This window comes from Athene noctua, chromosome 13, assembly GCF_965140245.1.
Source record: "Athene noctua chromosome 13, bAthNoc1.hap1.1, whole genome shotgun sequence".
NCBI classification, from domain to species: domain Eukaryota; kingdom Metazoa; phylum Chordata; class Aves; order Strigiformes; family Strigidae; genus Athene; species Athene noctua.
The window spans coordinates 14184009-14427801 of NC_134049.1; the positions used below are offsets into that span (position 1 = coordinate 14184009).

The following is a 243793-nucleotide window of genomic DNA, read 5'->3' on the forward strand; positions in this document are numbered from 1 at the left end:
ATTTTCTGTTGAAGTTGCACTCATTAGTCCAGCTGGCTTGTTGATACAGCTCGAAGTGTGGGTGACAAGTGTGACTGGGTTTGCTGAATTAGGCCTGCCCACTGCGCCCGGCATGCAGAGATTCATCATTGTCTCTCTCTGGGAACAGGACCGTTAATTACACAAACTGCCCGAGCCGAATTTTCCAGCCGCGTGTCTCCGCGAGGTCATTTCTGTCCCAGAACCATCAGGTTTTGACAGCAGAGTGTTTAAACAACACGAGAGCGGTTTATTTGGGACAATAAGGGAGACGGCCGGGTCACAGGACTTCATTAGGTAACTTCCTCCACGTCGGGGGGGGGGGGTGGGTGGGTTTGGCCCCCGACCAAGGCTACCTCTGCAGTCCTGCACATCACCCTCCTTCTGCCGGAGCAACCCAGGCTGCGTTTTGCCACGGGTCTTTGCGATATGGGAGCTCTGGATGAGCTGAGCATCACCACGACACCTTTTCTTCCAGTGTAAAATACCCCAACTGTAACATCCCATTTGCAAGCCCCTCCTTTGGATTTATTTTGTTAAGCAGTGTGGGGAAAAGCGTTACATCTTTGCTCATCACCACAGGAACGTTGATCTGATGAGGAAAGTCGACTGCTCCCGCCAGCGCTGCCCACTTCAGCCCAAGCATTTGGGGCGGCTTTTGGGTGGCCACAGCCAGTGTTTAATTCAGATAATCCATCTGAGAGGCCACTGTGTGGTCATAGCAAGGAGTCACTGAAAATACTTTTTTGCATTTTTTAAAAGAAAATTATTACTTGAATCTAGCTCTTTAATTAGGGGCTAAACCCCTTGAACCTTAAGTGCTCATTTTCTTTTCTTCATTTTAACTAATGTTGCATATAAAGTAATTGCATAATTTGTAATAAATTATTTAAAGAAATGATTCTTTAAACTTAAGTCAAGTAGTAGACCTTTCATTTCTCTGAGTGGGAATGTATGATGAAGATTCTGATCTGGGAGGTTTCTATCCCAGCCAGGATGTTGGGTCAAAGCTGAGGACGGAACAGACGTGGGGAAAGTCTGGTCCAAAGCAGATGACAACATAGTAGAGTTGTGCAGGGTTACTGCTAGGAATGCAGCACCTCACGAAGGTGCTCCAGCTCCTCCAGCTCCAAATCCACCCGGAGGTTTTTCACCTCCTGGTTTGATTCAGATGGATGTAAACGTTTTTGGGACCAGTGGTGGATTTAGAGGTGGGCTTTAGCCAAAACCCAAGTCTTGAAGCCCAGGGGTGGCTGGAACATGGCTTCTCTACTTGGGGGAGTCTGTGAATCCCTTCAGTTACACCAGCAGTGATGGATTACAGCACCCGGCCATTAACACAGCATTTTGGAGATGAAATATTAGTTGTGTTTTCCACTTGTTGGTCTGAATTTTGTTTCTGCCCCAAGAGCAGGCAGCACTTCCCATAGCACCTGGCCCTCCCTTCAAAATCCCTGCTACAACGGTTCTGCTGAAGCTGGAGGAAAGATATTTCAAGCCCAGATTTTCTTGCTGCTCTGACAGTGTAGCGTTAGGAAACAAGAGGCTGCAGCGTATGGATGGCATTGGGAAAAGGCTACACTTCATTTTACTCTAACCAGAAAGTTTGTTCACCCAGAAGCCCTTTTGGGGGAGCTACTTATTTTCTAATCTTGTGGTAATCATGAAATGATACAGGAGTCAGGGGATAATGAAGACAAACTGATTTCCTAATGCACTGAGCACAAAAGGAAGCAGAGAAGGGTTTTAGCAATGAGACAAAAAAAAAGAGTTTATTTTAAATAAAGATTACAAAAATAACCTACTGTCAAAGATGATGTGAAAACCATTAAATAGCAATTTAATGTAATTATAATCATGGGTGAGCTAAGGGCTATCTTACACAATTACAATCAATCTTTCTGTCTGGGTGTGTTATCCAGAGCCCTTACTCCTGACTCCAGCCCTGCGTTCCCCCTGCAGAAATGCTCTGTTAAGAAAGCAGCTCCATGACAGCCGAAGCCATTGAGACCGAGCAATACCCTTCGAGGGCTGACAGAGAAACCCGCTCAGGCTCTTCCTTCCCCAACTGTGACAGCCCTTTTAACAGCCGCTGCTGGAGTTAATAACCGAGCGTGGTACCTTACTGCCACCGATTGCTGTAAAGCGATGTCTCGCCAAACGAGTAGCAGATGGCACCATCATGCTTGGCTGTGTTGAAATTTTATGAGCATGGTGGATCCTTATTTACTAAACTAGCAGAACTGTGCACGCACCCGACACTTAAAAAGATGGGCATCAATCAGCTGGACTATGCTGTTCTCATCCACACAACATGCTTCTGCTCCCAAGAAATAAGGAATAATCTTTAAGAGAGAAAGTGAGTTCAAAAATGTTTGTTTTAATGGGCAAAGCCAGCTGTTGACCTGCAAAAGTGCCACCCAAATGAGTATTGGGAGAACCTTCAAGCTGGGAATTGAAGGACTGTGTGAGTGCCTATAGGTGTTGGTGGGATCCTGCCCGCTGGATCGCGGTGGCCTTGGCCAAGACCCAGTGAGGGAGGCACTGGTGTGTGATACCCCCTGTCCCACTGCAGTGTTTCAAGTCTGAAACAAAGGCTGCTCTGTCAGCTCCAAGTGAAGAACTCACAAAAAAATAATAAAACTAATCTCAGTAATCTAATTTAGTGCTGGTTCAAAGGTTTCTGTAAGCATGGGAAGTTAATCAGAGACTAATTAATAGGGTTTGGAGCTGCCCTCCATTGCTTGGTAGCACTTTTGGCAATGCTGGACCAAAATGCCTGTTCTGGGGAGCTGCTGGGACCATCCCAACCCACCTGGCATGGTTCATAGGTCAACAAGGGCATGTGGTTTGGCTCTGGCTGCTGCCAACAGTTTTGGGCATGCTGGGAAGAGATCATGCGCCTCTTGTTCTCATGAAAATCAATGTGAAGGGCCAACCATTTTCTCTTCTTGCTGATGGGTCTAAATGTGCTGGTCCCAAAGAGTTCTATAGCCTTCTCTGTGGCACCAGGAAATGCAAAGAGAAGCCAATGCTGGACCAGAAGGGGTGGCTGAATGTTTCTTCATGTTCTGGTTGTTGTCTTCTTGTTTGTCCAACACAGTTTCAGAGCCTTTGCAGCTGTTTTAAGAAGTCTCTGTGCCCTCATGGGACACTTGTACAAAGCAGTTGATGAATCTCACCAGCAACATCATAGATGTAGGTTGTTACGACTTATTCTGGGTTCACTGGCTCCTCAGTAGCATTAACTTGTTTGGGCAGTGATGTTAAATACAACATGATCTCCACCATGGAGTCTGCAGCCTTGTGGCAAGGCTGGAGCATCCCTGGAGCTTACTCCTGGCCCAAAGCATCCCTGCTGGTAAGGGAAGAAGTTAATAAGGGGATTGGGACCAGCAAAACAAACCTGAGAAGCGTCTTCTGTCCTGTGGGATGAGCATGCAACCATGGTGGTACAGCAACCACATGATCTGTACCAGGCAGTTAGAGTGTGCAAACAGTCCCATGATGATTTTCTTGTTTATGCTTCAGAGTCACTGAAGGGGAGTAATAGAATGGGAAAATCAATAAGGTTTGGCTGTCATAAAATAGCACTAATAATCCTTGGTTTTAAAAGCCTTGGACATTATTTATACATGGGTTTTTCAGAGCATGGCCATCAAACGATTGCTACGAAGGCAGTGGTGCAGACGATAACCCTGGCCATGTGCTGCAGCTCCCAGAAGGTCCCAGCCTTTGCTGAGGGGTCGCATCATGCTTCCTCCTCTCAGGTGAATCATTGACTGCAGGAACCTGGCTGCCTCAGACCAGGTTTGTCAGCCAGGTTTGATTCTGCCAGTGCAGAATCAGGTTTTAGCCAACTTACCCATCTCAGCAGAGCATGGCATATGAGCATTGCACGGTGCCAGCACAGCAGTACCGAACTCACTGCGGGAGCAGCCCCTAGGGATTTTAGGGATTTTAGGTCAATGTGAGTGATGCAAATGACTCTGCCTCAGTTTCCCACCCTCAAGTTGGCCCTGGGAGTATCTGAATTCCTACGAGTAAATAACAAGGAGTAAAATGCTTTAACAAGACCTGACGATGGGTCTGTGGGAAGCACAAAGACTTCTGCTCAAGTAGCTCTGAGCAGCTTCTCCTGCCTTGTCCTGAGCTGAGGAACCCTTCCCAACCCTCCATGCTGGTACTTTCTAGGTCGAGCTTAGCCACAATGTGGTCTGGATCACAAGAAAAACCCCTTAGAAAAGGAAAAATGAGCAAATGACAGCCAGGACCAAGAGGGAGATGCCCAGAAGCGCTGTCAGCAGCGTCAGGGAGCTCATTTCATCTCCAAGCAAAGTGGGGCTAGGGATTAGGTTTGCATTAAAGATTGTTCTGAGGGGGGAAAACATACTAATTAATTTGAATTTCGTTTGGAAAAGGGGCGGTGGTTTGAGAGCTGAAATTGCCTGATTATTGCCAACACATAAATTTCTCCTAGAAATGTGGCTGCAGTTTATCCTAATCAAATTCAACTTTAGGCAATGAAAATACTTCTTGCTATTTGTTTTGGCTTCTCTTGCTGTTACAACGTCTGCAAAAATATGTCATGCGTGAAATGCTCCCCTATAGTTTGACAAGTTATTCCTTATGCTCACTAATTTTTCATTAAGAAAAATGACAGAAACACCAGATACCCAGTAAGGTCTCCATAATAGCTGTGCATCAAGATTAAAGACTGAGAACTGTGGGTCTGCTGGAATTGCTTTGTCTCCATTATTTTAATGTATTTGTTAAAAAGAAAGTCTCCCGACCCGTTCCTGCACTTCTCAACTACAACAGCTGGAATTTTGCCTCTGTAAAACATGCACGATAGGTTGTAATGTATAGTTTGCACAAGGCAAATCTGCTGGCAAGCCTGAGCTGTTACATGCATATTTGGCCAAAAACTGCCTCTAGCTGGCTCTGGGTGCTGCTGGTGGTTGTAGGGGGGCAATTAGTGTTATTATAGCAGAAAGTAGAGGTTCCAACCAAAACAAAGGGGTTGGTGGATTAGGCGGTCTAGAAAAAGTGAGCACAGACAGTCTCTGCCCCAGCCCCAAGTGACTCCTCGACAGGGTCATGCACTGGGTGCAAGGGCCCACAAGGTACCCAGGCAGGTTGCTTGGGGATGCGGAGCAGAGTATTAGTCATAGTCCACACCAATGCCTTAAGGAGGAGCAGGAGTGATGCTCTGGAGGTTAAATTTGAGGCTGAAGCCTCTACAGATACCTTCTCTAAATTCCTGCAAGACCTGGGGAGGTCTGAGATGGGCAGAGGCCCCAGTGTGTTGATGAGATGATGGGAGTGAGAGGAAGGATTTAAGAATGCCAGGAGCTGAGGCTGGAGAAACCGCTGTGAGAAAGGAGGTCAGAGGTTTTGAGTGCGGTGAATAGTGCTTTTTACAATGACCTGTATGATCACCTACTGGAAAAATGGCCTTGAGAAGTGGCCATGCAGGGTTTGGTGCAGCAGTGGCAGAGGGTAAGACAAGTCCATCCCCAACCTGTGGGTGCCTCTGCAGAACAGGAACGTGCAGGGATGAGGTAACTGACATTTTAGGGTATTTTTAAGGCTGTGTTGTACGTCTGCCTCCATACCCCTACCACCCTCTGCTTTGTGTTGTCAGCTTCCTAAAGCACTGGGAAATCTATTCTGAAACCCATTAAATGGGATTTTAGAACTGAAGTGCACAGCTTAACTGAGCAGTGTCTGATAGACGGTTTGAGGCTCCTGCAACAAAGCAGCAGTAGGTGAGAAAATTGGTATTTAGGTACCCAAAGAAACAATTTTCCCACACAGATCAGCACATGCCTTAAAGCATGGAGCAAACTTGGAGATGCAGCTGCGGAGAGCGCGTGTACCAGCTTCCCGGGCTGCTGGTGAGAACCGGGGGTGAGGCTTTGCACAGAGTCATTTACATGGTAATTAATAGCGTCTGTGATGTGGAGGAGTGAGGGCGGGTGTCTCCCCCGGGGAGCTGCCTCGTCCCAGCGTGCTCGCGGGGAGCCCTTGCCCCTGAGAGTGGGGAAGGAAGCGGAGCCCCCGAATAGCTTCATTTCCTCAAGGACTTTCCGGAACAGATGGGGTAAAATTGATATAAAAAAAGGAATCCCAAGACAGGAAAATATAATGAGCTATGGGCAAGGGGAAAAATAAATGCTGAGGGATATTTATGCAGCATGGGGAGTAGACAGATCAAATCAGAAATTCCAATTAAGTCCATAATTTATTTCAACGGAAATAATAAAATTAGAGATGGGCCCAAGTGGCAAAATTTAGATTGCGATCCCGATCCAAACGGCTTGTTTGGGCCAGGCCTGTGTCTAGCAGTCTCCGTTCTATTGTAACAGACAGCACAGACCTGCACCCAGTGGCAGGCCCTCCAAAAGATACGGTGGAACCTGTTAGGTAAAGTAGCAGGCATTCAGAGGGCATGATAAATGGTAGATATTGTGAGACAGGATATTTTTTTAAAAATACATAAATATTCCTCAGCATAAAATTTGCGAGAGGAAAGGATACATGATTTGAAGACAAACTATAAACACTGAACACAAGGAAAAGGTTTGGTTTCCTAATGCATTCATTAGAAAGGTATTATCAGGCTCAACAGCCATTGCAGTCACTACTGAAGTTTCCTGCTGACAAAAATCAAAAATCCCCTTGGTCTTTCTCTTCTTTATTCTGTCAAACTGGACCAATGTCCCAGCAAAAGCAGGTGTGCATCCTTGCTAGGAAACCAAAACAGACTCCAAAGAGAGTTTGGGACAGAGAAGTGTATTTTGGGTTTTTTCCCTGTGTCCAGATGCCTACAGCTGCAGGGTACAGCTGGCATGTGTGTACGCTGGCACTGGTTTGTAATGGGAAGATGCAATTTTAAAGCTGTGGCCAAGGAACTACCCTGCTTGCTGCAGAGTTGCTCTTCACAGTACCAGTCTGCCCCACTTTAATTTAGCAACAACATCACTGGGATTGGGGCAAATACAAACATTTCCTCAGGCTCAAAGAGGGGAAGGGGCAGGACAAAATTTTTTCCCTCCCCTAACAGCAAGTGACAGAATCCCTTGAAACACAAAGGGGTGATGAAGACAGATCGTTGTCTTCAGCTCTCACGTTCCAGCAGCCCGTGGCGAGCCTGAGGAGGATGCAGCAGTAATCAGTCACTTGTAAAGTGCATGAACTGCAGCTCCCTCGTCTTGAGACCTGATCAAGACGTAACACCCTGCCCAAACGGCCCTCATTAAGCAAGTGGGAATTAGCACTGGGGAATGCCTGGGACAAAAAATGAGCAGTTCCCCTTTCACATGGTTTGGCTCATGATGTGAGGAATTAAAAGGCTGATAAAAGCCGCTGCAGATTTATCAAAGGATGAGAGCGCAGCATTTCTAATCCCATTTCAGCAGGACTCCATGTTGCAAATATTCACTATAAAAAATGTTCTCAGTGCTTGACCTGAAATTACTCTGGGTTTGGTGCATGGCTCAGCTCCATCACTGTTGTGAGTAGCGTCCTGGGAGTGTCTGTGCAGTGGCAGCAGCCTGTCCCAGCACCCTGCACAGAGCCGAGGTTGTGACTGGGACATCCTGTGGCCTTTGAGTTAACACCCATACCGGTACTGCTGACATGGGAGTTTTGAGGAATTACAAGGGAAAAACCTCTTTTTCTCCTGTAAAAGAGTTATCCAAATGAGCGTTGTCTTGGTGGCTGTCTGTGCAGTTTGCATTGAAAATAATAACAGTAGGTAGCAAGGAGAGTGAGTCTGTACAGTTTCTTTCTGTCCAGGTTGCTCACCAAGCATCTCTACATGGGTGTAGATCCTCATCCCATGGCCATGATCTCTGTGTGCTGAGGGGCTGGGGTAGAGGGATCCCACCACTGCAGATGCAACCAGGGTCACGGAAGCATCAACAGTAGCAACCGAAGGCTTTCTGCAAGCCAGCAGGTTAACCCCGCGTAGCCGCCCTGCTTGCACGGCCGCACCAGCTGCTGGGCTTTTGTTTAAAAGCCTTGCACCTCCTCGGGAGACCAGCGTTAGCATTTCATTTTAGCCTTCCAAGTGCTATACGTCCACAGCACTTGTGAGTCATGTTTTCCACCCCCTATTATTTAACACAGCGCTTTCAGCCAACATATTTTATGGACCGAAGTCGTTGTGATTAGAAATGTATGTTTTCAATAATGACAATGTACTTTCCCTACCTCCACCCCATTCAAACCCTCAATTTACAAAACGGGGAAAAGTATTTTAAACATGTAGATCAAAATTACACACCAGCTTAAATGTGTCACTTTTTGGCACAGCCATCTCATTTCTCAGCCAAGACTTGCAACTAAGATTTCTGCTGCTCTATTTTATTGATTTCTTTTTTCTTTCCAAGAGCACAAATAGCCACTTAACACAAAAAGATTTAACCCCTAAGCAACAGCTCCATCTGCTTCCTTGGAGCTTGGTTTTTGTGCTAATCCACAGCATTTTCTAATGCTGTGGTGGCTGCTCATTGACCATGTGAAGTTTCTCAGCTGCTCCAAATTGTCTCAGGTCCTTCACCTTCAGCTGAGACCAGCTGATGGCTCCATCAGAGGTGTTCTTCAACAGTCATGAGTTTTTCCATTTGAAAATACGGGTTTCTTAAACAGAAAGGTCTGAATCCTTTGTAAACAGAGGCTAATTTGTATCACAGCATCTCATTTCAAAGGACCTCTGAGTTTCTCAGATCTTGCAGCCTTTAATGCACTGTGTAACTAAAAGGGGGATTGTAGCTGCAAATCTGAAACAGTATTTTGCATTGTATTTGGGCAAGGCGATTGTAATGGGAAGATCCCATCAGGCAAAGGGGGTTGAGATGTTGAGGTTGGAAGTGGAGTATATTCAATGACAAGCCACACAGAGGACATTTTGTCTCATGGCACATGCAATTTAAAACACAACCATGTGGTGCAGTTTAGGGGTTTTCCAGGCTTCTCTGCTGTATTTGAACTCTGTGGCCTCACGTAATAAATACATGTATACACGCACCCACATTCATCGTTATCCTGGACTAAGAATTAACCAAAACAGAAAAAGTGTGTCCATGGTTGAGTTCATATACCAAAGCTGTGCTGGAGTGGCTGGGTTAAACCTGAGCAAGGGCTTTGAGCAGTAGGAACAAAGAGGACAGTGTGTGGCCTCCTTGGTTTGTATCTTTGGGTGGCTGCAGGATGTGGTTTGGGGGTGTCTGGGAGTATGGGGGTTGTCCCCTGCCCCTGCCTGATGCCAGCAGCAGCAGAGCTGAGCTGCCCTTTTGCAGCACACCTGGAAAGGAGCATCGCCACGGTCCTTGCCCTTGCAAATGAACAAGCAAATCTTTTTCCTCATCGCTGTGGTGACAGCTGCACACAATTCCCAGGCTGATGGTATATGACAGGTCTGATGTGAGCAAGGGTTTTCATTTACACTATGTAGCAGTTAGCAACAGATGGAACCATAAGATCAATATATAGTCCAAATAATTAAGAATCGTGTTTTTAATTGTTCCTTTTCAACAAGCATTTCAAATGCTTCTTAAATCAGCCGTGCGGTTGTTGATATAGGGAAGAGTTACAATATATTTTGTTTTGAGAGACGCATTGAAACTGCAAAGAGATTGATCCAAACAAGACGAGAGAGTGCCTTGTGTTTGTGAAAGGTTTTTGGCAGCTCTGGGGCGGGGGTCACTGCAAACCATCACTGTGTGGATGGGTTGTGATACCCAAGAGATTAACCTGGCAGGCAAAGTAAAGCACAATTGATTTTCTCTTTCTGAAGGCTTTGGGCTTTATCCTTCCAAATGCTGTGCTTTCAGATGAATCAAACTGTTTTAAATTCTCACAGCTCCCACATGAGTTCAACATTGTGATATTTTGGTAAACTGAGGTCCTATGGCCAGGCTATTTGTGGAGGAGAAGGAGCACTGAGCTCTTCTTGCATCTTTTTCCTTCCCTTGAGTGTTTGACCCAGGAGGACTAAAAGCCTTCCCAGAAGTGATGTTACCTAGCAGTGTTACAGAAGAGCACAATCAGAGCATCCTGTTTTGAAACTCGGATGAACTGGATGTTCCCTAATATCAGCATTCTCGCTTGAAAAGCTGAAATGAAAAATTTTGCATGCTTTGGAAAAATAATCCTATTTGGCTATTCTTTTAGGCATTTAACCAAGTAAGTGGCTGAAAATCAAATGTCATAAACCAATGGGTTGGAAGATGTCCTGTGGCCTGCTGCCCTTCCCCAAGCACACAGCAGGATGCTCAGATAGGCAAAATCCTTGCGTGCCCCCCCCCCGCCCCCCACTCCCCAGCTGCTAGTGGCCCAGTGCCAGTGCTTGCATGGGTGGTGAGAAAGATGCTTTACTGGAGAAAGCCGGGTAAACATTCCTTTCCAGCCATGGGATCATTGACCCCCAGCAGCCTTCTGCATGGTGCCGCACCAGTGCTGCACACATGTGCTTTAAAGGCTGTGATTTGAGGAGAGTAGGTGCTACCCAGTTATCACAGAATCATAGAATGGTTTGGGTTGGAAGGGAATGTTAAAGGTCATCTAGTCCAACCCCCCTGCAATGAGCAGGGACACCCCAGCTTCCCAACAGTGCCGGATGGAACTTGAAACAAGCCAGAGCGGGCGTGATGGTCAGCAGACAGCTCAGGGTGCTGCGAGAAGTGCCACGGCTCTGGGCTGCCTTTGCAAACGCAGGGCAAGTCATGCCCCACACATTATATTTTTGGCTGTATAGCCAACATACAATATTGTGTAGAAGGCTATTTGGCATCATCTCTTGTTCTAAGGAGATTCAGCACCATAGCGAGGTGCTTTGGGGCTGTTTCTGTTCACTAATGTCATTTTGGGAGGTCATTTGTTTATCCTCTGGTTGGAACAAGAGATAAAGCCACATCTAGATACGGCCAAGAGCCAGGAGGAGCCTGTGCAGGTGAAGTGCCCAGATTTGCCGCTGGCCCCATGGGTCTCGTCCCTCAGGAGCCTCGGCCATCCCACCCGAACAGCCCCAGCCCCAGGCCCAGCCCTGCCCCGCAGCGTGGGTGCTCGCAGGCTTGGAGGGCTGTGCCATGGGGGGGGGGAGGGTGAAGGGGGGATCAAGCGGAGCAGCCAAGTTCCACTGTCCCCAGCACCTACCAGCACAAGTCAGACCACGAACATTGCCTGCACGTGGTTACTCCCCAGCTTAATTTATATTAAATGTGGCCGCATCATTCAAACAATCTCCACGCTTTTCTGTTTGTGCAGGTAATGATGATATAGACTCATTTATGCAAGATTATCCTTTTATCACATTTCCAGACTCATTTATGAGGCTCATGTTTTCCCCCCAAGGGCATCATCAAGTGAGTTAAGTTGTACTATTTGCCTCCCGCAGTGAACTGGCAGGAGCCTACTTCATTGACTGATGAGGGCTGCTGCCTTCGCCAAATAGGGTCTGTGTGATGGATATTTTACTTGTGAATATTATAGCTGGAAATTAGCATGTTTATTGAGGTAGAATGCGTTTGTTTACATTCTGCTACCCATGGTATTACCTTTTATGACCTGAGTTATTTAGCTGAAGATAAGCACAAGTGCTCCCCGTCTGGGGGAGAGGAAATAAAAAAAAAAAAAAAATTAATGAACTACTAGATATCAAATTATGCCTTAAGTAAGTGACAGAGATGCCTCTCTGGGAGCCACCCTGATCCCCTCACCTGGGCTGGACCCACTCGAGCACAGAGAGGTGGGAGGGAGGGACTTGGCTCAGTTTTACCTAGTTTTATCTTTGCCTATCAAGAAAGAGGCTTTCCAGGGAGGAAACCATCCTGTCTCACTTGAAACATCCAACAGCAACTGGATACCCCATAGTGGCAATGGTGGGTGGGAAGAGCTTAGGGTCTCAGCCCACCCCGCAGAGCAGTTCTCCCCTTTCCAGGTTTGTTCACCATCCTATTGCCTCGACTACATGACAAGAGCCAGGGCGCAGCCATGCTAAAGAATGAGGAGAAGACCGATTAATTTTATATTCCTAAAGCAGCAGCAGCTAAATGAACCATTTCCAATTGTTAAAAGGTTACAAAAAATTCTAAACCTCGGGTTGCAAAGCTGCCCTTCGCAGTTTTCGGCATGACAGGAGCATACACAGCACAGCGTGGTGCCATGCCTTGAGCTACGGGAGGGTAGATGCCATCTTTCCCATTTGTTTCTATTTTTCATTTTTCTCATGGATTCCATCCATCCTTTTTGGCATCATGTACATCCACAAGGTCCAGCCAGCACACAGGCCCTCTTTCCCTCCATGATGTGTGGTTGCTACTCCATGGTGACAATGCCATTTCATTAATGAGCGACAAACTCCCATGGGATGCTTAGGGCTGGAGGGAGCCTGACCAGGACATTTAGAGCAGACATGCTTTTGCCAGTCAGGGTAAGCTTTGGCATATGAGATAATCTATAAAGTGACCCTGATTGTGTCAAATATTCCCCAAAATAGTAATTCTTTGCCTACTTAAAATGACAATGGTACATTCATTATGTGAATTACCTGGATACAGAACTGACTGCTATCCGATGCATCCCAGCCCTGCAGTCTGGAAAATAACACATTCCCGAACCCTACAAAATGGATATTGTGAAATGTGTTTAAATCCATACATCAAATGCTTGGGAACACAGGCGTGTTCTCTCCAAATTCAGAAATGCCTGCCTGGAGTAGGGAATTTGTCTGGGCAAATAGGGGACTGGGTGTAGGACTGGGCACCCTGCTCCTGGGCAGGAGGTGTTTGTGGAATTAGAAGCCTGTCCTGTAGCCTGCATCAAGATTTAATTTCACTTTAAAAGGTGCCTGCCAAGCTCTTTTTTACATGGTGCACGTCTGCAGACAAAAACGTGTTTTATATCAAGTCAAAGAAATACTCTTTTTCTCTTTCAGTAAAATTTGGCTCTAATTTTTATGGCCTTTAACTATATATTATCACATGTGAGCAAAAGAGAAGTGAATTAATGTTGTGTCATCTAGAGAGCAAAGAAGAGGCTTCGATGATGGGCAAAGTTGGTGCCAATGCTCCCACTGTGCAGGCTCATGAGCTGCGTCAGACAAATGGGGGCCAGGAAATCCTCCTGCTCCCGCAGAGTCCCATGAGCCTTTCCCTGGGCTGTTCTGGTCTGTGAATGGAGACTAAACTCACAGCCACGTCCCCACCTCCATTCGCCAACACGCACGTCGGGGAGGCGGTGGTCTCAGACGACTTGCAGCTGGCACCGGCAATGCCGCCACTTTGTCTGCAAGAAGTGACACCTTTGGAGAGCAGTGATAGCATTACTCCATCAGCATCTGCCTATCTTGCTTTGCTTACCATGTTAATTTGCTGCTGCGTGACTCTCCAGGGTGAAATGGAGACAAATATGACTTCACTATTACAATAACTAGTAATAAAAATTATGATTGCCAATATCTGGGAGGCACGCACTTGTGAATCGTAAGATGAAGCGAATTAACAGCTTGAAAAATTGTTGGCCCTGGTAGAAAGCAAAGCTGTAAATGTTGGGATTATTTCCCCTGTGACACTGCTGTCAGCAGGGGATGGTGCAAGTGGGGATGTTCTCCAGCCCCCACAAGAAATCATTTCCTCTTTCCCTCGGCTGTGCAAAGCCCTTCGTCACGGGCGTCGTGGGGCTTGGTTGGAATGTTTAATATATGGCAAATGTGGACATGTTATGCACAGATGTCTGAGTGTGTAAATCTGCTTTCACAGGTCAGGTCTGGGAGCATCCCCGGGCCACGCGTGCGTGACAGCGGCCACTATGGTTTTGTACCCATGAAGTAATTTCTTCCTGACCTCTTCCTCAACCCTTTGGCCAAAACTTAATGATTTATCCTGAGTCTGTGCCTCTTCCTGCTCTCCAAGAGCTCTCAATGCTCTTGTTATCCACATTGACTTCCTCTCCTCATCCTGCTTTTGGCCTTCAAGATATCATGATGTAATAAATTCTTAGGACTAATTGTGCATTATGTAGCAAATATTCAAAGGAAACAGTTTGCCCAATGGGCTAAAATACATTTGCATGAAGTGTTCATTGAGCAGTTATGAATAACCCACAAGTTTTAAAAACAGCCTCTTTGTGGATAATTTGAATGTTTGCTGCAAAGTGCAGCATTTGCTGAATTAATGAGTCATTACAGATATTTCACTAAGCTCTTGTGGCACTGCCTGCTGCTGCATGAAGGAATTTTTTTTCATCCATTGCACCTGTACCATTTCAGCGACATGCAATGCTTAATTTCTGCAAATTACTCCTGCTAGAGCAATATGAAATACAACTAACTTGGGGGAAGGAGAGGTGTACTTTAATTAAATCATCTTGCAATTAGTCCTTGAGTGATGAGGTAAGGTGTTTTATATCTCTGCAAGTGGTACCAAACCACCAATGAGATGCACAGAGAGGGAATTCCAGAATTGGACATCATAATCAGATGAGTTGTTCAACAATTTCAGATTTCTTAAAAGCAGCCAGCCAGCTATTTGGTGGTTACTTTTGCTGATTGCTTGGGACCATCCATATCTGCAGTGTTAGAACTGATTTAGTTAAAATCGATATTTTATGGAAGTGCATTTAGGCCTTAAAGACTATGGCAAAATGAAATGCACAGTCAATCACAGATATTTTGTGATGAGGAGGATGGACAACATGGCATCTTTTGTGTAGAGACTGGATTTGGTCTTTTGAGATCTCCTTCTCAGCTGTGGGACTCCGAGCACTTTCAGGGAGTGTTACTCGGGGATTGCAGAGTGAGAGACTACTAGCCATTGGCACCAAATGTGGGTGTAATGGTCCTGTTTGTCCCTTCCCTGGTGACACTTGCACCCTCAGAAGTCAGAGATACAGGCACCATCTGAAACATCTCCAAGGTGGGATAGAGATCTCACCATTCATTTCCCTTTGAATTCTTTGCCAGAGAGGATGAATGGCTGAGTGCTTCCAAATATATAACTCCCAAGACAGCCTTTAGCATGGCGTAAACTTTCCTTAATGATCTATTGTCCTTAGTATTTTGGATAGACAAAATATGTTTGCAATCTGTCCTGCCTGACACTGAAAGCCTGGGCTGGTGTGTTGAGCCCTCTAAAAGAAAACATCTTCTTTGAAGACATCTAAGAGCTTCTCAGGAAGCAAACATTAATTCCTCTGTGCCTCTGGTCTAAGTCTTCATGGCAGTTTGTGCAACCCAAGCCCAAGCCCTGTGCACTCCTGTAGCACAGTAGAGTCATTATTTATATTCAAGCCCAAAAGACATCTTGTACGCGAACACTGCACCAACCTCCGTATCTGAGCATCGGACTGAGTTCAGACAAGGTCCAAGAAGTCCATTTCGTTGACTCTGGCAATTGTTTGGTCAGGCCTATAATGCAGATGGTGTCATTTTTCTGCTGTCGGCTCGTGCTCAGGGAAACTCGATTTCAAGGAGGGAAGCAGAAAGAGGCACTGGGGAGATCCTGTCCCAGATTGAAGCACAAGTGTTACACAAAGGCAGGTGAAGGATAAACCTATCCTTCAGATTACTATTGCCCAGATATCAAAAAATAACCAAAGCCCTAAGTGCAGTTTAGTAGCAGGATTTGGAATAAAATCATCAAAAGCTAGGAAATTCAGAGTGGGAGCAGCAATTTCTCCCTCTCCTCTCAGCAGACCTGTGTATTACAAGAACCAGTGAGATGCGATCCAGGGACCAGCACAGGGGTAGCTTCATGCAAAATGTAATTTTTTTTAAAGTTTAGAAAACTGCTTATATAAAAATATAACATCAGGTTCATCTCCCCTGTGAAGCTAATAAGTAGCATGTCTATAAGTAAATATATACATACAATGGTGACTACAACAAGCAAAGAGCCCAGCCTGAATTTTGTTTTTTGGCCTGTATTAGATTGCATAACAACCTTAATGTTACTTAAATGTAGGTGTTTTGTGTGTGGGTGCACGCACGTATGTGTGTATGTGCATTAATAGCAATTTGTGATAGATGCCTTTGGGGCCCACACATTCAATAAGAAAAAAGGAGTTTTTATGGGAGATAACATAACTGTTTGCAATTTGACTATTCATTGTATCTTTGGCATTTTATGTACTGCATTAGCTGAGGCAATTTCATGCATATGGATATAATGCATTAAGTAGAAGCATTTAAATATAGTGAAACTAATTTTATGATGATTAGTTGAAGGAAAACATTGCATTCGTATCATCTATATAGGAGCCAATTTGCATGAAAATGCCCAAAGTTGCTATGCCAACATTTTCTGTGTTGTCGGTCGGGGTCGTCTCTGTGTCAAGACTTTGTATTAAAAATCGGTCTCCAGTGCCCGTGTCTTTTAATTCATTGCAAGCTGTAGGCCATTTGCTCACAAAGCGCTTGCAGTAAAACAAATGAATAGCTAAAATACTCATTTGCATGATTCCCATTTGAAAACGATTCCCCTGAAATTAAGGAAGCGTGTTACTCGGTTGTGAAGATGGATGGGCAGATGAGCCATGCAATTAATATTTTTCAGCATTCTCTTTTAAAGCCCTCCTAAGACTAAAAGCAACACATGCTGCCTTCCAGACAAATTGGGTCCCGCAACAGTTCCAGGGCTGCCATGGCAGCAGCTTGTTCCCACTCTCTCCCCTTTATTGTCTCACTTACATTATGCAGTAATTAAAACTATTTACCATTCCTACTTATCTGCCATCTGCTGCCATTGAAGTTTCCTCTTCTTTATAAAGCCATCTTAAGCAGCATCAAGAAAAGTAACGGATTCAAGGACAAGTAGGGGGAGGGAGAAACCTCTCCTGGTTTTTATTAACAGGTAGCGGACCAGGACGAGGGTTGAGTGTTATAAACGACTGGGTACTTTCATGTAGTGTGTAATTTTCTATGATTTACATCCTGGCTGCCGTGATAAGAAGAGCTTTTTCTGGAGCAAATGTGGGCACATGGTAGAGGGAAATAGATACAACAGATGTATATGGTGCTATAGGCGCAGCGGCAGGATACTCCTCTATTTACACCGGGGTAAGTGGGAAGAAGGATTGTGCTGATGGTTTCATTCACTCCTCAGCCGAGTTGGGGGGAGTGAATGAAAGATTTTGATTTGCTGGCTTCAAAGCACAGATGATCTTTAGCAGATCCTTGAGTGGGACCTCAGTTCATGCTGGATGAAATCCTGTAGGATGCATTGATTGTGGTCAGGCACAGGCAAAAGCAGAGCTTGATGTCAATACATCAGAGAAATGGGGCTGAAAATACCCAGAGATCTCCAGGCGAACAACGGTGCTTGCAGGTCTTACTATGGAAAATACGGTTAGTGCTCGTGGCCTGAAGAGTGCTTAAATCATCCCTGATGCTGGCGGGACGGGAAGCGATGACAACCAGGTAAACGGAGCCTGCGGGAGACTCCGGAGAGCCCAGCCCCGAAGGCAGATTTAGGGAGGGCAAGATGTACCCCAGCAGGGCTGTTATACAGTCAAATGGGCCAATAAAACAGCTCCCAGTGTGCTGTCGGTAATAAAAAGTGAAGAAGCCGGCAATTACTGTCGCCCTCATCGCATAACTCATGCTCCATATTATTTACAGTGACTCTAAAATTTAAAAAATCCGGTTAGCTTAATTGCCTTTTCTACTGCATGGATGTCAGCAAGAGAGGGCGGCACGAGCTGGCTGCTCCGGCTGCAAAACCCACAGACGGCTCCCGGGGACCCGCTCGCCTGGCGCTGGGTCTGGATGGGGTAGTCAGTAACAATCCACAGAAACATCAAACTTTGCTGGGCAACTGTTAAAAGGCGGTTTTGGTAGTATATTCTCCTTTATTAAAACTCTGGCAGTCTGAGTTACTGCAGCATAAACCCAGCCATGGCACGGTGGACTCTGGCTGAGGTTTCTTTTTTCTTAGAAAGCCATGGCAGTTTCATTAGTTTTCCATCGTTCGACTACAAGTGATTTTCTCAGTATTTTTTTTTATATATATATATAAACACTCAGTTCTGCGTTTCAACTATTTTTTGTGGGAGTCTGTATTTTTGCCACCATCTCCTCACCCAAGCAAAAAGTCAAGGAAAAGAAAGATGAGAAAATGTTTGGTTCTGGGTTTGGGTGGGTTTTTTTAAACCCCAAGTCTTAAACATTGGTGATGTTGGTATAAAGCATCGTCCAAAAAAGCTCTGGTAGAAATATTCCCAAATCTATAAAAATATGCAACAAGGAGAAAATTATATGTTCGCATTACAAACAATACTGGCGAGGAGCTGGCCATTCGCTGGGGTGGCTTATTCAGTTTTACAGATATTTCATTTTCCCCACATCTGGAAGGATTTAAAGGTTAGGTGAGAAACAGCATTCAGTTTTTCAGCACTTTGTGCAATTTCTCAAATACAGTGGAAAGCCTCATGTTCAAAATGACAGTCATTTTCCAATCCATTGAATTCCTTTGTTAACGTGCAAATACTTTTCATTCCTTCTGAAGTACAGTAGAGCAGGCATTGTTGCACCAAATTATTTACAGACACGCAGCTGAAACCTAAAAACACAGGGCTCTTTCTAGTCTTTTTTTGGTAACCGTAGTGGGCTTCTCCCCAGATCAAAAGCCCTTCAAACACAGGGAGACTGGAGCATCTCACACGCATCCCAGCCCCTCCCAGCAGGACAGGACCACCCTGCTTTCCCCAACATGTTGTTTCTGTATAGTTCAGAAACCTCATCCAGATAGGGCTGGTATCAGTAGGAGGGTGCAAATCGGCCCCAGAGCAGAGCAATTAGCTTTTTTCCTTGCTGCTGGGCTCCTTCTTTAGCCTCTGAGCAGCTGTGGTGCTGTTGGGTTCCTAAAGGTGCCCAGCCGTTGTCGCCCCTTGAGTGAAACATCTTCTTCAGCACCAGAAAACTATCGAATATTCCCTTTGTCCCAAGCTGAAAAACTAGCTGAGTTTTCTTTATGCCACACGGCATTCCCATCCCTTTTAGTAAATGATTTTGCATCACAACCCCACAAAAAATTACCATACAGATCCCATTTAAAGCAAGGGAAAAAAAAAATATGTAAAAGGAAATATTTTAGGTAGGAGTTGAACAGCAAATGCTTTTTGGTCTCTGTGGGGAGTAATGATCCACAACAAGGACACAATTCTATATGCATGTAATATTATCACATGCTTCAAAAAGCTTTTAAATCACATAAATGCAGTTATGGACCATTGTACAAAATAAACATTCCACTTGTGTTTAGGCTGGTTTTAGTTCTTTGATCTAAAGTGATGCTTGCAGATTTTATTGCTTTGTAAATTAAAGCGGCTTTGATTTGATTGAACTAAATTAATAAGACTTCTGCCTTGTTGCAAGATAACAGCTACAGTATATTTTGGCTGCACTGCACATAAGAAAACTGCAGTCTGTAACAATTCCACTGAAGCTTCATGGAGGATTTCAATACCTATTTTAATTAAAACAAAAGCCTATGTAGCACTAATGTGTTCCTTAAAGAGCAAAAACTTAAAGTGTCCTTTTAAATCTATTTTAATATGTCTTAAGGACTAGAAGATAAATGGCAGGAGAACTGGGCTCTGACAAGGTACTTTTTCTCTGCCTTTCGAATTTTCATCTTGCACGTCCAAGACATGTCTCCTTTTAAATAATAAATCTCATGGTGGAAAAGCAAGCAGTTTCCAGGTGTCCTATCAGGCACTGAATGATGGCAGAGCTTTCAACCCAGCCTCAAGGACCACAAAAATCATCTGTATCCGTGGGCAGAGCTGGTGACGTGCTCACTCATCCCCCGCCTGTCGCAGGGACAGCCCACGACGACCCTGCGGGGATCTAGCGCCAGGTCAGTTCCGACCACGCCAGCAAAGTCCTCGGCCCATGTTGGCCAACGTGCAATTACACTTTTCTAGCAAATACCTCATCTGCGCGTCTTTTTAGCTATGGGACCTCTCGGAGTGGCTGTGCTTCACTAGAAGGGGGAGCCCCAACACCCATCTTTTAGATACCCTGAAGAGACTCGAGTAGCTCACAGCAAAGCCTGTGACATGGGAAAATGTGGGATGAGGCTATTTTAAACCCACTGATGATTTTAAGCAAGCTGTTCTCTGCCTGTGGGTCTCATTGGTTTTTTTTCCCCCCTTGTGCAGACTCGGGAAGTTTGAAACCAGCAATGTGTTTTGCTTAATTCCATTTACCAAAAATCCCTAAACAAAAGCAGCTCTTTGAAATCTGTAACAATTAAAAAAAAAAAAAAAAAGCCAAAGAAATGGATCTGTCTCATCCCGACCGCAGGGGCACCACAAGAAGAGCGGAAGAACTGCTTCCAACAGGGAAACATGGGGAAAACAGGCTCCCTGGTGATGGCCAGGATGTCCCTGCGTCTGGTGGGGTCCCTGGGCACAACCACAGCTGGCGGAGCTCAAACTACAGCTCTTCCCTGCACATCTCCAGGCCCCCAGAATGGAAACAGCCAAAGAAAGTGTAGGAGCAAGATCTTCCTCAAAACCTTCACATTCATGCCCCTTCTGGGTCAATGCTGCTGCATAAAGCAAATCCCTGGTGCAGCACTGAAATTATGCTGGTGTTTCTGCCCTGGCTGAGCAGGGATCCGGGCAATGCAGGACAACAGCAATTCTTTGCATCCACTTGCAGTTTGTCTCCTTTAAATAGAAGAAAAAACCACAACTTTTAATTGCAGGAGCCACAAACTTTGTCTGGAGTCAAGAAATCAGCAAATACATCAAAGGGACAGTGTTTGTTCATTGACCGCTGTGTGCTTGTGGGCTTCATCTGTTTCGTGCTAGAAGCAGATACATCTGACCCTCTCTCCTTTACCTCAGCGGTGGATCTGCCCTGTACAATAGTGCCAGGAGGTTTTGGGATGCTTCCCAGTGCCCCACTAACTGGGTTGGAGGGACAGAGCTGCTGACCTGACCTTTGCATGGGAAGGTGACCCATGGTCCTGTTGCTAAGACCTGGCTCAGCATCCCAGCCCCCGACACACCGCACGTCTCCTCCATGAGCTCAGTAGCAGGATGAAAAAATCCCTCCAGGCTCATCTCCCCCAGCAGCAGCCCCGGCTCCCCATCCTTCCCCTCCCTCTTACCCTTTTCATAAATAATTTTAATATAGTACAGAGTGGCTCAAAACAGGAAACTCTGCTGTTTTAGTTTGGTCTGGAGTCAATTTTCCTAATCCCTGTGGTAGAGTTGCTAAGTTACCCTATCCCAGGGCCCCGCTGCTGTTTTCATGTGGAAAAAAAAAAAAATAAATTTAAAAATCTGTTCTTCACTAAAGTACTGGAGTTTGAAAAAGCCGTGGCTCATTACTGTGCGAAAGGTCCAGCACACCGAGCATTTACGGTGTTGTCATTTAGAAATCGCATTTACGGCGGCTGAAATCCGGCCAGCGAAAAGCAAAGTCTTCTCTGGCTTCGCTGAGGTCAGGCGGGTCAGACATGAGATGAAATGAAAGACAAACAGTGGCCGTGGAAAGCTTTCACTGCCATCTCCTCCGGCGTAATGAGCCCTGGCTGCGCGCTTGGACAGAGGCCAAACATTCATTTACCACAAATCTTCTGTAAATGATTACATTACCTTACATTAGTTTCTGTAGTACCCCCAACTGTTCCTTCCAAAGCAAGTTAAGCAGAAGGAAAGCTGTCACTTCCCTGTAATTATTCTCCCTCGGCCAGCGGACCACGTTCCTCCTGTTCCTCCTGCCCAGAGGTGAGGGATAGAGCGGGAACAAACCTGCCCTCCCGCGGTTGCCCGTTTGATGCTGTTGCCTCGGGTGAAGGAACAGTGGTACCCGCCATGGACTGGGGAGGGTGAAGGCACGGCTGCGGCCAGAGGAGAGAAGGTCCCCAAAACTGCAGCCGGGGACATGAGCAGATGCATGACATTGCTTCTCACCCATGGGGGGTGGTTTGTGCTTTCTCTCCTGGGCATCTCCTTCACTGCTGGACGTCTGTTGGGTTGAAGTTTGGACCTCAATGAGCGTGACCTTGGCTCACACCAAGGGGGACTGTGGCATTTCTGACCTTGCTGCAGTCCAAACAGGGGGTAAAGCTGATGCTTTGGATCAGATAACTCTTTGGCTTGCAAGCTCCAAGGCTAACGCCATCCCAAGGTCCAAGATCTGGATGTTTTAGAGAAACCTTTTATCTCCCTAGGCAATTCCTCTTTTCTCCCACTCTACCTCCTACTTTCCCTAAAGCAGGCTAAAGCAGAAATACGTGACATAATCCCTCATCTTTATCCACAGTGATATCCCCAGCACACTCTGCTGTACCCCTTTGTTCAAGCTGCATTTAACTTCTGGGGTCTACTTTTTAAAGTTCAGCCATATGCACGTGGGTGATGAAAGAACAACCGGGACGTTATAGCCTGGTGTAAACTCACAGTCTGCTGGTGTGAACTAGTTTTCCTAGACGGGAGTGACAACCACGTGGTGATTTCTCCCTTCTCCAGCACTCCTCAGATGACAAATTCCTGTGGCTTGCAATACCGGGCCAGTTTATTTATTTTTTCCAGTCCTACATGTGCAGCCCATGTTGCAGAGAGGCAGAGCGATCCCTATCCCGGCGTCTTTCCATTTCTCCAAGGCACAGGAAATAGCATCTCTTCACCGTCCAAGACTTACAGTTAAGCTAGAGGCTGGTATGGGGGGAGCACGCCATTCAAAAAGCAAAGATGCTGTGAGATGAGCAGCAAACAAAAAATAACCCCTGGGAGTTAAGCCCTGCTCAAGTAAAGCCAGGGAGCACCGGTGCTTTCTGTCATTCCCAGGTATGCTTCCCTGTGCATTCCTCTCTGTGTCCTACCTCCCCTCTTTCAGCCTTTTCCCAAGGCCTTCTGCAAATCTGCCATTTGTTATTGATTTTATTTAAGCCACAGCAGTTTGTTATTATTATTAATTCCAGGCACATTTTTAATAGCACTAATAGGTTGAAAGAGAGAAATGCTGTCATTTGCACACCCTTTCTTTAGGCTGGCTGTAGCTGATTTAAGTGCATGCGTCTCCCCAGCACAGAAACAAATGGGAAAGGAAGATACAGGCTGTTAACGGTGTTTCTGAAGTGCTGAAGTACAAGTGTGAGGGAGTGAGAGGCAATACCAGGAGATGTTTAATTGTCATCCTGTGCAAGCATGGGGTGTTAAAAAGAATCAATCTTGTGCTGCCTTATGGGAACACAAGAAAGTGGCACTAATCCTGTAACTGCTCCCTGTTAGATGGACAGGCTTTTGCAATGTTGCCCTAAAGACAATTGCCCTAATTGCCAAATATTGTCCTAAAGTGTTCTAATCTGGCCACAATTGAGCAACTTGCTCTTGAATTTGTCCTTGCACTGAAATCCATTGGCTTCATCCAATGGAGGAGTGATGGAGAGAGCGTTACCATTCCTCATCATTACATCTGTTATCTCACCGCTAAGGTTTTGTCACTGCTACAAGGCAGATGATTTTCCCAGGAAGGGAGAATGCATTTGTTGGTGTGAATTTTGGAGTAAATAACTCCTGAGGTATGCTTGGCAAGCGCTGGCTTGTGTGGAGACAATGTGCACTCGCAAAGCATGAGGGTGCCCCTGGGGCTCCTGCCTTTACCCCACAGCAGTGAAAACCAGCGGGATTTTCCCCACCAGCATCACCCTCTTCACCTCCTGGAGTGCAGGAGCCTTTGGATGGGGACAAGGGAAGGTAACTGCTCACTGTGAAAGACCTTTCGTGGGGCAGGAGGCATTTCTGAGCCCCTGTGGGCGCTGGGGAGCCGCAGCGGTGCCTCCTCCCCATGCCATCAGCACCATCGCCTCTGGGCATGCAACTCGCTGTCCCCCAGGCTGGCAAACCAGGAACCCTCTGGGCCTGCTGTAGATTAAAGCAATCAGATTAACAGTGGGATATGAGCTGTGCGTAGGAAAAAACCCAATTTTAAGGCAACACAAAGGGGCCCTGGTTTGAACCAAAGCTTCTGCCACAGGAAGTTTGCCTTTTGTTTGATCTATTTTGCACATCCCTATTAAATAACTAATTATTTAACATCTTTTAAAGCTTTGCTATATATTACAGCAGGCAGGACACAAATGGCTGCTTTTAATAATATAAAAGCCCATTAGCTTCATTTACTGTTAATGTTAAAATAAACATGAGGCAATTTAGATATACTATTCCAATTTCACGGAAACTTTGATGTTTTTCTTCTCCACTCACATAATTAAGGGAAAAAACTACTAATGATATTAAGTTTGTACAGTGTTAATGACAGAAACAAGCTGCAGTAGAAATTGCAGCCATTAATATGGAAAAATAAAATATTTAGCACAAGAGATAAATGAAAGCAATTTTAATAAAGTAAAATGAAGAAAATTAATTTTAGAAACTTTCAGCGTTCTTAAAATGCTATCGGTTTATGACAAGTCTTGTGTATTTTTCTGGTTGGGATTATTTATGGGCAGTGTGGAAATCTATCCTTATTATAATTTTTAACACCTACCTGTTTTCTTTTTCTATTGCCCATTGTTTTCTCTGAAGGCCAAATTCTGCCCTGATTTACACCCCGTAGTTTGGCAGCAGCTCATTCCTATGAGATGCTTTATCACAAGATTTTTTGGGAGGCAGGAGGCCTTTCAAGCATCTCAGAAACCCAAATGCCGTGCTGGGATGCGGGATCATGCCATCCCATCTAGATGGGGCTCCATGGTTACTTATCCCAGGCAGCATCAGCAGCTTTCCAGCACGGACATACAGTGTTCGAAGGTTGCAGTTAGGAGTTAGGTGATGATGCAGTAGCGCTGCACAAGCATCAGTAACACAGAGAGCAGCTAATGGCCCTCTGCTGCAGGGGGATCTGGACTGAGATCCACTGTGTGGTGCAAATTTGAGTCCTTGGGGCAACCCGGAGCTTGAACGGGAACAGAAGCGTCTGTACCGAGGTGAGTTAGAGCAGAGATAACCCAGCGGGTCCAGCCCTGAGCACCAACCCGTGCTCCCGTCCCTGCAGGAGCCCTGGGGCTCTGCTGCGATGGAGACGAAAGCAGTGAGGAGCATCGCACCACTTCTCAATTAAACGTGCTTCCCCCAGGTGAGAGGCAGGGACAGCTCACACCCAAGGAGAGGAGCTTTCACTACGTGGCTCAGCCACCCAGACCCCAGCATCCCACTCACTTTGGAGCCCCTCAGTAGCTAAAGCAAGTCTGTTCCCTAAGAAACTTCCCACATTTCTGAAGTTTGGAGGAAGGGTGACTGGCATCCACTTAATATTTCAGCCTCTCTGGTGCCTCTTCCACACCATCAGCTCCATCACGCTAACATGTGGCAGCCTTTTACAGCAAACTATTTTTAGAAACAATGCAGTGATTTATTTTATTCTGATGCATTTATTTACAGGAAATGATTAATTAAATAAATTCTTTTCACTGCCATTAATTGTTTTACAGACAACCCGAAGAGATAATCATCACATGCTGACAATCACTTGCCATCAATTATCCATACGCCGCTGCTGTCAATGAATCACAACCCCTACCTGGTGGGGGAGTCGCTGCTGGTGCCACTGAGGCATTTTGCCAATAATGTATAACGGGGGAGGATATTAGACGCTATTTTCAGACAGGCTGTGAGATTGATATGCAAGCCAAAGGGAAATGCATTAAACTATTTAACTGCCTGGAAATCCAGCATAATGAACATCCAAAGGTATCTTATTACTAGTTCACTGTAGCTTGCCTTTATTTATTTGTTAGCATTTAAATTTTGTTCAAATTAGTTCTTCTGTTGGAAACACTCTTGCTGCCAGGGAGGTCCTGCTCTTGCTCTGAAGGCCACAGCTGAAACCTCTCAAGTCTGTTTTTGCAAAAGGGGGTAGAAAGGGAGAGGGGTGTGGGGTGGCAGACCCTGGGCACAGGGAGGTCAAGAATTGTGACAGCACTGGCATGGACCCCCCGGGGTCATGGCATTGGGATGGGCATGGGTGAGTGTGTCCCTGTGTCAGAGTGTGGCTGCCCCTTGAAGTCAGACTGCCCAAGATGCTGCACCTCGATGCTGGGGCAACATCTGCAGTGCTGCGGCTCAGGGCTTACAGCAGAGACTTGCTAGGCACCGTGATCCCAGTGCCCAGGAAATATTTCTTATTGCTACTCAGGGTTAGGAGGAGGAAAGCAAGTGTCCTGTTTCCTTGTGCCATCACATCCCCATCAAAGGCCCCGTGAGCTGGGCTAGGGCACATCACCTCCTCCACTCCCCTCTTCCAAGTCAACACTGAATTTGTTTTGCTGGTGCTGCCCATTGCCACCTCTGGCATTCATGCCTGTTAAATGTTTTAGAAATAAAACCAAAAGCTTTCTCCCATGGCCAGCTGGGGCTGTGAGTCCCCCTGACCGGGCGAGGGGACGCTGGGGATGTGCAGTGGCCTCCTGCTCTCCATGAACCTCCCACAGCTGGGAAGAGCGAGGCACCCCGCGAGCAAAGTTTTTGTGAAACCGGACCAATGTGCTCAGTGATGTCTGAGCTTCTTAAACATGCCAGAAGGACATTAAATTGAATGTATTCAGTGCTAAGAATTATGGTATCTTTAGAACCTAAAGTGTATAATTAAATTATAGCATCTGAGATTGGAATTGCTTTTTCACTTGTAGGGGAAAAAATAAGACATTTTAATAACATGTCATAAGTTTTACAGTTATTGGATTTTCAAATTGTTTACAAAAGCAATATTGTTAAATTGCATAGTTGGGTTTTTTTCTTAAGCCTTTTGATAAAAAGAATAAACTAACAATAATGTTCCCAGGAGGTAAAACAAAATTGCATTTCACTTTTGTTATTTGTTTAATTATCCATTCAGCCAGTCAGTATATAAAACTCATTTTCAGCAGATTCGTTCTGAAACTCTCCGGCTCCAGCTGTAACTGCAAAGAGCTTTCAACTTTTATTTAACATTAATAAGCCAAGGAAAAGCCTGGTGGTTAAGGTACTACCAGCACCTTGTCTGCAATCCCAGTGGCCCTTAAAAGGGATGTAGATAGGAGGGGACATCAGGCTGGTAATTCCCAGTTTCTAGGACTGGGGGGAAACTGTGGATCATGGTGTCCCATTTATTTTAAATAGGAAACCACTGGGGATTCCTTCCTAAAAATCAACAGTCCCCAATGGCCTAATATCAGCACAGTTTTACAAACCGTAATGTCAGTTAAAGCTGGGTAAGTCTTGAGCAGTTTGAGGGGTTGTTTGTTGTTGTTTGTTGAAAGTCTGGTGGGATTTTTGCCTGGCTGTTTCTCCGCGTTGTTGGTAGGAGAAGGGAGCCTATGCTTCAGGAAGCAAATTCCCCATGCCATAACCCAGGCCAGGTTCACGTTTGAAAGGTGACTTGGCTCAATATAAGACAGGAGCTGTTCCTACAGCTGGTTTGGTTGGTTGTGTCTTGGCTTTGAGGAGACTTAATCAATGGATTTAACTGAGAGATTTCCACCTCCATCAAAATTCTGGTATTTCTATGCAACCATCCCTAGTCAAGCGTGCCTTTTTAGCAAAGATAGTTTCAATAGCCTTTAAAACCATGATTTGCTTGATAAGGAGAAGTTTTGCATAGCTGGAAACCTACCAAAGCACTCAGTAATCACTCCCTGTGTAGATGCTACAGGTTTGGTATGCACTGCATGATACTGCTGTTTTCTCTCTTCTTTCAGCATCTTATTCCAGAGGCTGATTTCTGCCATGCTTGAAGCACTGATGCTGATATGCAAGATCATCTTCCAACCTCCTAAGACACCAGAGAGCTGTTCTCAGGCAGCAGCAGGAGCCTTACCTATTCCTGGTCGCTTTGCAGGACACCCCATTGAAATGAGCTTGTTCTTTTGGATTTACTGCCACATAACCCCTCCAGAGCCGCACCTGAGCTGGGGGCTGTGGGGAGAAAAACAGAAACAGGTCATAAAGAGGCATAAAACCAAGCCACCTTCTTTCACTGTCTGCAGCCAGTGGGATGAAATGAAAGAAGAAAGTATTTCATCCTTCTGCACCACCAACCTGCTCCTCCTGACAAAGCGTTATCGGCTGTTAAATGCTTACCCAACAGCAGGAGGGATGTTATTAAGAACAGTGAATTCCTTTGATAAGTTTTCAAGTCATAAAGATGTTTGACTCCTCATTTGCACATTTCTCTTGGAATCAATCAAAGTGGAAAAGCTTGAGGATGAAAATCGATAAGGGAAAATACGTCTGTGCAAGGCATGGGAAGACATATAGATACAGATGCCTAGGTGCAGGGCAATCATTTAGTGTGCTAATAGATGGGAAGATGATAATTCAGAATTGATCAGGTGCTGCCTAAGCCGATGCGATTCGGTGGCTCCAGAAGTCCTGGTCTGGAAGATCTCACAAAGGGATGCTTGGATTAGTTGCACAGTTCCCAACCCATTTAGCTGCAGGTATTGGCAGGTGTATTTATAGCGCAGGGGAAAAGCAAAATGAGACTTGCTCTGGGTTAAATACCTAATAAAGCAGGACTTTGCTAATAAGTGCTGTCACTACTCCAGTAGTAGATATTCACTGCCTACTCCATCTTGCACAGTATAGACTCAGGCTGTCACTGCACTCACCTGTGACCCACAGCCTGCTCCTCCTCTGGAAACTGCACTGTCAGATACTAGCAAGCTCTGCCTTCCACCAAAGCATCACAGGATACTGCGGGATTAATTAATCCTCCCAACAGCCTCATGGGATGGAACTGACTCTGTCCAATTGGGGAAACTGAGGCAGAGGGAAAGTGAAGCATCTCAGACTCATTCAGAGAGTGGAGAAGACCTGGTTGGTGTTGAGACTCACCAGATCAGATCAGAAATGTGCCCAGAGCTGTTCCCTACCGGTTGCCCTTTTTTTGCAGGTCCCAGGCACAAAGCACTGCTGTTGTAAGATGAGACAGGAGTCTTCCTTCACGAGGCTGCCCTTAAGTCCACAGATTTGATATTCCCAAGAAGTATTTCTGGATGAAATGTAGCTTGGACACAGGAAGGAAGCCTGTGGACCCTTTTGGGGTTTTTTTGGAAGGTATGCAATAGGATAAACCAAATACATATCACCTACATGTACCCTCCAGGGGGAAATTTCATGTCAGGGCTGTGGGCCAAACTGTGCTCTAATTCCCCTCCAGGTAACTCTGCTGTTGGATGGCACTATCCGTGCAGTTTCTTGAAACAATTGCACTTTGGGGATAATTTCTGGAAGATCTGAGCTTAACCTGAATGGGAGGAAGGTTTTAGCACCCAGAAGCCCATTAAAAATCCACCTCTGCTGCATGGCTCTAGCAGTGACCCACAACCGGAGCATCATGCCATTTTGAAGACCAGGTCAGGCAAATCTGTCCAGGAGAGATGAGACAGGGCTGAGCCCTGGGGCAAGTGGGTGGTAGGTGGCTGGGCAAGGTTCTCCTGTGCCTGTGCCCCTCCCTCATCTGCAGGGTGCTGCCCAGAAAGGGGCTTTACAGGTGCCCAGGTACCTTGGACTTTTTCTTTTCCCTGCAGCCAAAAAAAGGCAAGGAAAAACAAATTTCTTGGTAACAGCTGTGTTTCCTTAACAAACAAATGTTCCCTTAAAACATCCAGGATGACGAGTTGACAGTAATGAAGTAACATCTGTCCAATCAGTGCACTTTTTGGCAGCTCCGGAGCCTCCGAGTAAATGTTCCCTAATGTTCACCAGACACTCGCAGCACCTGCTCTTCACCCCCAGCCTCGTACCGCTGCCTCCAAATGCAGAACAGATGTGAGGGCTGAGATAAAAAGCTTCCCCAAACAATCTATCAGTTTAATAGCATTGATCAAACAAAACAATCTTGGAACATCACTTGTTTTGCTCTGGGCACCTTCTGCCTTGCTGGGGCATGAACTCTGCTGTTAACCCTTTCAGGGATGCCAGGAGGGAGGGCTGGGCTCTCAGGACCTGGCAGGGCACTTGAATGGTGCCTATTATGGGCTATCATTAGTGCTGGGACTGCAGCACTTACGGACATGTAAGAGTTGCTCCAAGGGTCTGCTGGGAGTAATAGCGGTACGGAAAGACCATCCACATAGCCATCAGCTCCAGGGTGGCTCAGAGACTGCCGATGGCTGAGAAAATGCAAAGCCAGGACACATCAAGAGAGGTATTTTCCATGGAGGCAGGGGAATGTTGTTGGCATTGCATATGTTGCTGGAGAGACCTGGCATATCCAGTTCAATTCCAGTTGCCCAAGACCAATGAAAGAATCATGGAAGGGCAGCTTGGACACTTGGACAGCTGTGAAGTTCATCTCCTGAGAGGCACCTTGTCTTTTCTGGCCCAGTGCAGGTAAGAGAAGGGGTGCAAGACTGTGCTCTGCAGATCTGGAGGGAGGGAAGGAGCTACTTACAGTGTACAGCTGCTACTGTCTCGCTGGCTGCATCCTCCCTGGTGCTGCACGAGGTGCTGTACAGGCAGAGCAAAGCCACTGCCCCAGCCTCTTGGCTCACACCTGCTCCACTTAACTCTGCAAAACCGGTGTTTTGCACCTAAATTCAATCAATGAGTGTACACTGAGTGTACGAGCCGTGAAGCCGCAGCCCAGGGGCTTATCCTCCCCATGGCCAGCCGTGAATTGCATCGGCACTGACCCCCGTGTCTCCTGCTGTCTAGTCCCATTTTTTGGCACATGAAGTGGTGTGGGCCGTTCTCCGTGAGGGCAGCCAGCCTGCCAGAGCAAGTGGCACTTCAGTACTGTTTATTTTCTATTTAATTAGCTCAGTCCCAGCCTGCAGCTTAGGGGTCAGCAGGTCCCAGCCCTGAAAGGTGCTGCCATTGCTTATTTGTTACTATTCATTTTTCAGCTGCCTCTTTCATCCCCTCGGCTTGGTGCACTAAACCCCCTCTGAGAGGGTTTCCCCTAGGCTGTCCTCCTCTCTAATGGGGGCATGTTTTACTCCTGCAGAGTGACAAAAAGAGCATCTTGTCTCCTTGCTTCTTCCTCCGGTCTTGTCTTGGAAGGAAAGAGCAAACCTCTGTGCTTCTTCTGAACAGGAGACTTGTGAAAGAGCCTTAAGCATGATGCTGAGAAGGCCCCAGGGACATGCCAAGGGACACCCCATCCCTGGGATGGAGCTGCTCCCACATGCCCAAGCCCCATGGCATGGCACAGCACCACCAACATGGAGCATCAGGGAGGGGTACTGAGCAGGACATGGCTGGCCCTGGTATGAAAACCTGTCCCACACTGATTGCAGCACAGGTTAAGTAAATGGAAGCCTTATTAGTCATAAAAGATGTGATATGGAAACACTTAAGGCGACCACTCAGATAGAAAGAGCCAATTTAGAAATCTATTAGGTGCAAAAAGCACAGCATATGTGGTGCAATAAGGGAGAGCGATACAATCACCAAAGCATATGGACACCTTCCCGTGTCTAAACATATCTATTAGCTTGGTGTATTGGTTCCTGCGAACACTGTCACTCAGGATTATTAATGTGCTGTCTGAGCACTTGCAGGGAACAGCCACCAGCTCTTCTCCAGGTCACAGCCGCAGCTGGCATCTGTAACCAGCCTGGCCCCAAAATCCGGAGGGGTGGCTGTGGTCGGAAGGCTCTGCGGCGCTTCTTGCTGCTGGCTGGCACGGGGTGATTTTCCCTGCCACACATGCAGAGAGTGACCCAGCCACAAATACGTACTAAACGACATCTCCTTGCTTCAGAAGCCGTGCCCTGGGCAGCTGGAGGTGGGCAAGGCTGCATTGCTCTGCGTGGTTTTCGAGACATTTGCCTGCAAAATAGTAACGGCAGCTGTAGACGTTGTACCCACCAACTACTCACACTGTGTTAGTAGGCCTTTTTTTATTTGCTGGGCTGTGAGAAATAGAGATTGACACAGATACCTGGAGATACCCACTCTGTTTGACAATTAGATGTGATCCTTTCCTGTGGTCCCAGTGCCAGGAGGCAGCAGGATGGTGCTGTCTTTGGGGGGGGGGGGGGGGGGGGATGTGTTTCAAAGTCTTTCCAATACCATAATCTCCTGCCTGCAGTCAGACTTGGTGTGCAACAGAAGGCAAACCCACCCAAGAACGTAAAAATAGCAGGACCACAGCCACAGCACGTCACTCCACAGCATCATTTTGTGCCATTAATGATCCCAGCTGCCTAGAAGGGTACTGAACTGGAAAGAAACTACCGCTGCCCACTGCAGCAGATGCTGGGAAGTGCTGTAAGCAAGTACTCATCTGCACTGGGGCCAGAAGCCCCACACCTCTGCTCTGCCAGAGGGCTGCATCTGCAGCAGTATCTCAGCCCCTCTTGCTTTTGGGGCGAGTGGGGCTGTGGGTGCAGCCCAGGGGGTGCCCACGGCCCCATCACTGGTCACTGTTGCCACTTGGCCACCCCTCCCCAGGCCACTCCTGACCACCCTGCCCTACAGATCTGTGCAGGGTCAGCGAGTGGCATCAGCTGTGGGTGCTGGAGATGCACCCAACCTGCCCCGCAGCCGGGAGGGACGAGACCCCCCAGAAAAGCGGGGAGAGGGAGAAGCTACCGCTCACCTTCCAGGGGCTCACGCCCTCAGAAAACAGCAAAATGCAAAGTATTGAAGGATGTAAAGCATCGAAGCGTGCCCAGACCTACCAGAGACCCCCACACCATGGTTTTGGGGTGAAGGACATGCCCGGGAGGGCTGTGCCCGGCGCTGAGCCCCCTGCGCTGCGTGAGGCAGCCACAAGAGAGAGCCCGAGCACCGGGAACGGGACCGGCGGGCACGGCGGGGACAGACCCCCCCGGCACTGCCACGGCACCTACTGGGCTCGTTAGCTTGTGTTTTGGGGGGCTCCGGGATTTTTTGGCTGTTAGCATTAAGGGCGATCTGGGTGTACGGAGTGATGCGGGGACTGGAAAGTGTTTGGGTGAGAGGTTGTGTTGTCGCTTCACGAAGTTCGTGGAGTTTCTGACTTCCCAAAGTCTGGTTTTAGAGCAGAAGTCGTGCTGTTGTGTTTGCTCCTCTCTAACCATCATCTTCCAGCTCAAGGTTCCTTGTAGAAAACACAAGTTATTTAAACCTGGGCCAGTCATAAAAAAATACATGAATTAGTAAGAGGCCAGATTAATTAATACAACTGTCCTTTAAAAGTCAGTGGAGCCACACTGCTATATTCCAGCCGAGGGTCTGGCTCAGAGAACATGTGTGGAGATACGACGGTATCTTTTGAGCTAGAAGGAAATTTAATATCAAAGTTAAATATCCTGCCAAAACTGTCTGAGCTTTTGGGATAGAGATTGCTCTCCCGGGCTGACCATAGAGCGGGGCGGGGTGCTGTGCCTCTCCCATGCCTGTGTTACAGTTAGATCTCTTCTGAGCACCGAAAGCTGAATTTGTTGTCTCATCAACACAAACCGAAGATGTATTGGCAAAGGTGGAAGGTGAAAGGTCTGTCTGCAGGCTGGCCCAGAGTCAAATAGAGGGGTCTCAGCTCATTTTGCATGAAGTGAAGCAAAGTAAAGCATCAGCCTTGGGGCGTATGGCCATTGAATTTATGTATATTGATTTCACACCTTCACTCATTTGCTTCAGCTTTCCATAGTGCTTCCATGCAGACAAATTTAAAGCCCAGCAGAGAAGGAACATCCTTAGCTGGAAAAATCAACTGTGGCAAATTCGTGATAAAAGTCAATCTTCCATGCACCTTTGTTTTACTATGTGTTGCAAGAGATTAGACATTTATTTTATCCAGCTGGATTTTCACCCTGAGCACACTGAGCTTTCCTTGGTACAGATCAAAGGGGAGGGAGGTTGCTGTGCTTTGCTCTCTGGAGAGCCCAGCCCAGGCGGCAGCTGCCCAAGAACACTGCAGTTACCTGAAAATACAGTCCCCTGTAAGAGGATGCTGGGGGACTGGGGTGGGTTTTTCTTTTTAGGTAAATTCCAAGTGGCTATGATCTCCAACTGACTTTAATTTTAGGGAAATCTAATTAGCCACGTAGGCACATTTTGCTGAAGTGGGTGATACTGGTCCAGTGCTTCAGTGATGAGGGGGTCACCTCCCCACATTTCTGGTGCTGTTTCCAGAGCTGTGGCCCCTTTCTGTTCTGGTTTGGTTTGATCTGAGTGTACCTGGGGCCCTCCACTGCAAACACTGGCTTACAACTAGTTTACTCTTTGTTCCTGCCATATACTGCAGCCTGAAACAAGTTATTGCTCTTAACAGAGGACAAAATAAAGCCTGTACTGTTTCCTGCATCCTCTTCAGTCGCCATCCTCTTTCTCCCCTCCAAAGAAGCTAAACCAGCTTATAAATTTGGCAAATGCAACTTCAAGTCACTTCTAACATCAAAACCGAGATGGTTTTCTTGGCACCAGTGTGGTCCTGGGCATATTTTGTAAGAAGCATCTCTCAGCACTGAGAGCTGAGGGTCCAAAGGTGGGTGCTGATGGTGTGAGCTGGGTCCTATCCTTGGGTAAAAGCCTCTGCCCTTGCAGAGGGACCCGCTCCTTCTGCAGGAGACCTGTGGGCCACCCTTGGATTTGCTGAGTATTTATCCCACTGAATGAGTGCTGCTCCAGCTTGCAAGGCATGAAGCTCGAGCTGGCTGCAGCATCTCCATCCAGAGCTGCTTTGTGTGGATTCAGTAGGGCCACTCCCAGCTGCAGCATATTTGATCTTTTCCCAAGATTGAGGAGATAAGAGCAAGATCATGATGGCGTTAGGAAATCCTCCCTGCTCGCTGGAGCTGGGGCGAGGAGAGCACTGTGGGCAGGGCTGTGACCCCTGAAGGACTGGATGGCTTTCTTACAGTCCCCTAAATCAGGACTACAGGCTGCTCTCTCAACGATGTAAAGCAGGGGAGGGTCAGCAGAGCAGGTTTTAATCCTGGATCTCCTCCGAGAGCTGTAGGTGTGCACTGGAGAGGCGGAGCTCAGTCCAGGTCTGGGGCTGTGTGCCAGCGTGGGAGCTGGGCCTCTCTGACCTGCACTTTCATTTATAATTAGCAGTTAAGAACAAAGAAGGTCAATGAAAAATGCCTACTAAGTCATCATGCCTTCATCTAGAAGTACAGCAGGCAGAAAGGGAGAAGAAAGAGGGGGAAGAGGTGATTAAGAGGGGGGAAGGAGGTCAGTTTATCTGGAATAAGGAAAGACCAGGTTGGTACCGCTGTGAGCCCTGTAAGGGGTGCGGTGGAGCATCCTCCTCATTCACAAGCATCAGCGCTGGGGATAGCTACAGGAAAACAGTGACCAAAACTCCTTCTGCAGACATTACATGGGCTTCGTTATATGTATCCCACAAGAATGTGCTTTAGTCCTGGAGTAATGGGGAAGAAAATCTGTGGTTTCATCCCTAGCATCTAAGCAAGGGATAAAAAACCCCCTATCTCCACGTAGCCATAAATGGCTGATTTTATTAGGCAGGGCTGCGGGAACAGGGTGACCTGGTTAGGGGTGATTCATGCACACCAGGGCAGTAGGCATTCCTTGTTAAAGGTGATTTTCCCTCAATCTGCTTTGTCGCTGTGTGAGTAACAGGGAACCTCGGCTCTCTGTTATTAATATGCCATCGGACCATATGTTCTTAGCCTCAGCCCATATGTATTTTTGAAAAGAACCACCTGTGAGTAATTCTGCCTCCTCAGAGTAGTGAGTAAAATCTGCTTTGGTGTGTGTGTGCCGTGTGGGGAAGAGGGCCTTCAGGCTTTTACTGAGTTTGTAGGAATGTCACTGTTTTTGGGTCCTCCCTGTTACGGCTCGGGGGTTACCCCAGTCCCCGTGCCATCAGACGTGCCACCTCAGTCACCACACTTCTGCGGGAAACCAGCCCTGAACAAGAGGCTGTTGTTTTTTTTCAGCAATTGATGGTTCTGTTCATCTCAGGTTATTTTAACAGCTGTTATAAGCAGTTCAGTTAGGAGCTGGTGTTTCAGCTGGTCCCGAGGCACTGCCGGTGAGTCACCGCCTCTGCCAAGGACAAAGCACAGACCTGCTGGGGATGCCAAGGATGAAAGGCTGACCTGCCCGGGGATGCTGGCAGTGCTCAGTTACCCCAAATAGGCAGAGGTGTGTGCTTGACCCTGGCCATAGACTCCCTGTTATTTTCCTCTACTTGATTTTTAAAGCAGCTTGGATGGCCGCAGGCCCTTTTCATCCCTCTCAGAGCCTCTTATCTGCTGCAACCCTGGGATAAATTGCCAAAGGATAGCCCAAAACCAGCTGAGACTTTCATGTTTTCTGAGCTCTTCAGGACAGAGGATTAAATCTCAGCCCCTCCAAGGTGGTGGGGATGGCTAGAAGGCAGAGCCGTTCAGAGGGGTGGCTATCACTCGGAAAGAAACATCACCTTTTGGTTTTGGGGAGGCTAACACATTTAGCAGCAGCAATCATGGGCCAGTGAAAGTCTGGAAGTAGCTATTGTTTGCAGATGCAGGAGAAAATGTTTGCTAAACACGTTATGAATCAGTGTTTTAATGGATTGAAACCACATGCTTGTGGGGCTGATGTGTATATTTTTTCACGGTAAAATGTTAATGAAAAACTTTTGGGCAAGCCAGTTCCAGTAAGCCATATAGCCCATGTCTGTGCAATGCTGGGAATGTATGAGAAAGAGGGGCAGATTTACTGCTTCATCAGAGTGAAAAAAAAAGAAGTGCTGTATAGGAAGGGCTGAATACAACAGAAGAGTTGTTTCGTGCCCCCTCTGTGCCCTGCCCATGCTATCCTCACTCGCCCAGCACACACATGACGAAGGGCAACTCCACCACCTGGGATTATTAATGTCACTTCCAGGGTATTGCGGAGGAAAGTCTGTACATGTGGAAAGCCAGCACCTTGGATCACTCCCCTCTGTCTGAGCAGGCTGGCTGGAACTCACAGAGACTTTTTTTCCCTTGCAGACGGAAAATATTCCTCAATGGAGCCCCAGTATTTGACTGACAAAACAACAATATTCACTTTAAGCGTGTCCAGCAGCCAGGTAAACACAGGCTTTGCTGGCATCACCGAGGATGCTCTGACATCGACTCCTGGCCCCGACTAAGGGCTTCGAAGCACAGCACAATGCTTTCCAACGCCAGCTCTTAGCAAGCAGGGTTGCACCTGAAGATTTACACCTTGCCCAGACTGGAAGGAGCGAGCAGGATCACAGTGCCTTGCTGAAACTGCGCTGCAGCCGCTGCCCAGGTATTTTTCCATCTCAGTGTGCCTGGGGCGGGAGGTTAAAACCACCTAAACTTTACACCCCAGCTTTTACCAGTGATGGAAATTTAAGCCTAGGAAAAAAAAAAAAAAACCCACACTTTTGGGCAAGTCCTCTGCCCTGGGAGAGAGGGGCTCAGATGTGCTCCTCTCCCCCCCACTCCCGCACACAGTCCCAGTGCAGAAGCAGACCCAGTGCAACGGAGACACGTGTTTCTGAGGAGGAGGAGGGTGGGAGAGTGCATTTCTGGGGAGGTCACCTTCAGCATGCGGAGGCAGCATCACCAGCAGGCAGCGAGCTCCCAGCCACCCACCAAATGTCATTTTGGGGAGGAATAAGGCCAATTGCTGCTTCTCTGTGTCATCCAGGGCACTGAGTCAGCAAAACCCTTCAGTGTATGTTTAATGTCAAGCCCATTCAAGATTCAATTAAGCACATTTACTTATTTTAATGCCTAGATGTGGCTCAGATGCTAGATACATTTGCTGTATGTGCTTATTCCCTTTCTGGACTGCTTTCTTTTCTGTATCATTTGGGCAGCAAGTGCTTGCTCATCCCCATTCTGCTTCGACTGTGAGTTTCACTCTTGTTTTTAAGAAAAATTAGGAAGTTGTAAATTCTGCAAATGGAGCGTGCATGTGTTGTGCAAGAGGTCCATTCGTTTAAAACAAAAATAAAGAAAGAAAAGGCAAAAAATCCTAATGCAACTCAGAAAAGAGGGGGGAAATAATTTAAGTAAAGGTGCATTTCAGGCACACCAGTGTTAACTCACTGTGTGTCAGGGTCTAGAAGGGGAATGTATTTAACAGATCCTTTGCCTTTTTTTAACTTCCCTGCATCACAGTAACATGTGTTCACAAGGGAACTCACTGCAGAAGCTAGTAGTACCTTTTTCCACTACAGGTATTATACTTCTGGTCTCAAATGAAGATTCAAATTCACTGAGGTCTTGTTCTCACTAGCAGTGAGTAGTACCAACAAACTCTCTTGTGATAGGGTTTCTACTGGTTTCCTTATATGAGAATGGCAAAAGCCTTTCTTGGCCTGGTGGCAAGGGTATGTGTGGGGCTTTGGCAGATCCATATATGTGGTGAAAACCCATATTCCTAAGCAGGAAAGCTGTGCAAGGGAAAGTTTCCAGAGCAGACCTGACCTTTGCTTATGAATCATTTGAATCATCCATTTAATGTAATGCAGAGGGATTAACCCACTATAGATTTTTGAAAGGAGGCTTTAGAAAGACCACTCTCATTGTAGGGGTTTTTTTAGAGCAATGACTCAGTTTAATCTTTCTGGAAGCTATTTTTTAAGCCTGTTAAATTCCATAGGATTTCTCATGGGATTGAGGATGAGCGAGAGGTAGACAGACAGCTGATGACCAACACTGACTATTCCAGCTGCTGTTTTCTGTTCAAGGACTCTCTTTAGTGGGGGCAATCTTAAATGTCACGCCTCGAACAAGAAACAGAGATATTTCAAGGTCCCCTTTCCTGGTGATCTCATGTCTACACCAGGGAAACCTTAATTATAAATCATAGTAACACCAACAGGGATGTATCATACCCATCCCTGCAGCCCCTCCTTGCAGCAGGAGCTCCGCTCCCAGCTCGTCTTCCCTATCTGCTCCCTCCTCAGACAGTGTTTACAGCAGCCTCCCAGCACTGGCGGTCGGAGCAAAGGGAGGAGCGGGGTTTTGGCTTTAGGGATTAGGACCAAAAATAAAACCCTCTGCTGAAAGCCACGCAGCACTGGGAATCTTAAGAAACGCTCCCGCCCAAACACACAGACGGGCTTCCTTGGGTGGAAAATTAGAGATGGGTATTGGAGCAGGCGTGGGCGGCAGGTCACTTACATAGAATTCACAGAAACCGATGCTGCCTTGACATAGACATGTCCAGGGCTCAAATAGCCACTGACTTACACTGGTGTAAGTGAGAGCACATTCTGGTGGGCTGTCCAAGCCCAGGTGGTCACCAGGGACAACCATGAGGGTGAGAAAGCTAGGCCAGTGCTGCTCAGTTTAAGATTCCCATTGGCATTTGCTTTTCAAACTAAGTTAGCTCAGATGTCCTCAGAGTTAAAGCTCTGATTCTGCTCTTTCTTGAACTGGTCTAAAAAAAAAGTGAGTCATCTGAAGTTAACAATCAGCTGGCACAGATCATGCCTCCTTGGTGGTCCTACCTGGTGCACTCACCATTTCCAAGATAAGCCTCTAGCCACAGCCCCCACCTCAGCAAAGGGCCATTCTTGTGAAAAAGCTTAAAATGCCAGATTGCTGCCAAGCACAAATGTCATTAACCAGGTTTGTTAGTCACAACTTCATCCTGGCACCATCATGACAGTGTGTGACACAACAGCTCTTCTGCAGTACCACTTCTTACCACCCAGAGCACATGTGTTTAACAGGGCTGGTCTAAGTCAGAGGAGATTCAGCTGATAGTAACTGGGGTTTAGTAAAAGCAAGAAAGGAATCAGTTCTGGGCAGTTATCTGTTTGTTCTCTCTCACAACATGACTTAAAACATCCTGTCTTGATAGTTTTGCAAAAAATAATCCAATTTCATTCCGTACTGCTGAATACATTGGATTGATTCTTTAATATTAATTATTACTTCAGGTTCATTGACCTGTTCCTATACAAAAAGTAGCTGGAGTTTTACAAGATTGAGTGGGAGATCAAGGAGCAAACTAGAGGTGTGTTTGTATGGATTAAGACAGAAACTGTGGAAGAAAGGCTTCTCGGCTAGTCAGGCAGCTGTCTGCTGGTGCTGGAATCCTTTTGCCAGAAACTCTAAGCCCCACAAATCTAAAAATCTCTTGATCTTACAAAACTACGTCTCTAAAACTAGTGAATCACTCACACTCACCATGCATGAGCAGCATGGCCATTCCCCTGATTGGGGCAGCTCCGGCACAGCCAGGCAGTGTTTTTTCCACCCGTGATTCGGTCACACACCTGCAACATGGGTGGGTGTATCATGCACTGAACTACTGTGTCTTCAAGCAGGTACTGACCCCAGGGTCATCACCACTGTGTTGGCTGATCTGCTTTTTAATATGTTGAGGTCTTTCTTAGGAACACTCTTCTGGCAGCTGCTCAGCCTCACGCTGCCCGCTGGACCAAACATCGCCCATAGCCTCAGGCAGGCATGTGCAGTGGGTAGCCCAACTAGGGCCAACCTCTTTTCTTCAAAGATATTTTCCACGTTATTGATATTGATACATATTGTTTTGGCTTTGGCTTCTGGCCTTTGTCACCTATGTTTGAAAATGTCTGGTGCTACCAGACCATTTTGTATCACCAGTTTAACAGGTAACACCAGACTATGGTGTGTCTCTCTGTTCAGACTTTGCCCCTCCATCTGCCTCTTCTGATGCACCAAAAAATACCTACCGCTTTTGAAAGCCCATAGAGTCAATCTCTAAATTCATATTTGCAAAAAAACATTAATGTTTGCATGTGGTGTCAGAACAAGATAAGTGTCTATGCAATTAAGAAACAGCTGTTGCTGGCAGTCTGCCCCGACCAGTCTCAACAAGGAGCAAGACAGGTAGCCTGTTTTCATCAGACCCTGGAATCCCTTTCAAACCATCCCAGCATATTCACACCAAGAAAATAAAATAAGCATTTTTATTAGCCTGTAGGAATGGCACGTTGGTTTGGGTCCAAAACACAAGATTAAGTTGTTCTAAGACATAATGCTCTGTGGCGAGGACAGCATGTTTCCACAAACAACACCTGGCAGAAGGAATTAAAAACAATGCTGAAATCATGCCAATCTAAAGATTTTCTGAAGTTGATAGCAATGCGAAACGAGGACAGGTGTGGCCATATTTTCAAAATTGCCCAGAGCCAGTGTTTCAGGAACTTGGCAGCAACTGGCAGGGCCAGATTTTCTAAGCAGGTCAGCATCCAAGATGTGGAGCTTGCTTGAAAACCTGTCCCAGAATATCTAGCAGAGAAATACACACCTTGAGGGTGTCACAAATGTTTTCCCACTGCACGAAACGCAAGGAGACCTAAGACCCTTCTCCAGACCCCTGGATACAGCCTGGCAGTGCTAACTACCTTTCCTACGGCCATTCAGTGGAGAATGAGGAATCCCTTTGAGTTATCTGGCAGCTTGTGGCTTGAAAGCAACTACTGTTGTTTCTTGAATGAAATCTGTCATTTCCTTCCTTTTCGCTTTCTCTCCTTATCCATTCTCTTCTCTTTCACTCTTCATTTTCTCTGTAGCTGGCTTTAACTTCCAAAGCATTATGATTTGCAATTGTGATTCATTAATTGTATTATAGCACGGAGGCTTCCCAGCATGATACTGGGAGCTGTACAGACACCTCCATCTGTCCCGTTTTCCCTACCCAGGGCTCGGGCGGGGTGGAAGCAAGCTCCTCTGAGCCCGAGTGGGATGCTCACCCTGCCTGCCAGGGCTGATACTCTATATGAAGAGGTGCCTCCAAACCATCTCTGCCCAGCCTTGGGAGAGGCGGGGGTTGGATCTCAGCTTGGACTTGGCATGCTTTATACTGGGCTGAACCAAACCCAGACACGGACACCCATAAATTCTGGGAAAGTCTGGTTCTGAATTGTGTGGCTTGGACTCCTCTTTAATTACAGGTCACTGGTAAAGCTGGTTGGAAAATGTTATATATATTCTCTGCAAAAATGGTTGTTCAGTTAAAAATTTTTCACAGGTTTTGTTCCTTGAATATTGTATCTTTTTACTGAGGCCTCACATATATTTAGTTGCCCATTTTTTCAGTTAGCTTCCATTTTTCCAATAGGGGATCAGATTAAGTGACAGAAAATCAAAACCCTCATGGCATTTTTGACAAAAAACTTGGAAAATTCCAATCAAAACAAAAAAGTACTTTAGCGAAGAGCCATTTTTGTCAATGAAATGCTCTGCAAAAAAACAAAATTGAAACCAGCCCTGGTCACAAAACTAAACTGGCTGCCACTGCACCCTCAAAGTGCTGTAGGAAGAAGTTAGCCCAGCACTTGCCCACCCGCTGCTGCCAACCTCCTGTCAGCTTGTGCCCCGGGGTGGTATTTCCACTTCTTCCTTGTCTTCAGGGCTGGAGAAAGTGCCTGTGCACAGTGTGCAAGTGGTGCCATGCTCGGGAGGATGATCCAAGCAGGCAGATGTTCCCGGGTAATGAAGGGTGTGGAAAGAGAATTTTCTGCATCACGTCAGTGGAAAAAAAAAAAAAAGAAGGCCAAGTGTCTTAAGCAATGGTTCTTCCTGCAGAGCCAAACAACAGTGAGGACAACCACCTTTGGGAATTGATGATGTAGAAGTGCTCTTCTACCGGAGGAGGAAGCGAGGAAGTGGGAGGAAGCAAGTCAGCAAGAAAGGCCAACGCTTCTGAGCAGCTTGACCCACATCCCATTGAAGTCTGCATTTTATTATTAGAATCATTATTATTTGTATTGTGGTAGCATCAAGTGGCCCCAACTGGAAGAGAGCCTCATTGTACTAGGCACTAAACAAACACAGAATAAGAGACACTCCCTTCCCCATGGGATTTGCTGGCAGAGAAGACACACAGAGGTCTGCAGAAGACAGGAAATTATCATTTACTGGCATTCATTGTAAGTATAACAGCACTTCTGTGCTAATGAGACTGTCTCCCACTACCCTTCTTCCCATTTAGGGCCTGATCCAAAACCTGATGGAGTCAGTGGAAATGTAGACTTGAGCACAGCACAAACCAACACATTTATTTTGCTCCTTTCCTGCATGTCTGTCCACACAGCTCCTAAATATGCAAGAATGCTGGTTTCCAACAACCACTGGCTGAATAATGATGCAGTCTTGAGATGGAGGAGAGACGGGGAGATATATTCACACTCCTCCTGGAGCAGGTAAATATAATTTTAGGTTTATCAGCCTTGATTAAGTCCTTTTAAAGACTGACCCAGGAAGGGAAGGTTAACTATGCAGCTGTGCAGAGGTCATGCACAAGGATCACAAGTCTCCCTGATTCCCCCAACCTTCAGCTTTGTAAGCTGGAGATTACTACAGCAGCCTCAGAAGGGAAATTGGAGATAGATCCAAGGTTGATAGGTCTCCCTGGATTAAGGTCACTTGTTTTAAAAATTATTTATTTCCACATTCAACACTTTAAGTGGCTGGGAGTCACTGTGTACACCTCCAGGGAAAATGGGGCAGGAAAGCATGTTTTCCAAGGACCTGAATCCTGAAAGACAGCCCTTGGGCTGCCAGGTTTGTGACAAATAATAGTTCCAATTTACACCATTTTTCATCCTTCTTTATTTAACTGACTAGTACCAGAAATTCAAGTCTGGCAGGTCATGAATACTTTGAAATCCATTTGAAATGATGGGAGCTACAGAAGGAACTTAGCATCACAATATTGCAGTGAACGGTACTCTAAAGGAGGCATCACTCTGTTTCAAAGGCAAGCTCCAAAACCTTACAGTAGGAAATTTCTTGCATATCCATATGCAGCCTGCTCATGGACTGGCACGTAAGACTGTATATTCCCAATGATCTTGCTAAGCCTGACAAAAAGTCTCTGTACAACCCAGCTGAAAAAACCCAACAACCTAGTGCTCCAACACTGCTCCCTCTGCAACATGTGGGTGTTTTGCCATTTGCCATGGTCATGATCAAGGTTGTTGCTGATGGAGGTGGAACAGAGCTACTCAAATCTCAAGCAGAAAAAAATCAAACGTGCTGCTAGTGAACTCCAACCTGTGTTGCTGCGTTGCTGATCGAGAAGCCATGGGTCTTTTCTCTCATTCATATGTCTGGCACACATCCAGTGGGCAGTGTTGTGCTATTTGGGGCTGGCTGACATGGTAAAGCAAAGGCTCCAGCCTTCCCCTGTGGCCAAAGGCAATCCTAGGGTTTTGCTGATTGTGGATGCACATTCCCATTGTCTGAGCAGGGCTGCTATTTGTTTCCAGCTTGTGAGCCCTGTTTCAGACACAACCAGCACATCATCTTCTCTCCCCAGCACACAGGAGTGTGGCACAGAAGAAAAACCCTACCACTGCACCGCAAAGCCTGAGCCACAGCCATGGGGTCCATGAAGGAAGAGAGCAGTGAACGGTATTTAGCAGGTTGCTGGGAGAGCTGCATCATCTGGGAGATGACTCAAAGACTTTAGGATGTTCTAGCAAGGGCTGAGACCGAGCAGCTCCCCGCAGCCTTCCCCGAAGTGCCGCAAGGGTCTACCTGCTTGTGTCCCAAGAAAGGTGACATGAGTGCAGGCAAACACAGCTGCCAGGTTTGTGGCAGCTCTGAGAACAGGAAGCTCTCTAGACAATTGTTCAGAGAGGTGTGGGCAGGGAACCATTTGTGGGCAGAGACCGAAAAGCAAGAAACCTTTTCCAGCCCAAAGTGACCCCTAACCCTTTTCATCACACACAAGCTATCTGCCTTCTCTCTGCCTTAATAATGCTTCTTTTTCACAAAGACTTATTTTGGTACTCAAGTGGCAAAATCAAGCACTCAAATGGTGGCAAAGCCAAGTACTCAGAAGGTAAGAAGTGCCACTAAGAAAGAAGGATGTTCACTGAGTCTGTTTGAATGTATATGTGCCCTTGTGTTACGATGTTATCTTCTACTATATGACTATGCACAGTTTTCCTCGTAGGGCTCCTGTCTCTTTCCATGTACAAACTTGCTTAGCGAACCATTATTCAACCTCTTGTTCTTCCTTGTTGTGCAATGTGTGGCCCCATGCCTTATTTACTGCGCACTATTCAAATCCTGCTATGAAGACAGAATTATTCATTTCCTTATGAGCTCTCTTAGGGCACTGATGACAAGCATTAGCGAATTTATTTTTCACCGTTCCCCTGTGAGATGTGGGGGTGGTATTATGCTTGGTTTATAGATGACATTTGAGGCAGAGAGAAATCAAATTCAAAAGTATTCACCAATTCCGGTTTTGGACGCAATGCATCTGCGATCATAATCCCATGCAGCCCTGAAGCTTCTCGAAGCCCGGCTGTCTTCAGATCCAGTTGGAAGTCAGGAACTCAGCAAATGAAGAATGTATATTTAGTGACCATCTGGGAATATTTTATTTAAGTGACTTGCCTAATTCTTCTCAACAGTTCTGTGGCAGAGGCAAGGATTTTACAGATATATTTTCCAGGTCAGTTTTCAGCTGCATTAACTGGTTCTCTTTCTAATTCCCTCCTTAATTCTCTATATGCTCTGCAACAAACGGAGTAGAGGCCCATCAGGTTATACCCTCCATCACCTTGCAGTCCTATTTCATGGCTTAATAGAGTCTTGCCTACATGGTGATAGAAATTAAGGGGAAAACAAGGACATGGTAATATAATTCATAATAAATGGTTTTGTGGGGGCCAAGTAGGATAACACAGACAGATCATCAGGTCTGTGTCTTCTCTGGTTCCTTCCACAACTCCTACTCATTTCCAGTTCTGTCTTTCTTCCCACTCCCCTTCTGCATGTATCTCCTGTTCCATCCTCTAAAGCATAGTCAAGATTTCTGCCCTCTCTTCTCTCCTGCACTGGCATCCATTCCCAGCTTCAGGTTTATCGCCTGAACTTCATTCTGCAAGATTGCCACAGCTTCCAGCTCCTCTCCAGGTGTAGCACCTGAGGCTGTTGGACCCACACTGCCTGCAGCACCCATGAGCTGTGGTGGCAAAGCCAGCTCTGCTCAGCCTCCCATGGTGCTGGGCAGACACCTGCTCTGCCAGACTGGGTCATCCATGGAGCACAAGTGAGAATCCAGCAGGTCCCTTCTGAGCACTTCCAAACTGCAGCTCTGTATGGGTTTGTAACTTGGGCAAACTTGAGTGATTTTTTTCCAAAAATACTCCTCTTCCCAAATTTCAGGTTTCTCTTCTGGAGAGTAAAGATGTTTCTCAGAGGGAAAAACAGTGGAGTTATTGTAAAAAAAGGCAGAATAAACTTTTTTACTCCTCATTTCAGAAATGGCTGAATGGTTTCACTGAATTGGTGTCAACCAGAAGATCAAATAAAACCTCAAGGCAAACCAGACCATGGCAGGCCTTAGACATGAAAAGTTTCAACTCAAGTGATGAAAGTTTGGCAAAGATTTCAGCAAGCCTTAGCATTGAGGCAGAGCTATAGCATCAACTGTAAATAGCTACATTTTACTCAAGGAGACTGTAGTGACCTCATACTGTTTTGCAACTAAAGAAAGTGAGACGAGACAGTGATATTAAAGGTATTAAATCATTAAAGATTGCAGAGGTGGTAATCTTTGGTTTAAAGAGTTTGCACCCTCTTGTGCTGTCAGGTAGAGATGGCTGAAGATAAGGCTGAGTGCTGCATCCATCAGCAGGGCCACCACCATGCCTGGAGCTTCGTCCCATACAGGGGCTGTGCTGATATTCCCAGAGAGAAAGCCACACCAAGTCTTTGCAGCTCTTTCATTTCTTACAGTGGATTTCTGGGTGTGAAAGCAGTTTATAACAAAAACCAAATCACTCCTATGTATCTTTTAAAAATAAACAAGCTTTAAAGGGGAAAATTATTCTTTTGCAGAAGAACGGTTGACTCGAGTCAATGTGATGTGATAATTGAACTGAGCGGTTAGTAAAGGAAATGTAGATCAAGTTGTCTTGAAAAAGGCAATAGAAGTCAGGGAAGAGGGTACATTATATCTGAAGTTTTAACCTGGTGGATGGAGCCATGGCAAGGGGAGTATGCCAATAAAGTAGGATCTATCTGGCCTATTGTTGAGACCCTTTCTGAAACCAGCCTGAGATATTGGGAGGGGAGAGGTGCTTGCCTTCCTTAAAACTCTCACCGTGACCTGCTTACTGATTAACAGATGGCTGGTGACACGCTTTGGCTGTGTGAACCTACCTAAACCAGAGATCAGTTGGGACACAAAATTCAGATGTGCTAAGCAGGCAATTGTTCTCTAGCTTCAGGATTTATCAACGTGGGTCTAAATTCATTACCAAAGTCAAAAGCAATGGCTTGCTTTCTAGTGTCAGATACTAAGCACAGAAGTCCTTGATTCTGCAGGTTCCAAAAAACTGGAATAAACCCTTCAAGGCTATTCTGTGCTCTTCTTGATGTTAACACCTGCTGCTTAGTTCAGCTCTGCATCGGCACAACTCTTCCTCCTTGCACGTAGTTTGGGACAGGTGACAACAGTATCCAGCAGGTCTTTTTAATTGCTGTGTGGTTAAGGAAATTTTCACAAGCGGATATCTATTGCTCATAAACTTTTCCTCTAAAAAGTCTTCTGTTTAAGGAACAGAGTAACAACCATCCCTTAGTATAATATATTTAAACATCATGATAAAAATCCTCTCTGGAGAATGTGACAACACACTATTGCACCAACATTATAATGGATGGTTTTCTTCTTTTAAATGCCTTGCCATTAAAGTTTAACGAGCAATACTTACTTTCATTCTAAACTTATTTTTCTCCTTGACAGATTGGATACTTAGTTTGGATTTGTTAACATAGCTAGCCATAAAAATGTCTGCTTCAAAGAAACTGATAGATACTGTCTTTAGGAAATTGGACTTTGATGCCTTATTTGATTTCCATAGCAAAACAAGTTCATATTTTCTTGTTTGGAAGAAATTAACATGAAGTGCTATACAGAGCAAGCTAATAAGCTCATGCCCCTTTTTATTTGCCTGGGTTTTAAGTTTATTTCAAGCATAACAGACTGTGTAGCTCAGAAATGTCCTAACTCAGGAATGTACTTTTTAACAACATGGAGAGTTGTTTGTAGAACTTCTGATATAGTTTAAGGTGTTTCCAGGACTTTTGACCTTCTAATCCTTTACTTTAAAAATATCTAATGGTACAAGGAGAAACCAGAAATGAAATTGTGACTGAGACTCACATCTTTACGTAGAGGTTATTTATGGCATCACACATCTTAACCAAGTGTCTGGTAAATGTCCTTTGTAGTGTTTCCAGTTCTCAAGGTTTTACTTTGAATTTCACAGTATTTCTCTTAACCTTTCAGTTTCTTTTCAAAAATTATTTCTATCCTTAAATTTGGAAAGGGAAGACTCAACTTGTGAATTCTCATGCTTCAAGACAAGTATACATTTTTTCTGAACCATAAAACAAAACAAGCTGCAAGGAAGGAGGGATGAGCCTGACTCATGATTTTTCTTACATTCAATTTGTCCTTCCTCTGATATACTCAGGCTCTCTTAGAATAGTCTCTGTGATCTTGCCAAGCTTTGTGCTTCAAGAACAAACATTTGAAGAAAATCTCCTTGACCCCCTTAGTGCTGTGGTGCCTAATGGGTTAGTATGTTGTTAAGAGTTACAGTAGAGAAACAAAGCAAGTGATTCAAAGACTTGAGAGCAATATTCACAGGGTAAAAAAAAAAAAAAGCTGAGCAAGGACATTCAGGATTTCTTTAGCATAATTTCCTTACAACAGCTGCCGTGATTACCCTGTTCTCCAAAGCTGAGCTACAGCACCTACTGATGAGCCTTTTCCTAGCTCAGACAAGGGCAACAGGCAACCGCTTGATGTTTGAAGACACTAAGATCCACTGTAAAAGAAAAAAGCAGACCACAAATAGACGGTAGAAACCCATACAACATCGCAGCAAACATTTCCTAATTTACTGCAATGCCAGAAGATGATTCACCCCAGTGTTCCTGTTGCATAATCTTCCCCACAGCTCAGGAGAGTGAAACTAGAAAACCAAAGGTCTCGCTGGGCTCTCAGTGACATTTATGTTTAGACTGAACTTTCAGTTAGGAAAGTGTGAGTTTTTCTCTGATGACAATGGAGGCTGAACTGATATAGTAAGGTGTTGTTTCAGAAATTATGAACTACTGACGGTACTAGATTGTCATCTCCCTTGGCCTGGTGTAAACCCCGAGCCAGACCACAGGCTTCATTTGCCCTTCCTGACTTTCACACAGGTCTCGTTGCAATGAAATTCTAGCCCATTCAGCCTGCCTGGTCCCTGGGAGATCACAGCTGGACCCTGGCCACTGCAAAGCCCCTCCAGATAAACCCTGCCAGGGTTCCTCAAGGCTTATTAGGTTGGAAGGTATTGTGGTGGGTCCCCACAGACCTTTCAGCAGCAGCAGGAGGTCTGGAACCTCCAAACACATTTTCTCTGCCTGAGCATCATGCACGTGGTAGGTCCAATGCTTTCCAAAAGCATCAGCCTTGCTGCATGCCCACAGGATCTCCCAGGCGTGCAGGGAGCCCCGGGCATAAGCACGGCTGCCAAACTGCCTGTGTAGTCACCAGGGAAATTCCACCCAGGCAGCCACTTACCGGAGAGAGCAGGGAGAAGGGAGTAAGAATGCAGCAGGCAGCAAGGATCACTACTTCAGAGCCTCTGAGAGGTGTCATATGTTTACAACGGTGTGTTTTAGGGGCCTAATCTGCTATTTTATTCTTTAAAATCAAGTTAATTAGTGAATGCTGCACATCTTCAGAGGAATGTCAGGCTGAAGACTACATTCTTATTAGGCTAGGTTATCTTGGGTTAGTGACCGGGTGCCAGGCATTTTTCTGTGCTGATTTGGTGAACACCATTTCAGAAGAGCCAGTGTAAGTAGCACAAGTCCTCCACACCTCAGCAACTTTCTGCTCTCTGTTACAGCAGAGCGAACCAGGTTAGTTCCTCCTTCAAGGCAGCATTACTACAGGCAATGTAATTTCTTCCCCTCTCTGTTGAGAAGAGAAAAATTTCCTTTTCTTTATTCAGAGAAGAAAAAAAAAAAAGCTAAGTATTCTGAGGGTGGCTTTGTTTTTCTCAGCATTTCTGTTGTTGTGGGATTTCCCGTGTTGCTGTATTTCATGTCCCCTCCATCCAGCTGATATGCAGTATGGTCTAAATGAGCTGCCACTTGCTAATTTGTGGGGCAGATAAGATATTTGCTGAGCACTTGTCTTGAACAAATGCCTTTTTCTGTAGGGATGGATGCTCTTCAGCCCAGCCTTGGCTCTGCAGGTGTGCAGTCCTGACTCATGAGGCAGAGATGTCTCTTTCCTGAAGCAGAGAAATTCTCCTGCTGTCTCTCTGCCCCGTGCTCTGCCCTCTTGCCAGGTCTGGATGCTCCATTTGCATCTGTGACTGTATCTAAAGCATCCACGGCCCCGGCCTCGAGGAGGAAAGTGGATGATGCCCAGGTGATCAGCACTAGCTGCTGTCAAAAGCTATGGGGAATCCCGAAACTAAAGAGGCTTTAGGGTTTGAAAACAAAAGGACGGACTGAGGGCAACCTCAGTCAAATGGAGAACACTGTAAGCCTTGTGTTAAGGTTAGCAAAATGAAGGTTCCTTGCATTTTGCCAGCGGAGACCACAAACCCAAGAGGCAGCTGCCTGTGGGTGAGAAAGGGCTGCCTGACTCACCGCCTCTGAACACTTCTTCATGCCACCATGGGATGAGAGAGGAGAGCTGAAGCAGAGCTTTATCCCTACCAGCTAGGGTGAAGCTGAATTAGGAGCATATGCCAAAAAGGGAAGAAAAACTCATCAACTCAACCACAGCTGTGGCTAGAGAAGGGAAGATGGGGTTTCACAGCCTCTCTCCTCTCACATCAGGACTGCAGACCATAGAGAAGGAGGGGTAATCCACATTGCTCCCACCCAGGCATCGCCTCTCTGTGCCTGGGAGATAGAACCTTGCAGCATGATGTCCCCGTCCTGCTATGATCACTGCCCTCAGCAGCAATGTTGCCAAACGGATGTGTCATTTGGATGAGGATGAAGAGCTCTGCCAGCAGGCAAAGACATCAAGGTGTAGGTGCCTCCTACATCCCTAAAACTGTTACATTAAATGGAAAGTCATCCTTGAGGAGTAAGCAGAAAAAGAACAAATTGGCTGCTTTGGTGGAACTACAGGTCTTAGCTGATAGACCAGACGGAGAGATAAAAAGCTGGGCCCATGTTGGTGAAGATGATGCTAAGAGAGCACACAGGGATTACGGAGCACTCTGAGGTCCTCAGCTGCATGATGTAGCAAAAGTGAAAATACAAACATGCATGTATTTAGAAGCTACCTGAGAGGCCATAACTCATACCATAAGCGATTCATATGTCATGCTCTGTATACTGCAGGTTTCATCTAAAGAGTGCAGCTTCTCCTTGCAGTGATGAGCAGGATGGTGTCACAGTTCACTCAGAGTTATGAAGTTGTTTTGAAGTGATGAGAATACCTACCCAGAAGGAAACTTTATAAATCGTAGATATTCTGCATTAAAATATTTGTGGAATTTTCAAGACTCGGAATGAGGGAAATGTCTTCAGAATTGTTGGAGGACTGATAATTTTCAGTGCCAAGCCTCAGTCTGAAGCAAGTATTTACGGTCAAATTATTAAATGGTGTCTATAAGGTTTCTAATGGAAAGGCTGACACCACCTTAACTGCAGTAACTCTGGCAGGGGCTGCTATGACTGATACGAACATCAGCTGTGGCTGCAGAAATGGGAAACAGCCTCTTGTTTGTTCCTCATTCTGAAGCAGGGAGGGCATATGTGCCTCCCGTGGAGAACCCCTTCTTCCTCTTGTATCCTCTAATTTGTAATCTTTAATATCCTGTTTTAACTGGAAGTTAAGATTTTAGCTTCATGCTGTCCACATACAAGGAGTATGAAACTGTATCACAGAATTTACTGCACAATGAGTTTAAAGTCCTGCAAAACAAATACATGTTTAAGTATTCATTCAAATCCATTCTAAATCAGGCAAAAAATATAAAGAAGTTTCAGTGTTTTGACGGACAAAGTCAGATTTAAGCATACACCTAATTTATTTAAAAAATTTGTGCCCAGGGCCTGCTCCAGAAGTGTTACGAGATGTTCCCTTTTATGGAAGATCTTTCAGAGAATTCTATCTTAATTCATTACAAGCTAGACTTTTCCACTTCCATTAATGCAAAGCATCCCTTCACGGTAAGCTGAAAATAGCTAAAAGTAAAATTCTAATTTAACTCTTAAAATAAAAAGAATGTTTGGAAGGATATGTTACCAGAGAGTGTAGGCTCTGCAGCGCTTGTTTTCTGTTTTATCTGTGTTAACTGCTGCAGCATTCAGGCCTGTGACATGCATTGTTCACTGGAAATGAAATTGCACACTGTCATAACAGTCTATTAACAGCACTGAATTTCTGCAGAACTTTACCTCTTTTCTAGAAGATAACATCTTTCTTTCCTTCCAAGGATAAAAAAGCTTCCTTTCTTGCAGCGGTACATATAATGGTGCTATTGCTTGATGGGGATGTCAAGTTCCCTTGACTGTTAAGGAGAGGGGAAATGTCTTTGTTACACATTTCTGTTCTCTTTTATCCTCTTCAGAGAGGCCCCCAGCTCAATCTAAACAAAATAAAGCCAGGGTATCATTTAAAAACAAAACCATTTTGAAAACTCTTTGATCTCCCTGACTTCCTGTTAAATATACAATTGACTGTTTCTCTACATCCTCGACCACTACAGATCTGATTTTCTCTACAGTTTATATTGTCTTTGGCACCACACAAAATTAACATAGCATCGGCTATAAAATCTCTTAAAGACAAAGAAATTCAACCCCTCCTCAGCTTCACCTTTGCCTTTTTGTGTCCTCTTCTTCCCAACCCTGCCACCCACCTTTCTGTTTGTGTATGAGGACCCTGAGGTTGGTCTGTTTTGTTGAACTCCTGTTTTCCAACTCTCCTGTCAGTCCATCTTCCCCTTTCCCCAGTCTGATGAAGATCCCTTATACATGTTAGCCCTGGAAAAACTCAGTACTTCTTTTCCTCTGTATCTACACACTGTTCTATTTGGGTTTTTTCCCTGAGAAGCTTCTCCTGCACTGCTACCAGGTCACTCTGTTGACTTTGGTCTTCTCCTCTACCATGGTGACTTTCTCCTCCACTCCTGCCCAAGGTTTGCACCATCTTCTGGGTGTGGAAGAGCAGTGTTTACCTCTCCCCATGCCTCACCACTGGCCCTGTGTGGTCGGGCTCTGACGTCCCTTGTCCTTCTCTTTCTCCTCACCTCTGGCTCTTCACATGGCTCAGCACCCAGCTGCAGCTCAGCCCTGCCCTTCTCCCTTTTCAGAATTTAAAATTTGCCAGTCTATTCATAATGCCATTTCTTCTCTCTTAAAAGGCTTTATGCCTTAATGCTCACTCCATTGTAATTTGAACAATCAATTGCTTTTTTTTTTTTTTTTTTTGTGGGGAGGTGAGAATGGGTGGATGGGAATGAGACAGTTCTCTGACAACTTTCTACTCCTTAAGTTTATCCCTTAACTGTCCAGTGTTCATCAGTCCTGGTGCGTTAATGACTCAGGCAACATATATTAATTATTTAAGCTGAGAAGGGAGTAATATCTGATATAGATGAATAGATGGTAAGGTATTTAGGTCTTACTGTATTTGTGCAAAGCACTGCACATAATCTATACAAGTAGCAACAGGAAGTCTAATCCTCTATACTGGCGAACTGTTGACTTGGTCTCTTCCAGATTTAATTACACTGAAGAAAAACAAAATGTTGTAGCTTTAAGGACTAACTGCTCCATTAAGTGTAACATTTTAAGCAAGAGAAATGTTCGAACACAATGGAAAGACATATAATGTTGCTGCATGCACATATCAGATAAATTGTTCTCTAGCTTTAGTGACAGCAGAGACAAAAGGCTCTGTTTCCCACATTGCAGCAGCAACATCTGGGTGGCTGCCTTCAAATTTCTCCCCTTACTTGAGGCCTCTCTGTGTTCAAATAGCAGGAGAAAGAACATTGTTTCGCAAATCTCAGGTAGCACCAAAGTTGGCCAAGGCCTGAAGCAGGCTGTGAGAGCAAGATGGATGCAAGTTTTGACACGACAGTGCAAAAGTGGGAATTGAGTTTGCATGCATCATGGTAAGATTTGCTGTCAGAATAATAGATCTCATGGGGCTTTGAGTGGTTGATCAGAGAATTATTTTGCAACTTGCCTGGATTCCCTTCTTGCCTCAGAGGTATTTTATAAAATGAAGCCAATATTTCATAAAATAAAAGGCCCAGAATATCAAAACAATTCACTATGTAGCACAGTGACTCAGCTTACCAAGTACAAACCAAATGCAGAGCAAAGGCCAAATCATCAGTTACCTAAATCCATTCAAATCCCACCTTCCACGGCAGCAGCTTTGTCTTCATCCTGCCTTGCAGAACTCTCATAACCCCAGTAGCAATGGCTCTTTTCAGGATTATTCTCCCACAAAAGCACAAACTGATGATGAAGAAATGACACTGATGTTGGATCTTCTTCCCTGCTCACAGCACCCTTATAGCCCCCTCACCCTTACTCCCTAGCCCCCATTTTAATAGCCAGTGGCAACTATTGACAACTGGGCAGTGTGTAAAAACCACCCCCCACAAAGATGACAGGCTCCAGACTCAAGAGATCCTCAGGTTACAACTCAGTAGTCTGAGGAAAACGCATAACTCCCAGAATTATCAGAAGCAATAAAAAATGAGCTGACTAATTTCAAATGGGCTTCAATCTCCACCTCAGCAAGCTTGGTTAAGTTTTTAAAAAAACAAGACAGAAAACACAAGCAGGACCAAAACCAGAAATCAGAGTTGTAAAAGACCATCTTTGTATCCTTTAATTGCAAATTTAGGCTTTTTTCTTTTAGGAATGGTGCATCTATTTGGAAACAGTCAGTTCTGTGAACCTTTGTACCTCTGTTTTTTCATTATTGCATCTGGTCAGAAAGAATGATGGTACAGGAGACGAGTTAACCATTTCTCGTTTACTGAGTCGGCTTCACTAAAAGAAAGGCAAGCCAGGAGGTCATCCCCTATAGACCAGAGCAGAGATATGGGCCCATTTACTAAACATATGCTTTATCTAGCAACACATTCAATATCCTGTAAGTATACAGCACAGCGAAATTTCTGCCTAAAGTGATCATTACTAATAATTTCTGTACCTCTCGTTATACAAATATTCATACTTTCAGTATTTTGTCTACATGACTAAATGTCAAGTGTTCTGGGCCTAGGCCATAACAATTTATTCAGTATTACAGGCAATACTGAAATATATATGCATTTTTTAATGTGAATGTATATGAGAAAGCAAGGAATCAATGGACACTTAATAACTGAGTTATAACATCCTGTCATTTTTAACCCAGGGATCTTCAAACTCTTTACAAACCCTGATTTCTTGCCTATATTGGCTTTTGGATCAGGCCCCTGAATTAAAGAAGCCAGTTCTCTTTTACCCAGCTCTTTCTTTGCACTGTAGGCGTAAATTACGTTTTACTTTCTCTAAGTGGGGAGCTGCAAACAACTCTGGTGCCTTTAGGGTAGGCGGGGAAAAGAAGTATGGCTGATTCTAAATAAAAGTTACTTGTCAGATCAACCTTGATAGCAGAGATAATGAGGGTGATCACATGGGAATATAGATTCAGGGTTTAGTTTAATCATCGTTCCGTGTCAGCTGCGCTGATCCAGTTCTGTGTGACTAAGTCAAATAAATGTTAGGTAATTGAAATTATCTCTAGCCTCCTTACTTTTCACTCCCCCCTCCAGTACCCACAGGATTTGTTTCAGTGACTTCAAAATAGGTAAATACGTAAAGGACATCTGTAAGCACTGATAAGTAAACAGAAGACAGAGTTTTCATGAAGAGGTATCTGAAGTTAAGCTATGAAAGATTTCTAAAGGCACAAAATAGTAGTAAGGTCATAAAAATCACATGTGCCTTTGAACATCTCTATTAAGGCTGTACCCAGGTGCCTAAATTGGCTTCCATTAACTTCACAGGGACTCTCTTGAGTGCTGAAGCATGTGATTTTCAATTCTACTCCCAACTCTATGGAGGAAAAAGACCATCAATATTGAAAAAAATTGCTCTTTGATACATTACAAAAAGACTTCTAACCAGTGATGTGGCATTATCATAAAAAAATTTCCCCAAACCTCATATCAAAACCAACAAGCAGCCTTATGTAGGCAGCTTTGAGCTTTGGTTTGAAATTTTGATACAGATCCAAATTTTGCTGGTTAGCTCATCCTAAAAGAAAGAATAAATAGTGTAGGATCCCAATGTGTTACAATAAAGCAGCGTTTGAGGTTTCTTTAATTTGTTTGGAATCTCAGGTAAATTTGTAATTAATTGCATTTTCTCCACAGCTCTGGTTTCTTTTGCACTGTTCCCACCTCTGACAAGTTTACTGCAAACCTCACACAGGTGATGTTTCTTAAAGCCCTTAGCTCCCGGAAATATATAATTGCATCAGAACCTCAGCCTTCATTTCATCTCGTCTCTTCTCTGAGCTAAAACAAGGTAAGAAACATGAACCCTTTGAGATTAAAAAAAAAAAAAAAGCACAAAAAAGGAAACAGCATTATTATTTTAATTTAATTTCAAGCCCATCTGATGATATACTAGGGTCTGGACTCTGGAGTTTTGAATGCTTGAGTTGGTAGTTCTGTCTTTATCTTCCATATCAAGTACTACACTGTGTGCCTAAACTAAATTTGATTTGGGGATAGTTTTAATTTAGGGCAGTCTGCCCAGATTGCTCTCCCCTCTCCTGACAGACTTGGCAGTGCTTTAGCAGGCCCTGAGAGAGTTACAGCCTCACTAGCAAAGAGCCCTCACAGAAAGCACTTTATTTCCCCCCAGAACAAATAAACAAGGAGTAAACATCCCTCCTCTTGCACACATGGAGCAGGAGCATTTCTTTGTGACTCTTTTCCCCTTCTATGCCATTCCTATAGCCTAAGTAGGACTTGAGCTTTATGAAAAGTCTACGAAAAGCTAAGCTGCATTTTTGCAATAGCCTGGAAGAAGACTTAAAGAAAAAAGTAAACCCAAGCTTTTTGTATGTGTGCATGCACAGCTTGTGGACTCTCTCAATTTCAGTTGTGTTTGAAGATCCCCTTATTAATGTGACTGTGATCTCTTCAAAAGGTAGTGAAATCCCCTGCAGAAAAGAAGAGCAGGCAGACTGTAGTGGTTTGATTTTCTTTTTTATGGCTTTTTTTTTTTTTTTAATCCTGAAGAATGCACTTTCTTGGGTTGCACATTAAACTGTCAGGAGACAAAATCAACACTTGGGATTCTACATGGAGCTTGTAAAGTTGCTCTACAAAGCATGGCCATTCAGAGTTTCTTCCATAAATCTTCAAGTTGTTTTTCTTATCTAAGCAAGCTATGTATAAATATTAACATATTATTCATGGGCAAATAATTCCACCCCACTCCTTACTGCTGCTGCCTTAAAGAGGATTCTTGATTCAGATGAGAATGACAGTCCCTTTGTGGGCCTCCACTGCATTTCAGGTTAAAAGATTTAAAACAAAAAAAGAGGGTAATGGCACTTCTTAATTAAGTAAACCTCAAAAATTAAGAAGTGAGCGGCCTTTAACTGTTGGTTTTAATGTAGAGGCGCCACCATATAAAAACTACTGGCTAAACTCTATAGTAATTGAAACTAGTAAACTCCCACTGGACTTTGAGGCAGGGCTGAGATCCAAAGCATTTGTTCTCTGGGGTGTGTGTGTGCATGGATGGATGTTACAAGCAGCCTCAAGCTCTGCCCAGGTTCAGCACAAACGTTATAGCAAGCAGGCAGTGTCTGAGACACAGTCTGAATCTGGATCAGGATCTCCCTGGATCTCAGGATCTCTGGCAGGGTCAGTTCCAGCACGTTGGCCAGGGTGGCTTCTGCTATCCAAGGCTGCCGCACAATAGTGGGATTTCTCCCTGCAGCACGGGTGTAGTTTTTCATTAAACTGTTCTTTGAGAATCTCCTTTGTGCACAACAAGGAAACGTGTATTTCTCCAGAAGTGTATTCTTCCTGTAGAGGGTTTGACATGCCAGCAGTTGTGGACAAGAGTCCATTGCAAGTGGAACATGTGAAAACATGGGCCTATTCATAAAAATAATGTATTTATATTTACTTGTTAAAGGCCTTTGCTCAGGATCTTTTTTAAAGTTCAGCTGGATATAAAATGCCCACTTCAAAAGTCAAAATGAAGACTTTAACAGATGTGCCCTGGCAAAGAAAAGGGTGTAGACACAGCAAGGAATTCAGAAGGGACAGACAGTCATATATGGACATAGAAAAAGAATCTCAAATGAAATGCTTGTGGCTGGGAGCTGGAGTTTTTGTGTTACCTGTAATGAGCCTCTGTGTTTGGGGCTTTGGAGCCTGGCCTATTCCTTTCTTTTTTCTGGCTGCAGCTCTTTAACTGGTGCTTTTTGTACCACAAGAGACTATCTGTGTAACTTTACGTGGACCCCAGTCACTCTAGCAACCAGAGGAGGGAAATGTCTTATAAGGACAAATTTCCCTATAACTGAGAGTTTGGATCTCATTTGAACCACACAGTGTACTTTAAAAAAGACAAAATTTTGGATTGCAAGACTTGGAACAGGCAAGTGTTTGTATATGTGTGTGCATGCAGTCGCGTTGAGCAACAGCCTAACTGCAGTTACCTGTATGCAAAGCCTCAGCAGTGCTGAGCGATTGCAGGTGCTGCCACCCCGCAGAGCCGGGTGTTGAAAATACCCCACTCCATGCTGTCAGGATATCTGTGTGGCCCGGTGGATGTCTATACTAGTGGACAGTTTTATCTCCAGGTTAATTGAAACCATATTAATTTCAGGCTGTTAACACATTTGTAAAGATTAGATCAGGCCTTATGCAGGTGATTGGCTGAACCAAGGGCTCAGCCTCAGGAAGCTTTTGTGTCCCTGCATGCACCTTTCCTGTGCAGGGGAGGATGCTGTGGCGTCCCCAGCAAAATGCTTTATTGTCTCTCACGAAACAAAAAACCCCAAACCCAAGACCTATCCTCCATACTATTGACTGCCATCTCCCATCACTTCCTGGACACATGTAAACCTTGTGAAGAGTTATCATATAAGCTGTTTTAAGATTTCAAAGCCAGGCCTTCAATGACTGGGGAAAACCAGAATTAGGATGGCCATTTTCAAAACTCTGCTAGACACGTGTTTCTGAGGAGGTTCTTCAGGACCCTGAACACCAGGACGTCCCGCTTTACTGAAGCAGAGCTCTCGGTAGCTTCCCGTGCAGCTGTGTGTGCCCTGCTGCAGACCTGACCCCGGGGGAGCAGCCAGACCTCCCCAGTGTGAGGTGCAACACAATAAACACACACCAGTTTGGCTGAAGTTGCCTCATATCACATGGGGGCAGTGACAGAGAGGGGAAAACTCCAGTTTTCTGGGAGAATATCCACCTGCCCTAACCCCAACACTGCTCTTTCTCTTCCTGTATTGTCACCAAGTACAGTCCAGCTTTTAAAATAAGTAACGAGGGAATGTTACAGGCAATGTATTTTCCTTGGACAATGTCGGTTTGTCTTTAGAGCTGCTCTATTCTATGTCCCAGGTGGAACACAGGTGTCTAGTGGAGGCCACTTGTAAACATAAGTCAGAAGCAGAGAGGTCTTGGAGTGTAGGAATGGCCTATCCATGGCTCTTCAGGGAGGTCAACTCCAGTTCAGGAGTGCCTACACAAATAATTGCCAAAAACTGGGTGAGTATATTAGAAGGATCACTCTGGACATGCTACTGCTGCCTTGCATTTTTTTCCTTAGGCAAGAGGTACTGCCACAGTCACAGACAGGATTCTGGATTAACTAGACCTTTGGTTAGAAGTGGTTGTGTGATTTTATTTTATTTTTTTTTCTCCTTCCCCCCCCCCCCCCCCCCCCCCGCTACTGAGCCTCTTGGAACATGCAGGTGAACTAGCTTGTATGAAGTACTATGAGTTTTCAACAAAGCAACCTTTTATTATATATGTTTTCTCACACATAGCAAAGAATAAATGGCTGTACCCTGAAAGGATTTGTCTGAGCTGTGTGTTTCAGAGTGTTGAAGTTAACTCTGAAGACATTAACTTAGAATGACCTTGCTTTTTTTGTGACTCACGCCGAAAGTTATTTTCCTGTAGGTTTGTTCTGAGTGATTAAGATAGGTTTGCTTGCATATAAATGCTGTTCTACATTACATATATTACCTTAACCAAGGAAAGCTCCCACGCTTTCCCTTGTTTATGCATATTATATGTGACATAGATTCAAAGTTAAATGTCATAGCCCTTATTTACAAGTTAACTTGAATATAACCCAATTTAAAAGTATCTCCTCATTTTCACTGCTGCCTATCTCACCCTTCAGTGTGGCTGATACTTGCATAACCTGGAGCAAATGGAAATGAGGAGGTCACAGCCCTCTTAGCTGCTCTAGGAAATCCCTATCTGCTGCGAACTTCACAGGTTGTCCACCTGCTTCTCAGCTGACTTGGTGCCATCATAAAATTCCCTTCCCTGTACAGGTAATGACCACATAGGAAATTACACTTAATATTTCAGACAGTGAGTGGAGGAGAGATGGGGGCAGTACATTAGAAGCTGGTTCTCAACCACTCCCTGATTTTCAAACTAGCCACAATTGCATGTTAAGATGGCCTGGGAGCTGTTTCAGCAGGCTCCAGGCTCCCCTAAGAGCCGGCTGTCGGCTGCACGTAGCCAGTGAACAGCGCGCTCTGGCCACGCTTCCTCCAGCCTGCCTGTTCCAGCATGCCCCTGCGCAAGGGGTGTCGGGGAGAGCAGCGGGAGCTGAGGGAACCAGCTTCGTGTCTGCCCAAAAATCCCTCGCTCCCTTTACATCCTTCAAGTAGCATGAAGGGAACACAAAGCAAAGCACAGAAGTGATTCCTCAGACTGTTAAAAATATTTCTAATAAAGGTACATATAGACACATCTGAGATTCAGAAGCCACCTTCTTGTTTCTCATTCTAATTTTATATCATTCCTGAATCAAAGCCCTATTTTTTTCTTTTTGTGAAAGTAAAGTTTAAATTTTGTTCCTGTTCATTGATTGATCCTATTAATAAACAAGGTATCTAGAGGTTATTTTTTTAGTAAGTGTTAAGGTGCTAGTGTATTAGCAAAAGGTTAAGAGATGCAAGACAGCTGTAAAGGGTATGGGGTTTTTCTTCAAGTATATGAACCAAGTATATGGTTTTCTCACATTATTGCAGACTATATATACCTTTATTTTTCTGTAAGAGCAAACTGCAATAAGTGAAGTCCCTGAACCTGTGCTATGCCACAAACAAGCAAAGATAAGGACTTCTAAAAAGCAAAGAAAAATTTCTATCACAGTTAAGTGCATAAACGTATCCTGCCTAGAGGTGGCTTCCAAGACATCAGACACTTTGTAAACCAGCGAACTGATCCAGACCATGCACAATTGGGATGGTCCTGTCTTTTCCTGTCAATTTTTCCACTACGAGAGTGTCCAAAACTCTCTGAAATAAAGGATTACTGTCTAGGGGTTCAGAAAGTCGTATTTTCATAGAACAGTTCATTCTGACAGGTAACCTCAGCAGGCACACAAGCTATTCCATAAAATGTAATGTCCCCAATCTTAAAAATTTATTCCACATCCCAAACCCAAATGTTTATTGGGTTTTAGTAGTGTTGACAGGGCTGCCGTGGCCCAGAGTTAAGATCAGTGATTTAGCTGCCTACGCCTCATTTATGATACTGTAAGCAAGTGAGACCCAGTTTGGTTTAGTGTTTACCAAATTCTGCTCACCCTTTTGCCACTAAATCACGGTACAAGTGTGAGCAAACCACTCAGCTCTTCCTCTCCTTCCCCTTATTCAAATTTACCCAGTTGATCGCTTGTGATATGACTGTAACAGAGTGATTAGCCCATGAATACATACAGAAAATTCTGGAAGCCCTGCTAAACTGAGGTCACAGCATGAATTCTGAGCGTAGAGATGAGATTTGAGTATTATTGCAAACTTTCTGGATGAGTGAAGTAAGGTACCCACTATTTTCTAGCCAGAACAGCTAGAAAGAAGCAGAAATCTGTACTGAGAGCACCCTGATGGCATCTTGACTTGACAGGTCTGAGACAGGTCCTTCAGGCTCAGCCGCCTTCTGGGCTTCTTTTAGCTGCAAAATGTGCTGGGCCACCAAGAATTAGGAAAATAGAAAAAGATTACTTTAATCTTCATCACATTTAAAATTGTGATAAGTACTTATATCTACATTTAAAATGTATTTAACTTCACCATCTGTGTTTAACTTGGTTCACATATTCAGGTTATTTCTAAAGTTGTGAAAAAAATGTTTAAAATGAAAGTTTAGATTCTTAACTAATCACCAGCTATCAGGAACTAGGTCTTTTCAGAAAAACACAAATATTCAGAAAGCCAATGGCACTAGCAACAGTCAGTAATTTAGGCATCATGCTTTTCATGTAATTAGTGTCAAAAATGTTTTGCATTGTCTTAGAGGTATTGAGGAAGTATTTCTTCAAATGGTGTTGGGATCATCTACTGGGGTTCCACATCTCTTTACTTCAGGCATCTCAACCGAGGCAGCCAAAAACTGGGTCAGGGCAACGTTCCAAAATTTTAGTGGTGAGCCTCCAAAATTCAAGACACTCAGGGAATGCATGTTGGGGAATAGTATGAGAAAGCTGGAGAGAAAAAAAGAAAATATATAGAAGGGAGTATTTAATTTGTACCCAGTATTGATAGTTCAAAATCTGGTACTATTTGGAATAAAACATGGTGTTTGTTTTAAATCCCTGTGAAAGCCAAGCCAGTTGCCTCTGAGCCTCAGACACTGTCTGAACTCAAGGTTCCTAACTTGCCACGAGGCAATCTCTACGGTTGGTTGCTTCGAATCTGCAGGCACGGGAAGTTTTTGGATGCCGGCTTTCGAGGAGTCTCCCCACCAGGTTGCACTGGAACCTGGAATATGAGAATGTGGGTTGGCAAGAACCTGTGTGTCTGGGAGCTGCCGAACAGCCCCAGAGGCTTCTCAAGTTTGGGCTCACCATCATCCCTTCTGAGAGAATGGAGAAAACTGGGAAGCATATCTCAGTGCAAAACCTCAGAATTTGGGAGCTGGGTCCACCAAAACTTTTACCCCTTTGTTCCTGGGCAGGTGTTGGCAGGAGCTGTGGAGCAGCTGGAGTTCAGAAACATGAAGGAGCCTCAGCAGTGGCACCTGGTGATTCTGCAGGTGGCCCTCAGGCTCCCCGCTGCTCGCCAGGCTGCCATGTGCATGGCTTGGCACCACTTTGGGGTGGTTTGTCAGAGAACCGGAGCCCTGAGGAGCTATGGTTTGTGTTTACATGGGGTTTTTTTTAAGGCCTGAGCCCCCTTTTGGCATGGAAGGGGCAATGCTAGAGGCTGAGGAGTGTGACAGCCCAGTCTGTCCAGTGATGGGAAGTGAGAAACTGGAAATTTACCTGGATGCCACCCTGAGTCAGCCAAACCCGAATCACAGCAGTATCTCTACAAAACACCTAGATCTGAACAAACTCTCGTCCTCTGACAAAAATATTCCGTCTGAGAATTTCTGACCAGGTCTGGTTGTAAACATCTCCAGGGTGTCATTTGTGCCTGATACAGGGTAAAAATTATTTGGTACCTGGTGCTTGGGGTGGAAAGATGAGAGAATGGAACAGTAAATTAAAGGGGCTGAAATAAACACTGCTAATTGTCTTGAGCACGACCAAGTTGTGTTCAGCTCTGTGTGGAAACACACCTTTCCACAGAGGAAACAGCCGTGGTGGGGGCTGCATCCATCCCACCCTGCCCGAGCACTCTCTGTCCCTTCTCCTCACCGAGTGGGACTTTGTCGCTTGTGTTTTTTTCGCTGCCTCCCCCTCGGTGGGCTTTCGCCCAGGTACTGGTTTCTGGGCTTCGACGGCGCCGCTGGCCCTCCCCGTGAGCTCGCAGCCCCGAGGAGGGCCGACCCGCACCGCGGGGAGCCGCCACCTCGGCGCTGCGGGGGGAGGCCGAGGGGCCGGCGCCTGGGGCGGGCAGAGCCCCCGCGGGTCCCCCCTCCCCGGAGCGGGGTGAGGACGCTCCTTCCCGCCGCGGTGGCCCCGAGGGGGAGCTTCCCGCCCTGTGCTCTGAGGGGCTGCGGGCGCGGGAAGGCCGCGGGCGCCCGGCGCCGCGGGGAGGAAGAGCCCCGGCCCGCCCGGGGAGCGGGGGCCTCTGCCGGGAGCGCGGGGGCTGGCGGCGGGGCGGGGGGAGGGGGGGAGCGGAGTTCCCGGCGGGCCGGCCGCCTCCCCGCCCTCCCTCGGCGGCGTGAGTGAGCGTGTTTGGGAGGGAAGGAGGGGGTGGAAGCCGGGCCGGGGCGGCCAGCAGGCAATTTGCATGAGAGACAGACTGGGAATGAGCTGGAGTGGGCGCCTCTCCGCGCACACAGAGCGGGGCAGGAGGGGGAGGAGGGAGCTGCCGCCGCCGGGGAGAGGCGGCGAACTCCGGGCAAAGTTTGGTGCCGCGGGCCCGAGGCGCTGAGGCACCGGCGGAGCGGCGCCGGGCCAGGCCAGGCCACCGCCGCCCGGGGCCGGGCTTTGTGCTGCCCGCGGCGCGGCGGGGCCTGCGCGGAGCGGAGCGGGGGGCGAGCGCGGAGCCAGCGGCGGGGCCCAGCCGGGCGAGCCAGCATGTCCTCCATCCTGCCTTTCACTCCTCCCATCGTCAAGCGGCTCCTGGGCTGGAAGAAAGGGGAGCAGAACGGGCAGGAGGAGAAATGGTGCGAGAAGGCGGTGAAGAGCCTGGTGAAGAAGCTGAAGAAGACGGGGCAGCTGGACGAGCTGGAGAAGGCGATCACCACGCAGAACATCAACACCAAGTGCATCACTATCCCCAGGTAGAGTGGGGGGTGTGTGCGGCCGGGGCCGTGGGGAGCACACAAAACAAGGGGCACCCCCCGCCCGGGCACAGCAGCCCCCCACACGGCTGTCCCTGCGGGAGGGACCCCCCCGGGGCGGGCACCGGGGTGCTCGGAGCCCCTTGGTAGCAGGTTTCTCCCCAGGGACTCGGGTAGGGGGGCTTGTTTGGCTTTCCAGCCCCGCTGCACTTCGGTGTTGGTCCCTCCTGCATGCTCTATCCTGGTTATATATATAGTTTTTAAAAAAAAACAAAATTAAAAATAACTGGCTGCAGAACTGGATTACTGTCTAGTAACAAGAGGGGAACGTAGGGAGAAAATATGTCTCCAGCCGAGATTAAAAAAAAAAAAAAAGTTGGAAGCGCTCTGGACTATAGTTATACTTACTGTGGATACTCTCATTGTCAAAAGTTTCGGCGTGTTCTCTAGTACTGTTACATTAAGATTTTCTTCTGATTAATGTATCAGGAAAATGGTTTTGTTTGGGTTGCTTGGTTTCTTCTATATTAGCTAGACTGATGTTACTCTGAAGAGGTGATTTAGAGCCCTGCTGTGCCTATGTTTTCAAATTACTTTTGAAATCGGGAATGCAAATGGCATAGCTGAAGGGGATTGTTTGGAGTGAAAAAAAAGCACGTGAGGGTGAATGTAACTGATTATTTTTTCTCATTTTTGGAATTAACATAGTTTTTATTTTTAGCCTCCATTCTGAGATCGATCTATAAGACCATTATAAATCATAAAGGACGTGTATATAAGTATCCTATCTACGAAAAAATTTCCAAGTAACTTTCAAATAGCTGGCCACAAGTGGTGTTTTATTGCTGAAGATCTGTTGATTTCTGTGAGCTCAGCCAGATGACTGCTGATTCTGTTACTGATTGTTGTTTGAGGGTACTTTTTTTTTCCTTAAACAAAGGCCAAAGTTCATCCTAAATATTTGAATGCTGCATAATTGTATGCTTCTGCGTGAGAAGATATCTCTGTGTGTGTGTATTCATGCTTCTCTTGCGCGCAAACAAATGTATGCTTTCTTGGTTGTCAGAATGATTTAATATGCAGTAGCTAATACAAAGCAGCATCTGTTGCATGAAAAAGTGAAGCAAGTAGCTTACAAATGTGCATATTTGGAACTCCTAAATTTTTCTTCCAATAACTGTAGCGTTTATTTAAAGGAAAAATAAAGTCTCCTTATCTTTTTTGATGGTGAATGACTGTGGCTAAGATTTTGGCCAGTAATGCAAATAGATCTCTCAGCCTTTGTTAGAGTTACTCTGGCTTCACCTAATTGAAGCAGAAATCAAAACCTGTAGAGCTGCCACCCAATACAGATGCCTTAAAACCTGTATTTTTAAATTCTTGGTAAGCAGTACGCCTTCCACATAGATAATAGACTATTTAAACCACTTCCCCGAAATACCATTTCAAAAGAAGAAAAAGGCTTGAGCAGCCCTGCTGATGTGACCTGGGTATTGTGTCTAGCTGATGCTGACCTGTTAAGGAGCAGAGCGTGAAGCCTCTTGGTACTTCTTTTACTAGTAACAAGGTGGTTTAGATAAAGAAGGAAGGTTTTGATGTTTTATGATTCAAAGGAAGCAAAGATCTGGGTGGAGTAGGATGCTTTAATTTAGAAAAATATTTTTAAAGCTTGAAAATAAGTAACACAAGCAGATGTCACAAGTCTTAAATATTATCACCTCCAGAGATTGTCCTGGCTGTTCCTACTGTGCAGAAGTGAATGTCTGTTTCTTTTAGACCTTGCTCTGTTAAAGGAAATCTGTACAGAAATGAAAACATTTCATGTTCACTTATGACACGGAGCCTGGATCCATATCTTCAACCTTGGTATGAGGGAACTGTCAGCATATTTTGATGGTTGCTCCTTATGCCTTGGCACTAGTTTTTGAACACAACACTTCAGACGTACTTTTGTTATTGTTTAGCAAGTGTATTACAGAGATCCACATGAACGTGGTTGGGTTAGTCTGTGCTGGACTCAGCAGCACACTGAGAGGTTAATATCTGTGTATCAGAGATTGGGGAGTGGTGTGGAAATGCGAAACAGCTTCTCTAGAAGTCAGTGGCAGAGCTGGAACTATAATCAGGCCTTGTGACTTTTAAGAGCTGTGTCTTCTCTGGACTGCACTGTTTGTCCTAATGTATCTGTATATCTGATTATTGTGTCACTTGAAATGAGTGTTTGCAAGACCATTTTAGTATGGTTTTACATTTTTGTGGTTTTTTTAAAAAATAATTTTACATATGTTACTTTCCTATTTAGTCAAAAAAGTCTGTTAGAGGAAAAAAGGGGGGAAAAAAACATCATTAAGGATTAGATCATGTTGTGCATTGTCTGTAATGCATCAGTAGACTGAGTTACAGTGGAGCTATGCCAGTGATGACTCTGGCCCAGCAGGAGTAGGGTAAGTCCAAAATTAGCTATTGTATCCATGAGACGAAGCAAGTTTCAGATGTAAAAGTGCTTGAGCTTTGCAGAAACATTTCTCATGGAAATAAGAGCTACACAGCAAATTCCTGTAGTGATCAGGTGGGATTGTTTTAAGAAAGAACAAAAAAAAAGAATTAAATTTTGTTGTAGGGCTAAGGAATTAGAATACTAAATTTATTCCTGCTGTCATTTTTATTTACTTGTAACTGGAAATATGCGTACTGCGTTCTATCTCTTGACAGATTATTAAACACTGAATAGTTTATTTGCTTATGTATTTGTTCAGCCTGTGTTACTTTTCAAAGTGCTCCATTTGTAAGGTGATGTGACAGTCACCTCAGGCCCCAGGTTTTCTCTTGGAAGACCTGCGACAGACAGCAGAAGACTGGAGAGACCTTCAAGGATTTCAGCGTAACACACTGTGCTGGCAGGATTCTTCCTCCTTGTTTCTTCTGCTGGATCAAGAAGTAATTTCCACCTGAAAAACCTACTGGTCTCAGACCATCTGATTGTTTCTTGGGCCACAGTCACAGGTGCTGGACAGAATGGCTCGTTTGGAGAACCTTCCTCCCTCCCTCATGTGGCGTGCTGCTGCCAAAGCCCATCCTTCTCCAGAAGGGAGCTGCCTTTAAACCTCTGTGCACTGAGCTGGTGGGCTTTGGCGTCAGGAGCTGATCCAGTGAGTTGTAGCAAGCTGGGTCTGCATGGCCATCAGATATTTTTTCATACTGTATTGTGCGATGAAGTTGAAAACACACGCTGTTTTGCCCAGTAAAATACATCCTTTGTAGTAGCTGCATTGACGTTGAAAGCCCAGCTTTCAGGATGGGCATTTTTACCATTTTTCAGACAAGCTTGAGGATAGCGCGCCATTAGCACATACCCTGGCACAGCCAGGTGTTTGAGTTTGTGGCCTCTCTGCTTTTTTCTGTGAACAGGCTCAGGTCTACTCCAGCTGCCAGCAGACTTTTTAAAACATTTTTGATGGCTCTTTTTCCTTCTGAGACCGAAGAGTATGGTACGCATGGAATCTGATGGTAGCAAACCCTGCAGCTGACATTACTACATACCTGCAGAACCCCATGGACTTCATCCTTGGGGGCAGAGCAATGAGTTTCTAATACTATTCCTGATCTGAAGAGAGGCCACTGTGCACCTGACAAACCATCAGCATTTTGCCACGGCAATAAAGTGCATTAGGCTGAACTGTGATGAGTGTTTAACTCTTAACCTAGGTAGGGTCTGAGCTGCAGAAGCCAGGAACATGGGATGAGCACTAAGTAATCTCTAAAAGCTGTGTAGTATATATAGTCTTGTTGATATGGGACAAGATAGTAAATGCTTTGTTTCAAGACCCTTAGTGGTACTGCACATATTAAGACATAAATCTCATGATATTTTGTAATATATTTTCATATGCATATTTTTCTTTTGAACATATTACTGTATTTGTTTTTTTTGTATCACCAGTGGTTTTAGGGGAGCCAGGATTCTGGCATGTGAGGAACACCTTCTTTTAAGTGGTGTTTTTTTAATTTAGAAAATTGTTTTGAAGAGAGGTGGGTGTTATTTCTTGCGGAACTCATCTGATAAGGATAGAATGTACCAACTGAAATGGAAACATGGCACATTTGCTTTTTAAAGCAGCTGAACAGCGTGGTCCTTAAATGATTTGCATTTTGGTGGGGAAAACCAGGGATAATACATAAGTGATTTTAGGAACGTCTTGGGTGTGAGCATGCTTTCTGTTGCGTTGGTAGTTGACCACACAATTATCCACAAGAATTGACCATGATCTTAGGATTGCCTTGATACCAGGAAAATATGAAAACTGTAAATACAGTAAGTGGCAGAGGTTGTCTGCAAGACTGTGAAGTATGTTGTTCTTTTGTAACTGGTGCCCATCTGGTTTCAGTAAAGGGCCAGTCGTAGTTTTGTGTGTCCGTGTGCAAATTTATATATTTTTTTTTAATGCCAGTTTTAAACTACCTTGTTTTCGATTTGGCCTGCCCCTGTATGTGAGGAGCTTTAATAATATTGCATAGACTTGTTTAAGAGTGTCTGTACTTAATAGACTGGTGTAACGGTGCACTGGAGATGATTGCAGTACAGTCCCTCTGTGCAAACACAGTCTAGCTACCATTATACTTGTTAGTTCCCTGTTGCTGGCGATTTTACTGCTACAAAACTGTCCACTAACCTATGTACTGACCTAGCTTTATGGGCAGGTTTTTTACAGCCCTATCCTAACCTTTGTGCTGCCACAACCGTGCTGCTGGCAATACCCACACAAGCTAGTTTGGTTGTGGCAGTGATAGCTGCAGGGTAGACGCCGCTTTACACATCTGCTCCTGGCTTTTGTGGCATTAGTGTGACTTTGCAGATCAGGTCTAAAGGTGAAAATATGGTAAGTGTATGTAGACCTTTAGTCAGGTGTGCCTTCTGCCTGCAGCCCCACTTGTACCTTTCTCATCTTCCTCCTTGTCATCTCCCCGAAGGTCAAACCCCCATCTTGGGGCACAGAGCTTTTTGTTTCCTACAGCCCCTTCAGCTTCTCCCCACCCTTGCACAGAGTTGTTGCCTCTTGTATTAGCCTGGATAGTAGCACATGTAGTTGACTTCTAGCCTACACTATGCCGTTTTAAAAAACAAAATGTTACTGTTAAGTTAAAGCAATAACGTTGGTACAACCAGTTGGGGAGTAACTACCCATTCAGTTATGTTGGCAGAGACAAAGGAACTGGGGAAAGGAGGGAGGTCAGGGTTGAGAAAGTGTTGTTCAGCCCCTTCCCTCAAAGTAGTTGCTGCTGGAGTAGCACATCAGACCCAGCCCTTAGTTAGATGTCTCCTCAAATTTGTAATCTGTCAGCAGCCAATAAATTCAAAACCTTTTGTCAGTATATATTTATCTTTTTTTTCTGAGATGTGCAGGCCAGCTAACATTTTGCATTAAAAAGAGGTGATTAAAACTCTTGACTTGAAAGGCAACACAGCAATGTTTATACAGAACATTGATGGCCGAAGGGGAAAAAATGTATTTTACCATTTGTTGAGATGTTTTCAAATACTCATATCTCTGCCTTTTTTATTCTCCCCTTTCTCAAGGGACTGAAATATTTAAAATAGCTTCAGAAAAGACTCATAAGATTCTCATTATATTGTGTAGTAAGTGTTGAATCTTTGTGAAATAAAATGTTTAAAATGGTTGCTTAACTTTTATAGTATTAGGAAGAGACCCTGAACATTGCAGTCATTTAAATATAATGAGAAATAAATGCAAAAAAATTGATGAAATCGAGAAATACACATTGTGCTGGATTATCACATCAGGGATCCAATTAAAATGAGTTCTTCTAATAAATATTGGTTTAATAATGTAAACTTGTGATTGCTATATTATTGCAACAAAAATAAAATTAACAAGATTTAATGGACTGAGCAGCCATTAATTTTCACTTGTTAATTTATTAGGAGCTTCTAATGCTGTTAGATGCACAATAATGCCATTATCCTGCATGAACTACTTTATGAAATAAATAGGGCCAAACGGTGCTTGAATTAAATTGAAATCAGATTTTATTCCCAAATTATCTTTTTCTGTTTTTTATTTTTGTATTATTATTTTTTCTAGCTTTCCTCTATGGAGCGCAATTAAATTTTCAGGGATGGGATGCAGCACTCTCTTCCAGTAAGGCTTATGAATAGTCCTAATTAACTTTTGTCCTTGCCTGCCTTGATGTGCTGTGGAAAAAGCTTTTTCCAGTCCAAAGCTGATTGTGTTGATTGGCAGCAAAGAGAGCAGAGAGGAGCTAAGGGAATAAAGACAGGGCAGAGGTTCTTGTCCAGACATTCTAGTTCTAGTAGGCTGACTCCACCAAGCTTAGCAAATGTTTGCTAATTACATTTCGTTACATGCGACTACATGCGACTTGAGTCCGAACATAAAGACAAGGAAGTTGTTAATAATTGGGTTCTTGTACTTGTCACTGGTAGCCAACTTTCTGTGTGACTGAAGAGACAAGTAATGTGTCAATTGTTGCAGTTAATACTGCTTTTAAAGATGTTTTGAAGCCTTTTAGACCAGATCCTCATTTGCTCACGCATCTCTTTACCATCACTGTCGGAATGCTGGGACTTGCCCTTAGGCAAGCAGGAAAGTTTGATGGCTACTGGTACTGTGGCTCTGTAGAAACAGAATAAAAAGCCAGAGCTCGCTCTGTATTAAAGGCTTGATCCTTCAGAAGCATGGGTCACAAGTGTGAGGAGGAACAAATTGCTTACGTGTAGTAATAGAGGCCCTATTAAAAAATTTTTTACAAAAAGGGGGTAACCCTTGTCTTCAGAAGAGCCCAGCCACATAAGAAATAATGCTCTGCTTTTTAGAGGGTCACCCAGGAATCGTCTGAGCTCCAGAAGAAGAGATCTTTATTGTCAGCTAAGCCTGTTAAACCTAAACTAGTGTAGCTACACTGTTCTGGGTATCTAAATTTGCTCATTTATTAACAAGGTAGGTTTCTCTATCCTGCATGGCTGTGTGTGGTGCAGACAGACTTTAAGCTATTCAAAATGAGTAGGTCAGGAAGTATGTTGGATTGTGTGCCCCAGCAATTGCCTCAAGTATTGAACCGTCATTCCTTTCTCTACAGTGGAGAGTCTCCATATGGTTGCTGGTACTGGCCTTGCTTACATCAAGAGCTCACTTCTGAAGCTGCACATGTCAGTGGGCAGGAGCAGCACTGCGGGAAGGACACGGGGAAGATGGGAAGGAAATGGTAGTTGTTCCTTGTGAGTTTGATTGTTTGACCTGCTATTCCACGAGGAGTCAATTTGAGTACATTTTTAAAGTATTAGGAGCTGCTGTTGATGGTGGAAGATGTGATGAAATTATAAATCTCGTTGGTGAGCCTCATGAAAGAACACACTTAAAAATCGAGCAAAACCTCCCTGTTAGAAATGTAACTTGTGTAAGTCTAGGAAAGGTCGATAGGTGATCTTGAGGAATTTTTCACTAAAAATACCCTTAAAGCCCACTTGCTGTTCAGCACTGAGGTTATGAGAGCAAGGAAGCTGCACGTTTCCGGTAGTTGTGTGACTGGGCTCTGTGTGTACCTGACTCGGTGAACAGGAGCATCTGCTTTTCGATCTCCGGAGGAATGTGCATCGCTTTATGGAAAGTGAAGTGTGTGAATCCTGGAGAGAAGATTGCAGGGGACAGTATGTCAGCAGAGTCTGCCTGGGGCCCTTGCTTCCTTCAGGCTTTGGGGAAAGTCTCAGTGCCAAGGTATTAGGTGGATCATTCTTAGTTCAATTTATAATTTCTAGTTACCTAATCTGAAAATTTCATGAAAACTTTACTTACAAATTGTGTCATAGGAAAGGTTGGTTACGTTCGTTAACTGTAACACAAATCTTTTTAAAAAAGGAAGTCAAAACAGAAATTTCCTCCTTTGTGGTGAAGTTGCAGCCAGCAGTGGTTGAATGATGGATGTTGATACTGACTCTCCTTTTTCACAATAAAAGAGGAAAAACTTTGTCCTTCCTGTTTTAGTTGCTTGAACATGAAGAGAAATTCACTTACTCTTCACAGATGTAGAACAGTTAAAGTTCACAACAATATTGGGCTTATTGGAGGACATCTGTGGAACATAAGAATGCCTCTGGTTTTGTATTCAATGTGCAACTGTTGTTGCTTTATCTACTTAACAGATAGAGAACACTTTTTTTTCCCCCAAATTTCCTTTCCCTTCATAACTGGATTTTAAATGTTGCCGTGTGGGAAGACAAAGACTCAACTACAAGCACCTTTAATTTTGTTATACTCGGAAAGACCAGATGTGGTTTTTTTCATAGGAATACAAAGTCTGTGGTTTCCGTACATGTGGAACTGTACAGAAAAGTCCTTTTCTTATTATTTGTTGAACAAATTGTTGTTCCCCTTGAGTCAGATGCATAGCCAATTTGTAGCACACATATAACAGTATCTGAAAAATTATATCAGTCTTTAGAAAGCATTCTTTGCTTAAAAGAAAGGCTAATAAGCAGCTGAAGTCTTGAGTCTTTTCCCACCCCTTTTGCATGTGTGTAATTCAATGGATTTCAGTAAATTTACTTCTGATTTACATGCAAATGAGAGTCAGGCCAGCACAAGGTAGCAGTGAACTGAAAACGGAGGATAAAGGTGTTTGTAGGTTGAATATTACTCGTTTTTCTCTCTTAAATTCGGGGTGTTTGGGAATTCTGTGGGTTGTTCTTTGCAGGACTTGAAGCCTGCCCCACAGAGCCCGTGAGACCTGAGGGCTCCAGTCCCAAGAAGACTGGACTTGTCAGCCCTGGGCTGGAAATCTGGCAGGAAGCCAGGCAGGATTTAGCTGGAAGTTTGTTGAAAATGATACTTCTCTGCAAAGCGTTTCATTTTCAGAGGACTTCTTGCTCATGTTTCATTGAGGGTTTTCTGATGGGCACTAGCATGGCTTGGCAGAGGCCCTCCACATTTTGTAGCTGAGATCCCACTGGCAGTGGGTTTGGCATTGGCAGCAGCTCCCGATCCTGTGCCTGGGCAGAAGGTGGCATTTGGCTGTTCTTGCTGTTGGTCTTTGTATTTTTTTTTTTTAATGATTTTTTTTTTAAACCATTTTTAACCAGTTTGCATACTGATGCTGAAGCCCTTACAGCGTGCTTCCCCTTGAGCCCCCCTCCCACCTCCCCTACTACACAGCTATACAAATACAGGAAGGAGTAGGGTTTCCTCTTGCACGGCCTAGATAAAGCCCACCCACAATTACAGGCCTTGAACTCAGAAGAGCACAAGGTCTGCTCATTCTTTCTTCCCCCACGGTCAGTAGCCTGTTGGAGGAGAGGTCTAGAATAGTTATTGATGTTGGCCTGGAACCTTCCAAGCGAAACCAGTGAACTGTGGAGAGCCCAGATTGATTACCTTGTAAGCATTTCATGGGCTTGGAATGGTGAAATTTGCATACAGTTTGGCTAATCTTCCTCCGTAACTGCTTCTTGGGCCTAAATTTACCTGACTTACCGAACATAAGCTTCACCATAAGTCAAAACTATCTTATTGGCCTGTTTAGTGCTATTGTTTTCTGTTCAAAATTTTGTGGCTGCTTTTTTTTTATGGCCAGTAGAGTTTTTCTAGAAGATGACTGTTAGAATCGTGGAAAGTGGAAACCAGCTGATTTGAAACCACTGCATTAGAAATAAGCTTTACAAAAACTAACTGTAAATTTTTGAAAAAAGTAGATAATCGCTGCCTGATTATCAAATCTAATACTACTTTATAGCTGATTTCTGTTGCCAGTAAAAGTCTGTTGGCAGTCTGCAAACTGCTTTGAGCTTTGCTCTGAATTAGATGCCATAAATAACTTGTGTGTAGGTAGATGGCTGATCATGGAAGCTTTTTCCCAAATCTGGTTTTGCTTGTTTGGTAGAACTATAGGCTGAAAGTTCATGTATAGAGTTGCAATTGCATATTTGTTTTTCCCAGTCATAACTGAATTAAGATAGGTTTTCAGTTGTGGATTACTGCATAATGAATGTACATTGTGGTTAGGAAAGACTGAAGACATCGGGTTTTGTTCCATACCACTGTGTAACATTGAGCGAAATGCTTAACCTGCTTGTACCTTATTCTTAACTACCTAGCAAATACAGTACTTGCCTCACAAGGATGTCAGAGAATTTTTTATAAGAGTTGTGAAAATCTGTTAAAATCTGAAAAGGTAGACTCTGTTGCAAAACCTTGCTACTTTAAAAAGCTTTCTGTTGCTGTTCAGCATCTCATTCATACTAAGAAAGCAGTTTTGATTTTTGTTGGAAACTTTCTTTGAAAATATGTAGGTGCTACGTCAGTGAGAATATTAGAATTCCATAGATGTTTAGTGGTAAACCTTAACTGGCTTTGCATAATATTTATCTATTCGTCTCTGTGCTGGTGCCTCCTGTACACATGGAATATTTTGACTGGTTGATACACATCATACCACAGTGGTCTGCTACTGAGCTTAAGTTTGGAGTCTGTTAGCACAAGTCCAGGGGAAACACTGTACATGTAGCCGCATGTTTTCATTTAAGTAATGTTATATAACCATATGGGAATTTAATGCCATCCAAATACAAAATGTTAAATGAAATAAATGTGTGTCTGTCAAGTGATTGTGCTGTTGCTAGTGGACGTTTACAGTCATGACCCACAGCAACATAAGTTGGAAAACTGAAACCTTCCTATACCTATAGCTGTGTCTTTTACTGAACATTTTGGCAGCCGCTGAGAGTGCTGGGCAATCACATCTATTTGCTTTAAAACTCCTTTGCATCTGAAGACTTCTGGTGAATTGTTCTGAAAGAGATGACTGAAAACTAATGTCTGGCCATCTGGCTGGAAACAACATTATTAATTAAGCTTTCTCTTTTAAATCATTTACAAGTTTGAAATAAATGCTCTTTTCAAAGACATTTGAAGCAAGTTGGATTTGAATTCTTGCTGTGGGAAAGAGTGTATTTAATGTATTTCTTCACTAAAATTAAGGATTGAGAAATAATGATATGATGGTTACTTAGATTTCCTAAGGGCAGAGCAGGATTAGTCCTTGTGTGTTTAAGTAGTTACTTTCTATGAAGGACAACAATTAAGCTCAGATGCTGTCAGATACTCCCATTTAAAAATTAAAAAAAATCTTTACTATGCAATATTCATCAAGTCCTTTTAAAGACCTTTTCATTATGGTCATTCCACAGCCTGTTGGAAGTGCATATGCCCTATTGAAATGGGAGCATTTGTGATTTTGTACTATCAATCTTAAAGGTAGCAGAAGAATTTTTGCCCCCTTTTGCTGACTGTGAAGTCCTGAGGACTTGGTTTAATTACTTGAGGTTAATGAGGGACGGAGGCAAAGCAATGCTTAGGGTGCAGACATCCTGAGACCTGCTACAGTGTGCCACAGACAAGACAGAAGTGATACTACTCTTGAGAATGCACTTCCCATGCTCTAGATGGAAAATAGGAGTCAGTTTGAAAGCTGCTCCTTCTGCATTATAGCAGTAATTTGTAACATATTCATAATGTAGCATTGATAACTGAAAATCAGTTTTATGAATACAATTAAATACAGGAAGAGATCTCTAGCATTTTAGAATTGCGGAATCATAGAATGGTTTGGACTGGAAGGGACCTTCAAAAATCAGCTAGTCCAGCTCCCTGCCATGGTCAGGGACATCCTTCACTAGATCAGGTTACTCAAAGCTCTGTCCAACACTTCCAGTGATGGGGCATTCAAACTTCTCTGGGCAACCCACACACAAAGAAATTACAGAAGTGCTGAGGATACACCTCCTTGTATACTTGAGAGATGGTATTTTGTTGTGTGTATGAATTTTTCAGACTTAAGATGGGTACAGCTCCCTCCTGCCTTGATTTTTCAGTACTTTAAGCATACCTAGCAGTTCTCATTGGTATGTTTGAGGGCTAGATAAAACCTATCTGTAAGTACTGCAGTTCCTGATGTTTGCACTTGGAGAATATATTTGTATCTTAGGATATCAGAACTGTTCTAGCCATTTAAATACATGTAACAGTGTACAGTCATGAAGGGAGAACCCTCAAATAGTGTTCTGGGTTAAAAGAATAGTTCATGTAAACATCCCCTCAGTTTCCTCCCTTTAGTTCTCCATTTTTTTTGCTAATGGTGTCTGTGCTGTAAAGTATTGGTGTGCTAGACACAAATGAACCCATATAAACAAGTGAAGGCCTTGGAAATTATGGCTTGAAATTGAGTTTTGTAAGTCACTACTTTGCATGCCAGGCTCTACTGGTTTGAAAGCCCTGTTGAGAAAGCTGCTTCTAAACACCAGTAAAAATAGACATTTGAGTGTTCTGATTTTAGAAAAAAAAAAAAAAAGCATTTATTGGATTATGATTGGCTGATGACTTCGAAGCTGGAGACAGTTTTATATTACAGTGCTTCTCACTCTGCTTATTCTCTCAGTTCCCGTTCTCCCCCCTCTTTTTTTTTTTTTTTTTTTTTTTTGTCTTTTATTGCTTTCTATTTTTAGGATGGCATTTTAGAGTTTGGGTTGTACTGGCAGGGCAGCTATTCCAGAAGAAAAAGAAAGAAGAAAGGTGGGAGGGTAGAGCTAATGAGCACTAATAGTCTGTTATTAATTTGGCTTTTCAGTGCTTATGTTCAAAGTTTATATATTTCCAATGTATCTGATAGTCGATGAAATATCTGCTTGCACTTGAAGCCGTTGATCACATTTTGACAGTCTTTATGCACTTCAGTAGAAGAGAGGAAAAGTAGGAAGTTTAGGATTGGAGAAAGGCCACTAGAAGTTTTAGGACAATTATTTGTGTATTTTATATTTTTGTGTGTATATTATTTTTCAAATATAAGTATATAAATAAATAAAAACTTGTGTCCAGTTGAATTAGCTTCAGGTAGAAACTGGTATTTTAATTAACCATTCTACGGAGAAAAAAAAAAAAAAGAAAGCATTGTAACTTCATTTAAAAAAAAGTTAATGGTCTATTAACATTTGAACAAAATATGAATAGCCCTTGTTTAATATGTATATGAAGTAATGAGTTAATAGGTTTCTAGTCAGTTCTAATGCTGATCGGAGATTTGAGCTGCTTCAAGGGCGTAAAAGCTGGGGGAGGGAATTCCACAGTATTTAGTGCATGTGGATGTGAAATTCCTCCACCCTCCTGGTGGCCTTGATGCTGTGCGACCCTGCTAAAACCGTTTTGTGATGTGCAGCTGACCATAGACTCTTTGCTAATTGTGCCTTTTTGACTTGCATTCTCCTCTGTGTGTGTGTGTGGTTTTTTAGAGGTTGGGGGTGGGTTTTTTGTTTAAATATTATTTTTCTTCCTTGTGCTGTGTCTGAGAACCTTAAAAAACAGGGAAAGATGGTTCTTTGGAGGGCAAGAAAATGAACAAAAATGCTCTTTGTTATGAGAGCAAAAGGCTTTACTTAGTGTGACAAAATGTAAAAAAATCCAGGCATAGGTGTTCTTGTTTTTGAAGCCTGAGTGGTATTTGATTTTTGTTATTAGTTCAGTAAAGTCACGTATTTTTTTCACCAGTGTGACTTCAGGGCTATCATTTTTGCACGTGTAGAGCAGCTCTGTATTTATATCACTATGAGAGAATAACTGGGGGAAGCGTGAAAGACTTTGTTGCACTTTTGCTTTAGGATCACATGTAGATTTTACAAGTCATATTGTATTTCATCCTTAATTTTGGTTTGCAGTCACTGTGCTACTTGGAGCTATGAAGAATGTTTTTCTAGGTTCATTTGAGAGTTGAGTGTTGTCAAAATCTGGCTGAAAGTTGGTCCAGTGTAACTGCATATGTAATGTATTGCTATAAATTAAATCACTGAAGAATTATTTTTAGAAGACAAGGATTATTTCGAAACACAGGCAATAACTTTTCTACCAATGATTCGGTAACTTACCACTGTCAGTTAAAAACTGCACCTCACTTGAGTTAGATCCAATACTAGCCTGCAGGATTTTTAAAGTTTTGTTGTTTTTTTTTTTTTAGCAAGTAAGGTTGTTTCTCAAAGGTACTTAGTCTCTAGAATAAACATGTCTTTAGAATAAACAGGAGACAAACATGTCTCTTGGTTCACAAAAACCGATATGTGTATTTTGTTTTGTAGCTGTCATGGGGACTGAGGTCTGCTGCTTAATCTGAAGCTGGCAATCCTTCGGGAATGCAGTGTACAGGCTTGCTCATAGGATAACCTTTCTCCGGTTTTGTTTTCTGGTGTTATCTCCTGGCACAAAAGACTGGAGGAGGAGTAAGCAAGTGAAGTGTTTAAAATTTGCATATCTTTATATCTACTGCAGTAGTTTGCAGGGACTGAAGAAGAGGTGACTAAGGAAACTGTGTTTGTGTGTGTTGTGCAGCAGTCTACATGGATGAAACTGTTCGTGTGGTCTTTTCTTTTGGGAAATTCGAGATAAGTTTTCCCCAGACTGAAGCAGTTGATAGGCGCTGTGAGTGCATGCAGTTGGCTAGCAGATGCATCCAGGCCAGCTTGTTGTAGCAAGCGGCGTTATGTTGGTGGAAGTTGAGATAGCGATAATGCCCGCTTTTATTTGTCAATAAATTTTTATCTTGTACTTTAGCCCCAAATATTTTCTTAATATGCCAATAAATGGCAGAGTGGATTTGGACAGAGTAGATGTCTCAGGCTGTGCTTCCTGTGTCTCATTAACATTGTTTGGAAGCGAAGTTAATTTTAACAGAAATGAAAACTCCAAATTGTCTCATTTCTATGTACTTTTATGCTGACATATCTCCACATATTATGATAATGATATATCAGTAACATAAATTTATTTATGATTTCCACTTCTACAAGCATCGTTCTTGTTACCTACAAACCACTACAGGAGTATTACTCACTGGGTGAACCGCTTGACTTTGAAGAATGTGACTATGATGAAGTGTTTAGTTTTCTCACATCCTACACCAGTGACTGGTAGTTTCTTGTCACTGTTGCTAAAAGGGACTGTTCAATACAAGTTTGTGGCTTTACTAGCAAATAGGTATATTGTGATTTCTTGGTGAACAGACATCTAGCCACACGCAAAGCTATTACAGTTGGCCATTTGGTAACTGTGCTTACAAGGTGCCTCTGAAGTGACTAGCACTGAAGATGCAGACTCCCTTATGCCTTTTGATGGCCCCTTCAAAGAAAAGACTAAATGATGTCTCGTTCTGTATGGTAAGTAGCCTGTTAGCTGTCATGTCTTCTAATGAAGACATTGAGCTCTGGATATATCCTTAGTCTAGCACTTTTCATGAGGATTGAAAGCTTTTTGCATGCTGGAGGAAGGTGTTATGACAAAGCGAAATGTGGATGCAAAACTGGGTGTTGCTGGACTCTGCAGGGATTTGGTGTTCTTCGTGTGGAACGTGAGTAGCTGTGTGTCCCTTATGCAACAAGTAAATGAGCACCGTTGAAATACTCCTCTATCTTCTTAACTGAGTCTGGCTCTTCTGCAATTCAAACATTTGTTAGCACACAGATAAGATAATTGTACAAGAGGCAACATTACCTGTTAATTACCTAATCTTCCCATGTGCAATAATATGCTCCCCAGATATGTTGGATAATACCAATGTGAAGTGTTATAACTTTATGGAACTCTTCACTGAAAATTACTGAGCTCACCACTGCATTTTGTCAGAGACTAGAACGTTTCAGAACATGGATGTGGTAGTGTCAATGACAGGAATTGTGCCTGGAGTGTACTGAACAAAAAAAATGCTTCTTATAATCTTTTAAGTTACATCAAAAGAATTGTGTATAATTTTAACATACTGTTACCATCAGGTGGTGGTGTTCATATGCATCTCTAATTTATGTAGCATTACTTTCCATAACTTTTTGCCTTAGTTGAAGCCCTTTGTGAGATTATTTCAGCTAAAACCTCTCATTCTTTGGCATTTGGTCTCTGCAGTGGGTTAGCAATACTTAAGGTGATAGATCAGCACCTAATAAAATGGGATTAACTCTAAATTGAAAATAAGTAGAAAGAGCCTACTGTGGAAATTACAGGGTTTGCTTGTCATTACTGATTCATTCTGGAATATGTGTAGTAACTTTCAGTGCAATAATCAGCAAGGTGAGGGTCTTCAGAAGACTTTATCACTAACTGTTTTTTACTACTTGCGAACTATTTAGACTTTGGCTGTTCAGACTGTTCAGATGATCTCTCCCCAGTCATGCAAATATCACAAGCTGTTCAACTTGTTCATTTATTCTGTTGGAAAGACAGAGGGGGAAAAACAGCCTTGACTTGCACCCTAGAGGGACGCTATGCAAAACCAGTCTAAGGTTTCTGGGGTGGGAGCTGTGGAGTTTTCTGTTCTTTTGTTTATTATCCTTTGCTTTCTGTCATCTCTTAGCAAATAATGAATAACAGTAATAGTATGCTGCGAGACATGAAATCTGGAAGTGTTTATTACAGTATGTGTGTGAACCGTAGTCATCACCAGAACTTATTTTCTCACGGACTGGTCTAGTAACTGCCTGGGGGAAGAAGCTTACAGCTATCTTTGTAATAAGGTCTCAGGGACTCTGGTATTTCTGCTTCCCAGGTTCCCTTTGCATAGCAATTACTGTCCATTCTGCAATCAACACCTGTCTCTAATTTCCATTAGTAACAAAGGACTCTGCCTGCTGTAGAAAACCCTTTGCTGTTTTTGTATAGTACTTTGCTTTCACACTCAAGGGCTAGGAAACACCACAAAAGCAGATAAAAGCTGAGTAAAGCAGTGGCTGAAGTAGACCTAAAACAAACATGAAAATTTGTGAGGTTTTTCCTTCCTTCCCTTCGTGGTTTATTTTTGTGTTTATTATTGATATGGGGGAGGGTTGTGAGCGGGGGAGATTTATCTCTAAGTGTCAACACTGAAATTTTGTTGGGGTTTGTGCGCTGTTTGTTGGGTGGTTTTTTTTATCACCTTCCCCTCCTTTAAGAATAGCTTTCTTTAAATTAAGATTTCCGTGATCTCAGTCCTGCAGTGAGCTTCCCATGGTCAGCCCTGTGTCTCTGTAGAGCTGTAGGAAGCCCTTTTGCCCTGTGAACACTTAGGATGAGTAATAGCAGTCCCACCAATTTCACACGCGCTTGAAGTCAGACATGTTCTGAAGAGTCTTGCCAGATTGAGTCTTGTATAAATCAGTGGAACTAATCACATGTCTAAGGCAAACCATACGATTCTCTTCCTAAAATATGCAGCTGCTTGTGCATGGCTATGGTATTGCCTGAGCTGTTGTCAGATGCATGTGTTTCTGAGGGAGCTGCTTTGCCTCCAGTAATATTTATTTAATTTTATTTTTTACTTTCCATAGCAGATCTGTTTAAGAGTGGGATTGCTGCTACTTTGGACTCAAAGCATTTTGGAGAGGATTGCTTATAAAGTGATTTTTCAGCTTGCAGTAACTGCAGTTTGCTTACTAAATATATATTTGATATTATTCTTTGGGTTTTTAAAGAAAATGGAACATCAGATAATTAGTTCTAGAAATCACATTTCTACTGGCAAGCAAATGTAAACTAAAAGGAAGCATTCTGGGACTGAGTAAGAATGCCACTTCATGTTACACCTCTGATTTGGTATAATAGTAGATTGCCATTAAAAGGCATAATCCCGTTTCTGTTTGTCTGAGTCTGCTGCTTGCTTGTGCAGAGTTTAGTGTAGTTCTCAAAGTGTCTTTTTATCTTTATGGCAACAAGATCACCCAATCTAATATCTTGTAAGTTGTGCACTTCTAAATCAGACTTGTGGGTAGAGATTTGACCTCTGTATTGAAATGAGTAACCTGTACAAGTGTGTCTTCTAGAAATGCATCTTGTCTTCATTTAAAGACAACAAGACAAAGATTGCACTATGTTCTCCATTTTTTTCCAATACCTAATAGTATCATCACATTTTATTTTGGTTTTTTTTTAAAGGTACAATATTTCAGCTGCAATTGGCCTGGTGTCAGCTTACAGCATTGCTTCTTTATACCTCTCTTGACTAGACTGAAGAGTCCTTCAGTATTCACTTTTTCCCCTTTAGTAAATATACTCTTACACTGCTGTGATTCAGTCGTCACTCGGTCATTGTCTTAAGAAAAACAATGGATTGAAATTCTCATATCTTAAGGCACTTTCTTTCTCCCTAAACTGTTTTTGTGGGTGTATTTTTACCAAGCTATGCAGAGCCAATTGCCTTACAGAAATCTAAACATGCTGTGTTTAGAAAAGTATCTTTTATCAACCAAATTTCTCCACCAGTAATGGAGTGAAACTAAGTTTGAGAAGGCCTTAAAGATAGATTGCTCAGAGTTGTGGTGGTCTTGAATTCTGCTGTGGTCTTCTAATTTTTTTTCACTGGAGATTAAAATTTAATCTGTACCTGCCTCTAGAACGCCCTCACCCCTCAGACGATGTTAAGTTTTGTCCCATGATAGGAATTTTTGTATATTTTGTTTTGTGTGCCCTTGTAGTTTGTGCAGTCCTTCAAAGGAGATTTCTGCAGAGCCCTTCTCCCCAGAAGCACAGCTTTTGGGTCTACTGGCATCAGGAGGGTAAAGGCGCTTAAGTAGCATACTATATCGCTGACTTTGTCTGAATTAAAGTCTGTGGTTTGCCTCATGATTTGAAAGGGATGGGAGAGAGCATGTTGAAACATGGGTGTCCCCGTGGCCTGACACTTCTGAGTGTGGAAACAAAGCTTCAGAAATTCCTCTGTAGAGGCAGTGGGAGGTGAGGCAGCTTGCCATGGACCTGACATCTGACTCAGGAGGCTTGATTCTTTCCACCTGGAGAAGTCTTGTGATTATTTTTAGTACTTCTGATTCTGCTTAGAAATAGTTTTGAATAGTATGGACTATTGTAGGAGGGTGGGAAAGTTGCCCAGGAAGGTATCTGAAAAGGCTTCATTAGAAAAAAACCATCACCTGGGTTGGAGTAGAACAGTGCCAGGTGATGAACAAGTTCACGTGTGCTATGCTTATGAGCAACAATGAAGCAAGTCAGAGTTTGGATTTGAGTGTCATTTCCAGAATTTTATGAAAAGTGGAAATTTAAAATCTCTTATATTCTTTCCAGTTTATCTTTGTTTTTATTTCAGGTGCTAGTATGATTTTACAGTTTCAGGAGTGGTGTGGGAAAGGCATATATTAACAATACTTAAAGTATTTCTTTTATGGGTAAACTCAGGACAAAACAGTATCTTGTTGTTTCAAGCTACACTTAGCATTTCTGCCCTGAGGAAAAGAATATGATTACACAGCATATAAGGCTTGCTTGGACAAGTTGTAATGAATGTTAAATAACTGTTTGGTAGCAGCACGCGTGCTTTTAACTTAATAAATATACATTGTGGTAATGTTAGAGAAGACCTCAAGATTATAATTATTTGAAATATGCTTTACAAGTGCTTAGCAAAGCAAACTAGTTTGTAGGCTCAGTCAGGAGCACACGCTCTAAGGAGATGCAAGGAATTTTCGTTCACCCCATGTGGTTTAAACCAGCAGAAGACATCTGCCTCTCTTTTGGCAGTTAGCTACGTAGAAAGGGCTGTGTAGTGCTCGTTGCAATAAGACTGAAATACGTATTTAAATACTGGCCTGAACTGGGACTTGTGATGGCAGACTGATCTCCAGGTGCTCTAGGAATCCAAAGTTGCTGAAGACCAGTTGAGCATTATGTCACCAGAATGGTGCTGCTCTGAGACTGCTGTGCTGAGCTTCCTGTGCCTGAAAAACCGCTGTTCCAGGGATTAATCAGAAAGATAGGTTTTGACTGGTTGATAGGCTGATGCTCTTGCAAAGCTTAGAGACCAGGTGGGGTGACCGGGGTTGTTTGGCTGTGAGCAAAATGATGAGTAATTTAGCATTGGCCTGAGCAGGTTTGAGGTCCAAAAGATGTTTTCTGTGTCTGTTATTTCTTTAGCTTTAGGGTCCCTCTCCAGTATTTCCAGTTTGGTTAGAGGAAAAGGGCTCTTACTACTGAACTGTGTCATGAAGGATGATTGCTATTCTGTGGAATTTTTTCCTTGCTGCATTCTTGGTTTTAATCCAGTGCAGAATGAACTTTGACACTTCTGGGGAGTTAAAGTAGATAGGATTATAAACTGTTGTGGTGGAAATTGTCAGAAGGTGATTAATAGTAGAAGCTCTTTTTAATTTTTTTTTTAATATTGTGTGCACAGTCTCCAGTGTAGCGCTGCATTGTTAATTGTTGGGATGCAAACTCTGTAAGCAAAGCTCAAGGCTGTTCTATTTCTATTCAGAATTTCTCAGAAAAAAACATGTGCCTCCATAGCATTACACACACAGAGTAAGTTTGCAGTTTTGGCAAGGTGTTAGACCCATTGTAACTGGGCTGCCCAGCTGGTCTCCCAGTGTGTGAACTGACTCTACAAAAACGTGTGGTAGCTGAGATGCCTCTTCAAAGTGTCTGTGCACATGCACGGAACGTATCTGAACTTTATGGACCTACCACTACCTGTAACTTTGAGCAGGTTTCAGTAGGTCTGGAAAGCATGAAGAAATGTACATCTTCAAGCTCTGCCTGAACACTTTTTTTTTAAATGAAAAAGAACTGATGTGCCTGGGGAAACCTGGAAACGTTAGCTGGAGGAAAGCTGTTTCAAATGGCAAAGTGATTAATTTCCACTTCATTTCTTCAGCTAGAGTCAATACTCGACAAGAGTTGTTGCACCCTGGGAACTAAGCATTCAAATGCAGGCTGAGAAGAAAGGAGATTGCTTGCATACCTTTTGACTTGTTTCTGCTCAAAATAGCACATACAAATGGAAATTGGTGCCTGACTTCTGCTAACTGGGCCCTGTTCTTTCTCTCAGCGGTGGGGGGACTGTTAAGGCCCGCTCCTAGGTAAACCTGCAGCATGATGTGCGTTTAGTCATCTTTCCTTTCTCTGGGGAAATTTTAGGGTTGCCTTGTTTCTGTTCAGGGTCCCTCGGCTGGAAATGAGAGCACATCCAGGGTATAACACATGGAAAAGAGGGAGTGCTCAAGCATTTTCTGAAGCTCTGAATTTCCTGGGTGTACGCATGCAGTAGCTTGTGGTGGCTCCAGAGCTTTGTGGGAGCATATTCCTCACTATTAATCCTCTGTACAGCACATGAGCCTGTTTCCTGTCGGCAGCCTGTTACCCGCAGGGAAAAGATGTGGTTTAAAAGCAGCCTGCCATTGCATTCCAGGGCACTATTCAGCCAGCTCCCAGCTGCCCTCTTTCCCAGACGCTCTTCAGATCTAAGCAGGGGATAGGATGCAAACTGGATGAATTGCCTTTGTGGTAGCAACCGGCCATTTCCAGCCACCATCTTTCCTAGAGAAAGTTTGTCCTCCACCGCATGAAAGGGAAGGAGGGTGGTGAGAATGGGGCCAGTTGGCTCTTGGTTGAGCAGCCTCTGGTGGGCAGCACAATGCGTGTGTTAACTTCCCTCCTCAAGAAAATGTCCAGACTCATCATGTGCTGTAGCAAAATTTATGGGATACTCAGATGTACAGGTTTTTTGGTTTTTGAAAGAAGGATCAGCTTGCAAAATGTTAGATGTTGATGCCAGATGTATTTGGATGTGGTTTGCTTTGTTCTTAAACAATAGACACTTTTAAAGAAAGAGGAATATTACTTGTGCCCATATGTCCCATTGTTTCCATCATGGGTATAATCCTGGCTACAGAGTTCAGCATTATCATGCTGATTCTGTTTGTAGCGACTCATACAGTTGAACATTTGTCATCCAATTTGTTGAATCTTTGATCTTTTCTGAGCAAATCTGGAATTTGAATCCTGTGCTGTAGTAACTGCATGGTTTTGTGAAGCAGTTCTGAAGGAGTAAATTCCATCATTGCACACTTCCTCGCTTCCTGAACTGTTAGGTATAAGCGTTTAGGTCTGCATATTTGTGTCGTAGTTTTTCATAGCCCTGTATTTTACCAGCACTGATTTCAAAGATAAATAATATGCATATTTAAAAAAAATATTTCTAATGGCAGACCAACAGCATGTATTTAAAAATAATATTCTGAATAGTCTGTTAAAAAATAATCAAGAAATCCTCCTGATTGACACTTGCTTTTAATGTAAGCTAGGCATCTTCTTCTTCCATGAGGCTGGATAAAATGTACTTTGAAAATAATAGGAAGCATTCAGGAGAATCCTGCAGATGAGGATCACTTAGCCTTTGTTAATTTGGAATTCTCAGGTCTTAATTAATTTACCTAAGATATCAATGAGTATCTTTCATTTCTCTCTGAAATGGTGGGCTGGTTGCTGAATTTAAATAAACAGATACTGTAACACCATTTCCTGGCTGTGTGAACAGAACTTGAAAAACTAAAACTTGAAACCATAATTGGATTAAATGTATTTCTTTACCCGTTGGGAATATGGATAAAATTTCAGCCTTTCAATAGTTTTGTTTTGACCATGCTAGTTAAGGATCCTGGGCTGATGGCTTGTGTTACAATGGGTTGAATAGCAGATGGCAACTATGGAAGTGTAAATTAGCTAGCAGCTGACATTACTTGGAGAGCTATTGATTGTGTTGATACCATTATATGAGGATACGTGCTAGATACTCAGTCAATCAATAAGGGGAGAGTAGAACTTACTTGGAATCATTTCATTAAATTAACCCATCAAGAATTCTTACTTCAGTTACACAGTGAAACTTTTTTCTGTTTTTTTCCCAACATACCTTGTTGCTTTGAAACCTGGACCAATACTTTATGGACAGAAATTCCTAGGCTTTACCATAGCCAAGATTTTTAAGTATTTTGTCCTTATTTCCTGGACTGTTCACATCCAGGCACACAAAGGTGAGGGGAGGAAGGAGAGTGGGCCAGACATTCCCATCGGAAGAGCCTGGGGGGATCTTTGTTTCTCTCAAGCAATTTCTCGCTGACTTGGGAGTGGTGGTGACAGGTTTTGCAGAAAGTAACATCCGGTTTCCTTGGCCAGCAGAGTACTGAATGTGATTCAAGGTTTTTCAGGGAAACAATGGATTTAGCAATACAGGATTATCACATTGGCTCACCAGCTTGGGTACCTGCCTTGGATCATAGCTGGTGTGTGATGCATCATAGGAGTTTCCAGTCCTTCCCGTAAAGATCTTGGCAAAGCTAGCAGCAAAAGAAAATAAAGTCTCTGTGCCTTGATACAGCACATGGCATAGGATGATTGACTACCTTCTACAGCAGAAAAATTACTCATTTTTTACTCAGCTTTACTCAATTACTCAAAATGGCAAGCCCATTTTTAAATGCCTTTAGTATTTGAATTGTTTCTTTTTTTTTTTTTTCCCCTCCTCAAAGAATTATAAAAATTCAGTCAAGGTAAGGCATAACATGAATGAGGCGAGTAGAGCAGCAAGCCCAAAGCATTGGACTATTCCCCCAGTCTAATAAATAAATAGATGTGCAGCTCGAGCTACAGCAGTGTTTGGATGGTGATGCTTTACTCCATGACTGTTCCATAGCATGGAAATGTTACATTAACACTGGACAAAAGGAAAATATTGGGCTTAATTTCTACCAAGTTATCTGGCTTCCTGTTAAAGGTCTTCAAATCCAGCTGCCGCCAGATAGGTAATCTGGGAATTACTGGTGGGTGGTGCAAAACCTCTCTACCAGGTGCTCCCTCTTTAACCCTAGGAAGTGTGGAGGGTAAGCATTGTGCAGAATGTCAACATTTGCAAGACACTGACGTGTGGCTTTTGTTACCATCCCCATCCCATGTCATGGGTTCGACTGTCGCTTGGCTGGTTTTCAGCCGAATGGAGCAAATGGAAGTTGAGAACTGACTCTGAACTTTGTGTTAGGTAAAGAAGTGATTTTAAATATAAGCAGTTTATCTGCATATTGTTGAGAATTTATTTGTGGCCTGGTTTCATCATTTGGAAGTATTTCTGGTTTTACTCTGAGGGGACTGGTTCCTGGAGGGGCCTTTGCTTTTGGTGGTTCCACTGTCCACAATTGCTTCTGCAGCTGCTGGAGGCTGTTGTGAGCCTTCCGCTCTCTCCAGCCAGAGATGCTAGTCCTTTCTCGGGATATTTCTTCAGTTTTAGCCTGGAGCAGCTGTGTGTGCTGCCCCCATTCCCTAGAGCCATATTATATCTAGCAGCTCAAGGAGGCCTCCCTGGGGCAGATGGGCAAAGCAGTGAGAAATGGGATCAGTACTGCAAGAAAACCTGGAGGACAGGTCCTGTCCCCTCCTGCACAAGCAGGGGACCCAAGCCTGGCACAGCAGACTGAGGTTTCTCCCGGGATGGCAGCCCAAAGCCGGCCTGTCTGGGGTTTGCATACCCTCTAGTGTAAGGTGCCTTGTTTCCTCCTGAGTGAAAAAATGAGTTCTGGGTATGTCTCTTGCTCTTTGACCAGACTGGTTTCATGTTTGGCTTTCATGCCTGAATTGATGAGGATGCGCGTGGCATCATCTTTGGCATCATTTTGGAATACAAGCACCCAGGAGTTGCATTTTTGCCCTCTTCTTGGTGTCAGTGATTCTGAGACAGAACTGGGATGCAGCTGAGAGACTTGTTCTTTTACACTTTATTTCTTCTTTTATTTTTTTTTTTTAATATGACACGTTTTTTCTTTCTTTTTAAAGTAAGAAGAAAAAGTCAGGGGCATCTTGTTTTTAAGCTACATTAGAAAGGAGTTAAACTGAATGCGTGAGGTGTGACACAATCTACCATTCCAGCATTGATTCTGCCATAGAAGAAGGTCTCTCTTAAGGCTTTGAGGAGCAGTAAGAAAGCACAGCATGGACTCAAAGAGACTCCTGTTATTCAGCGCTCAGGAATGCAGAGGCATGCTCCAGCCGGGGTGTGGGCGGCTGTTTGGTTTGCGGTTCTTGCTAGGGGGTGGGTGATTTTTAAAAGCACTTGCTGAATTCGCATTTGGTTGAATAATGGCTACTTTATATACAAATGATAAATGTTAGTCACAGCGGAGCAAAAGAAGTTTCTTGTGTTGGTCATGGATTTGGCATATCAAAAAAGGGAGGGGGGGGGAGGAAAAAAAAAAGAGAGCAAGCCTAGGGTTTCACTGCTTCAGAAACTGCAAAGTTAAACAGAGCTGCATTTATGTTATGTGACATCTTTAAGCCTTTGGCTCTCTCAACTTAATGCCAGATATCTAATTTGGAAATATTTATTGTAACTGGCATATCTTTTAGAAGCCTGTCATCGCGGAAAAACTGTCATCAAACTGTCCTTGCTAACTTGTTTCTGTTAAGTGACTTTTTTTTTTTTTTTTCTTTAGTGCTTCAGAGTTAGATGAATCATTTCTGCTTTCCTATGGCAAGTAGTGGCTGCTGCAGAAAAGCTTGTAGGATCTTAACTGGATTTATGTGGTGGCTTTTTATTTTCTTCATTCTAGAATCAAAGATTCTGCAAAAAAGGATGCCTGAAGCTGCATTCCTAGATTTTTAAAAGTAACTCTGACTGAGCACCTTGATATTTTTTTCCTTTTCCCCCAAGTGCTGGAGGCTCACTGGCCCCTCTTGGTGTCATGCTTTGCTGACCTGATTTTTTTCAGGTTACTTTAGTGTGTTAGCGTGGAATGAGGATGGAGTTCTACATGAAAAAAAGAACAGGTTAAGCATAGAATTTGTCTGAGAATGGAGTTTTATTTTCCAGCTGCCTTTGGTTTTTCAGTGCTTTATTTGCTTATTGCTTATTTGCTATTATTGCTTATTTTGAAAAAGCAGAGCTTGGTGCTTCACGTTTGCTGAGTTAATCTCAGTGCCTGGGCCACTGTGACCTTCTTGGGAAATGGCCTTCTGGATCCTGTTTTTGCATTCCGCCTGTATGGGCCCTGTTCTCAGCCAGGTGCCCAGAATTTCCACCTGTGGTGCGTGTCTTAACTTGGTGTCAGATCCCCAAAAGAAGTACCATACAGCAGATCCTGGGATGTAGAATCCAGTAATGGACCTTGCCTTTAGGAAAAAAGTAGGCTTAAAACAAACTGCATCATTATAGCAACTCCCAGAAGCTTGTGAAGTGGTTTAGGTGGGTACAGATGATGTTGATTTAAAGCATAGCGTTGCAAAGCTTTGGTAGTCTGGTTTGTCACTGCTCTGCTCCTGGGGCTAACATTGAGACTTGTTTAAAATTCTTCTTTGCTTTGCTTATTTTAAATTACCCTGTGTCAAGCACCGAGACTCAGACCCAGAAGGAACCAATTCAAAACAGTCCTGATGAAGCAGAATGCTGGCTTCTTGCTCTGCTAAACTGCAATGCCCTTCCTGGGAAGAGTGGATTATAGAAATCCTAGTTCCACCGAAGGAAAAAGGATTTCTCCTATTGACTTCTGTGCAGCAAAGGCCTTGTGCAGCAACTAAAGAGGGTTGCTGAGGCAAGTTTTTAATTAATGGAGGGGGGAAGGAATCCACAAATATTTCCATGCTTTCTGAAAGATGAAAAGGGGACTGCATATCACTTTTAACATCAATAATGTTAATAATGCAAAGCCACAAAAAGGAAATTAAACTTTAAAAACCATGTTAAAATAACACTGAGGATTTGACTATAGCCCACAGAGGCAAGAAAGTTCAAAGGGAAGACTGAACTTTATCTGACCCTGATGTGCCTAGGCATTGCAACACAGTTTCTCTGTAATATTATCCAGTTTTGAGAGTCTTTACCAGAGCAGGAAGAGAAAGGTCAGTGGCACTCCATTTAAACTTGAAGTTGTTCCCTGTGTAGTTTATACAACACTAAAAAGAAAGATTTTAAAATTGCAAGTTAATACATCAAAGCTATCAAATTATTATATATGTGTCTATTTATATGATACAGATCAGAAAAGTGGAAATCTTCTTCTAGTTTTCTGTTTGGGTTGTTTTTTGTTTGTTTTTTTTTTTTTTTTCCCCAGAGAAGGTATATGAGCAAAATGTCTTATCCTTTGGATTAATACTCTGTTGTTCTTCTAAACTTTTAGACTTTTAAGTTGTAAATCACTTCACTTGATACATGCTTCTTACTAAAAACCATTAAACTTTTCTGCTATATGTCCCTGGCTGGTGGTTTGGGTTTTTTTCTTGTTATGCTACAGATATCTTGGCTTTGCTATGCATATCTGTGTGGGGAGCTTTTTTTGGTGTTTTTTTTGCTAGTTTGCAGTTTTGTTACAGATGTTGGTATTTTTTGGCCCTGTGCTTGAAATACTGTCAAGAAATGTAGCACTTAAGCTGGGAAATTCTTGAGTTAATTAGTACTGCCTTTCTCACAGGTGTTACAACTGTTTCACTTTTGGCTTCAAGAGGAGTTTTGAATCAGAGGTTTGAGTGTTTGCTTGTGTCTTGGCAACCTACAGAAGAGATGTATGCCAGCTACCTTCTTCACAACATGCTGGTATAAACTGTTATTGCAAAGAAGAGATTCACTTTATGCCATAATTTCAGTTTTATACTAGTCTAATGAGATGAGGCTGTTTGAACTACTGATGGGAGCTTGCTCTCCATTCTTTGTTGTGTTCACCCTTGAGCCCTGAGCTGAGGTAGTGCATCCCCACCTGAGCCCATTTTCTGTGCTAGCAGCTCGACACTGGGGGCTTGATATATCCTTTGTTCTGCCCATCAGGCCAAAAGCCTCATGCTGCCTTCCCTCCTTCCCTGCTCTAATGGTCTCTACTCCATCTACCTCTGGAGCTCCCTGCAGTTCTGCCACCACTTTTCCATTTCCTCTGGATGTTCATGTACATCATTTTTTCTCTCTTGGTTAGATTTGTCTCTCACTAGTGAGTCCATCTCTGATCTCCCATTTCTTACTGCAGAGTGCCAGGCATTCAGTGTGGTGTTTCACCTTGCCTGGGACAGGGGCATCTGTACTTCATTTCCCTCTGCCTCATTATCTTACATTTTGCTTTTCCACTTCACTTTGAAGGTTCCATGTATTGGACCAGCAGACAGTCAGCACATGTAGATATTCCACTATAATGTGGTGGCATGCTGTTAGCTTGTGCTGTGATCTGCAGATTCTTACAGATCTCCTTTAAGTATCTGGCAAGAGGCCTTCTACTTATGATATCTCCTGTCTCTTCCAGTGGGTATTTTGGCTTTCACCAGAATTGATTAGGGGGGTTTCTTGCTAGTGCTTTTAAAAGTTACTGTATTACAGCCAAACGTTTTTTAGAGAAAGGCCAGCAAGTTATGCATACAGCCTTGTGTGCCTGGCTGACCAAAAAAACCCTAAAACCAGAGTAGCCCAAAAGATGTAGGGGTGTTTGTAGCATAGGTTGGAATTTGCAGATGAGTAATATGGTGTGTAAAAGTAGCGTGAAGCTGCTCTTCTGGACCCCTGATGTCATGGTTGGGTAGTTTAGAGTAACTGAATCTGAGAGGAGGGAAGTCCCCCGAAGATCCCCACTTTCACTGGGGAAGCTGTGGGGAGAGAAAGTGCAGCAGGGAGCCTCCCCATCTGCCAGCTGGGTGCCTGCCATGGGTGCATTCGAAGACTTTCTGTAAGGGACTTTGCTCAGGTGGGGTGAAAAGGTTGAGGAGTAGAGGTTTTTCCCTTGTCTGTCTGCTTTAATATTGGCTGTGCAGTGCTATGAACTCCTCGCTCTCAGTAATGCATTTGGAGCGGTTTGTCAAACCCCTGTGGTTTTACTGTGTGTGTACTTCACATGTGTATTTTATTGATTCCTTAGAGGGTAAATTTTGCTGTTTGTCAGTCTGAGAGGGAGGGGGTTTTGGTGAAGTGTGAAGTCTGCAACGTGAGTACTTCAATTTGGTTTGGTATTTACTTTTTTGGAGAAGCTCCAGTGAAGCTCTTCTCCGCTGAGTAACTCCAGAGGCCTCCTGCACAGAGTGAGCAAGTGGAATTCCCACAAGAGACACTCCAAATTTTTTTTTTTAAGCAACAGCCAATTAATAAAAGACTGCTGCTGTATATACTCACTCCATATTTATTCAAAATGTATTTGATTATACCAAACCACATAGAATAGATGGGACAAAGACATTCAAATTTGAAAGGGAGGGGTCAGTATTTAATTTTTACAGTGACCTGTGAGAGACCTAGTGAGGGTGACTGGTAAAGGTCAATCCACAGAATTCACTGGTGAAGCAACATGGGAATGATGTGTAAGCCCTGGACTGTGAGAAGATTTTTTTTTTTTAAAGTTATGCTAAACAAATACATGCAGACATGACTGGCCTGAATCAAAGCCCATGTGTGTTTCACAAGCTCTTCGTGAGCTTTGGATTAAGTCTCTGAAGGGGAAACAAGAGAGTTTCTTACTGGGATTGTGTGTGTTTGTCTTTCCTGGGCTCTGCCTGATACAGCAGGGGTGACTGTTCTGTAAAGAAGACAGCAAGGCGGGCAAGTGTGATAGCGAGGAGGATAGTACAGTGGCTTCCTCCCTCTCTGCATGCACACGTTTAGAAATTTTTAGGTAGGAGGACTGTAACAAGTAGGGAAGCTATTAGAAATGTCTGTATTAGCATATAAATGTTACTCCTTGATGTTGTAGATTATTATGAAGAATTTCCTCTCTTGCCACTGTGAGATACAAGATAAAGTTTATTTTTTGTTGCAGTTATGTTCTGCAAAGATTCTTTACACACATACTTGATATGGAAGCAGCATTACACATTAGGCACAAGAGGGAACTGGTAGACTTGCACTTCTTTTCATAACTTTGTATCTGTTAGTCTCCCTTTGCTTCAGCTTCATTTCTTTGAAACAGAGAAAATTATTATTTTGGGCACCGAGACAAGTATGCGAAAGTGTATTGAACACTTGGATGCTAAGGTAATGGAGACCATATAATTGCATAATTATATAATGCAGTTTTCTTCTTCAGGTTTTTGTAAACACTTTGTTGTGTAATGATGTAAGGAGGAGAAACAATGCTCTTGAAAACATTGTGTAGAATTTCAGCATCATGAGCAATGTTTCCACTTGAGGATAGAGTACGGTGTAAAGGCTACATTGCAGCATCCTTTTATTAATGAGTAAAGATAATCTGTGCAGCCCTTGGGTTTTACTCCACTGCTGCAAGGGAAGACAGATGCCACGGTAAGCAGGCAAGCAACAAAGTGTGACTCATTGTAACCCCTGCCTGCTATGTGACCACAGCCAGGAAGGGAAAACAAGTTGCCTACCAACACTGCCATGCATGAAATGTGGCTGACGTAGCACTCAAATACCCTTTCTGGGGACTTCTGAGCTCTGCAGGGCAGTAGGCACAGTCATCTTCTCCGCTTACCCTTTCTCATAGCTTTGCTTTTTTTAGGGTAAGAGAAGACACAGTCATGGGCAGGCCTAACTACTTCTTCAACAGTAGTTCTGCTTGAACTGGATTTCTGTGACTAGGTAAGGCACCCTTGAAAGTTGCCTCATATATCCCCCCTCTCCTTTCCTACCTTTTCTTGGGGAATAACAAAATGGATCCCAGCCTCAGGCACGGGAGGGAGCGGACTGCATAGTTTATAGAGAAAGCTGACATAAAACCTAAACTGGTTCCTAAAGTGGCTAGGTTAGGATTGTTCTGGTGCAAAGTATCTGCTGATGCTCTACGGAGTTGTAATGGGTCAGAATGTGCCAGGAGGGATGCTAGCAATTGGAAAATCATTAAATACCTTGCAGGTCATGTGAGGACAATGAAGCAGGTTTTTCAATTTGAACTTCTAACTTACTTAGATTTTTAAATTTTTTTTTTAAAGAATTGAATCAAATTTTCAGGAGAAATTAAATTAAAATTTCTCTTGCCAAGAGTCATGAGCAGATTAGGAGGAGGAGAAGAGCAGTAAGTAAACACGTTCATTGGGTGAGGTAGTTTTAAGGCAAATAAGTATAGCCAATGAGTTATATTTTGGAATCATGGATATTTTTTAAAATGTTATTAGTGAAACATTTGGTCCCTCGATGAACTCACTGGGATGATTTTGGTCAATTATTTTATACAACTGCCTCATGGGAAGGTGTCCTCACAGTACAGAGGATCTTGTGTCAGTACATATCCTGATTTGTGACTAAATTTTCTGAGTTTCAGAAGAGGCATGTGCAGCAAAGACATTTTGACTGTACATCTCCTGCTAGTGAAGATCTGGCATTGCAGATGGCTTTTTGTCTTGCACATATGGATAGGGCCACGTTGTGACAGCAAAAGGCAATGGAAGATGTTGGAGCTTAAAAAGGAGGACCCTGCTATATTTAAGGATTTTGCAGCCCCTCCTGGAGTGTATTCTTACTCGAGTTGACAGCAACTGTGATGGACAATCGCAGTGTTTCTGCCAGCTGGTTACCACTAAGGCCATATCCAGACAGACTTGGTGCTGGACTGGTGAAGAAGCCAGGGAGAGTACTCGCTGCTTGCAGAGCCAGAGGCTCCAGCCTTGCTCTTGATCCTTCTTCCCCTCTATCAGAAAGGTGAAGGAGATAAGAAGGATCCTTAGGGGACAGCTGACAGGAGAGGAGAGGTTCTTGCTTAGCAACCTGGGAGAGGGAAGCTGGGTATCTGGTCTTGATTGTGTTGCTGTTAGCTCTAGGTCTCAATCATTAGTGAAAAGGAGATTAATGGAAGTGAGGATGTTGTCTACAAAGTTGGTAATTATGTCCTGGAGTACTCTTGCTTCTGGACAACAGAGCAGTCCAACTTGCCTTAAGAATTTAACCATAGTTGGAAATTCCACAAAAAAGCTAAGTTTTATTGTGGAGTATTGTGCCTTAGTAATTTTCTCTAAGGTAACTAAACAGTCCACCAGTATAATTTTATATCAATTATAAATGTTGAATAATTTATAATGGTAAAAAAAGACATCTTTTACTGATACCGCTGCATCAACAGCAGGTTTTTTGGTGAAAAAATGGTTACAAGAATCACACTTTAATTCACATGGCTGTGCCAATGAAGATTTCAGGACTGGCTTGGTGAAAACAGATGATAAAGGAGCCAAGGTTTCTCCTTCTGAGTTTTCATCCAAGAGATAGAGGTGTGCAAAACCAGGCTGGAGCAAAACAGAACTGCACAGCAATGAGATGTTCTACCACATGCAGGGCTGAAATGTGTCCCTGTGCATGCGCCTTGTCAGCAGAAATACCTAGCTGGGGGAAAAGGAGAGTCACAAAGTTCTAGTGTGGGATTACTGCCAATTTGGAGTATGGTATTGTGCTCACTTGCCTACCAGCATATAACATGAATCCCATAAGTTGGTTAGAGCTGTAGTTAGATCATGGTTAAGAGTGAAAGGACTTGATTGCATAAACAGAAACAAAACATGGGTAACAGTCAGTGGTAGAGAGAACAAGGAGAATTAAAAATGTCTTTCTAAACTGTTTTAACCAGTAACACCCCACATGAAGGAGGGCTTGTTCTTTGGGAATGCAGTTCCGCAAGGAGCGGTGAATACATGCAGCCCGCAAATTTGATGAGGTCAGAACATCCATTTTTAGCAAGGCTTACTCTCTTTTTGTTGTTTTAGGGGTTTGGGGGTTTTTTGTTTTGTTTTTTTTCCGGTAATGCAAGTTGATTTTACTTTGTGATCTTTCGGGTGACCTTTGGGTATCGTTACTGAGAAGTGTGAATTTTTATCAGTGAAGAACATACACTTTGGTGGTTTTGGTGTTGTATCACCTGTTAGTACCAGTCCAGCTAATGGTGATACAGACCTTCATTTATCACCCTTTATTCTCAATCATTAACATTTCTTTGTCTGGCAATGTCATGAAATGCCATCAAAAAACATTTTGTAATCTAAATGAAGGAAACAACCCAACAATGGTTATTTTAAAAGTGTGTTCTATTCCTGCATCGTGTGTGGAAGATCTTCTCATAAAAGGATGTTAGACCTGGAAAAATAAAGACAATTATTAACCTACAGATGGAAAATGTGGAATGGAATGACAACAGAGTCGAGTGGGACCCAGGTGCCTCCTGCATTTGCAGACCAAACATTTCACACATGGTCAGTGCCAGGATAGCTTTCCCTGTGCCTGACACATGGCCAGTGCCAGTACCTGTACCTTATCCAGTTAGTGTCTCAAGTTAGTGGAGCTATTTGTGGATACAGGGTTATAAAGTCAGAATATAGTCTGTGAGTTTTAATTCTGCCCTTCAAGTAAGTGAAAAATTTGTCATGTTGCATAGTTAGTTTCATGCTTAGTAATAGAATTGATAATCTATTTAGAAGCCTAAAGTGTAAAGAAGAGCTCATATATAATGCCAGCATAGATTCTCCATAGCATACCTATTAGTGCTTTTGGATTTGTGCTGTGGTTGTTCCTACTGTAGTAGATGGGTATGTGCCTCAGCACACCAGCTTTTCATTAAGGGGGTCTATGTTTGGGAGGGCCATGGGTCAGGGAGAGTGTCTGCTGCAGAAATAAGGAATATGAAGCATTAAGGTATCTCCTGAAGTGGCACAGCAAGGTGGAGGCTGATTTCCCATTAGGTACTTTGGTCGCTGTGCCGAGAAGGCTCTGTTCTGCTGCCTCGCTTTTCTGAAGCTCACATCCGCTGCATTATTAAAGGCACCTACGTGAAGCTCGTGATACAACGATACGCAGTAGGTGCTGATTGTTTATTACTGGCTTTAAAATTGCCTCACTCAACATGCCTTAGAGGTTTTGGTTTTAAGGATTAATTATTCCTCAAAAGTTGAGGTTCAAGCTATAAATAACCCAAGGGAGGAGGGTGCCAAGCTGTGGTTCGAAGATGAAATTAATTTCATCTGTACACAGGCTGTGTATGCACCTGATGCCAGCCAAGCCCTGCTTCCCATCGCACAGCCAGAGGTGAGCAGCCAGGCCACCTTGCTGGGCAGCTTGCTCTCCAGGTACCTCTGATCATCTCTAAAACTTATATCTTCACTCAAACCTGCTTCCCCAACGCTGATAAATGGCTTCATTCCTTCTCACTCCGTTTGTGCCAGCACAAGAGCTTTATCGCAGCCCTTAAAAAGAGCCCATTGTGCCTCTCGCCTTCCTGTCTCTGTTTCTTTGTGCCTTTTTCCGTTTCTAGATTTCATATTAGAGGGCTCGTTTGGGTCATTTCAGGGAACTGCGTGCTCTCTTGGGGTTTAGTTTCTTTTTCTGGGGACAAATTGTGATGTGTGGCCATTATTCTTCTTAAGCCGCTGCCACCAATGGCCTGGAAATGCTGCAGCCTCCCTCCCTCCAATGCCTCTGGGGTGCCCTGTACTGCTGCACCCTTGCTTTCTCCTGGTTGACCACATGGTTCCTTGGTATCAGTTACTGGGGACAGGGTGAGAGAACTTGGGGTGTTCAGCCTGGAGAAGAGAAGGCTCTGGGGAGACCTTAGAGCAGCCTCTCAGTACTGAAAGGGGGCCTGCAGAAAGGATGGAGGGCTGTTTTATCAGGGGGTAGGGATAGGCCGAGGGGTAATGGTTTAAACTGACAAGAGGGCAGATCTAGATTAGAACTAAGGAAGAAATTCTTCCCTGTGAGGGGGGTGAGGCCCTGGCACAGGCTGCCCAGAGAAGCTGTGGCTGCCCCCTCCCTGGAAGGGTTCAAGGCCAGGTTGGACGGGGCTTTGGGCAACCTGGGCGAGTGGAAGGTGTCCCCGCCTGTGGCAGGGGGGCTGGACGAGATGATCTTTAAGGTCCCCTCCAACCCAAACCACTCTGTGATTAGTCTCACCTGTTACTGCTCTGTCTTGGGGAAAAAAAGGAACATAGGGGAGATGGGAACATGGGGTTAGACTACAGAGTATTTTGGGGTTTGACTTTACCTCTGCTGTATCATGTCATTCCTGGCCTAATTAGTCTACTAAGAGGTGAAAATTGTCATTATCAACTTCTTGAGAAATATATCATTCTTTGTAAGTGGAGACCCCCAGGTCTGGTCAGAGCCTGTTACCTTCTGTGCTCTTGATAGAAGCCAACACACTGATTTGATGGGAATTTTTTTTCAATACAGCAGGAACATAGCTATTTGCTTTATGAAGCCTGATTATTGCTATGTTCTGGAAGGTGGATTCTGGACAACCATACTGCTAAAATAAACACACTGCTGAAGGAAATCAGCTTGTGGTTAATTAGCAGCACAGAGAATGAATATGTATCAGTGTTCAGATGTTTGAATTGGAAGTTCTTTATATGACTTTACAGGCTTGGATTCACTAGTGTTTTTTCAAATGCTAAAGAGCCACCAAAAACTGTATTTTTAAAAGCTTCTTTGAAGACAGTTTTCTGTATTAAGCTGACTGAACTGAGGGCTGGTGATGTCATTTCCATCAGACTTGCTGCAAAAGTCTCCTATAAAGTCATAATATTAGGAAAACCATAGCAAAATGAGAGAAGCAAAGGCATGTGCCCAAGGAATAATGCCATCAAAGGTGGAGTAACAGCACCACTCTTGCACCATGGACTGGAAAGAGCCCAGGTGGCTTTTCACTAAGGAGATGTTTGAAAATCTCCCTTCCTTCTTGAAGCCTGTTTGTGAAATGCTAACACTTTTCAGGAAAGGTGTCTTGAGGATTCCTGTGATCCTGACAAGAAGAAAACAGCCTTGTAGAAGAGCCTTTTAAAACAAAATGTTCCTTCGAGAGCAAGTTGGCAGCACCATTGTGTGCTTTCTTTGGAATGTCTACTGATTTAAAGTAAGGCACTTTGATTTGGCTTGTCTGAGAGCTCCTTCAGTATATCCTCTTTCGTGGCTTCCCTTGGTGTTTTTTTCAGGCACATGTTCTCCTCAGATAGGACTTGATGCAATGCTGGGAGCTTAATGCGATCACTTCAGATGCATTAAGACCTGCCAGGACTGCCATTCTTAAGCAGTGGTGCATATGGAAAGTTCTGGCATTATTACTGTGAAAGGAACCTTATGTATAGAGTCACTCAGACTCTGTGTGTGTGTATGTGGGAAAGTAATCGAGTTTAAAATATATATATTGCTAAATTTGCCCACACATCTTGTAAACATTCTGTGTAAAATGCAAGTCAAATTGGTTTAATGTTGCGACAAATACACAGTAGAATAAAATAATCTTAAAGAAGAAACGTAATGGGTCCTTCTATGTAGCAGTCTCTGCTCCTCTGTTCCCTCCCCAAAATATCCACAGACCATTTTTAGAATAATATGATACAACCTTGTGCATTTCCTGCAATCTGCTGTGCTGAATTTTGGGCAGAGTATGCTTTGGGATTTCAGTGGTGAAGCTGAAGTACAAATCCAGATGGGTTTGGGAAGCTTGGGCCAGGATTGCTTAAATAGGTGCACAATCAAATCAAGTCTGTTGAAGCATGAGAATAAGTGGCCTGATGGGGGTTTGCTGAGCACCCAGCAACCCCCACAGAGCACAACGAGCCTCATTTTCTCTTACCATAGACCTTTCTTAATGATTTCTGCTACCAAGGCAGAAATCTACACTCACCCAGCAGCAGTGTTTCATACCCACGCTTGCACTCGCTGGCCCAGATCCTCAGCTGTGGAGAAAACATTAAGAAGCCGTAGTCCTTGGAGCAGTGCTACAACCCCGACACAGCTGGAGCTGACAGCCGAGAGCTTTCCAGAGCTGCTCCGGCCTGGGACCAGGCCTCCTCCAGCTGCCCACACGCTCAGGTGTGTCCCTTGAGCTGCTGGGAGGAGACGGGCGTAGGGCTGGCCGTCGTTCCTTGGGAAATGCCAGGCGGAGGAATTGTTAGCTATACCTTCCTAAACTTGCTTTACATTTTCTGTTGGCTGAGCGGTGAAAAGTGCGGGATGGGGCTGAGCGTCTTGTCTGCTTTGCGTGGTGGCTGCACATGCTGCGGGGCAGTACAACACCAAGTGAGTGCTCACTGACTTAAGGTTGTTGGATTTAGGCCAAAAAGAATGAACCTTTTGGATGAAGGAAAAAAACCAAAGCGGGAGACCTACTGGCTAAGAAATCCTTTATAGAGTGCAGTAGACTGGGGTGATGTTAACCCTATATCACTACATGTAACAGAACTGGTCCTTCTCATAGACTGGTGTAACTTCATCATTTATTTTTAGGGGAAGGACTTTTGAAGTTACCTTTTCCATTTAGTGAAGTTTGGCTTTAAGTTTTTTCAACTGTTCCAAGAAAGAAAGTGAAATGTTGACTTTAAGCACCTCTGTTAAATACTCCCAAGTTGTGAAAGTGCATATTTCATACAGGAAAATTCTGTTTTTAATGCAGTAGTTTGCATTTATAGGAAAGATAAACCTAGTCTGAAGTAACATTTCTCTAAGCCTTTTTTGGTAGAATTTGATCAGTGGTTTAAGCAACTGTAACTGATTCCAGGAACACTTCAAAGCAGGCACTTCTCATTGGCCATTTGCAAAATCACCTTCTGAGACTGAGGCTCTGGAAATGCATTTATTCATAGAATATGTCTTGCATTAGTCCTCAGTTGGCCAACAAAATTATCTAAGGCATGTCTGAGGCAGCTACTAAAAAGAAACTTAAAAGGCATTACTGTTCTAGTGAAGATGATGCAATACACTTGTGTTATTATCGGTCTCAAAGTAAAATTAAGTACATTCAAATGAACTTGTTCTGAAGGGATTTGATTAATATAGAGCTTTAAAGAAAAGTTACTTTGAGTAAAGGCCCACCCTTCTTATTAATTTATTGTGCATGAAAGCTCAGGTAAAAGATCCTTTACCCGCCCCTGTTGCTTACCCCAGGTTTGCATGTGATGAAAAGGAAATGACACATGATATTCCATGTTGTTTTTCCTCATCTCACAGGCAAGGCCTACAGTTGTCAAATCTTTACAGCAGGAAGCAAAATGCTAAACATGTTGGCTTTTATTAGATAGGAGTTTAGAACAGAGTGGGGGTGAATATACTCGTTATCATAGTTGTTGCCTTGAGGTACTTTACAAGTATTGCCGGCTGCGGTTGAAATAATAGGTGCTCGCTAAAGAAAATATTAAAGGCGCTTTTTTTTTTTTTTTTGAACACTTCATTACCTAAGAGAACAGCAGTGTTTCAAGATTTCAAAGTCTCTTTCATCCTAACTGAGCAAACCATTTAAGTGCTTCCTCAATCCATCTCCTTTCTGCAGGGCCCTCTAAGTATATGCTTAGATTTAAGCAGTTAAATTAATGGAGCTGATGCGCAAAGTCTAGCAAATGCTTAAATGTAACATCAACAGGGTGTTTCTGGAGTGCCAGCTTGGGTAATGAGGAATTGTTCGCTGGGGACCCTGCTTAGAGCTTTCTAAACACATTAGCAGGTGAGAAGGGCAGAGATGCAGACGGGAAGCAGGTGGTTGGTTTGCCCGACACTGGGTCGTGACAAATGGCACGCTGTCTTCCAAATTTCTGGCTTCATAGCCCTCTGGAGATTGTGTCATGGCTGTCAGAAAACAATTAAGAAGCCATTATGAGGGAATGCTTTTGCCAATCCAGCACCTGACACAGCCACCGGATGCACCTTAGCTTATGAGTCAGGAATGCACCAGCCGTGGCCTCGGTCACGTAAGGATTCCCCCGCTGCTGGTATGCACCCTGGCCCTTCTCCAGCTCTTTTCTTGCCTCTGTTTACTTGATTTTATTTTTTTATAACATCTGAAGGATTTGGCTCAAGAAAATCCAGTGCCACCTTTTTGCCCACTTTCCATATTATGGCTGTTTGCTGAGAAAGAAACGCCTTAAAACTATGCAGTTATTCATGTCTAAACTGTTTATTTGCAGTGCTGTTGAGTCTCAGGTGCTGGTCCTGCCCACACAGCCACATGCAGTGCTCCCGCTCCTCCCACCCGTGGCAAAGTTACAGAGGTTTTGTATAAGCAAATATGCACTCTGTGGTATGTAGGCATACCGCTCAGCCCTCAGTGGCTTCTGGGGGCAAGATGTTTGAAAGTTATGTTTTTGTCTTCTCTGCAGTGTGCATCCAGGAACGTTGCAGGGTCTTCGTCCCTCTTGTAGTGGTCTGTGCTGCTTTTTTATTGCACCGGAGCTACTAAGTAGTAGCTGGCTGAGCAGCCAGAGCTTTTAGAGCAGTGAAATTCTTCTGTGTGGGAGTGTGCGGCCCTGGTTAAAGTTTCAAAAGTGGAGACAATCTTATCTTCCTTAAGAATGGGAGTAATAATACAAAACAGATTGAAAAAATCCTGAAGAGAGTCATGATGATTTATCAAGGGTGATCTGCATAGGAAAGCAAAAAGGGTTGGTGCTCTTTGCTTTACTGATATACATGTTTCCCTGCAGCCTCCTCTTCATGATGCTTCTCAGTGATTTTCAGAAAAATGTATTTTTAGTTTTGTGCATGCCTTTTCCCCTCTTTTCTTCCCCTGCATGTAAAAAGAAACAAAATGCTGCCTAGATTTGCCCGCCTGGACTTTAGAACATATGTTTTGAAAGTAAAATCGGATTAATTGCTGAAAGAAGAATGTGGTGGTGATGTTCTTAAGCCACTTCACACTTCTGGTATATGATAACTGCCCCTGTGACAGCTGCTCCTTCCTGTTTGTCCGTTTCATTTACCTGTGGTATCCTGTTGTAAATGGAAATCACGTTCTCTTTGGGTCGGGGACTTTCTGTTTTATGCTGGTTGTGTATTAGCCTTGATACTTGATTGGGGTTTAGTGGGGATTAGTGGGTCCTACCATAAAACAATTAGCATCCTCAAAAGTCAGTGATCTAGAGGTCTGGAATGGAATTTACTGATTTCATTGCATGTGCAAATGAGCGTACACTATTCAACTGGAAAGCTCTGCTCTTTCCCTTCCTGGAAGGTAACTAACCTTTCAGGTTTGGGGAACCTGTTTTTGTTTGCCGTTCTGAATACCCTTTTATGCCTCAGAACTTTACATAGCTCTGGGCACATTGGAGGTTCTGAGAAAAGATTAGACTGTCTGAATGATCATGTGTATTGTTATACTCAAGGATTGTTTATGGCTTTTTGTTTTAGGGACTGTTATGCATAACTACATTGAATGCTTTTAAAGTTTAATATCAATTCTTGTGGTATAAAAGCTCTGGAGTGTTTCCAGTGTCCTTACATACTTTCACAAGAGGGAACTGTCACGTGTATTTTATAGAAAAGCATTGAGTCCAATGGGGTCGATTTTGATAAGAATGAAAGACCTAAAAGGAATCTGAAGGTTTTGAGAACTTTGGTCTAATTCACCCAAATCTAGCTAAACTACATCTACTAGAACAAGAAATGAATCTTAGTTTCCTCTAGTGAAGAACTGTGCCCCCAGTACTTTGGTTTTTTTCAATTTGGTATGGCTTTTACCATTCTCTCATTTATACTAAACAAAGTATTTTCTGCTTCAAGCCCAAATTTTGCAAAAGAAAAGAATGCAGACTATAATATCTTCTAGTTTACTGGACACTTCTGTTTTTTCTTTGATTTCTGGGTAGGGAAAGGAGCTAAGCAGTAGCCCTTCACTTGAAGGAAAAGGAGTGTTTTCAGAAGACTTAAAACCCACTGCCAACTGCAAGGAGCCTCGCTGCAGTGAGTCAGCATATCTCAAGGCTGAGTTTCCTGCTGCGGGAAGGACACAGTGCTACTACAGATGCAGGCCTTATCAGAAAATGGATGGTAACACCATTTCCTCCTTCCACGCCTCCTCCCCGTGCCCGCAGCAGGCCTGTGCCTCCGGGCTACCCGAGGGACCGGCAGCTTGCCCGTGCTGGAGGCTGAGGCGGCCCAGCCGTGCTCCCACCAGGTTTCTTGTTCTTCCAATATAGAGCAAGATATCTGGGACGAGAAGCATAGCGGCTCTGGGATGAAGGCTGCAGTTTATTACTAAGTACTGTCCTACTTTTTATATGGGTGGCCTGATTTGTACAATAGTGCCAATTCGCATTGTGGTGTTTACAGAGTAAAGACAGGATGTGCGCCGGCCTGTCTCAGTGCATTATCTGCTTGTGTTATATTTTTAGGCTCTTGCTTCCATGACAAAATATTCAGTGACAGTATATTTGCTTACAAGGCTTTGAAGGTCTGTTTTTGCCTCATGTAAGAGCTCCCATTGTTTGGGATTCAGCCAGCATTTAAGCAGCAATGCTACGTTTTACATGTCATCTCCATAATGTTTCTAGAAACAAACTTTGTGTTGCTTTCAATAAAGCCATGGGTGCCGCCTTAAAAAGGTTGAGTTTGTGGCAAGCTGACTGCTGATCGGTTCTTCATGCCAAGCAAATTGTGGCGAGTGTTATGAAAGCAATAGGATGTGTGTGTGGTGCTCTTAATTATAATAAACATAACAGCCTGTGGAGTAGCTGCTCTCAGGGGCCGCTCCTCAAGCTTGTCTTACAAGTAAGCCCGTATTCATAGCAGGGGGAAGACCTACCCAGCAATCCTCAGTTCATTCAGCAAAACAAGAGCAAAGATTGTTGTTGCAAGTATTGGAGCTGAAATGTGAGAAAGTAGTGCTCAGAGGAGGAGGACAGATACTTCTGGTGTGAAGAGCTGGGCCAGAACTGTGGAACTTTCCACCAGCAGAAAGAGCGAGCTAATTCCCCAAGCTCAGCATATTCAAAGCCTGAATGCAAAACTCATCTTTTCCTTGAGTATTCTTTTTTTTCACAAGCTCACAATGGATAAAAATAAAATCTTAAGAACTAATCCAGTTAAGCTTTTTCTTGCTGGCTGAGAAGCGGGAAAGACAGAACAATGAACGCTTTGTTTCTCTTTTGCAATATCTGGTCAGCGGTCAGATAAAACAGAGGTAAAGATGTCACGTAAACACAGATCTGGAGCTGGATATGCTGCACTACGGGTCTGGGTGGGAGACTGAAATTTTGGGGCAGAGCCATGTGGGCACGATGACTTAGATGACTGAAGAAGACAAATCCTCTCTTTTGGACTCATCTATAAATCAATTACCATTTGTTCCTTATTAATAATTTAGCTGCCAAGAATGTGCTTATTGCTTTAGAAGGGGGAGGAAAATACAGACTGTCCCCCTACTTGAATAGCTGGCAGTCTAAAAGATGCCAGAGAGTATTAATGGGAATATCCAGAGAAAGCTATAAACATGGGCTATATTAATTACTTTAATATTTTTGCACCATCTCCTCTCTGTAAACCTTTTTGTCTGCTTGCATCATGTTGATAGTGTATGGCACACACGGTTTAACGGGTCTTTCCAAAGAAATGCGAGAGTGAAGGATCATCCTTCCATCTCATCAGGTCTGGAAGGTTTTTCTGTGCCCCAGTGTAATGCTGAAAGCTGCACAAGGCAGAGAGAGGGACTGAGTTGGGAAGGGAAGGAGCAGCCAAGGGGGAAGCATGTGGTGGATGTCCTATCTGGGCAGGGAATTTGGGAGGAGGGGGGAGAAGCTCCAGTTGGGATGAGCTCTCAGATGGGTTATAAAGAGGGCTGGAGTGCCTTGAGGACAAGGCTCTAGGCTATTTGAACTTAATACCTCATAGAAGAGACCGGACAGATTAAGAGAGGAGTGTGATTGATGGGTTGGAATGATAATTTTAGCAGCTGTGTTTTTTGATGGGTTGGAGAAACAAGATACTTATCTGATGTGCCAAAGAGGAGGAAGAGATTAGATGGGATGACCTAAGGACAGGCAAGTTGTTTTGGTTCTTAAGAGGAAAAAGAAGGTGTAGATATTAATTTGTTGTTTGGGGTTGGGTTTTTTGGTGTTTTGTTTTGGTTTTTTTTTCTTAAATTTTGTGCAGGAAAATGTATCAAGGTTCAAGTAGTGAACCAAAGAGAAAACAACTGGGAGGCTATTAGAGGTGGTGTGGAGCAGTGGTTCCGGATGGTGGGTGGATTCCTAGAGTAAGGTTTAACATTGTCATTATGCAGCAGGTCTGTGCCAGGATGGACATGAAATCTGGGTCTTCTGCCTCCAGTTGCAGGCAGTGTCCTTGCCGTTACACCAGCAGTGCTCAGGCAGTGCAGCAGCAGCGCATTAAAGGTAAGGCATGGCACAAAGCCTAAGCTAATAAACTCAGCAGGATGTTAGGAGGCAGTGAGGCATGGACTGCTGCCACTGCTCTCTTTTCCCTCTGTGGCACAGCCCACTGCTCTCGCTTCCTTGCCATACTTCTGAGCGCTGGTTTGGGATCAATTCTGGTCCATGGCACACTGGGCACAACACTGTCGTTTCCTTGGAAGCAGCTAGGAGTGATTTTAGAAAGTTTATCTGGGTGACCAATGTTGTCTGCAGACTTGGAAGTTTGGGAATGGGATAAGGAAAACGGAGAGGAGTTGGACTTGCTAATGTCTCGTTGAGAGAGGGAGTTGGATCCTGTTACGTACAAAGCAGACAGTTGGTGCAGACTCTTAGTAAATAGACCTAGTGCTGTGAGGAGGAGTATGATTGGTCATTGCCTGTGTGTATTTTAGAGCAATCAAATTTGTTTCATGGAGTTGTTTTTTGAGGATGGAGTGGGTGTGTGGACCAAAAGCTTAGTCACGAGGGGAGGGGAAAGAAAACTGTCTTGACTTGTGAAATCAAATATTTGTGACTTATCCCATTGTTTCCCCTATCTCTGTGTAGCTTATGCCCATGTTCACATGCTGTAGGAGGGAGCAGTGCTGCTAGATCTGCGTGTGGCTTGTATTCCTTTTCGTAGCATTTGGGTGTTGGGGAGGGTCGCCTGCTCTTTTGGGTCCTTGATCGCGTGCTCTCTCTCACTCACGTCTTGGACAGCCTGGTTAGTATTTAGGGAAGGTGTAGGTAGTGAGACATCTCCCAACCAACAAAACCTGGAGGGTGCTTAAAAATGTGTGGATGATTCACTGGAAGGCCCTTTGTTCTCTGAGTCACTGCTGACCCAGGGACCTAGCAAGTGCATTCTGCTGCTGAAGAGGAGACATAAAAAGAAGGCCATAATTGACTGTTACCTCTATATGCCTCATCGTGTTGTTTTAGAGAAGCTGGGTGTTGTTCCTGGGTCTCCTGTCTGCATTTCATCTCAAGTAGTTGTTATGGTTTGATTCCAAAGTTTCCCTCAAGTTTTGATTTGCAGTGAGTGGTGGTGGTCTTCATGTTGACCATGAAAGTACTGTAATGTTGCTGTGAACTGTTCAGCAGCATTTTAGTGTTACTCTCATCTTGGCTATACCACAAAGATGGACAGATCTATTTGTACACTTGCATAGTTTTGAAAACACTTCAGGATTTGAAAAACTGAAAACTGTTTTGTCTTCTGTGGATTCCTCTTTCAGGTCACAGCAAAGGGATGCTGGTCTACTGCTGCAGGCCAGGAGGGATCTCTCCTGTGGCTTTAAAGAACTTCCAGTCTTTATCTAGCATTATTGCTCAGGCCAGTACACATGAAGGTTGCCAGATGGCAAGGTGATATGAGGCCTGGGAAAGAGAGGCCTCTGTGGTTACCGGCTGGGAGCAAAGAGGAGGAGAGTTGTGCTCCCAAACAGCATTCCTTGCCCTTTTGTGAGTGCCAAAACCACACACAACAGGCCAGCCAGACTCCTGTGTGGCTGGCATTAGAGGCACTGGCCAAGTGGGGCCATAAGGAAAATGAGGAAGAAAAACATCCCTTGTTTCTGGAATTCTGCTGATCATTTTCCATAATTTGGCTGATAATGGCTGGCAGTGTCACTGTCACCCCGGACCAGCTGCCAAAGACACCAGGCGCTCAGTCCCCCTGCGTCACCCTGCCCTACCAATGTTGGAGAGAGGACGATGTGAAGTTGGCACGAAAATCAAAAGCAGCTTTAAAATGTGCTCTGGCTTTTTCAAGTACAAACTAATATTTACCTGTGAGTCTGCTTCCCTCCTTGTTCCCCTCTCCTTGGCAAGCTTGAGATCTACTTCTAGTTTAAGCTTAATGTTTAAGCATTTATCCAGTGAGGGTCCCAGGACGTGAATATTAAATGTACTTTTTAGTTTGGAGAGAGGGAAGGGGGAGATGACAACAGGAAAGCTACTTGAAATGTCTCTCTGTTACTTAAATGTGAGTTTTGATGCAGTTGGTATTTTCAGCTGTTCGTTATGGAGACCTCATGGAAAACTTTTGAAAAACATCTCATTTGGGAACAGTTCTGTCTCCTGTGGTGGTTGAAGGGTGACCTGTTTTCTTGTTGTTTCTTTTCTGGCCTGTTCTTTAATCACTTCTTGCCTCAGGTTTTTATTACTACTGACATTTACGTGAAAATAAGGTATTTGTTTATGTTGATTTCAGGTACTTGCTTTTTCCTGCTCCTTTTTGTGTCATACCAGCTGGATTTCCATGCAAGCAGTAGTAATGATAAAACCTTTACAGGAAAGGTGCTGTGCACGCACATGCTTGAGATCCGGTTTGGATGATAAGAATGACTTAGCGTGATACTGATACGTGCTTTATAGAACTGTTATTCATGCCACTGTGCTGCTCTCCCACACATCCTGCATTAGTCAGAGTTAAGCACTGAAATTATACATCCTTGCTCCCAGCCGTATCACCAGTGCAGAGCTGGTGCAGTTTAAGGCAGGGGAGAGTGAAGGGTAGAGGGAAAACATCTGTGCTTGTGTTAGTGCTGCTTTTCTTCAAAGAGATCGTGACTGCTCCAGATCTCGATGGGAAAATGGTGCATCCTGATAGAGGGAGCAACAGCATGTAAAAGTCTGATTTTTGGTGAGCAAGGGAATTCCTTATGCCTTGCAGGAGGGGGAAAATACTCTTCCCCCCTCCTTTTCTCAAAGTTTTTCAGTGTGTGTGTGGTTTTTTTTTAACATAATATGTAATTTAAGAAAGCAGAATTGGGCTTCCATGAATGTTGGCCAGAGGGGATGGCTGAGGGAATGACTTTCTCTTGCTGCATGGCACTTCTCCTGGTACGTCTGCTGTGCTATTAGGCTTCTAGTGGTAGCCTGAAAAAAACCCTTTCAACTGGTTTACTAGAAGAAAGGAAGCTTTCAGGTAGGCCACATACACAGCTTCCCTTTTTGCTGCTAAGAGTTTTTGGAGGGGAAAAAAATATTTCAGCTGAAGCATTTTTCACCTCTCTGGTACAAATAACCCTCTTCTCTTATTGTATAGAAACAGTCCCCCAAAATAAAACTAACAAACCAAAAGCCTGTAACACCACCTCCTCTCTTCCCTCAGCCTTCTCAAATGTGTTGTAAAACCTGATTATGAGACAGAGAAGTTTACAAAGTTGTTCCTCCAAATACACACGAACTCTTGCAGGGTCTTGAGTCTCTGATTTCACTAGTAATTACAGACATAAGAGACTGTAAAATATTAACTTCTGTGGGCTTTTAATGAGGCGTTTCATCTTAAATGTGCAGCATTCCCCTAAGACATCACACTCTTTTAGGTTTACTTTTTAAGCTGTATTTCTCCTGTATTGCTGGTGACTCATAATTAAGGAAGTCAGCGTTGTAAAATTAACACAGCCTTCTTCCACTACCCTTTTCACCTCTCACGCGGTACACACCTTCTGTTAACTCCTTGTGGAAACTTCAAGGCATGTTTTGGTAGCGGAGGTAGTTCTTTGTCATCGGGACCAAGGAGGAAAGTCTGTGAGAATCTGCTCTGTGATGAAATACACAGTCTGTCTGCACATGGGAAATGATTCATGCAGAACTGATTCATTAACAACTCGCAGGATGCCAGAGCGGGTCGGAGGCTGGGAAAGCTCGATTGGAAAAGAGAGGCGGTTAATTGGGAGAATGGGAGAGGCTGCAGGCTAAGGAACCCAGACTAAAGTTTTTGTAGGCAAGCTGCATTTTGTTTAAAGTTGATCAGCCTTAATGAAGAACAGGTCCTCATCATGGAGGCATCTGAGCACATGTGTAGCTCTGCTGTTGAATGGATCCTGAAGGACATCCCTTGTGGAGGGGCTCGGGGTGGGGGAGGATGTTGGACGGAAGTGTGAGTGTTTGTGGGACCAGGTCCCCTTGTTTGTGGTATGCTGTTAATTAGTACTGGTTGTGAAAATAATTATATATCTGAGTTGCTGTTAAACCAGCTTGGAAAGAAGGATAATGTAGAGGCAGTGGAATTAATGGAAGACTTAAAAGGCCTATGTAATTTAAGCAAAGTATCAATCTATGGCTTAAGTACCTGGGTTGCTTTTGAAAATGGGAGATGGGCACTCTGGAAAATTTCACCCTGGATCTTGTTATCCACGCGGGGGAGGTACAAACATAGATGTCAAATCTTGAAATAGCTGCTTTTCAAATTACAGGAAAAACAGCAACATTTTCAGTATATAATAAAGAAAATAACAGCAATGAACCTCGAGTAGCCTCAAACTATTCCAAACAAGATAATTGGAGGCTGTAGCACAGTGTATTTTTAGTTATATCTGCTATAAAGTAAACATGTTCTTTGCCCAGGACCACCAAAAATGTTTCCATAAGAAATGATGGCTTTGTCCCAACTTGATAGAACACACAAACATTTGTCTGAGAAGTCAGTTCCGACTTCTGGTATTTATATGAAGTTTCTGTTGAAGGCACTGGCAATTGTATATATTGTGAAGAAGAGTCCAAGGTCTTAAAACTGTCGTTTTTCAACACTCACTATGATAATCACTTTTGCTTTTGTTAGCAGACATGTATATTTGGAGCAACAGTTCTTGGTGTGAGACTTACTTAAACATTGTGCAGTACATTAGTTTATCTTTCAGCAGTTAAATAGCGTATTCTTTTCCTGGTTATTTGCTCTGGTTTTATTTGGGCTATATCAGCAGCTGAGGCTAATTTGCAAAACTCTCCTGACTTCAGTGAAAATAGGAAGAAATTTTTTTTCCCCTACAGTATCAAGAAGATGCATGTTGAAGCTAGATATTAAATGTAAATGGGTATAAGTACCATGGAAGCTAACAGAATAACTGAGCTTTGCCCCTGCTTTTTTTTTGCTTTTTTTTTCTTTTTTTTTGATTGCTAGCAGGACCATGTGCTCCATTATTCAGTCTTTCTTGAAATACTTTTTGTTTTGAATGCACTCTGTGTTATGGAAGATTATCTGAATCTCTTTGGCATTTCCATCCATCCGTTTTCTCCTTATGAAACTCCTCTCAACATACAAATACACAGACCCATCAGTATGCCTGGAATCTCCTTGGAGAGAGGAAGTTGCTGGTTTGGTTGGATGAAAGTGTGTTGGGTTTTAGATTTCAGGATTGGAGTTAAACACGGGATTCTGGGAAGAGATGACGAGCTCATATGATAAATGACTTTTCAAAAAGGCACGCTCTTTTTGAGAGGCTGAGCTTCTTACGTGTCCATCCATTTCCTCCACCCCCAGTCCCCTTAAGGGGACAAATAAATTCACATGAATCTGACACAGATTTGGGCAAATAATCTTTGCTGAAATAAATAAAAGGACTAGGACTGCTTAGGAAAACTGGATTTCAAATTTAGAGGAGTTATGAAAACCATGCAAAAAGTCACATTTGCTCCACAAAAGGTAACTGGGAAAGGGCTTGGATGCAATAACTTCAGAAACACTTACGGCCTCAGGTTCCACTTACATCCCTTACTCTCTACCAATTTTTATTCATGGTAAACTAGTAGTAGTGAATTACCATATTACCAAAATAAAGCTTGCCCTATCTTCCCCTTGCCATAATAACAAGGATAGTTAGGGGTTTTCTACCTTGCTTTGGTGACAGTTGTGGCCTTCCCTGGGGTAGAAGGGTACCATGAGAGACATTTGAACTGCATAATTTCTGTTGCAGTTAAGAGAAATGGTGTGTTTTCAGTTTTTTCAGTTTGGTGCCTTGCTGAGGAATTCATTGCTTTCCTTTGAAAAGGCAGTAGTAGAAGAGTGTAGCTTTTCTGAGAACTGCCATCCACCTTGCAGGTCCAAGCGCAACTGGACAAGTGCAGATGGCAGAAATATTGGGATGTATATCAGGAAGTTTAGAACTGAGCTTATGATTAAGCCTTAATTAAGCATTAGGATATATTATGTCCTTTCTGGTGTAGGAGAGTGAAGGACATGCATGGTTGGGCCTCTGAAGTACTTGCCTTCTGTGCTGCTGGCCATCAGAAAAAGGAGGAGGTGAGAGAGATGTAAGGGCATATAATTACAAAATGGCTAAAAATAGAGGAAAGGGAGCTGGCTTTGATAGCCAGGTATTCCTGTAGCTGTGGCGTAAGGAGAAACGGTGTAAATGCCAGAGATTGGTAAAAAGTACAGATGAAAAAAGAGTGAGATTGTGATACTACATGACAAAACAAGATCTATCTGTAGTAATAAAGAAATCTAAATTAAAATAAGCTGCTATTGGCATGCTAGCAGGGAATAGAAGTGGACACAGCTCGGAGAAGAGAGCTGTGGGGTAGAGGACAAGCAGAAGGCGGCTTTAGAGGAGCAACAATGGACAGACAGTTTATGGTAAACCAATAAAACGTACTTATGTCTGAATCTGAAATTAGACTCTGAAAAATATGGTCTCAAGGCACCTGCTAAAGAGCTTAGCATTACTGGAATCTTAATAAATGACTCATGCTGTCATAATCTGATCCTGACATCAACTCTCTGTGCTGTATTTCTTCAGCTTTTGAGTGGGGGAAGGGAAAGTCTGCAAAGCCTTAGTAAAGACTGAGAGATGTAAATAGGCAGTTAGAAGCCCACACAAGATATATTGGTAATTTCTGTATTGTCAGCTACTTTTTCAAACCCAGAACAAATGAGACTTGAGTAGAAGAATTATGCAGCATCAGAAAAAAATGGGAATTGCTCTTTACCTTGAAAATCTTTACCCAATACTGCAGGCTGTAGATTCTCGCAGTCTCTGTTCAAGACTTCGTGGCCAGCAGATGCGTGGAGCTGTGCCACCCACTGGCTGGGGTCCTGTGCTTACCTGTGAGTACACACGCAGCATTCTGCCCAAAGACTGCAATAACCCCTGCATGGGTTCCCAAGCCTTGCCCGTTGCTTCCTCTTTGTGCCTTTGCTCGCAGTGCTTCTGCTCCGCTGGCACCTCGTCGAAAAGGTCAGAAGCAGCTGAAAGTCAGCTACAGTCTGCAAACATCGAGGAGATGTGTGTTTCTTCTAAATCCAAATTAGGGCTTTAGTGGGAAGAATAAGCCATCCAGAGGAGAGAATTACCAGCATAAAATATCTGTGATCTTTGATGGCATTGAGGGGGTGATGAACTCCTTATTTCTGGTGTTGGCTCTGGCACAAACTTTTCTTTTGCTTTGTGAGAACCATTTAACGTCATTGCTTTGGGGGTAGTAAAAACTTACCCTCTTGTCATGGTTTAACCACACCTCTCCATAGAGATGTGTTGCAAATGAGATGTTTGTTGTATTATTTTAATCTATAAATTCAAGTGCTAAGTAGAAATATTAATTATTAGTTTCCTCTATGGCAGTGTGGTAATGTGCATTGCAAACCCCAGTTCGACACAGTTACTTCTATTTCTAGAACTTGAATGACAGTACTGTTAAAACTGCACCAGAAGTTGGAAAATTTAGTGAGCTGAGCAAATTGAGGGGAAAGAGATGGCAAGGGATCAGCTTTTGAATTACAAATGTGCTGCATGGGTCATTTTTTTTTAATGCAGTGTTGTTCATTTGGCCAGTATTCAGGGAAAGTTGAGATTTTATCCAACTTTTCAGTGAAACCCTGTGGATATTGCAGTGCTCTGCACACGAAAGCCAGATTCTGCTACAAGAATAAATGCTTACTTCCCTGGTGTAGCCCAGATGTAGGGCCAGTAAGGAACTACTTACCATGTTTTGTGCTTAGGAGAAAATCATAGCCCGTGGCCATAGTTCTTGGTGCATTTGAGAGTATACTGGCAACCTATTTGTCATGGTTTTAAACAACAGCTTCTGCTCGTGGTTTTTAGTAAGAATCCCCTGGAAATATATAACTTAAGCTTTTTCTTCCAGATTATTTTTCTGTTTTCCTTACCCCTTTTTGTGCATGCTGGTGTTACTGGCTAATTGAGCTTTCAGGCATTTTACTCTCTTGGAAGATTAATGACAGGGATATAAAACTGATGGGGTTTGCAAACAAGAGAGTATGTATGTGAATAGTAAGGGGAGGGAATGGATCTCTGATAGAGTAAATCTGAACCTTGACAAACCCCCCCTGTAATATCTTATTGCTTATATCACTTTGCTTAATTTGCATTACTGCATTCCACTGATTTCAACTTCACTCTTAAGGAAGGAGAATGGGTTCAAGGAAGAGTTTCATTACCCATCTAGAGGAGAGAGCGCTGCAAAATGCTCAAAGAGGAAAGTAAGAAATAACATCTTTTAAAGTGGGGTTTGGTTTTTTTTCTTTCCTGATTCAAGATTTTACAAATTAAATCAGGTTTTAAAAAAACCCAAGCAAACAAAACACCCACACACAACAGCAACAAAAAGAAAAAACCCAACCCCAAAACAACAACAAAAAAAACCTCCAATCAGGCCTAGAAATCAAATTCCTGTTATGCAGTGTAATGTTCTCCTATTTACTCCTCACTCTTTTTCAGACAGTTACAGAGGATTGTTTAAAAAAAAAAGCTTAATTCTTTTTTCCTTCCTTGCCTGTTTTTGCTATTAAGAGTCACTATTGCCCTTTGTTCTTTGAGCAACAGTTGTCTGGACAGTTTGAGTAGCAGTTTCATGTGTTAAACTTTCCTGGTAAATGGCTTGTAACAACATATAAGGATGGATCAATCCTAAAGATGTTCAGCCTGAGGGGTTTTTTGTTTGTGTCTTATGGCCACTGCAGTGGTGTCCTGACCATGCCTTATGCTGTTGTGCAAGCAGTTAAATTACCTGACTGCATTCCTGGAGTCTTGGTCTCTCTTTCTTTATTCAGTCTTTTTTTAATCTCTGGTTGTAACTGCCCCAGATGTGGAGTAACCTCTCCACTGGATACCTCTTGATAGTGTTTGAATGCACCATATTGTAACCTTCAAGCCTTCAGCTAACTTCTCCATGGGTATCTTTTACCAAGCACTTACTCTTCTGAGCTGTATCCTACACGCAGGATATGGGGGCACAGTCTTTATCTTTATTGCTAACACCCACCACAGGGGCTGGGACAAACGTGCTGCGAGGCATCGGTCTGCTCTCACACCCCAGCACAGCCTCGCAGCGGGTCTGCTGGCCACACAGTTGTCGTTCAGGTGGGGAAGTGCTGGTCTCTGCCCTTCTTCCCAACAGGCTGATCCTTGACATCGCTGAGCCTTCCTCCTCTCTACTGCTTCTTTGTCTGGTCATATCAGGACTTTGTTTTTCTGAATCATTGTTGAATTCATTTCTTTGCTATAAACCACTGCTAAAACTGGTATCAGCTCAGCAATCTTGCTGTGTTCTGGCTTTGTACTTTATCTTGCAGGCTCTCATAGCCTACATGCTCTCACACTCGCAGGCGGTGATAACTACAGCTCATCGTATTTCCCTGAGTAAAACAATCTTGTGGATCACAATATTTTCTTGTTCTTATCTTGCAAGTTTAGGATACGTGCTGGTTACGAAAGATGCACTAGAACACCCTCTGGCAGTAAGAGCCTGCATCACCCTCTCAATCTAAACATCCACACTGTGAAAAGAACTCCTTCACAACTTCTGCTATTTAATCCCACCATGCAGTACAGAGACACTCTGAAGACATAGTGTCTCACCAAAATAAATGGTGCTGTTTTTGGAGAGAACCATTCAATACTGAATTTTTAGCCAAAGAAGCTTTGGTATTTTTAAAAGAAATTCTGTTAGGTAGTATGGAATAATAAATGTATCAAGTCAGTTGTACAGGGGGATCTGCTCAACACAGGCTGGTTAAAAGCAAGATAAAAAGGAGGAACATTTCAGTAACCCAGGGGAAATTTTGGTGCTTAGATTATGCCAATTTGAATGGATCCTGGATGTGTTGAGCTCTCAGGTGGTTTGGGGAATACTTCAGCCTTCAGGATCAGACCATGCTTCAGAACAGGACCAGGAAAGGGTAGAAGCTGTGTGTGCTAGGGAGTTTATTATCAGATGACTCTGCACAGGGATGTGAGACACACACCTGCTTGGGTCATCCCTGAGGGCTGTGGACTCCAGAGATGATGAGCCAGTCAAACGCATCCTCAGCTGTGGTACATGCTAACAGAAGTATATACTAACTCATCTCGCAGCAGCTTTTGGCTTTCATCAGGTTCCTCAAGAAATGTTACAGCCTGCTAACCCCTGAAAAAGTGGATAGTCTGCCAAGTTAGAGACCTGAGCCTGCCTGTGGTATGATGCTGAGGGAATAGGACAAAGGAAGGGAGGGAGGAGATGAGATAGGGCGGGACTGAGGAAATGGGAGTGTGTTGGCCAGGAGGAAGACCATCTCACCAAGGCCATGTCAGTCCTGTAGCTTGGCACAGCTGCCCGTAAGACTGCAGCCTAGATCATTTATTAGTGAGATGGCCAGGTGCTCAGGACAGTTCTCGTGCTCAATCAAGTGTTTGCATTGACAAATAAACATTCAGTCAGCTAATAAGGGCTGTGGTAATTGGAGTGCTCTATCTACACAAAAAGCTGCCTTTAGTAGAGCATAGTGTTTGCTCATCTAATCTTGTGTCCCATCACAGCCATACCAGTTATTTGTTGCTTTGGAGAAAATACTCCCTGAGGGTTGAAGCAGGACAGCAGAAAGAAATAAAGCTGCCCTGTTACTTAGCCACGTTCTTCCTAAGAACATGCAGATGATGTTGTTTTGTCCCAAATCCCTTAACAGAGAGCCTGAGATTTCACAATCATAAAAATGTAATTATCCTTAAGGGCTTTGGGGAAATAGAATTTCTTTTACCTTATCTTCTTATTGGGGGGAGAGGGGAGAAGAGGAGGCTATTATATTTGAAAAGAAAACATATGGCTCTGCCATTTTAAAAAGTCTTTTTAGATAAGACTGTAGAGAAGTCCATCTCTTCTGCCTCATAGACAGCACTCGTGCTGTGAGCAGTGGCAGAGAGCAAGCACAACGCAACAGTTTTCAGTCTCTGTTAACAACAATGAGTACCTGTGTTACTAGTGGTTGGGAGCTATGTTATGCTTTAGGCTGGTTTTTTTTAGATAACCACAGAAGCTGTTCAGGATTTGGGGGCTGTTCAGACAACAGTGTCTTGGTGTCTCTCTCCCCTGTCTCCATTAACCTGGGTGGTTAGGGCTGCTGCATCGAGGGTGAGTCGGGCACGTCGATGTACTGGCTCATCTTTTGTAAAGACTTCATAGCTCTTACCAAGAACCCTGGGGTGATGGGAAGAAGTGCTCTTTACCCTCCAGCTGACTGTGAAGTTTGTTGTAGATATAAGGAGTTTCTTCTACCCTAGGAAACATAGGGAGAGACTCATCCCTGCAAGTAATCACAACATCATACACACATTGTGTTAGTCCGCTCATCTCAGCTGCTAACTTCAACCCAAATCTGCCAGTGCTGCTGTGATGTCCATCTGTTGATGGTGGCTGGTAACAGTAAGAACACTTGCCACAGTTGTGTCTCCTGTGGGATACTTGGAATAATCTCTCCGAGTCTTCTTTTTTTATCCTCTACCCTCAATTAGATGCAAGATACCCTTCCAACTGGGCACAGATGTTTGAAAGGGGAACAGAAAAGCAGTTCTGTTTTGTTCTTTGTTTCACCTTACTCTCTTTTTATTAGATTTAGTGAATATTTTCACACTTTTGGTATATCTGTTTTTTCAAATTTTTCCAAACTGACAACTTTCGGGGTCACATAAGTCAAGTCTTGGCCCCACTGAAATCAATACCAAGATTCTCACCTTCCATAGAAGATCAGTTCTAGGCACTGGTGCCCTCCTTGTGAGTCTTCTACCTGGGAAGACCGATTTCTGCTTTCCTGTCCTCAGAAGGAGCTTAGCATAGGAGCCCACTTGGAAAATGTGCCAGCTACTCAGCTGGCTGGTCACGCCGCCACAGAGCAGGCTGAAGAGAACGCGTGACCCATAAATAACAGGCACAATATGAAGAAATACATACTATAAATAGGTACTATAAATAATAACTGTGGGCGTTGTGCATTTTTTAGGGCTGTAATATACTTGCAGGTTTTAGATGTTTTATAACCTGTACCAGCAAGTCCCTCGGTGATGGCATCGACTCCTTATATACTTCATACGTAACAGTTATATGACATGTTTTCCTGCTCCTCTAAATCAAGTGATTGTCAGTAATAGCTTGGATTGGTTGCGTTTTGCCTGCCTTGTTTTTGTAGCAGTGTTTACAAGAGGTGTGCGTGTTACCAAGCTCTGCCAGAGAAGCTTTTGGGAAAGCTCTCTCAGGGCAGCCAAGACTAGCGCAACCACTGTTTGAATAATTGTTTGTATGTTTTGGTTTGGTTTTGTTTTGTTTTTCTAGATTGGCTGCCAGCACAAAAGAACCAAGGGAAATAATTCCGAGTAAAATTTAAATTTTCTTTTTTTTTTTCCTTTCCTTGACGAATTAAAAAATAGAAATATTTCATTTCACCAAACCCCTGAAGTGTTTCATTTCAGTCTTTAAGAAAAGCAAGGGAAATGAAGGGTTAGACTTCAAAGAAAGTGCCTGGGGGCAGTTTGCGTTTTGTGTCTCAGGGAGTGGAGCCCTCATTCAGGGATGGAGGAGACCCTGCTCTGACTCCTTCCTCTGATGGAGAGGATTTGTACACACTTGTCTTGCTTCCCAGGAAGGTGTGCTAGCAACAAGCTGTTCTGGGGTGAGGATAGGATTAGGTGAAAAAGCAGTTGGAGGAGACACAGGCTAGATGTAAAAATAAAAGTAAGCAATGCTGAAAAAACGATGTTTTGCTTTCAAGCTGCAATTTGGAAAATGGAACTGGAAGCCTTGCTTGTTTGTAATGTTTGTGAACACTTTTTAAAGAAAAAGTATATATAGCAATTTTGGGTGATTTTGACACAATGGAAATTCATGTCTCTCTGTATTTTAAAAGTCCAGTTTTATTAGCACATATTTTAAGATGTAATCCCTTTGTGTGCACAGCATAAATTATTGAGAACTGTGCAAATGGCCTGTTCATTAGGACACACATAAATGCTTCAGAATTACCACTAAATTGATGTATTCTTACTGGATGTAGCTCTTGGCTCTGACTCCAAATTAACTTCTCTTCAGAAAATTAATAAATCCAGAGCAGGGCTGTTATATCAAAGAAACATTTATGGTTTTTTAGAGAGAAGTTCTTGGCCTGAAGACTGGGACGAGAAGCCTACTTGCAGGACTGTCTCAGTGGGTTTTGGTGACTAGCACCTCTTGGGATTGTGTCAGGATACTGAGTTGGCTGGGCAGCCTGTGCTCTGAGCCTCCTGCTGAAATCTGCAGTATTCCCATTAGGTTCCATGTTGTAGCATGCAATGGGCTGTGGTCGGTACTACACGTTTATTAACACCTGTCTAAATTGCTGTGGTCTTTATGCTCTGCCTGCAGATCATTAGATGGCCGGCTGCAAGTCTCTCACCGGAAGGGTCTTCCCCATGTGATCTACTGCCGGCTGTGGCGGTGGCCGGACCTTCATAGCCACCATGAGCTGCGTGCCATGGAGATGTGCGAGTATGCCTTCAACATGAAGAAGGATGAAGTCTGTGTGAATCCTTACCATTACCAAAGAGTGGAAACCCCAGGTACTGCTGGCCCCACGTGCAGATACCTCAGCTTCTCGCTACCAGCATAAGGGATTTATAAGTGCATTTCAGAATTGAATAAAGCAGCAGGCGTAGGGTTTTAAAACCAAAGTGTATCTGTTATTGATGGTAATCTCTTACTGTATGCAGTAGAATAATTTATGAATCTGCACTCAGGGGGGATGTATAATTTTAAATCGATAAAATCCAAGGTTGCATTGTTGCCAGGTTCCTAATGTGGCATTGTGTGCATGTAAACAACTCACACATGTAGTAGATACAAGTATGAACTATGGCAATGTTCTATGCATCCCTGATTGTTGGTATTAACTTAAGGCTAAACTTACTGTTAAGTTGAAGTGGATCTAAGAATAGCTCCCAGCACAACTGAACTTCCTGTTCTGAAGTCTCCTCCTGCCTCTGAAAGAGACTTTCATCTGGAACTGCAGATAGTTCTGCTGCGTGTCAGTACAAATCTGCAGAACCAGTCTGGATGTTTATGCTAATCCTACCTTGCTGTTTCATTTTATGTGAAATTTATTCCTTTTGAATTATGAAGTATAACTTCTCTTAAATCGTTTTTCAAGACGACCTGTTTTCTTTGCCTTAGAAGGGGCAGTCAGACTAGGTGTGTTCAGATAAGCACGTATCCCGTCCCCAGCTGAGATATGTTAAGAATAGCATCTTTAACTGCCGCTGTTATTTCAGAAGCAAGTATCAAATTGTGTCCCTTAATTAGCAACTTTGGTGTTGCGTGTATTTAAGGGTGTTACTCCAAACTGGTTTCTCTTCATTTTCTAGGGTTTCAGTCATTTTATTTTAAAGCTGTTAATGTTGCTGTTCTATTTTTTTTCCTTTCCATTTGTGCAGTGTTACCTCCAGTGCTGGTGCCTCGGCACACAGAGATCCCAGCTGAGTTCCCGCCGTTAGACGATTATAGTCATTCTATTCCAGAGAACACTAACTTCCCAGCAGGTATCGAGCCACAGAGCAACTACATTCCAGGTACCGTATATCTTCCATACAGCAAGTGGAGGGAAAAGGGTCATATTGCACAGTGAATCGTGTCTGTGTATACCAAGCTGGGTGGCTGAAAAGTCTTTCTTTCCATCATTACTATGAAGTTAAGGAGTGGGAACCTATACAAAAATAGATAAAAGCTGTAAATGCAGACACACAACAGTGCTGTTTATAGTTTTGTTTTGCTTTCTTTAAACTCACCTCTTTCCTTTAGTAGTACATACGCAATTTATTGTGGAATCTAAAGCTGAATGTTCCCTTAACAAGTTTAGATTTGAATGAAATTCAGCCATTTTAATTTGAGTAAAACTCTCTAAATTTCTGATGGAATTGAGCTCTTCTATTTATGAATCTCTTTTACAAGCAATTTACACCTTATTTGCATGGACAAGCTATGCAGCTGCACACCAGGAAAGGAAAAATATGTGGACAGAAAACTGTCTACATGGCTTGAAGTTTTATGGGACTGAAAATCCAGATTTTTTTGTTTCCCCCTCTTCTGGTATTCACAAATATGTCTGTCGTCCTGGTTGTGCCAGCTCCTCCTCTCAGCAGCTTGGAGAAGAAAAGTATTAAAAAAGAAATTTAGCTCCTTGTGAGTAACAAATATTTTTGGTGTCTAAAATTCAGACTTTGCATCCAGTTGCAATGACAGTATGCTCATTTTATGCTTCTAGAGACACCTCCTCCGGGCTATTTGAGTGAGGATGGAGAAACTAGTGACCACCAGATGAACCCCAGCATGGATGCAGGTAAGTCAGCTTTTGCCATTTGCTGCAGCTTTCTAGGTCATACCAGAGACCCTTCTATAGTTTTTCTTCAGGCACTGAAGATCAAATGGTGATTTGAGGTATTTTATCCCTGTAGGAGTGCAAATGTAGCCTCACATCTCATCTAAAGCACAGAGTAGGTGAAAGGTACAGCATGTTCCTGTTCTCTCCAACGTCCATCATTAGATACTACTAAGCAGGAGCCTGAAACAGTGGCGACACATCCAAGGATGATTGTGTTGTGTTTGCATACACCTGTCTGTATGCACATGAAAATTTTGCATGTAGCTGTCACTTTTCTGCTGAGGCATTTCTCTGATCGCTTGGTTGTTTACATACTTAAATGTCCAGTTTATATTTGAAATGACCACTAGGAGATTTGTTTTTAAATGGGCTTATCATTTAATGAATATATCCCAAGGAAAGTTGAAAGTCTGGGTTCGCTCTCATTGCCAAGAAAACAAGTAACCAGGTTTAGAATGAGGAGCCTTATCATTGGTGCTAACCTGTATCAACACTTTAAAAATTAAACATCCAAGTCTCCTCTTTCTGGGAGTAACTGTTTAAGGCATCTTGTTGATGTGAGTGTTGTCACTGTTTGTAAGAACCACTGAATCAGACTCCGAATTCATAAAACTTTCGCTTGAAAAGCAAAAACACATCCTTGGTTAGAAGAGCTGATGCTTTACAAGAGAGATATGCAAATACGTGGCACTTACATAAAGATAGACATGCAGAACCTAGTTAATGCAAATACTGCACACAAATATCTTTGTTTCTGTGCGTGTCTTCAGCCGTAGAGCATACGTGGGATTCTAAAAGAGGGATGACTGATTTGCAGTCTTTCACCACGATTATACAGATGGAGGAAGGCAGTGTGGGTTTGTTTGTCTACATCAAACATAAGCCTGTTCACACAATCCATTTTAGTGCATACAATTATTGGTAATGTGGTTGACGTGTGGAATGTGTGTATGGCTTTTTGGAAAGTGGACTGGAATAGGATTGGCCTGAAAGATACTATAAATAACCAATTTATGTTCAAATGCTAGATCCTTTCCTTCAGATGCCATGGACTTCCCTCTTTATAGCAGAACAAATTTTAAAGAAACCAGCCAAAGTCAGTATGAGAGGAAAAGAAAAAATGAGCTGTACCTCCTGTCTGCATCCATGTGGCATCCAGAGACTGTCAAAATTGCTCTGGACATCCAAGTGCAGATATTTGAAATATATGCACAGAATTTGTGGATCAAATTGAATGACAGTTGTTTGGTCAGATCTGTATAGTTTGATTCAATACTCCATAGTCCCAAACCAGTAAGATTTCTTGATGTGAAGCGGTATGTTTTATGAGCATGTTTTGTGCCTAGCAATGTAAAATCAAGCTCTTAAATGCCCAGCTAATTGGATTTGACTGTCATGATAGTACCTGGAGTTTTGATAACTTCAGGTGAGAGCAAAACAGATAACTGCATGTTCAGTTTTGAAAATTAATGGGTTAAGCTTAAGCAAATACATTACGAAGATGCTTAGCAATGTTGCAGATGTAGCAAGTGGGTATAAGTAATAGCATTTAGAAGCTCACGTAAAGAACAATCAGCATCAGATAAGCTGCTGGTGTCACAAAATGAGACTTAAGTGAGAAATGGGTTTTTCCTCCAACAAGCCTAGGCAGCACTGAAGATTTTGTGCAAGTGTTTTGTGCAGATGCCGTGCTAATAATTATAATGTCTTGATTTTTCAGGTTCTCCAAACTTATCACCAAACCCTATGTCTCCAGCACACAATAATCTGGGTAAGCATGTGATCTTGAGAACTGTGTGTAATTACAGTCAAGATAGTGACATTTTAATGATGATGTTATTACTTGAGGTTGTGCACTTCTGATGAGATTGTGAGCACTGATGTTCCTTTCCACTAATCCTCTTTACCGTGGTAACAGTGGTTCACAGTAACTCTGTATGAAATAAAGAGATCTGAACTTACATCAGAGAGTTAAATAAAAAACCAAGAAATATTGGCAGACAAATACCAGAAAGAATGAGTGAAGAGCAAAAATACAGTTGTTTGATTACATGACTATGTCTGTCTGTTTTGCTGGTGATTTTGAGTTCTTGTATATTTAAAGGACGAATATTGAGGTTAAATTTTGTCTCTTGGAAAGTTACTTTGTAAATTCATAGCACTTATTGGTCTCTTTTACAACATACCAGAGCGCCTTGCAGTTTTTTAGTATTTATTAACTTGGTGTTACATTGATTATAGGGCAAATGCTGCTACCCACATATCATGGACAAGGGACTGAGGTTCAGAGCAACAGATATGCCTGCGCTGCTTTGTCAGCTCTGGCAATCATCTGCTTGTCTGAGGGGCAGAGAACGCAGTACATCCTCATGTAAACCCAGCTCAGGAGAAAACCCATGTCCCCAGCAGAGCAAGCGTGCAGTTACACTAACAAAACTACAAGTGCTGGGCTAGTGTCAGACCACAGGGTCAGTTTACCTGAGGGGCAGCCCTAGACCCCACCAGGGTAAAGCAGCTCAGAGCCCTCTTGTCCCAGTGCACTGAACCACCAGAACAACTGATGGCCCAAGTGTGTAAGTTGTTCTAGTGTGAAACTGAGCATGGACTGAGCAGAGCAAAGCGGAGGAGGCCAGTTGGTTGGTGTTCAAATGGAGCACAGGCCAGTCCTAGTAGGCCAGTGCTGTCACTGATTCACTCCATAAGCTGTAGACAGTAAATAGGAAGAGAGCTGAAGAAGAAGGAATAGCAGTTGAATACCTTTACTTTTGAGGTATTATTAGAGGTTTTGTGGCTATCTCTGAAACTCTGTTGTCTTCTCAAATGGCCCTGTCCTTTATTTTCATACCTACAGACATAAAAGGTCTGATCTTCATCAGTTTGAGCTCTTACCGTATTTGAAATTGCTCTCAGTGGTCTGTCATAAAAAGCACTCATGGCTCTGGCTAGCTGCAGGATCAGTTCTCTAAATGTTCATTAAGCCAGCAGACAGAGGCCACTTGAGATTACTCTTGAATAACCATAGCCATAAAGTTTACATATGCTTTTAATCCTGGCACAGAGTACTTTGACACTGCTCCAAAATTTGTCAGTCATTGGCTGACTTGTGAATATCTTGGGGCTGTTGAAGAGGGGATTTCTTTTTCTCTTCTTTTCTTTTTTTTTTTTTTTTAAAAGCGTGGGATATATTGCCACAGTGCCACTAAATTTTTATTTGCTTTAACTGTTAAAGCCTAAGAAGAGAATACATGGCTGACTTACCTTTATTTCCTTTTTTCTTTTCTTGTTTGAATCCACTACGCTCCAGTGTCCTGCCTAGGAGTTGATGAGAATTTCTAGCAATTTTTTTCAACCTAAAAATAAAAAGCCAATTACATGTAACAAAACCAACCTGGCAAGTTGACTGTGGCATCTGCCTTACATAAGGAAAAAAGGAGTTTCTAGGAAAGAGGCCTAGACGCATATCCTTTCTAACAAGGACACTGGTTATTAACACATGCTGCTCAGCTGATGGGTCTGTCAGATACCTAATGTGCTGTCTGGTGACAAAAGCTAAGTAGGAGCAGGTGAAGCTGGTTAACAGCAAGAAGTCTCTTTGTAGTCTAAGGAGCAGACATCAGAAGAGCATTCTAACTTACCGATGTTAAAAGAAAAATTGCAAACCACATATTTAGGCAAGATCTTCCACAAATTAAGAACTTCTTGTCTCTTTTTAAAAGTTTTATTGTAAATTTTTGCACGTGAGTAAGCTACAAAATAATAAATGAAATGGCACATTGCTGAGCAACTCTTAACAACTGTTAAATGACAAAATTTATCATTTGTACCTTGTAGATGGCATATCTGAAGTAAGGGGCTGCTTATAGCAGTGTGGGTGAAAACACCAGCAGCCCATCAGACCTTCAGCCTCGCAGTCCCTGCAGCCCAAAAGGGGTTGCAGAGGCTGTGAGAGCAGAACGTTTCCTCAGCTTTGCAGGTCCTCTCTCCAGTTAGACAGAAGTTAGTTGGTGCTGGTGGCCTGCAGTGCTCCTGCTTTTGCTGGGCTATGTAATTCCATGGATAAGCAGAACGATCCAGTCTAGGGCTGTACTTTGATCTGCAGAAGTTTAATCAGGCTTTCTCTATGTGTTTGTTAAGAAAATTGGATAGAAATTTAAAAAACACAACAGCGTGCAGTGGGGAAAATGATCAGCAAGTTCTCAGCAGCAGTGTGGTGGGTTTTTGCAGTTTTGCCATTAAGAAAATAATGTCACAGTATTGATCTCCATTTATTTGACCAGAACTACCTGAAGCTTTTAAGAGAGTTTGCATTGTGTAAGCTGAACTTTGGACTTAAATCCTGTGGCCATATTCCAGAGAATTGCAAAGGCAATAAACTAGCATGAGGCAAACCAACTAGGACAATAGAAACAGGGTTTGTTTGAGGTGCAATGTATGTAGTTCAGCATAAAGCTGTAAGAATGTAGTATGGGATTGAAGGAATTTAGGGAGTTTCATCTTTCCGTTCACAGGCGCAAAAGTGTTGCAAGGTAACATATTGGGATTTTTTTTTTTTTCCCCCTTTTCAGCTTGTGCATTTGATTTGGTAGCATTTGAGTTTTGGTCCAAACTTCTGGTTGTCAAATTTTCAGTTGTCAAACATAAGCTTTAAATGGAAATTATAGATGTCCAATTATCTTGTCTGTATTACTGAAATATGAACTGGAGAAAATACAGAAAACAACCAAAATGACAGGAGAGTTGCCAGCATTATGTGGACGTTCGGAATGAAGTCAGAGAGTTTACGCTGGCCGAGGGCCAGGCCTGAGGTTGCATGCGTATTGTTATTTTGGAGTGAGGCAGTCCCTTGGCGTACAGGAAATCCATTGTCCGTGTTTGCTCCGCAAAAGACTTGACGCAAAAGCTGTAAGTAAAATAAGCACATACCCTGTGGTCAAATCCATCAGTAACATAAGCCTCTGTTACTCCCTGTGTTGAAACACTATTTCCCAACGCAGCGAAGAGACAATCCTTCTCAAGGTACAGAGGGGAAGGGAGTGTGCACACCTCTTTATGTTTGTTTCTGGAGGGAGTTAGAATGAATGTGGCTGTAACTAATACAGGTGGGTAACATCAGTAATTTTGATACACACTGTGCATCAAATACATTAACTGAAACTAGGATCACAACTGCTCTTACGCTCAGAGCACACAGTGTAGGTGCAAAACAGCCAGCAGATATTTTATCCTCCACAGCTGTAGAGATAGTACTTTCATGTCGTAGGGAAGATGCAGTATGGGAAGATGCAGCATCCCAGTACTCAGCAGACACTTGTGAAAGGAAAGCTGTAGTGACTCAAGGTTGAGATTGTGTAGAGATGATTCAGGCAGGATTTTCTTGGGTTTAATGCATCATGTTTTAGTTGATTGTGTACACCCTCAGGATTCCTTGGCTTTAGCAGAGCTGCATTCTCTTACTTCTCCCCCAGCAGTAAATCCATAAATTAAAAATGAATATTCAGGACAGCTCTAACACAAGAGGAAACCTGCCCATCCCGTGACAGCTTAAGCTGAGCCTAAGACCAAAAATCACAGGAAAAAGCAGAATCACTAAAAGCTTGGTTGCATTTTTTAGAGACAAGTTTTTCTTCAAAATAGGATTTGTTGGTTTGTGTCTTTCCTTAAGTTGCAAATAAGCTGGAAATAAAATGTCCGTACATCCTTCGGTGGGGAATCCACAGTTCCCTTGAGTCCCAACCAAGCGGAGGTGGTTTCTGTAGGAAAGGACCACGAAACCATAGAGAGCAACACAGGCTTTGGTCTTTTTATAACTTGAATAGTACCAGTCTGAGGACATTACTTAAGGATCAACAAAAGTTGATTTGATTTTTTTCTGGAGCTCAGCAGCCTTTCAATTAGAAAGGCACTTGCTGTGGAATAAGAGCACAGTCATGTGGAACACAATCTGTTTTCTTAAGTGGGTGGGCACACCTTAAGACACTGATTAGTGCTGGTATTTGCTGTACCTCTATACAAATTGCACTGGAGTCATGTGAAGCCCAGAGCCAGTTGTGATGTGTATAGACTACTGCTGTGGGCCACAACCACTGATTGGTGAAATGAGGCTGGTATTGGAGAAATATGCCTGATGTGGCAGTTTCCAGCGGGACAACCAAATGTGTCATACAAGAGAAAAAGGCAGAGATGGTAAACTTGTGTGACTCCTGAATGTGTTCAGTATCATCTGTGCATGTCAGGAGAGGGGCTTGCTTTAAGCTAAAAAATTGTTTAAAATGTGAAGAAACAGCAGGTGTGCTTACCAGATCTCTTAAATTGATGTAGTGACCCCTGTTCTATTGAGCTGCCTTCTGTTAGCTTTTGCTTTGAGCCTATGTCCTTTTCCGTAAGAGGAAGATACGCTTTTGTGGGTGTAATGTGTGGAAGAGAGCAGGAACATCGAGCTTTGCTTGTGATAGATCATTTTTCTTTCAGATGATATAATTAAGAAAAGAGAGAGACTGTGAAAGAAGCTGGGAATGGGTATAAGCTCCAAAATTCATGGACTTTGAAGATGTGATAAGGATTAGAGTTCCCCAGATGCACTTCTGTTCAATTCATTATTTGCTGTCAGCAAAGCTTGTAGCAAAGCAGCAACTATTTTCTGATTATTAGCTACTTTGGGAACTCGTGCACCACAGTAATGGAGAGGAAACCAGCATGTCTCTTGGCTGAAGCCAGGCTGCTTCAACCTGTTCCTAAAGGTCGTCGAGAACATTAGGAACCAGATGAGAAATCACTCTCAAACCTCTGTAGAGACGCTCTCCTCTGTGAGAGGAGGTTGGGGTGATAAAAACCTGTCTTTGATTTTTTGGAGCTGATCTCTTAAGCCCCAGGTTCACCTAAGCCTATGGAAAAAGCTGGGGGTTTGCTGCTTGATGTTAACTCTTTGGCCAGATTGAAAGCTGTTCTGTTCTGCTAAATTGGGGGGAGGACTGGAGGGAATTCTTATTTTGCTTTTATTTCTTGCCTTGATTGTGGGGAATAGCACACATCAGTTAGTTTAGTCTGCTTTCCACTTCCTCTGCTTTGCAGATTCTTGGCTTGCAGTGGGACTGGGCACCATCCATTGCAGCATTTCCACGAATATTTGACTTGAGTCTTCCTCTGCTGAAATCTCATTGGCTTTAATGGGAGCAGTTAAATCATTTTATGCCATTTGAATGTCCCACCTTTCATGCATATGAAGTATTGTCTTCCCGTGACTGTCTCAGCCTTAGTCTGCTCATGAACTTTGGGCCTTTTGGTCCACAGGCTGAGTCAAACCATAACCCCAGTAAAAGAGATGTGCCATCATCTATTGGGAAATGCATTTTCTTTTGATAGTTTGAGATCAAGTGCACTGGAAGAAAGTATCTAATTTTTTAAATCACTTTGATGCCGGTATTACGTACAATGGTGCACATTGCAGACAACTCGGTTTCATCAGCACTAGAGAGATCATAACAGAGTCAGTACAAATGACAGTTGGACTTGCTGGCTGCTTGGTGTACGTGCCCAGCATTAGGGAGACCTGTGTTGTTGAAAGCAGGTTTGTGATTGCTCTTTCTGAGGTTTTTCTGTTTCTTCCTTTTCTCCCCTTTTGTCTTTTTAGGGTACTGGCTACCTAAAAATGATCCCATGTTTCATAGTAAAGCTAAGTTTATTTTTTAAATTTTCTCCAAGTATGAAGATAGTTAAGTGACACCCCACTTTCTAAGTGACTAATATCTTTGACTATTTGTGATTGTTCCATGTGCCAAAAGCTTCAGGGGTGACGTAACTTTCTAGCTGCGGTCCATTAAAACCTATCAAGTAATTAAAGTTTGGTGGTTAAATTGAGCCCAAGGAATGAAGCAGAACAATATTTCAAAATGGTTCCTTTTTTTCATCTCCCCTTCCCCTCCTGAGGGCCTGTGACTCATTTTGCCTTTTATTTTGTGCAGATCTGCAGCCTGTTACTTACTGCGAGCCAGCTTTCTGGTGCTCGATATCCTACTATGAACTCAACCAGCGAGTGGGAGAGACTTTCCATGCCTCTCAGCCCTCTATGACCGTGGATGGTTTCACTGACCCATCTAATTCTGAACGCTTCTGCCTTGGTTTGCTGTCTAACGTGAACAGAAATGCAGCAGTGGAACTCACAAGACGACACATTGGTAATTTCTATTTCCTTGTTTTAGTCAGTGTCTTTCAAGGTGGAATGAGGAAACCTGCATGTAAGGCTTTTTCTTTAGCTAATCAGCATGCAGCTTGGTCAGTTTTAGAACACTGCTATGTTTGAATATCCATGGTGGTTTCACAGGCTAATCTTCCATAAAGGAACACGTATTTTTTCATAAAAGTATAATAAAGAAATGCACTGAGGAACACTAAAATTGCTGCATGTAATATAGAGAGAATGTAAACTTTTACATGCACTCTTCTGTATTTGGATGGATGTTAGCGATAAACTTGTGTATTTCTTTTCCCTCCTGCACTGTTTTATTTTCTGACTGACTGTACTTTTAGAAATGGAAACTTTGTTCCTTGATTTTCATCTCAATTTCCACCTTTCCTGCTTCTATTGCAAGGTAACATTAAATCTGGTCTTCAGTTAAATTTGCGCTGAATAGAATATTCCAGATTTATGCAATTTTAATAAAAGGCAAAAATTGCTTATGCTTTGCTGTGTTTTCTGCTTACTTCTATCAAAAATGAACCTGCTTTTTTTCCAGATTTTGCTCCCCTTTATACCCTTTCCTGAGCAGTAAACTTTGTACAGGAGGCTCTTTTCTTGCTTGTTTCTGATACGATTTCTAGCACCAAGAAAACCCCGTCCCAAAAAAACCCACCAGGATTCAGAAATCAGTCTTTAATTTCAGCAGGGTCTTTGTGCTCTATGGAAGAATGGAAGCAAGCTATTCAAATAGGAATGTAAGACCAGAGCAAATGTTTGAGCAACAAAGATGTATTCCTGAAATTTGTTTCTTGATTAACTGAGATTTTAATAATTTGTGTAAACTCCTATGGGGACTGTGTGTTTGTCCTTGTAATCTCAGGCAAAAGGCAATGATTTGAAAATGTTGTATAACTTAATTCCAAATCACTGGATAAATAAACAGTTGTATCCAGCTGCAGTGACTTTCAGAAACGGTTGAAAACCGTATGTTAACTGATAGAACATTCATATGGAAAATATCAGACACATGTATGTTTGGAGCAAGCAGGCTGTGAGGTGGTAAATTTATGCCGTCCAGGCTGTGATTGACAGTGGTGCCGGAGAGAGCAATTCTGACTTTATAAATTGTTCGTCCCGCCTTCCTCAGCTTAACTCCCTCACAGAGCAGATTTACTGCTCCCTAATGGGAGTACCCAGTGGGCCAAAAGAGGTTTGGGTTTCTTTTTCCATCTTTCATAGTTTAGCTGTTTTCTTGAGAGCTGTCTCATGCAGAGGTTGTCTACATCTCTACCAGCTCTACTTGCAGATTTTGCAGATGATTGTTCTAAGCTAAACCAAAACTGTGCCCTGTTTCCTAGGAAGAGGAGTAAGACTCTACTACATTGGCGGTGAGGTGTTTGCCGAGTGCCTTAGTGACAGTGCCATTTTTGTCCAGTCTCCCAACTGCAACCAACGCTACGGCTGGCACCCAGCGACAGTTTGCAAGATTCCACCAGGTAAGGAGGTAGGCCTTATCTGATCCTTTGCAGGCCAATGGAGGCTTCTGTGGAAAGCCAGCTCTTTGTCAAGGTAGGCACTTTGTCAAGGGTTTGCTGAGCTTCATTCTTGACAATAATCAAAAACTTGAACCCTATTTTATGCAACTTGACAAATCTCGCAGGGCATTTTTTATAGCACGCAGGATAAAGGAAGCTACTCTGTATGCTCCAACAATTGTTTGCACTGCATTCACAGAAGTAGGATTCAGGATCTAAGCAGAACTAAGAGCAGAATCTGCCACTTGTTCTATACGGTGTTTTATCAGTCTGTTACTGTATTGTAATTATCTGATAGTCATGTTTATAATTGCGTTTGTACCTTCAACTGAAAGAATATAGCGTTAATTTAGATGTGCTCATAATAGATAGATTGTTACTTCTTTTCTGTTCTGTAGTAAAATTCTCCTCCCCCCCCCCCCCCCCCCGTGAATTATTCTAGGGAAATCATATTTGCAGGCATCTTGTTGTTCTGGTTATAGCAAATGTATGTTTAAAGTTTGCTGAAAGATTAAAAGAGAATTTGTTGCAGCTGTCTAGGAAGAACCAAGCAGAAGAGCTAGTATGAGAGGATGCCATTCGAGAGGGAATTTAACTGTTTAGCTGGGCTTACAAAAGCAAATTTTTTTTTCATTTAGAAGTATGTATATATTTAAAAACCAATCTTTTTTGTTTAGAAATAGTTGAATAAAGATAGTCTTTCTTTTGGGAAGAGATCCATACACTGCAAGCTCTGGCCCATCTTACTGGGTTTCCTTTCTCAGATGCTTAGGAAGCAGCTGCCAGTGTTGCAAATATGACTTAATTCTCCAGCCACATCACAAGAGTCCACCCCAGCTCGAGTCAACATCTGAAAACATAAACAACCCACATTTCCGCTTTAGGTTCATCTCTGAGGCGCAGTTTTTGGACTCCAGCTCTCCCCACTTTTGCCACAATCTTTGACTGTCTTCTGAGACTCATCTTCAAATCCTTGCTGGGTTTGAAGCAGTTTCTTCATTCCCTGGTTGATGAGATCAAGTTGTCCCTGCTTCTCCCAGGCACAGTTGTGGAGAGACCTGTTCCCACCCAGTCCTGAAGTCTGAGCAGCTTGGCAGTCTGATCCTGATCAAGTTTTCTGCTTTCCTTGATACAGCTCTTTTTCTGTGCTCAATCTGGCTCTGATGCTCTCACCTTTCTTACTTTCCTGCCTTAGACTGCAACATGCCTGACACAGCTTCCCGTCAAACTCTCTGTACATGGCTCTTGGGCTGTGCTCTTTTACGGTCACAAAAACGGGTAGTTGTTTCTGCAGCTGCTGAGCTGCTGTGTGCGGTTATGCTTTGCTATATGCAGTTCGGCCCAAAACAGATGACAGTATGAGTCCAGCCCAAGAAGAGAGTAGGCTCAGATGTGATTTTAGAAAAATACAATTCATCACAGTCCAAATGGTTGTTTTTCAGACTTGGCCCACATGTAATCCCAAAGGAGCATCAGTTGCGTGCCAAGTTTCAGAGTTTAACTTGTTTCTGGTTATCTGGGAGAAAGCAAGCATGGCAACACTTTTTTAAAAAGTTGTGTATTTATTTATTTATTTGAACTATGAAGAATGTTGTTATAGTTCATCTTTATTACCTAAAACCAGTTGACTAAGTTGTTCTCAGTCTTTTAGCTGGGACTGAACACCGAGGGGAAACTCCAGTTTTAAAGGAAAATTCTTTGGCGCATGATAGTTATATTTAAGAGACGATTATAGCAGAAGCAGCTCTACTACTAGCATTTTTAACCCTGATAACTGGTTTCTGGCTTGCCAGAGCAGTTTCATTCCAGAGCTTCTCTATCACTTCTGCTGTCGGACACCCTGTAAATCAAACACCAGTGAGTTCCTGGTTTTAGCCTGTGTGTTCCTTTCTTTCAGGCCCCGTAGCGATTGCTGTTGTTAAGTGTTATGGTCATAGTTAGGCTTTTAAATTACAATATGAGGGAAATGACTGTAAAGGAGATAGAAGGAAGTTCCACATGAGAATCCCAAGTCTGGCCTCGTAGATCACAATCTGCTGTGTGGGCACTAGCATTCATCATTCTCTGTCCTGTAACATGGTTTTCTTCCTTTTCAGCATATGAGCTGCGAAAATGTGGCAACCTTGATTCCTTTTTCTGAAATGCTGTGTTTAAACAATCTGTGTATAGTATCACATGGTGTGAGGGTATGGGAAAGCATTACTGAGTTGCTTTCCATCCTCAGAAAGAAATGGATTTCTTAATCTAATTAAGCTAATGCCTCATTTCTTGTCATGTTCTTTTTTCACAGGATGTAACCTGAAGATTTTTAACAACCAGGAATTCGCTGCTCTCTTGGCTCAGTCTGTAAATCAGGGCTTCGAAGCCGTGTACCAGCTGACCAGAATGTGCACAATTCGAATGAGCTTTGTCAAGGGATGGGGAGCAGAATACAGGTCAGGCCTTTTGAGTGAAACTTGGTGGTATGCTTGTGCTTGCCACTGCAACTCCTGCATTTCACAGCCTAGGATAGCGTTCTGCAGAGCTTCTTTACTCAGCTTTTAAGATGGGGGGAATTAGTGCAGCGTCTCTTCAGTAATGCTGGTAGGTTGTAGTTGTTGCAAACCTGTTGATCTTGTGTCTTGTTTTTCCCAACCTATTTGTGTAAAATGTACATCATGGGATACTCCTGGAAGACCACAGTATTTGGTCACAGTGTGGTACGAACCAAGAGCTTTACCTGAAGCACAGTAGATAAATCCATATGGCCTGTATCAGAACTTTGACATTTTTTTTCTTATAATTAGATGTATATTCGATAGTTTGAGTGTCTTATGAATACACTGTTATCAGAACAGTGTCGGTGTGCCTCCTAATTGTTATGTCTTATGAGGAGCAGCTGAGGGAACTGGGGGGTTTTAGTCTGGAGAAGAGGAGGCTGAGGGGAGACCTCATCACCCTCTACAGCTCCCTGAAAGGAGGGTGCAGAGAGGGGGGATGAGTTGACCCAAGGAACATGTTACAAGACAAGAGGGAATGGCCTCAAGCTGCGCCAGGGCAGGGTCAGGCTGGCTCTGAGGAAGGATTTCTTTCCAGAAGGGGTTGTTGGGCGTTGGAATGGGCTGCCCAGGGAAGGGGGAGAGTCCCCATCCCTGGAGGGGTTGAAGAGTCGGTTGACTCAGTGCTGAGGGATCTGGTGGACTTGAGAATGATCAGTGTGAGGTTAATGGTTGGACTGGATGATCTTCAAGGGCTTTTCCAATGGAGATGATTCTGGGATTCTGTGGGTTGGGTTTGATGCTTCTTTTATCAGGGACTAATAGGATTAAAAGAAAAGCAGATTGGCTTGAAAATTTACATTTGGAAGAACTGTTAGAATTGCTACAAAATTATAGTTGAATCTTCTCATCCTTTCCTTAGTGCTTGTCTCAGGGCAATCGCTTAAATGTGACCAGAGGCAGTGGGAAAAACAGGGTTACTAGTTTTCTTAGTGAATATTGAAGATAAAAAAGGAGATGCAGTAGGGTCTGATGTTTGGGATTGATGGTGTGGTTGTTCTGACAACACAGGACAGTGGAAACAGTGTGAGGGACAGAGAACTCCATAGCTTGTGTTGCTGCGTTAGCAAGCGAACGTCCCGAAGTAGCAAAAGGAGTGAAATCAGTGTTTAATAGGATAAGTAAGGGAGACGAAATTCATTGGAAAATGAATGTCGTTTTATGAGAAAGAAAGCTGGCAAGGATTTAAGCCAAATGCGATTTTGAAATACTTAACTTGACTGTGCACCCTTTAAATCCGTGGCCTTATTTGAAAATCTGGGGGCAGTCCCTGCCTCCCGGAGCAGCGAGGCTGCCGGCCGATGCTGCCCTTGCACAGCTGCCTGCAGCAGACGGGGGAGATGCCGCAGGGTCAGGTGGAGCCTGGGCCCTGCACAGTGCTCTCCCACTTTCTTCATTTCTCCAGATGTTTGGAGTCCATTTTGTTTTGAAATTGTCCTGCACACGGGCCAGAGCATTTCAGCCCTGGCTCACAGCCACAGCTTGTAATGAAATCCAGATGAGCATGACTTACGGAAAGTCAACTATCTCATTAGAGTATTGTAGTCAGTGAAACCCTACGCTCACGCTGACCGCGCCGAAGCTGCTCTCTTGCTCCTTCATTTCCTTGCCACAAAATACTACATCTGACTGCCTTTGTCAGAGCACGTTTATGTGTTGAACTGATTCATATATGAAAATGTTACTGTGGGACATCCAGAGCACTATTCAGTGATTTCTGGTTCGGCTGCTTAGGCTTTTGAGCAAACTAATTGGTGGGATGTGTAGTGCTTTTGTGTGCCAGGGATTTGTGGAGGGAAGCGGGGGAGAAGCCAATTGCATAAGCAGCCTGTGATACAGAGGTTCTCCTCCATCCAGTGAGAGCCCTGTGGAGCAAGCCGAAGGCCCAGAGAGCTTTCTGAAAGGCTTCAGCCACCGTGTTGGTCCAGCTGGGAAGGCAGAATGGAGTTTGCCGTGATAGATTTGCAGAGGGCAGAAGCGCAGCAGCCCCATGGGTAGTGGGTTTCTGTACAGTGTTGCTGGGCCAGTTGTTGGACTGCTCAGTGTTAGGCTGGCTTCAGGCAGCAAAGGGGAACCCTGTGTTAAATTAGGAGAGGCTCGTTTTTCCTGGGACCTGAGGGATTTGCACGCTTCACAGAGGCTGACAGAGCAAGAGGTGTCCCACAGTCCTCCTGCCAGAACAGCTCACGGGACACCCTTTAGTGCAAAACACGCACCGTGAAGTTGCTGTTGAGGACGAGCCCTGCCCAAACGCCCACTCTTGGGGCATCGCCTGGCCTGGCAGCTCCGGGCAGCCCCGCCTGAGCTGGGAATGGGTGGGGTGCCTTCAGGGAGCCGCTGCCATTTTCAGTTCAAAGGATGAGAGATACAGATTCATCAACAGAATGGGTTACAGCTCTTGGCCAAGGCCTTGCAGAGCTGTACCCCCGAACTCTGTTCCTCTCTCCTGCCCTGAAAGGGGAGTGCAGGACAGCCCCTCGGAGCAGGGGTTCCCCTTCTCAGCAGCAGCTTCTCCCTGGGCCCCGCAGACTTTGGCTTCTCCCTCCCACAAACAGATTCCAAGGACAGCTTCTGTGGGAAATGAGGGTGTAAAACAAGGCTGTTTCCAGGCTATTTCTTTCTCCTCATAATCTTCCTCCTCCACAGCAGCTGTCCCTGCCTCTCTGCCTGGAACAAGACTTAGGCCATCCCTTGGCAGAGGAGGGAGAGCCCCGTGCTTTGGCCTCACTTCCCTTTCTTTTCTCCTCATCTCTTCCCGCTTTACCATCTGGAGACACTCCATGGGGTCTGGCCTCAGGGCGAGGCAGACAGGAGAGGGGGAAGGCCCTTTGTGGCAGGGGAAAGTCAAAGCGTGCTGTGCGCTGACCCAGCAAGGCGTCCCCCTCTGCTCTGGCCACAGCCGCTGAGTCTTGAGGGATTTTAAAACACATGGTTTAATACCATGTTTCTGCTTTTCTGTCAGGTTTTGCAACTCTTTACACTCTGCAGCATTTCTGCTTCTGAGGCAGTGATCAAATGCAAATCTGTTAAGAGTGGCCCACACTCAGCACGTGTAGCGTAGGGTTCAAACCTCCGGCGCTTCCTCCTAAGCTGGGCAAAAAGGATGTTCAGCAGCAGCTCAGGCCACGCGAGGGAGCGGGCTCTGCAGGGCTGCAGGAGGGACTCTGAAGGGCTGAGTGCTGATCTCTCACCATCACTTCCACATTCTGCTAAAACCTAAAGACATGGTAAAAAGAGAACGTCCTTATACACAGAGAAATGTATTCAGTAAACTGCTTACGTTGCTTTCTAATTAGGAGAGGCAAGGTCTGCAAAATAAAACTAGACTTTTGCTTAGATAAACACCTTTGTTTCTCTTCAGGGAATCAGATGCTGCCTGTTTTCAGGAATCTGAGTAGTAAATAGGTTATATAGTGAGTTGCTCCCTTGGGATCTTAAGAAACGTAAAGAGAAAAGGTAGGGTTTTAAAAGAAGTTGGCAGCATAGGCCAAAAGCATGTTATAGTGGAGAGAAACATTCCTTTGGCCCCACATGCAAGACTATTGTCTAAGCAGGAAAGAATGCTTCAGTAGCTGTAAAACCTTTTCACATTTGTAATGTTTTGTAAGTCACATTTATGTTCTTTTTTTTTTTTCTTCTCTCCCCCCAACCCCTTCTTTCTTGTAGGCGGCAGACTGTGACCAGTACTCCCTGCTGGATTGAACTGCATCTTAATGGTCCTTTGCAGTGGCTAGACAAGGTCCTTACACAAATGGGCTCCCCAAGTATTCGTTGTTCCAGTGTCTCCTAAGGAAACATCTCCTGGGGGTGGGTGGGGGGAACAAAGCCTCTGGAAAATGGAATTGGCTTAACCCTTAGCAAAATGAGGAGTGCATAGTAAACAAATTCCCAGTTATTGAAGTGTTGAAAAAAACAAAAATCTGAAAAAAAAAAAAAGAAAAAAGAAAAGAAAGTGGGTTTTCTTTGTTTTGTTTTAAACTAAATACCCATTTAAGCCACTTCCACTGAAACTGTTAGCACTTTGGTTACAATGCTATGGGCCATTGCAGTTAGAATTTGAAGCTGAAGTTTATCACGATAGAAAACTGGACTTTGTTTCAGCGGAGAGAAGCCAATGCTCTGCCTCCAGCCGTGTCATGCCTGTCTGGCCACTCGCTCCACGCTGTTGTGAGCACTCAGGAGCCACTGACGGCTCAGAGGAAACTTTCCATTTGCCTCACACAGCTCCAGGTGTGTGTCCTGCAGCATCTCTGGAAAGCCAGACACCGTGGGACCTCGGGGTGACTCTTGCTCATGGATTCTTGTCACCATCTACCTGATCCACAGCTGTGCTCCCTGCAACTGCAGCAGCAGGGGGGAGAAGGAAGCATTCAAAGCACACACAAGAAATGATTCCCCCAGTAATGTTCCCAAAAGGAACTAATTTCCCACACTGGACTACTACAAGGAGGCAGAGTCTTGCTTCATGCCTGAGGGATGCAGCTGATAACCCTGATGGTCTCAGACTGGATTGGCATGAAGCAAAAAGCCAAACTTAAGACTCCTTCTGATGTTGCTGCATTAACTTTTGACTTGAGCTGCTCACAGACAGACATTCGTCATGTGGGGAGCTGGATAAGTTAAAGCCTTCGTTATTGTGCAGTCTATTTGCATTAACTACAGAAAGTTTGTATTCTATTTTCTCAGTATGTTGAACGGTATCTGCCACTTCTGAAGTCTTAGGGGCTTAGTGAATTCAGTGTCCAGGTCTGCTCTAGTGATGGAAGTGAACAGCCCCTTGCTGCCATTTTCAGAATGTGCAATTTAATAGCTTATCCCATGCTGTCACATGTGACTGCACACGAACCAGGGCATCTCAGACACAAACCCCCTCTGTTTAAAACTTACTTCAGCTGATTAAAATGCTCTGAGATGTGTTTTTGCCTGGAGAAATTGGGAGAGTGTGTATTTACTTGTATTATAAAGTGTTCATTTTAAACATACATGCTCCAGACTGTTTAATATTTTTTTTTTCCTGCAGCAACTGTCATGGCAAACAACTTCCACAACTGGAAAAAAACCCTAGCACTTGTTTTTATGGTTCAAATTTGCCAAATAAGTCTCATAACTTTGTCAGTGCTATCCAATTATCTGTTTCTTTATATCTGCATTGAATATCATATGCATTTGTGCCAAAATATTAGAATGGGAGGGGAGAAAGCGATAATCAGTTTCCTATGGAAAATTTATTTTTTTTTTCATCTACAAAAGACAAACACAGAAGCTAGATCTGGCTCTGGGAAGGACAGACTTGGATGGACTTTACAGTGGTTTGTGTTAAGGCTTTAGTCCTGCAAACTTTTGTGCTCCCGGATGCAAACGTGAACAGACCCGCTGCGTGCAGTGGAAGTTTTCCTGCAGCTTCAGAGTACCCTGGGCCCATAACGGGCTACTGACTTGTAAAAGCATTTCAAACCCCATCAGGAATTTCCATGTACCTGCCTATCTGTAGAGAGAGGCTTTTCCGATGTGCTTGTTCCTTTGAGACCACTCTGTTTATCACCCCCACCACCTGATTTGCACAAAACCCACCACTTTTGGACCAGAGGCATTGGCAGAACAGGGTATGAGGAGCCCCTTGGTCTGTGGACACAGGACAGACAATCCAAGAGGCTCAGTGCTGGTGTCTGTTTCACCAGGCAAATGAAGGCACGCTTTAGACCAGAAACAAGAAATGACATTTTTGTATATGAAATTTAAATTCAGAGTGGTGGGTGTGTTCCTGAATGATGCAGGTGCTTTTGAATGTCCTCTTGCAGAATTTTGACTGGAGCTTTCACTGTGCAAACACATCTTGTATCATAGCGCTGGAGGTTTTCTAGGATTTTTTTCTTTTTCCCCAGTTTTTGCAATGTGTCTGATTTTTAGTTAAATCTCAGATTGCACGGATTTGTGCAATAAGAGCATCTGTATAAAATAGTATTTTCTAGCCACTTAAAAAGTAGGTCTGTCATTGTGGATTGATTTGGCATATACTTTCAGGTACAGGTTTCTAATGTAGCTGCAAACAAAAATTTATCCTGGCTTTTGTGGAAGTATTTGACTTGTTGTTTTAGTGAGAGAGGGGGAAAAAAAAAATCTGCTATGTAAAATGCCCCAGGTTTCCTCCCTGAGTGTCTTGAAGTCATATTTGCTTATTTTAGTGAACAAACTGTTTTCATTGTCTGCATAATCATGGAGGAAATTGGGCTCTGTGGTGCCTTGTGAATTAGCAACAAAAATGACATCTTAAATTCCAGTGTCAAAGACTTTATTGTGCGTGATGGTGTGTGCAGGAACCCAGCCTGACCCCGGGTTGCAAGCTGGAATAAACCCGAACTTTAGTATGAGGTTTGCACACAGAATTGCCTCCTCAGCCAAACTAAGAATTGGACCTGGATTTCCACTAGGAACCAGATTTCTGTCTTCTGCTTGATAAAGCATAATGAGTTGCTAACTTATTAATAGATGCCTTTTGTAAAACAGAACTTAGATAACGCATAAAAATTTTGGTTGATCTCACCTCATCATCCCTTAAGTAAAATGACTTAAAATGGAAAATGTAAGCTGGCCTAGCAGTACAGTTAGATAAAATTTGAGAAGATTATCTCCACTAAAGTATTAATTTCCTCTCCTTCCTTTTGTTTGCCTTCTCACTAATTCATAAAAGCTTTATGGTTTCTAAAGTTACCTTATAAAGTCAAATGGAAAGTCTCCTGTACCGTGCCACAAATGAAAAGAGAAAGGTCGGGGAAGGGGTGTGATCCAGGGGACGTTACTGCCGAGTTCCCTCTTACGCTGCGCAGTTGAAGCGGGTTGTACAGATGAAAGCGAGTTCCCCCCTCGGATCTGAAACGTGCCTACTCATGCCGTTCGTGTGGACGCTAACGAGAGGGAGGAGGTGGCGTTCAGCTGTAGAGCGTGGTAGGCAGTGCTGCCCCAGAGGTACATGTGGCTGCTTCTTGGTTTTACTTTCTTCTAAAACTTTATTAAAGTAGCTTTGATATGTAGCACAAATGTATGCAATCAGCCATGCCCTAGTTTAGATTACATACTTGTACTGGAATAGCTTCTCATGTAATGGTAGTCTTGGGTAGTTTTACCAGGATTTCATACATTTTCGTTACTAGTAGAGAGTCACTAGCGGGAACTTTGACTCTTTTTAATTGGTGTAGCCATACACAAGGGCCTGGCTGCTGGCAGATGATGTTGATGGCCTTGTGGTTTTAACTGACTGTGGTGATTTTTTTTTAATTATTATTAATGTATTGAACTGAATTGCAGTTTGTATTTTGTGTTAAGCTTGTCTTAGAAGTAATCCAGTGCTGTCTGTTCGATCTAATTGCCAGGAATCAGCATGCGTATGCACAAAGATGGAGAAATCTAATCATAACAAATTTCCCCAGAGCTCTGGCTACCCATATATATGCCATGAAAAGGCTGGGGGTAACCTTTGAGAAAGAGTTAAAAAAAGTAGTTTCGCTCCCCTTAAGGATCAGCGTAGTTTGAGCCACGCAGAGGGCTCCTTTGCAGGGTGAAGAACATTCAGGACTCCATTTCAAGCAACAAGTACTGACATCCGTGCCTTGTGCTGCTCACTAGGGGGAAGAGCACAAGGAGCACGAAGAACACGGCTCAGTGAAGGACTTCAGCCATATCACAAAACATCCGTGAGCTTTCCTAGTTCTCCAAGGTACTGGATAGGTAGGATGAATGGAATTTCACAAATAAGCTGGTAAGCTAGAATGAGAAATAATTAGTCACTATATAGTAGTTGATTGAGTGGTATGGTTAAGAAATTCAGTATATGTTTTTTATTATGTACATGCTTTTGTATTTATGTTGTCTTTCTTGAATATTCAGATGACTCAAGTATTTAATTTTTAACAGAAAGGGCAATTAAGGACTCAGTATCAAATCTTTTGAATGTTCCTTTCTGATGATTGCTAGAAATTAGGCAGTTACTGATGTGAGAACAAGAAATTCACCTCAGAACTGAGCAACAACCCCTGGCAAGTAAAACAGAACCGGGGCTTCTCCAGCAGGAGCTTTTTGCCTGAGTCACTGGTTTACCTTTTAGCAACAAGTCAGGTTCTCAGATGGGCCCTTGAATTGTGCTCTTCAGATTTAGGAGGCTTTAAAAAGAAAAGAAAGTCTTATTCCATAAACATTTTGGTTCATCTTACATTCCCTCCAGTACGTGGGTACTGGAGGAGTCTGCGCCAGTCTCTGCTGCTGAGATGCATCTATTCCCTCTCCCCATGGCAGCCTGCTTCCTCGCTCTCCACCGGCCTTCTCCCCCTCGGATATGTACGAGCATGTTTGCATTAGTGTGTAGATCTTCCTAACCTGAGATTGTATGTTAATGACCGGTGATGTCACCCACCCGCTTTAGCTTGTTAAGCATTATTCACCTATTTTGTTACTAAAGGCCTGTACTATGTATGCCCTCTTATTTCATATGTGAAACTGTAAGTTCTATTTTTGACATTTTAATAAACTTTGATTTGAAAACCGAGGCTCATGAGAAAAGAAGGGTATTGTAAAAATATTTGAGGACACAAACTGAAAGCATTGGGAGTTCTGAAACCACAGATAATTCAGACGGCAGCATCTTTAGAAATGTGTCATGAAGGTTCTTCCCAGTAATTCTCACAAGATCTCAGTTACAGGTAAGATCTTCATTCTTTTTACAGTTTGGACAGTTTTGCTCAGAAATTTAAAGCCAGATATAAAAAATAATTTTAAAATTGCACCCAGTTCTTTTAAGTGACAGGATTTAAAGTTGAGTAGAATTAGAGCGCTCTGGCTCAGAGGATTTATTATCAAATAGCTCGAAAAGTGGGGCGTAGCTAAGCGTTCGCTCTTTGCCCAGTGCACTACGTGTGGCTGTACATTATGGCTGGGAATTGGGAAACTCCATTCTCGGAAGTGGAGGAGCTGCAGCGGGGTATTTATGGCTTTGTATTTGGGGAGGCAGACCACAAAATACCTCCAGCATCTCGCTGTTGAGGAATCATGTCTTATTTAAGCCCCATGCTGAAGTCCTGGCCTTGGCCACTCGTTTCTTGGCTCCTGCAGAGGAGGGGGAGGCAGGTGGATGGGTGGAGATGGGGCCTCCAGGTGCTGGGGATAGGGTGTTGGTGCTCTTGCAATGTCTCGTGTTCCAGTGCCGGTCAGTAGGGTTCATCCCATCCCTGCATTGCCTTCCTGAAAAACAGGAGTGCTCTGGGACCTGGTTTAAAAGTGCCCCAGTGTTCCTTCAAATTGGAGAACTGGTGGTTGGAAGAGGCTGCTGGAGGTCTCTAGGCCAACCTCATGCTTGATCCAAGACCGCTGCCAACACTAGGTCAAGTCAGCTGGGCTTTGGTGTAGGGAAATCTTGAAGAAAACTCTTCAAGAGAGATTCTACCCACCCCCTTCCCCAGATGAGCTGCTCCATGGCTGCATTACGTTCTGAGTGGAAAAGTTTTCCCGTCTGAATCTCCCATGCTGTATTTTTGGGTGTTTCGCCCCGTGTTACAGCGGGTTTCTGGAATCTGGGTGTCCCTCTGCAGCGCTGACCCTGCCGCTCCAGGCTGGCATTGTTAGCGATTGCTGTTGTCAGAAATGAACCAGCAGCCAGGCTTGGGGGGCTGGATTTGTCCCTGCTGCCATTGCCACTGTGCCCAGAGGTCACTGCGCTGTGAAATGTCCCACCAAGCATCTGTCAGCAGAGGGCAGGTAGTCAGGTCAGGTGTCATGCAGGGGGAAAAAAACCCAACATAGACACTGGAGAGGGCACCCTCCAAATAGCATCGGCAAGCCAAGGCACACATGAGCTCATTCTGTGAACTCCTAACGCTCCTCCTAGGGTTTCACTGAAATTCAGATTGTTGTTGTTTTTCCTGACAGAGGATTTCCGAGAATCCCTTTTCCTCTCAGTTTTCCAACAATGTAGTAATAAAAAGGTCTCATGTAGGTTTTGTACCGGAGTTGCCAAAACTCCCAAGTGCGATGTAGTAAATCAGCTCTTGAGCCGTGAGTTCTTCCATCACCTGACGGCGGGCATCAGGATTGCAGGGTCTCACCTGTGCTGGAAACGGGAAGCTGAAACAAAACACGGGTTTGATAATAAATGAAAAATCTCAAAGCTTTAGCTAAAAAAAACCACCAAAGAAGAGTGAATTGACGGTGCATGGAGGCTTTGGTTCCAGTGAAAGTTGGGCAACAAGCGGTTGGTCTGTGCTGGCAGGAAAGTCCTCGGGCAGCCTGGCTCGTGCCATCACGCCTACAGCCCAGCTTGGACCCGGGACTAGTCAGTCCCAGACTCGGGGCATCTCTGGCTTCACACTCCAGACGTCTGTTTCTGGACTGAGGTTTCACCCCCCACCTCTGTGCTTCCTCCTGGCGCCGGGGGGTGGGGTGGGTGTTCTCCAGGAAGCTCCCTGCTGGAGGCTGCAGGGGAGGGAGGGAGGTGGGAGCAGGGACAGGGAGCCCAGAGGCTGTGAGCCAGAGCCTGACACCACAGCACCCACCTCAAAAAAATATATAAAACTTTTTTTTTTTTTCCTCCTCTCTAATTGTGGGTGTTTAGGACAGTTTCCACGAGTCCAAAGCACTATCAGAGTAAACCATTTTTGTTTGAGATACACATTACTCTCATTGTGAGTAACATTTTCTCCTTTTAAAAATTAATTGAACTCAACACTTCCATAGTCCTTAGTCAGAATTGGAAGTTCACTAGCAAACAGCAGCATACTTGGCATTGTCAGTTAGCTTAATTTTAGACTCAATTTATTGTATTTATAATGAACTAACAACTAGTTTAATCACAAAGGGATTGAACTGGCTACAGAGAAAGACAGGTCTTGGCCTCAGAAGCTGTATGGCCTGTTTCCTACAGGTAACAAAATCAACAGCAGACAGCGTAACAAAAGCGTCTCTAGTCAGAAGAGCAGCGGTATTGTAGTAAAAAGCCTTTTAAGCCCAGGAAAACTGTAGCATGTTTTGGTTGTCTTTAAGGATGGATTAGTAAAACAACCCAACCTGAATGCAGAAGATAGTGGTGCTGTTTGTAACAGATACATCCCGCAGTCAGCTATGACTGTTTCTCTCAGGCCTCCAGACTCACTTCAGCAAGTGTTCCTTCGGCTGAGGAAACACTGCGGGAGACACAGGAGACCTCTCTATCTCCACGCACCCAGACCAGACTCCTCAGCAGAGCAGCGCTGGCTCCGCAGGGCCGTTACTCTGAGAGGTGCCACCCCAGACCTGAGGCCAGCGGGTGAAACCAGCACCCCCGAGTGTCCCCAAGTGCAGCCCGTGCCGCTGCAGTGCGGGGCAGCAGGGTGAGGGCGTTTCCATGCTGTTGGATTTCTTCACCGCCTCCCACGCTCTGTCTCTCATTACTCTGGCCACCGGCTGCTCCTGTGGCCGCTGTGTAGCACCCGGGAAATGAGCTGCCGGCACGCCGAGTGATGGGAAACACGGGCACTGATGGAGCCTTGGAAGTTTTAACTCACTGCAGAGGGTTTCCATGAGATCCAGTGACCGCTGGGCCACAGCCAACGCTGGAATCGCAATTTCTTCAGTTCTGTTTAAAGGTCTTCTGCAGCCTTTGGAGGGTTTGCTGTGACCCATTTTTTTCTGCTCATTGTCAACACAGATGCAGTCACCTTCCTTTGAGCTTTGAACGGACAGAAACTGGTGCTTCCCATTTCACTGAAACGTCACCATGTTTTCCTTCAGAATTGTGTCTTAAAATTCATTTTCTGTAGCTCTACATGCTCTTGTGACCATCTTTACCTAGGAAAAGCTGCTCCAGCTAGCCACAGTGCATTAACCTAACTGCAGAGTGGCTCCGGAATGGTTCCAATTCAGCACCAGAGCACCAGCACTGGGGAAAGCCAATTCAAAACTCCTACAAGACTTTAAAACTAAGCTGGGAATTCTTTTGTTGTTGCTAAACAAAGTGAAACTAAGTGAAAGACACAACAACATTCAGGCTTGCTTTTCCACTAATGCCCCTTTTATTAATTTCTGTGACATCTATTTTGTCAGGAAAGTCTGTAGCCAAAAACAAAGCCTCTCTTCAGAAAAAAACAACCAAGCCACAAAACAAAAAACAAGCTGCAGGCAAAGGAAATTTTGATTTTAAAATACAATACTTTTAAGGATCATTAAAACAATTTCCTAGTACCTCCTAGCCATGCTTCCTCCCTTGCTGAATTGTGCTTTTTTTAAAGCACAGACTGCGTGGCCGAGCAAGACCCATATTTACAACGAAACAATTACTCAGTTGTGTCCAGAGACGGGCAACGGAGCTGGTGCAGAGTCTGGAGCACAGGTCTGATGGGGAGCGGCTGAGGGAACTGGGGGGGGTTTAGTCTGGAGAAGAGGAGGCTGAGGGGAGACCTCCTGGCCCTCTACAGCTCCCTGAAAGGAGGGTGCAGAGAGGGGGGATGAGTCTCTTGACCCAAGGAACAAACGTCAGGACAAGAGGGAATGGCCTCAAGCTGCGCCAGGGCAGGGTCAGGCTGGCTCTGAGGAAGGATTTCTTCCCAGAAGGGGTTGTTGGGTGTTGGAATGGGCTGCCCAGGGCAGGGGGGGAGTCCCCATCCCTGGAGGGGTTGAAGAGTTGGGTTGACCCAGCACTGAGGGATCTGGTGGAGTTGAGAACCGTAAGTGTGAGGTTGATGGTTGGACTGGATGATCTTCAAGGGCTTTTCTACCTGAGAGGATCCTGGGATTCTGTGAAAACAGTGTCTGGGAGTCCCCAGGGCCTTGGTGAGCTCTGCACCACCTGGTGCCTGTGGGGACGCTCCACCAACGGGGGTGGGAGCCACGTGGCCATCCCCCCTGCGGGACGGTGCTGGCTCGGCCCAGTAACACTTGCTCTGTGCTCTCACGGCCTCGTTCTTGTCACCAGGAGCGGTGACACTCTCCAGGAATCTGTTTGGAGCAGGTTGGAAAGGTGTGTTCACCAACTGGTCATTCGGATTTCTGCGATAAGACATCCTTTGTGGGAATTCAGCTGCTGCTACCTTGTAATGAGGCAGCAAAGAACTTGTTTTTAATTTGTATCATTTTATTTATATTAACTGTCACATCTATCACATTCTAAAGAATTGGTTTTTATAAAGTATTTGAGTACATTTTTTTCTTTGCTGCCTTCAATTAATTTACTCTGCACTTTCATAGTTTATCACTATTGCACAACAGATACTTAGAAAGGAAAAAAGTCTTCAGCTACCAAGAAACAAACATAGAAAACCATTCCCTGCTTGGACGGAAGCAGCATCAGTTCTTTATCACAGCTCCTGGTGCTGGGGCAAAAGGAGCGAACGGGGAGATGTGAAAGTCATGGCAGGGCCTGGCAGCCAGTTTGGATCGTTCGGTTGGGAAGAGGCGGCCCCGGTCGCTGCAGTTCCCTCAGTGTCTGTACACATATCCCTGGAAAAGGAACAGTTCTTCTTACAAAGGGTTATTTTACTACTGTGCAGCTACTGCTCAGTCTTTGAGAAATGCTTTTCAAACCACTAACAAGGCTTTAGTTCTTTTTCTTAGGAGTTGAAAATGCTGCAGTTTTTACCCAGGAAATGATTTACAGCATTCCAAGAAGACTATTTTTTTAGCTTTGCTTAATCTTAAAAGAAGAGGCAATGAATGTCAAGAACATCAAGTGAAAGTGCTTTCGAAATTTAAAGCTGTCAAATAATTTACGGAAAGCCACTGTCTCAAGACTCACGAAATTTCTTGACGTGAACAGACGGATGCTGGAAAAGTTAATTTCAAAATTTCTAAGCAAGATTGCTTAACGGGGTGGATTTTCAGATTGATCAGGAAATGCTCCCGGGGAAGACAGGCGCCGTTTCCCAGGCGGTGCCAGGCCAGGCCGGTCCTTCTGCAGGGCGTCTGCTGGCACTTCTCCCCACGGCTCCGCTGCGTCGCAGCAGGAAAGGAGAGGGGGTGGCACTTGCCCTTCCTCCTCGCTCCCTCACTGGCCCGTGCTTTCCTCCTCGTCCTCCTGGTGCCCTCCACCTCACTGCTCTCCCGTGAGCCCGTGACTGTGGGACTACACAGGATGACAAGATACTAAATCTAAGGACAAAGAAGCCGTTTCTAACCCTTGAGACCACGAAGCAGCCATCTGAGAGGCGTCCTCTGGTGCCCTCCAGGTAAGCCTCTCCCAAATGCACCAGGTGACAGGGTGGGGTTTTTCATGTCCTCGCTTTTCTCTGTCAGTATTTAGGGCAGAATTCACCCACAGAAGGTCTGTGCGTTCTGCTGGGCCTCAGAGGCCAAGCGCCGCAGAAGGTTTCAGCAGGGAACTTCACCCCTGGAACAGCAGCAAAAATCTGTCTTGCACTTAATCCCAAACTGAGTCTCTCAACGGAAAGCCAGGGAGTGTGGCACAATACCTGACTTGCCAGGGAAGGACCACAAACAGAATTCAAAGCCTGTGGGCCATTTGTAATAGCTTTGGCACACAGCAGGATCAACCTTGCAGCCTTGGCATCGCATCCCTCAACAGGGCACAATTCAGCAACTTTCTCTTCATGGCTCATATAAATCTGGTTTGTTTTAACTAGTAAGTCAGCTATAAAGCTACATAAAAACATCAAACAGGCCTGCATTTAAAATGTGGAGTTTAGAATTAAGCAGTCACTTAACAACCACCAGCCACATGTAGAAAGATAACTGGGAGTAAATTTGTTTATTTAAACTCAAAAGAGGAAACAATAAAAATGTTAATTTGAAAAATGTAAACTAATTATTATTTCCTCTAACTGCATGCATCGCCTTCCAAACTTCTCTGGGAGAGAATAAATGAACAGTCAGACAAACCCACTCTAATAATTAGGTGTTGTGGAATGTGTTACTTACTACAGTGATACAGAGAATCCTTTAACCAAAGAAAGCAACTAAAGCTAAATGGGGCTTTTCACAATAAACACTCATTGCAGGAGATCACTCTTTTAGCATTGCTCTGTCGCTTACAGCTACAGAAGAACTTAGTTTTCTTCATCCGAGGAGAGACCCTCAATTTCATCTCTGTCTCCTCCAATTGCCATCCAGAACGCTTTGGCCACCTAACGATGGAGAAAAAGATGGGAAAGGGAGAAAAACTCCCCTCAAACGACTGAAGATTTTGCACTTAGCATCCAAAAAATAGAAACTGAGCAGCAGCTAAATCTAGCAACCATGTTTCTAGGTACAATGCTAATCCTCTCTGAAGTCAAGGAATTTCAGCACAGAAGCAATAATTCTAATAATGATGTTATTATACATTATGTATTATATTCTAATTATTATAATAATTCTAATTCATGAAGGCATATGTGATACAGAACTTGTGCTAATTAAGGCATGATTAAATCTTCCTCGAGATCAAGGCTTTTCCACTGACTTAAGTGGAAGCTGCCTTACACCCTCAGTGACTCAGGACCTTCCTTTCAGAAATTTTGAAAGGGGAAAGTTTTTTCTGGTGTTTCAAACTTCCAGGTTTGTTACTCAGTTCTTGGGAGACACCAGACAATCTTCCCTAGGCCTGTGCCATTTGTTCTTACTACTCTTATCATGGGAACTTTCCAAAAGAAATAACTGGCTTAGAAAGGAAAATCCCATTTTTAATAATTTCAATGCTGATTTCAAAACCTCACCTTTTCCGCGTGTAGTTTTCTTTGTTCATGAGGCAACGTTGCAGCTTTATCTGTGGAAAAGAACATGACTCAGGTTGTCAGCCTGGGGAGCGAGCAGGGAGAGAAATGCCTATTGCAGCTGCTTTTAGGGAACTACCAAGAAACCAGCTTAAGATTATAAAAAGGGAATTTTAATTAGTAGGAGCAACTGCAATTCCCAAATGCCAGAAAGCTGATGCTGCTGAGCATGCTGGATTTCGTTTCAAACATCTGTAGTTTTAAACTGCAAAACTGGCAAGCAGTTGAAGAGAGAAAAAAAAAAAGTCTTCTTATAGGTTTGTTTATAGAAAACTGTAGCATTAGTTTATGGTGGACAAAATCAGTGTGACAACAGTCAGCTGAGCAGTATCTACTTCCTTCAAGAGCCCTATAAAGATGAAGGGCCAATTAATGAAAAGATCAGCTACTTATAAAGAACCTCAGATAGGAGAATAGGAATTTGTACAATCTTCCCAACTCCCACGCTGGCTTTCATGCCTGCGAGTGACTGGATTAGGTGACATCTCTGAGTGTCTCTCTCCCTGGAGTGTTACCTTTCATTTCTTTCAGCTTTGAAAACAGCCTTTCAAAGTTTTCCAGGTCACCGTCTCTCGTGGTTAGGCTGGCCAACTCCTGAATGTCCATATCTAACATAGGATCTGAAATAAATGCGTATAGGTTGGTTTAAGGTAAATTATTCTGTTTTGTCAGCAGGTTTGAAAGCCTTCTGAAAGCAGTATTTTAACATCGCAAATCCCGTTTGCAAATTCCAACCCCACAGGAGGGAAAGAAACATTTAATTTACCAATTGTTCATTCAGACAACTCATGGCATCACTACAGTGGTCATTAATTTTGCTACATTAGAGTGCAAGAGTGTTATTTTGAGTTCATGCAATATATAAGGTTCCTTGCTTATTATAAAATTATCTGTCTCGGAATAGCCACAAATTAAAGGGTAATGAGGCCATACTAACACCCAACCTTTAGAAGATCACCACATACAACCTGTAAGAAAGTCCCACCTCCTGGAGCGGTGCAATTATTTAAGGACCTGCAGTTTCCAACACTTGAACCTCTCAAGACTGACCCAAGCAGAGTGTGTTTTGTCCACCTCCTGCTGGGTCAAGCTGTCGTGATTTTTCTGTGCAACCATAAAGCTTGGAGCTTTATTCTTACAAAAATGTTTCTAGATATACACAATATGAGCATCAGGAAAATTCACAAAAGCAGATCTGAAAGTCTGCAGTTGGTGGTACTGCAGGGGCTCAGTCCTATCCAAACCTGGGCCTTTTTTTCAAGGAGAGAACACCTGAAGTCTGGACAATTTGGCTCTGCTGGCCCTGGCAAGCGCGATTGTGCCACACTTGTCATTGAGAAGAAGCCAGCGGCATTCTGGGACTGTCCCAGCCAGGGTGCCTGCTCCAACAGATCTGCCGGGCAGAGAAAGAGCTCACCTACAGCGCTGTCACTCGGCAGGTTGTTTGTGCCAGCCCCGTCTTCTCTGCTCTCTAAATGGGCTACTTCTCTGTCTGCTGCTGGTGGGTTGGACTGTCAGGAAACAAATAGGTATTAAGAGGATCCAACAACGCACCTAAAAAGCATCATCAGCAAATCAGGTGCTTCCTGGTTTGACTTCAAAAACTTACACTTTACCTTAAACTGTTATTTACTGCAAAACCTGGACCAGGTGTATTATGAAAAGCCATTTTGGCAACACTGTATATAGGTACTACATAAAGGCTTTCTCTGACAGGTTAGTTGTTTTTTAAATAACACTATCAAGTGATAGGTTTTGTTTTGCACAAAATACTGCTTTTGGATATTAATGAAAAAACCACCTCGAATGGAGCTTTTAATAATCTTTCCTTGGCTCCAGTGGGTTGTCTGGGGTGAAACATTTACACAGTGCTGAAGTAAGCGTGAGCAACACCCAACCCTGAGCACACACTCAGACATCTCCAGGTAAAATAAGGAGTTCTGAGGCAATGCCCTGAGAAACAGCAAGCTCACGGCCGCGAGGTGACAGCTTCCTAGGAACAACTGTCTCAGGGGGACTCATAAGAAGAACGCAGCTAGTTTTTCAGACTTCAGAAATATTTCTTTTAAAATACATTCCAACAGGCTGTGAATCATCCCTTGAGAAAGAAAGAAAAAAAAGAAAGCCTCTGCCACCGCCACATTGAGTGTGACAATAGGAAAGAGCAACACAAGAAACAGTATGAGCAAAGAATAAGAAATAGGAGTTACTGTTTACTTCTGTATCTTGGCTCTCTTCTGACCCAATGCTACAGTTTGCACCTGCTAACGTACTGAGAAGACCAAAGCCCTGGGTCCTGTCTGAAAACAAAACAGCTGTTAGTTTGACTGAAGATGCAGTATTATTACAAATAGCAGATGGGATAGAGAATATTTCAGGGAAGACACACAGCACACTGTAAAACTGTGCCAGTGCCTTTGGAAATATATTTTCAGCTGAAATTTTTCATATTCTTCAAGCTTTTTTTAAAGTATATTAACATTTACTGCTAAATATTACAAACGGAATAGATGTGTGAGCCACAAAATATGTGAGCTCTTTTTTCTTATTATTTGAAGTCATTGCACTGTTAGAATTCAGTCTGGCAAATGTTTTCTGATTCCAAACAAGGCACTTTTCAAAGTATAGAGGCAGGATTTGCTAGTACTGGCATTCCATGGAGCAGGTTGAACCGACCACGGGAAGCAGCACGGAGTCCGTGGTTAGACACGAGAAATGCAACAAGTGCCTTTGTGCATGTTGTCTGAACAGGGTGAGCGCTACAGTAATGGCAAAGGCAATTTTTAAATATCTAATGCAGGATTCAGGGAAGGACCCAGCCATCATATCCAACGCTTCTTCACACTGCAAGGTGCTCTGGGCTTTCCACATCCACTAACCTACTGTGTATTTCAAGGGTATTTTAAAATCCAACCTAAAAAAAAAAAAAAAGGCAAATTCAAACCTAAACCTACACAATCAGCTAACAGATGCTAGTAATATTTTTAAAGTAAGTAGATTGTATTTTTACAGTGATGTGACAGTAGTAGCAGTATTTTTAAATAAAACTAACTACATTTTTAAAACTTCATTAAAAAAAAAAGTATGTGTAACAGGTGATATTATGAGGTGTTGTTTTCTAAGCCATGTTTTCAGCTGGCCTTGCACTGAGCAGCAAATATTTGCAGTTACACAAAGGACACAAGATTTTTCTGAAAATCTTAGTATTTTAGTCAACTAGAAAAAGAACTAATGTTATTGTACTACAAATAGCCAGGAAACAATGACTTGTGCCAGAAGAAAGATTAATATTACTTTTTAAAAAAAACGTGTTCTAAATTATGACACTAATGACTAAGCTCTAGAGTCAGATGTTGAGATGATGTCATTTTGGTGCACTGTCCAAATCTACTCACCATTTATACAAAATTTAATTTTGAAGAGCTGAATGTGTAACTAAAACCATCAGCTATCTAGAAAACATGTAAACATGTCTCCATTAGAGAATTACTAAGACCTCATTTCCTGTTTAATAATCTTCACTGTGTACTCAGGCTGATGGTGTCCTGCCCCACTCCTCCCCTCGCACTCCCCCCGCCCCCCCAGCAGGTAATTGTTTCAACTGGCTCCATTTTATACAGTTTTGGTGCTTTAACAGATCACTTGCCAAAGGTTTGGGAAGAAGTGAATCAGTCTAGCCAAATGAATTGCCTTAAAAATGTTCAGTTGCAAGACATGAGAGCCCGTGAAGTCCACCAGCTAAATTAACAGGCAATTGGGGGATAAAAGACTGGGACTCACAACCCAAAGCAAAGAAGCTTCCCCAGGTTTCAGCAGGCTGAGCAAAGGGCTGTCTTTCTTTAGAGAAACTGTAAAGATGGACATTTAGCCAATTTCTGACTCATCTGCAGCTAGATTGGACACTGCAGTCCAGAATGTCCTTGAGAGAGAACACTCCCACACTGGCAGAGGGGTGGATGAAGTGACCTAATCATGTACCTCTTTTGTATCTATGCTCAGAGTTCATCCTGTGCAGAAAAATGCCAGTGGCTCCATCCCCACCGCCACCACACACACAACACTTCAGCCAGCCTAATTCCAAAATGTTGTCCCAGTTAGAAAGAGCTGGAACCTACAGCAGGGATCTCTAAAAAGCAGCTATTTGTTTCTGGATCCGTGGTTAGGGAGGTGGCAGACATAACACTTGGTTGCAGGCACACCCTTGAAAAAGCCTTCCTATAAACTTTTTACTGGATGTAAAAGTTCTGGGTGCAATTCAGGAAGTGGGTGATGCCTTACACAGTGTTCTTACAGCATCAAAGCCAAAAATTATCTCACTCCACTTATTGTAATAGTTGGTGGCTCCATTATTACAGTCTATAGACACTCGTGGACAGTTGCTGACAGTGTCTGAGCACAACTGCATATATGCTCATTTCAGAACAAAACATCTTCCACTCTCCTTATCTACTAGTCTTCCATAGTCTGTCTCTAGCTGACATGTGGTGATCCTGACTTCCATACAAAATTGGAATTAAAAAGTCAAAAATTCATAATTTGTTTAAATAGTCCCCCTAAATCAGGTTAATTCTTTCTAAAGAGAGCCAGGCTAATTACTAACCCCACCCTAGTTAACCAGCTTCAGCTGGGATCACTAAAGCATGTATTTAAGCAGGAAAGTAGCCAAGTGGCCTCTCTCAGAAGGCAATAAATTGTTTCTTTTCCAGGATAACCAGCTTTGCTCTTGAAAGAATACCTAGAGACAAGAGGCGTGCACTACCTTTGTGGGGGGAGAATATGTCAGCTGAAGAACTACTCACGGCCTTCTCCACAAGGGGAAGAAAACCACCCAATTCTCAAATTAAGAGAGCTCTGAGGCCCGGGCAACCAACAACTTTTTACTAGCTACAAAAGAAAATTGCCCTCTGGAGAATCTCAGGTAAGACTACTTGATTTTCAGTAGAGACAATACTGTTTTATTTACTCACAAAGCATGTGGGATTATTTGGTGTAAAAATGTTTATAATTTAGCTATGCTATGTTTAATACGTATTTTTATAAATTGATGTGAGAATGAATGTATTTAATGGTTACAGAAAAATTCAAAAGGTCAAGAATTTTCTTAATTCTATGTGTGTAAAAAACCTAATTCATGAGAAGAATTGTGTTTGGGCTTAAGATAAAAGACCTAGCGAGAGAAAATTCTCATACAAACAGCTGAAATAAGGCAATGCTGTAACACTGGCTTTTTGGATGGCTATGTTTAATAGTGCTATTAACATTTACAACTACACAAGTATCTTGTACTCCATGAAAAATCTTCACATGAAGTACAACTGCAAGGTTTCTAAATGGTCAGTGGTCGTATGTAATTTGGTAGAAAAGCTAAAGTTTGATTTACGTGGCAGCTAGTTTCCAGGACCAGGAGGAAGCTGAAAACAAAAGATATGTCACAGGTTGTAAAAAAGTTTTATTATTTTAAGTAAAATGAGCTCAACAATTTCCCTTTGAAGTCATAGTCAGGCTGCAACAACTTCCAAACATAGTTCACTTCCTGAGGGGTTTGTAGTAACATGCATCGGTGCTGTGTGGTTTCTGTACTGTGGAGATAGAAAATCTGGAATTTCAAGGAGTCTGACCTTTACAAAACACAACAATGATGCATAGGAATTTCCCTGCACAAAGAAGTGAACATGTGACTAAATTCTGTTCTGTAACGTGGCATCTGTCAAATGCAGGAAATACACTGCTAAGAAAACCATTTTAGCACCAGTGAGATAACTTTACACCATCTCAAATGGCTACCTATTTTTCTACAATGGCTACGTTAACTTAGATCCCACTTTAACCTCATTCTGATGTGGTATGAGAAATACTCAAAAAGTTCCGTTAAAAAAAAAGTTTAAAAAGGTTATCAGTTTAGTAGTTCTTACCCTAGGTCTACTGAGTCTCAGTAACCATCTTGCAGTTACAGGAACTAGAAGCCTCTCAGCCCTTGAAATCATTACACACTTAAAAGATGTAGGAAGGAAGAAGCCACCAGAGTGGAAAATTGTACATCAGGGAGCAGACAGACATTGAAAGGTTGTTAGTGGGATAAAGCTTTGTGAAACAAGAAATGTAAGGCCAAGCACTCCACAAGAGTTTAATCTTCCTACATTTCTTGCAACAGCTTGTGTTATCAGAAAGGTAATTGAAGGTTTTCAAGTAAATGGAAGTATCTACACTTGGAATAACTCTGGGCTAGCCACAGCATTTCCTTTTCTAATGAGTCTAATCCTAAAGTGATTTTTCCAAAATTCTAACCCTGCCTGATAATCAATTATCTGCTGGAAATTATCTGGGGTTGCCTGTTTTTTGCACAGTTTTCAAAAAATTCTGTGGTTTCCACGTACTTAAGTGGGGTTTTCAGTCCTTGCAATGCACTTATGTCCTTCAACAGACATTTGAAATTGCTTCTTTGCCAAACTTCATCTCTGCACTTGCTATTTCATCCTTGTTTCAAAAATTTTTTTCAATGACCGAAAACAAATTTGGAAGTTAACACTCACTACTTCTACACCACACTAAACCACATATCAGTTTTTAGACCAAGCTGGTAACAACTAGCTATTTGCTGCTAGTTTGGTGAAACAAGCTTCCATTTTTCATTGAAACTTTAAGAGTGAGTGCAGTATTTAACTCAAGTTATTTGTAGAAAGCAAGCTAAAGCATGGAGGGAACAGGCGCTGAAACAGGAATAAATCTCACCCGTTGCCAGTAAGTTTCTCTGTGCATCAAGGGACAGGGAAAACAATACCTGAAACCCTCCCATTCCATGTAAAAGGTTGATGAGTGCTCTAGTTCTCTTTATACCGATGCAGTGGCAATAGCACTGTAGCTGCTCAGCTTAAACTTTTGCTAAAAGTACTATGCCGTCAAGGCCTTGCCTCCCCCACAATTCAGAGAAGAGGAACCTGTGTTACGTACCGCTCTTCATGACTACGTTGGACCACACGTTGGCATTCAAAGCTTGTACAATTCGTTTCACTCCAGTGGACTCCGGAAAGTCATCTAAACAAAAGACAAAGACCTTGCACTCCTAACAATTAAACCCAAACCATTACATGCCTGAAAGTAAGAAGGTGTGTGTCTGAATGCCTGTTCTATTGTATAGCGATGCATATAAATTACTTTTTTGTTAGAAAAGACAGATTTCTTGCCTTTGCTTCACGAGAGACCAAACAAATCTAAATTAATGCCTCACTTCTTGGTCTAAGCTTCCAGGTATTGTGGACTGTGAGTTCTCAGCCTTTTGTAGAGAGATCTAAGTTCTGAGTGGGATTTTCTTAAATATTTAGCATGAGGCCTACATCAGTAAATATCATAAGTAAATTTTATAGTAATAGACAATTTTAAAATTGCTGTTAAAGGCAAGGCATCTTTTACCCCAGGATCTCTTAGAATGCTCTATGGCATAAAAGTAGGTGCTAGAATTTTCCTTTCTTTAGAAAGTAAAGAACTTCAGACAGCCATTCAAAAAAGGTGTAATGCTTGTTGCAAATGATCATTGTAAAGCTATCTCCATGGCATCTAACTCCAAATGTTCCAGTAATCCTGTGAGTTTCAGTAACTTGAAATCCAAATAATGTTTTCTCCAGTCTTTCAACTTATTTACTGAATAGATCTGACACCACTTTGTATAAAGTCAGTTTTCCCATTTCCTCAGTTTAGTCAGCTTCCCATGTTTGTGCAGATCTCATAAAGCAAGAAGGAAAACAACCCCTCTGGATAAAAAAATGTGATTGTTTAAAAATCAGCCTCTTTTAGGATGACTCAGGGACAGGTGCAGTAATTGAAAATCTCTTTAAAAATTAATTTAAACCTGTCTGTGACCCCTTAGATCAAATATTTTGCCCTCTCTGACACTGTTGTTTGGTTCTGTATCAGAGTCATTATCGAGAGTCTCAGTTTAGAGGTCCTGTCTTCACTGCACAAACTGACTGACAGTGTAGTTATAGCAAGAGCTTCAGCTCATTTGTGATGAGCTGTCAGAAATGCCATAATCTTTAAACACTGACCCAGTATGTTTACTGCATCCATTTTATCTTTTGTAATTCATACAGCATGTTTACTACCATAGATACTACCATTAAAAATCCAGGAAAGAGCATATATCTTAATACTCCAGAGATTAACATCATGAGTTGTTATTATTACCATTACTTAATTAAATAGTAAATAGCTTGTCCTTTACAACAATTAATCAACAGAAAAAACACCCTTGACCTAATGTTACTAGTATTTCCTTTTAAGGCACTCTGTAAGAAAATTTTAGTCTAAGGGGTACCAATTCCCATTTTTCTGGTTTCTATAAATCAGAAATATGTGTAACAAAGTGCCAAAAAGAAATGCACCTTTAAAGTCATGGCAGGGAGGGGAGGGGGATTCTTAGCTACTCAAGATAACAATTTTAAACCAGGCTTTTAAAGGGGGCAGGGGGGAAGAACTTGAGCTCTAGTTTAGAAGACCTTTAGACTAAATTATTTTTGGTGACAGCTATATGCTTGATGAACCTGAAACAGAGCAAATGTTAGTGACTAATTTCACTCAGGCCTGGAAATGGGGTCAGCTATCTCATTTTGGCTCTGCAGAGGTAAAATATAAACACTTTCTTTGTATCACTGAAATGAGGAGATAAGGCTAATGCTGATAAGGCTGCCAGGAAGTGCACAGTCACTTTTCAAGAGTGGAACATCACACTTCTGACTTTGCTTGATGGGTTTTTTCAAGTTATAAACATATGGTCAGCCAGTGATTTTGAAACTGGTTTATTTCCTGTGTAACAGTGCATGCTATTCTAAAATGTTTTTAACAATCTCCCCTTTTCAGCCTATCATGTCACCATCTGAATAAGGTCTATCTTGTCATGGCATATACACTAGCTTTGAAGTCTTTTTTAAAAAGAATTTTCCTGCCCTTGTACATCCTTCTGGTTCTTGTTTTTTATATTTATTTCCTAAGTAGAGTATAAATGCTTCTATCTATCACTACAGTCCTAGGATTAGTGCCAGAAAAAGGAGCAGATACTATTTTTTGTAGGTGCTACATAAACAGCAGCTGTATTTGGGAGGAGGCAAATGTAATAATTTCTTGGAGGAAATAACCTCCTCCTCCTCCTGTCCTTTTATAGCTGAGACCAACTGGGAGCATTCCATGCTGGAATCATGTAGCATGTAAATGAAGTTATGCCCCTTGCAATTGTTTAGAAGATATTTTGGTGTGCTCTTTCATTCTGAAAATTAAAACAGAAGTAGCAATCCTACCATCTTCATCAGGCAGTTCCTCAGGGCTAAGTTCCACCAGTTCAAAGCCATGCTTGATACACCATTCTTGAGCTTTCTGTCTGTTAATGCCTGAAGTTGGGAAATAAAAATGCATACTAAATATACATGTTTAAGACTAGTATCGGCAGTTGGATCTTTAGGTACATTTTATTCCCTCCAAGTTGTTTGCTTATTCTGGATTGTATGGGGAAAAAGTATATAGTAGCTGGCATGGGTCCTCCCTTCACTTTGAACTTGATTCAAAAAACTCCAGAGTTAAACAAACTCCTCCTTTGAATTGTTTTTTTTCAAATACCATAAAATCAAATGGCTTCGCACTGGGTACTCAATGGGGAACTGTAAGTGAAGTGCCGGAGTGAATGAAGACTTGTATTAACTCTAGGTTTGAATCTGAATTAAGTTCCAGGGACACATCTGCACCTTACAGCTTGCTGCTGTATCACACAAACTAATCTAGAATCAAAGCAAACATGCATATTTAATGTCCAAATGGTCAAAAAAGCTGAACATACTTTCCACTGTAGTTAAGCAACCAACAGTCACCCTCATTCTTCACCAGAGAGGATCATGCATGTCCAGTAATATGAATGCCTTTTTAGTCACCTTGCAGCACATGCTGGTATACTAGGAATGGAATACACAGAGCTCACTTTGAGCAAGCTTGCAGAATTCTGATTCAGTTTTAATCACATCTAGCTTAAGACTTCTGTTCCTGGTCAGAGAGTAACCTGGTTCTTCTCAGTCAAGTCTCAAGCCCAGTCTCACACAGATATTTTAAGAAACAATTGTGTTAACTAGAAAATAGATGATGCAGGGTTAATAAGTCTAAGTCAGTTTGGAACTGGTTTGGGTTTCATACCATTTTCAGATACTCTGTTACAAACCAGGATCATGACTTCTGGTAACCACTCTTCTGTCAGAGGAAGCCATTCAGAGACACTATCAAGTCCAGATTTCTAAAGGAGGGGGGGGAAAAAAAGTTATTTGGGATACATCCTCAAATACTTCAGTTTTTAAACTACTTTTAAATCATTAATGGTATTAGAATGAAAACAATGAAGTAAGGAAATATGCTAGACTGCATATCGAGTATGTTTCAAGACACCTGTGGTCCCATCAGAGGAGTTGACTTATACACAACTTCCTTCTGATTCTTGACTTACCTTACAGATGAGTTAATCCTACTGCCTTGGTCCTCGCCTACATGTTTAATATTAATTATGCAATCCTAGTGTAAATTAGGAAAATTTTTACTTAAGGCTGATCATGAGTATTTCATTTTAAGCATATCTTGGGTTTAATGTGCAGCTATTCCATCTTCCAGACTAAAGTGGATGTTATGGGGGCTGGTGAACTACTCCCATTGCTCCAGTTTATTCTGAGACAGCCCCGAGATGTCTGGTTAAAGGTATCTTTGCAGAATGTGTGGTGTGAACCCTTTACCATCTGTGGTGGAAAAGAGATCCTTATTTAGAATATTATTTTTTTGGTCTCAGAATCTTTCTGGCTTTTGCTAAAGCCCTGTTTTCACTGCTGCCAGCTTAGTAGAGACAACTTTGGGTAAAATGATAGCACTGAATCTTACGTTTAGCTCCCTCATTCTTGGCTGTCCTAAAGCAGCCCTTCTGAACTAGCGTCAGCTAGGAGTAAAGTTGGAGGTGGTGGGCTGGAGGAGGATTTGCTTAACTTAGTGGCAGATTTGCATCCTGAAAACCTCTCTTCCAGCTGGAGTATAATAGTAAAAGGGAAGGGAACTGTTTCCATTGTTAGCAGATATAATTTAACATTGATCTACTGACAATTAATAGAACAGCCTAAAAAGAATGGATGGCACAAGATGAAGAGAATATAATTTGTGGTTATCACTGTGATAAGGCAACTATATCATACAAATAAACAATATAATGAAGCGGAGGAGTCTTACTATTGTGCTGTCGAAGTACACAACAAACGCTTGCACGGATTCAGCAATATCTCCAGTAACAAGAAATGTGTTTGGTACTACACAGAGGTGTATATCTGCAGAGTAATATTTATTATCTATTGTCCAGGGGTAAAAATTCACTCCTCCACTTGTAGTTGCACCCACAGTAAGGTCATCTTTTCCTGTGATACCTGTATAAAAGAAAATGAATGAGACAGATAATAAAACCAGCATCAAGAAAATGATTTGCCTAGAGAAGCTTGGTACAATGCCAATACAGAGCCATCTTTACTTACTAGAATAAAACAGTATGTGTTTAAGATCTTTAAAAATTCAAACTCCATTTGTTACTCTGTCCTAAGAGTTTATAATTCAGCTTTCAAAAGAGTTTTTTTCTAGCTTTCAAAACAAAATATGGTACAGAAGCTCTTCAGAAAACAAGCCTTTTTTCCTGGAAATGTCTTTTAAAGTGTTAGCTTCAAACTCACTAGCCGTAAACAGGATGTATGGAGAGAATACCTAGATTTTATTACAGCACAAACAAACCTTGCATGTTCGTTCAGATGTAAAGAACTGTTTGACTGTGACCAAAACCTGAAGGTAACTAATGAGAAAATAAACCAAGTTACTACAATTCAGCTGTAACTCCCATTAAATTCCACGTAGGAGTTCGACAATTAAAATCCAAGGCAATGCTTTGATAATGTAATGTTAAACACTGCCCTTCGCGTGCTGGTAGCAACCTCCACAGCACATGCTCCCATAGCATGACAGCCACCTGGTGGAGTTGAATTATAGTTCTTAGCTGAGCATCCCACCTATATACCTCGCTGGGAAGGGCTGAATATCTTGTTCAAGCTGGACACTTTAAAACACAGGTCAATATTATATAAAAATGACTGAGTTATCTACAATTTCTTTGGGCATCAAAAGAGTTAAAAAAAAAAGAAACAAAGTATATTGATTTTCAAAGACCTGAAAGGTCATATTTTAAAGGTACTGAGAGACAGCTAGAACAGGCTGTTCCCCAAATAACCTGGATGTGAATTTGAAACTACCTGTATCTTCTCAATAAAAAGGCAGCAAAACCTCATTACCAAGGTTGCCACAGAAAGGTTCAATGATTTTTTGCAACTAACTGCAAATCTGAGAAATTGAAGTGGTGAATGAGCATGGTGCACAAGGCAGTGCAGAGGAAAGCTCTAGACCAGAAGGATTCTTTGCAGCAGTGAGGACGACGACACTGGGAATCTGAGGGAGAAATCTGACCTCTGAAACAGAAACCTGGGAGGAAAGCTCCTCTCTGGGTTTCTTAAAAAAAAAAAAAAAAAGCCACATCTACATGTTCTTTCCAGTTTAAGTCTGACTTTTTCATTGGGATGACAATAGTTTTCAGAGCAATCTGTCCAACCAGAAATTATTCTGTGGTAAGACTATTCATGTCTCCTTGGGGCTGGGGGATGATGATACTGAGTCAATACCAAACAAACCTTGAACTTTGTATTCTTAGAGCATCAGCTTGTTGACATAAATATGGAATAGACTACCAATACAACTAACCAAAAGCAGTAATCCTGAAAGATTTTTCAGGCTTTCACAGCTTTTAAAATCACTCTTAAGCAGCACACACCAGTTCCAGTGGTACAAAGAAGCTGTTTTCCCATGCTTATCTCATAAAAAAACTTGTATACCTGGATCTCTGCCCTGCAATGCTTCATCAAGTCACTTTGCAGCAGGTATCTCTATCCTGTTTGCTTTACTGACATGAAGCACCCATCTTCCAGGGAAACAAGAGAATGGCTTTTCAGTTAGTTTTAAACCCAAGCTTTTCAGTTTAGGCCACACAAATATATCAAGTCTACTCTTCCTCAAAAAAACCCTCAAGTAATTAGTAAAACAGGTCATCAAATGTCAGTATGTCACTTCAGAAAATGTATAGCTTTAATGTACATATTCTAATAAAGGCGTTTTGGCAGATGACAATTTATTTTTTTTCTGTTATAAAGCAGGAGCTTTAAGAATGAATTCAGTTATAAAACAGGAGCTTTAAGAATATATGTGGCATAATTTAGTTTGGTGCCTCTGGTAAACCAGACTGTAATTAATGTGCCAATTGCCACTAGACTAGGAGTTCCTTACAAATGGATATTAGGGCCAATGGAGGTAGCTTTCACTCTGGATAGAATATGACAAAATTCCAGCAACTGGGAAACGGGTTAGAAAATGTCACTATGCATGTCCAAAACACAGGTATGCTTTTTCTTTTCAGAATTATCTGTTGCCCAGCTTTTCAAATGTAGGCATAATCTTAATTTTCTGCCCTGGAAGCCAGATGGTTTTTTTGGAGGTTCTGAATGCTACATAAAATATGCTATAAATTTCCCTTCACTAGTGTTTTCACATTTAAAAATAACTAACTAACTAAAAAAAGGTTCTAAGCTAACAGAATTGCAAGTCAATGCCACAAGAAGCTAAGAAAAAAGACCACCATAGAAATTATTGAAAATCAGGACTAAGATTTAGAAAGCCAAAGGGAGGAAAACGGGGTGAGGAAAGGAACTCAGTCCAAAAGTCACTTCAGTGAAGTCACCCACCCTAGCAAGAATACAAAAAGCAAGAAATTCTTATATAAAGATTTTTCAGAAGCTGATATGAAAGAACTTTCACGTTTGCTTTAAGTGATTTTCTTTTTTTTTTTTACAAAAGAATTAATGGACAAATTTAGGCCTCAAAGTACTGCTAGAAGAATAAGGACGTGTCCCATTTCCTCTTACATGCTACTTGTTCCTCTATTTTAAGCAGTCTTCTTTCATCCCATTGTGCTTCCGATTACCCATCATTCATTCAAAGAAAATTTGCCAATCCCCTGTGAAATTTCTCCCCCAGTAAAAATGGATGTTGCAGGCTAAACTCAAAGGACTGCAAGAACTTTCTGAAAGGATTCAGACTTGCTGTGTCTCAGCCTGCATGTAGGGTTCTAACAAATTACTGCAAAACAGCCTGAAAACTCATGGCAGGAAACTAAATGCAGTTTGGGTATCTTGTGAATAGTTCTCTTCCACAAAAGTCACTTAAAACCTATTAGGTTTTGGCCTTTAGAGTAAACAAGTGGAACCACAAAAGAAATACACTGCAACTCAAACTGAGTTCTCAAGGATATATTCCGTGTTGGAACTAGTTTTAAGGATTACATTTGCCACCTCTGGATTCCAGGAATTTCTTTCCAAGACAGCCAATATTTTAATGAAAAAAGTAAATTCAACCAGAGTAGTTTCAGATCTAATTTTAGAGAATATTTATCAGAATAAACCCAATTAAGTTTTATTTGGATACAGAATAAACGTCTAGAAAATTAATACGGCAAAAGGGGGTGGTTTGTCAAGCTTACCTCCAGTGAGTTACTCATTTTTAATTTTAAACTCCCCAGCCATTGAAAGTGTCAGTGGTTTGCCATCCAAGGAGCCTGGAAAACCAGCTGAGTCACTCTTTGACCACAACAGTAGGCAGGCCTACTGGGCTAACCTAATTAGCTGGCCTTCTCATAGAGCAGAAGTGGCTTGTTTGGGTGACAGGAATGCAAACAGACTCCAAATGCATCACCATTAAAGAGTACCAAAAACATGCATTGAGAAGGTCATGCACAAAGGAACACTGCTTACTGTCATTTGAAAACATGATTTGGAGTTCAAGGTCCTCTAAGAAATACTGCAACTACTAATGCTGGACACTTACTGAAATAGCTTTTACAACTGTATCCGTAACTGCGGAATACTAGTTAAGACAATGTATTGCAGTGTCCCACACTTCTGTATAAAAGCACTTTGGAGCAACAGAAGCTTCTTCATCTACAGTGAATGATTTGAGGCTAGGGACCAAATAGACCATTTCTAAGCCAGTATCACCCTCAAGTCACTACCTCCTACGTGCATCGGCACCATTCACCTCTGCGACCTCCAAAGCCCCTGCGCTAACCCCACCTATGCCACCATCACCACATCTGTTGGACATGGACAATTATCTTCCTCCAGTTTATCCCAGTTCATAACTCACTTTGCCCATTTTATATCAGAAAACCATTTAAGAACACGACAGCAACTGACACATGAGGTCAGATCCTGGTTCAATCCAGTAACTGGTAAATAACTGGTACCATACGTCTTAATGACCATCCAAACTTCTGTGGAATTGGTCCAAAGGAAAAGGTTTTTTTTACTTCCAGGCAGTCAGTAGCTCATGTTTTTCAGCAAATTCATTAGCTTTGTCCTTTCTTTACTCATAAGTATCTATAATTTCGAATAAATTAGACAAGATTCTGACTAATACTTTTGGAAATTAATTTCGGCTATCTATTTACATAGAAGTTTGCTCATTTTACTAATTTAGACTTGTTGACTTTTAATTTCATGAGCCTGTATATAGACAAGGTAAATTAAACAATGGTTTAGAAAACAAGGAAGAAGACATTGCAAAACTGTATAACCAAACATCCATTCCCTTTTTGTAATAAAGAGGCTTCTTAAGTATTCTGTAAGCACAAGGCAGCAAATACTCTTTCAAAAGGAGAACTGGAGACCAGAAATAACTATTCAGAAGAGTGGAATAATAATCAAAGAACCAGATGTAGATCTCTTACCACTTGCAGCACTGTCCCCTGTTCTCTAATACCCAACTGATTTTGAAGCACTTCTATATTGTGTGTAATATTTTTTCAGAATCATTACTCCCCTTTGCAGGTGTTTGTTGTTTTTTTTTTTTCAAAGGGATTAAGTTATTGATCACTCTTCCTAGTTTGAAGGATTGAATACATAAGAACATAATTCAGTTTTCTACAATGCCCTAAATGATCCCAAGTCCTCCTGGTAGGTGCACCAAGTAGTTCTCATTCTGGGCCTTGAGAGCCACCTGGTGGAATACTCCATAAAAAATACTCCAAATTACACGAGGAGTAAAGAGAACTCAGAAATATGCTGTGGCGGAGGAGGGGAGAGGTAAACAGTCAAAAAAGAGGAAAAAAAGCCAATACACAGTATTTATCTGTTGGCCATAATTTTTGAAACCTAAACCAATCTTATTTGCTGTCTTAATTTGTGATAAACATATCTAAGAGAAAATCCAATTGTATTCTGTACATTTTCAATAGCTTTGTTTTGTCACAGTATCTAATGGAATAAAACATTCAGGGTATCCCCCAGGATCTTGAAAAAATGAAAATATATCTAGCAAATGTACCATAATATTCTCATCCTCAAGTCATTTCCTACTTAACAGGATGAAAACACTGGAAAAAGCCTTATAATTAGCCTGGCAAGTTTTGGCAGGCAGAAGGAGAAAGGGGCTCTCATACACCTCCTGACTGTGAACATTCTAAGTGGCTTCTTTCTACTTTATAAAACAGGTTTACCTACAAAGAGCATGTTCCAGAGAAATCCAGCAACACCAGCAAAAGCAGTGATAATAGTGATAAGGGCTTTGTTTCATGTTCTGTTATAGACTCAAAACCCAACTCTGCTCTATGGATCCTACCACCCAGCATAGTATTTAATAGCATATTTAACCATACCTATTGTATCTCAAGCACTGTCCTGCCTCGGAGGTGCTAATACAATGGTTTTGTTCTCAGCATTGAGCTAAAAAGTTATCAAATGCCTTTAATCTGGTGTGACACTTTCATGCTGTAAAAGCACAACTTCTGAGAATTGCACCAGCATTTTGCTTCAACCTGCCAAAACCCTCCAGCCCAGCCTACTGCAGCCAGCCACAACTGCCTTGTCCATTATCAGTATGTCCTTGAATGTTTTACAGTGTTTGTTCTTATGCTCCCAGGTCTGATGTAATTTCACTTATCATACAAAGCAGGAGCTTAAAATTCTCATGGTATTTATTTTAGTAAATGATCAGCTTTCAGGAAGATTTTAATGTCTTTTGTGAAGCAACCCAATCAGAGCACAAAGGCTATCTGTAAGACTTCAGTTTTGGTACTGGAAAACAATGGAAGCCTAAACATTTCAAAGTCAGTACTAGTTAAAAAACCCCTGAAGATTAAATTTTAAGAGCTTCTCAGATTAAACAGCATTTCTGTGAAAGTTTTTTACTTGTTTATTTTCACTACAAGAAATAATCAAAGGAAAGCTACAGGAACCTTGAACAATTCCTTCCAATTTGCTTATACCTTCCACACAAGAACCAAGAATATGATTTTACAGACACTTATTATTCTTTGATTTGGAATCCCCTTAAATAATTCAACATCAACCCACCCACTCTGACAGGGTAGCCCTTGACTGTGGACCTTGTACTGCCAATCTTGTTTCAAAATATGGTTTAATGAGATGGAGGGAACCAGTCCCTGGGAGCAGCCCTGTGCTTTATCAGGCCCCTAGGTAAGATCTTGCTCAGAAATAGCCAAAAACAAATCCAGAAAAGGGGTTGGGGCTGTTGATGGGCATACTAAGATGTATAACTTATCTGTTCATGACAGTTCCCTAAAAAGCAAGGCTCTGCTAACAAGCTGTAACAGCAAAACCACCAAGGTATAAACAGCTTCTTCCTGGACTCCCCCGGGTTTTAGAATTACTAAAAATTCTACCAACGATTTCTCTACTATCAGGTCTTATTCTCATGTTCCCTTTTTCAAGCCATAAAAAGGGGAACTGGGTTCAAAGAAAAACACTTCCTACAGAATGAATTCTACATATTTGATATGGAGTAAGTGTAATTGACAAATCTGAAAACTGCAGAAAGGAAAAATGTTTTCAGCTTTCTCTTTTGTGCTTCTGTGTTGGGACAACAAATGGTCTAATACATGAAAGCAAGCCCAAGTAAAGCACTTAAGCGCTGAAATTCCACTAGGAATTTCGGAAATGCTACCATTCTTAAAGTCCAAGATAGTCTGTTCACTTCAAAAATGGCAAGCTGAAACCAGAGGGACAGTGTTTATTCTGCTTTTGTCTTCCCCTTGCCTATATTCCTGAGCCACTCTGGTTGCTCTGAGGTTGCCCTCATGTTCTAGCAGCCACTGACATATCCCAGTGAAACAAGGTCATGTTTGTACTGAGTGAATGACCAGAGTGGGCAGCAGCAAACCTACTGGGCTCATGAATCTGTTCATTTGTTATTGAACAGAGTATTATTTTTATTCAGTCTCAAGGCAATTCTCAAATTACTTAATTCAGGTATAACTCTGGACAGTTTATTTGCACCTAAACCAGAGCAAGCTTCCAGTGGGTAACAAAGCATTTTGAGATGTGGGGCTTTTTTTTTTTTTTTTTTTCCTGGGGATTGTAGTGGTGACATCGCCTCCTCCTTGGTGTCAGAGGGTACAAAACACACAATCCGCGGCGCTATACCGTCTCTCTTAAAGAGCTTATTTCCTTAAAGCAATAAGGGCAGCCCTGACGATCTCCTCAAGGGCAGGTGGTTACCGCTGCAGGCGGGGGGTCGCCCCGGCAGGGCTTGGCCGCTCTGGGGACGCTGCGTGAGGGGAGAGCAGCCCCCCTCGAGGGCCTGGGCTGGGGGTCAGGAGCTGCCAGGCCGAGGCCTGCAGTTGCGGGCAGGCCGGGGCCCCGCGGCTGCGCCCGACCGGGCCCCGCAGCACGTCGCGGCGGCGACGACGACTCACGTTTGACGAGCTCCTCGGCCGCGAAGCCGGCGGCGCAGCTGGTCACCAGCGCGAAGGGCCCCGCCGCCGCCATGACGCCCGCCGCCGCCGCGCCCCTTCCGGCCCCGCCGCTACCACCCGGCAGCGCGGGGAGGGGGGGAGCCGGAGCGCGGGTGACCCCTCCCAGGGAGGGGGGAGCCGGAGAGCGGGCTCGGCCCCGTGTGACGGGCCCTGCTTCCCTCCCCCCCGCGGCGAGGCGGATGGTGCGGTCCGGCCGGCGCGTCCCGTTGCCAGGGGCGAGGGCGGCGGCCGCCATGGCCGGCTTCGCGGGGCGGGAGGCGGGAGCCGTCCGGGGCCGGGTGGGTCCGGGCCGCGCCCGAGTCGGCCCCGTCCTTCCCCGGTAGCCGTGGCGCCGAGCCCCCGCGGGAGCCCTCCCTCCTCCCGCGGAGAGGCCGCCTGGCACCTCGGCTGATCGCGCCTGAGGGGACGGGAGGGCTCAGCCCCCGCCTGAGGGAGCGGAGGCGCCGGTGGATTCTGCAGAAGGGCTGGGGCTGTGGATGTTACGATTCTTAGCGTGACGAGACCTGGAACTTTTTTGGTTAACGCAGTGCAATTGCACGTTTTTGACATAGGCTGACACGATCTCCTCACAGGCTGCCTCTACCTTTCAGTCCCTTGTTACCACTTTTGAGATTTCTGTCGAGTTGAGCCATCTGTGCCAAGAGAGATGTTTGAAACGTGTCAGGAAATATCATTCCTTGGCAAAGGGCCTTGGTCCTGAAGTTATGGCCATTACTTTGTGAGATTTGATTTTAATTTTTTATAATTTTTTTTAGGTTTTCTACGATCAATGACTTTAAAGTCATTGGCTTTGTATTCTCTTATTTATAAAAGTATAGAAATATGGGAAGTCACATGTATTTTTTCTTTCTGTGTTTAGGAAGCATTTAATTTGGATTAAATCCTGCTACCTAATCCCATGGGTTTTGGTTATGGGTATGATTTTTGTCATAACTTGCTTTTTAGGTTCAAGAAGACCTTCAGAAGCTTGACATTAAAGTCAATACCAACTTGAAAAGAAATGTAGAAGCCGTGGATATTATTGACCTTGAAACAGCACCTGAAAGAACTGAACTTAGACTGGAAGTAAGTAAAATAGAGTAGATCCAGAGGACATTTCCGTTTTTGAGATCTCTGTCAGTAATTCACTTAGAGTGCATGGGGCCATGTGTTTGTCGTCCTGGTAGATCCCATTTGGCTTAGCAAATGATGGGATTCATCAGATGTTAGCTCAGAATGATGGTTTCCTTTTTTGGGTCACCAGAATTAACTGATCTTGTGCCCATTAGCCAAAACCAGATGTAGTCCAACAGAAACACAAAGCATATCAACTTTTCAGTCAGATGAAGATCTGGATTGCTGAATGAACTAAGTTAAATAAATATAATATCCTTTTTTAATAGTCTAAATGTTATTTTTTCCTCTAACAGAAACATGCTGAGAATTATTTAAATGCTATAAACAGACAAGTGTTAACTATTTCTTCTGCTGATAATAAAGAAGTACATTCAAAAGAGCCCCTTAGATGGTAAGTGAAACAGCTGTTTCATTGCAGAGACAAATGAAAGCAGCAAGACAGGGAAACTGTGGTATCAGTCTTGTAAAGCAAATGGGAGTGTTGGCCTGGATGAGATTATTTTGGTCATTTGCTATTTTGGTTTTACTTTAAGTTAAAAAACAATACAAAAGTAAATGCAGTTCTAAGTAGCTACAGCAACCTCCTGCTAACCTGCTGGGGTTTTTTGGCTAAATGCAAATTTAAATAAAAATACAGTCTTTCAGATTCAACCAAATGGAAGCAGTATAGGTTTAATAGGTAAAATCAAAGTAATTTTTTAAAACCTCACTGTTTGCTTCTTTCTAAATCAGGGGCCTTCATTTTGGTGCTTCTCCGAAACAGCTTATTTTACCACGAGTACCTGTTGAGCCCGTGACTGTCCAGGCATACAGCAAATCAGCACTACGCCTTTCTCAAGGTTCACAGGTCTGAAATAATATATTGCTTATTCTGCCAGAGACCATGTTAAGTGGGTAGGCTGGTGTCTTGCAAGTTACCATTTGATACTGTAATGTTATGTTCTGACACCGCATGGATTGAGTTCTAAAAAAAAAGTATTAAAAAAATTCTCAGTAGAACGAGCAGGCCGAGGAGCCTTCTAGTCTAGATAAAATCTAAGTTAGGACACTTCAGTATCATCATGGGTTCATCCACAAGTCTTTCATTCTTGATTTTTTTTCCCTCCACAAGTATATTTTGTTGAAGAGTTCTTAAACCAGGTGTTTGTTGAGCTTTAAGGTCCCAGCCCTGCAAAAATACCATATGCTTAAGTGTGATTCTTCCAAGTAATGTGTTTAAAGTAAATAGCACTATATATTTGAATAGCATGAGGACAGATACAAATACTTGTGTTGTTTGAAACTAGAAGTGGTTTTCTTTTTTGGTTTTACATAGAAGATATGTGGGAAGGACTTCTGTTCACATATAGGGTAGTCACCTCTGATGAATACAGGTTTTCTTCTTGAAATCTGACTTTTAGTTGGTTTTCATAAATGAAATCCTTGTAAGATCATTTAAAGCCTTCTTAAAATGCTTGTATCTGAAGTATTTTTGCTTTTTTATTCTGAGCAGTGAATTTTGACTGGTGCATTTGAGGTGGTTTCTTCAAACATTTTAAAAACAAATGAGCGTAATTAATTGAATTGAAAAATACCCATTGTCACAATTTTGTGTTATTACTGTATAAATCCAAGCGACTTTTGAGTGAGAGAGAACTGTAAGAGGCCCTCTGTAGTTTTAAGACTGTTACTAGAAACTAGGGATTGAAGCTACTTGCAACAGTATCATCAGAATGAGCAGATGAACACTTATATTGTTAATTAGTTTTGTATGGGAAGTCCCAATATAAAGTAGTATTAAAGCTTACTCTGGATAAGGTGCAAGGAGATATCGGATTTTTTTTCCAGACTATATTCCAACCCTGTCCTGTATGAATACACTTACATTGTAGGGAAAAAAAAAAAAAATCTGAGTTCAACTACTCTGTATTATCTATGGTCTTTCAACTCTTCATGTGCACCAATGAGCTTCATTTACAGTGGAGGACATGCTCTGTCCTGCTTGACTTTGTCTTTTCATTTCTGATATCTATAGCATCTGCTTAGAAATGCATATCAAGTGACAAGTTAGCCCTCATTTCCCGTTCTAAAGAAAATGGCAAACAGTGCTGTTTTGCCAGCTGTTCTACATGCCCAGCGTGCCAACTGAAAAAGCTTTTATTATTAAATAGTTGTGAAATCCAGCTGGGAAATTATCACCTACAATTCCTTGCTTCCTGTCTTTTCCTTACTTGTAGCTATAAACAGTTTTGGTTTTTTTAAGCATACTTTGGTGTTTTTCAGAATTCCTTTCCACTCAAAGGAAATATTAGTGAACTGAATAGTTTTCTGTTCGCAGACACTATCTCCAGGTCTGTAGGTGTGAAGAAATCAACTCATAGTGGTTCTGAGAGAAATTAATAATTCATGCAGTAATATTTTTGTGCTTTGCAGTCCGTAGTACGCCATGCAAGAGTAGAAATGGAGCATAAGTTGTGTTTGTAGTAGTTAGGATGAAACAAGGTTGAAGTCAAATAAGCACAGATGCTATTTTCACATACGCATCACTAGAATACTTGTCATATGGGAAATAGCTTGCCCACAGGTGTCAGAACAGGCTTAAAATTATTGTTTACTCACACACACATACAGTATTTCTGAGTCATAGCAGCAGCCAGATAAGGCTCTGTAAATCTAGCTCACAGGGAGAATTGTGAAGAGCTGTCCCCTTTTGTTTTGTTTTGTTTTTTTTCCCCCACTACGTATTATAATTGGATTTCTGCTGCTAATAAAGCTTGAGAACCGTGAAGAGGTGTCTTCCTCGTGCAGTAATCATAAAGCCTCTGTATAGCAATGGCTGAAAAGTCATTGTTATCCATAACTGGTGGGTGTGTAAGTTCAAATTTTTATTTTTATTTTAAAAAATGCTTAATTGAAAACACCTGAACTGATGCTTGAGCAGCTTTGGTGTTTGGGGCTTTTTTTGATTGTTTTTTCTAAAAGTTGATACTTTCTGTGACATTCTGAATCCACAGAAGTTGTTAATATTCTCTCACCTTTAATAGAGTTAAAGATCTAAATGAAAAGATGTTTCTAGGGGGCTCTAGAATACACGAATAACATAAATAGCTAGACATGAAAATTGGTTTAGTTACCAATAATACAAATTGTTTTGAAGATTAATGTAAAGTAGTCCAGGCATAAAGGAATTGGACTCTATTAGAAACCATGCGCCACATGCATCTGCAAAACAGAATTACACAGTGAATCAGATTTGTTGGCTTACTACATGATAAAAATGCTTTCCACTCTGAAATTACTTTTATGTTGAAGTAGAACAAGATTTGAACCATTTAACTGTTCTGAACACATCAACCTGTTCTGTGTACTCCAGTATACTCCATATTAATAACTGAGCACAATAATTCTCACTCTCATTGAACATTATATTAGTAACAATGCACTGTTCATCCTGCTATTCTCATCTTTTTCTATCTTGAACCATCATGATGCAGAAGAAAGTTAAATTTAAGACTGAATAATACAGATGGATGGATAATAAAGATGGAAGAGACTCATGATACCATCTGCTCCAGCTCCTGCAAATGTAGAATTGTCATTTGCCGTACATCTAAGCTGACAAAGTAACTTTTATCCGTTGTTGGTTTTTTTTTATTATTAAGCATTTCAATTCTCGTTATCCTGTGTGGAATCTGCCACTCCAGCATTGATCACTTCACTGTCAGTCTGAGTGGGGAGTCTGCATTGTGAATCATCTCCTATTTTAATTGAGAAGGCACTCAATTTTCCCCCAATTCTTGTTTAATAGCACAAGCAGTTTCCTTTCTGTACAGCGGTGTGTTATAGTAATAAAATAAATACCACAAAATCACTGATGAGGTGAAAATTGAACTTTCTGTCTCTGTGCAGCCATGTGGGTAAAAGAGTAATTGGCTTGGATAATAACTTTTGTTCTTACAAACCCAAATCTAAATGAGCATTTCATTGATACATCTGCTTGTAATTATTATCAAAAGAAGATAATATATATTGTGCAGATAAATAAATTAAACCATTTTTAGTGCTTTTGCAAAGTAGCACAGTTGTTTAATAGTTCAAATATGCATCTAGTGATTCTTAAACTTTTTATGGAATATTTTGTTTGTCAAAAAATAGAACTCTTATAAATTTATTTTTACATTTACACAAAAGAAGTATCAGCAGAGAGTTCTTGTGTATAAATATGTTTAGTTGGATCGTACTATGTAAGGGAGCTTTTTGTATTCCTGTATCCATGTGGTGGGAATTAAGCATATACACTGCAAAATCCCCAGCTTCTCTGAATTACCTTAGCTCTGTTGACTTCTCTGGTTTCTACCATTTGAGGATTCTTCCTTTTTTGGCATTGGTCGGTACATAAACCCTGTTGAATGTGGAGTCTAGTTAGCAATAATAAAAATATTGGGAGATATTACTACACTTGATACAGATCCGGGTGTAAGCTAAAGCACATGCATTAAGATGAACCAAAATGGTTTTAACTTGAGAAACTTTTACTCTAGTAAAAATATATAGCATCACTTCTGGCTTTTGTAGAAAAAGTATGTGCTTTAGATACTTCTAGCAAGAAGAAGCTTTAAAAGTCTTTTTCTGTACATTGGATTTAAATAATATTTTTTGTTAGCAAAATAGTTGAATCCTTTCTGTGCAGGGAACACAGTATGTTAAGAAACTACTGGTTTAATACTTATTACTATAAGGATTTTTAATTTCCTCATTTACTTATAAGCAAGTGCTCTATCTGCGTTGAGTCAATGGGCCATAACCGATCCAAAGAAGCTGTTCTGGTCCATCAGGTCAATGATTCCTGAATTAAAGTCTCTGGCAAACATGGCCAAGGTAGATGGGATACTTATGATCATCTATGGGAAGAATTCACGTATAACACCCTCCCAATAGATGGGGCGTGTGTATAAAAACCATTTGTTATAACACAGGTAAATGGAATTCACGAATGACCCATGTTAATCAAGTGAGTCAAACGTGATGGTCTTTTCCACTCAAAATTTAATGCAAAGGTGTGCAAATTTTGAAATTTCAGGGCTTGTAATGAAATTCACTGAACAAATTTTGGCAAAAGCATATATATGAACAGTAGTTGTACACCTTGCTAAGTTTCCATCTAATCAAAAGGCACTTCATTGTTTGCCCAGTTCTGTGTGGATAGTCAAATAACATGAATTTTCATCATCATTTTGCAAATCTGTGAACATGTTACCCAATTCCTGCTTATAAATACTTGTCATAGCGCAGTTATTTTAAGACTATGCCTATTATATATTTCAGCAGCAGGTGGAAATGGATATGAAAATTATGCTTGACTCAGAGAACATCGATAATAAAGCTGGTTTAAAACAGCAGAACTATGAGACCAGGCTGCCACTTATAACTAAGAAAAAATCTGCTCTTGTAAGTAAATTACATTATCTTATGGGCTTATATGCATTAATTTTCACTGTTAAAATTGATACATATCAGACATGAATAAAAAAGTTATTTTAAGTTAAAGTACCTCATAATTTCCTACTTTTTGACATTGATATGTAACAATGAAAACATTTTGAGTGACAATACTGAGGAAAACAAACCTGTAGCATAACAGCTTTAGATAGCAAGACCCCAATCCAGCAGAAGTATAATATATATAAAAGTATTATATATATATATATATATATATATATATATATATATATGGGAATGTCAGTAGAATCAGGGAGTGAAGATAAACAAAGGGGAGCTAGTGGAGTTTAGGGTGTGTCCCAAAGGTCAAGGAAGGAGTAAAAGGGATTTTGCTGACAAGAATGGGCTTTCAGCTGCTCATTCTCTGGTCATTTCTTAAAAAGACAAGAATACATTCTGTTTTCAAATGATAACAGGATTATTAAGTGAAAAATGCTTGTACTTTGTTTTGATGCTATTACTAATTTATTTTTTTTGAAAAAGCAATCCTGCCACATGATTGCTGATCCTGACCAGAAATCAGTGTCACTGAATCAAAAAAAAAATAGAGGTTATACTGAAAGAGAATCAGAATCCTAGAGTGACTACATAAATTTAGATGTCGTTTACATCTCATTTTTCCGACATGGTTTGGGAGGGAATGTTGAATTCTACTTCTTAGTTTCATGATGGAAGCTAAGATGGGAGCACACGCTTTGGAATGTGAGGGACAGGTTCAGACAGGTTCCTTTCCATATGGAGATATTTCCATGTCTTGTAGATCCCAAGTGTCCTCACTGTCAAGCTACAAGGTATGCTGAAGCACAGCCTTTCTTTTATCTCTAGTCGAGCTGTTTCCCTTAGTACAAAACAATTATCTGCCAAAGCTGAGCCTGAGCACTTCCACAATGCTCGTAGAGTACCCTGACTAGTGGCCATCAAATTACCATTCTCTATTCTTCCCTCTGGTCTGAGAATGTTCAAATTGTACGAGGTTAAGTTTTGATTCTTCCCAATTTCTGTTCTGCAACTGCTGCTCCTCTTAAATAAATAAACATGAAGATGAAATTTGCTGCAGAGTATGCTTTTAAAAAAAATTAATAGGCACAGGCATCCCTTCAAAGATCAATTATGTTCACAAATTTAGCACAGCACTGTCGTCCACATGAAAGAATATGCCCAATGGTCTCGCACAAGGATGCTCTTCTACAATTTAATTTATGTAATAGAAGCATTATGCAGCAAGCCCAGTGCTAGAAGAGACTTTCTAGGGTATTTGGTTTTAAAAAACATAAACAGAATCTGTGAATGGCACAGTTGTAAGCTGCCACTTATAAAAAATGATTTTTGAAAGCTGTTGCCCAGACTAAGAGGTGATTTGTCTAACCCTGTGATATAGAGTTAATTAGAAAAAAGCATCATGGCTAATAGCTTTTTAGAACCACTCTAAAACACTCACAGAGAGGAATATTATACTACTGCAGAGCGCCATGTGTTTTACCACTCTCACTGAAACATATACTGATCAGAGAAAACTTCTTGATGTTGACTTAAATTGCAAACATTTAGTGTAAATTAGTCAAGCTCTCTGATACGTATTTACAGTTGCTAAGGAACTGCTTATGACGGGGAGATGGACTGAAAAAACAAGTAGGTATTTCCTATCTCTAATTTATTCTACAGCATTTACTGAAGTAAATGCCTTTTAGAAGCTTTTGAACCCCATGACACAATCTGTTTTGAAATGTTCTGGCTTCACTGGGGGTAAAATTTTGCAATTCGGTTTGCAAAATCTGCTACTGAGACTGTGAATTAAGGCATTTTTATTAAATGTTATCTATACTAGCACTTAGAGGAATGAAAGTTATAAATCACCAATAGTAACTAAAATAAATCAATGTGTAGTTGCTTGCAAGTCTAAAATTACATGGTCCTTAGTTTTGAAAAAAAAAAAATCAATTAAAGTAGCTACAAGAATTAAGTCAGATGTTACCTACCCTGTTTTTACTCATCAGCCATTAGAGGGCAATATTTGTACGCACACACACACGTATACCCACGTATGTGCCCTAGATATGTACATAAGTTCAAAGATTATCTCAAAAAAAAAAAATCAGTGGCAGAAGGACTCTCATTGAAGTAAATTAAAAACTAATTGCTTGGTTAACTGCATTCAAGTTTTTTCCAAGACTTGTCAGCATCTGAGTTTTCAAGGAGACCTGAGCATTTAAAAATGTGATGAGATTAAAACCACACTGCTTTTGAGGTGACGAGATAGGTCAAGCACAAATCTGCACTGATATTTTATTATCCTGCCGTTTGAGTAGTTTGAAAAATTATTAGTAAGGATCTCATTGTTTCATGAGAAATGCCTTCTTTTCTTGCTCTTTTCGTATTATAAAGTTGCTGACGCTGGATTTTATGACAAAAACTAAGAACAATTAACTACTGCCCTTTTGTACCTTTTTGGGTTGATAAGCACTAACGCTTCATCCTCTGTAAAGTTCTGTAGTTATCTTAAAATGAGGACTGTAATTCTGTTTGAAACACCATGAGCAGAGTGGGCATTGCTTTATTTTGTAGTCTATATCTGGATAACAAATTAAAAATGATGAGTAGATAATTATTAAATATGTATACTTCCCATGGAGTATCTAGCAAAACAAATAGTAATCTGAATTGCAGCAAAAATAATTCTGACGTACTGCTGCAATGTAGAAGAGTTTCACAGCTATACCTTTCATTTTCATAGGATTGCTGTTCTTTTCTAGAATTATACTGGCACTTTTTGGTCCTTGTTTTCTTATAAATGTATATTATAGTGTAAACTTAGGAACCTTTTAATTTATTCATGAGGTAGAATTTAATATAGTGATGATTTCTAGCTTTTATGAGTTGCATCTTATATAGTGCTAATAGTGATGGCAGTGATTCTGTGTTGTGGTGGGGTTTTTTTTAAGCTTATTTGAGCACAACCATTCTAATCATAGCCTCAGTTATTCATTCTTTATTCAGTATTTGCTTCATGCTAATCACTAACACTTATCACTGAAAGTCTATTCGTTTCCAAAATTATAAAATAAGGCAAAGCAGAGCAATTCTTTTCATTTCAAGTGACTAGAAGAAGCTGTAAAAGAAAAACAGGTCTTTTGGTCTTCCAAACCTGATCGTGTTTTAAACCTATGCATATGTCTATAATTACAGTCAAAGCATAGCTTGGCAGTGGTAACAGAATGAGACTTAAACAAATCGATGTTTACATTACAGTAATTCAAAAAAAGCTTGTTGCATTTGTGTTATGGTATGTAATCGTAATAAGCAGCATAGTGAATTAATAAAATCTTCTTGTCACTAAAAATAAAAAGGAAATAATTGGGGAGATAGAGTTAACTTAACAGATGACTATAGTCAGCATCCTTTCAACCTAGAAATGGGAATGTGAAGGTCACCCCCATCTCAGATGACAAACGTAGAACATGTTGTTGGTAAACAAATTAATCTTTTGAAAGGTCACCATTTGTTTTAAGTTTTTATCCAGTTCTTGTCATCTGGAATTGGAGATTGACTGTCATTTTGCTAGGTAGGGGTGCAGCAGAAGCTGCTGAAGCTGTTTCTGTACATATCAGCATTCCTTGACAAAACTCAGTGCCTGATTGTGATGCTATGGGCTGCTGGTTTACAGCTGTCTCCGGACAGGAATGGAGGCCCACCCCTGAATTCCAATAAGTTGGTCCTGCATGTTCTGCCTCGTGTAGGCTGGCCCTTTGCCCACAAGTAAAATGTACTGTAGTTCAAGCCAGCAATTTCTTTCTTACTTCCTTCTGTGCTGCTTCTGTTGCCTTTTTCAAAAAGCAGATGTGGGTTTCACCAAAGTTCTCCAACTATTCTCTTTTGCACCTGTTATGGCAGAATTTTCACACAGGTAAATTTCTGGGAGAGCTCGCTGTAGGCCATAAAAGGAGCAAAGCTTCATTTTTTCAAGTCCATGGAAAACTGACAGTTCAGAGCCATCTCTGGTTACTTTCAGAGCTTAAAGTAGGTAAGAATAACATATAAGACCTGTTGTTAAAGATGCCTGGTTGCTCCATAGTGAAGGTTTAATGTTGGGCTTTCCATTTAAATTGGACATTATTTTCTGTAGATAAACAAAATCTGAGATAAAATTATAAATTATTAATAATGTATATTAATATCTGAGTATTACATCTAAGTGAAACTATCAATCATTAGGTAGGTAAAATGCTGGACTATGTAAATCAGGATGAGAAGGACAAATTTAAATTTTCTATACAATTTTCCTAGTCAGAAATCTTCCTCAATAAAAAGACAGACAGTCTTAGAAATTATTCATATATTAAATCTCTTATAGAGTCTGTTGCAGATTTGACTCATCTGACTTTAGAATAGCTCCAGTGACACTGGTGAGAATTTATCCTTTATGTAGCATTCAGTATTCGTGCACTGGATTCCATGTGTTGGTTCTTAGACTTGGAGGACAAAAATTAGGTGATTTGAAACCAGAGTTAAACACCTTAATTACTATTTATTACTAAGCTTATTTGGCTCGATTGTCAGAACAAGATTCTTTTTCCCAGTATACACTGACAGATGATGGAAGTGTGAGTAAAACTGTGAAACTATTCCTTGATACTGTTTCCTTGCTTTGCTGCTCAGGCTGTAACTGAGCACAGAAGAAATACATCTGTTTAGACTGTAAGGCTGTGAAACTCTAAAATGCGATGAAATCCTACAGTAATTCTCATCTAGACAAAACCAAAGCTGACCTGATCTATTGTGGGTAGTAGACTCAAGACTGGACTTGATGTCCTACAGAGATCCCTTCTAACCAACATTTCTGTTATTTCTATGATTCCGTGATTGAAATTGAAGTGGAAATCACTTCTCACCTCTGCCTTTACACCATTTGAGTTTTTTACAATCTGAACATTGCTTTAAAAAAACCAGTCTTCCATTGCTTAAAACTTAAACACGTCCTCCTGCATGAACAGCAGGCTCTGTTGATTGGTAACACTTAGGGGACAGACCCATTGAACCCTCCTAGGATCCTTCCATACTGGTATAGAAATTCTTTCTGAATTACTTCTCAAAGCAACTTTGCATCTCTGTTAAAGTAGGTTTGTCTAAACCATCCTTTCTTAGCTTGCTTATATAATATCATAATCAGGTAGCTTCAAAAGCCTTGCTAAAGTCAGGGTAAGTAGTACTTACTTTTTCTCCCCTATTCACAACACTTGCTAACCTGTTGTAGGAAAAAAAAATAGACTGGTCTGACAAATTTGATCTTGGCAGATTCAGGTTGCTCATTGATCTGTTCCTTTCCAGATGTTTATAATTTGGTTATTTGTTTAAGAATTTTTCCCAGAATTGTGGTTAAACCAATAGGGCAAGAATTCCTCAACGCATGCTTTGCCTCATTCTAAAGATAGGCACTATGTCATTGCCAGTATTCTGGTATATTTTCCATTCTACAAGAGTCCCACCGGCAGTTCTGAGATTACTTTAGACAGCTCTTTAAGCCAATTTCAAAACCTCTGACCACCATCTGATCTGTTTTGCCCTTAAGGTAGCCTGAGACCTCTTCCCTTTTACACTACAATTAAGTGAGTTGATTCTACTCATAACTGGCTGCTTTGTTAATGATAATTATGAATGTATGTAGTGATATAATTTTTTTATTACCTAAAAGTTTCTTTCTACTTGCATCCTATTTTGTCTTACCCATTTAAGCAAACAAGAAGCAGTCATCAATATGCCCGTTTTCAGTTTTCTGTACGCTTTTTTCTTCTTTTGAGATCAGTGAAGAACATGTGATTTATTGGGTTTGATAACTTGCTATCCTTCCTGTCCGGCTTCATCCTTGGAATAGTTTGAGCTTGTTTCTTTTTATCTGTGGAACAGACAGTTCAATGGAGTTCCAGTTTCTTTCTGGAACTTGCTTTCTTCTAGCTTGCCTTCTCTAAGCTCTCTCCTGCTAGTTCCTTGAGCATATTGAAAACTGACCTTAGTTCCACTGATTTTATTTTGCTATGCTTCTTCCTTCCCTTTATAGGGATTCTGAACTGTGTACATCAAATCTTGATAGAAACTTCTTAATAAAAATTATGAAGGTAGATGGCAATTTGGAGAAGATAATAATGAAATTTTAGATTATATACTTTTTCTACCATTACTATGAAGCTCTGTGGTTTTCTGATATTTACTTTACAAAGCTTATCTATCTAATCTTCCCAGTTGATAAACTGTAGTTTTGATACAGGACAGTACTCTTCTCTGTATTTAATAATAGTCTCTATTCTTTTACTGGGGAAAAAATATTTATAAACATATTTTTAAAAATAAGTTGTTCTAGTAAAATATTGCTGTCTAGGTAAAAAGAAAACAAGTAAGAGAACTAAATGGAAAATCCCTGTGGTGTTACAACAAGTGCCCTATTTAAAATGAAGCAAAAAGAAAAAAAATCAAGTGGGAGAGGTTTATCCACAGGAGAAAAACACTTTAGAAAGGGTAATAGAATTGTTTTTCTCATGTCCCAGGTTAATTACACTCAGAAGCGCTTGAAATGAAAAAATAGTTTTTCAGCACACTCCAAGCATATTTTAAGGCAAGCAAGCCTTATTCTGCACTGCAAGTGCTCCCTTCCAGCCCTCTAAAACTGTACTTTAAAAGTACCCATGATGAAGCTGGCTGTGTGCTGGCTTCAGTAAAGCATCCTTGCAGAATCATAATCTTCATAACAAACTTCACCAGAAGACATTATTGATGCAGGAAAATGGTTCCAGTCACCTCGTAGCAGTAACAGTTGCTGGGGTTCTGCCAGGGAGGAAGCCAGTGAGATGCCTACAGGTTACTGTTGGATAGGGTCTGATCCTGTGCTTCCATGGTGTTTTGGGTCAGTCTCCACTACGAACATTAAAATGCTAGTTAAAAACTGCCAGTTGTGGAATATGTGGTATTAAATTCACTAGGTTTGTGTTTATGCTGTGAAAGCCGTAGGTGTGAGTAAAGGTTTTAAGTTGTGCTCATATAAGCTGGTAGAAGTCTACTGAAAACCTTTTAAAATTGCAATCTTTTAAATATCTTTTTAAGTTAAATCACTGAATAGTGGTAATAGAACTATATAATGACACTAAAAGGAAATCTTTTTCTGTCAGAACTTAATATTATTTTTATTATTTTTAAGGTCTTGTTGTAGTTGAGTTTGCTTAATTTTAGTGAAAATAATAAGGGTGAAAGTAGTTTGTCAAATTTTGCTTTGACATCTCACTGAAGTCTTCAAGAGGGCAGCTAATACAGCAGATAAGATGCTGAAAGAACATAGAAGAAGGGTGCGCAGCTTGGGTGGAATTTTCATGGGTAACTATTTTGGGTCAACTCTGTAGTTCCACTGTGTTGCTTGTAGTATGTAACAAAGTGAATCACCATGGCACTGTGCAGTGTAAATGAGAGCTTAAATTACATTTGCATCTGTCCTTATTTTAACGTGACACCTACCATGGACTTTATAGAAATTAAAGGATACAGCAAAGAAGAATTAAATACCCATCTCCAGTTAAAAAAACCCAGCAAAACAACAAAAACACCTCTAGGCTGCTTTTGAACTCATACACTCCACCTGAATTGCTTTTCTTTGTAGCTTATTACATCTCTGTGAACACAAATGAAATACATGTGTTTCATAGTGCTGTTTATCATAACAAAACTCCTGCAGTTTAAACTAGGATAAAACTGACCAATAGTAAAATCAGTGCTGCATTACAGATACAATAGCAACAGCCTGAAAAAGGAGTCAATGTTTAATTAAATTTCTTTCGTTTTATATATTTTTGTTGTGTCCTCAACAAACTGCTGGGGCTGAGAGTGAGTAGAAAAGTGTGGTTTATTATTCCCTTTTCTCAGTATCAAGCCACTTATATGCCAGCTGGTATGAAGTTAATCTTTGTTATATGCTTATTGCTATTTTCTTGGAACATGAGGACATGAAGATTCATACATCTAGATCCCTTAAAGCATAATGCTTCATAATGGCCATAACTAAAATGAGTGCCTATGATTTCTCTGAAATATTCTCTATTATGTTAAAGCATACATATTTTCTATCTCCCTAATGTCTCTTGTGGACAGTGTTATTATACAAATTGGGAGGAAAAATTATAATAGTTTATTTTGATCTATCTCATTTCCCTATTAGGATTATAGGCAGTTCCTTAGAATTGCCTATCCCTTTCTATAAAGTTGATGGTTGATGTTATTCACTAATTATGACACAATAGTGCTCAAAGATCCCAGTCATGGCCTGGATCCTACTGTACTAAAAGCTGTACTCAATCAATGATAATCAGTCATTAAAACCTAGTATTTTAAACCAGGGAGACCCAGTGGGCTCTATATAATAGGTAAATACCATTATTCCCATTTTTGCAGACCTATCAGTATTTCCTAGATTTCTTATTTTATGTATTTAACATTATTTTAAGGTAGTTTATCATTCATAAGGAAATAATTTTTTAAAAAGCAAATAAAAAAAATTTTCCAGGACGTGGCAGTAGGGTTAAAACATTTCTATCCAATGTAAGAGTTTGTAACCATTAGATTAATGGAGTCACTGCTAACAGGTTGTCACCCACAGAAGCAAGGAACATTTTTTTGCTGGGTTTCACAGCTATTTGCTGACTAAAGATGGGACTCTGGAATCTTGAGGTCGACTCCAGATTGTGAGGGAGATGTGCCTTGTTGCATACAAACCTGCCTGCTTCCTTTTCTCCGTCTGCCCCAGTTTCCCCTGTTTGTCTTGCCCCAGTCTCTCTGTTCCTCAAGACTCTCTCTGAGACTGCTTCCAGAACACATCCTGACACATCCTGGTCTTACCTGCTTGATTCTCCACCAGGCTTTTTGTCCAGCCTGTCCCAATGTTCCTTCCTAACCCTGCTGCCCCCAGGTCCTTTTCCTTGTCCAGACTGCCTGCTGGATTTCCTGCTTGCTCAAAGACCCAGTATGCCCCTCCAATTACCTTTCTTCTTCTTGAGATTGACAGCGTAGTCATACCTGCGTATTGGCATTTATTCACCCTGTTCATTCAAATTTAGTTGCTTCCTCCTTGTGTTACCTTGACCCAGCATGAAAATTACTGGAGAACCTGTAAAGTTACAGTTGTAGAGGAACCTGTAAAGTTGCAGTTGCAGAAGAAGTTTTGAGCAGCATATATTAGAGCACATCCAATCCTTAGGTAGATTAGCTGCTAAAATGAAGAAACCTTTATCTAGATTTCCAAAAGTCTGTTGACAGAGTAAAGTTTGATAGACTATTGTTAAATTTTCCTTTTCCTTCATAAAACATTTAAGTGGAATCTCTCATATCTCTCCAGGTTTATCATTGTCTCATTTTTCTAGCATCAGCCAGGGAAGAGAAAACAATATAATCTTCTGCTGGTGATAGTTCATTATCATGAAGTGAGAGGTCTCAGTGATGTTACTTGCCGTGAAGTTGAGTGTGCTGTAATTGTTTAAACCCAAAGAATATCTAGATCTCTGTTTCTTTAGGAGTTGAGTACAACCCACATTGCTAATGGAATAGCAGGTGTATTCAGAAAGAAACTGAAGATCCTTAGAATATTGGAGAGAGGAAAAAATGCTAGATGGTAACGCCAAGTTTTCGCATTTATAGTACTGAAGTATACTTTTCCCTGTGCAATGTTCTATAAGGGCAATAAGAAGTGTAACAGTAAGACACATGATATCACTGTCCCAAAGTGATGTGTGTTGCTGCTTGAATTCCTGGCACTTAGAACCAGCAGGTTCTGTTTTTTCAGAAAAGCACAGGTTAATTGGGGAAGTAAGGTAGCTTTAATCCCCACATTAGCACAGCCAGTGTGGCACATGTTTCCACATCACATTATCACGCTGTGTCATTCCCTCCTGTCCTCAAGGAACCCTGAAACTTCAGAAATCTGTGATACTGACTGTTCCCTGATTTGTTAGAAGTTTCATGTATTTTAATTTAATTAGTATTCTTTCCAGTGAAAACTTATTTAAATATTTGAAAGTCCTGTCTTTTCTGTACCTCGCCTGTATATGCATTTTATATATTTAAAGTTTGTTCTGTCAAAAAATACTACGTTTACGCTATACTTATTAGAATTGAACAAACTTCTGGTGATTCCTTTATTAACTAGTTTTGCATAGCAGTAGTCACAAGGCAACAACTGGATTTAATGTGCTCTTTTAAATTACTGAAGTAATGACAGTAGACAATAGTGTAGCATGCTCATAAGTAGTAAAAGCAGTGGTTGTACTGGTACGTTATTAAATCTTAATGAAACTATTCATAACAGAAATCATATTTATTATTGCAGGAGTAGAAAAGTTTCTTTGCAAATTGCAGATTTCCCTTTGGTGAAAGAACATTCTTTCTCTTCCTAGCTGTGTAGTCAGAAGACAGTGAAAGGTCATACAGTTAGCAACCTCTGGGGCTTGCCTGCCTCTTGCTACATGGATTCTCCCTTACCCCTGTTAGAAGAAGAGATAAGGAAAGGTGAGTCACAGAAGCCTGCCTGGGTACTGTTGCCTCCAGATGTATGCTATATAAGCAGTGGTGTTTGCTGCTTGCAGCAGATATCTGGTAATCAAATGTTCTGGCACCTTAAAACTTTAAAGAATTGTGATCTCAAACATTGCAAAGGGCAAAGATCAACTTCAGACTACTTACTCCATGTGGTAGCTAATGTAGGACACAGCATATGTTACATTGAGCATTATCCTCCCTGAGTCAGTTATCTTGTAATTCACAGAGTTCAGTTGCTACTGGAAAGAAGTGTGTGATGGAGAGTTCTTGCATGACTAAATAACATGGTCATGATTAACGTCTGGTTATTAATCAGTCAGTGTTAACCAGACCCACACTCAGACTATTTTAGCAATCATTCCATATTCATGGTTACATAATTATGTTGTGGTTTACAAGAGTAAGTCTTATCCATTCTGCATATTAAATTGCCATTGTACAAGCATATAATTCCCTCTCAGAATCAGCACCATTACAATATCCTTCATGTATTTGTCAATTTTTATAAGCAAAGCTCACCTTCCTTGAAGGTAATATATTGAATATTGAAAGATATGAATCTTTCAATAAAAGAAAACTGCTGCTTTTCTAGTTTTGATTTGGAACTGAAAGATCTTGGGTCTGCCTTTGTTTAATTATTCCTTTCTGGCTACTAATTATTTTTCTTTCATAGTTGAAATATATAGGAATTGTTCTATAATGTCATCTTCTTGTAGGTATTCTGAACCTAACTGAACTAAGACTTATCCCTCCAGCAGCAAAGATAACTCTTCAGACATCTCCCGTTGTATCCAAAGTAGCACCTTTCCATGAATTTCACAGGCAGCACAAGAAATCAGCTGTAGGTAAGTGCAAAGGATTGAAACAGCTATCAATTGAATCTCCAGCTTGACTTTCAGGCTCTTGTTTTATCTCACAAGGAACCATCTTTCTAATGAACACTCACTCAAATTCTTAATACTAAGTGCATAAAGATGTACATGAGCATGCTGTGTCTTGCGATTGAACAGGAATCAGATTCCTTCACTCCTGTGACAATTTGGTCCATGTTCATTTCTGAAATCCTGGTAGGTTTCCACCTGCATGTTTCAAATTCTAAGCATCTGAATCTGAAGATCTGACCATTGGTGCTAGTGTAAAGCCAGTGTTACTGTATGTCATGACTTAAAACAGCTGATTAAGCATCTATTTTGCCAATTGCGCTGGTTTAAGCCCTGCCGGGACCAGAGACCATGTTGCCGTTGCTCCTCACTCACCCGCAGCCGGTCGGGCTGGAAGTGAGGCACAAACCCGGGTTAAAATAAGAAGAAATTTAATACAGCAGTGTGATAAACAATATGAACAACAACAGTAGCAATGATAGCAACAATAAACAGCAATAACAGTAAGCAAGACAAAAGATATACAGAGAAATACCGCAAATGGTTATGGAACAAGCCCGCCGTGAGCTCCCCGTCACTAAAGCCACCAAGGAAAAATTTCCCGCGCTCCCCACCCGGACCTGATGTCACCATGGTATGAATATCCTGGCTGGAGATCCCTTCCCCCTCTCTCTCTGCCGGGGAAACGTAACCCTATCCTAGCTCAACCAGGACACCAATGTGATTAAATTAATGATTCCTAGTAAGTGAATATACTCTGGGCAATAGGATTCTGATCTGTCACAAAGTGCAGTCAAAGCTGTTGTTGCTACAGCTGCTTGTGGCATGTGACATCAGTGTGGAAAGGAATGTGTGCAGATTGAGCAGTGGGCTCAGTAGCAATCCCATAAACTTGAAAAGTTCTTCTAATGAAAAGGGGCAGTTGAAACCTACAGTTATGTATGGAATAACCTGGAGTATAAATGCTAATATTTTGTCATTGTTATCCTGGGTATACTGTTGGCTGGCATATTACAAACTTCGAAACATTATAGATTAAAACCAAAAATTGCAACTCACTTGAACATGCAAGCAAACTGGAGCACACCAGTCCATAATGGCTGGTGGTAGAGTATCAATTTGATGCTGTTGTTGCACTTCTGAAACCTGCAACCAATTTTTTTCTTTGGTACAGGAGAGATTAGTAGTAGGGTGGACCCTGAGAACACAGACACCATCACCTTCCCAAACTCAAAGGAAGCAATTTATGGCACATATTCCTCTAGTAAAGGTAACGTTGCACCACTTCCGTCCAGCAGCTCCATGGTTTCAGCAAGGAAGTCAAAGCTGGTGTGGACGTATCCAGCTCAGCTGTTGGAATCTGAGTTGCAGATCCCCTCTCAGACACAGGTATTTAGACAGTGAGGATAATAAGGATTTTATTAATATTTTTAATACTGTCTTCAGTAGAGATGGTTTAGGAAGTAACTGTAAATTACTGAATTGGTACAGAAGTGTTTGAACCAAATCCAGTAAACAGTAAATACTGTAGTAAAATAGGAAATACTTCTTATATTGCCAGTGTCTACTTTCTCACATCTTCTACCTATATTTGTCTGGTTTTTTCACAGAATCTTAGAAAATAAGTCTAGAAAGGGTGTTAGGAGGTTATCTAGACCTCCAGGCAGAATTACCTGTACCTGTAATATTGCAGACAGATGTTTTTCTAACCTGTTCTGAAAACTTTCGGTGATAGCAACTCCACAGTCTCTCTAGGCCATCTGTTCCAGTGGTTAACTAACTGTCTTTACTGTTATAAAAGAGTTTTTTAATGTCTCATCTAAATCTCCCTCACTGCAGTTAAGCAAATGTAGTGTTTCCCTTTATATTTACAGAAGACTATAGGGGAGTTTGACCTTGACTGCTTAATGCTTCCTGATTGTTCTTGATCCCCATGCAGAGGGGACATTTCTTTCTTTTTATAGCTAATTATTGTGTTCCATAGCAAACTGTCTGGAGTTTTGCATGATCTTTCCAGATTTTTTTACTTTTGAGGAGATCTGAAAAGCAAAGATAAAGCGAACTTGAGAAATGGAGACCAATGACTTCATTAATGTAAATAAAATAATGACCTGAAAATAGTTCACTTAGATTGAAAATCAAAGCTAATGAGTTGTCGGCTAAAGTTGCCAGGAAATATGGAGCTCTGTTAAGAAGCATGAATGTTGCTATTCCAAATTTTACCCCATTTGCATTTATATGGCAGGATGTTGCCCATTCTGCTGGGATAGGTAGAGGCAGTCTCAGTGGAAGAATGCTACTGCAGTTCCTTTCTGATTGTAGTCCAGTGAATCACTCTAGAGCTTAATCTTTCTATTTGGTAAATCAAGCATAGTTCCTTTGTGCAATTAATATATTTATGTAAAAATGCTCGTAATCTTGTGTGACCTCTGACATCTTTGTGTGGCAATGGGTTTTATGGTGAAGCTGGGCTAGACTTTGTAGTTATGATTATATCAGCATGGGTGTGTTTCAGATGCATAAATTCCCACAGTTAAGTTGTACTAGTAATAAAGTAGTGTGTCTTGACCTCTCATTTACGATTAGTGGCAGTTACTCTCAACTTGTGGCTATTCTCTTTCCACAGTCCCTGCAAATGTCTCAATGTCAGTCTTTACAGAATCCGTGCTTTGGTTGCGACATTGCTGTTTACCGTGGCACAGTAGACCAGAAAGCTCCAGGCTTTCTGGCATTCAAGCAACATTATTATTTATCTTGGGAGAGCATTGTCTCTTTTTTGGAACATACAGAAAAGCTTCTCAAGGACTACGCTGTACCATTGGCTACGATAAACTGTAAAAAGTTGGCGGAAGTTGCGTCAGACTTTGAGCTTAACAAGAATCCCACCAAAAGTGACATCCTGTCAGTGATGAAGAATCAATCAACCGTGGAAAAGATCTTAAATCGACCTGGCCAAAGATACAAAGGCCAAGGAGGTACCGAAATGGCCGCTACAAAGATCCAAGCAACGTGGCGATGTTATCAGGCCAGAAGAGCCTACATCCATTTCAGGCAGCAGCAGTGGGCATCAGGTGTGATCGCCAGTTCTTGGCTCTTGCGTAATCACATGGCACGTGTGAAAAAGACCCTGAAGGAATCACGTCATAGACACCTGGAGAATTTTTACATCAGGGCCAAGGTGTGCAGTGCTACCAGCTGTTACGGCAGCACTTCTTTTCTAAACATCTCTTGCTTCAGTGATTGCAATAAGCTGTTTCAATTTTTTTCCCCTTTAACCATACACTTGTCCGAGTATCATATTTCATCCTTCATCAGCGATTCAGCCTTTGTGGCTGCAAAATCTGTTGCGGTGTTTTTATTGAAAATGTCCCTTTGCTTTGACTTCAGTAATTCTGTCAGAAAATCAATGTTTTAACTGCATTACCTTAGTTCCTTATATATACCTTGTGGCACTTAATTTGCTGAAAAAAATCCCTCTCTTGTCTACATTCCTGTCACCACTTTGTCAGAAAGTATTTAAGTTTGCAGACAGCCTCTTAATTAGTGCTCACAATTTCATTTATGTTTGCTTTCTTTTTTTTCATTCATATTCTGTTAATTAAGTGAGCAGCCTCTAATCTTCCCCTGCCAGTAGCTTCATGTAGCCACCTAATTAAATTAATTGGGGAAGATGTTTTAAGTATGTAATTAAATCAATTAATATAATTTATGCCTGGCTTAACTGTACAGTGGAAAAACAGCTGAAGTTTGACTAGATGAATCCACTACAGCTTCCTGTCACTGATCAATGCTCTTCTTGATTTTTAGCATCTGGCAGCCAACTGGAATCGCATCAGGACCTCCAGGAGGACTATTATCCATATCCCATCATTAGGTATAACACTTTTGCCTGCAAATCTATCAGCAACCTCTATTACCCACCACATTATGACTCCTTGATTGAGTTCAAGGAAGGCCCCTTGTTTTATTCAAATTGGTCTCGGCAGGAAAATGTTCTCGACATGATGAGAGTAATAACACAGGGCCTTCGCTCGAAACGGCGTTTAATTTGGGGATTAAGCAAATAAAGTCATTATGTGGGGGCCGCTATTCAGTGGAGAGGTGATTTGCTGTAATTTGCTTTCATCTGTATGAAATGAACTAAAAAGTTGTATTTTTCCCCCTGAAATAACAGATAATGTTTTCAGTCTTCTTTAATGATAGGAAAACATGGGCCTGTGTGTGTTGTTGCTGTTACAGCAATAAGCCAGGATATTGCTTGTACACTGTTTTTAATCAAATGTGCAGTCAAAATGATAAGCTACATTCTCTGAAATTATTTAGTTCTAATTACGAGCAGATGGGATGCTTTATTTGCACCTAGGGCGCCTGAGCAAAAGGAAATGCTGTGTGAACAAGAATAATTAAGAAGTTGAATAGTGTTTTTTGCGCTTAAATAATCTGCAGTTTCATGTTAATTAGCACTAATGTAATTATTTAATTACATTTATGAATTGGGGAGCTTAAAAGCTGTTTTCTGCAATGCAGTGGCAAAGTGTAGGTGTTCAGAAATTACAGAATATGATTTCTTGGGGATTTCTAAAATGCACCGATAATCTCCTAAAACATGAAATCCTGTCAAAATGCTTGTAACGTGATTTATATTTTGTACTTACATAGCAAATTAATTGACCTGAGAGATTCAGGATTTCATAAAGTGAATTGGTTAAGACCTGAATTAATGAAGACTGTAAATAAGTTTTAAGCTCTTGATTTTGGAGCCCACATAGCCTTTTATTTCATGGTTCTGCTGACTGCGTTTAACATAAATATACATTTGATGAACAACTGTTTTTAATTACACCTCTGTCTCAGTCTCATGTGAATATGTTAGGTTAAATCAGATGACTGAATCCTATTTTAAAGCAGGATCATTTAAAAGTAATTTATACATTCCAATGTTCTAAACTGCGTAAAAACGTGAAGGAGAGCATTTATCCAGGAAAAGCAATTATTAATTAGGTGTGTGAATTCAAAAGTCAGCAGAGTTGTTGCACAACAGATGCTTTCAAAGTTGTATTACAAAAATCTCAGGATAATCAAAACAGGCTAACATTAAAAAATTAATCATTATGTCCCTGTTTCTCTGATGGATTTGTAACATGCAGTGGAGTTTATTAAAGTTTTTACATTATTTCAGCCTCTTAAGTAAATTCTAAAACTCTAGGGAAATTCCACTTCATTTAGCACTTCACCAGGAGCCTGGGCCCTGATTCTGTAACGTGCTTTATGCAACCTTCTGCTGTAAATACAGGAATTTGTATGTGTATGTGTAGGAGGCTGCAGTATTCAAGTGGAAATTTTCCCTTAATGAAGAAGAAAGTAAGTAGCAAAGATAATTTGAGTGCAGATGTTTTCTTGGAAAATTAGGAAACCCATTTAAGTAGGGCATGGAAAAAAATATGCCCTCCAAAAGAGGGATTTGAAAATGCTGTTTGCAAAAGTTATTCATGCTTGTTTTTGTTAATTGCATTGACTATATCAAGAGTTCTAGTAGAGTTCCGTAGGGTTTTTACATGAATTAAATCATTATAAGTATTTAGCTTATTAAAATGTAATGCAAATACATGGCATTTTTTTTCTTTTGAAATGTTAAGATTGAACTGGTTTTGAGAAACAGCAAAATAAAATGACTAAGAAATAGGCCAAATTAGGTATGATATAATTTTAAGAACAGCTTATATTTAAAATTTGAAAATATGAAAACCTAAAGTCTGTAAACTACAAACCTTTAAAATATAAGAATAGAAATAATGTTAAATGTTTAATTATTCTGCTCCTACACATTTGACAAAAAACATTTGTAAAATTTTGGGCCCATTACTGGAACACTTCCAACTAGTACTGTTGTGTAATTTGTTCTCAGGTATTTTCCAGTTATGCTTTTGATCTGCCATGTCTTGTAGTATTTGTTTTGAAAAAGAGCTGCTGAACACCCAGAAATATTTTGCCGCCTTTTCTTTAGCCTGATGGAATGTTACAATTAAGAAGTCTGAGTAGACTTCAAGCAAACTGGACAACTTAAAAAAGTAACGTTTGTTTCAGTCTAAGAGGACGAAACATGCAAAATGACAACTGATTTCAGCAGGATTTTTTTTTAAGGCCTGATTCTGGGTAATAATAAAAATGTGTCTAAATTTAAAGAACTAGGATAGAGCAGATGAACACTGAAACACAGAAGTTTGATGATATGCTGTTAGTGGTTTCTCTGTTAAAATAGAGCCTGAAATTCTCTACTCACATTCCCTTGACTTCAGCATTTAGGGCAAATCAGAGTCTGATTTTTCTTCCTATGCAAGGGGCATTCCAATAAATAGAGATAGTCATAACTGAATTTCTCAGCAGTCTTCATTTTCACAACAGTTTCAGATTCATGTCAAGTTTCTGGAAATAATCCAGGAAATGGGATCGTGAAGGGCTTAAATTTTGTACTGCTGTGAAAAACAAATATGTTTCCATTTATTTCACCAAAACAAAACCTTTGGATTTCTAGTATAGCTAAAAAAAGAAAGTAGATTTTGTTGTTTCAAGATTGTTTACCATTTTTGTCAGCTAGTTTAAGGAAAAAGGAATTTGAGCTTTCTAATCAGATTTATTCCCACATTCTAATGGATGTATACACTTCTGCAATATTTGGGATTCAAATACTGTTTCTTTTTACATTCACCTGTTTTAAAATGATTGATCAATCTTTTTACCCAAATAGTTACATTTACAATAAATTCTGTCACCTTATATAACCTACTGTATACTTATCAAAGCTTCCTCTTGTGTGATATAAGAATCCTTTTTAAAAGCAGGCTCAGTTGAACAGTAGTTGCACCAAGCATGGTGAGAAATTATTTATTAGACGTGTCCCAAGCACTGGGAAGTACAAGGTGGCTGAATCCTAGATAGCTCGTTTTCCTCCTCCTCCTCCTTCAGACATTGACTCATGGTTACTTAAATTGTCATGTCCTGTCCCCCTGACTCTGTACTGATACTTCGTTTTTCAAAGACAAGTTTGAAAAGTGTTCTGGATTCTTTGTTGAGAGAAGATACTCTGAGATGAGCAAAATTTAAGAAGAAAAGGGCAGTTAAAGGGCATTAGATCATGGCTGAGGTTGAAAGGGGAGGTGAAAGCAGACTCTTTGACATTAATTCATATACCCCTTATTTTAGTACTTCTGTAACTCTCCCTACACTTCCCTCTGTGTGAATTGGGAACATTCCACTGAAGTCATTGCACATACGCTACTGTAAAACTCATGTGCAGGAGGAAGGCCCTCGGTGTCCTTTCAGTGCTACTGAACTGAGCAATCAAAATCCTTAGTTCTTGATTTGCAAGGTCAACTCTTGCATGGACCAATCCCACCAGTCGGGTGCCAGGATGCACTGATGCCTTGTGCAAATGAACAACCACATCCTCAAGTGCTCTGCCACCGCCGGCTTTTGTCGTCATCACTATTTTCAGACACCATTTGGTGTTTAATTTACCCAGATAGCAGGTAGAGATCAACTGAAGTAGCAGCTCTTTGAATTAAAAGAGGAGCTTCAGCTTCTGGCAAATGCAAATTTATTTTGAAAAGTTTCATGCATTTGTAACCAAATGCTGCGGCACAAAATCTTAGTGATAAATAAACAAGCTGTACGTAATAAAACAGAAATGATGGCACAGGTTATAGTTATACTGGAACATTCAGACTGTGATCACAGTATCTGTAATTAATTTGGGTTGAATTTTGTTTAAACCGCAAGGAAAGGAATATTAAGTCTCTGCCTTTAATAAGAATTGTCAGATGACCAGCTGTGTAAGTACAGAGCGTTCAAAATGTATCAGGTGTGAGGATTAATGTGGTTCATAATGTCCATTGGAAGGTGAATGATTCACAAGGAGTGAATATTCCTCTCATTAAATCTAATGGGGTCATGTCAATGGAAGCTAATATATTGTGAATTAATGTTTTATTAACATATCTAAGAAAAGTACATGTGGTAGTTGGTATAATGCTCTAGTGTATCTACAGAACCATAGCAACATGCAAGTTTTAACCTTTGTTCAGTTGCTGCTTTAACTATTAGTCCTTTCAAATAATTAGTGATTTTCCAAGTGATATTTGCATGTGATTCTTCTGCCCAGGTTTAGTTCTTAAAAACAAATGTGTTTTCAAGAGGACAGTTTAGTGTAGAGAAATCAGCTACTTCCTACCTTTTGAAATGTAAACGTTTTTAAGTTGTTAGGTACCATTGTTAGTGGTTTAAAATTGGTCTGGACCTGAGAGAACAAATTGAAGCCTTGAGACTAAAGTTTAAGTAATCAGAGCAAGCTTTTTCAAATTACTGTACCTTAATATTAGAGTGGCAAAAAATCGATATCTTTTACATTGATATAGTTCTGCAGGTGCCTGGTACCATTGTGCTAACTACAATATGTAAGTTTTACAAGAAATTACTAAAATGAAACTGGTGGTTTCCATTTCTCTGTGTTTTATGATGTTCTGATCTCCTGTGTGCAAAATGTCATTGCCACCGCACTTTAGAATGCTGATGGCTTATAGTAATTGTCCTTGTAGTTTGCCTGGAATATCCACTCTTAGCATCTTCCAAACTTAAAGCACTGAAATACTGAGCAGATTTTAGTCAAACTAACTTTCTCATAAGTTTCAGATGATTGGTCATGTGTAGATGTATGGAAATGTTGTAAGGATCTTGTTAGTAGATCAGTCAAGGTTTTATGCCAAACACTGGCTGAACTTCCTTATTGATTCAATCACAGCTACTGCAAGTAGCAACTCAGATTGTGTGGTTGTGTGTATTTGTATGTATGTGCTGATTTAGAATTAGCGGAATTTAAAAATTACAGGATTAGAGATTATAATTACAGTGGCCGTGTAATTTACTGCAGTCTTTTTAGAATGGTACGCAATCAGTTGAAGTCTGACCTCCAAAGAGATAATCCAGGCTCAGACAATCATTTGTTCTCTGCAACAAAGTGATCGGGTATCACTGAGACATCTCCTTAAGGAGGTGGTTTTATTGCCTTTTATCTGTGTGAAGGACAAAGTGTACCAGGATTCTTATTTAATGATGGTGTCATTTTTTTTTTGATGTTTGAAAAAATTCTAGCAACATGGAAGACTCAAACAAAATACTCAGTCTGCAGTTTAAATTATAAAGCTCTATAGGTCTGTAACATTTAGGTCTGTATTTAAAATCTCATGACATAAAAAAAAAGTAATGTTACATCAGTTCACTAATAAAAGTAAATTCATAAAGATGATGCAATTAGTGCTATATCATGTTTGGGATTTGAAATACTTTTATTACAGCTTTTTTTAGTCCAAAAGTCTAATTTCTTTCAAATATGTACCAGGGGTTTCTGAATAGTTTGTGGGGGGCTTTGCTTGTTTTCTCCAGGATATTCCCAGTGCATCCGTGAGCATATCCCTGATCTTGCTCTCCAACAGAATATGCAGATGGGAAGGCTGTGTGACATACTGGGTATGTTATGAGCTGCTGGCTGCCTATTTTTTGATCATTATTTGCCAATAGGTGTGAGTAAAAGAGAATGACCAATGACGACTTACTTTTTGTATTAATGTCAAATATAGAGATCACATAAGCTCAGAGGTAATTTATTTGCTCTGGCATTTGCTCTTGTCCACATTATTCATAAGAAAAACATGCTGGTTCTTTCCAACTCCATGATAAGGTAAAGCAGCCTTATCCTGTGGCATGCTGAGCACCACAAACGATCGAAAGTGTTTAGTGTTCTACAGAATTAGGTAGCTAATTCTGCTAGTGTTCGTTCAGGCTCATACGGAGAGAAAGATGTGCTAGAAAAGAGCAAGCCCTTATTTAAACCAATTTTTTTTTTAAATTGGCAAATGAGGCAAAAGGTGTACAGTTAAAAGTTTTTCCTAAGAATGACAGTCTTCTTTTAAGCAAAGCAGTGAAGAGTATTATTTGTCAGTGACCAACTTCACTGGCTCCCTGGAATGACATACTTTACATGATTCATGTATATTTCAGTATCATTATTATTTTATAAATGCCATTTAGTAAGTTTGTAACAAAAATATATTAGATCCAGAAATTTACAGTTGCCTAAAATAATAATGTAATTGCCTTTATATATTATCTAGGCACTAATATTGTTTTTCCACGGTACGGTTTTATTTTTTTTCATTTTTTTAACATAGGGGGTTTTTTGGCTCTAAAATGATAGTTAGAAACTTAAAGGGACAAAGTCAACACATTAAACTGGCATTCTTTCTCACTTTAGAATCTGTGAACATGAAAATTGGTTCTACTGTAAAATGTAAAAAATAGACCATGAGTAGGAGACAAACTAGTTAAATATTAACTAAATTATTAACTAGATCAGATGCTTTACCTGTGCCTGGCAGCAGAGCATTGATATTTACCATAGTGGTTTTCTTTAGAATACCAGAGGATTTCCTTGCTTTTTGTGACCTCCTATGAGTTAATCTGTCTCTGGAGCCCTACTGTGTCCAAAGGAGACTTGTGTATCTCTTTATAGGGCAGTGCTAAGAGTAGTAAAATATGTTGCAGCATTTTATGCAACCAATTCACTTGAGCTTGTCGCTTTTTGACAGTGCAGTCCATTCAGCACTACAGCCGACACTGGCAAGTAGTCTTTTTGTACCTGAGCTGGTAAGTATGCAGACTCATTTTGCAAGTCTGAGTAAATGCCTCAGAGCAATAGAGTATTGAGTAACAGTTCGAGTGAACTGTTCTTTTAATTATTTTTAAAAGTTCTATGGTAATGAACTGTATTATAGAAAGGCTTTGCCGAGGCTTCAGATGCAGAGCAGTTTGTCGGATGCTGTGCTACTGCAATGCTTCAGTTGAGATTCTGGCCTTACATTTTTAATGTGGGTTGTTTGCCTGCAGCAGTACGGCAAAACAAAGTGAATGAACGGGATATCTTATTCCTTTATAATGTTAAGCTCAGAGTTTCCTTAGTCTGATATCTGTTTTGCTTCCGATTCATTCACATGTAATAGCAGTTGTCCCTGGCACTTGCCAGGCTCTTGTTCCTGTGCCCAGTAAAGACAATGAAAGCCTTCCTACTGATTTCAGCAGGACTTGGATCAAAATCTAGGAGTGCTTTTTGGCAGCATATTCTATTGATGTTGCAAGGCCCATAAATTCATTAGCTCATCTAATAACATTAATATTTTAGAAGAGCAGAGGAGTTAAAATTTTCCAAACCAGCATATATTAAGGACTTTCACTTTCTCACCTCTAAGTGTTTGTGTGTACACTGTCTTTCAGCGCAAGTTGTTTTACATGCAGAAAAACAGATTTTCACCCTGTGGTATTTAACTAGCTAATCTGCACACTCACATGCTCAGCAATAGTTATTAATGGTATCCTACCGTGAGCTTTTATGTGGACAGGACAAGAATAGGAACAGGCCGTGCAAAATCCAGGCAGCGTATGAAATTGCAATTTCATCAGCTTTCTAAACTTAATAGCTCAGTTTTATAATTTACTGAAGTTAATGGGATATATTTTTAAAGCAGTGCACAATTCCCATTGATGTTAATGTGAGTCGTGCGTATAAATCCCCCTGCAACACTTTGAAATTTCTGCCCCCAATATGTTCTGCAGATTGAATTCTGAAAACTAGCTATTTCTTTAGGTTGCTGACCTGTCTTCAGAGAAATGCTGAAGCACAGAAAAAGCAGTTAAACCACTAAGATTTGGGAATTACAGATTTAGTTTTTATTTCCAGTGCTCTTTTAGGGAAGCTGTTTGTTAGCAAATGATCAGGAATTACCAGCTTGCTGTTCTGAATGGAGTCTACCTTTCTTCCAGTAATGAACATTGTGCCCCTTTGTTTTAGATGCCAACGTGGACGTCATCTACATCTGCCCCCTTCATCTGAGTGAGGAGTTACTGCAGTATTACAATAAACTCCTGGGTCTGCAGGCAGCTGTTAGATCTGGGAACCCTGAGGACATGGGTGACCTGCAGGACAGGTTCAAAATTCTCACCCCTGAAGCTATAAACAGCTTCCCTGTGAGTTTGTCTTCTAATTACTACAGCTTGAGGGATGCAGTAAAATTAAATTGGAAATTTTATAACTTGTAACGCTCTGGTACACATCAGTGAAATATTATTGCAAGTTTAAGGGCTTTACTGATTAGACTACTAGTTAGAGCATTGGAAATAAATATCCTGGTTTAGCTTTATAGACTTAGTTGAGATAGTCCTATATTGGCTATTTGTAGACCACTGTCCCCTCTTACTATATGCTTGGGACTGGGAACTTGATAGATTTATATCTCTAAGCAAATTGTAGCAATAAACCATTCTTATTACTCAGACTTTATCTCCGGGTAGCCCAGCACTCAATCATTCATGTGTTTGTAGTGTTTCTTGCAGTTAAATTTAATGCAGAACTTCTTAAAGAACAGAACTTAAAACTACTTAGGTTAGGTAATAGAAAAATACTAGTTCTAAACTGTCAATTCAGTTTTAAATCCATGTGCTAAAACATGATCTAAAAAGAGACCTTAATTAATGTACATTACATACAGTGTTTCTGAAAATACTGTAGTGAAGTGAAACCTCTTTACAGTTAGAAAATAATTTTATATTGTAAATATTAAGTCCACTGTGTCTTAGCTGAGATGTGATTTTTATGAAACTTTGTGGTATATTTTTATATCTTGTGGTATATTTTTATATCTTGTGGTATATTTTTATATCTTGTGGTATATTTTTTATACCTTGTGGTTTATATATGTGGTACTTATATATGCTTGAAGCATATATATTGGTATATATTAATAACCCTCTTCTAGTTATTTTGTTGAACAAGTATTTGTTATACCATACACTAGTTGAAACTGATGGCTTCAGAAGGTAAAGAAGTTTTTTATAGTTCATAAATGTGTTGGTTTTCAAATGTAGTTCTATAGTAGTGCACTGTTCAGCAAAATAATTGCGAATATGTATGAATTCTTTTCTGTTGAAATAGTCTGAGAACACCAATGTGAGAAAAGTGCTTAGCTCTTCTGCTGTATAGGGAGGGACCCTGGAGTCAGAGCTGTCTGATAGTTTTGCTGTAGTGTATATATTACAAATTCTGTAGATATGAATATGTTCTGTTTCTCTGAAGCTGGAGAAAAGTATCAAGATGATATTTGTGGTTTTAGGAGCTGGCTTTTCTTTAGTATTGTCCTTTTATCTGAATACTGGAAACCTACAAGAATCACAGCTGCCTGTGCTGGGCCTTCACCTTGTAAAGTAAAATTATTGGGATGGTAAATCCTTGATAAATACCAGTGACATATTTTTTTTCTTTTTAAATTGCACTTTGACATTGTAGCTGGGTTTTTTTCTGTGGATACTGGGTTATTTTTCCAGTACTAGCTACCAAATACTAGAAGCTTTAAGAAGCCTTCTACATAAAACATTGTAAAAATATCATCTAAACCACATCATATTATGGATAAAAGACATGCTGCTAAACATGGACAGGCTGTCCATGAATGGAAAACATCTTTCATGGTGATTTGGCTGATGTGGTTTTAATGTAAAAGCAGGTTGGTTTTAGGCATTAATCTCTTGTGTATAGCCTTCACTCTTCCAGTTGCTGTTGAAATATTCCAAACAAAGTTTCTTTTCCAGATGAAAAGCAAACAGCTTTGTGAAAATTTATTATGCAGCTATGATTTACTGGGAAAAGTTATATGCTGTGATGTAGGGAGGTGACCTTATTACAAGGGCTGCATGGCGCTCTCATGGCTGTGCATCGCTCTGCTCACCCAGCTGTGGAACACTGACAACTGTGCTCGTGCCACCAGAGAGAATGGGCAGTCACAGGTTTTATGTGATACCAGGTTGAGGGACACCCTCAGCTGTTCAGTGTGGTGCAACTCTTTATATGCAAAATCCTCAAGCTACCTTGTTTTATTTTCCCATCTATTAACTAATGTGTACAAAAAATCTCTCTTGTGCAGAGAAGAATCTGTACTCATAACTAATCCTAGTCACCCACTGGCTTCAGTGACCATGGTTTTAGCTGTCATTTTGTCTGTGTAAGGGTTAGACCTTTATAGATTCTTTCTAAGCATCAGTCTTCTGGGTTATTTAATAAAAAAGCTTTTGTGGTACCTTATGTACCTAAATTTATTCCTAATATATGAAAGCGTGGCTCAAAGACACCTTAACAAGGTCCTTCGAGCAGTTCTAGAAGCACAAATCAGCCTTGGCCAGTTTCCTAGCTATCTCGATAGAACTGGATGAAACAAAAATCTGTGGAAAAGACACCCACACAGGTAGCCCCGTGCTCCTTGGCGTCTGCAGAGAGAGGCTGTGAGAAAAAGGTGGCCCTATACCATTGTCCTTGGGCATTTTCTGTCTGTTAGAATGACCTCTTGTGACTCGGTACATCAGGTGCAATGTGAAACACTTCCAGTGAAGAGTTAGAGTGTGCTGGTTCTCAGCTGGCAGCAGACCAAACCAGCGGAGTGGTAGCTTGGCTTATCATGCTGAGGCTGATGCCAAGGTCAGCTTCTCTGATCTTGAGAAGTTTAAAAAAAAAAAAAAATCAACAGGCTTGAGAACCAAGATCTAGCCCTTTGGTTAACCTCTTCCACAGTTCTGTGTAGTTGTGCTGGAATTCTGAGGATTCTTCCTGCTTTTACCTGCTTTCCCTGGAGCTTCTATATATCATGGCAGCTATACCACTCTCAAAGCAGGAATGAACTAGATTTTACAGCCTGTTTCCTGCACTCCTTAATTAACTGTAAAATCCATTATTGAGAGACACAAAGCAAATCTCGTTCCTACATCACCACTCCTGGCCCCAGGGAGCAAGTGACCGGGGCTGGAAATTGATCCTGTTCTCTACATGGCAGAACTCTGCCACCAGACCAGCAGCACAGGCCATCTCTCTGCTTTTATACCAGTGCTCAGGAGAAAGGAGACAAATGAATCAGAATGTTAAGAGTGTCAGTTTTAAAACTAATAGATAGGAAAAAAAGACTCCAGGAAACTTGTTTATTGTTCTTTTTGCCCTTCTACTTCTGTGACTCCCTTTTTCCTACTAGAACTTCGAAGAGTATCTCAGTTCTCTAACTTATATCCTCACTGTCCTTACAGTGTGTCTGACTTTTTTACAGAGACACTTGGACACTTTTTGGAGCTGTCTGTGCTATGAGAAAGCACTGAGGAATCAACGAAAGGGGATTCCTTGTTTATCCACTTCCTGGAGCTCCCCCATCTCAGTTTCCACCATCATCCCCATCCAAGTGGTGGAGTCAGGATTTATACTTCAGTCCCTGCAAAGGAGCATTCAGGACTTTGAAGGAAAATATGCTGGGTTCTCCTGGAAATCTCTAGCAAATCCAGTACTTATGCTGTCCTAAAATGGAGAACTTTCCTGATTAGGACCTAAATTAGATGAAATCTCAATACGAAGATTTTCTTCTTGTTACGATTATGATTTGTTTATGGCAATCTGTTGTAGTGGATGTCTCTTGTACTGCTTCTGACGATGTCCGTCCTCATCTGTCTCAACCTCAGTGCCCCTCTGTCTCTCTGGAAAGATAATTTGCTTATCTGCAGGCCATGCATAGGATATGTTGTAGAAAATATTTGTGAGGTTTCACCTGCCATAACTGGTAATCTTAGTTTAAATTTAGAGTTTATAGTATCTGTCATGAACAACTTGTTCAGCAATAGATCTTTTTTAGAAGAAATGAAAAATTCCTTCCAAAAAGTTGAAACCTTGTACTTTAAACAACAACAAAACCACTACACTTCCCTTGAGTTGCATTTACAGTAGATATCAGAACTACTGTGTAATGGAAATGTATATCCCCAGTAATTTAATGTGATCAGTGAAAGCTTTTGTAAATCAAAGTGTTTTATTCTCAGAGAATCACTTGAAATACTGCTGAACCGTATGGTGAAATACATTCCCTGCTATAGGGGTTTTTCTTCATTTTTGTATTGATTTTTAGGAGCTTTAGAGTTAAACCATGCCAGAAGTGTTGCTGAGATGAATCACTATTATCCAAAGGCCACCAGCCTCTCTGCCGACTGACAGAAGGATAATTCCGCATGGATCAAATAAATACAGATGTGTAGTAATTAGTTCTATTCCCAGTGAGCCCATTTCCAACACACTAAAGATGTGCACGATTATGGAGCCTCACCCCAACAGCTTTTATCAATTTAAACTGCTAAGCTACAGGATAGGTCATAACCCAGCCTGCTATTAATAATGTATTTATTGTGTGCAACATTATAAATTAGGTTCATGGAATAGAAAAGAACACCTTTTAACAAGAATAATGTTATCTTTATGCAGAAGCATCACATGTGTCTAGCCTCTCAGCTGAAGTACAGCCCCAAGACAATCAAAAGAATAAAAATTCTTATCCAGAGCAGAGATGCCTACATTATTGGAGGGGTTCCCCACAAAGATGATTTAGCAGTGGCTGACATGCTAAATGTGCCTATATTAGGCTCGGTGCCAGACGTGGCGCATCTCTATAGTACCAAATCTGGAAGTAAACGAATTTTTGCCAGCGCTTGTGTGCCAACCCCTCCTGGCGAGTCTGACATCTCCAACAACGAGCAGGTAAGCGGGAGGGGGGCTGGGATGTGTCAACATGCAGGTGCCTGTTTTCACTTGATAGGATGCAAACTTTGGACAACAGCAACGACTCTATTGAGTAGCCCCTAACTGAGTTTGATTAAATCATGTAGGAGGTTGGGTTCTTTTTGGCCTCTATCTGATCAATTAAATGCGATTTGTATCCTAGTCAGGAAGTAATACAGTTGTTCTGGTATTCTCCGTGGTCTTTCCTGAGAATATATAAGGGCTTTCAAACAGTTTGTGTTGCTGCTCCACAGATGAAGTCATGGCCTGAATGAAAGTAATAGGAGTTTTACCAGTGACTGAGAATAGAGCAAGGATTTCTGAGAAAATGAAGTATTTGATGAAATGAAAATTTCTTCCACTTAGGCAGTCAGCCTATTCAAATTGAGCATATCTGCAGCTGAAGTTTTACTTGGTGCCCAGCTTATCATTGCTAAATTCACCTATCTTGTTAGTGTGACTAGTAAGAAAAAAACAAATTACTAAACTAAAATTACAAGACACAAGAGTTTCCTGTACTATGTTCAGTTTCTATCTGTTTATTTTGCATTCAGTGCCTCAGAATTTCATTCTATAATCTGATTTTGCAATTTGCAACAATAGTTCTAAGTATGATCTGTACTGATTTCTTAAAAAATATGTGTATGGTGGAGCTATGGGAAAATAATCAATGCCATGGTTTGTAGGTCTTCCTGCTTCTTAGAGAGGCTTTTCCCATTGCTTTGCTTTTTATTAATCACCTTTAACACTGAAAACAATCTAAGCTATGCAAATACATTGCAGCTTCCGCAGTAGATGAAATAAATGTATGATCAGTGATCTGAAAAACAACTGTTTGATTTATTGTTAAATATTTTATCTGAATCGAATACTTTTGAATTGTACTGCAGTGTTATGGAAGTTCTGCTTCTGCTTTTGACATTTTAGGTTAAATAATCAAAGCAGGTGATGCTATGTTAAAGCACAATTCAATTTTCACTTAAAGATAGCACATAATTCTTCGTGATTGGTACAATCCTTACAATTTTATTGATCTTTTTCATTACTGTGGGGCAGTCATCAAGAAAAACACATTTATGTGATTCTCAAAAGTCACAGATAATAACATCTGTAACACACATGTATTTTAGGTCAACATTTAAAAAAATAAAAAGTCCCAAAAATTACTGAGTAAAAATGTAGAAGGCTCTAGCCAATGCAACAAGATCTGAAAATACCTTTACCAGGTTCAAAGGCATTTGCAGTTTCTAAGAAGCTAATTGCATCCTACACCAGCTGGGCAAAAGGCATTTTAAAGCCATTTAAATCTGTGTACCTACACAAATAAATAATTAGCATTTTTATAAAGTCTGCCTGGTAACTCTTTCATACATTTATAACCATATGATGTACTCTCCAGTAGGAAGATTTCACAGATGTTTTGGCTGGTTCCAGAATCTGGCACGACTGTTTCTCAGATTTTACAAATAGTGTAGTCCGTCCCGTGTTATTCCTAGTCACATTTATTGAGCTGTACTGGTTACCCAAAACCTAAGATCCTGATCGGACAAAAAAGCCTGGGCAGGAAAATGCCTCTCTGCAGAATACAGCTTTGTTGATCACCAAAGGTGCTCCATTGCTCTGTGGTAGCCTGCCCAAGTGGACTCTAAGTGGTGAAGGGTGAAGACCATAGATCCCCCATCAAAAAATGTTGAGGCTTTTTTTGCAAAGTATCCAACATAACTAGCAACACAAGCATCACTAAGAATCAGAAACCGTAGGTAAAAAATAAATTTCAAGTCCAAATATTTGTGAACTGGAAGTCTAAATCAAGGAACAATTTCATATTGTGGTAGAGCAAAATATCTTTGTGTCATTATTCTGTTATGGTTAGTTGAGAATGGTCAGTGTGAGGGTCATAGTTGGACTAGATGATCTTCAAGGTCTTTTCCAACCGAGATGATTTTGTGATTCTCTCGCTTGTTCCACAGATGATTAGTGTTCTCAGCCAGCTGATCCTTGACAATATGGAAGTGCAGCGTTGGCTGTTTAAAATAAATGATGAATCTGGAGGAAATGGCACTGCCTATTGTGACATTATCTCCCATCTGAAATGCTACCACTGGGTTCAGGAGGAACGGCAGAGATACAACCCAGAGATGTGGAGTAAGACGCAGGCACACGTAAGTAACAAAGCAGCGGGGTGTCTGGCTCGTTGTCATGGCTTCTTAATAGTCCACTGGGGCTGTTGAGGTAAATCTTTTCTCTGAGCTTTTATTTCAAGACATTGATATGAGTTGACATTACAGAGTCCAGGCTAGCTTGTACACAGTAATAGGTAACAGTAATTCAAATAAAACAGTTAAATATTCCAAAATATAAATGAATGCCTAGCATCCAACTGTGGAATAACTTGAGTGTCATAACATTTCCCTCATATGCAATAATGTGCAAATTTTACATAACTCTCTTTATCCAAAGTGAGGACATATATACATGAAAGTATATAGGCAGCAGAACCTTATACCTCCATAGAAACTTGGAATTATTGGAACACAGTGTTGGACTAATACAGCTGAACAATACTAATCAATTTGAAACCACATACAAACTGATTACTTTATAATCTAGCTTTCTAAGGATAATTTTTTCTGTACATTTTTCCTCACTAATAACTTTTAAACCTATTAGCTGTATTCAGCTGTGTAAGACAGAATACTTGAGGTCCCCGAGACCATTAGCTTCCTGCATGTTTCATTACAGTGGGTGTTTAGGTAAGCAGAGAGATCTTATAAATACTTAACTGAGGGAAACAGTATTGCATGAACTCATGCCCTAGTAGATTCCTAAGAATCCACATGATTGAGAGAGGTTGCAAGACTATACATTTCAACTGCAAAAAAAGCCATATGAAACTAGACTTCATTAGTTCTGGCATTCAGAGAACTATTCGTAGTTTAAATATTCATTGGTATTTAAATGTGTTAATTTCAATAAGCATTTGATATTTCTGTATATTGTGCCAAATTCATTCCTAATGTAATGGTTTTAAAGCCAGAAGGAATGTATCCAGAAAGAATTGTTTAATTTACATAAACTACTCATTATAGCTCTTTTGATTTTTTTAATTCAATCAAAACTGTTTTGAAATTTTTGTTTGATTGAATTATATTGTGTATTAAAATTTCAAATTGTGCTGATTACTGTTCTGTTGCATTTGACAACTACCAAAGAATTCCACGTTATAAAATAGAGTTCATCTCAAGCTGAAGGGCTAATTTCTCTGATCTGCTAAAGATCCCTCACTCTGTGCGAGTCGGGCAATAGAAAGTAGAGCACTGGAGAGCAGTGGAAGCCTTGCCTGGCCACTGAGCTCTCTGGGACGTAAAGCCAACAGAATATCCAGATCCTGCTCCCACTATCCGCGTCAGTGGGGCAGAAGACATGGTTCACCAAGGCTAGTTCTTTGCCTATAGAAGTGGGATTACCTAGTGCTAGTATTAGTGTTCCTGTTTCCATGACTTTTAAATTTTTTCATGGCTAAATGACTCTGAAAGGACATAAGTGATAACTGGCTTGCTTCAGTTTCCCTTTTATTCTGCATTTATGTTGAGCTTTGATGCAACCAGAAATCAACCCATTATGAGCCCTTAATCATAAACATTTGCTGGAAGTTGGAAAGTATACATGGAATACCACCTTTCATCAGCAGGAAAGCTTCCATAAACCTAGAGCAGTGTTAAAGTGGGCTTTGGAAAAGCGTGAAACTTGCTGCCATTTTGAATATCTTGTTTGAATATGCGTGCTCAATTTTTTCCGCCTTCTGAGTTTAGCCTTCTTTTGTAGAACAGGAGACCTTTTTTATATATAATGAATTGCAGTCTCCACTGAGTATTACCATTGAGAGCAGAGGATTAAAATCATCCTTTGTTAAGGAATACCATTGTAATGATACACATTTAAACATCAAAGCATTAGTTTATGAGCACAGGCATGCTTTAATGTCCTATTACAGTATGTAGACCTGTTTCTTTTGATAATGAAGACATTGTGTCATCGGCATAGGCTGCCACATACAAAACATATGCTGGCAGGTTATTAAAAAATTCAGCTTCTTGATGAAAGACTATCCTGCAGGCTAAGAGTACAGTGAAAAGACTCTCCATTCTGGTAGAATTATTAGAAATGAGAATATGACTGTAAGCAGTAAATTATGTTAATACTTACAAATAGCATCATTTGCATAGCACTTTAAGACACGATACCCAGATTTTCCTCATTGGTATGTAGTAGGCAACAGATTAAAAATAATGTATTTTGTGAGTTTGAACTGTGTAAAAATCTATTCTATCTGAAAATGAGACTGATTTTAGATTCCTCATTTCAAGCATAACATTGGGCAAACAAAAATGCAGGACAGGATTATCAATGTGTTTTACCTTGTTAACTAAATGCAGCATTTGAGTTATCTGAACAATTATTTTGCTACTGCGTAAAGGGTAGAATTCACAAACTATGCTGAATGACTCTGTAAGGCCTTCATCCCACTGTGCACTGCTGAAGTCTGTCAGCATATAAAAAATTTCATCCTGAGGCCCAGATTCTAATTATATTCAATATCAAGAGAACTGCTGCCTCCACAAGTGCACATTTGACAGCCATGAGGCCATTTGTGGAGACATTCTCCAGGGTGAAAAAGAATGTCAGAATCTGGCCCCAGTTACATGCAAAAAGAACAGTAAGTACTGAGACACGTTATCAGGTGAGATATCTCGCCATGTGAATGACTGTTGCAGGGAGCAAATAAATTCCCAGATTTTTAGCTGTTAACATATGCATGTAAGGCATGGGTGCTGTGTGAAATGCTCCTGTGCCATTCTATCATGATTTTTCAACCTATTTTCCATTCCAATTCAAGCTTTGGTTAAACTGTACCTAGCAAAAAATGTGGTTCTGCTACTACTAGTGTAAGTGAAAAAATAATAAGACAATTGCGTGAGGGCCTGTCTGGAATATCTAGAGAAAGATATCCAAACTACTTATTAATATATGGTATTGCAAAGTATGCTAAAAAGCTGGGTATCTCACTCTTGTTGAAAGTCAGCAGTTCAGTTTTTGGAAAATCTCATCTGTACTTATACAGACCCTTGGTGGGAGACTGTATAAATTCATGGAAGAGGAAACTATTAACTGTCATCGCTGATAGTCTCTGGCTTAGAGGGATTCTGAGCTACAAATTGTTGGAGGCTGGGAGAGTATCTGGGGAGTGGATATGCTTGCCCTGTTTTTATACTTTCCTGAGAATCCACCTGTGACCACTCTGAGACAAGATTTGGGGCTGCGCAGGTCATGCAGCCATACTCCCATGACCTTGAAGATGCTCAGATGCCCCCTCAGTATTCAAGCTGAAGATTGGTGGTAAAGCCATCTACAAAGCATATTTGTGGCCTTTTGTTTGTTTTTGAACAGACGCTGGAGCTGTCAAAGTCTCCAGTGCCTCCTGGTATCTGTGAATCTTGGGACTCAAAGAAAACACGTGCAGTCCTCTTTTAGAAGAAAGATAACATCCCCTTCATGTTAGTGGTCCCTTTTTTCTTCTTTTAACAGTCCCCTTTTACAGAAAATAATACAGGACTATGCAGAGATCCCATCCCAGTGTGTAACTGTAGAACTCCAAATAGTATCTAAATGACTAGATTAAATTACTAGTCAAATTAATTTTAGAATTATCTTTTATTACACTGTGACTCTTAATTAACTACCAGGGCCAGCAACATGATGTGAGTTTACCTAGCAGCAATCCTGGAGATAATGAAGATCAGACTGAAGACAAAAAAAGGGATAAATGTGGGGATAGAGAAGAAAAGAGCTGAAAATACAAGAATAGAACAAGAGACAGAAAGCCAAGCAACAATAATTGGCCATAACTACACAACCATTTCAAAACTCTCCGTTAAATAGCTTTTTTCTTCCACAACTGATATTTAATGCACTTGGGCAACCTACTGTTTTAAATGTTAGACTGTTTGAATCTTACTGCCTCTAGTTGTGTCACAGTATTTTGTCACGGTTTCTTTTCCTTGTAGACTGTATCTTGGTTAATTCACTAAAATGTGTGAGAGGAAATCAAAATCTTTTCAAAATGTGACAGATCTGGAAAATCCAACTTTTGGTCTGAGTTGCATAAAGCAATAGTCAGACACTGGTTGCAGGATTTTGCATTGCTTGCTGTTGGAAAATTACAGTTTTGAAGGCCAAGAGAAAATGATGCAAAATGCTGGCTGTTCCTTTAACTTAAAAGATTTTTTGTCAACTTTCAAAGTCCTGTAATAAGTAATAGATAAACTTTGTGATTCTCTGGAAATCAGGAATAGTGGTGAGATTTTTAAATGGTTGAGTGAATTGCATTCACTGTAAGAAACCTGAAGCTCACATACCACATCTTGTTCCTTTACTGAAGTAAGGAATTCAGAATAAAGAGCATACGTTTATAAACAGGCCGAATTAAAACCAAGCGTAATACTGTTGAAAACATAATTCTAGCAACATGGCATTGCCACCACACTATCACTTCTGACCATCTTTGAACACTGTATAGCTTCCAAACACTGCTTTGCTTTTCTGCTACCCATTCTCATTTTCCTCACGCCGATCACCTTTTGTAATGGCACCAGCTTTGTTCTAGGGCAACGCTGCAAATATTACGGAAGCTGGAATAAATTGCAAGCAATTAGACTGATTTTAGTATTAACACCTAAAGTCTACTGAGGGGTTCTTAAGCAAGTAAATCTCTGCTGCTGCTTTTATTGTACCCATGCAATTGAAGGTGTGGTATTTTTTTCAGCCTGAAGAGGGCCAGAAACACTGACAGATACGCAGAAAGGTGCATTTATAGCATTTTGACAGGTTTTTAAAATTTCTTCTGGTATGATGCTTAATAAGAAAAGAGAAAGAACCCAAAGACTTAAAGAAATTGATTCCCTATACAGCAATACAGCTGGAGGCTGTTTGCTAGTAGGGGCAGTGCTTTGTCAGCAATATATCCAAAATAGTTTAAATATTCACCGTATCCGCAAACAGTCCTTAGTGCTCTTACTCAGTTTATTAACATATCTGTATATCTGCCGTGGTGATGTTTCAGGTGATTCTCAAACCTTAGGTAAAAGAGAGCATGATCATTGTATCCCTTGGTTCAATTAAAGCCATGATATCCGTTCCTAAGACTTGCAATACTCAAGATATGCAAGCTGTTGGTTTGTATGTCCTATTGATTTAATATGCTTCTAATCAGTACATAAAGCTATAGGCCTGCAGTGTTAATTTTTCATATGCTTACAAAGTACCCTTTGATTTTCTGTCACGCGTTAATTACAGCGTTTTGCCATTAAATAGGAAGCTTTGTGTAAACTAATTACTAGGTAATCATTGTCTACCGCAAGCGTGCTGTTTGTACCTTTTATTTTATTCTAAAAATGCACAGATCTCGCAGTCTGGAACCACTATACCTTCCAGCCATTAGCTCTCACTAATTCATAGCATTATTGTGTTAAGATTGTAGGAGTTGTAATTGTTGTGGTATCAGTGCTGTTAATTACCGGAGTAAACAGTTGAAATGGTGCCAAGGTCTATTGTACAAGGCAGAGGAAAGGAGGTTTAAATGTTACTTCCACCATCTGGGGACTGGAGTAGAGGCAAATGCTAGAAAACAGCAGTGAGGCAATATCAGAACTTCAGCTCCAGGGTTTTAGGCCATATGGATCCAGAATATTTTGAATCAATTGAATTTAAGTGCCAGTTTGTAGCAATAACAGTGTGGAAGGAGAGGATAAAGCAAGAGCACTAAAGAAATCTGAAATCCGTTAATGTTATCGCATCCAATAAAATGCCTGCTTGGATTATTTTAAAAATGTTTATTTTGCTAAAATCCCAAAAGTAACACATAGGCAACTCTGAGAATAAAAGAAGTTTAACTGTGTGTTGTTTGTGAAACACAATGCAGGTTTTGTCTGACAATTCCTTCAGCATTACAGCTCAGCAATTTAGATAAAATTCCTGGGAAGTGACTGTGGATTATCTATACGATGTCTTTTTTCTTTTTGAAATCACGTTTTTGGAATTCATTAGAATCCTTTCTTTAGAGATACAAGCCATAAAGGAGGACAAGTGAACAAAATTTAGAGAGATTGAAATAGAGAAAAAATAGGAAAATATTATTAACCTGAGGGCACCTGAATTGTTCATGCATTTGCAAAAAAAAACCCAGAAAAGTTGCATTCCAATATTACTTACCTCATTTTGTGTGAGGATTAACATCCCGATGTCCTGGATTTACAAATGCTGTATTTGAAAGAAACATAGGAACTTTTTTTGAAAGAGAGATTTTTGAAGTTTGACAGTTATGTTACATTTTCTTTGCTCTGAAGGTAGATGTGGGGAACCTTGAAAAACAAATGCTGCGACCTTGCAAAAGACATGCTATTTATGCATAAAATAGCGATGATGTTTTGGATTAAAAACACAAAGCATTTACTAAAATTGTCCTAATCTCAAATTAACATGCTGTGCATAAATGTGCAGAATTATTTTATAATCTCACAGAGCTTTCAAAATCCTCTTTCTGTCTGATTTTTGGTAGCACAGGCTGTAGTGATTTTATATTTGATTTCCCTACATATATTGTTTTCCGAGATGACATCTACAAAAAAGGGATCTCGCAGCATATTGCTGTTGCCAGTTTAGGAGTGTTCAGAGGAAATAGAAAGGATCTCTCTTTCTAAACAATCCTGGTTTATTTATTTTTTATTGGTCTGTTAGCAGATGTTGAAGTAGTTCAGGGCACAATGTAAACGCGCTTTTCAATGGAAATAGCAAAGTATACAATGAAACAAGCAATTGGGAGGGGGTTTTTGGACTAGGCCAGTGGGGTTTTTTTTTCCTTTTTTTTTTTTTTGTGTGTATGTAGTTGAATTTAGAATTAAAAGAAGTGCTTGATCTTTATATATTGAAATCCTCAGCGTGCAGAGTGACAGCATGAGCCAGAAGAGAAAAACCATGGCCCCATGTGGTGTGAAAAAAGGAACAGCAGTTTAAGTGCTGGAAAGTTGAAAGAGAACTAACCTTCTTGTTCTTGTAGTCAAGGAAAGTGGCTGTTTTGTGCTTTTGTATTGAAGCATAGCATATGTGCCTCAGTTTGACAAAAAGCCTCTTGAGTCAAAGCAACCCTAGTCCTGTGTGCTGATCCAAAGCGAAGGCCATGATAATGAGGGACGGGCTCTCAGGAAGCAGTGAGTAGATAATACTACATAAGTGGAGAATTCTGTGCACTGTTTTCACCATTCTACTTTATGCAAGTCACAGCCACGGTGAATCGCTTGCCATACAGCTGAAATGGGCCATTAGCTATCAGGGAAAATTGTCTTTGCTACTTTCAGCAGATGGAGCAAATATTTTACAAAGCAATTTTACATACGAAAAACATTTGTGTTACTTGGTAATGATGGCTGTTTTACATGATGTTACCTTCTATGAGAACATACTTTTCCAGCTCGTGGAAGGCAAAATTGGCACTTTTTAATTTTAAAATTTGCAGTTAACAATTAAATGCCTGGGCTTTAAATCAGGTTGCAAACTTTAAGTAGATAGGGTATTCAGCATGATCACTTCCAAAAATTTTCATTTTCATAAACCTCTCAGATTGTTTTATTCAGTGTAGTAGACTGTGGTTCTGGCCAGCATGTACCTGTCTGAATTATAAAAAATGTCAAATCAGTTTAATTTGCAAAATAGGAAATAACAAAAGTTATTTGGACAGTCAGACAGCCTCTTCCCATATAGCCATGTGTGCTGGTGTCGCTGACAGCATAAGGATAAGCTGGGCTGGACCAACTCGTGTCAAGGCAGCTGGAATAAGTTATCGTAGCTCCACTGACTGCAGTCGAAGGGATGTGCTCTATAAATGGTCTGAATTGTCATAGTGCCATTGAAGTGGCATAAATTGCCGTAGCTTCATTGACTTCAGCAGAGATGTGGCAGTTTGCATTGCTGAAGATCTGTCTGCTGATTTTATTCTTCTCTGGCCCAGTCAGCTTTACTTATTTGGAGTTACTTTCTTCACTCTATTTGCTTGCAAGGTCTAAATACTTTCCGTTCAATCTGATTTTTAGCTAAAAAGCCCTATGTCTTTCTCATGCATTCTACTCTGCAGCCTCTTTCTGTCCCCAGGTCTTTCTTCCAATTTCTAAGTTTATTTCTTCTTTCTGTTTATTTACTTACCTCCTCAACAGGCTTTTTTTTGCTGTCTCGAGTAGATTTCCTACAAGTGCCTTCAACATAAGCCACATTTGGTCCTAATTTTTTGTTGCAACTGCCATTCTAAGAAAGCTTTTCAAAATTCAGCTTGCAGATGGATGAGAAATTATATTTAAGGAGAAAAAGTTGTCATTTTTTTCTCATGCTTATTCATTGTTATAAAAAGGTGCAAACCAGATTTGGATAAAGTTTTCTACATGATGTAAACAGTATCTGGGCTGCTTCTTTTTTACTGGTGCTAAGAAACATTTGAAAAAATGCTCCCTGTTTCCATTGAGCCTATGATTCTGAATTGTTTTGGGCCACACCAAGAGATAAAACATTGGTAAGCTCTGCTGGAGATACTGTCCAATTTAAATGAAATTAGCCCACCGAGCACTGATCCTTTTAAAAGGTTTGACTTCATGAGTGCATGTTGGATCCGGGCTTGAATTTGCCTACTAAAACTCCCTATAATCAGAATTATTGCCCTTTTAGAGCTTATAGTTGCAAAAACCCTTCAACTAGAATTCCAGGTGCTGATCCTTAAAAAGTGGTTGCCTGACTCCCTTCTGTGAACACCTTGATTATCTAGGCATTGGTTGGTAAGAGCCCTGTTACGTTGGGTTTGATCTCACAAGAACATTTTTTGGATTTTCTTGAATTGGATCTTTCTTGAACAGCCCCTATCTTTTTTCTATAAGGTGACTGGTTTTGACACACGCATCCTTCACAGTCAGCGAGTTCTGAGGGTGCTCTGAACTGTGAGATGCTGCTGAGCCGGGCGCTGTGACCGCGTTGCCCTGACCCAAGCTTGGCCAGCGGTCAGCTCCCCTTCCAGTGGGCCGACCTCGTTGAAGCAGCAACAGTAGCTCTGTTGAGGACATACCACAATGGTCTTGCCTGTCTAATGTCCATCATATGGACTAAGAGTAGTCGCTTATGATGGTACTTTATGTATAGATGAGGTGAATGGAGACTCTGTCTCAGCAACAGCCTCCATTTGTGGGCCAGGTAAGCGTACCCTTCTAAATTTGGAAGTTCTGCTTGATTTTGCACCCTCTTTAGGGAGCTTTCTTTCACAGCCATGTGTGATTCTCAAAAACTGTCTCAAAGAAGATACTACTGTCCCCAGCTCCATAGAGATGGTGTGGCTGCCCTCATGTCCCTCAGAACTGTTGCGATGGAAAATTATGTCCCAGTTGGCACGCCCATAGTTTAATTTTTACTTACACAAGCTTGGTCACAGCACTCTCAGATGCTTCTACACATCCAGCAGGGATTATTGCTTTTTTCCCCAGTAATCTATCAAAAGCTTTCAAGCAGCTGTTGCATACCTTTTCTTTTGGTTAGTTTCATATTTCTGTTTAAATTGCAGAACACCCAAAATCATTCGATCTCAGGGATGAGACTCGGTGTGACAGAGGTATCACTGAACGCACTGAGGTGCAAACTGATTTGTAGGTCAGCGACTCCATAGCATCCATTATGGCACACATCCTCTCCCCAAAGCGGCATTTTATTTTCACTGTGCAGTGAACCACCTGATCTTGTGACTTCTTGGCTTAGCAATATCTCAACGCAAATACAAATCAAGACAAGGCCAGCTGATACTTGCTCATTGCTCTGTTGTTTTAGTCAGCTGAGATATCCGAAACCTAAATTCCTCCTTACAGATTTTAAGGAAACAAGCAGTGTGAGACCTAATCTGGGTAAATTCTGAACATGGGTCTCACGCTTTATGTGGTCCTTTGTTTTTTGCCATAAGGTCTGCCGCTCAGTATATTCATATACTACTAAAACCATCCGTTAGCATTTTTTCTGAGATGTCAACAACATGCTTTTCTCTTTAATATGTGATAGGAGCCCACATAGCCCAGATCAGCATCATTATCTAAGCACCTCAATATTTTTAAGGCATTTTTTTTCCCAGTTCCACATGAGGTAGGGCCAGCAATTGTCTCCCTTTCGTATTTGGACAGCTGAGGTACAGACAGATCATCACTTTCCTGAAATCTCAGGCAGACTGCATTCAGAAACAAGATATATCAAGATCTCCTATATGCAAAGTTGACACCCCAGTCACTGGCTCATCCTTCTTCTCGTCTTGGTAGATAAATCACAGTAAGCTGATTTTTTTAATTTGTATTTTTGGTTATGTGACATTATGTGCTTCATGGCAAAGCCCATCTCTTTAAACTCACTGGTCTGGAAAAATATATGGTGTGTGTTGTGTCCCCCCCCTTCTTAAATATTAGCCGTAAGGTTTTAGCATGTTTCTCCAGAGCTCCAGACAATATGACTGTGGCTTAGGACATTGCCAAGATCAGAGGACTGTTGGTCATCTTCTGAAGCACAGGATGTTGAAGAGAGAGGATGTAAAAGAGAAGCAAAGAGACCCGGGGGAAGCAGGCGAATGCTTATGAAGCAGCAAGAAAAGAAGCCTGAAGCAATAGAGTCAGGGTCCTTACGCTTTATATGCTTGTGTCCTTCTGGGACATTTTTGAACAGTAAAAGCAATGCCGTTAGTTTCTGTATTTAATGGGGTAGTTCTGTGTGTGAAATACTGTAGTAAAGAATTTGAAACTAGGAAAAAGCTAGTTTATCTCCTGTAGTATGACTCATCAAATTCTACCAAAGATAGAGAAACAAATACACTTGTGAATTTGTTACACATGGGAGAATGGATACTTCCAGCTTTAGAAAAGCTTTTGGTTAATTATTCCTCCTTTTTTTTTTTAATAACTAAAGGGTGTTTGGATTGATATAGCAGCTTAAAGATAGAATCAGTAAAACTATTTCTGGCATATGTGATTCTTTCAATACACTCCGTTCCAAAATATAAACAGTGTAGATGTTATTGACTGCTGGTATTGATCCCTAAGCAGTTACCAAGTGCTTAGCATTTTCAGTTGCCAGATCAAATTATTGATATAAATTCTAATGAAATAGATACTATATTGGGGGGGGGGGGGGGGGAATTGTCTTTCTTTCCAAGAAGGATAGTTTTCAGTAGGAGGGAAGAGTAGTAAGCAGAAAAATTAAAAAAGGCTTCCTGACTGTGGGTAAACAGTAACCACATTTTTTTTTTTTTTTTGCCTGTTGGAGGCCTGGTTTTTAATCACCCCACAAGCAGTTTTCATTTCTGTAGTAAAATTGCTTGTGGTTCTATTTAATTTGTTTCTGCAGGAGCCAGCTTTGGTGAAGATCTCCCAGGAGCTGCCGGGCCTTTTAGCACAGCACGTACAGCCAGTCAATGAGAAACGATTCCCTACATGGGAAAAATTCCTCCAAACATTTCTTAGTCAAGGTAAATAAGACTGCAAAGTCGCTGTTAAGTGTTATAAGAAGTAATTATACCATATTGTATGCCATATTCTTGTTAATCTTGGGCCCATTTAAATATTTATCTCCTTTTATTTCTCCATTATGCTTCAAATGTTAATTTACAAATGAATTACAGGCAGCTACTCTATCATTCATATGTCCTATCCAAGCATTTAACTTATATTAATTCTGGATTACCTTTCTCACATGATTCTGAATCAATAAGCACCGACTCCTTAATCCTGGGTTACTGTAGTGGAGGCTGCCACATTTGTCCACAGGGCTTTAGGGAATGCCAGTATGGGAGTTTGCACTTTTGCATTTTTGTAGGTAGACGTGAAAATATTTAATTTGTTAGGGGTTGGTGAGCAAACATCTACGAGACTTGCTTTTCCCTCCCATAGGACCAGGAAGGGAGTTACATGTCAACTCTGGATGCTACATACGTACATCGCGTGAAGTCAACTGTGCTCGTAACCTTTAACAGCTTGGAGAAGAGCTGTGCTTTCTCCCCAGTTTTTGCCTTCCAGGCAGGTGTTGCCAGCAAGGCTCAATAATGCAACTCCGTGTTGTCCCTTACAGGACATTGGCACAGACCCTGAGTCAGGCCTTTGCCGTTCTCTTTCTTGCCCTCCAACCAAAGGAATATGAACAAGTTCCAAGCTGGATGGTTTTGTTTGTGTGGTGCCGAGTCCTCAGCAGGACTGCCTGCATTAAAGCCCCTCATGGCACCTTTGGATCAAAGCTGGCCAGTGCCCAACTGGCCTAGAGCTCAGCAGCGAGCCCGTGTTTGTCCATAAGAGGCAGGGCAGATAAAACTGTTATTGAATCACTGCAAATCAGTGTATGGGTGACCCGACTTTGCACAGACGTGTTCACCTCCTGTATTTGTATACCAGCTTTTGGATGGAAAAGATGCAGTGTTTGGGCTTGGGTAGTAAATTTCTGGGGTGATTCTGCGCTGCCATCATTTTGTATTACATATAATGGATATATACGTTTCATACATTTCTTCATCTGTGGGAGGGACAAGGACAATTCAAAGCTTTGAAAGTATTTTTTTGAAAAATAATGACGGTTAACATATATAGTACCAATTTTTATGACACATTAGTTTATTTTAACTAAATGAGCTATGGTTTTATATGCAGTAAAAAGGCAAATCCAGAATGCAAACCAGTTTTGTGATTTTCCTACGGACAAACCTTGCTTGAAGTTGTCGTTACAAGCCTTCCCATCTACACACAGCATTCGTCATGTGGATGAGTACCAAAAGGCCGGGCTACTTATCTCAGGCCATTGTATGGATGGCAATCTCCAAGTTAAGTTCAGAACAGCAGATACCACTCCCCCTGAGGTCCCAGCATTGTGTGTTCATTGCTGTTCTGGACCTGGTATTTAGCTGGGCTGTAGGACAGTGCCAGATTCATTCATGCTACCGAAGAGCATATTTCTCCTGTCAGATATGTGATAGATCCAGTTTGGAACTGGTTGCAAAGCATCTGAACCTCAAAAGCCACTGGTTGAACGGTATGGTGCTATAGTAGATGAGATACCTTCTTTCTCTTCTAAGAGATTCATGGGTTCTAGCTATGCTGCTCACATTACATTTATTTACTCACTGTAGCTCCATAGCAGTCCTGCCTGCAATGTCTGAGCACAATAGGAGCTGGATGGTTTCATTCTGTGCACTCTGAAGAGCATCACATGTGAATTTGATTACTAGCTTAACAGCTAATTCATTTCTTACTAGGTGGTGTGATAGAAGCCTTCCCGCTCTCTGAAAATGTCACAAACCTTACGGTGGATATGCTGATAGAGCCAACAGGCAAGATAAAAATAGTGTCATCTGGAGACCAGCTCCATGCTGACGGTCCTTTGCGATCATCTGGCACTACCATTCCACAACGTTCTGTTGATCCAGCAGTTCTTAATTCACTCTGCTTCAAAATTGGAGAAGCCTGTAAATCTAAAGGAGTGCTTGGTTATTTCTCAGTTGATTTTGTGACTTTCATCCATCCACAAACGATGGAGCAGCAGGTGAGTGGGGCAGATATGTTACTTCACACCTGAGATCAAGAAATGTCTGTTTTCCTACCCGATTCCAGCAGATATCAAAAGAAAGCTTTGCCCTTCTGAGCAAACTTTATTTCTAAGCCATGAAGCTGGTGGAGCCATGAGAAGGAGATGAAGCACATTGTTGTTCTAGCAATAGCATAAAATTTAGACCTGATCTGCCAGGTGAGTCTGGGGAACCTTTTTCATCAGCCTGAAGAGTAACAAAGCTTGCAGGGCTGCTTTCAAAGCTGAGTGATAAGAAAATAATATTTTAATTCTTTCTAATGACTTTTTTTAAATGCACATTCTGCATTAAACTGGTAATTACAGACAATGGTCTTACTGCTGTTTATATGATTTTAGTTTCAGTGTTCTGAATCTCTTGTATTTTGCTCTGTGAAAATAATTACAGGGATTATTGTACTCTCTTGAGTAAACCAGTGTCTGTGAGAATGCAGATCTAAGGTTTGAGGATGAATCTGAGGAAGAAGGGATATTGACGATTTCTTATAGCAAATAGGATGGCAGTGGTTTACATCGTAATGGCTAATTTAAGTAGAGAGAGGTAATGGAAAGCAGTCCAGTTACCATGTTTCAAGAAGTTACAGCCCTGGGTCAGGAGTTACTGTCTCTTAGCTGGTGCAGAACAGCTGGCTGTGGGGTGTCAGTTCATTGTGAATGAAAAGGAGAACATGCTCATTCAAACCACTTTTGTTCTCCACTTGGCTTTTAGAATGTCTGGGAGAAGAATTTACTGCAAGAAAAGAGAGATGTGATCTCAGACCAGATACAAAGTTATCCCCCACTATCAAAATGCAGAGTGAGGTCAGTGCGTGTCACGTGACAGTGCATGTGATTAAAGATACCGCGGCAGGGACAGAACTGCACCCGCACTGCTTCCCAGATGGGAGCGGCCTGGGAGCAATACTGCTGTGCCTTTACACCATCTCACTTGAGGAGCAGTAACTTCTTAAAACGCTCTCATCAATAGCTTAAGCTCTGTAGCACAAACGTTACTGCGGAATTCCCTCTCTAGATCCTTGTCCTAACGAGTTTCCACATGGGCTGCACAGGCTTCTGAGTGGTTTTATGGAGCGCTTTTGGTTTATCCAAGCTCTGAGGCTTCCTGCATGCATGGTACCGAGTCACGCTCGAGAGCAGAGCAGTGCCTGACACCATTCCCGCTCCCCTCCTGCAGCCTGAGGCCACACGCTGCTTTCTGATGCAGCGTGAATGCATACACGGTAGTTTGTTTGCTTTAGAGTATTTAAAAATATTTTAACAGAAGATCAGCAGATCCAGGTACTGCGTGACATGTTATGAAATTCTGTTCTACAGTAGTGGCTGACAGTATATCCTACCTCTTCCTGAAAACGTCATATGGTGGATGAATTAACTGCAGGCCCAGGTTGCACTGATGTGGGAAGAGATGGGTGGCCTTTTTGGGAGTCTAGACTGAAGAATACAACATTTTAAATAATTATATTCTAAGGTTAACACCTTGAATTACCTAGAAAGGAAAACACTGCTAGGAAACCGGTGCAGTTTTGGAGTGCTGGAGCACTGCATGCCTTACATCAGGCAGAATGGAAGGGACTAAATAAATGTTTTATCATGGAATCCTGCCCAGAAGAGTCTTTTGTTTAGATGAGTAATGGGGTCTTTTTGAAAGGTAAAATCAGAACCACTCAAGTGACCCTAGTCCTCCCCATCAGAGTTTACCAGCCAGCCTATCAGCCAAACCTCATAGTCAGTTGTATCAGAACTTCTGACAACGTAAAAAGTAATATAATAAATCAAGACAGCAGAAGGGCACTGACTCCAGAATCTGCTGCTGCCTATGGTGGATGGCAGGGAAGCAGAGGACAGGTGGCCACTTCCCCTTATGATCCATAACTGAACTTTCAGATCTTATAAGGTGATGGAAGATGCTGTGCCAACACACACTGCTTTCAGTGCCAAGGAAAATAGCTAAGAGAATGGATTTAAAGTAGTAATTTAATCCCTGGCATGAATGTTGATGATCAGCCTTGATCATAGTTTGTAACAAAATATTAATCTGGCATGTTTCTATGCTACAGTAATCTGGCATTTGTTTTATTCATAAAGTCAGATTTCTTTCTCACAACATAATCTATTAACTTCTTTCACCAGTCAGACAATGTGAAAATCAAATGAAGGGCATTACTGAATACTGCATTCTGTTTAAAAATAAAAACAATTCCATGAGGTTATAAAGAGCGAAGCCAGGCTTCCCACAGATTTGTGCCTTGAAGAGAAGTTCCCACATGTTTTCCAGCTGAACTCACCCTGGCACTTTTCCCATTGTAAGGTCACTAGTAAAGTCTCTTTCTTCTGTCCACTTATTTTAGGAATCTCATGGGAGTTGATATATTTGATGATTCTACCTTCTTGCAAATCTGATTGATATCGGCCAATAGGATTGAATATTATAATAGCCAGGTATAAAAGCCTGAAGCATAATGCCAGACTAATATAAAACAAATGAAGTAAAATCTGGGTGAAGAGAGTGAGTGTTCAGTGTTCTGCTAGTGGCCTTGTGTCTAAAGACTAAAGAAAATGAGATAGCTTTTAAAGAACATAAAATTCTTCTTGCCAGTGATGAATAGTATTGTTGAGCTTACTGGGTACAACTATACAAATACAGAATTAGCATATGGATACATACTAATTACTCAAGTGTGTCTAGAGAAGGGCAACGAGCTGGTGCAGGGTCTGGAGCACAGGTCTGATGGGGAGCAGCTGAGGGAACTGGGGGAATTTAGTCCGGAGAAGAGGAGGCTGAGGGGAGACCTCCTGGCCCTCTACAGATCCCTGACAGGAGGGTGCAGAGAGGGGGGATGAGTCTCTTGACCCAAGGAACAAACGTCAGGACAAGAGGGAATGGCCTCAAGCTGCGCCAGGGCAGGGTCAGACTGGCTCTGAGGAAGTATTTCTTCCCAGAAGGGGCTGTTGGGCGTTGGAATGGGCTGCCCAGGGCAGAGGGGGAGTCCCCATCCCTGGAGGGGTTGAAGAGTCGGGTTGACCCAGCGCTGAGGGATCTGGTGGAGTTGAGAACGGTCAGTGTGAGGGTCATGGTTGGGCTGGATGATCTTCAAGGTCTTTTCCAACCAAGATGATTCTGTGATTCTGTAATTCAAGATCTCAGCATCAAGTGTCAATTATTTCTTGTATTTCCAATGCATCTCCTTGGTTTTTCAGTCTTTTGACATTATTTTCTTCTACAATCTTCAATTAGGCCCCTCCCAGTGTTGTGCTTTGCTGTAAAAGGGAACATACCTGTATTTACTGGGCTCGGCTGTGTAGTATGGGTTGACTTGAGAGGCTGGTGTGGCTGTAAGCACTCAAACCCATTCAGGGGTCTGTTCCTCCTGGGTGTCTGAAAATCACAGCTTGTGTGGTGTGAGAAAAGGCTTTAAACACAGGGCTTGTATTTAAAACCAAAGAGTTAGCATATGGTATCTATTGGCAAAAGCTGGCTCTTTGGCAGGGCGATGATAATTATATTCCATTTTAAGCTCAGAGAAGGCTTAAAATCAGGCTTTTGGTAACTGATACCACTGTCGGGTAGCTGTGGTAAACCAGAGAATCAGAATAATGTTAGCTTTGAAATACAGATCACAGTTACATTTGACTCCCCAGATGTATTTACCCAGGCATTGTAATTAGAACTGCGGATAAGCCACACTGGACACCTTCCATGTAAAGTTGCTTTAAAAAGATTAAGGGATGACATTCTCACCCACTGAAGTCGATGGGAATTCTGCCAATTGCTTCACTCAAGCCAGGAGTTTACCGAAACGCAGAAATGCTTCCTAGATGGTTCAGGTTGTAACATTTCCTGGCATGAACAAGGATGTAGTAAATCAGTCAGTGTTTCTTGTGGCCTCTTCTTATTCCTGTCTGTTCTGTATTTGTTTTCTTTCCTCGTTTCCAGTTGATTCTACTTTAATATTTCCTATGTTTGTCAGCATGTACCACAACCTTAACATTATTTAAGCACAGGTTTTTAAATTTAACTAGATGTAGAGGCAATTAATGATGCCATCTGTCTTGGGAGAGAGAGATTACACAAAAGATTGTGTTCCTGAAAGCACTATTTTTTTGGCAAACAAGAAATCCTATTAGACTCTCAGAACATTTGCTCACTAATTTCAGAAGTGCCCACTTTAATGCAGTAGCTGAAAGGCTCTGATACATTTCCTGGAAGTACAGCATACTTAGGCATTCTTTCAAAGTTACATTTTACAGAAAATATCATTTACAGATAACGTGATATTTTCAGTAAAAATAAAAATTAAATATATCATTGAACATCTGTTACCAATACAGTCTGAATATTTAAATACTTAAAAATCCCTGAAATGTTCATAAAGTTACATGCTACATAAATACAACTCTGTAAGAAATGTGCAGGGCCAAATAAGTGAAAACATATTTCTGCCTTTGCGGATGGAGCAGCTGTCTGCTGCAATCCATGGCTTCACACGCTCTTCCCCTGTGCACTGGTGCGAAGGGGGCTTCAGAGCAGAGGAAAGTAATGCATGTACTTTGACTTTCAGGCTCTTCAACTGAAAGCTTTGAAAATCCTTTATGTCATAAGCATAGAATTAATTTTTAGATGAACAATGGGGTATTACTTATATTTTTCAAGATTTGCTACTCTTAGGGAGTATTTTCCTTCAACATGCTTTTGCTGTATTGCTGTGGCAAAGAGACTGCATGATGGGTGAGGAACAACGCATGTCTCAAACACACAGGGCAGTGGGGAGCCAGAGCAAACGCAGAAATGGGAAGGTAATCTCTGTTTGGGCCACCACAGAGCTTTGTGCCCCTCACAGACACAGCAGTATCTTTACTCTCTTGCAGTTCTCATGGTCTACACTCACCAAAGGCGACCAGAGGGCTGCTGTCCTCAGGCCCGGAAGAACAGGGTGATGCCGTAACCTTTCAGATAGAAGACACACCACCTTGTATTTCCACTGGGCTTTCCATGCACTTCTCTGTGGTACCCAAGTGTCTCACAGCTCCCCTTCCCTTGTCCTCACAGGGAAGCTTTTCAGTCTGTCACTGCGTGTGTTAGTCCCAGCTGGCCTGTTTGCCGCTGCTTCTACGTACAGCAAATAACTCTACAGGTCATACTTCCTCCATCTACATAGAGCTCTTCTTAAATTATGATAGAACTGGAGGAGGTTGCAGCTTGGTTGTATGGAGGGTAGTGCCTGTCTGTGCTGCGGTCTAGCACACATTGTACTTCATTTCTTGCATTTCATTGTTTATTTCATGTGTAACTCCGAGGCAAAACGGGAGTCGTGGTGCTGGGTTAGCTGAGGAAGGCGCCTGCGTCGCGCTTTGCACTGCCCACCCCGGAACGCTGTGCGGGGCTGAGCGGGGCGAAGGCACCCGCGGGATTACGTCGGCTGCCACAAGCTGCCTGGCTGTGAGCACCCCGGCAGGGAGCTGCGGGCAGAGGAAGCCGGTGACTTGACACAATTCTGTTTGCCTCAGGAATCTATTTCTATCTATAAGCATCTGTGATTTGTTTCTGAGGGAAAGGGAGATGGAGACACGCTGTTTTAAATGTCTTCAGGGAAAAAAGTAGAGGAGAATAATTAGGAGCGTAGCTTGGTCTGAATCGCTTCTGATTCCCACTCTGTTTTCCAAGGCTGGTCTTTAAGAGCAAGGCCTTGACCTCTGGAAGTAAAATCTTGCACAGTATTGACTGAATGCTGCTCAGGTCCCAACTTGTCAAGGAGCTGCACTTAAATAAGTCCATTTAATTGAGTGGGACTGCTTGTATGCACAAACTGACTTACCTCCAGAGATCTGGAGACAGATAATTTGGAGAAGTGAGGTCATAACTCACCTTTTTCATTGCTCTGATAGCTTGCACAGCCTCACACTGTTCACAGCAGTAGTGAGGGAACATTGGATTAAACTGTGCGCAGAGGAAAAGATGAGGCAGAACACACGGAAAGGAGAATTCTAGAGCTGGGAAGGTTTAGGTGCATCTTCACCCTCTGTTCTGGTCCAGTGGCTTTAAAAGAACCCGAGGAGGGCAGCTTCAGGGCCCAGCCAGCGCCAGCCATGCAGGCAGGTCTGGGATTAGGAGGAGCCGAGTACAAAAGCCTCTGAAGCCCATCGATCAGCTCTGGTGTTCTGATTTAATGCTTTGGGTGGGATGCATCCTTCTGTATTCACATCTGCGTCTCAAGAGTTCTCCAGACAGAATGTAGCATTTTCTGTGTGTTGTTTTCAAACAAGAGCCACAGTGTTTTCATTAACCGTCTTCCAATCTTGCATTCAGCAGGGTAGGGGTCAGGGCCAGTTCTACAGCCTCAGAATTTAAGTTACCGGGCCAGCACCAGACCATCCCAGCAGCTGCCACGAGATGGCAGCCGGATAAGATCCTGTCTGCGATCGCTGCTGAAATAATCAATTCTATTGCGAATTTTGGAAGTCAGAAAAGCAGCTCTCTTTTAACGTCCAAGTTGCATTAATATTTTACTAATTGACATTTTTACAGTGTCTTTCAACCACTTCTTTAAAAATAGCAGGTGTGCTCTTTACAATAACGCAGACATCAATACTAGATGCAGATAAAACAGTTAAACTGGAGAAAGAAAAGCTGTAATTTAGTATCTCTTTAAGAATTTATGTTTCTTTCCCTTCTCAAGTTTACATTTTAAAGCTGAACCATTTTTATGGCAGTTGTAAAGAATTATACTACAATCGTGACTTTATTCACTTGAGATCTCTTTACCATGAAGCACAGGCCCTTAAGCTGTGCGTGCGGAAGGAGAGCGTCACTTGGCAGCCTGTGTAAAAGGGAGCAATTCCAAACCTCATCATATTTCCTTGGACAAACATCTAGTAAGTCGTGCAGGATGTATTTCTAACTATGTTTTTTTCCAGTGCTGGGATTCTCCAAAGTCCTAATCTGTGCTTTGCTTAGCTTAATCTGAAATCACTTTTAAGACTATGTAAAATCTTAACTGCTGCCACTACTTTTTAAAAAAAATTGCAAGTCATAATCAAAGCCCAGATCTGATTATCTTTGAACTTTCATTTGTTGTTTGAAAATCAATTATCAGTTCAAGACTTCACAAGTGAGCTCGGTTCCAGTTTAATTTCTGAACACATAAGTGTCCTGAAGTCCCCAAATCTCAGGTGAAAGCTCTTTATGTTTTGCTGATTTGCCATGCAATCCTCCACCTACAATTATAAATACCTACGATCGCATATGACATGCCCTTGTTGTATATCCTCAGAAAATGAGGACGGATTCAAGTAATAGATATTTGTTAATCTGTATGATTGTATCATTCTTTATTTAAACTTGACCTTTGCACAGGCCGCCTTCTAGCAGCTGCTGATGTACTGGAGGAGATCATAATTCAACTGGTTATTAACTGCTTAACCTCCACAGACATTGCTTTATGGACTATGGAAATATATTCATGCAATTTAAAAAAAATATGAAAACCCCACAAAACACCACAACCTTGATTTTCAAGGCGTTCTAGAAGCTTTACACTCCCATTTTATATTACTTCAAAGGAAAACCAGTTGCAATTCAATAGATGTTACTAGAGAGCTGAACCTAAGTGAACTTTGTACCTTGCTAAGAGAACAGTCCACACTAATAAGCGGGTTTGATGTTTCGTTTGTTCTGCCTGTGCTTGGAGCTCTGTGGAGCTGTTAAACTGTTGTGAAGATTACGTGCCACAAAGGTGGAGTTGATGTTTCTAAGAAACATTTTCATTTGAGTGTCTTGGATTTTTTTACAGACTGCAGGAACAGCTACTATTCTATGTCCTGAGAGAAAGTGAAAAGCCTTTAACTGATTTTGGTAGGCTCATGTTTCTGCACGTAGGGTTTTTTCAGTTAAAGTCTGCCACAGCTAGAAATGTCACTTGTTTTACAGCTCCATTGGCACTGAACAGGGAGGATACTCCTCCCTTCGAAGTGGGAACCATGCTGGAAAGGGCTGTTCTTTGCTCTGCTGTAACACTAGGCCTTGCTGGAAACTCTATCTGTTCTTCACTGCTTTTATCTGATGCTGTATATTTTTTCTTTAGGGTTCATGTAGTGCCACTCTTACTTCCCCCCCCCCCCCCGCCTTCTGCATTGGTTTCAGCTGCTTCTACATTTCACAGTTTTTAAAGGCATTAATAGAGGGCGCTTGCCTGAGCTCCTTCTAGTTCCAGGTGGTAATGTCAAGAATGATGAGTGTCCTTTCATTTGCCATGTCCAATCTAGTGCTGCAAAGCATGCAGGGAACCAAAGAATACATGGGCACAGCCTTCAGTCCAATCCCAGTGGTGGTGGAGAGCGGTGTTGGAGGTCTTTAAATCGCACTGCCTCCTTGCACGGTGCTCCGGGCCTCCAAGCTGCTGGAGGAGCTGTCTGGGGAATCAGCTCTAGTCGCCATCCTCCTTCCCAGAGACTGTTCTTTCCGTTGAAGAGCCATGTCTCCGTTTGGGATGACTGGTAGCACCTTTGTTAATGCTGCTTTCTCCTCCACCATCCCCTCTTTTCTGGGCCTCCCTCTTTGCTCACATGCTGCACGATGCTTTTCTAAGGCTGGCCAGCAGCACCAGCACTGCCGAGCTGGAAGGAGCAGCCACTAAGACCTTCCTGTGCTCTGACATTTCAAAATGGCAGAAGAGAGAACAATAGGCATGTCTAAATTACACTGCCCAAACCGGTGCCATACACGTGATGTGTAGCTCTCCTTGCTCTAACATTAGATGTTTTTCTCAGTTCATGTTCTTGTTCGTATCCACTGCTGTACCAATGTAGTGTAGTGCTCCGCATGCCAAAGAGCACCGTCAAAGCACTGGAAATACATGATCTTAACATGATCCTGGTGACAACAGAAAGTGAGAAGTCATCAGCTATGGAGTTTGCCTAATTAGAATTCTTTAGAGACAGATATAAAGGATTCTGGCACTCTTTTCTTTGTTTATTACAATTAATTTTAGGTCATTACACTCAAGGGATACCTGCGAACTCCAATATGGTCAACATGTGCTTAGTATGATATAATAAGCCAGCCCTTTCCATTTGGGAATATATATTTATATATTATTGGTGAAAAGGTGCCGGACTGATAGACTCAGCGTGCAGCCAGCCACTGCCTGCTGCCAGAGTAAGAGCACTATAAGCAGCTGCAGAGCTGTTGTCTTCACACAGCTCCACCAGCCAGACTCGGGCCTGTCGAACCTTCATCCTTGCTCTAAACTACCAAAAATGTTGCCTATTGTCTGATGGCTGTAATTTTGCAAAAAGTGTTAGTAACCTTCAGGAACTGGAATGGGACTTAGAAATTGTTCCACTGAAGAATTCAGTCAACTAGTTACTGATCTGGCCTGCATTTGAACTAATAAAATGGGGAAAAATTATCCATGAAAATAAAGCTAGACCCATGGCCCAGGCCCTGTGTCTTGCCAATTATGTAGCCATACAAAGGGGGTTTAAAGGGCACTTCTGGATCTCCATGGCAAAAGGGAAGCCCTGGCTAGGCTAAAGCTGGAATCTCATACCATCTGATCCTTCTTCCTTTCTCCCCACATTAGGGATGTTGTGGGACACATCCAGGGCAGAAAGGGACATGGCCACAACATAGTGTTCACTGACAGTCCTGAGCCAGGAAAAGGATCCTTGGGGGTGATCCCAGCTGGCACACAGTAATGACCATTTGGCTGCTTTAGCAGGCAGTCAGGGTGGTTCAGCCTCAGGCCCAGAATGAAAGGAGGTGGACAGGTGGCTTCCAGCCATGTTTCCTTCCTCCCCCTTGTGCTTGTGGAGATCTATACCTTATAGTTAAAAAACAAAAAAAACAAAAAAAAAAAACCACAATGACTTTACATATGTAGAATGTAACTGTGACTGAAGCTGAAGTAGGTGTTTAGAGCTCTCCTTCCGTGCAACATTAAGGAGTACCAGGCCAGGGAGGGGATGGACACCTTCCTTCGTTACATCTGCAAGCAAACAGAAACACCAACTGGCATGTGGTTGTTCTCTGACTTCCAGCACTAAACTTGCCCTGCTAAAAGGTTTTTCCTCCTCTTCCCCATGTTACAGCCCCTTGCCTCAGCAGAGATGAGGCTGGAGCCATACCCCGGCGCAGGGATCCAGGAGCGCTTCTGTGCCTTCCCAGAGCAGCGACTGGGAAGGTGCCAGCGGGGTGCTGGAGCCAGGTTGGCATGCTGGGTTTTTGTTCAGATGATGTGAAACGTATCACACGAGTAATTAATGGGGCTCTTCTCTACATCTGAAATGAAAACAGTGTCACTTGAGCATACTTTAGTTTTAGTTACTGACAATATGGGATTTGTTGAGTAAGTCTTGTAAGACATAGGTGCTATCGCAGCTTGGTACGGTTTGTCTGAATCTTTACCAGGGTGTAATGAATTTCTGTTGTGCTAATGGCTGTTTATGTCTGCCAGGCTGCATTTTTTAACGCTTTATCTGCTGTTAAATGCTCAACCCATCCTCTACACGTTGCCAGATACCCAGATGCACTACAGTCACCGTGATGACTTTGCTCGGGTTCTCTGCTTTTCCCCTCTCAGCCATTTACGGTCTGCCTTCAGTCAAAGTTGCCTCCTGCTCCTCTGTTTGTGCACCAACAAACCTTCTAGATAGTGCTGGTGTAGACTTTGAGGTCAGAGCGATGCTGGTGTAATATCAGGGGCTGGATGAAGAGCAACCAGTTCACTTGGGTTTTGGATCGCCAAGATTTTCAGTAGTCCCTCATCCCCTTGTGTAGCCCTCCCATCTCTTCCTGCGGGCAAAACTTTAATTGAGCATCTAAAATCCAACTCAAACAAGGTTCAAGACACATTGGCTGTTCCTGATTTGTCAATATTTATGGAAATTAATGTAACACTTCTACAGTATGTAGAGTTTATCATTATTATTTAGCTCATTGAAAAGGTGAGCACATACTGGAAAAGTAAAAATCAATATGAAAGTTCCTTCCTGTCTTGCAGAAGTGATGATAAAGAATAAATTATTGAAGAAAATTAAGCATTATAATTAGGGAACATTCCCCTATTACTAAGTAAAGCCAGCCATTAGCATCCAATTTGCATTTTATACCATGCAGCACGAAATATTTAAGTTGACAAATAGGATATTTAATACAGCAACAGATACTTGGCAGTTAGATATTAACAACTGTTACTGATGTGATTTATTCACCATTATAAAAAGGGCATTACTATGTGCATATGATTCAGAAATTAACTCCAGTTTACCAAGAGGCCTTGGCTGCCTGACCTCTTAATATCCTTATAATGATGCCATTTACCATTCAAAGGCTTATTCAAGTCATTCACTGCGAGATTTGTTTTAAAGGGGTCCACTGTAGGGCAGATATTTGTGTGCGTTAACATTTCTCACTGGCGTAGTAGGCACAAGCATTTTTTAAGTGGAAAAACTCCTGGGTAAAGCCACACTGAGGTTGTTGGGGGGTGGAGGAGCCTTGCAGAAGCAATGCATGGTACTTCCTTCTGCTACCCCTTCGGTGTGGACTGGCCTCACAAATCCTGCCTGACTTTTACATGCTTTAATGCTTTGAAATATTCTTGAAGTTTATACGAGGCTTTTCTTCTTGCCTCATATAAGTATGTCCTGCGTGTCAGACACCTTCTACTGGCAGCCCAACCATCTCACAGTCCGATTTCTTGTACAGTTCTGCGAGCGTAAATCTGAGTTAGCAGCACAGAGCAGCCGGGTAGTGGAAGCAGAACTGTGCCGTGAGTTGTACAGTCTTCTGCATGCTGAAGTACCTGCTGTTTGATAAAGCCGGGCACTGCAGCAGGAACGGGCTTTGTTCTACCCCTGTGATGACCGATACATATCTTTACACATAGGTTTCACACTTCCCTACTCCTTTTACTCAGTTTAGCTTTGCTTTCTGGAACTTCCCTTTTTTCTATCTCAAAATACCTATTTGTAACTCAAGGCTGACTTTATTTAACAGTAATTATTTATTCTTCAGCTGAAAAATCTAGGTGTGATATTTAGTATTTGGATAATTACCTATTTAATGTGATACAGGCTTTACAGCTGTTGAGCTCATTTATCTACTTTTTCTAGTTGTTGCTAAAATCTGGGTAGTACAGGTAACTATTTTGTCCTTAGCCTTTTGGTTTTCTCTCAAAAGTTATTTCTGAAGTTCCTGTTTGGAAGTGGTTTATTGCTGCCAATGATGCACCAGTACAAGGAAACCGTAAGTTTGCATGCCAACATGCACGAAAATAAAGGCATAGATGTTCCTTTACATGATGGCTGAGTTTCACCCTCCTTGTTCTTTTTTTTTTTTTAATTTTAATGCACCTGTTTGTGTTTTGATTAGGTATGGGCAACAGACCTTGACCTTTGCTATAGTGACCAGCTGGCCTTGACTCAGCTCATGTTGTACGTGACAGATGGAAATCTGGATTGTCACTCTAACCGCTTTGAAGTATCTCTTGGTTCAAAGAAAATGAAAACCCAACATATTCATCATGAAGACACAAAAACTGTAAGCAGTGATTTGTTTACAAATAAAATTATTACTGTATACTACTGAAAAGATAAAATCTGTCTAGATCACTCTTCTAGAGGAGCTGAATCTGCTCCTTTCTGATTTTAAACCAATACTTTTAGCTTTTACAAGGGTAATAAAGTAAATGGGATACCATTGAGTTAGAAATTAAATGAAGGGTTCTGGATGCTTATGGGTCCTAACTAATCATCCTTTGTACTCAGTAATATGGATTTGTGGTAGACAAAAACCTTCTAAATATTTCAGGTAGTTTTCAAGTTGTAAAAAATGTGGTAATTTATATATTGCAAGAAAAAGGCAGGAGGTGGAAGCCTTGCCCTGCCTCTACGAGTAACTTAAAAGGAGTCAAGAAGAAATACGAGCCTTCAGCTCACAAGCTCTCATTTAGGATCAAAAGTCAGAGGACTGAAGTTCTACCCCAGCTTCATGCTTTCATGCAGAAAACTGAGGGTCAGACAATCAGGGCTACATCTGCAGAAGGACCTGGACAACTAAATGCCTCCCAGCTCTCCCTTGCGTTAAACACAAATGTTGGTTCTCAGAACCTTCACTCAGTTCTGCATCCATCCAACTGTTCAGTAGTAATATTCAGTATTAATTATGGACACAGTCATTGGAACGGGAAGAAAAACTACTAGCACCCCAGCTGAGGTGAGTTCCCCAAGAAGGACTATGCAGTCATACTCCCTCCTGCGCGCTCTCTCCAGACCAGAGTTACAAACCCCGAGGGGAAGCAGCTCCCATTTGCAGCCCCAAGCAGGAGGACAGCCGAGCCCTGAAGTCCCCATGCTCCATTTTCACAGAACCATCTTGGTTGGAAAACACCTTGATGGTCATCCAGTCCAACCATGACCCTCACCCTGACCATTCTCAACTCCACCAGGTCTCTCAGCGCTGGGTCAACCCGACTCTTCAACCCCTCCAGGGATGGGGACTCCCCCCCTGCCCTGGGCAGCCCATTCCAACGCCCAACAACCCCTTCTGGGAAGAAATACTTCCTAAGAGCCAGCCTGACCCTGCCCTGGCGCAGCTTGAGGCCAGTCCCTCTTGTACTGTCACTTGTTCCTTGGTTCAAGAGACTCATCCCCCCTCTCTGCACCCTCCTGTCAGGGAGCTGTAGAGGGCCAGGAGGTCTCCCCTCAGCCTCCTCTTCTCCAGACTAAATTCCCCCAGTTCCCTCAGCCGCTCCCCATCAGACCTGTGCTCCAGACCCTGCCCCAGCTCCGTTGCCCTTCTCTGGACACGCTCGAGTCATTCAATGGCCTTTTTGTAGTGAGGGGCCCAAAACTGAACCCAGGAATCGAGGTGCGGCCTCATCAGTGCCGAGTACAGGGGTCAGATCCCTTCCCTGTCCCTGCTGGCCACGCTAGTGCTGATACAAGCGAGGATGCCATTGGCCTTCTTGGACACCTGGGCTTTTCTGTTTTCTGCTGCCAGGTCAGATTCATCCATGCTCGGTGCCATGTGCTGTGAATTCAGGCGTGTGTCTCTGCGTGGGTACCTCCCACAAAGCCAAGAGGCTTAGGCCTGTGGGTTGAGGTGCTGAAATGAGGAGTGCTGCGGCACTTTCTTCTCAGGGGATCTCACCTTTCACCTCTGTGAAAACCCTTCAGACTGTGTCCATAACAATGCCTGCCAGGGATGGCATTTTAAGTAATATTTGTGTATTGCTTTGAAACTCTCATAAACACACTGCGAGAGACGCATGGTTAACATGTTACCTCTTTATAATGCTGATTTGTTATATTAGATCGCTCTCCATGCAGGATTTACTAAGGCTTTGAACTTTGAGACTGGCCCTCTAAAAAGGGAAGAAAGCCCTTTAGAAAAGGCAGAGAGTAAGAAATGTATGTATATGTATATATACACATACAGATAGAAAACAGATACCGTTTTACACATTTGACAGAAGATTCACAGCTCCCTTTTTTTCATACATAGAGGAGGAATGTAGCACCATTCCAAAAATGTCATGGAACTATAATTTAGAGGTTAATGAGCTCTTGATCTATTGTTCTTGTCAAGCAACCACTTTTAGTTGGAGAGAAGTAAATTAGATATGATTAGTCCCAGTAGTACAAGTTTAGAAATGAAAAGTAATCAAGTAGCAACTTTTTTTAATTAAAATTCTGTCAGAATTAACATAAATTGTCACTATATCCTTTATTTTTCTACTTTCTGTATCTCTGGGGTTTTTATCTCCTTAAGAGTTAACTACAAAAATGCACTCACTCAGGAAAATATCTTCAGAAAAAGAAACAAACAAACCAAGAGACAAATGTTTTTTTACAGCACATGATCTGTAATGAATGATTAAGTAAAACACTTTGTGTAAAATTATGATGTTAATAATGATTCTGTCCCTTTTAATTTATTATATATTTTCAATCCTGGTAGGTTTGATTTTGATAAAATGGAGCAGCAACTGAGTTTGTGTGATGATTTTATTTTTAGAAATCCTTCTTTGAAAGAACAAATTTCCTAGATACTGCTGCTACTGTAATTATGTACAAAACCAATCACTCATTATAGTTAGGATACATTATCTTCTAGACAGATGAGGCTAAATAAGCAACACATTAATAATTCATACCGCAGTTCATTATGCATGTGTATGCATGCTTTGTAGCTGAAATAAGCACCTCATCAACCTGATGCCAACCCTTAAACAATAGTTCTGTGTTATTGCAGCCACATTCAAGTTTACGCTTGTTAAACTGCTACTTGGATTATTTTATCAAGCATTCATTTATTTGTGGTCCCCTACTGCAGAGAAGAGATTTTGGAAGCTCCTTTTTTAAGTTAATGACTTGAGCAATGGGTGTTATTAATTCTCAGAATATTATAAACATGATTAATTTTCGGGCAGAGATGTATTATATAAGGATTTCAACTACGTCAACTTAAATGAGTCAATGTCAAAACAAGTATCATTTTAGAAAAAATACTGTAAATTACATGCTTCGATGTGCAGTATCCGCACTCTGAATGAACAGTCCAGTATTAAAAATAACATCTCAGGCGAGCCTTGTTTAGGAAAACAGCTCTGTTCAGTTCTACTCAATGCCACATCTCTAATCTTTTGTGCTAAGCACTGGTAAGAGTTTAAACTCAAATGCAGTACTGACGTTTATCCATAGCATGAACTCCACTGGTACCAGCCGTATAGCTCCTTGGAGTCACTGTGCCTAGTCTCCTCAAGGACTTGCTGGAAAAATTATACACACTAATGCTGTAGCAGAATGCTCAGTCTTGGAGAAACCCAATTTCAAAAACTACCAATTATCTGCTTTGGAATTTCTGCTGTTGGGAAGAGTTGACTCTACCACAGGGCAGGGTGGATTCAGAGGATCCACTCAGAATGATATCACAGGACTCAGTTACCAATGAAGCTGTGAAAATATCAAAATGTGGGTCGGGTCATAAAGAATGGTTCTGTAGACCTGATCTACAATACGAGGTTTCACGTACAGTGCGAGGTGAGGATTTAATTTTGCTGCATGGAAACGTCTATGTTCAGTAGACATTGTGATGAACAGGAGTTCCTCCAAATGAAGTCTTACTCTATGTTGACTTCACTGAAAAAAAGCCACTTAAATTGGAAATTGTTGGTTTCTGATATAAACTGTTACGACAGTAAAGAATCCTGGGTCGTTTTCTCTAGGCTTGTCGAATAAGCAACCGTTGTGCAGTAGCAAGCAGTCAACTGAGGCACTCCAGCTTTTCTGTGATCTACTATAATGTTCTCCTCCAGATGTGTAAATCTCATGGTGTTGGATTTGACCTCCAGGTATGAACAGGAAAGATCAGAAAATGTGATATTCGCTCTGCATAATTTTTGTACGTAAATTCTAATATGGTGAAACCACTTAGCACAATGTAAAGTTTAAGAGTTGTGTTTGGCATAATACAGTGTTTAAGTGTTCTGTTAAAAACAGCAAGATGTTGCTCAACAGTTTTGTTGAAGAGGACTTGGTATAAATCAGAATTAATTTTATTTTAAACTGTTTTCATGATGCTAATTAATGAACTCTGAATTGCATAAAGGTCTTCAGTAGTTCCTGTACAAATTAGTCTAGTACTCTAAAACTTACCTGCCAGCTTACTTTAGCTGGGGTGTAAGTCTTGAAGAACTGCAGTGCTGAGATATCTCCCTGATTTGGCTTAAGACTGGATGCAGTGATGGCTGAAGACTATTACAATGTGTTTATGTTACACGCCAGGGAGCGAGATGGTGTCTCTCTCAGAGACTACAGAGGGAATGCCATCCTGGCGGGTTTGTTCACACGGTGACTGTGGCTGTCAGCCAGGAGCTGGGCTTGCTAGCACCGAGTTTTCTTGAGAGCGCTGGGCCATCGCACGGCCCCTTCCCCACCTCTGTACTCAGAAGATAGACCTTCAGAGGCCAAGAGGGTGGTGGCAGTGGAGAACAGCAAGAGGAATGATGAAATGAAAGTGCGGTCTCTGCTAGGGAAGGAAGATCTTAAGGCTTATGAACAGAACTGTACAAGAATGAAATGCAAAAGAGTTTAGATGATGTTAGGTGAGACAGAAGAGCAGATAGAGATTTAGATCCTAGGGCACAGGGCTTGCTGGGAAATGCAATTTTAGGAGTTTTCTCAGTAAAACCCCTCCCAGGGATGGCACCTGCTCACAGTGACATGCAGTAACTGTTGCTTAGAGCCTCTCAAAACCAAACTGTGAGTTTTGCTGCTGACCAAACTGTCGCCAGTATTTTAAAGATACTTATGACTGTCTCTTACTGCTTTGGAACAAGAGTATTTGCTATTGAATAGACTCTGCCACATGTATTCTATTTACATAAAGTTTTAATGTATTCTCTACAATGTTAATGAAATAACCTACTTACACTGAGCAATAACCCATTACACACAATACAAAACCAGCCTTTCTTAGAGATGGTTATGTACTTACTGTCCCTGTAGAATACCATTATTATAATTATCACTATTTTAGGAGTAATGAAAGCAACTTTGTCTTTTTATTTGACAGGAAAAAGAGGGAACAGTGTTTATATTGTATGAAGATCAGAAGCGCTACAGATTGGGAATGATGTAAGTCCATGCTGACAGTTCCCTAGCTCGATGCACAGTTGGGAACATGCTTGATCTGAGAGAGCGACGCCGCGGCGTGTGCTGGCTTGGGCTCGGATAAGGGTCTGTGAGGAAAGGAACCATCTGAACACCACGCACTTGAGTTCCCTGACTCTCACCTCCTGTTCAGAAAAGTATAATGGCTTCTTGTAGAATTGGCCTTTTGAAAAGTTTTAGGGAGGCTTTAAGCATTTTAGTAATAAAGAAATAAAAGTACAGGAATTTGCTTAGATCAAAGCCTGACTGCATTGCAGGCTAAAGACCTGCTGCAATTAGCTTTACAGGAGCTGGATTCACTGTCAATAGCAATCTTGCTGTGAGAGCACACGGATTAGCACGGGCTTACTTTTACAGGCAACATTATTAAAAACCTAACTATACAAGATGCAGAGGAGGTTGAAGTTTAATGCCTTTTTATATTGTTCGTCACAAAGGGATCAACAGCAGTCAGGCAACAGCAGGTCTGACAGTTCAGTAATTCTTTAGACATATGAACCTCTCCTAAGAAGTCTAAGAAAGCCGAATCTGCACAAATCTACTATACACTGATTGAAAACCTCTCCTCAGAGAGAATTTATGTAAAGTTTACTGCCAAAATACGACGTAATGAGTGAAGGGCTGAAACGGTCTGTGCTCAGTCGGTTCTGTATTCCTTTGATGGCTGGAGCTATTTCATTAATGACCTGGATAAGGGAACAGCTTCCTCGAGTGCCAAATGTGACTGCAAGTATTCTGAAGGCCAGAAATAGAATTCAAAATTATCTCAACAAATTGAAAAACAATCTGAAAAATAGAATTACATTCAGTTGGAACCAGGTGCAAGAAATTAGATAGCAGTAGTGAGTATGAGGAACAAGTAGCTTTGCAGAAGAGGAGCTGTGAGTTACAGTGGCTTACAAACTGCCCGCAAGTCACGATGTCGTGATCTTGTGGGAAAAGGTGAACTATAACCCAGGAGACGTTGGCAGTAATCCTTCCATTCTACTCTGAGGGAGGCAATGAACATGTTTTGTGTTCAGAAAGCCTGGCTTCCAAGGTGCAGCTAACAGGGGTGGGGGGAGGCAGCTGAAGTGAGATCTGCTAACAGTCTTCAAGCACATGAAAAGCTTCTGCAGGAAGGAAAAATATGATTTTCATGTCTTTGGTAGTAGTAGGACAAGAACAAACGAACTTAACTTGCAATAAGGAAGATTCATGTTTAGCATAAGAAAATTTTCTGATGGGAAGGGAAGAACTAATTAGATTGTTCAGTGCGGTTGTCATTGACAGTGTTTAGGAACAGATTAGACAAACCTCTGTCAGGATGACAGAAGTAGCATTGATCCTGCCCCAGCACAGGGCATGGACTAAATGAATCCTAAAGGTCGTTTCTAGGGCTGTGATTCTTTCAGCTGGGACTGAGCTACGGGCAGTACACAAGTGAAATGGGTTTGATTAAAGCTTAGCTTATTCCCATGCTATACTGCACTCACCTGCAGTCACAACGCAGACAGCTTACATGATTGAGCTGTGAGATAAATTTGAAAGAAAATCACTACACAAGAACTTGTAAAATATCTACAGGAGCCATTTAAAAAGTGATTTAGGCATCTGAAAGTGTTCCAGTAGCTGCTGATCTCTCCTAACTGATGCTGAAATGCAGCTCTTGCCTTCCCTGACCCCAGCTGTGGAGTCCTGCTCCCTCCTGACCCTCCTTTTGTGCTGTCGCTGGTACTTTTACCCCTCCCCAGGATTCAGGTCAGTAACTCAGCAGAAGGCTTTTACTGGATAGGTTTTCTGAGAGGCTAAGAGAGAATCGGTCCACAGAGAGGGCATATAGTGAGCATGAGGGCTGTGCAAGATTGACAGGGAGGAACTGAAAAGAGGAGAAGGACCTGCCCTTTCCAGAGTCAGCGACTCTTGGATTGCCTTGTCCCCGTTGGAGTGATTTCACTGCTAGCCACGTACTTTGGAAACTGGAGTCCTTATGTCAGAGATACTACATCCTACCTACATTCTTGCTAACTCCTGTGAAACAATGCATCAGTATTGCTCCCCTGGTAAGAAACGTAAAAATATCTCTTGGATCACCAGCTTGAATTGGCCATTATTAATATATTACCAGAATACTCTCAAATACGTTTGCCATACATTCTGATCCCAGATTTGTCTTCCATCAGATTTTCAATGCAATTTCATTATCTTAATTTGGAAATATTTTCAAGAATATAAGCATTTGAGCTTATAAAATCACTGAAATACTTGAAACATCTCTGTGAATTATTATCCATTTTACTACATTGGAGATCTATCGTCAGCTCGCCAGTAAATGACGTACATTCCTCCTCAGTGTAATATCCTGTTCTGTAATATCGTATGCTCTGAGAAACCAAAGCCTCAAAAGCTACAACAATCTAAGGAACACTGATGCTCCTGAACAGTTCTTCTGAACTAATCTAGGTGTTTAAAGTGTTCTAATGTCTCAGTCCTAACTCAACAGTGGCCTTTTCCTTGGAGTAGCTGAAACCTTACTGCTTACTTCTGCTAAGTTGATTAATAAAAATTATTTATTACACAAATCCTTTCTGTTGACAAGTTAAAATGGAGCCTCATCTTTCATATCTCCCTGAAGATTGCCACCTTGTGAGATTGAAAATGCTCATTAAATTCCATCACCAGACAGGCACAAATGAGAGGGCGATTGTTTTTAAGCATGTGAAGGGAATCATTGGTAAACTCATTTGTTTGGATATCATTAACAGAACAATCGGAGAGGATCTCCAGGGGGTCCTCATGACCTTTGCTCGCAATCTCTTCATCATCCATCAAGAAATATCAGCACCTAATATGCAAGGCGAGACCAATTTTAAGGTGAGGTGTTAATTAACTAACGATCCTGGTTAATTTCTGTACAAGGGCTGAAAATACCTCATGCTGTATCATAAACAAGTGCTAAACCATTCCTTTTTTATTGTTAGCGGTATTTTACAGTGTCTAGGTCAATATAGTAAGTCTCCCAATGAACCTGTTAGTTAAATTTAAGTCTGAAACTTTTTCTTTGAAAAGAGACATACTTTAGCGTGAAATTATTTGTAATGTAGTGCTCCTGATTGTCCTTTGTAAGAGCAAAGGAGCTATTGGCACTGCCTCAGACAGTTCTGTCACAATCATCTGCTTTATTTTAAAGGGACACCATCAAGGTAGGAATCTTAAATTAGAAACAAACTTCTCAGTTTATAATAGTTCCTTAGATTCTTAACACTGATTTCTTTTAAGCAGGCAGCCACCGAGTACTTAATCCATTAGTTCACATCTTTCACCCCACCATCAATTTCACAAGTCAATTTTGTTCCCAATTTTCTCTGCTCTTTGAATCTGATGGCAGCGCCCATCCCCGTGTGCCGGAGGATGCTCTGGGGTGGCACGGGGGGAGGCAGGACAAAGCGCTGGGCTCGTCCCCCAGGAGTGCCCACCTTTACTCAGAAGCTCCTTCATGATGACCTTGCTGGCAAAAGGAGTCAGTAAAGCAATAACGAATGTGACCCTGTGCCTCAAAACAAGTGCTCATTACATTGCTGCCTTTTGATTCCAGAGAATAGCTAAACTTTCCAGAGGGAGTTCTCTTGCTAAACTACATCACCTTTAACTTTCTAAAAAGTTTTGCAGATCCTGTCTGTAAGCATTTTGCAGAAAGGTGAAGGGGAGCCTTGTGTTACAGATCGGTATCTTAAATCACATAACATAATTGATATCAGGTTCTTGCCAGTGTTAATGCTGACTGTATGTTCTTCTGACAAGCAGAGTGTGAAAGGATAGTTTTAGAGAAGATATACATAAATTTCAACATTACAGAATAAACAAACAAAAACCCCACCCCTTTCCTCAATATGAGGCAGTGAAAAGCAACCATTGAAGAAAAATATAAGAGAACTCTTCTTCATAGTGAGTTAACAGTGATTTACATATGTAAAATAGAACACCTGTTAGTTAATTAGAAATACAAATTGCAACGAATTGTAATTTTTATTTACTTGAGATTTGTACATATTTACTAATAATTGCCCCAGTGTAACAGTAAATTTAATTGGTGCATCATGTCCTGTGAAACTCTGGTTACCTTTTCAAGGCAAGTACTACCAGCTGTGCAGTTTGGCTGCTGGATTTCATTATAATGCCCATTAAATAACTGGTATTACTTGAATCTGCTACAGATGGCAATTCAAGATATTGAAGCAATTCTAGGAATTACAGCAGAAAACAAACTGAAATTGGAAGAAGAGCAACCTTCAAAAGCAGATGCTCTGAAAGAATAGTTAACGGAAAATGTTTAAGTGCCTTATTCTTTATGCTTCTGGAAATGCTTTCTCATCTGTAAGAACAGGTTTGGTTTCCCTTCTATATTGGCATGTGAAGTAATATTAACCAAAACAGCACATTTCCATGATTTCTGAGTGCGGTGTTTAGAAGAATATCCCTTCTTTCACGAAAGTAAACTGTTGAAAAGCAGAGGATCATGATAAATGCCCCTGATGTTCATACTGTTGTTCCTGAGTACAGTATCGGTTTAAAAGAATCCTACCAATGGGGTCACGCTGTCTTTTTCCCTAAATCAGGCTAGGAGATCAAACTTCTTTGAAAAGAGTCCCATAACCCTAAATTCCCTTTCAAACCTATTGTCTTCCAAAATACAGGTTTCTGACATGAAAGTGTGTAAATAAATACACTGAAACGCCATCTTATCAGTAAGGCTAGCAACCCCAGCTCCTCTTCAGAACTGGTTGTCTGTGTTGTTATCATTCCACTATTTCTTTTGTTATCTACAGATTTTTGCAGCAGTTGGTTTAATTTTCAAATTATCAAAAATAAGAGAAACAGCACTAGCTGAACAACAGATTCTGAAAGGACCATTAGAATTATACTTGTACTATGATTCCCAGTATCCCGTGACTTTTGCAGATCCATCTGTCCATTAGATAGATTCTGTATTTCAGGTACTGGGACTTTTTTGGTCACAATTACTGTGCACTGTTATGTTGAAGGACGACAGTTCCATTTGTAAAATTATCTTTATCCATCAAATCTCGAATATCCCAACAGACAACACATTCTAAATGTTACTAAAGAAGAGTTCATCTTCTCCACTACTTTTGTCCCAAGCATGGCAAGTATCTAAAAGATTACTTCCCCAAAAGTTCAGGCAAAACCAGTTTTTAAGACAAATAATGAATGTGACCAAGCAGTTGCAGCAGATCAGGGCCCACCCATTTCCTTTGATCCATTATAGCTTCATATATTATTTTTTGTGTTAACCTTTTTCTCTTCTACTTTGGTCACAGAAGTAATTAATTGCAGGTGAGAATGTTTGCATAAATGTTAATCTCCATTTCAAATAAAAACCTAAAAGAATATTTTTGTTTAATTGATTTGGTTTTGTTCCTTTCTTACATGTAATCTCAATATGGTCTTGGTTTTGGATATACCAGAGCCCACAAAGATTTTTTCCTAACATAAAATTTAGCCAATGAATGACCTTCCTGGAAGTCCTTATTCTTCATGGTTAGCAATGAAAGTAACAGCGTTATTTTTGGCTGTGGTAGGTACAACAAGGATCTCTCACTTGCCAAGAAATAATATGCAGATAAGCACAGTATAACTGCTCATTAGTTCTTCCCAGATATTTTTTTTCTCTGTTCTACTTTGAGGGGCTGTAAAACAGTATGTTGTTCTGACTTTTTCCTCACCATATTTATGATGCTGGATTTCTCACCTACCTTCATACCCA

At 41.9% G+C, this 243793-nt stretch overlaps 3 protein-coding genes across 11 annotated transcripts; 2 read left to right on the top strand and 1 right to left on the bottom strand.

The window, feature by feature from the left end:
* The first annotated feature begins 64325 nt into the window (after window positions 1-64325).
* SMAD3 (SMAD family member 3) lies at window positions 64326-143893 on the top strand. 4 transcript variants are annotated; one of them, XM_074916635.1, is made up of 9 exons: window positions 64327-64855; window positions 121105-121298; window positions 122169-122308; window positions 122974-123070; window positions 124833-124883; window positions 131071-131283; window positions 132644-132781; window positions 135111-135255; window positions 139024-143893. In XM_074916635.1, exons 1-9 carry the CDS (start codon window positions 64650-64652, stop codon window positions 139145-139147), a joined length of 1308 nt encoding a protein of 435 aa, XP_074772736.1. In that variant the 5' UTR covers window positions 64327-64649; the 3' UTR covers window positions 139148-143893. The 4 variants fall into 4 exon arrangements, with proteins under 4 accessions (XP_074772739.1, XP_074772736.1, XP_074772738.1 ...); XM_074916636.1 differs by having other exon boundaries at window positions 64330-64855; window positions 122169-122303; window positions 122996-123070; XM_074916638.1 differs by lacking the exon at window positions 132644-132781 and having other exon boundaries at window positions 64326-64855; window positions 122169-122303; window positions 122996-123070.
* Window positions 143894-147346: 3453 nt separating this feature from the next.
* Window positions 147347-170029, bottom strand: AAGAB (alpha and gamma adaptin binding protein). Of its 2 annotated transcripts, XM_074917169.1 has the most exons (11): window positions 169924-170029; window positions 162306-162496; window positions 161241-161337; window positions 160361-160450; window positions 158025-158108; window positions 153294-153376; window positions 152494-152587; window positions 151592-151696; window positions 151020-151069; window positions 150358-150449; window positions 147347-148809 (listed from the first exon to the last, which is right to left on the bottom strand). In XM_074917169.1, exons 1-10 carry the CDS (start codon window positions 169994-169996, stop codon window positions 150372-150374), a joined length of 945 nt encoding a protein of 314 aa, XP_074773270.1. In that variant the 5' UTR covers window positions 169997-170029; the 3' UTR covers window positions 147347-148809; window positions 150358-150371. The 2 variants fall into 2 exon arrangements, with proteins under 2 accessions (XP_074773270.1, XP_074773271.1); XM_074917170.1 differs by lacking the exon at window positions 147347-148809 and having other exon boundaries at window positions 150047-150449.
* A 160-nt stretch (window positions 170030-170189) lies between these two features.
* IQCH (IQ motif containing H) lies at window positions 170190-243387 on the top strand. Of its 5 annotated transcripts, XM_074916943.1 has the most exons (21): window positions 170190-170261; window positions 170929-171048; window positions 171393-171490; window positions 171832-171946; window positions 176407-176526; window positions 186993-187104; window positions 187851-187979; window positions 189190-189404; window positions 190642-191193; window positions 191823-191889; window positions 197451-197534; window positions 199909-200084; window positions 204391-204663; window positions 206655-206846; window positions 218140-218260; window positions 220031-220317; window positions 232727-232894; window positions 236583-236708; window positions 237932-237993; window positions 240774-240882; window positions 242223-243387. In XM_074916943.1, exons 1-21 carry the CDS (start codon window positions 170217-170219, stop codon window positions 242322-242324), a joined length of 3273 nt encoding a protein of 1090 aa, XP_074773044.1. In that variant the 5' UTR covers window positions 170190-170216; the 3' UTR covers window positions 242325-243387. The 5 variants fall into 5 exon arrangements, with proteins under 5 accessions (XP_074773044.1, XP_074773047.1, XP_074773046.1 ...); XM_074916946.1 differs by lacking the exon at window positions 204391-204663; XM_074916945.1 differs by lacking the exon at window positions 197451-197534.
* Window positions 243388-243793: the final 406 nt, after the last annotated feature.

What these genes read in the sequence shown, in the direction of transcription:
- AAGAB (XM_074917169.1), bottom strand. Translation starts at nt 169,996, where the DNA reads ATGGCGGCGGCGGGGCCCTTCGCGCTGGTGACCAGCTGCGCCGCCGGC. An exon ending in TAACAGAGTATCTGAAAATG is followed by an intron (nt 160,451 to 161,240) that starts GTATGAAACCCA and finishes TCCCAACTTCAG; the next exon opens with GCATTAACAGACAGAAAGCT. An exon ending in GCCGAGTGACAGCGCTGTAG is followed by an intron (nt 151,697 to 152,493) that starts GTGAGCTCTTTC and finishes CATTTATTTCAG; the next exon opens with ATCCTATGTTAGATATGGAC.
- SMAD3 (XM_074916635.1), top strand. Translation starts at nt 64,650, where the DNA reads ATGTCCTCCATCCTGCCTTTCACTCCTCCCATCGTCAAGCGGCTCCTG. An exon ending in AAGTGCATCACTATCCCCAG is followed by an intron (nt 64,856 to 121,104) that starts GTAGAGTGGGGG and finishes CTCTGCCTGCAG; the next exon opens with ATCATTAGATGGCCGGCTGC. An exon ending in TCCAGCACACAATAATCTGG is followed by an intron (nt 124,884 to 131,070) that starts GTAAGCATGTGA and finishes TATTTTGTGCAG; the next exon opens with ATCTGCAGCCTGTTACTTAC.
- IQCH (XM_074916943.1), top strand. Translation starts at nt 170,217, where the DNA reads ATGGCCGGCTTCGCGGGGCGGGAGGCGGGAGCCGTCCGGGGCCGG. An exon ending in ACATCTCCAACAACGAGCAG is followed by an intron (nt 204,664 to 206,654) that starts GTAAGCGGGAGG and finishes CTTGTTCCACAG; the next exon opens with ATGATTAGTGTTCTCAGCCA. An exon ending in GGAGTAAGACGCAGGCACAC is followed by an intron (nt 206,847 to 218,139) that starts GTAAGTAACAAA and finishes TTGTTTCTGCAG; the next exon opens with GAGCCAGCTTTGGTGAAGAT.